This window comes from Amblyraja radiata, chromosome 28 (genome assembly GCF_010909765.2).
Source record: "Amblyraja radiata isolate CabotCenter1 chromosome 28, sAmbRad1.1.pri, whole genome shotgun sequence".
In the NCBI taxonomy this organism is placed as follows: Eukaryota; Metazoa; Chordata; class Chondrichthyes; order Rajiformes; family Rajidae; genus Amblyraja; species Amblyraja radiata.
This window is the reverse complement of record NC_045983.1, coordinates 6386065-6621167: the sequence shown is the minus strand read 5'-3', so window position 1 is coordinate 6621167 and position 235103 is coordinate 6386065. Positions and strand designations below refer to the sequence as shown.

At 45.4% G+C, this 235103-nt stretch overlaps 3 protein-coding genes and 1 long non-coding RNA gene across 6 annotated transcripts; 3 read left to right on the top strand and 1 right to left on the bottom strand.

Annotated features, from left to right (window-relative positions):
• The first annotated feature begins 1342 nt into the window (after positions 1–1342).
• tmem97 (transmembrane protein 97) lies at positions 1343–10248 on the top strand. Its single transcript, XM_033045661.1, has 3 exons — positions 1343–1541; positions 3167–3311; positions 9807–10248. Exons 1-3 carry the CDS (start codon positions 1422–1424, stop codon positions 10055–10057), a joined length of 516 nt encoding a protein of 171 aa, XP_032901552.1. The 5' UTR covers positions 1343–1421; the 3' UTR covers positions 10058–10248.
• Positions 10249–15520: 5272 nt separating this feature from the next.
• Positions 15521–28194, bottom strand: ift20 (intraflagellar transport 20). Its single transcript, XM_033045660.1, has 4 exons — positions 27970–28194; positions 19710–19795; positions 17082–17185; positions 15521–15960 (listed from the first exon to the last, which is right to left on the bottom strand). The coding sequence occupies exons 1-4, from the start codon at positions 28088–28090 to the stop codon at positions 15879–15881; spliced, it is 393 nt and encodes a 130-aa protein (XP_032901551.1). The 5' UTR covers positions 28091–28194; the 3' UTR covers positions 15521–15878.
• A 26-nt stretch (positions 28195–28220) lies between these two features.
• tnfaip1 (TNF alpha induced protein 1) lies at positions 28221–63586 on the top strand. Of its 3 annotated transcripts, XM_033045658.1 has the most exons (8): positions 28221–28232; positions 29858–29860; positions 45463–45808; positions 50524–50693; positions 55008–55097; positions 55185–55237; positions 58645–58840; positions 62134–63586. In XM_033045658.1, exons 3-8 carry the CDS (start codon positions 45595–45597, stop codon positions 62368–62370), a joined length of 960 nt encoding a protein of 319 aa, XP_032901549.1. In that variant the 5' UTR covers positions 28221–28232; positions 29858–29860; positions 45463–45594; the 3' UTR covers positions 62371–63586. The 3 variants fall into 3 exon arrangements, with proteins under 3 accessions (XP_032901549.1, XP_032901548.1, XP_032901550.1); XM_033045657.1 differs by lacking the exons at positions 28221–28232; positions 29858–29860 and adding an exon at positions 30152–30254; XM_033045659.1 differs by lacking the exons at positions 28221–28232; positions 29858–29860 and adding an exon at positions 36372–36457.
• A 38078-nt stretch (positions 63587–101664) lies between these two features.
• Positions 101665–124452, top strand: LOC116988772. The gene is made up of 3 exons (XR_004416065.1): positions 101665–101683; positions 107880–107884; positions 124321–124452. It is a non-coding gene; the product is annotated as an uncharacterized LOC116988772 (long non-coding RNA).
• The last annotated feature ends 110651 nt before the right edge of the window (positions 124453–235103 follow it).

The following is a 235103-nucleotide window of genomic DNA, read 5'->3' as shown; positions in this document are numbered from 1 at the left end:
CTGTACGGAGTTTGCACGTTCTCCCCGTGACCTGCGTGGGTTCTCTCCGAGATCTTCAGTTTCCTTCCACACTTCAAGGGCGTACAGGTTTGTAGGTTAATTGGCCTGGTGTAAATGTAAACTGTCCCTAGTGTGTTTAGGATGATGTTAATGTGCAGGGATCGCTGGTCGGTGCGGACTCAGTGGGCTGAATGGCCTGTTTCCGCGCTGTATCTCTAAACTAAACGTAAACAAAAGTAAGTTCAATGTGTATACACACACACATACATAATGCATGTATATATACATACATTCTACACGCATATATACACATTATATGTACACATACATTATATATATACACACACACCACACTATTTCTAAGGATTTAACCACAGTGATTTGATTGCAGCTGTAACTAGATATATAGTAACCTAACTATCAATGGGATGTGAGTGTGAATGATTTGGTTAAAGTGGCTCTGGGGATAGGGGTTGGACAAGACACAATGTCAGTCGCCTTGAGGGTGGGTTGATTGATGGCGATACAGGTGGGGGGAGGGATGGCCCATGTTTGGGAAGGGAAGAAGCGGAGTGGAAAAATGACAACGCCTGGCCAATAATAGATGGACACAAAGTGCTGGAGTAACTCAGCGGGTCAGGCAGCATCTCTGGAGAACATGGATGGGTGACGTTCCAGGTGGGAACCCTTCTTCAGACTGAATCCTTCTTCGGGGCACATGGATGTGCGGGCCAGGGGTCTGAAGAAGGGTCTCGACCTGAAAAGCCAACCATCCTTTTTCTCCAGAGATGCTGCCTGATCCGCTGAGTTATTCCAGCACTATCTTCGGTATGAACCAGCATCTGCAGTTCCTTCCTACACAAGTAGTAGATGGATACGGGATTTGTCCCGTCCCCCCCATCTTCCAGCTTTCTCCCTCCATCCCCCTTAAAATCAGTCTGAAGAAGGATCCCAACACGAAACATCCCTGTCCATGTTCTCCAGAGATGCTGCCTGAAGAGAAGGAATGGGTGATGTTTCAGGGTAGAGACCCTTCCTCAGACTGAGTTGCTGGTCCATCAACAAAGACACAGAGTCAGTGCTGGAGTGCTGTTTGTGGAGCAGCATCTCAGTCTGAACAAGGGTCTCCACCCGAAACGTCCCTGTCCATGTCCTCCAGAGATGCTGCCTGTCCCTCTGAGTTACTCCAGCACTTTGTGTCTATCTCTGGTGTAAACCAGCATCTGCAGTTCCTTCCTGCACAGTAATTTTCTCAGCTGCATTTTGGACGTGAGGATATTTAGCCCTGTGAAATATGTAAAGATCAGAATTAAAATATGGGATACTCCGCCCTCGCTGGGCCACCCAATGAGCCGAACTATCCCGCCCACAGTGTCCTCTCCCCGGCCCCGCTCCCTCCCTCCCTCCCTCCCTGCCCAGCCATGGCCGAGCCCGGCCGGCTACTCGAGTACATCTTCAGCTTCTACTTCATCAGCCACATCCCCATCACGTTGGCCGTCGACCTGCAGGCGCTGCTGCCCCGATCCATCTTCCCCGGCGCGGTGAGTGAGTGGCTGCTCCCTCCCTCCCTCTCCCTCCTCTCCCCACGTCCCTTCCCTCCCTCCTTCTCTACCTACCCCCCCCCCCCCCCCCCCCCCCCACTTCTCCCCCTCGCCGTCCCCTCTCCTCGTCCCGGGCCCCCTCACCCTCCTTCACCCTGTACCCCCTCCCTCAACCCCGTCCCTGTCGGTCTCCCTCCCCCCTTCCTCTCCCATCACTGCCCCCTCTCTATCCCCCGCTCCTTCCTCTCCTTACCCTATCCTCCTCCCTTCCCTATCCCCCCACCCCCTTCCTCACCCCTCCCTTCCCTATCCCACCTCTCTTCCTTATCCCCCCCTCCCTCTCTCCCCATCCCCCCCTTCCCTATCCCCCCACCGCTCCCTCACCCCTCCCTTACCCTATCCCCCCTCTCTTCCCTATCCCCCCATCCCACTCCCCCTCCCTCTCTCCCCATCCCCCCTTCCCTATCCCCCTCTCTCACCCTCTCCCCATCCCCCTCCTTTCTTCATCCCCCTCCCTTCCCTATCCCCCACCCCCTCCCTCTCTCCCTCTCCCTCCCCCCACCTGCATCCTCTCTGTCCCCCCCCCCCGTCCCCTCCCACCTCCCAATCCTGCCGCTGCCAGTATGCATGGCGGGCTCAGTCTGAGCAGAGACCCCACGAGTTCCTATTGAACCGGGTTTGTGGTCCTCACAGAGCTGGGACTTCAGCGCTGGGTTAGACCTCCTGACCCTTGGTGCCTCCCCCTCCCTCCATCCACCCCGATCCTGGCCAGTTCTCCACCGAGCTGCATTTCCCCGCACCATTCCCAGATCAGAGTCATGGAGGCAAACAGCACTGAAACAGGTCCATCGGCCCACGTTTGCCCATGCAGACCAAGATTCCCCATCTATACTAGTCCCACCTGCCCACGATTGGCCCATGTATCTGAGGAAGGGTCTCAATCCGAAACATCACGTATTCATGTTCTCCAGAGATGCTGCCTGGCCCGCTGATTTACTCCAGCACTCTGTGTCTATCTTCCTCTAAACCTTCCCTGTCCATGCACCTGTCCAAATGTATTTTGATTCTCCGACTGTCCAGCAATCTAGAAACATAGATGCAGGAGTAGGCCATTCGGCCCTTCGAGCCAGCACCGCCATTCAATATGATCATGGCTGATCATCCAAAATCTGTACCCCGTTCCTGCTTTTTCCCCCTATCCCTTGATTCCGAGAAGGAATGGGTGACGTTTCAGGTTGAGTCCCTTCAGTGCGAAGAAGGGTCTCGACCCGAAACGTCACCCATTCCTTCTCTCCAGAGATGCTGCCTGTCCGGCTGAGTTACTCCAGCATTTTGTGTTCTATCTTCTGTGTAAACCAGCATCCGCAGTTCCTTCCAACAGGATCTTTAAGCCCTGGTGAGTAAACAAACGTGATCATGGGAATCTGGAGCTCCGGGTCAGTGTCCCTTTGATGGCTTTGCTGACGGTATTAGGAGTGTGTGGCAGGAACGGTGGCTGAACTTTGGTTCGTCCTTGCCAAATATTGACTCTGGCTCAGGCACACGTTGGGGAAACCTTGACTTGGGGTTGAAGAAACCTCCGCAAATGTTTAATCTATTTTCAAACGCCACATTTCTTTCTTCAGCTGCAAGGTTTACTAGATTGGTATTCAGCTCGGTTCAAAGACCCAATGCTGCTGGACCCACCACCATGGTTCAGTGTATTCATTCTATGTGAAGCAGTGCTGCAGATGCCTTTCTTCCCTTTTGCAGCATATGCCTTCTACAAAGGTCAGTGCAGTATTTATACCTTGCAGTCTTATTCCTTTCTCCATCTTGTCTGGTTTTTTAGCACGGGGGACTTTGGGCTTTTGCTTTGTATTGTACTCATATTGATTTTTTTTACTGCATTGAACTTCCTTTTATGTTTCGCTCCAAACTACATAGACTCGGGGGCATTATTCTTTACTTTGCACTATTATTGTTTGTTTATTTATATATTTGCTTATTTGTGTGTGTGTGTGTGTGTGTGTATGAAGGAACTGCAGATGCTGATTTAAGCCAAAGATAGATACAAAATGTAACTCAGCAGGACAGGCAGTATCTCTGGAGAGAAGGAATGGATGACGTTTCAGGTCGAGACCCTTCTTCATATCCATTTGAGATCTCAATGCATTTCAATGGGTCTTAAGAAGTTACTCCAGAATTTTGCGTCCATCTTTTATATGTGTACATCTTTTATATGTGTACATACACGTGTGTGTGTGTGTGTGTGTGTGTGTGTGTGTGTGTATATATATATATATATATATATATATATATATATATATATGTGTATATATACTGTATGTGTGTGTATATATGTAAAGAGAGAACATGTTTATATATACATACACATAAGTATGTGTCTCTCTACATAGTTCTTTACTTGCATGCATACATACATACATACACACCCATGCATATACTGCATATACCAATTCAAAAGCTTTCAATATATCAAACACTTCGATCCTCCTGTGAGCAGCCACGCTAATTACCTTGATTTTGAGTCTCACATCCTGACTATTTTCTCCGTTTAGAAGTCATCTGGATGATGGTGTCACACAGCTGCCATGCTTATGCTTGTAAAGCCCGTGTTTTGAAGACAAAATTGAACGCATTTCATAATTGAAAGTCTCTTTAAGATCGTACACTGGTTCACCACCCCTCCTGGTCTTTTAAACTTCGTGCTTCACACGATAAAAGAGACTTCTAACCTTAATCACGCCAACACGTTTTTGGCCTAATTAAGTTTAAAAAGGGAGAAACTTGGATTCTGTTTTTCACGTTATGGTGGTAGAATTCAGCAAGAGAATGTAATCAAATCCACATCTTCAAAGGCTTTTCTGATGAGTTTTCATTGATATATAGAATTTATATTTGGTACAAACTCTGTACACGTCAGTGTCGCATTTGCGATCATATCATGCATGTGTCCACACACTTCTCACTGGCTTTTTATTCAATGAGTGTTTTGATCAGTTTGAGTAAAAGTTGAAATCAGGTATAGCAAACTGCTATTTACTTGAATATGGTGCGTCGTCAAATGAAGAAACTGCAGTTGCTGGTTAACAAAAAAAGATACAAAGCGCTGGAGTAACTCAGCGGGTCAGCCAGCATCTCTGGAGAAGGTAGACACAAAATCCTGGAGAAACTCAACGGATGAGGTAGCATCTATGGAAAGAAGGAATTGCCGACGTTTCGGGTCAAGACCCTTCTTCACCTCTGGAGAACATGGACAGGTGACATTATGGGTCGGGACCCTTCCTCAGACTGTCTCAGACTTTGAGGAAGTGTCTCCAGAGATGCTGCCTGACCCGCTGAGTTACTCCAGCACTTTGTGTCTTTTTAATTCAAAGTCAAGAGTTGCGTAATTAAAATTCAAATATCTTGCCCCCAGGCAGTTCCACATCTCCCTCCCTCCCTCCCAAGCTGCAGTTTCTTGACATTGACCTGTGACTTAAGAATGGAAACTGGTGAACTATTTACTGTCTCCATCTCTATCATAATTTGGAAAAAAAAATATTTCTCCCCCACCACCATAAGGTCATAAGTGTTAGGATAGAATTAGGCCATTCGGCCCATCAAGTCTACTCCGCCATTCAATCGGGGCTGATCTATCTCTCCCTCCTAACCCCATTCTCCCGCCTTCTCACCTTAACCTCTGACACCTGTATTAATACGCTGGACCTGCTAGAGGCAGGAAACATGTTCCCGATGTTGATGGAGTCCAGAACCAGGGGCCACAGTTTAAAAGTAAGGGGTAAGACATTTAGGACAGAGATGAGGAAACACTATTTCACACAGAGAGTTGTGAGTCTCTCTCAGAAAGTTAGATGTGGCCCTTGTGGCTAAAGGGATCAGGGGGGTATGGAGAGAAGGCAGGTACAGGATACTGAGTTGGATGATCAGGCATGATCATATTGAATGGCGGTGCAGGCTCGAAGGGCCGAATTGCCTACTCCTACACCTATTTTCTATGTTTCTATGTCTGTGGAATTCTCTGCCTCAGAGGGCGGTGGAGGCAGGTTCTCTGGATACATTCAAGAGCGAGCTAGATAGGGCTCTTAAAGATAGCGGAGTCAGGGGATATGGGGAGAAGGCAGGAAAGGGGTAATGATTGGGGATGATTAGCCATGATTACATTGAATGGCGGTGCTGGCTCAAAGGGCTGAATGGCCTACTCCTGCACCTATTGTCTATTGTATATAATATTCAAGTATCCACTCTCCAGTGAAAGTTTCTCAATCGCTCATTGCACAAGAACTTAAAAAAATAGGTGGATGAGTAAAAAGGTTACAGGCCCCACAACCCTGTCCCACTGTTTGATGTCTTCATGGCTGATCTATGCTGGTCTCAACTCCTGTGCCAGTTCCCAATAGTCTTTAATTTATCTGTGCTTCCAAATAGAATCATAGAGAATCAGCATGGAAACAGGCCCTTCGACCCATCGAGTCCACGCCGACCAGCGATCACCCCGACCACTAGCACTATCCTACACACTGGGGACAATTTACAATTTTACCAAAGGCAATTAAGGAAACCGGAGCAGCCGGAGAAAAACCACACGGTTACAGGGCAAATGTACAAACTATGTGGCAGACAGTTGAACCCAGCCTTCTGGCACTCAGGCAGCAACTCTACCGCTGCACCACTGTGCTGCCACTGATGTCCCTCTCCATTATGAGCCATCGCCACTTAATGATCAGAGCTTTTCTTAGGCATTTGTCCCAGGCTACTCAAAGCATTGTCTGTCTGTTCGTCTCACCTGTAGTTGGTGACTCAGTGTGGCTAGGAGAGTGGTAGAGAAGGTACAGAGGGTTGAGTCATTTTTGATGATCTAATCTCGAGCTTCAGGTTTTGTTTTTGTCAGCACCTTGCCTTTGTCATTAATTGCGACTATTGAATCTTTTAATAGATTGGTGACAGGGAAGTATAGTGGAGAGAAAATATTTTACTTAAGGTTCTTAACATACACTGTTTGATTCCTGGCACTGTAAAATGATTTGCAACAGGTTCTGCAAGATAATAATGATTACGTACTATCAACTCTCCCATTTGTATGGTTTCCCACCTGTGTGATTATACTGGTTTACAAATAGGAACTGAGTGAAAGACCATTTATTCCCGCTCTGTGTGAATTGCACTTTATAAGTTAATTGGCCTTCACCCTCAAGGATATATCGTACCTGCCTTTCACAATTGTTTTGGGAACCCTGGTGTTCAAAAGATTGAAAATACTAAATGTGGAAATATTTTAATTTCCGCTGAATTTTCCTTGTAATACAAACATCACCATAATGAACACACATGACACATATTCTTCTCAATATTGTCTGTATCATTCATATCAGATCATATTAGGTCTGAAGAAGGGTTCCGACCCAAAACGTCACCTGTTCATTTTCTCCAGAGATGCTACCTGACCCGCTGAGGTACTCCAGCACTTCGTGTATCATCAGTCATACCAGAGTTGGCCACATTCCTCCCTATCAATACTTTGTGGGTTCAAGATGCACTACACACTTGAGCATGAGTATAAGTACTGAGGGAATGCTACACTGCCTGAGGTACTTCCTTTATTAATTCAACTGAGGAGGGACCTAATTGAAACATACAGAATAGTGAAAGACTTGGATGGAATGGATGTGGGGAGGATGTTTCCACTAGTGGGAGAGTCTAGGACTAGTCAAGTCAAGTCAAGTCACTTTTATTTATATAGCACATTTAAAAAACAACTCTCGTTGGCCAAAGTGCTTTACTAGGACGTTCATTTAGGAAGGAGATGAGGAGGAATTTCTTTAGTCAGAGGGTGGTGAATCTGTGGAATTCTTTGCCACAGAAGGGGTTGGAGGCAAAGTCAGTGGATATATTTAAGGCAGAGATAGATTCTTGATTAGTAGGTTACGGAGAGAAGGCAGGAGAATGGGGTTAGGAGGGAGAGATAGATCAGCCATGATTGAATGGCAGAGTAGACGTGATGGGCCGAATGGCCTAATTCTGCTCCTATCACATGATCTTATGAACTGAAGCCCTAAATCGGTGCCTTAAAGGTCCGGTGTTATTCAAACAGAGCAATTAACCACCATCTCACTGCCTATATTCATCCCTCCAAGCAACACTTATTATTCCATTCCCGTTTGTGGGGACTTTGCTATGGAAAATAAATAGCTGATATGTTCCTTTGCGACATTGTAATAGGTATTACAGAATCTCTGAAGCGCATTGAGATCTTAAATAGACATGAAGAAGGGTCTCGGCCCGAAACGCCACCCATTACTTCTCTCCAGAGATGCTGCCTGACCCGCTGAGTTACTCCAGCTTTTTGTGTCTGTCTTCTGAAAGATCAGGTCAGTCCATTACAGGAAGGATGTGGAGATTTTAAAATGGGCGCAGAGGAGGTTTACCAGAATAATGTCTTGATGACAGAGTACTAGCTGCAAGAAGAGGTTAGATGGACTTGGATTGCTTTCTCTGGTACACTGGAGGTTGCGGGGAGACCTGATAGATGTCGATACAATTTTAAGAAGCAAAGATAGTCAGAACCTTTTACCCAGGGAAGAAATATAAAATATTAGAGCGTGTAGCTTAAAGGTGAGAGGGGCAAAGTTTAAAGGAGATGTGCGGGGCAAGTTTTTAGACAATAGACAATAGGTGCAGGAGTAGGCCATTCGGCCCTTCGAGCCAGCACCGCCATTCAATGTGATCATGGCTGATCATCCCCAATCAGTACCCCGTTCCTGCCTTCTCCCCATATCCCCTGACTCCGCTATTTTTAAGAGCCCTATCTAGCTCTCTCTTGAAAGCATCCAGAGAACCTGCCTCCACCTGAGGCAGAGAATTCCACAGACTCACCACTCTCTGTGAGAAAAAGTATTTCCTCGTCTCCGTTCTAAATGGCTTACTCCTTGTTCTTAGACTGTGGCCCCTGGTTCTGGACTCCCCCAACATCGGGAACATATTTCCTGCCTCTAGCGTGTCCCAACCCTTAACAATCTTATATGTTTTAATGAGAATCCCTCTCATCCTTCTAAACTCCAGAGTGTACAAGCCCAGCCGCTCCATTCTCTCAACATATGACAGTCCCGCCATCCCGGGAATTAACCTTGTAAACCTACGCTGCACTCCCTCAATAGCAAGAATGTCCTTCCTCAAATTAGGGGACCAAAACTGTACACAATACTCCAGGTTTTTGACATGGAGGGTCGTGAGTTTCTGGGACCGCTGCTGGAAGTGGTGGTGGAGGCAGAAATTATAGTAGCATTTAAGAGACTCTTGAATAGGCACGTGGATGTCTTGTCTTGCCTTTAATGGCAAATGCCATAATTAATGGCACACAAAATATAGCCAAATGGCCACTGCAGTCATCACTCCCGAAGAGTCCACCGGGTATCCTACACCCACTAGGGACAATGTTTACATTTACACCAAGCCAATTAACCTACAAAACTGTACGTCGTTGGAGTGTGGGAGGAAACCGAAGATCTCGGAGAAAACCCACGCAGGTCACGGGGAGAACGTGCAAACTCCGTACAGACAGCTCCCGTAGTTGGGATCGAAGCCAGATCTCCTGGTGCTGCATTCGCTGTAAGGCAGCAACTCTACCGCTGCGCCACCAATATGCAGGCAATGGAGGGATGTGGATTATGTGCAGGCAGATAAGAGTTGGCCTGGGCTTCATGTGCGGCACAGACATTGTGGGCCAAAGGGCCTGTGGTGTACTGTTGTATGTTCTATGAAAGATGCCATAGATAAGCAAATTATTTTGTTCCGCTACGGGCTTCCTTCAGTGTATCCAGAGTATGCACACTGAAATCACATGCTGCATGTGGGTAATTGCATACGTAAAAACATATAATCTGCCTTCCATCTGGCCTCTAAAGTTAATTATAATCTTGGATGAAAGGAAATGAATGCACCACCTCTTTGGTAAATGTCAAAGATAGACACAAAGTGCTGGAGGAACTCAGCATCTTTCGAGAAAAGGGGCAGTTGATATTTCGGGTGGGACTGAAGTAGGGTCACGATCAGAAATGTCATGACCCGAAACGTCACCCATCCTAAGCTGCCTGACTCATTTTGCATCCAGCACTTTGTTACATATCAGCATCTGCAGCTCCTTTCCTCACCGTTTGGTAAATGTGCTTTGTTTTATCATTTTACGTTACAGTCTGGAGCAGTTATTAAATACGCAGCAGAGACACCATGTGTAACCAATGCTCTGTGTTGCCTCTTTGTCTTCAGGTAGCTGTTCATGGATAAGGATGCCAGCCATTGTGTACTCCACACATGTGGCCACAACAGTTGTTTCAATCCTTGGGCACATTCTGTTCAATGATTTCTCAAAGTCCACGTATCCGGGACCGAATACCCTGTCAGAACGGTTGACCCTCACAGCTATTTACATTCCCTATTTAATCATCCCGCTCCTGATTCTGCTAACTATGTTATTCAGCAAACGGTACAATTCCGATGGGAAAAAGAAGAGGAAATAACTGTTTCCGTCGAACCGTTTAGAGAATCGGGTCCCCTTTTTCAAGTGAATTGCTGAGAATGAATACTTTATAATTTTACAATGTTACCCGTGTGGGTTTTCTCCGAGATCTTCGGTTTCCTCCCAATCGCCAAAGACGTATAGGTTTGTAGGTTAATTGATTTGGTATAAATGTAAATTGTCCCTAGCGTGTGTAGGATAGTGTTAATGTGTTGTAATCGCAGGTCGGCGTGGACTCGGTGGGCTGAAGGGCCTGCTTCCACGCTGTATCTGAAGAATCTGAAGAAGGGTTTCAGCCCGAAACGCTGCCTATTTCCTTAGCTCCATAGATGCTGCCGCACCCGCTGAGTTTCTCCAGCATCCTTCTTAAACACTTCACGCTGTATCTACTAAACAACACAAAATGTGGTGAGAATTTGGTCTGTTATGTATTTAGATTTTAGATACAGAGCAGAAGCCCCCCGAGTCTGGGCCGACCCTAACACTATCCTACACACTGGGGACAAATTTATCAAAGCGCATTAACCTACAAACCTGCCGTCTTTGGAGTGTGGGAGGAAATTGTAGTACTTGGAGAAAACCCATGGAGAGAACGTACAAACTCCGTACCGACAGCACCCGTAGTCAGGATCGAACCCGGGTCTCTGGCGCTGTGAGGCAGCAACTCTACCGCAGCGCCACTGTGCCGCCCTGTGGCCTGTATACATTAGGTCAGGCTGGAGGGAGAAATCTTTCCACTTTGGTGGTAGTTTATGCATCTGAAATATTAACTCACCTCAATACATTCCGACATGTTGGTCAGATCCACGGCCCCAGCATTAACAACACATAACACAAACAAATAAGCTTAATTACCCCTCAATAGATCACTTTTGATTAGTACAGGTTGTTTGATTAGTATTACTTTTGAAAGCAGGAGAATGGGGTTGAGAGGGAAATATGGATCAGCCACGATTAAAATGGTGGAGTAGACTTGATGGGCCAAATGGCCTAGAGCTTCAACCTATTGGCATGGTTTTTATCACAAATATTTCATTTGTCCTGTCATCTTCCCCGCAACATAAAACCACTTCTTAGAATCTTTTCTTTAAGAAGGAACTGCAGATGCTGGAAAATCGAAGGTACATAAAAATGCTGGAGAAACCCAGCGGGTGCGGCAGCATCTATGAAGCGAAGGAAATAGACAACGTTTCGGGCTGAAACCCTTCGCTCCATAGATGCTGCCGCACCCGCTGAGTTTCTCCAGCATTTTTATCTATTTTAGTTAATAATCCCTCATTCAAACAATCTCTCACTGACAAAACGTATACCTATTGTGAAAGATTAGGAATTAAAAGGATTGGAGATATGTATGAAATGGGAAACCTTTTATCATTTCAACAATTACAATTAAACATTACAAAAAATTACAAATACAACCTGAAAAGTAACCAATATTTTAAATACCTTCAAATTCAAGACTACTTGAAGAAACACATACAAGGATATCAAACTCTAACCCTAGATTTACTAGATGAAGCAATGAACAGTAAGGCAGAATCAAGCAATTTAATATCATATTTATATAATATCATTTTAAATATAGAATTACCATCGACAGAGGCAATTAGAGTAGACTGGGAACGAGAATTACTGATAATAATTCCAAAAGAAACATGGGGAAAATACCTGATATACATACACAAATATTCGATTAATGCAAGACACAATCTAATTCAATTTAAAATTTTACATAGATTATACTACTCGAAAACTAGATTGAATAAAATCTATCCAAATATCTCCCCCATCTGTGATAAATGCTTATCTCAAAATGCCACTATAACACACTCTTTTGTCTCTTGCACAAAACTTCATAAATTCTGGAATGAAATCTTTGAAATTTTTACAAAACTATTTAATATAAAACTTGACCCTAATACAGAAATGATTATCTTTGGATCAATGGAAGATGGGAATAAGCTAAATACGTTTCAAAAATCTCTCCTTAATTATGGTTTAATAACGGCAAAAAAATGTATACAATGCCTAAAATGTGGATTTCAAATATGTCGGAAACGTCACATCTTGAAGAAATGCAACTCCTCCTAGCAGGTAAAGCAGACCTAGCAGGTAAAGCAGACCAATTCTTAGTGATTTGGTCTCCTTTTGTCGACTTTTTGCAAGCATATGGTGCAACACAACCGTAGAAGTCAAATGTTTCAGAATCAGGTGACGGGTGGCCAAGAACATTAAATAGGTATATCTCCCTCAATCTCCTTTATAAACTTATTTTCTTTCTCTCTCTCTTTATTTCTTTTCTCTCTCCTTCTTTTCTCCATTCTCCTGTACCTTTTTGTGTACTTCTCTCTTCTTTCACGCACCAATCTCTATGATAATCTTTCTTTTTCTACTCTTTTCTTCCTTTATCCTGTTTTATTATTAAATTAAAAATAAGAAGTTGTACATGAAATGTAATATATCAATATGTATTAGGTACTGTGGTACCACATTATTGTACTTACTTCTAACAAAAATAAATTCAAATAAATAAATAGATAAAGATTCTTTTTCCTGGTTCTGACAAAGGTTTTCCCTACTTAAAACGTTACCCGTTTCTCTTTCCACAAATTCTCTGACCTGCTCGAGTCTCACCAGTATTTTCTGCTATTAAAATAACGATCGCTGATGTTGATTCCATAATAGCATCTGGCGGAAAAAAAACTTGAATACCGTGAGATCTGGAAAAAGTCAGTAGATTTGTCCCAATCCATTTACTTTCCATGAATCCTCATTTATCACCCATCAAACGCCCTGCTTACTACTCTTCTTCCCGTCCTCGTGCCTCTTTTATTTTGAAACAGGAATGGAGCATGTATGAACTATGTAAGTGTGAAGCCTCAGGGGCCGTATTGATAAATTAATGACAGGAATAATTCAAGACTATAAATAAGGGGTGGTGGTGGAGTTACAATACAATATGCCGATACAATAGTGGCATTTAAGAGACTTTTGTATTGGCACGTGGATATGCAGGGAATGGAAGGATACGTACTATGTGCTGGTAGAGTTGGTCTTGGCATCATGTTTGGCACAAACATTGTGGCCTGTTCCCGTTTAGTTTTCAGTTTAGTTTAGAGATACAGCGCGGAAAATGCCCCTTTCGGCCCACCGAGTCCACACCAACCAGCGATCCCCGCACATTAACACTATCCTACACGCATGGGGACAATTTACACTTATACCAAGCCAATTAACCGACAAACGTCTTTGGAGCGTGGGAGGAAACCGAAGATTTTGGAGAAAACCCACGTGGTCACGGGGAGAACGTACAAACTCCGTGCAGGCAGCACCCATAGTCCGATCGAACCCGGGTCTCTGGCGCTCAAAGAGCAGTAAGGCAGCAACTTTACCACTGTGCCACTGTGTTGTGCTGTTCTATGTTTAATCAGGCTAATCAAACCAATTACCTTTGATCTGATGTAGCAGTGAAACACCTTGCAAAATGTGTAAGCCCCATGGATTCAAATAGGACATAGATCGTGCCAAGCTGCATGGATATGAGAGCTGACTTCTCAAATGTATATATAGACACAGTGCTGGAGTAACACAGCGACGAGTCAGGCAACATCTCTGGAGAAAAAGGATGGGTGATGTTTCGGGTAACCCTTCTTCAGTCCTAATCCAAAATTGTCACCCACCCGTTTGCTCCAGAGATGCTGTCTGACCCGCTGATGTATTCCAGCATTTTGTGCACAGTACATCTTTGGCATAAACCAGCATCTGCAGTTCTTTGTTTCTACTTTCAAAGGCATATGCCAGGATCACTGGTCAGACCACTTCTGAGGGCAATCTGTCCTGGCAACCATCGATGGTCCCTGTGCCAAGTATGACTGAACAGTAAAGTCCTCTTGTAAAGAGAGGCATTCTGACTTCTGTCCTAAACGTCTTCCTCAGAATAATTAGTGTTCACCTGTAACGTATGGAGTATTGTACGGATTATCTTTTCCATTTGCTTTTAATTGCATGCCAGTGGCAGAGTGTTAGGATCAAAATATCGCTGTAACTAAGCAATAGAACAAAGAACAGTCTATACATTTCATGTTTGTATCTACAGTTGTTTGACCTGCTAAATGAGAGTTTATTTTTGCATTGTTACTAACTGCATTTTGTATTTCACCCTTGAATAATTATTTTTACTGTTGCGACAGTTTCTGTAACAATGTTAAATAAATAACTGATAAATCAAAATATTAGACTAAACTGAACTTTAATAACAGCTTAGTTTAGACATATGGAGTGGAAATGGGCACTTCGGCCCACCAAGTTCATGCCGACCATTGATAACCCGTACACATTAGTTCTATGCTATCCCACTTTCCTGTCCATTCTCTACACGCTGGGGGCAATTTATAGAGGCTAAACTCGACCCGAAACGTCACTCATTCCTTCTCTCCATAGATGCTGCCTGACCCGCTGAGTTACTCCAGTATTTTGTGTCAACTTACAAACCCGCACGTCTTTTGGATGTGGGAGGAAACCAGAGCACCCAGAGGAAACCCACGTGGTCACAGGGAGAACATGTAAACTTCACACAGACAGCACGGAAAGTCAGGATCAAATCACGGCCTTTGGCGCTGTGAGACAGCAGCTCTTCTGGCTGCAAAAATAGTCTTGTAGAAACTCAGCGGGTCAGGCAGCACCTGTTTGGAGGTGGAGGAGGGGGGTGGTCGATGTTTTGGATCAAGACCCTCCATCAGGACTGTGTATAGAGGGGAGATGGGCAGTGTGAAGGGGGTGAAGCTTGGTCTGGCAGGCAATAGGTTCAACCAGATGAAGGTTGATGGGCATTTGGAGAGTGGTGGAGGGCTGGATTTGAAAGACTAGCAGGTGGGTATCAGGGATTGTTGAGAGACGGCAGGTTTAGCAACCTCTTAGTGACCACCAGGTGCAGTACATTAGCCTGGAACAGATTACCTCTTCATCTGAAAGTATTGTTTGGGCTCGGGCTGGTAGATCAGCGGTCGGACATAGGCCAGACTGGTAAAGACAAAGGATTTCTTCCGCGGGTGGCATTAATTAGGCCAAGATATACAGCGCAGAAACAGGCCCTTCGGCCCACCGAGTCCGTGCCGACCAAAGATCCCCGCACACTACCACCATCCTACACACAAGGGCCGATTTACAATTTTACCATGCAAATTAGCCTACAAACCTGTACATCTTTGGAGTGTGGGAAGAAACCAGAGATCCCGGCAAAAGCCCATGCAGGTCAAGGGGAGAACGTACAAACTCCGTACAGATAGTACCTGTAGTCAGGATCAAACCCGGGTCTCTGGCCTAATTCTACTCCTATAACTTGTGAGTTTTCACCATTCACATGCTCTTTGGTTGTGCCAACTGCATCAAAGTCAGAAAGGGTTTGGATAGTTAGGCCACAGCTTGATACACTGGTTTAATTTAACACTCACAAAGAACAGCTAGGTAGAAATTGTAACTCATGATCATACATGCTTAAAGATTGATTTATTAGATATAACATAAAATATACAAAATAAGAGCCAACAAAGTATTTACACAATATTCGTGTTCTGATGCTTGCAGAAATGTAATCTTAAAAAGTGTAGCAAAAATTGCCAAGATGGTCCAAAAAACCATATATAAATCTGCATTATAGAAATAGATGCTTTATATTCACTGAAATAACACTGAATCCACTCCAAAATGCACTGTGTTTAAAACCCTCTGTTGATGGAATGGCAGAATGGAATAATCACTGAAATGTTCTCTCCTTTATGGTGTTAAATATACGTTTTTTCTGTTTAATGCTTCCCCATCACTTGTCACTTTTGAAGAATGAATTGATCAATGAACTCATTCTGTTCAGCTTCCACCTTTGAGAGAGCTTCATATTCGATCCGATATCTGCAAAAACAAGTGAATATTCGGTTATGCATCCTCCTCAATTTGTCCGTGTTGCTAATACACAGGGAGGCATGGTGACGCAGCGGTAGAGTTGCTTCTTTACAGCGCCAGAGACCCGGGTTTGATCCCGACTATGGGTGCTGCTTGTACGGAGTTTGTACATGCTCCCTGTGACCTGCGTGGATTTTCTCCTGGATCTCCGGTTTCCTCCCACACTCCAAAGACGTACAGGTTTGTAGGTTAATTGGCTTGGTATAAATGTAAATTGTCCCGAGTGTGCGTAGGATTGCGTTGATGTGCGGGTATCGCTGGTCGGTGCGGTCACGGGGAGAACGTACAAACTCCGTTGGGTCAAAGAGCCTGTTTCCGCACTGTATCTCTCAACGAAACTAACAGATCGTTTGAGGGTAAAAGAAGTGTCAAGTGCGGACTTGCAAATTGATTCCAGAAATCCTGTTAATGGTCTTGCACAGAATATTATGAGAAGATATCAAATCAAAATCTTGGCAATATGGTAATTAAATTCGAGATTTTTCCCTACAAGCCCCGTTCAACATAGAGCACATTAATAACAGATTTGGGCTCATCAAATATTACAATAACCCTTCAGGGTACACATGCTCATGCTTAAATCACACAGTTGACACCTAGAATGATGTGTAAATTGGCCAGTCAACTTGCTTCATTTCATCAGAAATAAATGCTAGTGAAATAATTGGGCTGGTAGAACTGCTGCCTCACGGCGCCAGTGACCTGGGTTCAATCCTGACCTCGGATGCTGTGTGTGTGGAGTTTGCAAGTTCTCACTGGGTTTTGTCCGGGTGCTCGATTTGCTCCCATATCCCAAAGAGACGTGCGAGTTTGTAGGTTAATTGACCTCTGTTTATTGTACCTGGTGTATAGGGAATGGATGCAATAGTGGGATTACAGAACTAGTGTATACAGATGATTGATGGTCAGCGCGGATTTTGTGGGCCGACGGGCCTGTTTCCATGCTGTATCTCAATCAATTAATATTCACATTTAACAGTATTAGGGCAATTGCTTGATGCAAGGCAATGCAAAAATCAGTCAATTATATTTTAGAATTGGTAACAACAGGTAAAGATTTAAAAACAAACCGTTCGAGTTGCATTTTCTTTTCAGCAATTAAAGCTTGGAGCTGCTGCTGCTGTGCTTCTCGTTGCTTGGCCACTGATTTCAGCAGATTTCTGGCACCTATGGCCTGTTGATGGCAACAAAATTAATCAGCCATAAAACTTTACGACAGTAAAGGGCAGCGCGGTGGCGCAGCGCCAGAGACCCGGGCTCGATCCTGACTATGGGTGCTGTCTGTATGGAGTTTATACATTCTCCCCGTTACTTTTCCCCGGGAGCTCCGATTTCCTTCCACATTCCGAAGAGGTGCAGGTTTGTAGGTTAAATGGCTTTAGTGAAATTGTAAATTATCCCTAGTGTGTGTAGAATAGTGTTAATGTGCAGGGTGGGCCAAAGGGTCTGTTTCCGCACTGTATCTCTAAACTAAACTACAAATTGGGAACTCGCTAGATGCAGGACACTCCACCCTTATTTAATATAGAATCATTTTAGAAGAGCACCGCTGATCAAATTGTAGCTATATTTTAATCTTATAGAGGTATACAAAATCATGAGAGGAAAAGATCGGGTAACCGCACGGAGTCCCAGTGTAGGGAAATCAAAAACCAGAGGAGATAGGTTTAAGGGGAGGGGGGAAAGATTTAATAGGAGCCTGAGGGGTAACTTTCTTTAAACAAAGGGTAGTGGGTTTACGGAACAAACTGTTGGGGCAGGGACTATCGCAATGTTTAAGAAGCATTTAGACAGGTACATGGATAGGGTAGGTTTAGAGGAGTATAGGCCAAACACAGGCAGGTGGGGCATGTTGGTCAACGTGGGTAGGTTGGTCCTGTTTCCACACTATGACTCTGTGACTCCCACATTCGCATCTACTCAAGCTAACGTTTGCTTATCTCTCTACCTCTATCTTAAAAATATTAAAAATCTGCTCTTACAGCCCTTTGAAGAAGAGAACCATCCTCAGAGGGACATTTACCTCACCCACAGCTTAAACCCCTAATCTTTAAATAATGAACCCCAGTGCTACATTCTCCCATAAAAAAACATTATCTCCACATTCACGCTGTCAATATCTTTCAAGATCCTCTGACTCTTCTAAACTACTGGGGCAAAATGTCCCCATGTAGCAACCAATCTATTCCAGGTATTAGTTTTGTAAACCTCTGAACATAGAACAGTACAGCACACGAACGGGCCCTTCGGCCCACAATGTCTGCATGATGCCTGCACCAACTCTGATCTGCCAACCTGAACAAGGGTTTTGACCCAAAACGCCACCTATTCTTTTTCTCCAGAGTCGCTGCCTGACCCGCTGAGTTACCCCAGCAATTTGTGTCTGTCTTTGGTGTAAACTAGCATCTGCAGTTTCTTCCTGTACATAATCCATATCGCTCCATTCCCTGCATTATCCATCATCCGAACGTCTCTTCCATTGCTTTCAAGGCTGTCACTTTCTTCCTTAAATGACACCAGTGTTATGCACAGTATTCCACATGATCTCACTGACGTCCTGCTTTAGCATTCACCTTCCTTAGATTAAAGAATAACATTGTCAGATTTCCTAGTTACTCACTGCATCTGCAACACCGCTTTCAGCAAATTATGTACCAGGACACCCAGATCTTACTGACCTTCCAATATCTGCAATCTCATTACTTCCATAATATACAATATATCTTTTTTTATTTTTCCTACCAAATAGGGTGATTTCACTTCTTCCGATGTTTTATTAAATTTGCCAGATTTTTTTCATAATCATTTGTGCTATCCATATCCCTGTGCAGTCCCTTCATGTCCCCATCTTTGTGTCATTGGCAAGTTTCATCCCCTGCCACTCCACAATAAGCAATATTCTTATGTGTAGGAAGGAACTGCAGATGCTGGTTTACACTAAAGGTAGACACTAAATGCTGGAGTGACTCAGCGAGGCAGGCAACATATCTGGATAGAAGGAACGGGAAGACATATCGGATCGAGAACCTTCTTCAGACTGTCTAAGTAATATTCTTATTCTCCAAACTCCCAAGTGCACGAGTCGATATCATATTTAACATTTTATACCGCAAGATGCCATGTTACTTTGCCCCAGTTACGACCATTTGTTACTGAGCAAGCTATTTTGTAATCAACATTTGTAGCTCATTCCCATATCAACCCCATCTCAATTGCACCACAAGTTGCAAAATCCCTGCAACGCTGCCAGGAAAACAAACCAGGTCAAGGTCAGGTCAAGAACCGTGCACTTACAACGACTTGGACTAGAAAATGGCCCCAATCTGGCGACTCTGTATACTATCTCAATGCATTACTGCTATGCACTTGTTCTATATTTGAGATGCTTGTCTAAGTGCTTATGTATGGTGATACTTGTACTCAACTGCATACAAAAATGAATTTCACTGTACGTGACAATAAAGTACTATTGAACCACTGAAATTCCATCCTATTTGTTTAGTGAATGCATCATACATAGGTTTGCACATTGTCACACTGGATTCAATTATCACTAATTGCCTTCCCAGCAGGCAGTCCAATCTAATTTTAATAAGGATTAAACTTTACTATGCCAATTAGCAATGAGGAATTAATAATGTCAACATTTTCCTTATCGTTGTCAAAAACACACAAATGAAAGTATTTTGAAACATTACCTTCATCTTTTCATTCTCAGCTTCTTTAGCTAGTTGATCAACAATCTCAATTAACCCACCGACAATCTTCTGGAACTGGCCTATTTCTGAAACAAAAAGGTGAAAGATTGATGCAAAGTTGCACATGATAGAAACAAATAATTGGTTATGAAAAAGTGAGAAACAAAGTGCTGGAGTAATTCAGAGGGTCAGGCAGCATCTCTGGAGAACATGGATAGGTGACATTTCAGGTCAGGGCCCTGATTCAGACTCAATGTTGGGAGATAATTGGTTATGATACCTTCGTTCCTGAATTTATCACCGACTGGCAGGATCTGACGAAGACCATCTCCCAGTCTCCAATATTCCACTCCACACTGGCAGTAAAAAACACATACCCATTCCAGAATTCACTGTGTGAATCCTCCAATCAGTTCTACCCCCATGGATTAGTACACAAATGGCTCTTTTCAAGTCGTTAAAATACCTGGACCCCCTGCTGTTTGCTTACCAAACAAAGATGGGGGTTGAGGATGCCATCACCCACCTACTCCATCGTTCCTATGCTCACCTGGATAGCCCGGGAAGTACTGTGAGAGCCATGTTTTTTTACTTCTCCGGTGCTTTTAACACCATTCGGCCTGTACTGCTAGTGAGCAAACTGACGAAGATGCGGGTGGATGCTCTATTGGTGTGCTGGATCACCAACTACCTGACTGGATGACCACAGTATGTCAGGCTACAGAACTGTGTCTGGGACGGTAGTGAGCAGCACTGGGGCCTCACAGGGGATGGTCCTCTCTCCCTTCCTGTTCACCATCTACACCTCGGACTTAAGATACAACTGCCACCTGCAGAAGTTTTTGGATGACTGCAATTGTGGGCTGCATCAGTAAGGGGAGTGAAGCTGAATACAGAGGTGTCGTCAACAACTTTGTTGAGTGTTGTGGGCTGAATCACCTGCAGCTCAACACTATCGAGTTAGTGGTGGACTTTAGGAGGAGAGGAACACTCCTGTCCCGTCTCCATCAGGTGTGTGGATGTGCAGTTTACCAAGGAATCCAAGTACCTTGGAGTTTACCTGGACCGTAAACTGGACTGGTCCAGGAACGCTGAGGCACTGTATAAGAAGGGACAGAGCCGTCTATACTTTCTGAGGAGGCTCCGCTCTTTCAACATCTGCAGTAAGATGCTGCAGATGTTCTACCAATCGATGGTGGCCAGTGCCATCTTCACTGTCGTGTGATGGGGTAGTGGACGGCAACAGAATTAACAAGCTCATCAAGAAGGCTGGCTCCGTCCTGCGGGTGGAGTTGGATTCACTGGAGATGGTCTTGGATGGGAGGATCTTGAACAATACAGCTCACCCCCTCCATGACACACTGGTCAATCTGAGGAGCACCTTCAACAACAGATTGGTTCCACCAAGATGCAGTACAGAATGCCACAGGAGATCCTTTTTCCCTGTGGCTATCAAACTGGACAGCTCTTCCCCCTTCTGTCATGGGGTAGACTGACCCCCCCCCCCCCCCCCAACAAAATCATTTCCATACACCTCAATTCCATCCTGTCAGACATTTCTCACCCAGACCCTTCTTCAAACTGATAGACCAAACAAGGGTCCTGTCCCAAAACGACAACTCTCCATTCCCTCCACAGATGCTGCCTGATGTGTTAAGTCCATCCAGCAGTTTGTTTTTTTTGCTCAAGGTTCCAGCATATGTGATCTGTTCTGTTTGTTCAGCTCGTCAAGGTTCAGGTAAATAAGATTTACCGGTTTGACCAGGCTTTTATTAACCCCTACTATCTTCTCTATGGCTCAGTGGCAGTTTCTTTTTGTCTGTAGATGCTTCCGAGAAACAGGTCAAGATTACCAAAGTAAAATTCCCAACACGTGTACTAATGGCAATAACGGTAGAATACTGCTCATGTGTTGCATCACACCACGAGTGGTATAACATAGAACAAGCGTCATGGACTCAGTGAGTTGAAGGGCCTGTTTCGTGCAGTATATCTAAACCGTATCACAGATGCTGTCTGTGTGGAGTTTACATGTTCTGCCTGTGACCGCGTGGGTTTTCCCCCGGTTGCTCTGGTTTCCTCCCACATGCCACAAACATGCGGGTTTGTAGGTTAATTTGCCTATAAATTGTCCCTAGTCTGTAGGGAGTGGATGAGAATGTGGCATAACATAGAACAAGTGTGAATGGGTGATCGAGGCATGGACTCAGTGGGCCAAAAGGCCTATTTCCCTGCTATAACTAAAACTAAAATTAGTCAATGTTATACATCGGATCCCCTGCATTGTCAACTATAACAAGGAAGATCACCTAATGTTATCCCTGGAACCACCACAATCCCTTTGAAGAAGTCCAGACCAGAGGCGTAGATTTTCGTTCTCACCTAGTTACAGCTAGCAATTGCCTGCTTCCTTCATGATTGTTACTATTTTGTATATCTTTAATTCATCTGTTCTATATCTCTCTACATCACTGTCTATATATTTTGTTTTCCTTTCCTGTGACTTTCAGTCTGTAGAAGGGTCTCGACCCGAAACGTCACCCAATCCTTCTCTCCAGAGATGCTGCCTGTCCCGCTGAGTTACTCCAGCATTATGTGTCTATCTTCTGTTGAAACCAGCATCTGCCTACACATTGACTATCGCAGCGTTTAAGAAACATTTGGGCAGGTACATGGATAGGACAGGTTTAGGGGGATATGGGCCAAATGCAGGCAGGTGGTACTAGTACAGATGAGACATGTTGGTCAGTGTGGGCAAGTTGGGCAGAAGGACATGTTTCATTGCTGTATGACTCCATGACTCTCCAAGTTCTCCACAGATGCTGCCTGACCCACTGAGTTACTCCAGCACTTTGTGTCTTCGTAAAGCAGCACCTGCAGTTCCTTTCGCCTCCCTCTGTGGGATGTTGCTGTGCACACGCCCTGCAGTTTAAGGCCCTGCCTCACAGCACGTCGCCCCTCGGAGGAGCGTCGCCGCGGGGCTCCCGTGTGGAAGGGAGAGAGGGACTAGGAGTTGGCGGTTGGCATAAACTGGTTTGTGACTGGATCAAATGGCAACTAAAGTAGGATTAGACGATGACGAAGGTCAAGATGATAGGGTTTATGGTGACTGGACGGCAGTGTCTAGTCGGAGATTAGGGAGGAATCAAGGAGAAGGAGGATTCAGGCAAAACGAGCTCAGCCAAAACAGCAAAAGGAGTTTTGAAGAGAACAGTTCAGAAGAGGATAGGAGAACGGTTCGGAAAAAGGTTGAAAGGAAGGAGGTTAAAATAATACTGAAATTTAGAAAGGAAGATGAGCATGTCAATTTAAGTCCGATAGCTTTATCCAGGGAGCTAAAGAAGAAGGTAGGAGAGGTGGAAACAGCTAAGATTTTGAGAGACGGGAACTTGTTAATAATATGTAAAACGGAAGAGCAGAAAAATAAGGCTCTGAAGATTGAAAGTGTTTGCAAGAAGATGGTTAGTGAAAGAAAGACTCTGGGTGAGAGTAGAAGGGGAGTAATAACAGGTATTCCGGTAGATGAAGACCTGGAGAAACTCAAACGGAGTATTTTTGGTGGCCAGGTGAGTGTAGCTAAGAGATTGTTAAGGACAGTGGAGGGTAAGAGGGTAGAGAGCTTGTCTGTGCTTCTGGAGTTTCAGCAGACTGAACTACCAGAAAAAGTGAGAATCGGATGCATGATCTTTCCCGTGAGGCCTTATATCCCTCCACCGCTCCGATGTTATAAATGCCAGAGGTATGGACATATAGCAGCGGTGTGTAAGGGGAATCAGAGGTGTCCCAAGTGTGGAGGAGAGCATAGATTTGAAGAGTGCAGAGAAAATATGCAGGATAAATGCTGCAATTGCGGAGGACCGCATAGGGTAACGTATGGGGGATGTGAAGTCAGGAAGAGGGCTGTGGAGATTCAGCAAGTGAAAACAGTAAGTAACATAAGCTACTCAGAGGCAGTGAAGAAGGTGAAAGGACAAAGGGGAAGAGTGGATAGTAATGGGAGAGAGAATCATCCGTTTTTGAGATTAGAGGAAAGTCAAGCAGTCAAAACTCACCCAGAACTGACAGCTGATAAGCTAATTGTTTTCATTGCATATGTAATCAACTGTACTGATCAGGTTAAACACAAAACAGAAAAAATAAAAATAATCGTTAAAGGAGCAGAGAAGTTTTTGGGTTTAAAAGAAGTATCATGGGAGAGTATCAATAAAAGCTTGAAGGAGATGGAAGGGATGAAGGTTCTGGTGATAGGTCAAACTGATTATATTACAATGGAACGCAAGGAGCATAATAGCAAATGGACAAGAGTTTAAAGGATTCATTAAAGAGTTAAAGAAGAAACCAGACGTCATATGTATTCAAGAAAGCTGGCTTAAGCCTTCACTAGACTTTGTCATCAAAGGTTATGATAGTATCCGTAGAGATAGGGGGGAGGGAAGTGGAGGGGGGTGTGTAATATTTATAAAGCAAGGAATACAGAATAGATTGTTGGTGAAAGGAACAGAATTAGAATATTTAGTGGTGGAAATTTGGATAAGAGAAGGTAAGGTTAAAATTGTTAATTTTTATAATCCATGTAAAAGGCTTTCATTGGAGTTGATGGATGAACTTGCTGGGTATTTAGGGGGGAAAGTTATATGTTGTGGTGATTTTAATGCTCATAGCACGTTGTGGGATGATTCTAATGATGAAAATGGGATGGTGATTGAGGATTTAATGGAGAAGAATAACCTTGTGTGTCTTAATGATGGAAGTGGGACACGAATCAACATCAGAACAGGGTCAGAATCAGCCATAGACCTCACACTAGTGTCAGACTCATTGGCGGGTGTTTGTTCATGGGAAGTAATTCGAAGAACAACGGTAGGAAGTGACCACTACCCGATAGAAATAGTAGTAGGAGTGAGTTTAGAGGAGTATAATACAGAGAGAATACAAAAGTGGTCTTTTAGTGGTGCGGATTGGGAAAAGTTTAAGACTATTAGTGATCAAGAAATGGAAAAAATTGATATTTATGAAGATGTGGATAATTTAAATATTTCTGTTTGCAAAGCCATTTTAGAGGCAGCAACAAAGTCCATTAAGAGGAAAGGAGGTAAGCACAACAAAAAGAGCGTACCATGGTGGACTAAGGAATGTGATAAAGCAATTAAGTGTCGAAATAAAGCTTTTAAAATTTTGAAAAGAAATCATAATTTTCAGAATCTTATTGAATACAAAAGGTTGCAAGCAAGTGTAAGAAGAGTAATAAAAAATGCAAAGAGGGAATTTTGGAGGACATTTTGTAACTCAGTGGGAAGGGAGACAAAAGTAGGTCAAGTTTGGGGAATGATAAGGAGAATGAAAGGAATTAAAAGAGAATACAAATATCCAATCCTAACTGACGGTGAAATTACAGCAGTGAAAGACGAAGAGAAAGCAGAGATGTTGGCAAAATCTTTTGCTAAAATTCACAGTTCAGACAATGTTAGTGAAGAAGGAAGAAAAGGAAAAGAAAATACCATAGTAGAGAATAGACAGTTAATACGACATGAGGAAGACACTAACGATGTTCTAAACAAACCATTCACAAAGACAGAATTCAACCGAGCTCTTAGAAAAACCAAGATGTCAGCACCAGGTAAAGATCAGATTTGTTACACCATGTTAAACCATCTCAGTGAAACATCCAAGGATTTTTTGTTAGAATTTTATAATAAAGTGTGGGAGGGTGGGAAATTACCGCAAAGGTGGAAGGAGGCAGTAGTAATCCCAATAGGGAAGCCAGGTAAAGATCTGACAAACCCAGGGAATTATAGGCCTATTGCATTAACATCCAACATATGTAAAGTAATGGAAAAAAATGGTAAATGAAAGGTTAACATATTATGTAGAAAATAAAGGATATTTATCCAATTACCAGAGTGGTTTTAGGAAGGGGAGAAACACCATGGATCCAGCTATATGTTTAGAACATGAAATTAGGAGAGCACAAATTAATAGAGAAAGTGTAGTAGCTGTATTTTTTGATATTGAGAAAGCATATGATATGATGTGGGGAGAAGGGTTATTAGTGAAACTAGGTAAATTGGGGATTAAAGGTCGTATATTTAAATGGATTAAGGATTTTTTATTTGGGAGGTCAATACAAGTACGAGTTGGAAATCAATACTCAGGAACATTAGATATTGTAAATGGAACACCTCAAGGGAGCATAATAAGTCCTTTACTATTTTTAGTAATGATAAATGATGTGTATGATGAAATTGTAAATGAAATGGGAGTTTCACTGTTTGCGGATGATGGGGCAATCTGGAAAAGGGGGAGAAATGTGAAGTTTATTGTGCAGAAACTACAGAGGGCTATAATAAAGGTACAAGAGTGGTCTTATAAATGGGGATTCAAATTTTCTGTGGAAAAGACAAAGATAATGTTTTTTACTAGGAAGGAAATTGGTAGTGAGGTTAAACTAAAATTATATAACCAGGAATTGGAGAGAGTAAAATACTATAAATTTTTAGGTTTATGGTTTGATGAGAGGATTACATGGATAGTTCATATTCAGAAAGTAGTGGACAAATGTAAGAAGATACTTAATGTAATGAGATGTTTAGTTGGATGTGATTGGGGGGCAGATAGAAAAGCTTTGAAGGCTATATACAAGGGGTTAATTAGATCGGTGTTAGATTATGGTTGTGTGGTGTATGGGTCCGCATCAAGTACTTCTCTAAAAAAAATAGACAACATTCAATATCAGGCATTGAGAATATGTACAGGTGCAATAAAAACAACTCCAACAGCAGCATTACAGGTTGAAATGGGGGAGATGCCTCTAGAGATGAGAAGGATACAGCTTTCATTAAATTACTGGATTAACCTACAGGGCCAGAGTCAAGAACACCCAGCACAAGTTACTATCAAACCATGCTGGGAGAAGGAGAGAAGGGAAACAAAAAGTTTTGGATGGACAGTGACCCAGAGAGCAGTACAATTCGGCATAGCACAATTAAATGTGGTTCCAACAGTTCCATTACCTTCAATTCCACCTTGGATACTTCCAGATGCAACAGTAGACTTTACAACATTAGAACAGGAAAACAAGGATAAACAACATAGGTATAATTCAGTCATCATACAGGAATACATTGACAGATACTACAGTTTTGTCCAAATTTATACAGATGCATCAAAAGATTCAGTAGATAAAGTAGGAGTAGCATTTATTGTACCAGAATTTCACATCAAAGTAGGGAAGAGGATCAATAATGAGGTCTCAGTATATACGGGTGAAATGATTGCAATATTGTTAGCGGTACAGTGGGTCGAGGATACTAGGCCTTTAAGGACAGTTATTTGCACAGATTCAGGTTTAGCAATAAAGAGTTTACAGCACAGCCATTCAGACAGTAGACCAGACATTTTGATTGAAATACAACAAACATTATTCAGAATTCAAATGATGGGGCTTAAAGTCATATTTTTATGGGTACCAGCACACATTGGCATTAGAGGAAACGAAATGGCAGATAAGGTAGCAAAAGAGGTAGCAAAAAGAAGTAAAATTGATTTAAGTATTAACATAGGTAAAACTGAAATCAAAGACATTATTAAGCAAAGACTGAAGGAAAGATGGCAAAAGCAATGGGATGAAGAGCGGAAAGGACGGTGGTTCTACAGAGTCCAGAGGAAAGTGGGAGAAATGAGATGTGCAGGAAAAAACAGAAAAGAGGAGACAGTAATCTCAAGAATTAGATTTGGACACACTGGTCTGAACAGTACACTTTTTATAATAGGCAAGCATAATACAGGTAGATGTGAATACTGTGGGCAAGAAGAGACAATAGAGCATGTCATTGTACATTGTGAGAGGTATGAGGAGGAGAGAGAACGGATGAGTGAGCAGTTCAGAAAAGAAAGAATACAATTTGATTTGGTAGATATTTTGCAAGGAAGTTCATATAAGTGCTGGCAAATCCTGTTGCATTTTCTTAGGGTAACCTATTTGTTCGGAAGGATATAGGTTATTAGTACAGTGTATATGTAATGGTGTTGTTTGATTCACACTCCATGCCAGTTGGTGGCGGTAATGCACCAAAAAAGTTGTTTGCCAACCGCCAAAAAACACCACATAGAAGAAGAAGAAGAACGTCGCCCCTCCCTTCCCCCTCAGCGCTTCACTCGCCCGGAGGCACTGCGGGGATGTCCCAGGGCCGTGACAGGCGCCACTGCAATGCAGAGTCTCCCGGTGACGGCCAACTTCTCCTCTCCTCTCCCCGGTACCTACTCTCCACAAAGTCCTTGCACTCCTCCTTCAGCTCCACCGTGCTCTGCGCTACCTCCGGGTCCAGCACCCTCAGTTTGTTGAGCTCGTCGAAGTGCAGGCCGGCCTCCTCCAGCGCCTCCATGGCCGCCGCCGCCGCTCCCGGCCAAAGATACTCGTATCTTTGCTCCCCGCTGCCACGGCGACGGCCCGCCCGGACCCGCCTGACGTCACCGACCGCCGGCAGTTCCGCGCCTGCGCACTGAAGCCTGCCGGCAGCCCTGATGGTATTTCGCCTGCGCACTCCCGGCTGCGCCTGCGCATTGCTGCTTGCCGACAACCCCGACGGTAGCACGCTTGCGTACTCCCGTCTGTCGTGAAGGCCACATGGCAGTACGCATGCGCACTCCAATCTGCTGCCGTGAGCTCCATGCCAGTGCGCATGCGCGTTTCAATCTCAATTCTGTCCTCCTTCATATATAGTCACAGAGTGACACAATGTGGAAACAGGCCCATTGCCCCAACATGTCCCAGCTACACTTGGCCCACCTGCCTGCATCTGGCCTACACCCATCTGAACCCATCCTATTCATGTACCTGTCTAAATGTTTCTTAAATATTGCGATAGTCCCTGTCTCAACTACCTCCTCTGGCAGCTCGTTCCATGCACCCACCACCATTTGTGTGAAAAAGTTACCCCTCGGGGTTCCTATAAAATCTTTACCCCCTCACCTCCACCTCAAACCTATGTCCTCTGGTTCTCGATTCACCTACTCTGGGTAAAAGACTGTGCGTCTACCCGATCTATTCCTCTCATTAATTTGTACATCTCTATAAGATCACCGCTCATCCTGCGTTGCAAAGAATAGAGTCCTACCTTGTTCAACCTTTCTATAGCTTAGTCCCCGTCCCCCCGTGGTAGCAACATCCTGGTAAATCTCCTCTGCACCCTTTCCAGCGTCTATACTCAATAGAGTCCGTCAGACTGAAGAAGGGTTTAGACCTTGTAGAAGGGTTTCAGCCAACCTGCCAAAAGCCTTTTTGACCACTCTATCTACCTGTGACACCACTTTCAAGGAACCATGCACCTGCACTCCCAGATCTCCCTGCTCTAGAACACTCCCCAGAGCCCAATTCCCTATTCACTAATTGATGAGGGTTCAATAATTCACATTATTCCCAGAAAAAGAACATCAATTTACTTTATTTTAGCAGCACATTTTAGAACAGAGTTATTTTAGTGAAGAACATTCCACCTATTGGGATCAAACAAGCTCAGATGCTGGAATCTTGAGAAAATTGAGTACATTTGGACTTGGTGGGCTGTTTTGTACATTCTGTACTGACCGGGGTGTGAAGGAAGGAACTGCAGATGCTGGTTTACACCGAAGATAGACACAAAATGCTGGAGTAACTCAGCAGGACAAGGCAACATCTCTGGATGGAAGGAATGGGTGACGTTAAGGGTTGCGACCCTTTTACAGACACGTTTCGGGTCAAGGCCCTTCTTATCTATACTCCCAAGCCTTTCCTGACGTCCTCTGAGTGAGGGCTACATGTATATATGTATGTAGTTTGTTTTGTTGTGCTATTCTTATAACAAATGTAAAGCACTTTGGCCAACGAGAGTTGTTTTTTAAATGTGCTATATAAATAAATGTGACTTGACTTGACTTGACTTGACTTAGAAGATGCTGCCTGTTACATTGAGTTACTCCAACATTTTGTGTCTGTACTGACCAGGGGGGGTTGTGCTTATGTACGGAGATGGTCTTGTGCGAAAAAGGCTGTAACTGGTACATGTGACAATAAAGAAGTCGCATGTGCCTGGTACATGTGACAATAAAGAAGTCGCATGTGCCTGGTACATGTGACAATAAAGAAGTTATTGAAGTGCTAGGGGATAACTCAGCAGGTCAGATAGGTGCAGGATAGTAATTTGCCTTCCTGTTTTTGCTACCAAAGTGGATAACCTCACATTTATCCGCATTAAACTTCACCTGCCCACTCCCCCAACCTGTCCAAGTCACCCAGCATCCTCCTCACAGTTCACACTGCCACCCAGCTTTGTGTCATCTGCAAATTTGCTAATGTTACTTTGAAGGAAGCATCTTATTGAATGATTGAAGCACTTTATTGAATCTTATAGTTCCACAAAAGATGAACGTGTGAGTGCGCACGCGCGGGACGTCGGCGTCGGGAGCGAGCGTCGTGTGCGCGCCCGCAGGCGCAGTGACGGTTGAGCGGCTGGTCCGGTGCGGCGGTGACAATGACGGGGCCTCTGGTGGCGGCGCCAACTACAGTCTCAGGTACGGGGTTGGGGGGTTCGAGCCCGGGGGTGACCGACAGTCCTGGTGGGCGGTGAATTCGCTCTCGCAGTCAATGGCGTGCACGGCGGAGCGCTCGCAGTCAATGGCAGCCTTGTATTCACATCTCTTCCAGGGTCTTCCAGCCATCCCCACCTACTCGCATTGAACCTTTCCCATCTCTCCACGCTGGACCTCCCCCACCTCTTCCCACTGCACCTCTTCCCGCTGCACCATTCCCATCTCTTCCCACTGCACAATTCCCACCTCTTCCCATCTGGACCTTTCCCATTGGACCTATTCCCATCTGGACCTTTCCCACCTTTTCCAGGGTCATACAATCCAGTACAGATGACTTTATAGTTCAGGTGATGTGATTGTCACTTGTAGAAACATAGAAAATAGGTGCAGGAGTAGGCCATTCGGCCCTTCGAGTCTGCACCTCCATTCATTATGATCATGGCTGATCATCCAAATCAATATCCCATACCTGCCTTCTCTCCATACCCCCTGATCCCTTTAGCCACAAGGGCCACATCTAACTCCCTCTTAAATATAGCCAATGAACTGGCCTCAACTACCTTCTGTGGCAGAGAATTCCACAGATTCACCACTCTCTGTGTAAAAAATGATTTTCTCATCTCGGTCCTAAAAGACTTCCCTCTTATCCTTAAACTGTGACCCCTTGTTCTGGACTTCCCCAACATCGGGAATAATCTTCCTGCATCTAGCTTGTCCAAACCCCAAATTTTTTGTAAATTTCTATAAGATCCCCCCCTCAATCTTCTAAATTCTAGCGTGCAAGTAAGATCCCAGAAGCAACAATTTGCCAATGGCCAACTGGGTGTTTCTTTGGGATTTCCCCTACACTGCAACACATTTGCAATTGTCTAAACATAGTGCTGGAGGAACTCTGGGTCAAGCAGCATCTGCGGAGGGAATGGACAGGAGTCAGGTCAGGACCCTTCTTCAGACTGATCGTGGTGGTGGGGGAGGGGGGAGCTGGAAAAGAGAGATGTAGCGGGATAAAGCCTGGCAACTGATAGATGGAGACACAAGGAACTGCAGAAACTGGAATCCTGCTTAGAACACAAAGTGCTGGGGTCAGGCAGCATCTCTGGAGGACATGGATAGGTGATATTTTGGGTCAGGGCATCTCTTTGGATAGGTGTGGAGGGGAAGGTTATTTGGCATTGGGGTGAAGTAAGTGTCGAAGGCAATGTGTGCAAAGGAGACAACGGGGGTCAGATCAGGGAAGGTATAACATTTAGTGCAAAATAAAGTCCAATTAAAGATAGTTTGAAGGTCTCCAATGAGGTTGACTGAAGATCAGGACCTGGTGAGAAGTCTGATGAAGGGTTTTGGCCCGAAACGTCGCCTATTTCCTTCGCTCCATAGATGCTGCTGCACCCGCTGAGTTTCTCCAGCATTTTTGTGTACCTTCTGGTGAGAAGTCAGTTCAGATACCTAATAACAGCTGGGAAAACACTGTCTCTGGACCTGGAGCTGTACGTTTTCAAATTTCTGTACCTCTTGACTGATGGGAGAGGGGAGAAGCGGGAGTGACCAGGGTGAGACTGGTCCTTGATTATGCTGGTGGCCTTGCCGAAAGTTCCATTAGTTCCACAGGACTGCACTAATGTCAGATTAGACCTTTTGTGCTTGAGTTTAATTTGTGCGCTTAAGGTGACATATTTTTCACTTGACGATCGCCTGAGCCTTAGCTGTTGTTCAGTACAAGTGAGTTCTTGAAGCCAAAGTATAGATGCACTTAAGGGGAGGCTGGGGAAGTACAAAGGGGAAGGGAATAAATAATGGGTTAAGATGACGAATTCAGATGGTGTAAAAGCTAAATGGACTTCCAGACATCGGATCAGCCTTCCTGGGAATGAACCCATGGAAATGACTGGCCCAGGTAGAGTCCCTGGCTGCGTCATCAGAAACTGCATGGATAACTGCAGGAGTATTCGCAAACACCTCTCCCTACCCCAATTTGAGGTTCCCACTGCTTTCTAATGACCAATAGCATCTGGAGCCAAAGAAAAACAAAGTAGAGCACCTTAGTGACTAAATGTGTAAGAAAGAACTGCAGATGCTGGTTAAATCGAAGGGAGACACAAAATGCTGGAGTAACTCAGCGGGTGAGGCAGCATCTAAGGAGAGATGGAACGGGCGACGTTTCGGGTGGAGACCCGAAAAGGCTGGAGTAACCTAGCGTGTCAGGCAGCATCTGTGGGGAAAAGGAATAGGTGAAATTTCGGGTAGAGACCCTTCTTCAGACTGAGAGTCAGGGGAAAGAGAGCAAGGTACATGGAATAAACGAATGAAATGTATGCAAAAATGCAACGATGATCAAGAAATGGTGGAGCCCACAATGGTCTATTGTTGGGTGTGGGGTAGGTGATATTAGGTTATACAGACAGTGAAACTCAACAGGACGACAGTGAAACTAGTACGATGACTAGGTTGTGGGAGGGACGGTGGGAGAGGTGATTCAAGGGTTACTTGTAGTTAGGGAAATCAATTTTACTGCTCCATCTGGGCCCAGTACTCAGCATGGAATATAGGCATAGGTATGAGGCATAGGTAAGACTGCACCTGGAGGGCTGCAGATTGCTTTAGTCTCCATTTTTAACGAATGATGTACTTGAATTTGGAGGAATTGAGAATATTAACTAGGTTTAAAATATGAAGAGATGTTGAGCAGATTGGGGTTTAGAATATTGAAATCTCATCTTATTAAGACATGCACAATTGATAGAGTAGATATCAGTAAATCCAGGTGGCATTATTTTAGAACAGTGGGATACTCATTTAAGATGGAGGTGAGGAGCAATATCTTTGAGTTTTTGAATATATTCAAAGTGGAGTTTGACCTGCAATGCACTTGACTTTAGACTTAGACTTCAGACATACAGCGTGGAAACGGGCCCTTCGGCCAACCAAGTCTGCGCCAACCAACGATCCCGTACACTAGCACTATCTTACACACTCGGGGCAATTTACAATTTTACTGGAGGCAATTAACCTACAAACCTGTAAATCCTTGGGATGCGGGGGGGAAAACCCACGCGGTCACAGGGGGAACGTACAAACTCTGTACAGCACCCCCTGTCATGATCAAACCTGGGTCTCTGGCATTGTGAGGCAGCAGCTCTACCCCTGCACCATTGTGCTTTATGGAGGGATAATTGGAAAATGCAATTGAAACCAGGACTTCATCTGCCATGATTATACTGAAGGACTGGGCAGGATAACTAGGAGACGAGGAAACACTTTTTCTCACAGAGAGTTGTGAGTCTGTGGAATTATCTTCCACAGAAGGCGGTTGAGGCCGGTTCTCTGGATACTTTCAAGAGTGAGCTAGATAGGGCTCTTAAAGATAGCGGAGTCAGTGGATATGGGGAGAAGGCAGGAATGGGGTACTGATTGGGAAGATCAGCCATGATCACATTGAATGGCGGTGGTGGCTCGAAGGGCCGAATGGCCTACTCCTGCACCTATTTCTATTGTCTAACCCACTCCATGTCAGTTGGAGGGACCATATCACCAATGGCCAGCTCTGTGGGGAGATTCCATCTTTGACGATGAAGGATGAGGCTCGCTGGTCACTGCCACCGCCACCCGGAAGTGCTAGCAAACAAAGTTGTGCTGTGGAAACCCACCCATGGAAGATGTGACCCGGGACAGCCAATCAATAAGATGCTGGAAGACGCATGTGTAGAGACAAAAGAGGAGCTCGCCAGCTGCATGGAGGACAGAGATGTGTGGTGCGTCTGTCACCGTGCCTGGCGGAAACCAGCACCACTGCGTCGCTAATGTTCTTATCCTCGGTGCTTGACGACAAAACTGTAAAACTCCAATGTCAGTATTAAACCTGCCGCCTTTCAAATGAGAGGTTAAACCATCTCTGCCGATCCGTAAAACAAAAATCCTGTTGTTCCAGAGCTGACTCATCTATTTGTCTCATTCATATCCTGTTTCAATCGTTTCCTTTTATTATACCAGCATTCTTGGTTCCTTCTATCAAGCATTCAATAATTAAGCTGATTCTAAATTTTCTAAAGTGCTACCCGATGTGTTGGAATTTAAATGTAATTCAAGTTCTCAAGATTTGGCTTGAGGTTTGGGACACCCTGCATATCTTTGAAAATGAAAATTCTGAAGGTCTGAGTATTTTGTTTCAAAATGAATGGCTCATTTCATGGCTGGTTTATAATGTTTTAAAGGCCTGAGGGTGTAATATTTTGCTGGAGCTGAGAATGCAAAGTATTTGATTCAGTAGAGATTTGAATTTCAACTTCTTGGTATTGAGAGAGTGCAGTGGAGGTTCACCAGGTTAATTCATGGGATGGCAAGACTGACATATGATGAAAGAATGGATCGAGTGGGCTTATATTCACTGGAATTTAGAAGGATGAGAGGAAATCTTATAAAATAAAGCATAAAATTCTTAAGTGTTTAGACGGGCTAGATGCAGGAAAAATGTTCCCCATGTTGGGGGAGTCCAGAACCAGGGGTCACAGTCTAAGAATAAGGGGTAGGCCATTTAGGACTGAGATGAGGAAAAACCTTTTCAGTCAGAGAGTTGTGAATCTGTGGAATTCTCTGCCACAGAAGGCAGGGGAGGCCAATTCACTGGATATATTCAAGAGAGACATAGCTCTTAGGGCTAACTGAATCAAGGGATATGGGGAAGAAGCAGGAATAAGGTACTGATTCTGGACAGCCATGATTGGTGATGCTGGCTCGAAGGGCCGAATGGCCTACTCCTGCACCTACTTTCTATGTTTCTATGTAACTTGCATATAAGAGTTTCTGGGAGCATGGCATTTGGGTTATGTCTGCTGAATGGCCCACCTGTGTGTTAGGGATCTTCCAACCTACCTCATTGCAGATGGTGGTTTTTTTCTCTGTAACTGTAATGCTCCAATGTTGTAATGTCATATTTTGCACTCTGGGTTGGTTAGTAGGTTTGCAAACAACACCGTAATATGCAGAGTTGCAGACAGCGAGGATTGTCAAGGTATACAGTGGGATACAGATCAGCTACAGAAATGGGCAACCCAAGTATGAGACTTGATTGTACTCGTGTATAGAATGAGTTATAAGCTGTTGAGCCTCACATAGGGGAGCTCTTGGACGATTCTTCGGGATATGATTTACTCCCCTTTGCAAGAGAATGGGTTAATTAGGGGCGGCATGCCTGATTTCAGGGCACGTGATTAATCTGCTTCATCACCTCCTCAAAAGACTCAATGAGGCGAGGGCGATGAATGCTGTCTATATTGATTTCAATTAAACATTTGATAAAGTCCCTCAAGGTAGCCGATCCAGAAGATTAAGATGCATGAGATCCATGGAAACTTGATTGGATTCAGAACTAGTTTACTTATAGAAGACAAGAGGGTTGTGGTGGAGTAGATAGGTTGGTTAGTAGATACAAGTAATAAGGTCATAAGTAATAGGAACAGAATTAGGCCATTCGGCCCATCAAGTCTACTCCACCATTCAACATGACTGATTTATTTCCCTCCTAACCCCATTCTCCTACCTTCTCCCCATAACCCTTGACACTCGTACTATTCAAGAATCTATCCATCTCTGCCTTAAAAATATTCATTGATGGCCTCCACAGCCTTCTGGGACAATGAACTCCACAGATTTGCGATTCTCTGACTAAAGAAATTCCTCCTCATCTCCTTCTTGAAGGAATGTCCTTTAATTCTGAGCCTATGACCTCTAGTCCTAGCCTCCCCCACTAGTGGGAACATCCTTTCAACATCCACCCTATCTAAGTTTGGAGACAACAATAAAATTGGCAGAGTTGCAGGCAGCGAGGAAGGTTGTCAAGGTGTACAGTGATATACAGACCAACTACAGAAATGGGCAGAGAAATGGCAGACAGAGTGTAATCTGAGCAGTTGTGAGATGTTGCATTTTGGGAGGTTGAATGTGAAGAGAAAGGATATAGTTGATGGCAAGACCTTTAACAGCATTAATACCATACAGAGATCTTGGGATCCAAGAACCATATCTCCCTGAAAATGGCAACACAAGTAGATAGTGTTAAGGAAGATGTATAGTAGTTACCTTCCTAGAACCGGGGTCACCATGATGCCCCCTTCTCTAAGGAATGAACATAGACGAGGAAGAATCAGAGATGGCAGAGAGTTATATACAGAGGGGATTAGAGATGGGGATAGGTAAAACTGAATTCAATGTCTATTGTGCATTCTTAATATTTTTTTTAGACTGTGTCATTATGTGACTATTGCTGGACAGATTATAGAATTATTCATTGCAATTGAAACAAACATCTGATCTAAACTAAGAGGCTTTTGTAATGTTCTTTATCCCACTGACTCCCAGTTCCAGTAAATTATCTGAGCTTTATCCAGTGTAACGCTGCATATCATGATGGTCCGCATAACACTTTGTATCCAATGGTCGCAATTGCAGATGACGCTATTTCCATTATTTGGAACAATGGAGGTTCTGTAGCATCTTAAGAGAGAATCAAGAGTGTTTTATCATCATATTATCAAAACGGAACAATTAAATTCTTACTTGCAGCAGCACAACACGTTTTTAAATCAGTACTCAATAGATTATATAATTTTAAAAATTCAGTAAATACAAAACCCAATATTAGTGCAAAACGCAACAAGGGACTGGGTTGCAGTTTAGTTGGAGTTTGTAGTGTTCAGTAGTCTGACATTTGTTCCTGTTCCTGAACCTGGAGGTCATGGTTTTCAGACTCCTATTCCACCTTTCCGATTGCAGAAGTGAAATGAGAGCATGGCCTTGGTGGTGTGGTCATCATCATCCTTGATGATACTGGCTGCCTTTTCGAGGCAGCGCCTTCTATAGACCCCTTTGATGGTGGGGAGGTCAGAACCATAATGGATCGGGCAGTGTTCATCACTTTTTGTAACTATCTTTGTTCCTGGTTTGTTTGAATTGCCGAAACTGGCCATGATGCAGTCAATATGCTCTCTACCATACACCTGTAGAAGTTCAGGAGAGTATTCGTCGACCTACCAAACCTCCTTAATCTTCTAAGGAAGTAGAGATGATGATGATGGGCTTTCTTTAAGATTGCATCAATGGGCTCAGGACAGATCTTCAGAGGAATGCACGCACAGGAACTTGACGTCTCCAGCCGCAGCCAGTCGATGAGGACAGGTTTGTGGAACCTCAGCCTTCCTCTTCTAAAGTCAACAATTAGTTCCTGGTTTCACTGACATTGGGAGCAAGGTTGTTGTTCTGGCACCATTCAGTCAGATGATCAATCTCCCTCATATTCTTTGTTATATTTGTCATATTCCTCTGTAGTATGTAATCCTCGTTAGTATAATGGTTAGTATATGCTCATCTGTCACACGGGAGACCGGGTTTAAATTCCCTGACAGGGACATGACTTTTGAGGTCGAGTAGGCTGGGACTCTATTCCTTGGAGCACAGGAGGATGAGGGGTGATCTTTTGGAGGTGTATAAAATCATGTGAGGAATAGATCGAGTAGATGCACAGAGTCTCTTGCCCAGAGTGGGTGAATCAAGTCTAGAGAGTTTATTGTCATGTGTCCCAGATAGGACAATGAAATTCTTGCTTGCTGCAGCACTAAATAATATTGTAAGCATAAATACAGAACAGTTCAGTTCAATATACACATAAACAAACAGATAATGTTCAATAGGCTGTTGCAGTTCAGAGTCTGTTGGTGAGTTTAATAGCCTGATAGCTGTGGGGAAGTAGCTGTTCCTGAACCTGGATGTAACAGATTTCAGGCTCCTGTACCTTCTACCCGATGGTAGCGGAGAGATGAGAGTGTGGCCAGGATGGTGTGGGTCCTTGATGATGTTGGCAGCCTTTTTGAGGCAGCGACTGTGATAGATCCCTTTGATGGTGGGGTGGTCGGAGCCGATGATGGACTGGGCAGTGGTCACAACTTTCTGCATTATTTTCCGCTCCTGGACGCTCAAGTTGCCGAACCAAGCCACGATGCAACCAGTCAACATGCTCTCTACTGTGCACCTGTAGAAGTTCGAGAGAGTCCTCTTTGACATACCGAGTCACAGTAATCTTCTCAGGAAGTAGAGGTGCTGATGTACTTTCTTTATAATTGCATCAGTGTGTTGGGACCAGGAGAGATCTTCGGAAATGTGCAGATGATGGTTCACTAAAATAGACACAAGGTGTTGGAGTAAGTCAATGCGTCAGGCAGCAGGTCTGGAGAACATGGATAGTTGACTTTTCGGGTCGCGACCATTCTTTAGACTTTACTTTAGATTTTAGCGATACTGTACAGAACGGGCCCTTCAGCCCACCAAATCCGTGCCGACCTACAATCCCCGTACACTAACACTATCCTACACACTAGGGACAATTTTACTGAAGCCAATTAACCTAGACGCCTGTACACCTTTGGAGCGTGAGAGGAAACCGGAGCACCCGGAGAAAATCCACGCAGTTGCAGGGAGAACATACAAACTCCACACAGACAGTACCCATAGTCAGAATCGAACCTGGCGCTGTAAAACAGCAACTCTACAGCTGCGCAACAATGCTGCCCTTCTTCAGAGCATCTGCCTAATTGAGCTGACCATAACATTTTCAATATTTAACCATTCACAAAGAATTTAATAATAATAATAATAATAAATTTTATTTAATGGGCGCCTTTCAGACATCTCAAGGACACCTTACATAGTAATCGGAATAAAAACATATAATCGGAATAGAACAGGTAAAAAATACATCACAGAGACACAAATTAAAAACAGAATTTAGTTTTATATTGTGGAGAAGCAGGTGCTGTGCAATATGTTAAATCAGCAAAACATCTTTTATTGAGCAATCTGATCAAACTACAATTAGATGCAACGTGTGGTTTGAATGTGCAATTAAGCACTGATTTTCCAGCAGAGCATGAGGCAGTCATCAGCCAGATTACTAGTGTTTGCTTCAACCATGAGAAATTGAACTGTTGCTTCAACACCCATTTATTTAATACATGAAGGTAATTCCTGCTGATTTAGTCTTCATACTTTAAAGGGCCTGTCCCACTGTACGAGGTAATTCAAGAGTTCTCCCGAGTTTTCCCCTGATTCGAACTCGGAGAATGTCCGTAGCGGATCCGTAGGAGTTCGTGGATGTCTCGTAGCGGCTCGTACGAGTAAAAAGTAACAATTTTTTTCATCGCGAGTATTTTTTTACTCGTGGACATTTTTCACAGTGTTGAAAAAACGTCACGAGTTTACCGGATTTCCCGAGTATCTGCCGTTACTCGTACGAGCTGCTACGAGACATCTGACAGTCTGAAGAAGGGTTTCGGCCCGAAACGTTACCTATTTCCTTCGCTCCATAGATGCTGCTGCACCCGCTGAGTTTCTCCAGCATTTTTGTGTACCTTCGATTTTCCAGCATCTGCAGTTCCTTCTTGAACAGTTTCTTTTTGCTTTTTTCAGAGCAGTATGAATTCCCTAAGGTCTGTACTGACGGCCTTCCTTTATGCAGATATCAAAATTTTTGGACTATTGAACTGCGGGAAAACATCATGGTCCTTTTCCCCTTGGACATGGTGGTACTTACAATGTCTTAGGTTTATGGTTACATAGCTCCTTGATATCCTGTCCATTTTCATCAATCCAGCCTGGTGATGCATGGTAGAGAAGCCAAGAACCCCTTCACAGGGCAGCTGTTGGCTGGGAGTCCTCAGATTGTTTGTGAGTTGTTGCCTCAACAGGTTTGACTAGACAATAATTAGTTGAGAAGTTATAGGTAACAGTGAGGGTTCGGTACATCTTTGTCCCTCCCTAACATGCAATCTAATGTGCCAGTGTCTACACCAGGGGAGGCATTTGCCTGTCCTCCTTGATTCTGATGAGCAATCGCCAAATATTTTGTGAGCAGAAGGATCCCTTCTCCTCCTGTAGACTTTAGACATACAGCACGGAAACAAGCCCTTTGGCCCACGAAGTCCATGCTAACCAGCAATCGTCCCTTACACTCGCACTACCCTACACACTAGGGAGAATTTACAATTTTATCAAAGCCAATTAACCTGTAAACCTGTACGTCTATGAAGTGTGGGAGGAAACCGGTGCACCCAGAGAAAACCCACGTGGTAACAGGGAGAACGTACAAGCTCCATATAGACAGCACCATGTTCAGGATTGATCCCAGGTCTCTGGTGCTGTAAGGCAGCAACTCTACCGCTGTTCCACTGTGTCGTCTCAATTCTTGCTGATCAAACTTTGCCCGAGGGTTGTCTTTTCCCACCATGTTTTCCATGAGGATCGGTTGTTTACTCCTGGGATGCAGATAAGGATTTTTTAACAAGGTTGGAATGCTTTCTCTCTGGTCCCATCTGAGGTTTCCAAGGCTGGGCACGTAAGCTGATGACTGTGGTGTGTTAATTTTATGAGGCAACGGCTGAGATACCAGACCAAGTTATTCTGGTTTACAAAACTCATTCCAGGAAGACAACATTCCTCTTCCTGTTGTTGCCTGTCCAAAAGGTACCTTGTTCTTTAAATTAGTCGGTAGACAAAAATGCTGGAGAAACTCAGCGGGTGCAGCAGCATCTATGGAGTGAAGGAAATAGGCAACGTTTCGTCCCGAAACGTTGCCTATTTCCTTCGCTCCATAGATGCTGCTGCACCCGCTGAGTTTCTCCAGCACTTTTGTCTACCTTCGATTTTCCAGCATCTGCAGTTCCTACTTAAACTCTTTAAATTAGTCACCTTGTGACTTGCTCAGCAGAATTATATCAATGGCTCTTTATTGTCATGTACGCACTGCACAGTGAAATCCTTCTGGCATAGCTCATGCACGGGTCGGCATATTTTGGCGTCATTTATAGAAAGAAAATGTCCAAAGTTCGATCTGTGTGATGGATGTACTGGAGAGCCCCCTGATCCAGATAGTCCCTGGCTTCTGCAGGGCCTCCTCCGTCCCCCTCAACCGGCTCAGCCCACAAACCGACGTCCTTCTCCTCGCCCGACCGCCTTTATGTCCCAGTGACCCTTTCTGTAGACGGACACGAAGGTGCTGGAGGCAATGCCCCATCCTCTCTCCTACAGGTCCACTTCTCGCTTCCGTCATCGCCAGCGGCTCACTCCTCACTGACGACACCACTGTTGTGGGACGTATCACTGATGGGGACGAGTCAGAGTATAGAAGAGAGATCGACCGACTGAGCAAATGGTGCCAGCACAATAACCTGGCCCTCAACACCAACAAAACCAAGGAACTGATTGTGGACTTTGGAAGGGTGGGGACCCACAGTCCCGTTTATATCAACGGGTCGATGGTGGAGAGGGTGAAGTGCTTCAAATTCCTGGGCATGCATATTTCTGAAGATCTCTCCTGGTCCGAGAACACTGATGCAATTATAAAGAAAGCACATCAGCGCCTCTACTTCCTGAGAAGATTACGGAGAGTCGGTATATCAAGGAGGACTCTCTCTAACTTCTACAGGTGCACAGTAGAGAGCATGCTGACCGGTTGCATCGTGGCTTGGTTCGGCAAGTTGCTGAACCAAGCGGCTCCCTCCTCAGATCTCCAGTTTTCGGGGCCGAGCTCGGCAGCTCCCAGGCTTCCCCTGAAGGCAGGGAAATCTGTAGGCTGATATCAAGGTATCTGGGTTCCAATGAGGAGATTTGGGAATGTGGGCCGGATGTGCGGCTGGAAGTGGGCAAGTGGGTCACTGGAATGCAGTGGCACTGGCACCAGATGTATAGTCAGGGTCTCTCGTTTCCCTTATCCCTAACCAGTCTGAAGAAGGGTCTCGACCCAAAACGTCACCCATTCCTTCTCTCCAGAGATGCTGCCTGTCCCGCTGAGCTTCTCCAGCTTTTTGTGTCTATCTATAGTCAGGGTCAGGTGCCCAAAACAGAAGATAGAGGGGTGGGAGAGTTAGAGCAAGAAGAGAAGCAGTGGACAAGGCCTCCTACCTGTTTGCCTTGTGTCGCAAATGTGCTCATGCCAATATCAGCATTGCATGATAATCCATGATGATTTGCCAAGACCTTTATCAAACATTTAAGAAAAATGCCACGAAGTGCTGGAGTAATGGAGAAACGGTTCACTCCTCTTCTCATCTTATCTGATAACCTTTTGTCTCCTTTTCACCTTGAGGCTTTGTCACTTACTCCACTCACTTGCCAATCACACCCGTGCCAGTATCCACCTATCACTTGACTGGCTTTGTCCCACCCCCAACTCTTCTGCCCCCAACCACAATCATTCAGAGAGAGGGGTCTAACTGGAAAAGTCAGAGGGTAGTTAATTGTGGAACTCATTGCGACAGAGGACTGTGGAGTCCAAGTCAGTAGATATTTTTAAGGCAGAGATGGACAAATTCTTGGTTAGAACGGGTGTCAAGGGTTATGGGGAGAAGGCAGGAAGCAGAGGCAGAGATCAGCCATGATTGAATGGCGGAGTAGACTCGATGGGCCGAATGGCCCAATTCTATTCCTATAACTTGTGAGCTAGTGAAAGGTCCTCCAGAGATGCCCTTTACATGTGTCCACATCACTTCATGCATTCTCCTCCCTACTACTACAAGTCTGAAGAAGGGTCCCAACTTGAAAAGTCGTCTATTCATGTTCTCCAGTGATGCCACCTGACCCACTGAGTTACTCCAACAGTTTGTGGATTTGACAGACCTTCACGGAGGGGTGACCTTCACGGTTTTGTATTTTTATCAATGTGACAACTCCATGATAGGGTGCTCCCACTGCAACATATGAATCAAAGACAAAGACTACCCGATAACTAACAGACACTGAAAATATTTTCAAGGCTTCAATATGAAATTTGAAATGGTAACTTTTTTGTATGAGATTATTTTTTGACTAAGATTATATTTTTGTGATGTGTCTTTGGTTATGTCCCCATATTAAAGCTACCCTGTAACTGGAAGGTAATGTTACTTGATCCCATAAAGTCTTTAGACTTTACATTTGGAGATACAGGCCCTTCAGCCCACCGAGACGCGCCGACCAGCAATCAACCCGTACACTAGCACTATCCTACACAGTGGGGACAATTTTTATATCTTACCGAAGCCAATTACCCTGCAAACCTGTAGGTCTTTGGAGTGTGGGGGGAAATTGGAGTACCCGGAGTAATCCCATGCAGTCAGAGGGAGAACATACAAACTACGTACAGGTAACACCGATAGTCAGGATCGAACCCGGGCCTCTGCCGCTGTAAGGCAGCAACTCCACTGCTGCGCCATTGTGTCACCCGATAACGTGTATATCCTATCTGTTCTTCAGTAAAATAGTTTGCAGTAAAGTGAACCAATTGGCATGGATTATGGTATTTTTGTAAGTCATTAACATCAGTTTAACTTGAAAATATTTTTCCCTGGCAATCATCTCATTTTTACATCGTTCCAATATAAAAAATACTCTAATTTGTAAAGTGGTGCACTGTATTTTGTTTTGAGTATGTAACCGGGTCCTTGATGTGTTTTGAACACATGAGATTTATGGCTCTTTTGAACAAGGGCAAAACAATGAACAAAACTTCAACCTCCAGTTTGAATATTGAAGTGTCCTAGTTTAGGAAACCTGATAGACCTGCCACAGAGCAAAATTCAAGGAATTTTGTAATGGTCAAAAGCGGTCTCGAGTTTGAAGTGTGGGGATTGCGTTATGAAGAAGGATCAAGTACTATTCGGGGGCCTGTAGTCTCTGGATTTTAAATAAATGAGAGGTTGCTTCATTGACACACGATTCTGAAGGAGATTTGCATGATGAAGGCTGTCAGGGTGTTTACTCTGGGTTGCATGTCTCGAATTAGTGGACACATTCTCCGAATAGTAATTCGACCAGGGCGGCACGGTGGCGCAACAGTAGAGTTGCTGCCTTACAGCGCCTGAGACCCAGGTTCGATCCTGACCAAGATTTCTGTCTGTACGGAATTTGAACATTCTCCCCGTGACCATGTGGGTTTTCCCTGAGTGCTCTGGTTTCCTCCCACACTCCAGACATACATGTTTGTAGGTTAATTGGATTCGGTAAAGACTGTAAATTGTCACTAGTCGGATAGTGCTAGTGTACAGGGTTCGTGGATCGGCACGGACTGGGTGGGTTGAATAGCCTGTTTCTGCATTGTATCTCTAGTCTAAACTAAACTAAAGATTACTTGACAGCTCCAGAATTTATTCTGAGGGTTGTGAATCTTTGGAATTTTCTACCTTCCTAAAGGTCTGTGGGTGCAGAGTCATTAACCATATTGAAGATTGAGGTAGATTCTTGGACCTTAGGAGAGTTTGCTGTTATAAAGTGGATGTGGAGAGGATGTTCCCACTAGTGAGAGAATCTACGACTAGAGTACATAGGCTTAGAAGTAAAGGATGTTATTTTAGGAAGGAGATGCGGAAGAATTTCTTTAGTCAGAGGGTGGTTAAACCTGTGGAATTCATTGCCACAGAAGGTTGTGGAGGCAAAGTCAGTGGATATTTTTAAGGTAGAGACCGATTCGATACAATAAAACTTTATTCATCCCCGGAGGTAAATTGGTCTGCCGACAGTCACCAGGTACACAAAACTTGAAATTAAAAGTGAAAACAAAATGAAAAAGACAAGCGACTGTTGGCTGGCTGCCGTGTGCACAGCACTTTCACCGGAGTAAATGAACAAACAAACGAACACAGACTTATCCCCATGACAGAGGATTCTAAAACTAAAGTGCCCCCCCCTTTGTTCTCCCGTGCACGCGGCTCCCTGGGACACTTGATTAGTACGGGTGTTGGGTTGTGGGGAGAAGGCAGGAAAATGGGATTAAGAGGGAAGGATAGATCAGCCATGATTGAATGGCGGAGTAGACCTGACGGGCCGAATGGCCTAATTCTGCACAAATTGTTTATGAACTTATGAGAAGCTATATAGCCCAAGATCAGAAAGGTGGAACACTCTTTGGCCTGTTAAAAGGTTAATTAAATCAAAATAGAAGCATTTTTATAATAGTAAAGAGGGTTATGCGAGAGTTCTTCGTGGTTAATTTTAAAGCATACTGCATAGTATTTTTAATGCACATTTACGAAACTGGAATTCCCATTGATCTGCTTCCTATGGAGGAAAAAAATGTTAATTTAGATGTTCTGTAATGTTTGACATTTTCAATGTGGTGCAAATGCTGTTATTTGTGGTATCCGACGCTATTCATTGCCATGATTTTCCTTGTATTTAGTGATGCGAAGGTTATGAACGTCTGTGAACGTGACCAGGCCTTGAGTTGTCCTTGTCCAGTTTGCACATACCAACCACGGAGGGACAGATTAGACCAACTGTGTGCAGAGTCACCATTTATCTTCAGAGCGACATGTCTGGGGACACCTGCTTAACCTCACCTGGTCCTTCCTCCGGAGCCAAACCCAAGGCCATCAGCTTCAAAGGAGGAAGCATGGGGAACAAATACATCAGGTTAAACGTCGGAGGCTCGCTGTACTATACCACCGTTCAGATTCTGACCAGACACGACACCATGCTGAAGGCAATGTTCAGTGGAAGAATGGAAGTCCTGACTGACAAAGAAGGTGAATGTGAATTTTATGAGTTGTTTGCAGTTGTACAGAATCCTTCACGACTTTGGGGCATGTCAAAGTGTCTCAGCCAGTTGAAATACTTTTTGAAGTGTTGTCACTCTTCTTGGGCACTAGTCCAAATGAAGATGGTAGCAGAGCAGTCATAGAGTCTTGCATTACGGAAACAGGCCCTTCGGCCCAACTCGTCCATGCCAACCATGATGCCCCATCTAAGCTCGTCCCACTTGCCCACATTTGGTCCAAATCCCTCTAAACCTTTCCTCTCCGTGTACCTGGTGTTGAGCCCTAATATACTAAAATGTGCCATTTTATACCACTATTTTCAAGGCTACTAACCTCGTGGGTCCTTGTAGAAAAATTATAAATGTCTTCCCCAGTGCATGAAATTATGTAAATTAATTTGAGATTATTGCAGGAGATCAGTACTAATATGGGCAATGTCAGCATTAAAGCAGATTTTGGCTTTTTAAATGGGAGTTTAGTGCATGCCACAAAATGGAGTCGTAATTTCTTAGTTTATTAAAAAAGTATGATAAAATGTAGTGCCTTGCAATATTCTTGAAATATATTACCATATCCAAAAAGCTTCGGAACAGTCCAAAATGTGTGTGTGATAAATATACTCTTAATAATACACTGGGTTTAAGTAAATCTAGTTATGCCGGTCTTTTTGCTTGGACAATTGGGCCTGGGGTTGTTTCTCACTTAGCAGAGAAAGCGAGAAAACAGTTTAAAAGTAATTCAATTATCACTGTTCAAGCCTGACAAACATAGCCACTGCCAGTATTTAAGTCTATCAGTTACAATGTTACACTTCATTTTTAGAAGTTTATATAAATTTCCATAGAGCCGCTTGCTGAAAGGATAAGAAGGCATCCGGATATTCAGGGATATAATACTAAGGATACTATTAATAAAATATCACTATATGCAGATGATATACTTTTATATATTACAAACTCCCAAACGAGCATCCCGAATCTATTAAATCTAATAGAGGAATTTGGCTCTTTCTCCTGTTATAGAATAAATTGGAATAAAAGTGAAATTATGTCATTAAAACCCCAGAAAGCGAATCACCTATTAAAATTTTCATTTAAAATCGTAACGGAAAAATTTAAGTATTTGGGTATTCAAGTTACTAGAAGATATAAATCATTATTTAATGCTAATTTTATACCATTATTATTTTGGAGAACGGTCCCACTGTCACTAATCGGCAGAATAAATGCTATAAAAATGATAGCGCTACCACAAATAATATATTTATTCCAATCTATACCGATATATATACCAAAACACTTTAAAAAAAAATTAGACTCAAATATTTTTAATTTTATTTGGGATTATAAAGCACATAGAATTAAAATAAATCACTTGTGCAAATCCAAAGAGGTGGTGGGGTTTGCACTACCTAATTTTCTATACTATTATTGGGCAGTACATATTAAAAATATAATTTATTGGTTGGACAGTTCTGCTCAACAGTTGGAATGGATAAGAATGGAGAAAGAGGATTGCGCGCCCTACGATCTAGGAGCGATCATTTTTTCCCCAATAAAGCTGAATAATATGTTATATAAGAAGAATCCAATTATACAAAATACAATACGAATCTGGAAACAAATAAAATTAACTTTAAAATTAAGAAATTTATCAGTGCTAACACCAATAGTGACTAACCCAGTATTTAAACCATCTGGTATGGATAAAACATATAAACAATGGGGAAAAAGTGGGAATTAAAAAGGTAGGTGATTTGTATGAATTGGGAAATTTATTATCATTTCAACAACTAAAATCAAAATTTAAATTGAATAACAATCAATATTTTAAATACCTACAGGTATGTGACTTTATGAAGAAATATATACCAAGATTCCAAAGTATAATTTTAGACCCATTGGAAGAAGTAATGAATATCAAGGTGGAGTCAACAAAATTAATATCATACTTGTATAACAGTATTTTAAATATAGAATTACCATCAACAGAGGCAATTAGAGAAGACTGGGAAAAATAATTAATGATAAAAATCTCAAAAGAAACATGGGAAAAATATTTGATACATATACATAAATGTTCGATCAACGCTAGACATAACTTAATTCAATTTAAAATATTACATAGATTATATTATTCCAAAACTAGGTTGAATAAATTTTATCCAAATATTTCTCCCATTTGTGATAAATGTCTTTTGTCTCTTGTACATTTGTCTCTTGTACAAAACTTTATAAATTTTGGTGTGATATATTTGATATATTCTCAAAGCTATTTAAGACAAAAATGGAACCTAACACTGAAATGATTATATTTGGAGTAAGTGGAGATGGGAACAAATTAAATACACACCAAAACTCATTTTTCAATTATGGATTAATAACAGCAAAAAAACTTATACTTAAATTTTGGAAAAATGCTAATATACCAACATTTAAAATGTGGATCAGTAAGATGCTGGACACAGCACATTTGGAAGAAATGAGACTCTTCCTAATAGACAAACAAGACCTATTCTTAAGGAGTTGGTCCCCATTTATTGATTTTTTGGATTCATGTGGTGACATAGTATCATGAAAACCAACAGTTTCAGGTATGGGTGAAAGATGATTTAGAAAATTTAAAAAAAATCATCTCACTGTGGCGATTGAACAATCTCCCTCCTGCTTTCCTTCTTCATTTACTCCTTCTCTTTCACTTTTTCTTTATCGGTTTTTCACCCACGCTCACTAATCTATTCTTCACTTTTCACAACCTCTTTTTCTTCTTTCCTTTCTCACTTCTCGCTTTAAAAAAAAAAAGGGAAGTTGTACAGAGAATGTAAATGTTAACATCATTTTTGTACCAATGCATTGTGCTCACTTCTAATAAATAAAATATTTAAAAAATATATAAATTTCCATTGCAGCACATGGATACTTAATGATACAAATTGTACAGATTGCTAGCAGAGAGGAATAGTTTCTTTGGGTGATGATAAGGTTAGAGACAAGTCAAGGCTACAGATTTAAATTGTGAAATTTAGGTGAAGAGCCAAGGCCCATGTTACCCCTTAAAAGCTGAAGAGTGGGTAAGGCTTCTGACCCAACATGTCACCTCGTTTTCTCCAGAGATGCTGCCTGACCCACTGAGTTACACCAGCACTTTGTACCTATCTTCGGTGTAAAATAACATAATCAGTTTCTTCCTACACATATCAAATCAAATGATATTCAGCTGATGCAAAGCTTGGCGATTCTTCGAGTCTGCACATGTAACCTGCTTCCATTTTGTTTCTATGTTTGTTTGATAAACAGCTATCCCTCAGTGTTCCACACTGACCTCGTGAATGAAAGGCAACTTTTAACTATACAGATGTCTTTAAAATCAACCATTCTGAAGGTTATGGATCTATCCCTATTCCAGCTTTTCTTAAATTGTGCATGAGCTAAGCAGTATAAAGAGATGACCTTTGCAATTTAATTGTGAATACTGTATTGATTTTTAGTTATGTTGTGTAGGAAGGAACAGCAGATGCTGGTTTAAACCGAAGATGGACACAAAATGCTGGAGTAAATCAGCGGGACCGACAGCATCTCTGGATAGAAGGAATGGCCGATGTTTTGGGTAGAACCTGAAACGTCGCCCATTCCTTCTCTCCGGAGATGCTGCCTGACCCGCTGATTTACTCCAGCATTTTGTGTCTCTCTTTAGTCACCATGATGTCTTTTAAAGCAAGGTTTTTAATGGTACATATCATATTCCAAATAATTAATTTGCCAACTTGGTAGGAATATCAAAGCACCTGATGCTATCCATCTCCCATTTTAGTTAGAAGAGGCCTCACCAGATAATGAAATGACACTGGACTGATTGATTGATAAATCATCAACTATTATCCAGTCACCGAGCTGGACATTTTAAGCGACGTCTCGTAAAATAGCATTGAATTTTGTTTCCGTCTTCCTCTGGGAACGACAGAGTATGACAGGCCAAGTCTCTTTAAATTTTCAAATTGTATTCAGCGACGGTTCATGAGCAGTGCTGGCAAGGATTATTTACAACTGGTGTGAAATTAGATTGCTCACAATGTCAAAAAATGGAATAGGTCAGTTGTGGAGTAGGAGGAAGGGTGGTGACGGTGAGAAAAAATGAATTGATTTTACAGTATTTACAATTAAAATACAAAGGTCATCTCTTTATACTGCTTAGCTCATGCACTATATTAACAGGAAAGTTCTCCACAATCTCCACACAGATACCCGAGGTCAGGATCGAACCTGTGTCTCTGGCACCGTAGGGCAGCAGCTCTACCAGCTGTGCTGCTGTGCCAGCCAGATGTGAAAGTCCTGCCAGCTGAGCCGTTGCCTCTGAAGGAATAAAGAATAAATACAAATATTGATGGAACTATGGAAATATCTTGTCAATAAAGACAGTCAAGCAATGTAGCACACGCGCTATGAAATGGTATAGGTTTGCTTTAACTGCAGTTGAGGGTTGTGGAAAACTATGGGGATCAGTAATTAACTGGGATTAATTGTATGGAGCCAAGCAAATTGTACTTGAATGGATTGAGTAGCCTTTTATCGATAACAATGTTCTTGCACTTAAGTATTACGGGTGGCGATCTCTCGATTTCTCTTATGTAAAGAAAAATTGGGTTGAAAGGCATCCTAGTTTAAATAATGGTCCTTTAACATGATATTTGGTATTTTTCTGAACAGGTTGGATTCTTATTGACCGCTGCGGGAAACATTTTGGCACAGTTTTGAACTACCTGAGGGATGATTCTATTATTCTTCCGAAGAGTAAGCGGGAAATAAAGGAACTGTTGGCAGAGGCCAAATATTACCTCATTCAAGGCTTAGTCGATGTCTGTCAGACAGCATTGCAGGTAATTTACAGATGCTATCCTTTTAACTTTTATTGCTAAATATAATTTAGCAATCTTTGTTCTCTCTCTCTGTGGATGCATTATAATATGTATTGAAAATTAGTTTTGTGCTATAATAGTTCCATCTGTAAAGTCTGCACCGGTACCAAATCCAAAATAAAAGCTATATTGTGACTTCATGTATGATGAAGCTTCTGCTGGCATAAGGGCAGACCAGGTCCTTGTGTTCACAGAGCTATGAGTACCACATCTCTGGGATTTTTGTTTGTGCTCCACACATTTGCCATCTTACAACTTCAGCAAAAATCACCATAGAAACATAGAAAATAGGTGCAGGAGTAGGCCATTTGGCCCTTCGAGCCTGCACCGCCATTCAATATGATCATGGCTGATCATCCAACTCAGTATCCTGTACCTGCCTTCTCTCCATACCCCCTGATCCCTTTAGCCACAAGGGCCACATCTAACTCCCTCTTAAATATAGCCAATGAACTGGCCTCAACTACCTTCTGTGGCAGAGAATTCCAGAGATTCACCAATCTCTGTGTGAAAAATGTTTTTCTCATCTCGGTCCTAAAAGATTTCCCCCTTATCCTTAAACTGTGACCCCTTGTTCTGGACTTCCCCAACATCGGGAACAATCTTCCTGCATGTAGCCTGTCCAACCCATTAAGAATTTTGTAAGTTTCTATAAGATCCCCCCTCAATCTTCTAAATTCTAGCGAGTACAAGCCGAGTCTATCCAGTCTTTCTTCATATGAAAGTCCTGACATCCCAGGAGTCAGTCTGGTGAACCTTCTCTGTACTCCCTCTATGGCAAGAATGTCTTTCCTCAGATTAGGAGAGCAAAATTGTACGCAATACTCCAGGTGTGGTCTCATCAAGACCCTGTACAACTGCAGTAGAATCTCCCTGCTCCTATACTCAATCCTATCCTATATCCTTTTGCTATGATGGGACTGTCGAGAAGGGCGCAACCTTGGTTTGCTTAGGATTTTCAGCTGATGGAAAGTGAATGAAGGCTTTGAACTGAACTATCCGACTAAGCTACAGACAGTCAAGAGTGTTTTATTGTCATATATCCCGAAACAGAACAATGAAATTCTAACTTGCCGCGGCTCTACAGATATGTAAACATATTGCTCCGTAAATCCTGTAATAAACAACTAAAAATGTTCAATATATATATTTTTAAAAACAGACAAATAAATAGACAATAGTAGTGCAAAATCAAAAATAATGTCCCCAAGTCTCCGGAGCCTATTTGTAGTGTTTTATTGCGTTTTTTAGCCTGATGGTTGTAGGAAGAAGCTGCTCCTGAACCTGGACCTGTTAGTTTTCAAGCTCCCACACCTTCTTCCGATGGCAGGAGAGAAATTAGAGTATGGCCAAGGTGGGGTGGATCCCTGATGATGCTGGCTGCCTTTTTGAGGCAGTGATTCTTGTAGATCCCTTCAATAGTGGGGAGGTCAGTACCCGTGATGGACTGGACAGTGTTCACCACTTTTCCAAAGCTCCCAGGTGAAATAACATTAAACCATTGTGAACGCTAAACATCTTGTTAGAAGATTCTGCTTTTCACCCCCCTCCCCTTCCCCACCTGTATCCATCTATAACTTGCCAGGCTTTGTCAGGGTCCTCCACTCTTCCAGCTTTCTTCACCCTTCGTTCCCCTGACCCCTTCCCCTCCCCCACCACAATCAGACTGTCAGACTGAAGGGTCCCGATGCGAATCGTCAGCTATCCATGATCTCCGGAGTTGCATAATGGTCAGCGCAAACATGGCGGGCCAAAGCATCTGTTCCTGTGCTGCACTGTTTCATCTTCCAATACATGGCGGTACAGCAGTACCAGAGACCCAGGTTCGATCCTGATCTGTCTGTACAGAGTTTGGCCGTTCTCCCTGTGCTTGCCTGGGTTTTTCCCACGTGCTCCGGTTTCCTCACACACTCGAAAAAGGTACAGATTTGTAGATTAATTGGCTTTGGTAAAAAAATTGTAAATTGTCCCTAGTGTGTAGGATAGTGCTAGTGTATGGGGATCGCTGGTCGGCACTGATTTGGTGGGCCGAAGGGCCTGTTTCCGTGTTGTATCTCTAGAATTAAAACCTAAAAAAATCTAAACACAAAATGCCAAATTAGATCATTACACTGGGAAAGCTAATATTAGATTGCATCTCTAGTACGTACCTTAGAATTTGGTATATCTCTGAATAAATCTCTATGAAATCTACAACAAAACAATGGTCGAGGTGGTGCAGTAACGTCTTGAAGCTTGGGTTACCAAAATGGAGGTGGGATCAAATCCCTCCAAGGCAGGTGGGGGAATATATATTCAGTTTCAGTAAATAAACATTTTGTTAGCAGCACTCGGGAAAGAGATCTGCCATTGTTGCCACCTCTGGTCTGCGTGAGATTTCAGACGCAGTGTGGTTGACTCTTCACTTCCCTCCAAAACTGCTGATCAAGCCACTCGGTCAGGGACGTTTAGGAAATAAGCAGTAATTGTTGGCCTTGAGTGATGCCCCTACATCCTGCAAATACATGAATTTCTTGGAAGAAAATTCATAGCAGGATGCAACTGTTGCAAAAAGTAAACAAAAAGAAGGCAAAATAGCAAGCAGTTATATTGTAATTTCTTTTGGCTTTACAAATCCGTAGATCATCACTAAGACTGAGAACTGATGATTAATACTCAGTACATCAGTACTACTCAGTACTCAATAGTACTCGGTACTGAGTTTAGTACTGAGCAGTGATTAGAATATGAAAACAGGGATGTAATGCTGAGGTAATGCTAAGACACTGGTCATAGAAACATAGAAAATAGGTGCAGGAGTAGGCCATTCGGCCCTTCGAGCCTGCACCTCCATTCAATATGATCATGGCTGATCATCCAACTCGGTATCCCGTACCTGCCTTCTCTCCATACCCCCTGATCCCTTTAGCCACAAGGGCCACATCTAACTCCCTCTTAAATATAGCCAATGAACTGGCCTCAACTACATTCTGTGGCAGAGAATTCCAGAGATTCACCACTCTCTGTGTAAAAAATGTTTTTCTCATCTCAGTCCTAAAAGATTTCCCCTTTATCCTTAAACTGTGACCCCTTGTTCTGGACTTCCCCAACATCGGGAACAATCTTCCTGCATCTAGCCTGTCCAACCTCTTAAGAATTTTGTAAGTTTCTATAAGATCTCCCCTCAATCTTCTAAATTCTAGCGAGTACAAGCCGAGTCTATCCAGTCTTTCTTCATATGAAAGTCCTGACATCCCAGGAGTCTGACATCAGTCTGGTGAACCTTCTCTGTACTCCCTCTCTGGCAAGAATGTCATTCCTCAGATTAGGAGACCAAAACTGTACACAATACTCCAGGTGTGGTCTCACCAAAACCCTGTACAACTGCAGTAGAACCTGATGATTAATACTCGCATTAGATCGCATTGACAGTATTGTGAGCAGTTATACCCCATATCTGAGGAAGGACGTGCTGGCGTTGGAGAGGGTCCAAAGGAGGTTTATGAGAATGATCTCAGGGATGGTTGGGTTAAGGATGATGAGCTTTTGACAGCACTGCGCCACTACTCGCTGGAGTTTCAAAGGATGGGGGGAACCTTCATTGAAACGTACCAAATAGTGAAAGGCCTGGACAAAGTGGATGTGGAGAGGATGTTTCCACTAGTGGGAGAGTGTGGTACCAGAGGGCACAGCCTCGGAAGAAAAAGGACATAACTTTAGAAAGGAATTGAGGAGCAATGTCTTTAGTCTGTGGGTAGTGAATCTGTGGAATTCATTGCTGCACTTGGCTGTGGAGGCCAAGTCAATTGGATTTTTAAAGCAGTGATGGACATATTCAAACTTAGTGAAGATGTCCAAGGTTATGAGGGGAAGGCAAGAGAATGGGGTTGAGAGGGAAAGATATATCAGCCATGATCGAATGGTGGAGTAGACTCTGGGCTGAATGGCCTAATTCTACTCCTGTAACTTAGAACTTAAGTGGTCAAGAACCTCTCATTTTAAACACGTTTGCTGAAAATTGTCAAGTTACAAATTTTGTTTGTGACTTGTGAAAGAAGGGGGTTGATGAATTGTTGTAGCTGGCAAAGCCTTCTGGCAGCGAAACAGTGTTGCACCTCGCATGACCAAGGAATAAAACAATTCTTTTCACTCTCTTCCTTGTGCAGCTGGAATATTTTCCATGTTTGCTGTACTTGGCTGAAGTTAGATTGTGGTCGCCATAGCAACCTTGTCCTCACGAGGGCAAGGTTATTCATTGATGGCTTTCTTCAACTTTGAACTTTGATTTTCTTTCAGGACAAGAATGAGTGCTGTGAAGTAGCTTGCACGATCCCCATGATAACGTCTCCCAAGGAGGAAGAGAGACTAATTGAAAGTTGCGCTAAGGTCATAAGACTATTGTGTATTTTATTGGATTACACATTTTGTCAGATTTTATTGCAGTTATTAATCAATTGTACTTTTTGCCAACAGCCGGTGGTGAAGCTGCTACACAACAGGAGCAACAACAAGTATTCCTACACTAGGTACGATGATGTTTCTATTTCAGGTTGGGCTTGGCAATGTTGGATTGCCTTATTGAGGTTCTTTTAAATTATTACTTTGACCTACATCGAACATTGTTAATGTTAATTAGATACTAACTAATAACAGCTTTCAGTGGGTCATTGGAAAGTGGCGAAAAAACAAAGTGATTCCGTGTAAGATTGAGTTGGCTCTTCTTTATCTTATCTTTTGAAAACATTCGTAGCATAGACCCTATAGCGGAGCAAGATAGACCACTCCTGCTAAATGCAATGGGCTGACGTGTAGTATGCAACGGAGCAGAACGTGGGCCTTTTTTCATCCATTTCAGTAACCTGACCCGACTCGCAGTGTAATCAACATTGCGGGGGAACAGTTTGTGTCAATAATGGACAACAGACAATAGGTGCAGGAGTAGGCCATTCGGCCCTTCGAGCCAGCACCGCCCTTCAATGTGATCATGGCTGATCATCCCCAATCAGTACCCCGTTCCTGCCTTCTCCCCATATCCTCTGACTCCGCTATTTTTAAGAGCCCTATCTAGCTCTCTTGAAAGCATAAATTATAATTCTGAAAATGAGGAGAAGATTTTTACCAAATAACTTTTATTTTTACGAGGATGTTTCCGTAACCGGCTTCCGTCTCCGCGCTAGTTATCTTTGCCACGCTATGGGATCTTTGGTGCGGAGACGGGAGCCGGTTACGGAAATGGGGCCGAAAATGACCCATGAATCTGCCCATGAATTACCCATGAATCTGCCCATTATGTCTTTATCTTGCTTGCTATAGGATCTTTGATTTATAGTGCAACAAATTGGAAATGGAACTAGATGGCCTTTCGCAGGCAGTTAACTTTCTGTTTCTCGAGTAACACTGCATCTGCGTATCTGGCTACCAGTGCCCCGTTTACTAACCACTGAAGGTGTATCATGGAGAACTTTGGTAGCTCTGTTTAAAGTCAGTTAAATATTATAAACAACCTTTTCCCCAAGCTAAACTTATTTCTAGTTAACTTGGTGAATACCAATTTCGGCAGCACAGTGGCGTAGCAGTAGTGCTGCCTTATAGCGCCAGAGACACACGTTTGATCCTGACTATGTTTGCTGTCTGTACGTTCTCCCTGTGACCACGTGGGTTTTCTCCGGGCGCACCGCTCTCCTCCCACACTCCAAAGATGAACAGATTTGTAAATTGTTCCTGGTGTGTGTAGAATGGTGTTAGTGTATGGGATGATTGCTGGTCAGTGCGGACTCAGCACTGTCTCTGCACTGTCTAAAGTAAATTAATACAGATGATTGCACCCAATTGTCAGGGTGAGAGAGTCAAGATTGTTTAATTGTCGTATGAAGTGACAATGGAACAATGAAATTCTTACTTGCAGCGGCATTGCAAGCCTGTAAACACAATACACTTAGATTAAATATAAAACAAAAATTCAATAAATCAATAACCACTATATTACTATAGAAAAACCCCTCAGTCCTTCATATAATCAAAGCAGTCCATTGAAGTTCACAGTTTAGTTTAGAGATACAGCATTGAAATAGGCCAATCAGCCCACTGAATCTGCACCGACCAGTGATCCCTGCACACTAGCACTATCCTACACACACTAGGGACAATTTGCATATATACCCAGCCAATTAACCTACAAACCTGTATGTTTTGGAGGGTGGGAGGAAACCGAAGATCTCTGAGAAAACCCATGCAGATCACGGGGAAACTTGTAAACTCCGCACAGACAGCACCCGTAGGGACCCAGATTGAACCTGGAACAGTGAAAAGTTTTGGATATAATGCAGTACTTTTGTGATTTGTACCAAATCATGGGTTTCAGATGATCTGACAAATGAAGGACAAAGTCTCATTGTGTCTACTGCTGCTTTTTTTACATGGATGCAAATATCCATTTAACATCAATAACAGGCTATGAAAAATATGCTAGAGTATTCATTATTGTTAAAATAAAAGAACAGCACAAAAGTCATAACTCTCTTTGTGAAAAATTGTGGTAAACAAAAAGCTAATCAATTTATTTGTAGGTTTTCCAAACAATGCCCTGCTAATTTATTTTTATTTTTGAAATGTATTGGTTGCAAGTGATCCCGTCTCATTGATAATTAAGTCCTAAATCAGAGTGTCAAGATCTGTTTGGATCGATGGCTTGCGAGATATGCAAGCTGATTCAAATATTGATTTTGAACTTGGTATGTGGCCCAAGAGGTTCTTTGTTATGGGTTTGATCAGACCACACATCTAAAGCTTGCATAGCCTATCGCTCAGCTTCAAACTAGTCTAAGGTTCACCGAAAACATTCTGAAAGTTCAAAATCTTTTTGTTTTAAATCTAAATTGGATTCATTGGAGGTGGTCTTGGAGGGGAGGATGCTCCATAAACTGCAGAGCATACTGGACAACACAGCACACCCCCTCCATGACACACTGGTCAAACTGAGGAACACCTTCAGCAACAGACTGGTTTCACCAAGATGCAGCACAGAACGCCACAGGAGATCCTTTTTCCCTGTGGTTATCAAACTGTACAACTCCACCCCCTTCTGTCGTTGGGTAGACTGATTCCCCTTCCTCCAACCCTGGACTTCCCACTCGTCACTTTAATTTTATGTATTTTGTTGTGTTTTTATGACAGTTGGCAGACCATTTTCCCTCCTGGGATAAATAAAGTTCTATCGTATCGTAAATGAATATAAGTTTAGTTTATGTGATAATGCACAGTCGACTTTATACATTTGCTCATTGTATTTTTTTTAACAAAATCAAACCATGATTCAAACATTTCGTAGAACATAGAACAGTACAGCCAGTTGTGCCGCTGCTGCACCCGCTGAGTTCCTCCAGCAATTTTGTGTACCTTCGAACAGTACAGCCAGGTACTAGCCCTTCGATCTACAATGTCTATACTGAACATGATGCCAAAACCAGCTTTTTTTTTTTTTTGTTGCATGAACATGGTCCATTTCCCTCTGTTCCCTGCCTATCCATGTACCTACCTGACAATCTCATATATCGCACAAACGTATCTGACTACGGCAGCAAACTCCTAGCTCTGTTAAAAAAAAAACGCACCCACGCATCGCCTTTAAACGCTGGCCCTCTCACCTTAAAGCTATGTCCTCTAGTATTTGATATTTCGATCCTGGGGGGAAAAGGTTGTGACTGTCTACCCCATCTATGCCGCTCATAATTTTACATACGTCTATCAGGTGAATGTTTCATTGAATGTTTAGTTTTCTTTGTCAAAGAGCTGCAAAAATAGATTTGCTTTGGTGGTTGTGACAATGAAATATTCTCCATGCAAGAACTTGTGTCAAAGTATCAAAAAGCTTCATGCAACCACATCGGTATTGTGCATTATCACCAGCTATTTATATTTGGTTTTATTTACTCAGCAATTCTGATGACAATTTGTTGAAGAACGTGGAACTATTCGACAAGCTATCCTTGAGATTTAACGGAAGGGTGCTTTTTATGAAGGATGTCTTGGGAGATGAGATTTGCTGCTGGTCGTTTTACGGGAAGGGTCGCAAGCTCGCTGAGGTTTGCTGCACCTCCATTGTGTATGCAACCGAAAAGAAACAAACCAAGGTATGTGAAAAATAACCACCATTTTACTTTACTTTAGATTTTAGAGATACAGCGCGGAAACAGGCCCTTCAGTCCCCGTCGACCAGCGATCACCCCATGCACTAGCATTATCCCACACAACTAAGTTCAATTTACAATTTTTACCAAAGCCAATTAACCTACAAACCTGTTCATCTTTGAAGTGTGGACGGAAACCACAGCACTCGGGGGAAAGCCCGTGCGGTCACGGGGAGAACGTACAAACTCTGTACAGACAGCACCCTTAGTCAGGATTGAACCCGGGTCTCTGACACTGTGAGGTAGCAACTCTACTGCTATATCGCTGTGCCACATCTAGATGATATAATAATCTACCTTTTACCTTTTTTTTTGTCACAAATGTAATACAAAGCTGTTTGAAGTTGGCTAACTAGTTCCACAGTTCTGGCCAACAATCGGCCTGTCACAGAACCTCCCCACCTGAGGTCATCTGTTGCCTGTTAAGCTGGTCTTTTCTTACTTCCAGTTCTCTCTTCCCCTCGCCCCCCCCTTACAATGTCTGAAGAAGGGTCCTGACCTGAAACATCACCTATCCATTTTCTCCAGGGATGCTGCTTTACTCCAGCATCTTGTATTTATCTTTGATATAAACCACCATTTGCAGTTGCTGTATATTTCTATTTGAAGTTTGCTAGGTTATGTCCTGATTGTCATGCTTTGATGAATCCTGTCTTGTATCAATGATAGTTAATGGGCATTCATCCACTGAAATAAAATTATGTTGTGATCTGTTTTTAATCCTGGAAGAAAAAATAAAGTAAACATTGTTCATCTATGATTGCGTGGGTTTCCTCCGGGTGCTCCGGTTTCCTCCCACATTCAAAAAACATGCAGGTTTGTAGGTATTCAAGAAGGAACTGCAGATGCTGGAAGATCGAAGGTACACAAAATTGCTGGAGAAACTCAGCAGGTGCAGCAGCATCTATGGAGCGAAGGAAATAGGCGACGTTTCGGGCCGAAACCCTTCTTCAGACTGATGGGGGGTGGGGGGAAGAAGGAAGGAAAAGGGGAGGAGGAGGAGCCCGAGGGCAGGCGGATGGGAGGGTGGGAGGAGACAGCTAGAGGGTTGAGGAAGGGGAGGAGACAGCAAGGACTTCTGTAAATTGTCCCTATTGTGTGGGATGGAAAATTGGAATGATGTAGAACTAGTGTAAGGGTGATCGATGGTCGGCGCGGACTTGGTGGGCCGCTGGATCTGTTTCCACGTTGTATCTCAAAAGGAAACTAATCAAAAGGAATAGGAGTAGGATTAGGCCATTCGGCCCATCAAGTCTACTCCGCCATTTAATCATGGCTGATCTATCTCTCCCTCCTAACCCCATTCTCCTGCCTTAACCTCTGACACCTGTACTAATCAAGAATCTATATCCCTGCCTTAAAAATATCTACTGATTAAGCCGCCACAGCCTTCTGTGGCAAAGAATTCCACAGATTCGCCATCCTCTGACTAAAGACATTTCTCCTCATCTCTTTCCTAAAAGAACGTCCTTTAATTCTGAGACTGTGACCTCTAGTTCTTGACTCTCCCACTTGTGGAAACATCCCTCTCCGCATCCACTCAATCCAAGCCTTTCACGATTCTGTATGTTTCAATGAGGTCCCCCTCATTCTTCTAAACTCCAGCGAGTACAGGCCCAGTACTGGACCATCTCCAGAGCCAGCACATCCTTCCGCAGATATGGTGTCCAAAATTGCTCACAATATTCCAAAGGCGGCCTTACCAGTACCTTATAGAGTCTCAACATTACATCCCTGTTTTTGTATACAAGCCCTCTTGAAATAAAAGCTAGCATTGAGTTTGCTTTCTTTACTACCGATTCGACTTGTAGATTAACTTTTTGGGAATCCTGCACTAGCACTCCCAAGTCCCTTTGTGCCTCCAATTTCTGGATTGTCATCCCATTTAGAAAATAGTCTACGCCTTTATTCCTACTACCAAAATACATAACTCCACACTTTGCTACACAAAATACCATCTGCCACTTCTCTGCCTGCTCTCCCAACCTGTCCGAGTCCTTCCGCAGAGTCCCTGCTTTCTCTACACTACCTGCCCCTCCACCTATTTTCGTATCATCTGCAAACTTGGCCACAAAGCCTTCGATTCCTTCGTCCAAATCATTAATATACAACGTGAAGAGTAGTGACCCCAGCACCGACCCCTGCGGAACTCCACTAGTCACTGGCAGCCAACCAGAAAAAGCCCCCTTTATGCCACTTTTTGTCTTCTGCCATCCAGCCAACCTGCTATCCATGCTAGTATCTGCCCTTTGATACCGTGGGCTCTCATCTTCCTAAGTAGCCTAACGTGTGGCACCTTATCAAAGGCAAACATTGATGCAACTGGGATTATTCCTGAATGTCTCCAAGTGACTGGCCAAGTCAATAATTTTTCAAACATTTGGATTTAGGATTTGAGTATTTCTTCGGTGTTTTAAACAAAACTGTCTTGGGATTGGTATATGATGTAGGAACATTTAAAGCAATTCACTCAATAGCTTGCTTCACCTGACATCTAGGTTAAACTCCAAGTCTAGTAGCTGAGTTAAATGTATCCTCCTGCTGAATATCCAGACAGATTAATGTGGAATGTTTTGTCATCGTACTCGTATACATGAAAGGAAATTTAATTGAGTTTACTTTAGACATTCAGCATAGAAACAGGCCCTTCGACCCACCGTGTTTAAGAAGGAACAGCAGATGCTGGAAAATCGAAGGTACACAAAAATGCTGGAGAAACTCAGCGGGTGCAGCAGCATCTATGGAGCGAAGGAAATAGGCAATGTTTCGGGCCGAAACCCTTTGGTTTCGGCCCGAAACTTTGCCTATTTCCTTCGCTCCATAGATGCTGCTGCACCCGCTGAGTTTCTCCAGCATATTTGTGTACCTTCGACCCATCATGTCCATCTCGATACCAATTCTCCCTGTCACCTCATGGGTCTATGTTATCCCACTTTCTCATCCACTCCCAACACATTGTGGACAATTTTACACTAGCCAATTAACCTACAAACCTGTACGTCTTTGGGATGTGGGAGGGAACCGGAGCACCCGGAGAAAATCCATGCAGTCGCAGGGAGGACGTGCAAACTCCACACAGACAGCACCCGAGGGCAAGATCGATCCTGGGCGCCTGGCGTTCTTAGGCAGTAGCTCTACAGTTGCGTCTCTGTGCTGCCACTGTGACACAAAGAATGTGCCACATTCTCCAGTTGAAAGTCTGCTCCTTTTGTCTGATTTCTCTTTTAATTGTGCAGGTTGAATTTCCTGAAGCAAGAATTTACGAAGAGACATTGAATGTCTTGCTTTATGAAACGCCACGTGTACCTGATAACTCACTGTTGGAAGCCACTAGTCGAACGTCTGCTCAAGCGTCACACAGTGAAGACGAGGAGGCATTGGAAGTTAGGGATCGTGTGCGTAGAATACACGTGAAAAGGTACAGCTCGTATGATGACAGACCACTCGGACACCAGGCTGCCTACAGAGACTAAACCCGTACCGGATTCTTGGGAATGGCATTATTTACAATTTTTTTTTTAATTGTGTGCTTATGGTCACCATGGTGCAGGATGATAACTGACTGGCAGATGGGAAACCTCTGTATTTGTTGTATATTAATTTTCACTTTTCTGTAAAACAAGCCTCGAAATACATCTCAAAACTTGCGTATGAATTTCCCTTCATTATGGATGATCCTTCTATTGATGCTTGGTATGTCCAGAAATCTGAAATCCAAAGTAATGTGATGTGGTTCCGAACCTGAATAGCTTGAGGCAGTGGGAATTTGTACACTTGCCATTGAATGGTCATCCTCTTGTGACCATGTCATTTGACAGAGAGGGGACAAAATTTCCGCCACTCCCAGGAGGTTGCTGCACGTTTGCTTGAACCTGCGGAGGCTCGTGATCACGTGGCCTCCCGTTTCCGCCACTGTTTGATTCTGGCTATGTTTCACAGGGAAGTCCGCATGTGCTCCTGAGCTGAGATATCTGCTGATTCCACACTTTGTTCTCATTCCTGCTATGTGTTTGTCAGTATTGTATCACGTTTACTTCCAGCGCCATTGAGGAAGAGTTGACCTGGACCCTTGGAGTGTTTCAGTCAAAAGCTGCTGTATGTGAAGCACTCCTTTTTTGGGGATATGAATTAGAGAGAAGGCGATGCGTAATTTTCATTTCTTACTACATCTCTCTCCAAGTATTCTTTCAAATCAATGGCCATTGCAAATGAATATTTTAGACGCAATGTGTTTTAGTGCAGTTAACACCATTTGGGACTGAATTGTATTCACAAGCATTAGAATTTTGGATTAATATTAAAACATTCCACCTTTGTTACAAGCCTGTCAAATGTGGCAGCGTATTTGTGGTGAAACATTTTACATGTTTTTAATGCAATTTGTTCAGATTTCTTTTGTTAATGTGCAGCATGGGATGATGATGATTAACATTTCCACCTTTAATATAATGGTAGCACAGGTATTTGTCGGTGACAATATATTTTGACTGGACTGCAATGTTACAATGTTAAATTTCTGTTTGTGTATTTATGTACCCGTTGTGTTTTTCTGGACTGGGATGCTTAAAATTATTTTGTACCATTTTGGGCAGAATAGTGATGTGTCTAACATTTGCCTGAAGTAAACCTTCAGTTTGTTTTACTAATGTAATTTGACTGAAATCGTATTAAAATAACATGCAACATCAAGCAAACGAAGGTTTGACTTTCAACCAGAAAGGCTTTCAGTTAGTGTTTGGTAATAACCAGTTAATTTATTATGGAATCCTTCCATTAAGCCGACCCGATATCGGGTAATTTGCAGTGTATTCTTTGTCAATCCCCTCTCCTATCTTTCCATAGGGTGGCACAGTGTTACAGTGGTACAGTTGCTGCTACGCAGCACCAGAGATCTGGGTTCGATCCTGACCTCGGGTGCTGACACTGGAGTTTACACATTCTCCCATGGGTTTTCTCCGGGTGTTCCAGTTTCCTCCCAAATCTCAAAGATGTGCAGGTTTGTAGGTTCATTGACTCTGTAGGTTGCCCCCAGTGTGTAGGGGAGTGGATGAAAAAGTCGGATTATATAGATCTAATGTGAACGCATGATTGATGGTTGGCATGGACTCGGTAGGCCGAAGGGCCTGTTTCCATGCTGTACCTATAAACTATACTAAACACTCCCCTATATCACACCACCTGCTGCCCCAATGATAGAGGACGGTGACTAAATCTTGGGTGAGTAGGGGCTTGTGAAAAAAAAACTTCCTGCCGATGGAACATTTAGGAGAGTCAGTGTGCCAAAAATACTCAAATATCTTTTACTGTTCAGGCGATGAAGATTATGTTGAGATTTTTTCCCTTTCAGTTTTGATCTCAGTTGCACTAGGGGTTTGGGTGAGATTTTCACTACTGCACGTTAAAACATCTCGTTACAATGTTTTTTCCCATCAGAAAATAAGGTACCCACAGGAATCATCTATTGTGCGGCTGAATCATGATTGTATTGAAATCTGGACATGTGAAAGTTAACAGCAAGAACCTTGATAGTCACTATGTGGTTTTACATTGAGCTATTTTTCCCAGATAAGTACAGAAGTGAGTTCTGCTCAGGGAACCACAGCACCAATGATGTCTATAAAAGATCACCAAAATGGCCCTGCGATGCATCTTAGTAACACTGTCCAGGTGATTTTACTTCTAGATACAGGTCTTGCCCAAAGGGCTAGAATCATTCCTAAACTGAACAGCTATGTCCACAACAGCAGCAACATCTCCACTGTAAATGATTGTGTTTGGAGTCTTGGTTCCCTTCCTGGAAGCATCTCTAAACCTGGATTCTATAGATACAACCAGTCCTTCGTTAGCATGAGGATTTCCAAAGCATGATTGTGCCAATTAATCCTTGTTTTCCATGCCAAGACAGCTCGCTGATGCATGACCCAATGATTTATTTGCGAGCCAACATCTCTGAGACAAATGGCGTATCATGCTGGCAGCACCGTGGCACAGCTGGTCGACCCCCTGCCTCACGGCGCCAGAGGCCCAGGTTTGATCATGATCTTGCCTGCTATCTGTGTGGCGTTTGCACCTTCTCCCTATGACCATGTTGGTTTCCTCAGGGTGCTCTGGCTTCCTCTTACATCCCAAACACGTGCAGATTGGTACATTAATTGGCCTCTGTTAATTTCCTAAGTCAGCAAGGAGTGGATGAGAAATTGCCTGGATAACATAGAACTAATGTGGGTGGGTGATCGATGGTCGGCATCGACTCAGTGGGCCGAAGTACCTGTTTCCATGCAATCAAGGAAAAATCTGCGCATGACCAGTCTAGCCAAGATGGTACCATTTTTTTTGCAGGATACTTGTACAATATAGCAAACATGAAGGGTCCCGAATTGCAACGTTGCCCATCCTTTTTCTCCAGAGATGCTGCCTGACCCGCTGACTTTAGTTTTGCTGCGTTTTGTCTATCTTAGGTGGAAACCAGCATCTGCAGTTCTTTGTTCTCTGCTATTTATTTTGACTTTTTAAGAGATCACCTACATGTTAAAACACCACCACCTAGAAGTGAGAATAAGCTAGAAGTGAAATAAAATCAATGAAAAAAATAAAATTGAAATCTAGACTCGCCCCCTATAAGTACTGAGCCAAGAAAGACTATCCTGGTTGGTTGTATTAATATCTACTACATCTGATGTGTTGATGTCAAATAAACTAAAGGAACATATTTGTTACAAAAGTTAAAATTCTATGAAAAGTTTTAAAAAACAGTCACCGCACAACTGAACAGAATAAAATATTAAAGTTGTCCATAAAATAAATCTCAATTTTGCCTAGACACCTCAAGGCAAATTATTCCCTAATTTTCAGTGATAAATCAGTTCCAGCAGATATGAATGACATTATTGTTTACCCCAAGCTTTTGATTGATGGTAATTGGGGTCTGGGTTTCCAATTTTAGAATTACCAGACCACCTTCATTGACTATAAAATATAGAAATCTAGTATCAACACAGGGCAGCAAGTGTAGAAACCTCCAAGTTTTTTCCCAGATTACTTCAAGTTTATTTTGAGTTATTTTGCAAACCATAATTCATTAAAACATTTTTTTAAATTTATAGCTTTTGAGTGGATTTGTGCCCGGCTCTTGTCGAAATTAGTAGACCACTTGCTAACTTGTAATAAAATCCTCACTATAAACCCCAGTCCGTGGGTCAAGCCTTGTTTCTAGGTACTTCTCATAAGATCACTAAGTGCTGGAGTAAGGCAACATCTCTGAAGGACATGGATAGGCAACGCTTTGAGTCGGGACCCTTATTCAGACTGACTAGTTGCGACACTGTGATGCCCTTGAAAAGAATTTAAGAAGGAACTGCAGATGCTGGAAAATCGAAGGCACACAAAAATGCTGGAGAAACTCAGCGGGTGCAGCAGCATCTATGGAGCGAAGGAGATAGGCAACGTTTCGTCCCGAAACGTTGCCTATCTCCTTCGCTCCATAGATGCTGCTGCACCCGCTGAGTTTCTCCAGCATTTTTGTGTACCCTTGAAAAGAATGTTCTTTGAAAGAAATTTATAACTAGAAGCAAAGACCTTCTGCATGTTATCGACCTGTAGCTTTTGAAGTTCACTGCTATGGGCAGTGAAATGACTCGGTATAATTTGTGCAGCCCCAAAATGGCTCAAAAACATTATCAATTCAGATATAGAGTCATGCTGCACTGAGGTAGGCCCTTTGGCCCAACTCGTCCATGCCGACCAAGCTGCCCCATCTAAGCAAGCCCCATTTGGCCCATATCTCTCTAAACCTTTCCTATCCCTGTATCTGTCCAAGTGTCTTTTAAATATTGCTATTGCACCTGCCTCAACTACCTCCTCTGCCAGCTCATTCCATAAACCCATCACCCTCTGAGTGGAGAAAGGTGTCTTTCAGCTTCCTATTAAATCTTTTCCCTCTCACCTTAAACCTGTGTCCCTGGGTAAAATAATCTGTACACTCACCCTGTCAATTCCCCATCATGATTATGTACACCGCTATGAGATCCGCTATGAAATCACCCCTGAGCCTCCTGCACTCTAAGGAATAGTCCTAGCTTGCCCCAGCATCTCCCTATAGCTCAGGCGATCAAGTCCTGGCAACATTCTTGAATAAATATACTAATTAATTACCCCAACATTGTCATTAAATGCAAATTGGAAACAGTTCAGCACAAAGCAAAGCCTTTTTTGTTCAAACATTTTGTCTGAATTATTATTTTTTGTTCCCAGCTTGGCTGCAATTATCGATGAGTGATGACATACAAAACTGCGATTTGCATGCATGTTTCCAAATCCACTTTTATTCATTAACCAATTTGTACAACCCACATACTGCAGTGATTAAAATGCTGCTGGTAACAGTGGATTCTCATTTTAATTAAGATTTGAAATGGTTGGATTAACTCTGATGAGGGGGGAGGGGGGAGAGAAAAATCAAGTTCTGTTGGTTAACTAACAAACTGGAATACTCACTTGCAAAACAGAATCTGTAAATAAATTTGCTTTTAACACTGTGGTGGTTTGTTTATTTTCCACAATTTTGTTGTGTCACACATATTTCAAACTGAAGCAGTGCTACCTGAGGTATAACTCATTAGAAGTGTATCCTGGGCAGAACGGTGTTGCTCCTTTTTAAATGTTATTAAACAAAAATGTTTGCCAAACTTAATAAAATTTGTGATGGTTATTGTTATGTGTGTGCTGTTTTTTAACGCATTGAGATAGTACATGTATGCATTTTATATTTGAACAGTTTGCAGTAGTGCAATTATTGCCCTTGAGAATCAGTTTAAATGGAAAACAGCAAAAAATCAACCTTAGGAAGAGTGTAAGAGAAACCAAGTGTTGACGCAGTGTGTTCAAAAATAAATTATGGGTAAGGAAATGATATGTAATGGCAACTAATGAGCAGTTCATTCTTATTGACAATAAGATCATGAGTCAAGAGTGTTTAATTGTCATATGTACCGAAAACTAAACAATGGAATTCTTACACAACAGGTCTGTTAGAACACAGTGCTCGTAGATAACACAATAAACAATAACATCTTAAATAAATGAAAATAAAATAATATTAGTGTGCTGGAGCAAATGGAAGCCACATGAAGTTAGTCTTCAAAGTAACGGGCGATCTATTAAAACTGGTGCATACCAGGAGACCAGTCAAAGCGGATCTGAGGGTGACTTTGGTACAGCTTTTACATTCTCTGCTGCCAAGATTACATAGAAACTTGATTAACAGTAAAACTAGGTCTTGATTACAGAATGGAGATAACTGAAAGACTAAATTAGGTAACAAACTAGATTACAGAATAAAATGATTATCCTCAAGTCTAACATAGTTGACAGTAGATCCAATTTTCTGTTACAATGATGGGTGCACACTATTACATAATCAATGACGTTCCTGAAATGTTGGTGTCGTCACTACTGCATTCCATATCTCTACTTAGCAGAGGGCCTATTCACTGGATGAATTTAAAAGATAGTTAGGGGCTAGCGGAATCAATGGATATGGGGAGAAGGAAGGCACGGGTTACTGATTGTGGATGATCAGCCATGATCACAATGAATGACGGTACAGGCTCGAAGGGCCAAAAGGCCTTGTCTTGCACCTATTTTCTATGTTTACTTTTATACTTTGTGGTTCCCGATCACCACATTAGCACAATCCACACCCCAATTTACTATTATCATTCTCTCCATTCTTTCCCTTAAAACATAGTGCAAACATTCTTAGTGCAACCAACACTGTTCATCGCTTAGATGATGATTGTTGTGACCTGGGTTCGATCCTGACATCAGGTGATTGACTGTGTGAAGTTTGCACGTTCTTTTTGTGACCACGAGGGTTTCCTCCGGGTGCCCAAATTTCCTCCCACATCAAGAAGACATATGGGATTGAGGGTTAATTAGCCTCTGTAATTTGCATCAAGTGTGTTGGGAGTGGATGAGAAACTGGGATAACATAGAACAAATGTGAATGGGTGATCGATGGGCAGCATGGACTCTGGGCCGAATCGCCTGTTTCCATGCTCAACTAAACACAACCCATTGGATTCTTGACCTTCTGTAAGTAGGACGAATCACTGCCATAAGTAACTAGCTGGTCAAGAAGAAAGTCCATGTTTATTAATCATGTTTGTGAGGAGGGAACGGAAGTTCATTGGAGAGACCTTACATCTGTTTGTTAGTGTCTACAATTTCTCAGTGTCTATAGCCTTAGTGAAGTATGACTCGGTAGTGAAGTATGACTTGTAGAGAGTTTGGAGAAATGCTCATTTGACATTGCAAGTAATGTATACCAAAAGGTTAAATAAATCACACTCGTGAATAATTAGATTTGGGGCTAAACAGCTGAATTTGGCAACGTATTTGAAATGCACTCTGGCTAAAGGAGTGCACATCACTGCCAAGGCGAGGACAGTTATTCTGTATGATAATTACAGCAGCACTGTAATAGCTTGTAGTGGTGCAGCTGGTCGAGCTGCTGCCTCACAGCACTGTAGACCGGGTTCGATCCTGACCTTGGGCACTATCTGTGTAGAGTTTGCATGTTCTCCCTATAAACGCGTGGGTTTCCTCAGGGAGCTCCAGTTTCCTCCCACATCCCAAAGACGTGGGTTTTGTAGGTTAATTGGCCCTCTGCAAATTGCCCCTGTTGTATAGGGAGTGGATGGGAAAGTGGAATAACCTAGAACTAATGTGAACGGCCGATCAAGGGTCAGCGTGGACTTGGTGGGCCGAAGGGCCTGTCTCCATGCTGCATCTTTCAATCAATAAGACACCGTGCTGAAGTAACTCAGCTGGTCAGGCAGCATCTCTGGAGAACATGGATTGATGACTTCAGGTCAGGACCTTTCTTCAGTCTGAGGTAGGTCCTGACCTGAAATGTCATCTGTTCATGTTCTCCAGAATCGCTGCCTGACCCGCTGAGTTACTCCAGCACTTTGTGTCTTTCTTTGTAAATCAACATCCGCAGTTCCTTGTTTCTCCATCAAAACTTATGATTATCCTCAATATTAGCTGGGATCAAATGTATCCCTGGAGGAGTTTCCAGAACTGAGGAGCAAGCTAAGAAAGGAAATCAGGAGGGCAAAACGGGGCCAGTGAAATCCTCCTCATCTGTATCCACCCAACACTGGCCAGGCATTGTCCTGCCCATCCTTTCTCCCAGCTTTCTCCTCCCCCCCCCCCTCCCCTCCCCCCCTCCACTACAATCAGTCTGAATAAGGGTCCTATGGTGAATTGTCACCTACCCCCGTACTCCAGAGATGCTGCCTGGCCCACTGGGTTACTCCAGCACTTTGTGTCTTTTCTTTGAGAACCGGCATCCGCAGTTCCTCGTGTCTCATGGGGGAACTCAGAGGGTCAGGCAGCACCTGTGGATGGAAATGGAAAGAGCATTTTTCGTGGAGTCACAGGTTCAGCTGGAAATAATGAATGTGGTGATTTTAGGGCTTTGACTTTGACCTGGATCAACGAGGTGTCACTTCCAACTGAACTGAACTGAAGTGGCTTCATCAGCCTGGAGAAGGGTCCCGACCCGAAACGCCGCCTTATACCATGTTCTCCAGAGATGCTGAGTTTAACTCCAGCACTCTGTGTCACTTCCAACGCTGGCCTGTGAGCAGCGCTATCCCTTTAACACGAGAGTCAAATCTTGTTCGCCCATTGACAAATAGAAGAATATGCGGAGGAAACGGGACTTGGAGCCTTTTGTTCCTTATTCCGCAAAGCATAACATTCTTATCTCTTCGAAGATAGACACAAAATGCTGGAGTCAAACTCAGTGGGCATGGGCAGCATCTCTGGAGAAAAGGTACAGGTGATATATCGGGTCGAGACCCTTCTTCACACTCGCCTATTCCTTCTCTCCAGAGATGCTGCCTGACCCGCTGAGTTACTCCAGCTTTTTGTGTCTATCTTCGGTTTAAACCAGCATCTGCAGTTCCTTCCTGCACATTCTTAATTCCTGCTTTGTAGACAATGACCCCCCTCCAGCCCTGAACGCTGCCGCAGCGCCGTTTTATTAACCAAGTACAAATGATTCATAAAAGATGTGACACTTCATCCGATTTCTCTTCAACACGTTGCACCCACAACGACTGCGGCTCTGGAACAAAAAGCGTCATTGGGAGGGGAAACGAGAACAGAAAGGGTGTTTGTTTTTCCTAAGCGTTCAGGATGTTTGACGTTTATTGCTTCATTATTTTGCACGACTGTACCCGAAAATAGAATGTGTTAAGACCTATCAGTCAACCGCTGGATAGCGCTGGTGAATCATAAACCGTTAGATTATTAATGGTGATTCATAATTAACACGATGAAGCCAATTAAATGAATGGTATGGGCACGCAATTATTGTACTTTTTTTTTTGTTTATTGTAAAATGTAGGTATGAACTGCAGGTGCTGGCTTGCACCGAAGAAAAACACAATGTGCTGGAGTAACTGCACTAGACACAATGTGCAGGTGTCTGCCTCCTTCAGACTATATATGTATAAATCAGAAACTGTAATATTTACAACATTTTTCAATTTAGAGCTGAACAACACGCACTAGGGGAATTCGGCCCGACTGTTCATGCGTCCACATTCCCTGACCGAACTTGTCCCTTTTAAATTCATAAGTCATCGGAGCAGAATTAGGTAATCTGACCCATGGAGTCTACTGTGCCATTCAATCATGGCTGAATTATCTTTCCCTCTCACCCCCATTCTCCCACCTTCCTCCCATTACCCCTGACACCCGTACTCATCCCCCTTAAAAATACCCAATGATTTGGCCTCCACAGCCTTCTGTGGCAATGAATTCTGCAAATTCACCACCCCCCAAATAAATTCCTCCTCGTCTCCTTTCTATAGGTACATCCTTTTATTCTGAGGCTGAGCGCTCTGGTCCTAGACTCTCCCATTTGCTTGTGCCAGGCCCAAACTCCTCCAAATCCATATATTTTGCATTTGTACCTGCCTCTGCCACCTCCTCTGGCAGCTGGTTCCATATATGCACCTCCCTCCATTTGCAGGTGCTGTCAGTAGCCGACTTGGGGCTACTGACTATCCCGCGGTCTAGGTTTAAGCTCAGGGGTGACCGCGCATTTGCGGTTGCAGCACCTAGACTGTGGAATAGCATCCCCCTTCCCATCAGAACTGCCCCCTCCATCGACTCCTTTAAGTCACGACTCAAAACCTATTTCTACTCCCTAGCGTTTTTGAGCCCCTCTGAGGGGCCGCTGTAAACAGTTTATGTATGTATTGTTAGGTCTGTGTACCGTTGTATGTATCAAATTAGTACCTGCACTGATGTGAAGCACTTTGGTCAACGTGAGTTGTTTTTAAATGTGCTATACAAATACATTTTTTATTATTATTATTATTATTATTATTATTATTATTATTATTATTATTATTATTATTATTATTATTATTATTAGAAATAGTAGGCATTGAGCCCGTTCAAAATCTTTCGCCTCTCGTCTTCACTTGCCCTCTCATTTCAGGCTCCCATACCTGGGGAAAAGACTGTGGCAAGTCACCTTATCTACGCTCATCCGGATTTTATATACCACTCGCTCAGCCTCCCATGCTACAGTGTAAAAAGTCCCTGCCTCTCCATATAACTCAAACCCTCCAGTCCCAGTTTTTTTTGCACCCTTTCCAGTTTGGTGATATTTTTAAGAAGCACGTACCCGGTGGGCCAAAGGGCCTGTTTCCACGCTGTATCTCTGAACTAAACTGGAACTAAAGAAGACCAATTCTACACACAATGCAGTAGATGCAATCTTATCAATGCCCAATATAACTGAAGCATATCCTTCCTACTTTTGTATTCAACTCCCATAACAATAAACAATCTCATCCCATTAGCATTTCTAATTACTTGCAGTAAGTGCACACTAACCTTTGCAAATTGTTCTTGACAATAACTGGATCCCTCTGTAAATCATAGGGTTTGCTATTTTACCTGCCAAAGTGAGCCAGTCCACATTTCCCCACATTTAACACTGTTGTGCACTCACTTGACCTTTGTGGCTTCTTTATCTTCTCTATATTGCCACTGGCAAATATAACGATCATGTATCTGGTGCCTTCATCCAAATCATTTACAGCAATTGTAATAAACCGAGGTTTCAGCATTGATCCCTGCAGAACATAATTTATTACCTGTTTAAATGTTCATTGTTAGCTTCCCACATTTAAATTTTGATCTTTAGATATTTCGGAAGGCTAAATATCTACACATCCAAAATGCAGCTCAGAAAATTACTGCATCGGAAGGAACTGGAGATGCTGGTTTACACCAAACACAGGTACAAAGTGCTGGAGTAACTTAGCGGGTCAGGCAGTTTCTCTTCCTTAGAGTTAAGGGGCTGTCCCACTTGGGTGACCTAATCCGCGAGTTAAGAAGAGTGTCTTCGACCTTCAAGTTGGATCGACTGTCCGCGTTGAAACCGCGAGCTGGATCGACCGGGGGGGAGAAGGGGGGGGGGGGAGAGAAGGGGGGGGGGAGAAGGGGGGGGGGGAGAAGGGGGGGGGTGGGAGAAGGGGGGAGGAGACGGAAGGGGGGCGGGAGAGAAGGGGGGGGGAGAGACCGAAGGGGGGAGGGGGGGAGAGAAGGGGGGGGGAGAGAAAGGGGGGGGGAGGAGAAGGGGGGGGGAGAGAAGGGGGGGGGGAGAAGGGGGGGGAGAAGGGGGGGGGGGAGAAGGGGGGGGGGGGGGAGAAGGGGGGGGGGAGAAGCGGGGGGGGAGAGAAGGGGGGGGGGAGAAGGGGGGGGGGAGAAGGGGGGGGGGGGAAGAAGGGGGGGGGGGGGGAGGCGAAAGGGGGGGGGGGAAGAAGTGGGGGGAAAGGGGGGGAGAAGGGGGGGGGGGGGGGAGGAGAAGGGGGGGGGGGAGAAGGAGGGGGGGGGGAGAGAGGGGGGGGAGAGACGGGAAGAGAAGGGGGGGAGGGAGAAGGGGGGGGGAGGAAGGGGGGGGGAGGAATGGGGGGGGAGAAGGGGGGGGGAGAAGGGGGGGGGAGAAGGGGGGGGGGGAGGAAGGGTGGGGGGAGAAGGGGGGGGGGGAGATAAGGGGGGGGGGAGGAAGGGGGGGGGGGAGAAGGGGGGGGGGGGAGGAAGGGGGGGGGGGAGAAGGGGGGGGGAGAAGAAGGGGGGGGAGAAGAAGGGGGGGGAGAGAGGGGGGGGGGAGAAGGTGGGGGGGGGAAGAAGGGGGGGGGGAGAAGGGGGGGGGAGAAGGGGGGGGGGAGAAGGGGGGGGGAGAGAGAGAAGGAGGGGGGAGAAGGGGGGGGGAGAGAGAAGGGGGGGGAGAGAAGGGGGGGAGAGAAGGGGGGGGGAGAGAAGGAGGGGGGAGAAGGGGGGGGGGAGAGAAGGGGGGGGAGAGAAGGGGGGGGAGAGAAGGGGGGGGAGAGAAGGGGGGGGGATGGAGAAGGGGGGGGGGAGAGAAGGGGGGGAGAGAAGGGGGGGGGGAGAGAGAAGGGGGTGGGAAAGAAGGGGGGGGGGAGAAGGGGAGAGAAGGGGGGAGAAGGAGTGGAGACACTTTTATGAAGTATAATAAAGTTTAGCGGACATTTTACCTACCGGTCGGTTTTCCTTGGGCCTGAAAACTCCAATGAGCTAATCAAAATGCCCGGTCAGCGAAGGAGATTGCCTACGGCTGCCCTTGACTGCCTGTAACTAAATAGCGACCCACTCCACTACACTACAAGTTCAAAAGAACCATGCCGACCAAATTTTACTCGCGGAATGTTACTTATATTACGTGTAATATATCCTCCATTGCTTTACTGTAGATGATAGTTAATTTTATAGCTTTATATACATATTACTTCTGCATGCTTTATGTTTGCCCTCTGTGCAAAAGCCTAAGAAGGGGGATGTAGATCAAACAGTATTGCTGATTTGATCCGCATCTGATCCGTAATCCATGTCAGGTTTCCACACCACCATCTAGTGTCATGCGTGCAGCCATGTTAGTTAGTTCAACTTACTCCGAGCCTACAGTACTCATTTCGATGGTCTCTGTATGTATTCTAATTAAAGTACTTGCTATGATATATAATGACTCTGTATCAATAGTACTTTGCATAGGCTATGGTGGACAGAACATAGAAACATAGAGACATAGAAAATAGGTGCAGGAGTAGGCCATTTGGCCCTTCGAGCCTGGCCATTCAATATGATCATGGCTGATCATCCAACTCAGTATGCTGTACCTGCCTTCTCTCCATACCCCCTGATCCCTTTAGCCACAAGGGCCACATCTAACTCCCTCTTAAATATAGCCAATGAACTGGCCTCAACTACCTTCTGTGGCAGAGAATTCCAGAGATTCACCACTCTCTGTGTGAAAAATGTTTTCCTCATCTCGGTCCTAAAAGATATCCCCCTTATCCTTAAACTGTGACCCCATGTTCTGGACTTCCCCAACATCGGGAACAATCTTCCTGCATCTAGCCTGTCCAACCCTTTAAGAATTTTGTAAGTTTCAATCTTCTAGATTCTAGCGAGTACAAACCGAGTCTATCCAGTCTTTCTTCATATGAAAGTCCTGACATCCCAGGAATCAGTCTGGTGAACCTTCTCTGCACTCCCTCTATGGCAAGAATGTCCTTCCTCAGATTAGGAGACCAAAACTGTACACAATACTCCAAGTGTGGTCTCACCAGGACCTTGTACAACTGCAGTAGAACCTCCCTGCTCCTATACTCAAATCCTTTTGCTATGAATGCTAACATACCATTTGCCTTCTTCTCTGCCTGCCGCACCTGCATGCCTACTTTTAATGAATGGTGTACCATGACACCCAGGTCTCGTTGCATCTCCCCCTTTCCTAATCGGCCAGCACTTAGATAATAGTCTACTTTCCTGTTTTTGCCACCAAAGTGGATAACCTCACATTTATCCACATTATACTGCATCTGCCATGCATTTGCCCACTCACCCAGCCTATCCAAGTCACCTTGCAGCCTCCTAGCATCCTCCTCACAGCTAACACTGCCCCCCAGCTTCGTGTCATCCGCAAACTTGGAGATGTTGCATTCAATTCCCTCGTCCAAATCATTAATATATATCGTAAATAGCTGGGGTCCCAGCACTGAGCCTTGCGGTACCCCACTAGTCACTGCCTGCCATTGTGAAAAGGACCCGTTTACTCCTACTCTTTGCTTCCTGTCTGCCAGCCAGTTCTCTATCCACATCAATACTGAACCCCCAATACCGTGTGCTTTAAGTTTGTATACTAATCTCAAACTTATTGAATGGTCAAATATGCTTGAAGGGCCAAATGGCCCACATCTAATTTAAATTGGCCTGGGGTCACAGTGTCACAATAAAGATTTGTCCTTTCAAGACTGAGATGAGAGGCTATTTCCACACTCGGAGGGACGCACACCTGCTTTCACCCAATTTAATTTATTTCATCCACCTGTCTACTCATCATTAAACATATTGATTCCACACCCAATAAAATATCACCACTCTTATTAAAACCAGATGAGTCAGGAGAGTCAAGAGTATTTTATTCTCATATGTCCCAAAACAGAACACTGAAATTCTTACTTAACCACAATATTTGGAGGATGTGTTTAATAGCCTGATGGTTGTTAGGAAGAAGCTGCTTCGGAACCTAGACATTGCAGTCAATTTCCCTCCACAGATGCTGCCTGGTCCTCTGAGTTACTCCAGCACTTTGTGTTTTGCTCAAGATTCCAGCATCTGCAATCCTCCACAGAAACAAGGAACTGCAGACGCTGATTTACACAAAATTTGCACAAAGTGCTGGAGTAACTTGGCAGGTCAGGCAACATCTCTGGAGAACCCTTCTTCAGTCTGATTGTAGTGAGGGGGGAGGCAGAAAGAAAGAAGGTGTAGGGCAAAGCCCGGCAGGTAATAGATGGAAGACAGGCACAAAATGCTGGAGTAACTCAGCAGATCAAGCAGCATCTCTGGAGAAAAGGAATAGGTGAAGTTTCAAGTGGAGAACCATCTGGAGTTCTTTCCTTTTGGAAATAATGAGTCTGTGAATCAGGTTTGTTGAATCTGTGGAATTCTTTGCCGCAGAAGGCTGTTGAGGCCAAGTCAATTCATATTTTTAAGGCAGAGATAGATACATTCTTGATTAGTACAGATGTCAAGGGTTATGGGGAGAAGGCAGGAGAATGGGGTTAGGAGGGAGAGATAGATCAGTCATGATTGAATGGTAGACTTGATGGGCCGAACGGCCTTATTCTGCTCCTATCACTTATGATCTTATGACCTTACAGGTGAGCGTTTTTGTTTTGTTTTGAGAGGCAGATAGGCTGAAGAAGAGTCCTGACCTGAAACGTCCCCTATCCATGTTCTCCAGCGATGCTGCCTGAGTTACTCCAGCGTTGTGTGTCGTTCTGCAGTCTCTGGCAACTGAAGGCAGCTGTCCTCCGGTTGACAGCAGTGGCAAATATATTTCCCCTAATCGTGGCGTTAACAACTTCGAAAAACAAATGACTTATCGCGGTGGGCCAAACAATTTCGTCGGGCTGTTATTTCAAGTTGATTTGTAACGGTTCACAGTATTGTTATTTCAAACACTGAATTATGGCAACCTTCAAAAACGGAGAGATCCTCGTCCAATATTGAATGGAGACGGGGCACTTCGTAAAAAAACATTCGCACTACGGCTAAAAAGAATAATTCACTCGTAGGAAGCATTCTTTTGCACACCGTGGCTGAACAAATAATAATATGCAGAACTGCAGGTGCTGATCAATACACAAAAGGATACAAAGTGCTGGAGTAACTCAGCCATTTAAGAAGGAACTGCAGAGGCTGGAACAACCGAAGGTAGACAAAAATGCTGGAGTAACTCAGCGAGTGAGGCAGCATCTACGGAGCGAAGGAATGGGTGACGTTTCGGGTCGAGACCCTTCTTCAGACTTCAGTCTCATTGTAACTCAGCTGGTCAGGCAGCATCTCTGGATAACATGAATAAGCGACGTTTCAGGCCACACAGTCATAGAGTCATATAGCTTGGAAACAGGCCCTTCGGCCCAACTTGCCCACGACGACCAACATGTCCCATCTACGCTAGTTCCAAACCTGTCCCATCCATGAACCTGTCTAAATATTTCTTAAACGTTACGTTAGCACCTGCCTCAACTACCTCCTTCGGCAGCTCTTTCTTTATACATCCACCAACCTTTTATGTGAAAAAGTTATCCCTCATTATCCTATTAAATCTTCCACCCCCACCCGTTAAATGTGCCAGGATTCTTCTTCAGGCCTGAAACGCCGCCTATTCATGTTTTGCAGGGATGCTGCCTGACCTGCTGAGTTACTCCTGCACTTTGTGAATTAATAATTTGCATTTGTACAGTTGTGTCATCGACAAAAGAGGTGAAGGACAAAATTGTATTATTTTTTTTAAAGGCAGGGTTTCATTTACTCAGAGAGGGCGAGGAAAACGTGGGAGGAAAGGAATGGTTTAATTGCAGAGTGATCTTGTGAAAGACAGGGCGGAAAAGGTTTGAGTGGGTGGAATGAAGTGGAGCCGAGGCGCCTTAACATAGAAACATAGAAACATAGAAAATAGGTGCAGGAGTAGGCCATTCGGCCCTTCGAGCCTGCACCGCCATTCAATATGATCATGGCTGATCATCCAACTCAGTATCCTGTACCTGCCTTCTCTCCATACCCCCTGATCCCTTTAGCCACAAGGGCCACATCTAACTCCCTCTTAAATATAGCCAATGAACTGGCCTCAACTACCTTCTGCAGGAGAGAATTCCACAGATTCACCACTCTCTGTGTGAAAAAGGTTTTCCTCATCTCGGTCCTAAAAGATTTCCCCTTTATCCTTAAACTGTGACCCCTTGTTCTGGACTTCCCCAACATCGGGAACAATCTTCCAGCATCTAGCCTGCCCAACCCCTTAAGAATTTTGTACGTTTCTATAAGATCCCCCCTCAATCTTCTAAATTCTAGCGAGTACAAACCGAGTCTATCCAGTCTTTCTTCATATGAAAGTCCTGACATCCCAGGAATCAGTCTGGTGAACCTTCTCTGTACTCCCTCTATGGCAAGAATGTCTTTCCTCAGATTAGGAGACCAAAACTGTACGCAATACTCCAGGTGTGGTCTCACCAAGACCCTGTACAACTGCAGTAGAACCTCCCTGCTCCTTTCCTCAAATCCTTTTGCTATGAATGCTAACATACCATTCGCCTTCTTCACTGCCTGCTGCACCTGCATGCCTACTTTTAATGACTGGTGTACCATGACACCCAGGTCTCGTTGCATCTCCCCCTTTCCTAATCGGCCACCATTCAGATAATAATCTACTTTCCTGTTTTTGCCACCAAAGTGGATAACCTCACATTTCTCCACATTATACTGCATCTGCCATGCATTTGCCCACTCACCCAGCCTATCCAAGTCACCTTGCAGCCTCCTAGCATCCTTCTCACAGCTAACACTGCCCCCCAGCTTCGTGTCATCCGCAAACTTGGAGATGTTGCATTCAATTCCCTCGTCCAAATCATTAATATATATTGTAAATAGCTGAGGTCCCAGAACTGAGCCTTGTGGTACTCCACTAGTCACTGCCTGCCATTGTGAAAAGGACCCGTTTACTCCTACTCTTTGCTTCCTGTCTGCCAGCCAGTTCTCTATCCACATCAATACTGAACCCCCAATACCGTATGCTTTAAGTTTGTATACTAGACTCGCGTCTCATTGTAGACTGGCCCGAAGCGGTTAATACACGTTGATGGATCGTTATAGTTTACCCACTTTCGTAATAGGATAACATGGTCTCTCCAGAGCAGCAGTAGCTTCGACCTGATTTCATCCTGGAAGGAACTGCAGATGCAGGTTTACAAAAGAAAATACACAAAGTGCTGGAGTAACTCGGCTGACCGGGCAGCATAGAAACATAGAAAATTGGTGCAGGAGGAGGCCATTCGGCCCTTCGAGCCAGCACCGCCATTCAATCTGATCATGGCTGATCATCCACAATCAGTACCTCGTTCCTGTCTTCTCCCCATATCCCCTGACTCCGCTATTTTTAAGAGCCCTATCTAGCTCTCTCTTGAAAGCATCCAGAGAACCTGCCTCCACCGCCCTCTGAGGTAGAGAATTCCACAGACTCACCTCTGAAGAAGGGTCTCGACCCGAAACGTCACCTATACCTTTTCATTAATGAGATCATTTCTGGAAAACCTCCTATGGGACCCTCTCCAACGCCAGCACATCCCGCCTCTGACATGCGGTCCAAATTGCTCACAATAGTCCAAATGTGGCCTCACCAGCGGCTTCTGGCAAAGCCACAGCTTCACATTATTAGACAGGTATTTTGTTCGGCTCCCTTGTGGCGAGTCTAGACATTCCTGAAAAGCTTTATTTTTGCATCCAAACAGATCAGACAATACTGTACATAAACACAATCAAGTCAAACTCAAATACAATAGGCAGAGCAAAGGGGAGGATACGGAACACAGAATATAGTCCTCAGCGTTGCAGCGCGCCAGTTCCAGGGACAAAGTCCAATAGAAACATAGAAACATATGAAATAGGAGCAGGAGTAGGCCAATCGGCCCTTCGAGCCAGCACCGCCATTCAATATGATCACGGCTGATCATCCAAAATCAGTACCCCGTTCCTGCTTTTTTTCCCCATATCCCTTGATTCTGTTAGCCCTCAGAGCTAAATCTAACATTCTCTTGAATGTCCGAACTGGGGTAGAGATGAATCGGACAGTACTCTAGCTTATGGAAGGACCATTCAGAAGCCCGATAACAGAGGGGAAGAAGCTGTTACCGGAGTCTCAGCATCGGTGTTAAATCCAAATTGCTCCGTTTCCCCCCGGCAGTTCTTGTTTTGACGTAACCAGAGTCCTTGTGATAACAGCCACCGATATTAAAAAAAACATGCATGTTGTCAACAACAATGCCGACACGCAGCCACTGAGGCAAATGAGGTACCGAGAGATGCAGGTTTGAGGACTTGCTCGCGTTGGTGAAGACTTGAGCTCGCTGTCCCACGATGCCTTCCAAGATGCAGAGTGTGAAACTCCACTCGCCCGATTCCTGGATACGTCCATAACAGGTCATGTTCTGGGTAGGAAGACAGTTAGTTATGCGCGATCATCCATTACTACATCCAGCTGGGACACTTATAATAAGTTGTTAAAAAAAAAACTGTACAGGTACACAGGTAGACAATGTTTAGATGGGTATATGGACCAAACGTAGGGAAACAGGGCGGAATGGGCCGAAGGGCCGTATAATTCTGACTCTATAATTATAATCGTAACACGCTGGGGTTATCATTTCACACACGGGTCATTTTTCAGAGTAAACGCGGTAGCTTCAACCTAACAGCCAGGTTCAGCAGAACTGCGGGGCAGTGTGGCCTTTCCTCGCCTCTAGTTTATCCTCCCCCCCCCCCCCCTCCCCCCCCTCTACTTTCAGTCTAATGAAGGGTTGGGAGCCGAAACATCCCCTATTCCTTTTTCTCCAGAGATGCTGCCTGACCCGCTGAGTTACTCCAGCACTTTGTGTCTATCTTCTCGAGTGAATGGCCGTGGTTGATGTCTGCTGTGAAAGAGGCCGCTATCGCTTTTTTCCCCCTACCCCCCCCCCCCCCCCCCCCTACAACTGTTCGCAAACTACCTTGTGTTTGTCGGCTGTTGCTAGGCGTGTCAGTCAGTCTCGGCGTTGGTCGTGTCGTGATCTCGTTGTTAGAGGCGGTGCTGTGGAATCTCAGTGGGGCGTCGCTGCTTTTGTCGCCTTGTCTCAATGTCATCTCCTGGGCCTTCCCTGTCTCTGGATTCCTTCGCTGTCTCGGATTCTGGCCCCTTTGGGAATTCCCTTTTGTCCTCCATTTATACAATCCCTCCTCTCACATCCTTTAAATAATCGCAGTGTTCATCTGACTTCTCCCAGAGGTTCTCGAAATCATATCTGGGTTAATTTGGAGGATTCCCTTCCCCAATGGACATCTTCTCTGGGGTGGACAATGGTTTGCCCGAGAGGACCTTCTTACTTCCAGACCTTCTCGGTCTCCTAATTGGTAAACCAGCATCCGCAGTTCCTGGTTTCATCTCCGCCTCGGATTCTGGTGTCCCATTGATGTTTCTGCGCCTTGTCTCAGAGGATCCCCTCTGCTGTTGCTGACCTGTCCAAGTATCCTCTCCCTTGTGTTAATTTCTCGTGATGTAGAAGGAGGCCGTTCAGCCCGTCGTCAATGCCAGTCCTCAGATCGACAGCGACCCATCACTCCCATGCCCCGATTGTCCTCCTGTTTCGCGTGCGAGTCAACTCACGGCTGATTCGCCTACCGCTCGTCCCCCCAAAAGGTATCTTGGAAAACACAAGGAACTGCAGATGCTGGTTTATTGGAAAAAAGACACAAAGTGCTGGAGTACCTCAGCGGGTCAGGCAGCATCTCTGGTGGATATAGATGGGCCACGTTTCGGGTTGGGACTCTTCTTCTTCAGGCTGATTAGAGGAGAAAGTTGGATGAGAGCTGGGGGTGGGACAAAGCCTGGGGAGTGATAGGTGGATACAGGTGAAGAAAAGACAAAATGCTGAGAAATAAGGAGAGAAGACAAGAGGCGTGAAATGCGCAGCCGGAGGAAGGGAAAACGGGAGAAGAGGCAATGGGTGCGGGGTAGTGGAAGATATAGGTGTGCTTGTAGATGGGGCACAAGGAAAGAGGCTGGAGGAGGAGGCAGGAGATGTTTCATAGTGTCATAGAGTCATGGAGTGACACAGTGTGGAAGCTCTGGCCCAACTTGCCTACACCAGTCAACATGTCCCACCTACACTAGTCCCAGCTGCCAGCATTTGGTCCATATCCCTCCAAACCTGTCCTATCCATGTACCTGTTTAACTGTTTCTTAAATGTTGGGATAGTCCCAGCCTCAACTACCTCCCCTGGCAGGTCGTTCCATACACCCACCACGCTTTGTGTGAAAAGGTTAACCCTCAGATTCCTATTAAATATTTCCCCCCTTCACCTTAAACCTATGGCTTCGATTAATCTACTCTGTGCAAGAGACTGTGCATCTACCTGATCTATTCCTATCATGATCTTATATACCTCTATAAGATCATCCCTCATCCTCCTGCGCTCCAAGGAATAGAGTCCTAACCTACTCAACCTCTCCCTTTAGCTCAGACACTCCAGTCCTGGCAACATCCTCGTAAATCTTCTCTGAACCCTTTCCAGCTTGACAATATCTTCCCTACAACACAGTGGCCAGAACTGAACACAGTACTCTAAATGTGGCCTCACCAACGTCTTATACAACTGCAACATGACCTCGCAACTTCCATACTCAATACTCTGGCTGAGCAGAGCAGAGTGTAGGCACAAAGATTTGCAGATGCTGGTTTTGTACCAAAGATAGACACAACATGATGGAGTAATTCAGCAGGTCAGGCAGCATCTCTGGAGAAAATAAAAAGAGAATTCTCCTGCAGCACTCTGTGTCTATCTCAAGCACAGGACAGAGGTTGTATGCGATTGGGAGGGAGAATTACAATGATTTGCAACCGGGAGGCTTTGTATTCACCAGGCTTTGTGGTATGGATAATTTTTATCTATGGTATATTTTCTATACATATATATGGTATATTATACATACATATATGTATATACACACACACACACACACACACACACACACACACACACACACACATATATAGAGATAGATATATATATATATATATATAGATATTATATATATAAATATATATATATATATATATATATATTATATATATTATATATATATATATATATATATAACACACACACACACACACACACACACACACATATATATATTATTTACAGAGGGCTCAGGATATTTGTGACCTTAAACCTGGGTTTAAGAAGGAACTGCAGATGCTGGAAAATCGAAGGTAGACAAAAATGCTGGAGAAACTCGCGGGTGCAGCAGCATCTATGGGTTTCGGCCCGAAACGTTGTCTATTTCCTTCGCTCCATAGATGCTGCTGCACCCGCTGAGTTTCTCCAGCATTTTTGTCTATCTTAAACCTGGGCATCTTTGCTTCTGAAGGTAGTTCTCAGGTTGCAATGGTCCAGGTGTGTGCGTGTACGCGCACTCGTGGACGCGCGGGCCCGCCTCCGTGATGTCCGGCGGGAGCGCGCACGGGGCGGGCCAGGCGGGAGCGCGCACGGGGGAGGGAGCCAGTGTGTGGACGCGCAGTCCCGCCTCTCTCTCTCTGTCTCTCTGTCTCCCTGTCACCCTCCCTCCCTCTCACCCCGCTCTCTCTCTCTCTCTCTCTCTCTCTCTCGCCGATTTGTCTCAGCTCCTCTTCTCGACCGCCGCCGAGATGTCGACCTCCAGGAGCGCCGAGTGCACGGAGGACGAGGCGAAGCAGAAGCTGCTGTGGAATGTGAAGAGAGAGGTAAACGTGGGCGGCGCAGGAGGAGGAAGGAGGGAAGGAAGGAGGCAGAGAGGAAAGGGAAGGAGGGAAGGAAGGAGAGAAGGAGGGAGGGAGAGAGGGAAGGAGAGAGGGAGAGAAGGAGGGAGAGAAGGAGGGAGGGATAGAGGGAAAGAGGGAAGGAGAGAGAGAAGGAAGGATGGAGGGAGGGAGAGAGGGAGAGAAGGAGGGAGAGAGGGAAGGAGATTTCTTCTCTCACCCCCTCCCCATCCCTCTACCCCTCCCCCGGGGAACGACCCCTCTCCCCGCACCATAGCCCCTTGCATCCCCTCTTCCCCTGTCCCCCTCTCTGCATCTGGCATCTGCAGGTGTGTCAGCGCCTCTGACAGCCCCCGTTAAAGCCCCGAACACGGATATACGGTGTTGCTAATGCACTGCTTGTAAGATGGGAGCCGTGCAGCGGGCTCCAGGGAAGCCGCGCTAACGTTAAGAGGTGCTGCAGGTCGGCGCTGACACCCGCCTGGAAATAGTATCATTTTTTTGTTGTTGTATCTGTTCCATTGGATCACTGATTCATTGTACACCCCACAAGTGAAGAGGTGACTATTGCAACGATACAGACACCAGCCTGTGGAATAGTCCCCCCCAGCTTGAGACAATGGGGAAACATTGATACCATTACCAACCAAGTGACAAACGGAGCTGCATCACATCCCAATGTTAGGACATGGCAATGCAATAGTGTTGTCCAACCTGGCTACTCGCTCTCTATCTGTCATCCTCTCCCTGTGTTATCGTTTGTCATTCTCTCGCTCTCTCTCTGCCATTCTCTCTCATTTTCCCGCTCATTATCTTTCTCCCTTCTCTCTCATTTCCTTCTCTCTCTCTCATTTACTCTCTTTCATTCTCTCCAACTCTCTCTCGCTTTCTTTCTCTCTCGTTTTCTTTCTCTCTTTCTCTCTCTTTTTCTCTTTCTCTCTCTCTCTTTCTCTCGTTCTCTGTCACTCATGTTCTCTCTCTCACTCATTCACACACACACACACACACACACACACACACACACACACACACACACACACACACACACACACACACACACACACACACACTCACAAAAACTCTCACACAGACACTCACACACACTCACAAAAACTCTCACACAGACACTCACGCACACACAGTGCCAGAGATTTCAGATTGTGAAAGGAATGTCACCACTGTGTCATTCTCTGACGGGGGTTGTGTTCGGGTGGAGCTGGGAGGGAGTGGCCGTTGTAACATGGTTTAATAAACAAAGAGAGATGATATTGCAGGGAATGTGGATGTTCTGCAGGCAGATAAGAGTTGGTCCTGGCATCATGGTCAGCACAGACGTTGCGGGCCGAAGGGCCGGTCCCTGTGCGCCACTGATCTATGAGACGGATCAGTGTTGTCAACCCTCCCCACATCCCGCGTCCGGTCAGTTGAAGAATTGCCAACCAAAACACACCCAGGCCCTTCACATCCGCAGCCAGGTGTCATTTATGATGCAAAGTGTTGACGCTACAATCAAATCACAGTGTGGGCAATTGAATTAAGTCACATGGTTTTCTTATTTATTATGTCTGTGTGTATATATACATACGTGTGTGTGTGTGTGTGTATGTGTATATATACGTGTGTGTGTGTAAATAACATCCGGAATAAGAGTGAAGGGGTGTTAACCGGTACAGATAAAATGAGAGCACGGTTCACCGATTCTTTTAACAGGGTCCTGACTAAGGACATTAACGCGGAACCGATTGAGGCAGCTTATTTCACGAGTGGTTTCAGTCAAATATTTAATCGGGGGGGAAAGGGGCAAAGTGAGAATGTGGCTCCCGAACCCGACCTTGTTATTGTTGCCGCCGGGCGTTGTGCTGGAGGGAGAATGAATGAAGGCACATGAGTCATGTACGGAGCGCAGTCCGGTGACAGGCAGATCGCAGGAAGCTGGAGTTTATGAATGAATATGTACCATCTCAGGCTGCCTCAAAGCTCGAGGATTTCCCTCCGGCGTTTGCAGCAAACAAGATCATCAATGTATTCATAACATGTTTATTGTCAACACTGACCGCTTGCAGGCAAGCCTAATGATTGCAAGACTCTAAAAATTGTTTTTTATCCATCTATGCTTTATACAGTCTCTCTATAAATGCTTTACTCTGCAGTCATAGTGCAGAAACAGGCTCTTTAGCCCAACTTGCCCACACCGACCAACATGTCCCATCTAAGGTAGACAAAAGTGCTGGAGAAACTCAGCGGGTGCAGCAGCATCTATGGAGCGAAGGAAATAGGCAACATTTCAGGCCGAAACCCCTCTTCAGGCGGTTCCATCTATACTGGTCCCAACTGCCTGCATTTGGCCCTTTCCCCTCTAAACCTCTCCGATCCATGTACCTGTCTAATTGCTTCTTCAAAAGATAGTTAGAAAGGTGAGAAAGATAGTTTGGAAGATCCAGCATGGCCCTTCAGCCCACCGAGTGCATGCTGACCCAAAGGGTCACCATTTTCTCCAGAGATGCTGCCTGACCTGCTGAGTTACTCCAGCACTTTGTATCTATCTTTAGTATAAACCAGCATCTGCAGTTCCTTTTTATTACACACGAGTTCTATGTTATCGCAATTTCTGATCCACTCCTTACACACTAGGGACAATGTACAGAGGCCAATAAACCCACAAACATGCACGTCTTTGGGAATGTGGGAGGAAACCGGAGCACCCGGAAGAAACCCATGTGGTCACAGGGAAACATAGAAAAATAGGAGTAGGCCATTCGGCCCTTCGAGCCAGCACCACCACTCAATATGATCATGGCTGATCATCTAAAATCAGTACCCCGTTCCTGCTCTTTCCCCATATCCCTTGATTCCTTTAGCCCAAAGAGCTAAACCTAACTCTCTCTTGAAAACATCCAGTGAATTGGCCACCACTGCCTTCGGTGGCAGAGAATTCCACAGATTCACAACTCGTTGGGTGAAGATATTTTTCCTCATCTCAGTCCCCACCTACATGGCCGACCCCTTATTCTTAAAATGTGACCTCTGGTTCTGGTTTCCCCCAACATGGGGAACATTGTTCCTGAATCTAGCCTGTCCAATCCTTTAAGAATTTTATATGCATCTATAAGATTACCTCTCATCCTTCCAAATTCCTGTGAATACAAGCCCAGTCAGTCCCTCCATCCCAGGAATTAACCTGGTGAACCTACGCTGCACTCCCTCAATAGCAATAATGTCCTTCCTTAAATTAGGAGATCAAAATTGCACACAATACTCCTGGTGCGGTCTCACCAGGGCCCTGTACAACTGCAGTAGGACCTCCGTGCTCCTACGCTCAAATCCTCTCGCAACGAAGGCGAACATGCCATTAGCTTTCTTCACAGCCTGCTTCACCTGCATGCTTACTTTCAGTGACTGATGTACAAGCACACCCAGGTCTCGTTGCACCTTCCCTTTTCCTAATCTGACACCATTCAGATAATGATCTGCCTTCCTGTTCTTGCCACCAAAGTGGATAACCTCACATTTATCCATTTTATACTACATCTGCAATGCATCTGCCCACACACCCAACAGATCCAAGTCACCCTGCAGCCTCGTAGCATCCTCATCGCAGCTCACACTGCCACCCACCTTTGTGTCATCCACAGACTTGGAGATGTCACATTTAATTCCCTCGTCTATATCCGTAATATATTGTAAATAACTGGCATCCCACTATTCCCTGCCTGCCATTCTGAAAAGGACCCGTTAATTCCTACTCTTTGCTTCCTGTCTGCCAACCAGTTCTCTATCCATGTCAATACCCTACCCCTAATACCAAGTGCTCTAATTTTGCACACTAATATCTTGTGCGAGACCTTGTCAAAGTCCAGATGCACCACAGGCACTGGCTCTACCTTGTTCATTCTACTTGTTACATCCTCGAAAAATTCTAGAAGATTAGTTAAGCATGATTTCCCCTTCATATATCCTTACTGACTTTGACTGATCCTGTCTGCTTTCCAAATGCACTGCTACAACATCTTTAACATACAAACTCAATACAGACAGCACCGGAGAAACTCAGCGGGTGCAGCAGCATCTATGGAGCGAAGGAATTTCAGTCTGAAGAAGGGATTTCAGACCGAAACGTTGCCTATTTCCTTCGCTCCATAGATGCTGCTGCACCCGCTGAATTTCTTCAGCATTTTTGTCTACCTTCGATTTTCCAGCATCTGCAGTTCCTTCTTAAACAGACAGCACTAGAGGTCAGGATCAAACTCGGGTGTCTGGCGCTGTAAGCAGCAACTCTGCCAGTTGCATCATTGTGCCGCCCTGTTTATCTTTAAACTAATATATACCCTTCTTCTGGATTATTGTCCCTTCAAGCATACGGGGTCATAAAAAACATATGAAGTGAAATTATTGATCTCATGTACACTTTGGAGACCAGGCTAAACAAGGCGAGGTCTGTAATTACCAGTGAAAGCATGTTCTTCTCATCCTGCCATACCAGAAGACCACCTATCATTCAATGTGGCCACTGCTCCACTGCCCCAAGCCACATCTCTGTGTAGGAAGGAACTGCAGATGCTGGTTTACACCCAAGATGGACACAAAGTGCTGGAGTAACTCAGCGGGTCAGGCAGCATCTCTGGAGAACATGGATAGGTGATGTTTCACATTGGGACTGATAGAAGTGGGGGGGGGGGGGGGGGGGGGGGAATAGGTGATAGGTGGATACTGGTGAGAGGGGGGTTGCCACTGTGGATGCCAAGTCAGTGGTTATTTTTCAGGCAGAGATAGATAGATTCTTGATTAGTAGAGGTTTCAGAGGTTATGGGGAGAAGGCAGGAGAATTGGGTTAGGAGGGATAAATAGATCAGCCATGATTGAATGGCGGAGTAGATTTGATGGGCCGAATGGCCTAATTTTACTCCTATCACGTATGAGTTAATGACCTTACAGTATATTTGACCATTTTAGACTTGTATCCAATGTTTTCCAGGAAGTATGTAAATTGAATGAAATGTGCGTTGTAAGATGCTTCTGAATGAATTGAATAGAGTATGATCTACAGACTAAGTTAGAATAGAATACTTTTGCAGAGGCAATAGTTCTGGACAATATATATATATATATAGTACCTCTACCCTCCGTCGAATTTTCAAGACATTATTGCCAGGTGCTGCTCCGTTTCAACAAAAAATCTGTTCTTCAAAGAGTTCTGCACTCGTACAGCAGTGCATGTCCTGACAGTTCATTCAAACACTGTGATTGCAGTTTCCATTCACTGGGTTCCAGCTGTGAAACCATTGTGACACCACAGTGATTCAACAGCAGTTCTGCTCCCTGTTCAACAAAGGTAATTTCCTGGAGCATCCAGCCTGAAGACCAAGTCGCAGTGATTTCTTGTTGTGTTATTTTGATCTGGTTATCTTCTGATTGATTATCTTGCTGTCACCTTTCTGTCCCCTGTGATAAATCCACAAAGAAGACACAGAAAGTGCTGGAGTAACTCTGTGAATCAGGCAGCATCCCTGGAGAACATGGACAGACGACGTTTCAGGGGTCCGGGACCCTTTAGTTTGGGGATACAGCGCGGAAAGAGGCCGTTCGGCCCGTCGCGTCCCCACCGACCAGTGATCCTCGCACATTAACACTGGGGACGATGTTTACAATTTTTGTGGGAGGAAACCAAAGATCTTGGAGAAAACCCACGCGGGTCACAGGGAAAATGTCCAAACTCCGTACAGACAGCACCCATAGTCAGGATCGAACCCTGGTCTCTGGCGCTGCCAGCGCTGTAAGGCAGCAACTCGACTGCTGCGCCCCCATTCCGCCCTTCTTCAGACTGATTGCAGGGGTTGGGGGTGGAAGAGGGAAAACTAGAAGAGTGGAGGGGCAGGACAAAGCATGGCAGGTCATATCTACAATACAAGCTCTTCAAAAATAACAGCTTTAAAGCCATCATTCATGGTTGAACTCACGGTGTTTTTATGCAGGAAGACATCAGCGGGTGACTTCTTTGCACTTTTCTAGTACGAACCAAAAATCCAGTTTTGCTCATTTGATTAAGTCTCGTAATTTTTCGCTGATGATGAAGCTTGCCTGAGTGCATGAGTGCAGCAAATCTAATAACTTACAAGTAAATTGGTTTTCAGACTGTGGATGATCCAATGACATCATGCTGGTTGTGATGATTGGGTTTCTGAGCAGCTGATAAGGGAGGACACTAGGTACTGGAGCAACTCAGCGGGTCAGGCAGCTTCTCTGCAGAACGTAGATAGGTGATGTTTTGGCTCGGGAAGGGTCTCAACCTGAAACGTCGCCTATCCATGTTCTTCAGTCTGAAGAAGGGTCTCCACCCGAAATGTCACCTATTCTTTCTCTCCAGAGACGCTGCCCGCCCCGCTGAGTTACTCCACTTGTTCATGTTTGATTAAAGTATTGCATTCTCTTTATCTCTGTACAGACCCTTCCTTTAATCCTTCCCCAATCCCCCAGAAAATGTCTGTCCCTTTGGCCATCTCTGTGATTCACAACTACCCCAACAATGAGCGTAAGAATGAGGAACTGGAGGTAAGAAAAGACCAGAACAAATCAGGGCCGGCACTAGGAGCCCATAATGGCCCATTGTTGGCTGGGGAAGAGGTGATAATGAAGGGATAAAGAGATACGAACAGTGGAACTAGTAGGATGACTAGGGTTGGAGGGGTGGGGAGGGGTGGGGGGGGGTGAGAATGCAAGGGTTACTTGAAATTAGTGAATTCAAAGTTCATACCGCTGGGCTGTAAGCTACCCAAGCAAAATATGAGGTTCCGTTCCTGCAATTTGCTTATGGCCACACTCTGACAGTGGAGGATGAGAGAAAGATTAGTATCCCATGTTAGGGACCACTACTGTAGAGTACAATATTATGTTCTAACTAAGCTGGCCTTCAGTGAGACCACACCTGGAATACTATGCAGAAGGGTTTGACTTCCCTACTCAAAGAAGGATACTTTGGAATTAGCACAATAGTTTTGCCTGGTTTGCTATTGGCTCTCTCCTCAACCTCTGCGGTTCCAGAGGGAACAATCCAAGTGTGCCCAACCTCTCCCTGGAGCTAATACCTCCTAATCCAGGCATCTTTCCATCATCAACACCCTTTCCAAAGCTGCAACATCCTTTGAATAACTGAGCGATCTTGTAGCTGCATGCTACTTGCAATTTAACTTGTGCTTCGTGGGATGAGCTACAAGATTAGAATCTTGGACTGTTTTTCTTGCGCTAAATATAGAAAATAGGTGCGGGAGCAGGCCGTTCGGCCCTTCGAGCCAGCACAGCCATTCAGTATGATCATGGCTGATCATCCAAAATCAGTACCCCGTTCCTGCTTTCTCCCTATATCCCTTGATTCCGTTAGCCCTAAGAGCTATATCTAACTTTCTCTTGAAAACATCCAGTGAATTGGCCTCCGCTGCCTTCTGTTGTAGAGAATTCCACAGATTCACAACTCGCTGGGTGAAAAAGATTTTCCTTATCTCAGTGCTAAATGGCCTACCCCTCATTCTTAATCCTAAATGTTCTACCCCTTATTCTTAATTAAAAAACTTGGGAGAGGTGACTATGACAGGGATTAAGGGCGGAATGGTGGTATTGGTGATAGAACTGGTGGCTCTGTGACTCTGCTGTCTGTGTGGAGGTTGCATGTTCTGCACATGGGATTCTCCTGAGGGCTCCGGTTTTCACTGACATCCCAAAGACATGCGGACCAACAATGTCCCATCTGCACTAATCCCACTTGTCAGCATTTGGCCCATCTCCCTCTAAACCTGTCCCATCCATGTACCTGTCTAATTCTTTCTTAAACGTTGCAATAGTCCCTTTTCACACAGAGAGTGGTGAATCTCTGGAACTCCCTGCCACAGAGGGTAGTCGAGGCCAGTTCATTGGCTATATTTAAGAGGGAGTTAGATGTGGCCCTTGTGGCTAAGGGGATCAGAGGGTATGGAGAGAAGGCAGGTACGGGATACTGAGTTGGATGATCAGCCATGATCATATTGAATGGCGGTGCAGGCTCGAAGGGCCGAATGGCCTACTCCTGCACCTAATTTCTATGTTTCTATGTTTCTAATAGTCCCTTCTCAACTACCTCCTCTGGCAGCTCGTTCTATACACCCCACCACCCTTTGTGTGGAAAAAGTCACCCCTCAGATTCCTCTTCAATCTTTTCCCCCTGCCCCTTCGAGTAGAGTAAATGTGTCCTTGATAGCTGGTGTGGAGATGGTGGGTTGAAGAACTGGTTTCCATGCTGCAATGTACACAAAAGTACTGGAGTAACTCGGCCGGTCAGGCTGCACCTCTGAAGGACATCGATAGGTGATGTTTTGGGCAGGGACCCTTCTTCAGACTGAAACGTCACCTATCCATGCTGTCTGACCCGTTGAGTTACTCCAGCACTTTGTGTTCTATGCAAGATTCCAGCATCTGCAGTTCCCCATGCCCACATTCTCCATGCTGTCCTTCTGAGCAATTCTCGTTAGAGAGGTTAAAGCTTTGAATTAAGGTGGTGAGCACATGGGGAAAGATGAGAATATTTCTTTAAGCCCTTAAAGAATATTTCTTAAGCAAGGTTGTTATAACCTGAAGCTGGCAAGGTTGGTGGAAGCAGTCTATCAGTTCTTTCAGCAACAAAAGCTTTTCGCTGTACCTCAGTACATGTGACAAGAAACTAAACTTAACTAAAAAAATAACCAACCAACCAACTAACTAATGAACTAACTAACTAACTAATTAACTATCTAAATAACTACAGTAACTAAATAAATAACTTAACAGATGAAAATTGGATCACTACTTGAGAAACAGTTGTAGGGCTGGTGTGAACGGGACCGGCTGATTGAGGTTCGAAGGGTAGGTGGGAATTGATGGGCCGAGTGGTCTTCTTCCAAGTGTTATTCAGTCCAAGTTGGCAATGTTAGCCAAAAGAATGCAGGTGAAACAGATATTGACACAGGTAGACGTGAAATTGTGGTTGAACTGCGCTGTGGGATTCTCCATGGTTCAATGATTCAGGGATACTTTATTGTCACATGTACCCAGGTACAGTGGAATGCTTTGTTTTGCGTATAACCCTGTAACATCATGTAGCAGACCTCACCTCTAGCGGCGACAAAGTTGCAAACGTTCACTGAATAGTTTTATCTACGGCCAGCCGCCGCACGTGGTCGCAGGCAGCCCCCTGCCGGGGGTCCCCCTGTTCTCCGACGGCCCTCCTTGATATCGGGCCCCCCTCGCTGTTTGATGTCCCCCCCCCCCTCGCTCTCTGTCCTTTCCTCCTCTCTGACGGCTCTGCGAAGGCCCTCTCGGTCCCTCCCCGCTCTCACGTCTACGTCCGCGCCGGGCGAGCCGGGCCTACTGGAGGGCTTGATCCTGCTCGCCGGGAACACTCCCGAGCTTCACTCTATCCCCATTAACAACGGGGTAAAGTGTAATGTACAGGCCGGAGCAGAACGGCATCATGCCGAGCACTTGCTGATCAGCTTGCCGCCACACAGCGAGAAACAAATGCAAAACAACACTGGGTGTAGTGTCTTGCTATGTAGTTTGTTACTAAAATCCAACACATTCACAAGTTTACCTGGTCAATGCAAAGTCATGATTATAAGTGAATGGGCATCGTGAATGGTACAGTTGGAACGTTCAATGGGGATTTACAACATATGATGCTCCTATTTACTTCATCTGTAGATAAATAAAACTCGTTTAGCTTTAAACAAGACCTATGGAAACAAAATGATGCTATAGTAAGCTTTATTTATTAGGATCTAGGCAGCTTTGATTGTTCATTCCTAATTTCCCCTGAGCCTGAGTGACTTGCTGGTACATTGCAGGGCCAACCACATTAGTGTCAAGAGGGTCACACAGTGTGGAAACAGGCCCTTCGGCCCAACTTGCCCACACTGACCAACATGTCCGATCTACACTAGTTCCACCTGCCCGCGTTTGGTCCATATCCCTCTTAACCTGCCCTATCCATGTACCTGTCTAAATGTTTCTGAAACATTGTGCTCGACTCTGCTTCAACTACCTCCTCTGGCAGCTCGTTCCATACACACACCATTTTGTGTGAAACAGTTACCCCTCAGATTCCTACTAAATCTGTTCCCCTTCACCTTAAACCTATGTCTGGGCAAGAGACTCTGTTAGTCTACCTGATCTATTCCACTCATGATCTTATAACATTTGGACTGGTGCATTGATAGGACAGGTTTGGAGGGATATGGACCAAATGTAGGCAGGTGGGTTCAGTGTAGATGGGACATGTTGGTAAGTATGGGCAAGTTGGGCTGGAGGGCCAGTTTCCACACTGTATCACTCTATGACTCTCCACTTTGCTGAATTTCTCTGACATGCACTGTACTTGTTCTAATTGAGGGCTTATCTAATCCATCACCGCCCCTTGACTTTTATATTCAGAGCTTGCAACAAAAAGTCCCAGAGGCAGAGGAAAACGTCAATTTATGTGGGGATTTCAACTGTAGCAAATCATTTGCCTTATTAACTGAATGGAAACATGTTCAGTCAAATAACTGCCTGCGAAAGCTAGTCGCTTTCATTGACATTAAATAAAAATGATCTTACTAAATTAATATTTCAGATGGCAGGCTTGTCATATACTTCTCCAGGAAAGACACAAAGTGCTGGAATAAGCATGCAGGTACAGCAGGCAGTGAAGAAAGCGAATGGCATGTTGGCCTTTATAACAAGAGGAATCGAATATAGGAGCAAAGAGGTCTTTCTGCAGTTGTACAGAGCCCAAGTGAGACCATACCTGGAGTATTGTGTGCAGTTTTGGTCCCCAAATTTGAGGAAGGACATTCTTGCTATGAGGGAGTGCAGCGTAGGTTTACAAGGTTAATTCCCGGGAGGGCGGGACTGTCATATGCTGAGAGAATGGAGCAGCTGGGCTTGTATACTCTGGAGTTTAGAAGGATGAGAGGGTATCTCATTGAACCATATAAGATTGTTAAGGGCTTGGACATTCTAGAGGCAGGAAACATGTTCCCGATGTTGGGGGTGTCCAGAACCAGGGGCCACAGTTTAAGAATAAGGAGTAGTCCATTTAGAATGGAGACGAGGAAACTTTTTCTCACAGAGAGTGGTGAGTCTGTGGAATTCTCTGATGCAGGTTCTCTGGATGCTTTCAAGAGAGAGCTAGATAGGGCTCTTAAAAATAGCGGAGTCAGGGGATATGGGGAGAAGGCAGGAACGGGGTACTGATTGGGGATGATCAGCCATGATCACATTGAATGGCGGTGCTGGCTCGAAGGGCCAAATGACCTACTCCTGCACCTATTGTCTATTGTCTATTGTCTATTAACTCAGCGGGTCAGGCAGCGTCCCTGGAGAACATGGATAGGTGATGTTTGGCGTCGAGGCTCTTCTACTATAGACCGGCATCCGCAGTCCCTTGTTTCTTCATGTTGGCCAATTCCCTATTCACCAGGCCCGTTCCCTTTTCTCACCTAACAACCTCAAGGCTTGATAGGATGGATGATGAGAGGGTGGTTCCCCTGGTTAAGGAGCCTTGCAACCAAGGCTCACAGTTTCAAAATGAAAGTGGTCCATCTAGAACTGAAACAAGGAGTCCTCTTCTCTGCTGTGTATCCTGGTGGATCAGTTATTGATTGTATTCAAAGCAGAGTGATACATTTGTAGATATTAAACAAAATGAGACAAGGATATTGCAGCAGTGTGGTTGATGACAGCATAAGTTCATAAGTGATAGGAGCAAAATTAGGCCATTAAGTCTACTCCTCCATTCAATCATGGCTGATCTATATCTCCCTCCTAACCCTATTCTCCTGCCTTCTCCCCATAACCTCTGACACCTGTACGAATCAAGAATCTGTCCATCTCTGCCTTAAAAATATCCATTGACCTTGGCCTCCACAGCCTTCTGTGGCAAGGAATTCCACAGATTCACCACCCTCTGACTAAGGAAATTCTTCGTCATCTCCTTCCAAAAGGAACGTCCTTTAATTTTTAATTCTGAGGCTGTGACCTCAAGTCCGAGACTCTCCAACTAGAAAGGTTGTTCTTGCACTGTTATTGTAGGGGGTGGGGGGTAAAAATTGGAAGAGAGGTGGGGGTGGGACGCAGCCTGGCAAGCGATAGGTGGACACAGGTGAGGGGGGGGGGGGGCAGTTGATCTGGTAGATGGATGGACAAAGGCTAGAGATGAGAAGACAAAAACCTGACATGGAGACAAGGAGAGATGTGGAGTGAAATGTGAAGCCAGAGGAAGGGATATTATGTACCTGATATGAACATATTTTTGTTCGATTCTGTGAACACTTTGAAATGAGGAAAATTGGATGTTCTTGTCATGTAAATTAACTTATTTGTTCCACATTGTGTACGATTTTATTCAATTCTAATTCAATCAGTGTTTATCTGCCTACATCCACACAGTTCCTAACAATGAGGAAAGACACTTGTTGTACACAACAGTAAAAATAATAGTGTAGATAACATTCTTTTCAATGAATACATTTATTTACAAGGCTTTCAGCGAACATATACACCATGTACTTGTGAGTTTTAAGAGAGCTGTTTGGAATGAATTTTCAGTAAAATGAAAGGCTTTCATTAGAAATACAGTTTTTTTAGTTTTAGAGATACAGCACGGAAACAGGTCCCTTCGGCCCACTGAGTCCACACCGACCAGCGACCCCCTCACACTAACACTGCCCTACACACACTAGGGACAAATTACAATAATACCAAGCCAATTAACCGGCAAACCTGTACATATTATGGAGTGTGGAGGGAAACCGAAGTTATCGGAGAAAACCCATGGAAGTCACGGAGAGAGACGTGCAAACTCCGTACAGACAGCACCCGTAGTCAGGATCGAACCCGGGCCGCCTGTTGTTGTGTTCTTTAATTCTCCAATTTTAATAACTAATCAACAACTCCCCTGACCCCTTCCACTTGTAACTCTTCCTCTGGCCGAGCGTTACCTGCCTCTTCTCTCCTTTTCCCACAGCCTTTTGTCCTCTTCCCATCTCTGACCTTTGTCCATCCATCTGCCAGTCATAGTCCCCCTCACCTGCATCCACCTGTCATTGACTGACTGACTGACTGACGTCGACTACAAGCCTAGTGACTCCACAGTTATCTGGACTACACCCCCTCCAACGCTGCCTCTTGCAAAGATGCAGTCCTCAACTCTCAATTCCTCTGTCTCTGCCACATCTGCTCCCAAGATGAGGCTTTCCATTCTCGGACATCCATGATGTCATCTTTCTTTAGTAAACATGGCTTCTCCCCCCCACTGTCATAGTTAGATCCCTCACCCGTGCCCCCTCTGTGTCCCCTGGTTCTGTGCTCGCTCCCTTTCACCCAGATGGAACAGAAACAGAGTTCCCCATTGTCCTCATCTGTCACCCCACCAGCCTCCGCATCCAACACATCATCCTCCGCCATTTCCCTCAACTTCAACCTGATCTCACCACCAGTCACAACTTCCCATCTCCAAACCCTTTCCGCCTTCTGTAGAGACCGCTCAAATCGCAAATCTTTGGTGCATTCATCACTTCCCACCCAAAGTACCACTGGAGATTTAACATCTGTCCCTATACCTCCTCCCTTGCCTCCACCAAGGAACCCCAGCAGCCCTTCCAGATGAGACAGAAGTTCATGTGCACCTCCTCAAACCTCATCTGCCCATCCATGTTCTCCAAAGATGCCGCCCAACCCGCTGAGTTACTCCACCATTTTGTGTCTATTTTTTCTACAAAATGGCTGACAGGCTGAAATGGCCACCTCCTCTGCTCTTCTGATCTATCAGCTTCATTGAGAGCGTTGATTGAAGAGAGATGTCTCGGTAATACTCGTGGTATATTTGAAAGGCGGAAACTGGAGACAATGAACTAGTACCAGGAAGGGTGAAGCCACTACCTCTTCATTGTGCTATCAATCACGCATACTTCATACTTAACGTTGTAATGTTAAAATTGTACAAGGCATTGGTGAGACCAAATCTGGAGTATGGTGTACAATTTTGGTCGCCCAATTATAGGAAGGATGTCAACAAAATAGAGAGAGTACAGAGGAGATTTACTAGAATGTTGCCTGGGTTTCAACAACTAAGTTACAGAGATAGGTTGAATAAGTTAGGTCTTTATTCTCTGGAGCGCAGAAGGTTAAGGGGGACTTGATAGAGGTCTTTAAAATGATGAGAGGGATAGACAGAGTTGATGTGATCAAGCTTTTCCCTTTGAGAATAGGGAAGATTCAAACAAGAGGACATGACTTCAGAATTAAGGGACAGAAGTTTAGGGGTAACATGAGGGGGAACTTCTTTACTCAGAGAGTGGTAGCGGTGTGGAATGAGCTTCCAGTGGAAGTGGTGGCGGCAGGTTCGTTGGTATCATTTAAAAATAAATTGGATAGGCATATGGATGAGAAGGGAATGGAGGGTTATGGTATGAGTGCAGGCAGGTGGGACTAAGGGAAAAAAGTTGTTCGGCACGGACTTGTAGGGCCGAGATGGCCTGTTTCCGTGCTGTAATTGTTATATGGTTAACATGAAATGCATGCAGAATATTCAAAGATGAGAGCAAAATTTTGAAAGATCTAAAAATCCCAAGGTAGTATGAAACCATCATTTAAAACCTCTCTACATCCAATGGTTCTAAGTATTCTGAATGTCAGTTGTGGCGTTATTAATTTTGAATTCATTGCTACAGACAGCTGTGGAGGCCAAGAATGGATATTTTTAAGATGGAGATTGATAGATTTTTCATTAGTATAAGAATCAGGGATTATGGGGTGAAGGCAGGAGAATGGGGCTGAGGGAGAAAGATAGATCAGCCATGATTGAATGGTGGAGTAGACATGATGGGCCGAAAGGTCTAATTCTCAGATTCAATTTTTAATTAATTCAATTTTAATTGTCATTGTCAGTGTACAGTACAGAGACAACGAAATGCATTGCTTCTAGAACTTATGAACATGAATGATCGATTGTAAGATACAGCAGGGAAACAGGTCATTTGGCCCATCGAGTGACCATTGATCACACTAGTTCTATGTTATCCCATTTTCTCATCCGCTCCCTACACACTAAGGGGTAATTTACCGTGGGCCAATTAACCAACAAACCCAGACGTCTTTGAGATGAGGGAGGAATCCAGAGGGCCAGGGGATAGCCCACGTGGTGTGTGGGAGAGAGTAAGTCTCAACACAGGCAACACCCGAGGTCAGGATGGAACCTGGGTCTCTGGGGCTGTGAGGCCGCGACTCCACTGTGCCGCACTTGCCTCTCATGTTGGATCATGGAAGGGAATTGTGGAGCTGCATGGTTGGGAAGATGACAGATTCAATCTTCAGATGATGTAAAGTGAGGTGAGCTTGGCTGGATAGGGATGTGGCAGTTGGCATCAGACAGGGAGCTCATCGTTACTATTGTATCACCCATGTAAGTAAGTGTAGGCAGCAGTTGAGGATGACACAAGCACTGATGAGTACTTGGCGTCACTGGGCCTCCACTCGCTGGAGTTTAGAAGGTTGAGGGGGGACCTCATTGAAACTTACAGAACAATGAAAGGCCTAGATAGAGTGGATGTGGAAAGGATGTTTCCACTGGTGGGAGAGTCTAGGACCAGAGGTCATGGCCTCAGAATTAAAGGGCACTCTTTTAGAAAGGGGGTGAGGAGGAACTTCTTTAGTTAGAGGGTAGTTAATGTGTGGAACTCATTGTCACAGTGGACTGCGGAGGCCAAGTCAGTGGATACTTTTAAGGCAGAGATGGACGAAGTCTTGATTAGAACTGGTGTCAAGTGTTATGGGGAGAAGGCAGGAAAATGGGATTAGGAGGCAGAGATCAGCCATGATTGAATGGCGGAGTAGACTCGATGGGCCGAATGGCCTAATTCTCCTCCTATAACTTGTGTACTTGTGAAAGGTCCTCCAGAGATGCCCTTCACCTGTACCCACCTATCACTTCATGCATTCTGTCCCTCTCTCATGGCCATCTTCCAGTTTTAGACCTTTTTATTCAAAAATTCTTGAACAGTCTGAAGGAGGGTCCCAAATTGTGAACTGACAGATCCGAATCTCCTGTCAACATAGCTGCTGATTTCACCTTGTCTAAAGCACAGCTGTCTGAGTCAGATAGTTGAAAATTCAAGCCTCAATTTTAGTTTAGTCTAGAGATTCAGCGTGGAAGCAGGCCCTTCGGCCTACCGAGTCTGCGCCGACCAACGATCACCCGTACACTTGTTACATCCTACACACATTGGGGCAAGTTTACCAAAGCCAATTAACCTGCAAACATGTACATCTTTGGCATGTGGGAGGAAACTGGAGGAAAACCACGCAGGTCTCAGGGAGATCGTGCAAACTCCGTACAGGCAGCTCCCATAGTCAGGATCGAACCCGGGTCTTTGGCGCTGTGAGGCTGCAACTCTACCGCTGCCCCATTGTGCAATCAGATTGTGGGATTTGATCAGATAACACCAATACAGTGTGGCGGGGCTACAATGTTTTGATCAAACTCTGAAGCTGAATTTGTCCAGCAGTTTAGGTGACTGAAAGATCCAGTGCCGTGGCAATATTGAGTAACCAATTGCCCACTACTTCTCACCACTAAAGTTGCCAAAGTCTGTTTAACGAGCCATTTCTCATGCTGTGGTTGTAGCCCCCACACACCTTCCTTTGCAAAGCTCTTCACCGCTGGCATTAACATATGATTCATTGTGCAGCGGCCCATCTTTAGTTAAGTCTGTTATTATTTCACACCGAGAAGGGCTGTTGCTTCAAGTTCAACATCCCTCCAACAACCCACTGGTACTTGTACGTATTTCAATTCAATATTTAACAAGCGGAGGCTAAAGGTTAATATTGCTGCCATACAAAGAGCAATCTAAAACCGGCTTTAGGAGAGTCTGGTTAATCCTATCCTTCCATTTAAAGTTCACTTGATGCCACAACAGGTGTAACACGGTTACTTTGCCAAGAGCAGGAGTCCAATTAAATGGTGATTATTCAGCTGCTTGTGAAGTAATTAAGATTGATCCCAATTAAAGGGGATTCAAGATTCAAGAGAGTTTATGGTCATGTGTCCCGATAGGACAATGACATTCTTGCTTTGCTTCAACACAACAGAATATAGTAGCATAAATAAATAAATACAGAACAGATCAGTGTGACCATACACCAATGAATATATATATACACACACACACACACACACACACACACACATAAATAAACAGATAAAGTGCAATGGACTATTAATGATCAGAGTTTTGTTTGTGTTGAGTTTAATAGCCTGATGGCTGTGAGGAAGAAGCTGTTCCTGAACCTGGATGTTGCAGTTTTCAGGCTCCTGTACCTTCTGCCTGATGACAGCAGAGAGATGAGTGTATGGCCAAGATGGTGTGGGTCCTTGATGAAGTTGGCAGCCTTTTTGAGGCAGCGACTGCGATAGATCCCCTCGATGGTAGGGAGGTTAGACTCGATGATGGACTGGGCAGTGTTTACAACTTTCTGCATTCTTTTCCGCTCCTGGGCGCTCAAGTTGCCGAACCAAGCCACGATGCAACCGGTCAGCATGCTCTCTACTGTGCACCTGGAGAAACATAGAAACATAGAAACATAGAAATTAGATGCAGGAGTAGGCCATTCGGCCCTTCGAGCCTGCACCGCCATTCAATATGATCATGGCTGATCATCCAACTCAGTATCCCGTACCTGCCTTCTCTCCATACCCTCTGATCCCCTTAGCCACAAGGGCCACATCTAACTCCCTCTTAAATATAGCCAATGAACTGGCCTCGACTACCCTCTGTGGCAGAGAGTTCCAGAGATTCACCACTCTCTGTGTGAAAAAAGTTCTTCTCATCTCGGTTTTAAAGGATTTCCCCGTTATCCTTAAGCTGTGACCGCTTGTCCTGGACTTCCCCAACATCGGGAGCAATCTTCCTGCATCTAGCCTGTCCAACCCCTTAAGAATTTTATAAGTTTCTATAAGATCCCCTCTCAATCTCCTAAATTCTAGAGAGTATAAACCAAGTCTATCCAGTCTTTCTTCATAAGACAGTCCTGACATCCCAGGAATCAGTCTGGTGAACCTTCTCTGCACTCCCTCTATGGCAATAATGTCCTTCCTCAGATTTGGAGACCAAAACTGTACGCAATACTCCAGGTGTGGTCTCACCAAGACCCTGTACAACTGCAGTAGAACCTCCCTGCTTCTATACTCAAATCCTTTTGCTATGAAAGCTAACATACCATTCGCTTTCTTCACTGCCTGCTGCACCTGCATGCCTACTTTCAATGACTGGTGTACCATGACACCCAGGTCTCGCTGCATCTCCCTTTTCCTAGTCGGCCACCATTTAGATAATAGTCTGCTTTCCTGTTTTTGCCACCAAAATGGATAACCTCACATTTATCCACATTATACTGCATCTGCCAAACATTTGCCCACTCACCCAGCCTATCCAAGTCACCTTGCAGTCTCCTAGCATCCTCCTCACAGCTAACACTGCCCCCCAGCTTAGTGTCATCCGCAAACTTGGAGATATTGCCTTCAATTCCCTCATCCAGATCATTAATATATATTGTAAATAGCTGGGGTCCCAGCACTGAGCCTTGCGGTACACCACTAGTCACTGCCTGCCATTGTGAAAAGGACCCATTTACTCCTACTCTTTGCTTCCTGTTTGCCAGCCAGTTCTCTATCCACATCAATACTGAACCCCCAATGCCGTGTGCTTTAAGTTTGTATACTAATCTCTTATGTGGGACCTTGTCGAAAACCTTCTGGAAGTCCAGATACACCACATCCACTGGTTCTCCCCTATCCACGCTACTAGTTACATCCTCAAAAAATTCTATAAGATTCGTCAGACATGATTTACCTTTTGTAAATGCATGCTGACTTTGTCCAATGATTTCACCACTTTCCAAATGTGCTGCTATCCCATCTTTAATAACTGACTCTAGCAGTTTCCCCACTACCGATGTTAGACTAACTGGTCTGTAATTCCCCGTTTTCTCTCTCCCTCCCTTCTTAAAAAGTGGGGTTACGTTTGCTACCCGCCAATCCTCAGGAACTACTCCAGAATCTAAAGAGTTTTGAAAGATTATTACTAATGCATCCACTATTTCTGGAGCTACTTCCTTAAGTACTCTGGGATGCAGCCTATCTGGCCCTGGGGATTTATCGGCTGACCGGGGATTAATCCATTCAATTTACCCAACACCACTTCCCGGCTAACCTGGATTTCACTCAATTCCTCCAACTCCTTTGACCAGCGGTCCCCTGCTATTTCCGGCAGATTATTTATGTCTTCCTTAGTGAAGACGGAACCAAAGTAGTTATTCAATTGGTCCGCCATATCCTTGTTCCCCATGATCAACTCACCTGTTTCTGACTGCAAGGGACCTACATTTGTTTTAACTAATCTCTTTCTTTTCACATATCTATAAAAACTTTTGCAGTCAGTTTTTATGTTCCCTGCCAGTTTTCTTTCATAATCTATTTTTCCTTTCCTAATTAAGCCCTTTGTCCTCCTCTGCTGGTCTCTGAATTTCTCCCAGTCCTCCTGTATGCTGCTTTTTCTGGCTAATTTGTACGCATCATCCTTCGCTTTGATACTATCCATGATTTCCCTTGTTATCCACGGATGTACTACCTTCCCTGATTTATTCTTTTGCCAAACTGGGATGAACAATTTTTGTAGTTCATCCATGCAGTCTTTAAATGTCTTCCATTGCATATCCACCGTCAACCCTTTTAGAATTAATTGCCAGTCAATCTTGGCCAATTTGAGTTTGAGAGAGTCCTCCTTGACATACCGACTCTCCGTAATCTTCTCAGGAAGTACCGACTCTCCGTAATCTCTTCAGGACAAGGGGTAAGCCATTTAGAACGGAGACGAGGAAACACTTTTTCTCACAGAGAGTTGTGAGTCTGTGGAATTCTCTGCCTCAGAGGGCGGTGGAGGCCAGTTCTCTGGATACTTTCAAGAGAGAGCTAGATAGGGCTCTTAAAGATAGCCGAGTCAGGGGATATGGGGAGAAGGCAGGAACAGGGTACTGATTGGGGATGATCAGCCATGATCACATTGAATGGTGGTGCTGGCTCGAAGGGCCGAATGGCCTACTCCTGCACCTATTGTCTATTGTCTATAGTAGAGGCGCTGATGTGCTTTCTTTATATGTATAGGTTTGTAGATTAATTGGCTTGGTAAAATTGTAAGTTGTCTCTGGTGTGTTAGCGTTAATATGTGGGGATCACTGGTCAGCGTGGACTCTGTGGGCCCAAGGGCCTGTTTCCATGCTGTACCTCTAAACTAAACTAAACAAACACCATATGACAATAAACTTGATTTGTCTTGAAACTAATAGGAAAGAAGTTGTCATGAAGGATACGTCAGGATAAGTGACCTAAAGTTTGTTCATTGTGATAGGTTCCCATGGATTGCCTTGAAAGGTGAGAGAGGCAGAAGGGTTGAGGTAAGAATTATAAATTTTGGAGCGTCAAAAGCTGAAGCCACGTCTGACAGGCATTGGAGTCAAGAGAGTTTTACTCTCCTATGTCCCCAAATGCAACAATGAAATTCTTCCTTGCAGCAGCACAACTGGTACGTAAGCATGTGTGAGGAGGAACTACAGATGCTGGTTTAAACCGAAGACAGACACAACAAGCTGGAATAACTCAGCGGGTCAGGAAGCACCTTTGGAGAAAAGGAATAGGTGGCGTTTCGGAATAGGAGACCCTTCTTCAGACTGGAAAGGGGAATGAGAGATTTAGATGGTACTTAGGACAAATGTATGGAAGTTATGTTGAAAGCATTGATAGTTAAGGAAACTTGAAGCCCACAATGGTCCATTGTTGGCTGTGGGAGAAGGGATCACGAGTTAACACAGACAGTGAAACTCAACAGGACAACAGTGAAACTAGTACAACGACTAGGGTAGGGGAGGGACGGAGAGAGAGGGGATTCAAAGGTTACCTGAAGTTAGAGAAATCAATATTCACATGTAAGCATGGTAAACACCATAATTAACCACAAAAATTCCAATGTATAAAACAAACAAACAATAGAGTGCAAAGACAAAAACAATGCCCTAGTGCAAATGAGGCAATTTGTACTTTGGAGTTTAGTTGGAGTTAGTAGTTTAGAGATACAGCACAGAAACAGGCCTATCGGCCCACCGAGTCCACACCGACCAGTGATCCCAGCACATTAACACTATCCTACACACACAAGGGACAATTTACACTGTATGTCTTTGGAGTGTGGGAGGAAACCGAAAATCTCAGAGAAAATCCACGAGAACGTACAAACCCCGTACAAGACAGCACCCGTAGTCGGGATCGAACCTGGGTCTCTGGCGCTGCAAGCACTGCAAGGCAGCAACTCTATTGCTGCGCCACCAAGCCGCTATAGTGTTCAATAGCCTGAGAGAAAGGTTTGCAGAGATAGAGGAAGGTAGAAGGCTAGAAGATTGTGACTGGGAATTATAGCGGTGGAGACTGAAGGGAGGAGACAAGCTGGGAGGCTGGTACACAGAAATGCTGGAGAAACTCAGCGGGTGCAGCAGCATCTATGGAGCGAAGGAGATAGGCAACGTTTCGGGCCAAAACCCTTCTTCAGCCTGAATTTTTGTGTACCTTCGATTTTCCAGCATCTGCAGTTCCTTATTAAACAAGTTGGGAGGCTGTCATTTAAGTTGCCTATAGTGTAGAACAGATAACTAATGTATTCAAAGTGGAAGCAGCTGCACACATCGATTATGTCTTTTGAGTTTGGAAGTTAATGACATTTATTGGTTGGTAATAGTGAATAGAAATACGAATACAACAAAAAAGCTCTAAACAATGAAGATCTGAATAAAAATTATAATTGCTACAATAGATTCAAAGTTACTTGTTCATTCTTTCTCTGGACTGTATTTGTTGCCCTGAATTAGAGTTATGGATTCAATGATGCAATGATACTTTATTGTCTCATGTAGCTAGGTGCAGTGAACTGCTTTGTTTTGCGTACAACCCGGTAAAATCGTACAGCAGACCTCGCCTACGCAGTGCACAAGAGTCGCCACGTTTTTGATGCTGATAGAGTTACAAAAGTTCACTGAACAGTCCTATCCACTGCTTGCCACCGCTCATGGCCGTAGCCCCCCTCCCTCCCTCCCTCCCGCCGGGTCCCCCTTCGCTCTCGACACCCCCCCCCCCTTAGATCTTGACGGTCCGCCTACACACTCAACGGTCCCCCTAGTCATCTTGAGCCATACAGCGTGGAAACAGCCCAACACCGACCAACATGCCCCATCTACACTAGTCCCACCTGCCCGCGTTTGGCCCATTTCCCTGAGAACTTGTTCTATCCACGTACCTGTCCAAGTGTCTGTTGAACATTGTTAAAAGTGACGAACCTTTGCCACCTTTGTCAGGGGACTGGGCTTAATGTTGAACACCCACCTGGAAACTAGCTGTATGTGCAATTGAAAGTCAGGCTAGCGGAGGCTTGGCAAAGCTACGTCACCTGCTGTGGCAGCTTCCATCACTGATGTAATGAAAGGTCTAAATATATCCTTTTTGTTCCTTTGGAGAGATGAGTAAAGCACCACCTGATCTGGGGAGAGTGGAGATGTCAGATTAATTTAAACAAACTGCTCGGGATGAAGACTTTTACGTGGCAGTTTTAGTGAGAAATAACGTCAACATCAGCCACTCTGCTGCTCTGCTTTGATTCATTAAGAACACGGACGTGTACAGGAATAGTAATGGAGGTGGAATGGAGAGAGAGGGAGGGTGCGGGGATGAATGTGGAAATTCATTCTTTGTAGCAATAGTTATTTAACAAAGTTGATCAAAATAGATATATTTGATTCAGTAAACATAGATCAGATTATCACTCACCTACCCAAGGACAGCAGTGTGCTTCAAAAAATCTTTTTTGCTCTTCTTTTGGCTCATGACAAGAAGCTTAAAGGGCCTGTCCCACTTTCACAACCTAATTCATGACCTCTGCCGAGTTTGCCCTTGACTCATACTCGCAGCAGGGTCGTCACGAGGTCGTAGCAGTTCGTGATGCTAGTCGTAGGTACTCGTGGCATCAAGTAGGTCGGGGGGGGGGGGGGGTTTCTAGCCTGGTGAAAAATGTCCACGTGTAAAAAAAGGTTGTGAATTAGGTCGTGAAAGTTGGACAGGCCCTTTACCCTATTCCTTTCTGCCAAGTTCGTTTGGTCAAACAGATCCTGTTTTCATTCCACTTCCAAAGACATGCAGGATGGCGGGTTGTGTGGAAAGGAACTGCAGATGCTGGTTGACACAGAAGGTTGACTGGAGCATGGGAACGGGTCTGAAGAAGGGTCTCGACCTGAAACATCACCCATTCCTTCCCTCCAGAGATGCTGCCTGACCCCGCTGAGTTCCTCCAGCATTTTGTGTCTATCTTCAGGATGGCAGGTAAATGGGCAGCTGTAAATTGCCCTGAGCCATGAGCCATGAGCGGAAGTAAGGGGTGGGCGGGGAGGAGTTGATGGAAATTGAGAAGAGGTTTCAGGTCTAGATAGAGTGGACACAGAGAGGATGTTTCCAGCAGTCACAGCGTCTAGGAACAGAGGGCACACTCATAATTAAAGGACCTACCATTAGAATGGAGATGAGGAGGATTTGTTTCAGCCAGAGGATGGTGAATCTAGAATTCATTGCCATCGACCACAGTGGAGATGAGATGTCCCACCGACACCCTATCTGTGCTTTCATCAAGGATGTGAATGAACTGATTGCCTTATTTTAAGAGCCAGGATATCCATCTGGCTCCTGACCAAATTTAGAATGGAGATGAGGAGGAATTTCTTTAGCCAGAGAGTGGTGAATCTGTGGGATTCATTGCCACGGATGGCGGTGGAGGCCAAGTCATTTGGCAATTTTAAAGCAGAGATTGATATGTTCTTGATTCATAACTGCATCAAAGTTTACAGGGAGAAGGCAGGAGATTGGGGTTTAAAGGGAACCATAGATCAGCCACGGAGTAGACTCGATGACCTACTTCTACCTCTAATGGAAAATGAGTGGGGATTGACTGCTCTGTGAGCCGGCAAGGACTTGATGGGCTGAAGTGACCTCCTTTATGAAGTGTCCAGATGGTTGATTAGTATGGGTGTCAGGGGCAAAGGCAGGAGAATGGGGTTGAGAGGGAGAGATAGATCAGCCATGATTGAATGGCGGAGTAGACTTGATGGACCGAATGGCCTAAATCTGCTCCAATCACCTATGAACTTGTGAGACTTAATTGTCTGATGATAATCTATCAATTCGTTCCACGGCAAAATGATACCTGTGGCTTGCATGTTTCTCAGGTGGGAGGAAACCACCACCTAGACTGAAGTTGGCATGATGGGCTTGGTGCCCATATCCCAAGAATGAATTGAGTGAGTGAAAATGGAAGATTTTCCTTGAATATTCTGTGCATTGACATCAATCTCGAATGAGCCATTAGTAATTGCCAATCCCAGTGGATGGCAATAGGATTGTTTAATTTATAGGTACAGCGTGGAAGCAAGCCCTTCGGCCCACCGAGTCCACGTCAACCATCGATCACCCATACACCCATTCCATGTTATCCCATTTACGCATCCTATGCAGAAGCCAATTGACCTCCAAACCTTGTGCAGGAAGGAACTGCAGTTGCTGGTTTACATCGAAAATGGACACAACATGCTGGAGTAACTCGGCGGGTCAGGCAGCACCTCTGGAGGAAAGGAACTGGTGAAGTTTCTGGTTGAGACCGTTCTTCTGACCCTCCCTCTGAAGAAGGGTCTCGACCCAAAACGTCACCTATTCCCTTTCTCCAGAGGTGCTGCCTGTCCCGCTGAGTTACTCCAGCATTTTGTGTCTAACCTGCAAACTACAACCTGCAAGTCTTTGGGACATAGGAGGAAACCGGAGTTCCCGGAGGAAACCCATGCGGTCACGGGGAGAGCATGCAAACGCCATAGAGACAGAACCCTCTAGGTCAGGATCGAACCTGGGTCGCTGGGGTTGTGAGGCAGCAGTTCTACCGTTGCGCCACTGCGCCGCCCTGCCCATGATTATTCTCCATGACCTTTACTTAGAGATGGTACATGGTGCTAGCGGCCATAAAGCCCTGACCCACAGTACAAGTTCATTCCAAGAGCTCTCCCGAGTTTACCCTGATTCGAACTCGGAGATTTACGGTAATGGCCACTCGTCGGTACTCGGGGCTCTCGTGGACATTATTCACCACGTTGAAAAATCTTCACGAGTCTTTACGTGCTTACCTGCCGTTAGCGTTACGAGCCGCTAAGAGACGTCCCCGAGCTCCGACGTACCCGCTACGTTCATTCTCCGTGCTTACCATGAGTTTGATTTTTTTTAAATTTTCGGGAGAACTCTTGAATGAACTCGCACCGTGGGACAGGGCCAATAGGTTTCAGGAGAGAAGGGCCAGCACACACAGTTAATTATTACTTTGAATATAATGGCAGTATTGTTGACTGACCAAACTTATTTTCTATTGTTTTTGCAAATATATTTTAGAAAATGTCACATGGACTGATCTATAGTCTGTGATAATGCAATCTCAATAATAATGTTCAACGCTTGTACCACAACAAAACAAACAGACCTCTGATTGTAAAAGGTCTTGGAAACCTTTTGATGCAGAGCGTTAGGGAACACTCCCTGCACCTGCATATTAATATATAAAGCAAATATTTGCACCGGCTTATTATTTTACTGGCATTTAATGCTGCATTGCCTTGTCATTACCAGCGGTTTAATCAATGCTGTAAACATTTGATAACATCGGCAAGTGTGGGCAGCGCGGTGGCACAGTGGTAGAGTTGCTGCCTTACAGCAGCAGAGACCCGGGTTCGATCCTGACCTCTGTACGGAGTTTGCACGTTTTCCCCGCGACCGGGTGGGCTTTCTCCGGTTGCTCCGGTTTCCTCCCGCACTCCGAATACGTACAGGTTTAATTGGCTTGGTATAAATGTAAATTGTCCCTAGCGTGTGTAGGGTAGTGTTAATGTGCGGGGATCGCTGGTCGTTGTGGACTCAGTGGGCCGAAGGACCTGGTTCCGCACTGTATCTCTAAGCTAAAACTAAACTAAACCAATTTTGAGCTGTTCCACTTCACCGCTCATTATTTAATTAAGAATTCAATTGATTTATACACTGTGGCAGTAAAATAAATTCCTTAAAACAGATGCCATGTTTTTTGGTTAACTGGAACCCAGAGTACCATGTATCTACAGCGCCAGCCGAGAGGACATTCCATCATTGGCATTGCTCCCCTTCCCTGAGAACTGCACAAGGTAGGAACAAGAGTATGATTCCTCAAGCCCATTCCTTAAGATCACAGTTCAAATGATCTATGCTTCTGACTCTTAGTGATAGTAATACAGTGAGGAAACAGGCCCTTCGGCCCAACTTGCCCACGCCTACCAACATGTCCCAGCTACACTAGTCCCACTTCCCTGCATTTGGGCCATATCCCTCTAAACCTGTCCTATCTATGTCTACTTTCTTGTTAAATATCCCTGCCTCAACTACCTCCTCCGGCAGATTGTTCCATACACCCACCGCCCTTTGTGTGATTCCCATAGTGCTTGATTTCCTTGTTTCCCCTGCAGTTTAAAAAAAATCGTCTTTACCTTTAGGGGTGGCACAGTGACGCAGAGGTAGAGTTGCTGCCTTTCAGCACCGGAGACCACGGTTCGATCCTAACTATGAGTGCTGTCTGTATGCACGCTCTCCCTGTGACCGCATGGGTTTTCTCCGGGTACTCCGGCTTTCTCCCACACTCCAAAGATGTAAAGGTTTGTAGGTAGACAAAATTACTGGAGAAACTCAGCGTGTGCGGCAGCATCTATGGAGCAAAGGAAATAGGCAACGTTTCGGGCCGAAACCCTTCTTTAGATTTGTAGGTTCATTTGGCTTTGGTAAAATTGTAAATTGACCCTACTGTGTAAGATAGTGTCAGTGTATAGGGTGATCGCTGGTTAGCCTGGACTCGGTGGGCCCTGTTTCTGCGTGGTATCTCTAAAGTCTAAAGTAAAGTCTAACAATCATCCACGTCTGCACCATAAGAGTCCTGATGCTCTCTTCGCGCCTGCTCCATCCTAACCTTTCCACAGATATCCACTCTTCCACTCTTTCAGAACTGTGTTGTATCCACTTGGGCAGTTCCATCAACAACCTTCCTTATGTGCTCCAACAGCCATTGAATCTCCAGCAAGTTTTAATGGGCATCATCTTTCTCCCCATCACTAACAACTTTCGTAACGCCACCTCTCTGACCTCTGCCCGCTTCACCTATCCCGTCTTGCCTTGCTTACCCTTCACTCTTCTGACGTTTGGGTCCCCACCTCCCACCAGACTCCAATGCTCTTTGGGCGGTGGGCGGCAATACTCACGTCGCAGCGGCCTCTGCAGTCCGTCTGGGACTGAGGTGGGGACCCAAACGTCCCTGCTGGGAGACCGCTTTTCGGGGCTTCCGCAACGGCGACTTCTCCCGCCCGAGTTGCGGGGTTGAAGAGTACCTGGAGCGGGGCCTTACATCATCGCCCGGCGCGGCTTGGAATGGCTGTGGAACTTTGCTAGCGCACGCCGGGGGCTCCAACAACAAGACCCGGAGTGTGGCCTTGCATCACCCGGCGCAGCGTAAATGGCCGCGGGACAATTACCATCGCCCACCGGGGGCTTTGACTCTGACATCGGGAGGGGAATGGGGAGTGCAGGGGAGAGATAAGTCTTTGCCTTCCATCACATCCGAGGAGGAGATGCGCTGTGATGGATGTTTGTGTAAATTGTGTTGTGTCTTGGTTCTTTCTTGTGTGTATGTCTGCAGAAACAACATTTCGTTTGAACCTCAATGGGGTTCAAATGACAAATAAATTGTATTGTATTGTATTGTATCTTGTTTTTATCAAACTTCTTTTTGTCATCTTTGTCCCAGATATTGGTGGATGGGTTTAGAGGCAGAGAAAGTCCCTCCTATTGGGGAATAGGGTTATGGGGAGAAGGCAGGAGAATGGGGTTGAGAGGGAAAACCAGATCACCCATGATCGAGTGGCGGAGTAGAATAGATGGGCCAAGTTCAGCTCCTATGTCGGATGGTCTTATGGTCTTAAAACCAATTAGCCCAGATACCCTTCCTCATGCCCAACCTTGAGGTGTTTTCTGCATTGAAGAATGCAAGATAATATTGAAGCGGCACAGTGGCACAGCGGTAGAGTTGCTGCCGCACAGCGTCAGAGACCCGGGTTCGATCCTGACTATGGGTGCTGTCTGTACGGAGTTTGTACGTTCTCCCTGTGACCACGTGGGTTTTCTCCGGGTGCTCCGGTTTCCTTCCACACTCCAAAGACGAACAGGTTTGTAGTTTAATTGACTTGGTAAAATTGTAAATTGTCCCCAGTGTGTAGGATGGTGTTAGTGTGCGGGGTGGATCATTGGTTGGCATGGACTCGGTGGGCCGAAGGGCCTGTTTCCCTGCTGTATCTCTAAACTAAATAAACTAAAGTAAACAAGTCTCCGTTTCTATCAGGGTGGTCTATTAATGAGTTGCATTTCCTCAAGTGAAATGAACAGATTAAACAGTACAAAAGCAAAATCCTGGAAATACTGGAAAAGTATTGAGAGTTTTTGCTGATGTATAGTCTGTTAAAATTTAGAGGCCCTTCAGCCCACCAAGTCCATGCCGACCCGTTCACACTAGTTCTATGTTATCCCACTTTCTCATCCACTCCCTACACATGATAGGGAATTTTACAAAGGCCGGTTAACCTACATACATGCACATCTTTGGAATGTGGGAGGAAACCAGAGCACCCGGAGGAAACCCACGCCGTCACAGGAGAACATGCAAACTCCACACAGACAGCGACTGAAGGTCAGGATCAATCCCAGGTCTCTGGTGCTGTGAGGCAGCAGCTCTACTATCTGCTTTACATCTGTGAAATACTGTGGCTGTGGAGTTTACATGTGTGGTTTAAAGATGCTAAGTGCAGAGGGACTTTCAGTGATGAAACACCGTGAGCTACACCGTAATTGGGCTGAGATGGTACAGAATGTCAGGTCATAATGCATGGAATTCCCATCTGAATATGAACCCATTGACACATTTGTTAGGATTTCAACCTGGTGAATCCCTAAAGCAAATCATATGAGTGTACTTAAGATTGTTATTTTGCAAAATTGAAAAACATGTAATGTCATCAATATAAACGGAGACAAGGAAGACAATTTACACTGCCAAGAATAGACCATTGTGGGCTCCACCTTTCCTGAGTCATCGGTGCAGGCTCTAATTTGTTCTGTACCTGTTCATACCTCTAATTCCCCTCTCCCTTGACTCTAAAGGCCCTGTCCCACTTTGCCGAGTTACTCATGAACTCCCGAGTTTTCCCATTGATTCGAACTCGGGGAATGTCAGTAGCGAGCTCGTAGGGGCCCATAGATATTTCATAGCGGCTTGTAATGCCAGCCTTAGGAACTCGAGGCATCAGGTAAGTCGGGACGTTTTTTCAACATGTTGAAAAATGTCCACGAGTTTAAAAAAAATAACCCCGATTACCTACGAACGGCTATTACCGTAATTCACCGAGTTTGAATCAAGGGGAAAACTCAGGAGAGTTCGCGAGTAACTCGGGAAAGTGGGACAGGGGCTTCACTCTGAAGAAAGGCCCCGACCCTAAACGTCGCCCATTCCTATTCTTCAGAGATGCTGCCTGACCCGCTGAGTTACTCCAGTTTTTCTGTGTTTATCTTCAGTGAAAACCAGCATCTGCAGATCCTTCCTACATATTTCTAATTAACTGTCAGAGCTGTGGGGGGTCCTCGTTTCTAGTAGCTTTTATTTAATTAACAGGAATTCATTTCCAATCATCGGAAAATTATTTCAATTTTGAAGATATTATTAACAGCGCAGTAAGTACCTCTATGTCAAGTACTGGAGTGCATAGGTTTAAGGTGAGACGTGGAAAGATTAATGGAGGTGTGCAGGGCAAATTTTCTACACCTGATAAGTGCTTGGAATATCGACAGGAAGCAGATCTGTTAGCAGCGTTTAAGATCCATTTGGACAGATAGATGTGTACAACCCAGCAGTATGAATATTGAAGGTAGACAAAAATGCTGGAGAAACTCAGCGGGTGAGGCAGCATCTATGGAGCAAAGGAAATAGGCAACGTTTCGGGTCAAGGCCCTTCTTCAGAATATTGATGTGTAGGAAAGAACTGCAGATGCTGGTTTAAATCGAAGGTAGACACAAAATGCTGGAGTAACTCAGCAGGACAGGCAGCAACTCTGGAGCGCAGGTATGGGTGACGTTTTGGGTTGAGACCCTTCTTCAGACGAGGTATGAATCAGACACTCAGGTATCAATATTGACTTCTCTAATTTCAAGTAGCCCTTGCTTTCCCTCCATCTACATCCCTCCCCCATCCTAGTTCTCCTCCTGATTTGACTGTCCTGATTCAATTTTATCTTTGTATACCTTGTGTCACCTTCCCCAAGCTAACAATGATCTAGTCTACATTTTCCACGTCCCCTTTGGCCTCTCGTTTTCACACCTTCCCTTCCATATCTCTGTGTCTCCCTCTCCCCTGAGTCACAGCCAGAAGACGGGTCTTGACCCGAAACATCGCCCGTTCCTGCTCTCCAGAGATGCTGCCTGTCCCGCTGAGTTACTCCAGCATTTTGTATCTATCTTTGGACAGATAAATGAATGGGAAATATACATACGGAGCAGATGCCGGCAAGTGGGATTTGTTAGATTGGCATCATAGTTGGCACAGACATGGTAGGCAGACGAGCCTGGTCCTTTGCGGTACTGTTTAAAGTTCTAATAGATAAGCAGAATTAGCCACAGAAATTTAAAGTGGTGGGGTGTATTGCGTAAATGAGAAGCAGCATTGGTTTCCCTTGGGATATTTGTGGGGTGAGGCACAATAACATAAAAACACAATTGCATGGCTGTGGAGAAACGGCGGGGGAAATTGGACAAATAGAATTGCCGCACTGGTAGTTGGCATGGACTAGATGGGCCGAATAGCCGCCTATCAGTTTCAAGAGCGTTATCGGTTCTATAACAATCATCGGATGTCCTAGGAGTTTGCATCTAACTTCTGTTGAAGGGTAGGCCAAGCTTCTACTCTTCTGATTGACTTCATAGTATCATAGTATAGGGTGGCGCAGTGGCGCAGCGGTACAGAGCCAGGTTCGATCCTGACTACGGGTGCTGCCTGTGGAGTTTTGTACGTTCTCCCCGTGACCGTGCGGGCTTTCTCCGAAAATCTTCGGTTTCCTCCCACACTCCAAAGACGTACAGGTTTGGAGGTGTATTGGCTTGGTATAAATGTAAAAGGATTGTCCTTAGTGTGTGTAGGGTGGTGTTAATGTGCGGGGATCGCTGGTCGGCGTGGACTCGGTGGCATGAAGGACCTGTTTCCGCGCTGGATCTCTAAACTGAACTTAAAAAAAAATGGTAAAATGCAGGAGGAGGCCATTTTATGGAACTTGGAACAGTAGAGAACAGTATCAGGGCCTTTGGCCCACGATGTCCGTGCTAAACATTATACCGTGTTAAACTAATCTCTTCTACCCACACGCCATCCATATCACTCCATTCCCCACATATCCATTTGCCCATCTAAAAGCTGTTGAAATGCCACTATCGTATCTGCCTCCACCACCATCTCTGTCAGCACATTCCAGGCACCCACCACTCACTATCTGTTAAAATTAAAATCTTGGTTTACACTTTCGCCCTTTCACCTTAAAGCTATTCCCTCTTGTATTTGACATTTCCACCCTGGGAGAAAGTTTCTGACAGTCTACATGGTCTATGCATAGAGGGAGTACAGAGAAGACTGATTCCTGGGATGTCAGGACTTTCATATGAAGAAAGACTGGATAGGCTCGGCTTGTACTCGCTAGAATTTAGAAGATTGAGGGGGGATCTTATAGAAACTTACAAAATTCTTAAGGGGTTGGATAGGCTAGATGCAGGAAGATTGTTCCCGATGTTGGGGAAGTCCAGGACAAGGGGTCACAGTTTAAGGATAATGGGGAAATCCTTTAGGACCGAGATGAGAAAAACATTTTTCACACAGAGAGTGGTGAATCTCTGGAACTCTCTGCCACAGAAGGTAGTTGAGGCCAGTTCATTGGCTATATTTAAGAGGGAGTTAGATGTGGCCCTTGTGGCTAAAGGGATCAGGGGGTATGGAGAGAAGGCAGGTACAGGATACTGAGTTGGATGATCAGCCATGATCATATTGAATAGCGGTGCAGGCTCGAAGGGCCGAATGGCCTACTCCTGCACCTATTTTCTATGTTTCTTTGCCTCTCATCATTTTCTAAACATCTGTCAGGTGTCTCCTAATTTAGCCCTTAATTCATCCATTCCTGATAATCTCAGTAAACCTGTTTGACCCTGGTTCCACCAGTCTGACTGGCAGTGTATTCCAAATCATAACTGCCCTATAATACGACATGATACAGTAGAACTTTATTTATCCCAGGAGGGAAATTGATCTGCCAACAGTCAACTGTACCCCCCCCCCCCCACCTATGACAATGTCTACGACAAGCTACGACAACCTATCATCTAGTCGAGGTCAAGCTACCGACAAACGGCGACCCATTAGGACGTCCACCTATGACCACAGCTACGACAACCTACGCCCACACAGGCGACAACCAAAGTCAACCTACGTCCACCCGTGACAAGCTACGACCCTGTCAGCGACAACTAAAGACAACTGAAGACTATTCAGTCGCCGGTACCTGTGGCCGGTTGACGTAGGTTGGCCGTGGATAGTCGCCAATGGAATTCACCAAAGTCAGCACACAGCGACAACCAACATCACCTGGCAACAACCTGCCTCATCCTGGCGACAACTGGTGACAACACCTACGTCAGGAGAAGACAAGATGTGACAAGCCCACAGTCGCCGAAAAGTTTGGAACATTTCAAAATCCAGCGGCGACCAGAAAAATGTTACGACTCTTGAGGATACTACTCACGACCACACAGGCATCACCCCGCGACCATGTGGCGACAGCATAGTTGCCTGTAGCTGCCGAAAAAAATCGCCTAAGTGTGACAGAGGCTTCAGTCTCAGTCTACCCCATGACAGAAGGGGGGGGAGAGTTGTACAGTTTGATAGCCACAGGGAAGAAGGATCTCCTGTGGCGTTCTGTGCTGCATCTTGGTGAAACCAGTCTGTTGCTGAAGGTGCTCCTCAGGTTGACCAGCGTGTCATGGCACATCTCTCTGCATTGGTGACGCTGTGTCAAGCATAGTGTAATTTTGACAGAGCAACGATAAGGCAAATTAAATAGAACATAGAACAGGAATGGGCCCTTTGGCTACAATGTCTGTGTCGAACATGATGTCAAGTTAAACTGATCTCATCCGCCTGTGCATGATCCATATCCTTCTATTCTCCGCACTTCCATGAGCATATCTAAAAGCATCTTAAACACCACTATCTTATCTGCCTGTACCACCAACCGTGGCAATGCGATCCAGGCCCCAAAACTCTGTGTTTATATTTTAAAAAAACTTGCCCTGCACATCTCCATTAAACTTTCCCCTTCTCATCTTATAGCCATGCTCTCTAGTGTTGGGCATTTCCATCTGGGGAACAAGGTTCTGACTGTCTACCCTATCTATGCCTCTCACCATTTTACATTTTTCTACCAGGGTCTCCCCTCAACCTCCGGCATTCCAGAGTAAACAATTCAAGTTGATCAAACTTCTCCTTGTAGCTGAAACCCTCTAATCCAATGCTTTAGTTTAGTTTAGTTTAGAGATACAACGTGGAATCAGGCCCTTCAGCACACTGAGTCCACGCCGGCCAGCATGCCCCACACACTAATATTATCCCACACACACCAGGAACAATTTACATTTATATCAAGCCAATTAACCTACAAATCTGCACGTCTTCGGAGTGTGGGTGGGAACTGATCATCTTGGATATAACCCACGCGGTCACAGGGAGAATGTACAAACTCCGCACAGACAGCACCCATAGTCAGGATTGAACCCGGGCCTCTGGTGCTGTGAGGCAGCAACTCTACCGCTGTGCCACCGTGCCGCCCTATGCGCTGGTATCATCTGGAGGAAACCATCTTAAACTATAGTGCATGGTTGAAAAGGAGTTTTTGGGGTCTGTTAGGTTGCCTAAGTGCGATTTCAGATATTATGTGGTTTGTTTTAACTTCTTATTCATGCAATTTTTAGTTTTCTAGTGCATCACCCCACTAATAACTCAAGCTAAACTCTTATGCCACTTCACATTTAATCAATATAACACTACACCACTTTACATTTCAGCGGTTAACTCCACTCAGTTATGAGAACATTGAACAGTAATGCACAAGAAATTCTACCGACCATGTCTGTGGCGATCATGACGAACATTCGCAATGTCCAGCGTTCTTTAGATTAGTGTGTAGGAAGGAACTGCAGATGCTGGTATATACCGAAGATAGACATAAAGTGCTGGAGTAACTCAGTGGTTCGGGCAGCATCTCCGGAGAAAAAGGATGGGTGATGTCTCGGGTCGGAACTCTTCTTCAGACTGAGAGTGGAGTGGGGGAAGAACTGGACGTAGGAAAAGGCCAGAACAAACCAGGACCGGCGATAGATGACTAGGGAAGAGTGGAGCCCACAATGGCCCATTGTTGCCTGGGGAAGAGGTGATAAAGAAGGGATGCAGGGATGTGAACAGTGGAACTAGCAGGATGACTAGGGTGGGGGGAGGGGAGGGGGGGGGGGGGAGGGGAGAGAGAGAGAGAGGAAATGCAGGGGTTATTTGAAATTAGAGAAATCAACGTTCATACCGCAGGGTTGTAAGCTGCCCAAGTGAAATATGAGGTGGAGCTCCTCCAATTTGTGTGTGGCGTCACTCTGACAGTGGAGGAGGCCCAGGACCGAAAGATCAATGTGAGAATGGGAAGGGGAGTTAAAATGTTTGTTAACTGGGACATCACATAGGCCAAGGTGGACAGCAAAATGTTTAGTATAGTTTATTGTCAGTGCCCTGAGGTACAGCAAAAATATTTTTTGTTGCATGCTAACCAGTCAGCGGAAAGACTATACATGGTTACAATCGAGCTATCCACAGTATCCAGATACAGGATAAGAGGAATAACATTTTGTGACTATCAGAATGTGAGTGACATATGATTATGTACGGGTAATTCTAGCTGTGAAATGCACAAATGCACTAACTCCACCTGCAGTATATTTAAAAAAGTACTCATTGTATTTAACTTTGCACTGCACACACTGCGGATTTCTATCAAATTTACAACAAAACCCATGTTAATTTTCCTGACCACATGCATGTCATGAACAAGTCTTGATATATTTTGAGCACCGAGTAATTTGTACTTCGTTTTAAAATGAAAATGTTGTTGTTTTTTGATTGAAAGATACCGCATCGAAACAGGCCCTTCGGCCCACCGGGTCCACGCCGACCAGCGATCACCTGTTCAACACCAGTACGGTGTTATCCCACTTTCTCATCCACTCCCTACACACTGGGGGCAATTGATCTACAACCCCCACACGTTTTGGGGATGTGGGAGGAAACCGGAGCACCCGGGAGGAAACCCAGGTGGTCAGAGGGAGAACGTGCAAACTCCACACAGACAGCACAGGGGAAGATTGAGCCCGGGTCTCTGGCACTGTGAGATAGCAGTTCTACCAGCCGTGCTGCCTTATGTCTATGCCTAATGAGCAGTACAAATGGTGGACTGTTTCAGAATGGTTTGGCGTACATTCTCCCCGTGACTACTTTGGTTTTCTCCAAGTGCTCCGGGTTCCTCCCACATCCCAAAGATGTGCGTGGTTTGTCTGTTAATTGGCCCCTGTAAATTGCCCCTAGTGTGTAGGGAGTGGATGTGTAAGTGGGATAACTTGGAACTAGTGTGAACGGCTGATCCAAGGTCGGCATGAACCTGGTGGGCCGAGGACCTGTTTCCATGCTGTACCTCTAAGCTAAAACTAAATATTTTAATGCCTTGTGTACGAAGGAACTGCAGATGCTGGTATAAACCGAAGATAGATACAAAAAGCTGGAGTAACTCAGCGGGTGCAGGCAGCATCTCTTGGGAGAAGGAATGGGTGATGAAGAAGGGTCTCGACCCGAAATGTCTTTGCGGTGCTGGCTCGAAGGGCCGAATGGCCTCCTCCTGCACCTATTTTCTATGTTTCTATGTCTCCCATTCATTCTCTCCAGAGATGCTGCCTGAGTTACTCCAACTTTTTGTGTCTATATTATTTTAATCCCATGATTGCTTTAGTGTTTTGACGTCTTTATGCCATCAATTTGTTCTTGAAAATACTGTGCCAAGAATCGTTGTCCATATATTTTTTTTGTTTTGTCGTTCCAGGTGAAGCAAATCATGGAAGAGGCGGTCACGAGGAAGTTTGTTCATGAAGACAGCAGCCACATCATTGGCTTGTGTAGTAAGTGGAATCTACGCCAACTCGCCTGGCATTAAACGGTATCGGTTAAAGTAGGTAATGAAATAGATTTAGATGCATCATGGAAGATTGTGCATGTTTGCATTTGAATGCGTATACTTCAAATGTATTTCTGATACTCTTCAACAAACATGGCATTGCCTTTGAACCGAAGATAGACACAAAATGCTGGAGTAAGGAATGGGTGACGTTTCGGGTCGAGACCTTCAGACTGAGAGACAGGATTTACTCCAGTATTTTGTGTCCATCTTCGGTGTATACCAGTATCTGCAGTTCCTTCCTACGCTTTACCTTTCAACCATTGCCCCTGCAGCACATGGTAATGTTTTTACTCGCATAAGCATTTTGCAGACTGCTGTGGAAAAGGGCAGAGAAAAGATGGGGATGGGACGGTTAACACAATAATGAAATCGAGCTTAAAAAAAGGAGGCAAATGCTGGAATACCTCAGTGGGTCAGGCAGCGTCTCTGGAGAACATGGATGGGCGATGTTTTCGATAAGACCTCTTCTTCAGGAGCTGCCTGACTCTCCCTGAGTAATTTCAACACTATGTGGAGTCTGAAGAAGGGTCCCCGCCCGAATCGTTGCCTATCCATGTTTCCCAGAGTTGCCGTCTGAACTGCTGAGTTACTCCAGCACTTTGTTTATTTTGTAAACCAACTTCTGCAGTTCCTTGTGTCTAAATGAAGCAGAGTTGTTGGGCTGAGTGGTTTGTTCTTCATCCTCATGTTGCTGAATTGCCAGCAGGATGAAGCCACAAGTCTCAGCCACTTTACCAGAGGTGTTACTGGCTGTCATGAGTGTTGGAATGGCTCCTTACAAAACAGTCTGAAGTGGTTAGTTTATGAAAGACAAGTGTATTTTCCAGTGGGCACTATCCCCCAAGGTGTCTAGGACTGCAGTTTAGACTTTGGAGATACAACGCGGAAACGAGTCCATCAGTGATCAGCCCGTACAGTGACTAGTGGGCTACCGCAAGGCTCGATGCTGGGCCACAGCTACTTACAATATATATCAATGATTTAGATAAAGGGATTCCAAGTAACATTAGCAAATTTGGGTGGCAGTGTGAACTGTGAGCAGGATGCTATGAGAATGCAGGGTAACTTGGACAGATTGGGTGAGTGGGCAGATGCATGGCAGATGCAGTTTAATGTGGATAAATGTGAGGTTATCCACTTTGGTAGCAAAAACAGGAAGGCAGATTATTATCTAAATGGTGTCAAGTTGGGAAAAGGGGAAGTACAACAGGATTTGGGGGTCCTTGTTCGTCAGTTAATGAAAGTAAGCATGCCGGTACAGCAGGCAGTGAAGAAAGCAAATGGCATGTTGGCCTTCATTACAAGAGGAGTTGAGTATAGGAGCAAAGAGGTTCTTCTGCAGTTGTACAGGGCCCCAGTAAGACCACACCTGGAGTCTTGTGTGCAGTTTTGGTCCCCTAATTTGAGGAAGGACATTCTTGCTATTGAGGGAGTGCAGCGTAGGTTCACAAGGTTAATTCCCGGGATGGCGGGACTGTCATATGCTGGGAGAATGGAGCGGCTGGGCTTGTATACTCTGAAATTTAGAAGGATAAGAGGGGATCTTATTGAAACTTATAAGACTATTAAGGGTTTGGACACGCTAGAGGCAGGAAACATGTTCTCGATGTTGGGGGAGTCCAGAACCAGGGGCCACAATTTAAGAATAAGGGGTAAGCCATTTAGAACGGAGATGAGGAAACACTTTTTCACACAGAAAGTTGTGAGTGTGGAATTCTCTGCCTCAGAGGTCAGTTCTCTGTATACATTCAAGAGAGAGCTAGATAGGGCTCTTAAAGATAGTGGAGTCAGGGGATATGGGGAGAAGGCAGGAACGGGGTACTGATTGTGAATGATCAGCCATAATCACTTTGAATGGTGGTGCTGGCTCGAAGGGCCAAATGGCCTACTCCTGCACCTATTATCTATTGTCTACACTATCTTACACACTGGGGACAATTTTGCCGAAACCCATTAACCTACAACCCTGTACATCTTTGGAGTGTGGGAGGAAATCGGAGCGCCCGGAGAAAACCCATGCGGTCACAGGGAGAACGTACAAACTCCGTACAGTCCGCACCCGTAGTCAGGATAACCTAGAATAGTGCGAATGGGTGGTCGGTGGTTGACGTGGCCTTGGTGGGCCGATGGGTCTGTTCCCATTGCAGGGTGGTCTGAGAAGCTCTTAGTCTTTAGCGATGGTGTGTAGGCTTCAACATCTCTGTTTATGCTGGTGTACTGTGTCCCAGCTAACTGTCATTGACCAGAGCAATGGTAAACAGGATGGGGGGGGGGTTTGATTGATCTGGTAATTGGAAAGATTGCAAACATTTCCAGATCTGTATGCTGGTCATTTCTCGAGTCAGGTTGGTTGTTGCAAGTGGATGCTAAATTGCTCCTTATTTCCGTTAAAGTTTTCAACTTTACTTTCCATGCCAGCATGCTTTTAGTTTAGCTTTAGAGATTCAGCGTGGCAACAGGCCCTTCGGCCCATTGAGCCCGTAACCCCATTTACAATTCTAGTTCTCCATATTCCGTTTAGTTTAGTTTAGAGATACAGTGTAGAAACAGGCCCTTCGGCCCACCGAGTCCACGCCGACCAGCGATCCCCGAGCAATTTTTACATTTATACCAAGCCAATTAACCTACAAACCTGTTCAAGAAGGAACTGCAGATGCTGGAAAATCAAAGGTAGACAAAAGTGCTGGAGAAACTCAGCAGGTGAGGCAGCATCTATGGAGCGAAGGAAATAGGCAACGTTTCGGGCTGAAACCCTTCTTCAGACCTGTATGTCTTTGGAGTGTGGGAGAAAACCAAAGATCTTGGAGATATTTTACGCAGTCATTGGGAGAACGTTCAAACTCCACATAGACAGCGCCCATGGTCGGGATAGTAAAACCGCAGATCCCTAGTCTGCACCACTGTGCCATTGTGCTGCTGCAAGTAAGAACTTCATTGTTCTGTCTTGGACAATAATGCCCCTGTCCCACTTAGGAAACCTGAATGGAAACCTCTGGAGACTTTGCGCCCCACACAAGGTTTCCGTGCGGTTCCCGGAGGTTCCCGGAGGTTTTTGTCAGTCTCCCTATCTGCTTCCACTACCTGCAACCTCCGGCAACCACCTGCAACCTCCGGGAACCGCACAGAAACCTTGGGTGGGGCGCAAAGTCTCCAGAGGCTTCCGTTCAGGTTTCCTAAGTGGGACAGGGACATTACATACTCTTGAGTCTTACAACATCCCACTTTCACATCCTACACCAGAGGGCCAATCAATCTACAAACCCACACAGCTTTTCAATGTGTGAGGGAAACCGGAGCACTCGGAAAAAACCCATGGGGCGAACGTACAAACTCCGCACAGACAGCACCTGAGGTCAGGAGCAAATCGTAATGGAAATGATTGGTGGTCTGATTCTGACTACGTTGTCTGAAAGTCCTGGGATGGCAGTCCTTTCATATGAAGAAAGACTGGATAGACTCGGCTTGTACACGCTAGAATTCAGAAGATTGAGGGGGGATCTTATAGAAACTTACAAAATTCTTAAGGGGCTGGACAGGCTAGATGCAGGAAGATTATTCTCGATGTTGGGGAAGTCCAGAACTAGGGGTCACAGTTTAAGGATAAGAGGGAAGTCTTTTAGGACCGAGATGAGAAAATCATTTTTTACACAGAGAGTGGTGAATCTGTGGAATTCTCTGCCACAGAAGGTAGTTGAGGCCAGTTCATTGGCGATATTTAAGAGGGAGTTGGATGTGGCCCTTGTGGCTAAAGGGATCAGGGGGTGTGGAGAGAAGGCAGGGATGGGATACTGAGTTGGATGATCAGCCATGATCATATCGAATAGCGGTGCAGGCTCGAAGGGCCGAATGACCTACTCCTGCACCTATTTTCTATGTTTCTATGTTTCTATGTCTGTCTTAATAATTCATGCTGCATGCTGTAAACCACGAGCAATGATCGCAGCTCCCAGGGCTGCACCCCTTCACAGTATCGGGCACCAGGAGATTTTTTTTTTAAACGCCCAGTTTTTTATATACTTTTACATTTTTAGCAAGCTAAGTCATCTGTTAAGATTTGGGCCGTGTGTAAATGCTATGGTAAATTTGGCATGAAGTGCAACTGGACGGAATTAACACTTCAAGCAAATCGGGTAATGAATGAACACGGCTGCTAAGGTGACAAAATACATTTTGGATTTGCAAGCAGCCTCTTTCATGCCGCCTCCGCGCCTTTTCAAATTTTCTCCCTTTGAAGTGCAGGATGGAACAAAACGTGTTGATGCCGAACAAAGAATTTTACACCAGCCTAAAGTCGATCAGAGCGAGTTTGCGTTCAACCTTTCCACCATCTGCTTCGCTGTGGGGAAGAAATTCCTGAATAGAAGGGATTTGGGTCGGTCAGGGTATAAACAAAAACAGGATGGCACGGTGACATAGTGGTAGAGCTACTGCCATACAGTGCTAGAGACCCAGGTTCGATCTCGACTACAGGTGCTTGTCTGCACGGAGTTTGTACGTTCTCCCCGTGACCTGTGTGGGATTTCATCGAGATCTTCGGTTTCCTCCCACACTCCAAAGACGAACAGGTTTGTAGGTTAATTGGCTTGGTATAATTGTAAAATTGTCCCTAGTGTGTGTAGGATAGTGTTAGTGTGCGGGGATCGCTGGTCGTCACAGACTTGGTGGGCCGATGGGCCTTCTGTGCTGTATCTCTAACCTAAACTAAACTAAAATGCTGGAAAAATGAACAGAAAATGCTGAAAATATTCAGGTTAATTATTAGGTGTAGTAAGAGAAAGATGGTTTTGGATTCGACAAAACATTTGAACTCGAGGGTTGGCAAAATGGATGGATATAATGACCAATTTCTGGAAGATTGGGCATAATGACCGAAAATGTTTTACCCGCCGTTGATCAAAGTACCTAAGTGATGGATGATTCCAACAAAGGGTCTCAGACCTGAAACGTTAATTCTGAAGATAGACACAAAATGCTGGAGTAACTCAGCGAGCCAGGCAGCATCTCTGGAGAGAGGAATGGGTGACGTTTCAGATCGAGACCCATCCTCGGTTCAATGGAGACAATGAGGAGATTTCTATCCGCTCAGTATTTCTTAAATATAATATCTTATAAACATCATCAATTTCAAGTGTTAACATTTGCAGAATGGACACACAGGTTGTGCATTTACAGTCCTGGGCCGCAGACTTCCTTCAGCACCATGGACAGTTCAACGCGTTACATTGATGGTGCTTCAATGGTATTTCATTGTTAATAATAATAATAATACATTTTATTTATGGGCGCCTTTCAAGAGTCTCAAGGACACCTTACAAAAATTGAGCATGTATAGGAAAAACATGTAAGGGGAATGAAATAAATAGTAGAGACATGACTAGTACACAAAGTAAAGACAGAATTCAATACAAAACACAGCATGAGGCAATTAATGCACAGATGAAAAGGGACGGGGACGTGGGGCTAAGGATAGGCAGAGGTGAAGAGATGGGTCTTGAGGCGGGACTGGAAGATGGGGAGGGACACGGAATTGCGGATCAGTTGGGGGAGGGAGTTCCAGAGCCTGGGAGCTGCCCTGGAGAAGGCTCTGTCCCCAAAACTGCGGAGGTTGGACTTGTGGATGGAGAGGAGACCGGCTGATGTGGATCTGAGGGACCGTGAGGGTTGGTAGGGGGAGAGTTACACCTACCTGGTTACAGTGACATTCCTTTTTGCATGCAGTTCAGTAAAAAAATCTTACTGTACATAGGCACAATCATACTTTAGACTTTATTTTAGGCTTTTGAGATACAGCACAGAAACAGGCCCTTTCGGCACATCGCGTCCGAGCCGACCAGCGATCATTCCGTACACTAGCTTCATCCTATATACACTAGGGACAATTTACAATTGTTTCCAAAGCCCATTAACCTACAAACCTGCACGTCTTTGGAGTGTGGGAGGAAACCGGAGCACCCGGAGAAAACCCACGCAGTTACAGGGAGAACATACAAACTCCGTAAAGACAGCACCCGTAGTCTCTGGCGCTGTGAGGCACCTACTCTATCGCTGTGTCATGTACGTAAGTACAAGAGTGTAAGATACGTAGATTACACTGAGGCCGCACACACGAGTTGTCACATTTCTTGGTGCCATTTTCGTGTGATTTGTTCAACAGTTAACAATCTAGAGTCTTGTCTTTGCCATAATGGCCCATAGTCCTGGCTGCAGCATTGCATTGGGAATACATCCTTAATTACAAGGGGTCTGTCCAAGAGTCTCCTACCAGTAGGGAAGAAGCTGTCATTGAATCTGGCATCATACGTGCTTTTGGTCCAACTTGCCCACACCGACCAACATGTCCCATCTACAGTAGTCCCACCTATCTGCGCTTGGCCCATATCCCTCCAAACTTGTCCTATCCATGTATCTGCCTAACTGTTTGACAAAAGTTGCGATAGTCCCTGCCTCAACCACCTTCTCTGGCGGCTCATTCCATGCACCCACCAACTTGCCGTCACACACAAGTGTGATTTGTGACAAGTGTGAAAACAGGTATTTCAGGTTGGCTTTTAATAATAATAATAATAATGGATGGGATTTATATAGCGCCTTTCTAATACTCAAGGCGCTTTACATCACATTATTCATTCACTCCTCAGTCACACTCGGTGGTGGTAAGCTACTTCTGTAGCCACAGCTGCCCTGGGGCAGACTGACGGAAGCGTGGCTGCCAATCTGCGCCTACGGCCCCTCCGACCACCACCAATCACTCACACACATTCACACACATTCACACACTTTTAGTTTCTTTTAGTTTCCACTTTCAATAATTCACTTGGCAATGAGGATGAGGTGTCATTGCAGATAGAGGGGACATACAATCTGTCAGTGAGGCTTGCACCGCAGGCTTGCATTGCCCTGTGCCATGTTTTCCATTGGAGCATTACCTTACACCCGATGGGAGAAGAGAAATGTGGTTCTGCCTGATCCCAGGACACGTCCCGGGTGGCACGGTGGCGCAGCGGTAGAGTTGCTGCCTTAGAGTGTTCACAGTGCCAGAACCCGGGTTCCGTCCCATCTACAGGTGCTGTCTGTACGGAGTTTGTACGTTCTCCCCGTGATCTGCGTGGGTTTTCTCCAAGAACTTTGGTTTCCTCCCGCACTCCAAAGACGTACAGCTTTGTAGGTCGATTGGCGTGGTATAAATGTAAATTGGCCCTCGTGTGTAGTATAGTGTGAATGTGCGGAGATTGCTGGTCGTTGTGGACGCGGTGTGCCGAAGGGTCTGTTGTATCTCTAAACTAAACTAAACATCTAAGACTCCTTTCATGATGGGTACACTGTTTTCACGCTTATAAAACATGGACAACAAATGTAGTCATTTTGAATGTTGCATTCATTAGAACTGATTCTGTCGGGCATCTTTAGTATTCTCAGATATGCAATACTACTCCACCTGTGGCATTGTGTCTGCAGCGAGCAAAATTATACTTTAATCATATTTGCCGTTTTGACTCATTATAAATCTGCGGTGCCCCAATGCACGGCATTCTATTTTGCAACATCTATTGTTTTAACACCACAAAGTGAAACCGCACTCATTATTTTGTATTGTTTGGCGCAAAGGAAAATGTATTCACAGGTGCAGACTCTACTAATATAATGGTTTTAATCTGATTCGACCTTTAAAAAGTGAAGCTTCTCTGCAAAAAAAAAAAAAGACGCTCTTGTTTTCACAACCAAAAGTCCCCTTTTGATCTCCGGGTACATTGTGTACAGACAGAGCCTCATGAATCTCTAAGCTGCTAGCTTGCTGCTCATGCGGTCTGCACCAACGTCACCTCTCTCCTGGCTAATGGCATTAATGGATGGTCTGGGCATTTTTTTCGGTCTAGATAATGACTTTCAAAGCATCCTAGCGTGCTTTTAGCCTGCAGTTTAGCTACGTTTAGCGATACAGTGCGGATTCAGGTCCCTCGGCTCACTGAGTCTGCGCTGACCAGCGATCCCCGCAGATTAACACCCTCCTACTCACACTTGTAAAGGAGCATCTGCAGTTTCTTCTGCATCTATGTTTGGATGGGTACATGTGGCTTAATGTACTAGGTTTGCATTTGGAATTTTGATATTGTAATTATTAATAAAGCATGTTAGGTACCCAGCAAATACCCGTTTGCCCCAACTTTTATTACTCATTTGATCATCTGAAAGTGAATATGCTTAATGATTTCCTTTTATGAAAGTGTTTGAGGGGTACCTGTTGGCCATCTAATTCCCCTTTTGGATCGCTTGAGGGCAAATTTAATTTAATTTAATAATAATAATAATAATAAATTTTATTTAATGGGCGCCTTTCAAACATCTCAAGGACACCTTACATAGTATATCGGAATAACATATAATCGGAATATAACAAGTAATAAAGACATCACAGAGACACAAATTAAAAACAGGATTCAATCCAAAAACAGAAAATCAAAAACACAGTGTGAAGAGGGAGCATCGGCAGCCAAAGCGCGCCAGCGTTCACTCTCCCTTCACGGCAGCCATCTTGGACACAGACCTACAGGACTACAATCAGACAAAAAAAATCATCCCCCCACAGTGGATAGCACTGTGGAGGAAGGCACAATGTCCAGTCCCCACCCCATGTTCACCCCAAAGTCAGGCCTATTGAGGCCACCGCAATTGCCTCTACGGAGGCCCGAAGTCCCTGGCCGTTCTCACCGGGTGGTCTTGCCCCGGCGTCGGGAGAGTCCTTTCGGCGGCTGGGCCACCTGGAACGGCCGCTTCCTGGTTGGAGCCCGCGGCTGCCGAAGCCGACAAGGCCGCGCCGGTTTGGAGCTCCCAGGCTCCCGATGTTAAAGTCGGCGCCGCCTCTCCGCACTGCCGCCTCTCCGCACGCCGCCTCTCCACGCTCCGCAGACCCGCAGCCCGGAGATGTTTCTCTCGGCGGTCCAGCTCGCCAGAGCTCCAACGCGTCGCTCCAGCGCGGCGACCCAGGCAAGGGATCGCCCGCTCCACTCCACTCCGCTCCAGCGCTCCAATGCTGTGCCGCCGCCAAGGCCGAGGTGCTGGGCAGTCCCCGCCAGGAAACGGCGTTCCAAGCCCGCAGGTAGGCCACGAGGACGGGTCGACGGGCAACCCGGAGAAAAGGCTGCCACACCGACCAGGTAAGGACCTAGAAATAAAGTTTACACCTACCCCCCACATTAAAAAGACCATATCCCCTACAAACAAAAAACAGGACTCACTAAAAACTATTAAAAAAACGGATTTAAAACGGACGATGGCTCCTCCTCCTCCTTTAAGATAATGCTGGAGTAACTTAGCGGGTCAGGCAGCATCTCAGCGACAGGTGATGTTTCAATCGAGACCCTTCTTCAGACTGAGGGTCTGGGGAGAGGGAAGCTAGAGGTATGAAAAGGTACAAAGAACAAATGAATGAAAGGTGTGAAAAGAACAAATCAAAGCCAGCAACGATGATTAAGGAAAGGCAGAGCCCACAATGGTCCATTGTTGGCTATGTTGAAGGTCATAGGGTCATAACTAATAATACAGAATTACGCCATTCGGCCCATCAAGTCTACTCCGCCATTCAATCATGGCTGATCTATCTTTCACACCTAACCCCATTCTCCTGCCTTCTTCCCATAACCGGTACTATTCAAGAATCTATCCATCTCTGCCTTAAGAATATCCACTGACTTGGCCTCCACAGCCAAGAATTGTGGCAAAGAATTCCACAGATTCCTATCCTCTGACAAAAGAAATTTCTCCTCATCTCCTTCTTAAGAGAATGTCCTTTAATTCTGAGGCTATGACCTCCAAGGTGATGGAATTTAGTTTAACAACTGTCAATAGACAATAGGTGCAGAAGTAGGCCAGAAGTAGGCCATTCGAGCCAGCACCGCCATTCAATGTGATCATGACTGATTATCCCCAATCAGTACCCCATTCCTGCTTTCTCCCTATATCCCCTGACTCCGCTATTTTTAAGAGCCCTATCTAGCTCTCTCTTGAAAGTATCCAGAGAACCGGCCTCCACCGCCCTCTGAGGCAGAGAATTCCACAGACTCACAACTCTTTGTGAGAAAAAGTGTTTCCTCATCTCCGTTCTAAATGGCTTACCCCTTATTCTTAAACTGTGGCCCCTGGTTCTGGTCTCCCCTAACACAAGGAACATGTTTCCTGCCTCTAGCGTGTCCAAACCCTTAACAATCTTATATGTTTCAATAAGATGCCCTCTCATCCTTCTAAACTCCAGAGTGTACAAGCCCAGCCGCTCCATAAATTAGAGACACAGGGTGGAAACAGGCCCTTTGGCCCACTGAGTCCATGCCGACCAATGATCAACCTTCATACTAGTTCTATGTTATCCCACTTTCACATCCACTCCTTACAGAGTCAGGACAATTTTACAGAGGGCAATTAACCAAGAAACCCGCACCTTTGGAATGTGGGAACGATACGGAGCACCCGGAGTAAACCCAAGTGTCACAGGGAGAAGGGACAAACACACATGGATGCATTAGTGACATTTCTGATTGCACTCCTCCCACAGTAATGCACTAAATGATTCACTCAAGTCCCTAGAGGTGGATCTGAACCTACAGTCATTTGATTTATAGTTGCAAGTGCCATCTTGGAGCCAATACTTAATGTCTAGAACTTAAAGGATAGAGTTAATCCCCAGTCCTATTAGTTTGCCCATTAATGGACTCCACCAGGAGACTGCAGTCACTGCACAGAACCACGAAGATTTATTAGATTCAAAGCTCAATGATATAATTCATCAAAGATTTCATTGATACAGTGTCGCATACATTTTTCACACTTGTGATTTGTTAAGTTGCCTGCTGACAGAGAGGGGAAAAACAGCCAATATTGAGAATTGTATGTTAAAGATCAGAATAACCAAAATGTTGAGAGCATGTGTGCAGGAAGGAACTGCAGATGCTGGTTTACACCGAAGCTAGACACAAAATGCTGGAGTAACTCAGTGGGACAGGCAGCATCTCGGGATAGAAGGGATGGGTGCCGTTTCGGGTCTGAAGAAGGGTCTCGACCCGAAACGCCACCCATTCTTTCTCTCCAGAGATACTGTCTGACCCGCTGAGGTACTTCAGCACTTTGGGTCTATCTTTTTGAGAGCATCTCCCATCTCTCCCTTGTTTCCACTTGATTGAAAGAAACGACGTAGAAACAGGCCATTCGGCCCATCGACTCCACGCCGACCATTGATCACACCATTCACGCTAGTTCTATGTTATCTCTCTTTCTCAACCAGTCCAGGGGCAATTTACAGAGGCCAAGCAACCTACACATATTTGGGGAGTGGGAGGAAACCAGAGCACCTGGACGATTTCCACACAGACCGCACCCGAGGTCAGGACCGAACCCGGGTCTCCGGCGCCGTGAGGTAGCGACTCTACCAGCTGTGCCACTCTGCTGCCCTTAAGTTCTGATGTCCCCGATAAGGCCTATGTGACATTCATGGACTCTGCCACAGTTGTGGTTACTGGTGTTTGACAGGGTGGGTGGGTGGGAGGTGTCATTTGGAAGATTTTGTGTTGCTTCCACCATTTTCACAAGGTTTCGGTATGTTCCCTTTGAACGGATTGGGTGGTCAGTCAGCCCCTTGTTGCTCTTCCTCAATTAATTTGAGCAGACAAATGTGAGAAGTTCCCATGCATAAAATTGTGCTTTACCTAGGATGCCACTTGGGTGGCACGGTGGCGCAGTGGTAGAGCTACTGCCTTACAGCGCCAGAGACCCGGGTTCGATCCTGACTATGCAGTGTTTGTCTGTACTGAGTTTGTACGTGACCTGCGTGGGTTTTCTCCTGGATCTTCGGTTTCCTCCCACACTTCAAAGATGAACAGGTTTGTAGGTTAATTGGCTTGGTAGGAATGTAAATTGTCCCTAGTGTGTGTAGAATAGCGTTGGTGTGCGAGGATCGCTTGTCGGAGCGGACCCGGTGGCTGAAGGGTCTGCTTCCACGCTGCATCTCTGAACTAAACTAAAATCTTCTCAAAGGGTTTGATAATATCCATCAAGTGTGTCCGCAGTCCAGGACATCGCAAAAAGTCAGAGCTCAGAATTGAGTGGAAATTTGGGATGTTTAGTATCGGACGTGTGTGAGCCTGGTCTACTCAGGAGAGGCTTGATGCTGGGGCATAGACCTGGGAACAGACGTTGATGTAGGGTTGCTCATCCTGCCAATAGATTTGAATGATATGGTCAATGATCAATGATGCTCTATTATCACAAGGCAACGGTAGTGTTGCTGCCTTACAACGCCAGAGACCCGGGTTCGATCCTAACTATCTCTACGTAGTTTGTACGTTCTCCCCGTGACTTGCGTGGGTTTTCTCCGTGATCTCCGGTTGCCTCCCACACTCCAAAGACATACAGGTTTGTAAGTTAATTGGCTTGGTAAAATTGTAAATTGTCCCTAGTTGTGCATAGGATTGTGTAAGTGTGTGAGGATCGCTGGTCGGCGCTGACACAGTGCGCCGAAGGGCCCTTTTCCGCGCTGTGTCTCTATACTACTGTGCAAGTGTACAGTGAAATTATTTTCTTTGTGTACAGTTCAGTAAAGTACTGCCACACCTAAGCACAATCCCTGATTGGCAAAGTGCACAGAAATAGTCCACTCAGACCGCATGCAAGGGTCACCAGGTTGAGCACCATTTCAAAATCCAGTCTGGTCCGGTCTGCGCTATAGGCCTTATGGAGCGGTACCTGAATTTTTACCAAAGCCAAATAACCAACAAACCTGCACGTCTTTGGAGTGTGGGAGGAAACCGGAGCATCTGGAGAAAACCCACACGGTCAGAGGGAGAACGTACAAACTCCGTACAGACAGCATCCGTAGTCGGGATCGAACCCGGGTCACTGGTGCTGTAAGGCAGCAACTCTACCGCTATCATTATGAACAATCGGTATTCCAACAAAGCTTTCCACTCCACCTCGAAAACAATAACAATGTCACAATAAGAAACCTAAGGCCTAAAACAGCGATCCATACAGTCATTTATCCTGTTGCTATTTGTGACATAATGTACAAAATGTTTGTGTTGTTTCCTTGTAAATCGGTCACTTCAAAGTAATACATATGTAGAGTGCCTTGAGAGATTTTTGAGAGATGTGATAAACTGCACCAAGATTCACAATGTCTCCAATAATCTCATACCACGGTGAGCATAGAAATCCTCAAGTAGACACTAAGATAACATCTGATACATTTCCTAACCTTTATGTATGCTAAAATTGGATTTGAACACATCTAATCGTGAAGAGTGTTCTAATGCACTGTGTGGGAGAGAACATTTAAACGCTAGCGTTCTTATTGGATAAAAAGATTTGCTGATCATTTGTTGTATTTGTGGGTTTGATGTGAAGCGGATTGCTTGGGGAATGTCAACATCAGACTCACAGACTAATTAGTATAATTTAACAGTTATCTACTGGTGAACTGGAGCGGCACGGTGGCGCAGCAGTGGTGTTGCTGCCCTAAGGGCCTGTCCCACTTAGCCGTCATTTGCGCGCCATTTACCCTACCTCCAAAAATGTGCTTGTCGCGTTGTGATGCACGGGTAGCGTGTGGGTAGCGCGGGACGGGCGCATGGAGAGGCGTGGAGGAGTGTGGAGTTACGCGCGGTATCGCGCGGCACTTCAGGATTTCGTGCTGCACGAAATCTTCGCACGCCACCAGCGTGGCATATCGCTTACGCACGCGGACGTACTGCAGTCGCACGCTGACATCCTGACCTTGTGTGTGTGGTGACGCATGATTACGTCACCGTGCGTAACCATGCGCCGCCGCACACCGCCCATACGCAGTCGGCCCACCTTATACGCGTCATGGATATAAGGGCGCACGATTTAAGAGTACATTGTGGATTATTATTTAGCATTTTAAGAACAATGGGAATGTTGGCAATCTTTGGCAACAGGCAATTCACATGAGGAATGAGACATTGAGGGTTTGGCAGATGTTTGTATTCAGAACGAGCTGGAAATCCTTGCACACAAATTCCTGAAAGGTTACTTACCAATACATACCAATATAGAAATGGAAGAGCAAACCAGATAAGTGATACAAAATGCTGGAGTAACTCAGCGGGACCGGCAGCATCTTTGGAGAGAAGCAATGGGTGATATTTTGGGATGAGACCCTTCTTCAGACTGAAGAAGAGTCTCGACCTGAAACATTATCTATTCCTTCTCTCCAGAGATGCTGCCTGTCCCGCCGAGTTACTCCTGCATTTTGTGTCTATCTTCAATTTAAACCAGCATCTGCAGTTCCTTCCTACAGATTAATTTGGTCTGCAGCTTGCTACTTTTCATTCACCTTTTTTTTTTGAATAGGGGCATTACATCTGCAGTATTGCAATGGCTAGTGCCACTCAAGAAACGGGAACATTTTAGAAAATCACCATAAATATCATAAACTGGGTAAATATCATAAACTGGGTAATCAAATAACATCACGCGCTCCAGACGGCTGTGCTGACGCATAAAGACGCGCACGACAGTCACGACCGGCCTGTCGCGTAAAAAACGGCCAAGCAGGACAGGCCCTTTACAGTGCCAGAGCCCCGGATCCCGCCTTCGATCCAGACTACGTGTGCTGTCTGTATGGAGTTCATACGTTCTCCCAGTGACTGCGTGGGCTTTCTCCGGGAGATCTGGTTTCCTCCCACACTCCAAAGACGTACAGGTTTGTAAGTTTGGTGAAATAGTAAATTTGTCCTAGTGTGTAGGATAATGTTAGCGTACAGGGTGATCGCTGGTCAGCAGGGACTTGGTGGGCCGAAGGGCCTGTCTCCGCACTGTATCTCTAAACTAAAATAAAGTAACCATGCTATCAGGACATATTGAGTTTCCCTCTCCCCTGACTCTCTGTCTGAAGAAGGGTCTTGACCCAAAACGTCACCGATTCCTTTTCTCCAGAGATGCTGCCTGACCCGCTGAGTTACTCCAGCTTTTTGTGCCGAAATTTAAATGTTGGTTGAGCCCAGACTCGTTGATCGCAAGATGGTGTCACAGTAGCAACTCAGCAAGTTCCATACTGTAAACTGGGAGAGGGGAAGATATACGGAGATCGGCAGGTGAGGTGCCTATCATTTCTACCAATGCACAGGTAGCATCACTATTGAAGGTATTACAAAAACTAAAACGCCTGCATTGATCGCAGTCTACGGTCAAGAATGTGTAGAATTAATAATAATAACGGCAGCTTTTAGTTTAGTTTAGCGTAGCTTAACGATACAGCGCAGAAACAGGCCCTTCGGCCCACCGAGTCGCCACTGACCCGCGATCGCCGTACACTAACATTATCCTACACACACCAGGGCCAATTTACATTTATACCAAACTAATTAACCTACAAACCTGTCTGGCTTTGGAGTGTGGGGGGGAAACCGAAGATCTTGGAGGAAACCAACGCGATCACGGGGAGAACGTACAAACTCCGTAGAGACAACTTATTTAAGAATAAGGGGTAAGCCATTTAGAACGGAGACGAGGAAATGCTTTTTCGCACAGAGAGTTGTGAGTCTGCAGAATTCTCTGCCTCAGAGGGTGGTGGAGGCCGGTTCTCTGGATACTTTCAAGAGAGAGCTCGATAGGGCTCTTAAAGATAGCGGAGTCAGGGGATATGGGGAGAAGGCAGGAACGGGGTATTGATTGTGGATGATCAGCCATGATCACATTGAATGGCGGTGCTGGCTCGAAGGGCCAAATGGCCTACTCCTGCAACTATTGTCGATTGTCTATAACATCCGTAGTCGGAATCGAACCCGGGTCTCTAGCGCCACACCGTTCTGTAGAGATAACAAGAATGGTCTCGACCAGAAACATCATCCATTCCTTCTCTCCAGAGATGCTGCCTGTCCGGCTGAGTCATTCCAGCATTTTGTGTCTTACCTAAAATTATTCGAGTTTAGGTTCCCACATAAGGACTTGATCACAAAAAAAGCACAATTTAATAAGTACTTGACAGGTACTTGACTTAGATAACGGTTTTCTAATTGATCAGCCACCGTTCCCATGGTGATCACTCCACTTCTGCAATGAGTGGTTGCCAAGGCAGCAGTTATGGCTAGTTAATGAGGAATGCACAGATATCACACACTTAGCATCTGACATACCGTAACCAGATCTGCAATAATATTTCTTTACTTTAGTTTCTACAAACTAAAAAGAGTCCCAATACCACTGAATCTAGAAACAAAGAACTGCAGGTGCTGGTTTATACAAAAGATAGACACAAAGTGCTGGAGTAACTCAAATGGTCAGGCAGCATCTCTGGAGTACATGGATAACCAAAATGGTAACTCTCTTCCTTCCACCAGTGTTTCCTCATCTGATTATTTACACCTTTTTCTGTGTTTACTTAACAATATTTCTTGGCACGACACAACGGTAAAACGTGCCTTGGGGAAGGATATCGTTTATACCATAACAGCAGGCAAATTTAGCAATGTTGAAGCCTTCAGTTGCAGTGAAAGGGATGCAGTGTAAACAGGATGCAGAGGTGTGAATCAGTTCTTTGCCAAAAGCATCAAAGTCATGTTATATTATGTGTCTATCTCTGGAGCAGCCTTAAGTCTTACAACTCCAAGATCCTTGCCCTCCTTCAATGCTTTTGTGTCTCTTAAGTTTGCCTTTAATAATTGCTTTGTTGCCAGCAGCCATAACTGAATCTATAAACTCCGCATAGACAGCACCCGTAGTCAGGATCGAACCAGGTTCTCTGGCGCTGTGAGGCAGCAACTCTACAGCTGTGCCACTGAGCCCCCCCTTTGTTTGGACAGATTGGTCCAACCTGCTCTCTGGGCTTGAAAACAATTGAATTGCCTTTTACAGAGATGGACATAGGACATAGGTGCAGAGCTCTGAACTCAAAGTGGTTCTCCATCACCTCTGGAAAGACATTTTCAAGAGGAAATAAAGTTAATGTTTCAGGCTGAAGACCCTTCTTCATCACTGAAGGCACAAAGTGCTGGAGTAACTCAGCGGCTCAGACAGCATCTCAGGACAAAATGGATAGGCAAAGTTTGGGGTCCTGACCGGCTGAGTTACTCTTTTTTTAATTTTTGTCCTGTTAGATGTATGTTTTTGGTTCTAGTTTTTATTATTTTTTAGCTGTGTATATGTGGGGGGGAGGGGGAAACCGTTTAATCTCTTCCCTGTACGGGTACCCGACTTTTTCCCTGTCGGGCCTCCGGTGTCGTTGGGGCCTAACATCGTGGAGCGGCATCCAACCTGAGGGCTCCAGTCGCGGAGACTGCAGACTCGCCATCGCGGAGCTGGCCGACTTCGGAGCGGGGAGAGCTGTGGTGGCGCTCGGCAGCAACCCGACTTCGGAGCTTCGGAGGCTCCGGCCGCAGGCCCGGTGGACAGGAACATCGGGAGCTCGCAGGTCCTTGGTGGGAGACCACTTTTCGGAGCTCCCGCAACGGCAACCTCTCCCTCCGGAATCGCGGGGTTTAAATGACTCGGAGCGGGGCCTAACATCGCCTGGCGCGGCTTAAACGGCCGCGGGACTTACCATCGCCCGCCAGGGGCTTTAACATCGTGAGCCCCAGTCGCCTCGACGCTGCAGTTGGACTGCTGGACTGCGGGTGAAGAACAAAGGGAAGAGATAAGACTTTTGTCTTCCATCACAGTGAGGAGGTGTTGGAGATTCACTGTGATGGATGTTTGTGTAAATTGTGTTAAGTGTGTGTCTTGGGTTTTTTTGTGTAATGTCATGACTTTAGAAATGAAATTTTGTTCAAACCTTGTCTGTTTGAATGCCAATAAAAGGCATTCGATTCTATTCTATTCTATTATATTCTCCCCATATCCCCTGACACCCTTACCAATCAAGTATATGTTAATCTCTGCCTTAAAAATACCCAAAGACTTGGCCTCCACAGCCGTCTGTGACAATGAGTTCCATTGCCTTCTTTGACATGCCATTTTGTAGATATTACCGTCCATTCTTTCAAGAAAGGGCATGGTATTATCATTTCAGCTATGTGGGTTTCTAAATTGTATGCGAGGAAGTGTGTACTTTATAAACATTCAAACCCCAAATGGCAACATCAGTGAACTAATTAGCACCTCAGTTGCTTTGAAACTCGCCTGTGAAGCAATACTAAACAATATTGTGCCTTACTGGTATATTTCAGCAACTGTTTTGAAGTAATTTAGACTATTAAGGCCAACAGTTCATTGGAGCATGACTTTGAAGCAATGCTAACAATATTGTGCCTTTAATATTATCAATAAACCTAAACTTACTGGTATATTTAACTCTTTGCAAGTTTAGTTTAGTTTTGAGATACAGTGTGGAAACAGGCCCTTCGGCCCGTCGACCAGTCATCCCCGTACACTAACACTATCCCGCACACACTAGTGTAGCGGCACCTAGTGGTTAGGCCACTCCTGCTAGGCGAATCCTCGGCAGCCATGGGAAGGAGTCACGAGATATATGGGGGAGCGCTGCCATTTTTCCCCTTCATTTTGATAAACATTGTTCATAAGAAATAGAAGCAGAATGAGGCCATTCAGCCCATCAAGTTTACTCCACCGTGGACAGTCTATTTTTCACTCTCAACCCCATTCTCCTGCCTTCTCCCCGTCACCTTTGAACGCTCTTACTAATCAATCTCTGCTTTTTTAAAATAGCCAATGTCTTGGTCTCTGCAGCCTACAGATTCTATGGATTTTCCACCCTCTGGCTAAAGAAATCCCTCCTCGTCTCCATTCTAAATTTGGTCGGGAGCCAGGGATTGTAAGGATGTGTTGCCTTTCCGCTGACTGGTCAGCGCGCAACAAAAGCTTTCCACTTTACCTCGGTACACGTGACAATAAACTAAACTGAACTGAACTGTTGTAGGAAGGAACTGCAGATGCTGATTTAAACCGAAGGTAGACACAAAATTTTGGAGTAACTCAGCGGGACAGGCAGCATCTCTGGATAGACGGAATGGGTGACATTTCGGGTTGAGACCCTTCTTCAGACGGAACTGAACTGATCTGAACTGAACTGAACTGAGAGGCTCTTAAAATAAGGCAATCGGTTATTTTCCATCACCGCTGTCTCGGTGGGACATCTGAACATTATCTGAACAGTTGTTTAAGAAGGAACTGCAGATGCTGGAAAATCGAAGGTAGACAAAAATGCTGTAGAAACTCAGCGGGTGAGGCTGCGTCTATGGAGTGAAAGAAATAGACAGCTGTGGAGGCCGCAGGCCCGGTGGCCAAGTCTTTGGGTATTTTTCGCCTATTTTCGCTCTATGGAGCGAAGGAAATAGGCAAGGTTTCGGGCCTTTTCGGCCCGAAACGTTGCCTATTTCCTTCGCTCCATAGATGCTGCCTCACCCACTGAGGTTCTCCATTATCTGAACAGTGCTGCTTTCTGATAAGCACTTTATTGCAACTTCGGCCCTCTGGGAGCGAGGCCTACATGAATAGGCTTCCAAATCTAAAGGGACAGAGCGAGAAGCAAAATTATATCTGATGCCGTTGATGCACTTTGAAGGCACGGGGCAAGTGATTTCTACCCTTGGTGAAAGACTGTAAGAGTGTGGAAATGTACAAGAGCTTAGTGGAGGTTTAGCCACAAGCTGTTCATAATGTTCAACCCATTAACTATAATCAAGCTTTTAGTACCAAGTGCTGTAAAGCAAAATCTCCCTATGGGCTTTACTAAGTGCTACATTACCATCCAATAAATGTGACTATTAAAAATATATATTTTTGCATTAGCTACAGTGTGAAATGTAGCCTTAATTTTGGTCATTCATTCTTGCGATGCTTGATAGTTTGGTTTTGGAAGAAAGACTATTAGATAAGTTGATCAGCAAAAGCGATCACAGGACATTTGTGGTCGTATGATTAATATAACAAAGAACATTTTAGCGATTGTACGCCATTCATATTATTTTATATACATCAGAAATTGGACAGTTTAGATCATTTTTCTCACGTGGTTGGAGACTGAGAGATGATCAATTTAAGGCCTTCAAGATGATTAAGAAAAGAGACTTGCATTGAGCTGGCATCTTTTACTTTCCATGATGTCTCTAAGTCACCAAGGGCTACTTGGTTAGCCCCGGCACAGGGCGGCACGGTGGCACAGCGCTAGAGTTGCTGCCCTACCGCGCCAGAGACTCTGTACGGAGTTTGTGCGTTCTCCCCGTGACCTGCGTGGGTTTTCTCCGAGGTCTTCGGTTTCCTCCCACATTCCAAAGACGTGCAGGTTTGTAGGTTAATTGTCTTGGCAAATGTAAAAATTATCTCTAGTGTGTGGGGGTAGTGTTAATGTGCGGGAATTGCTGGTTGGTGCGGATTCAGTGGGCCGAAGGGCCTGTTCCGGACTGTATCTCTAAACTAAACTAAACTAAACTAACCAATAAAGTAGTCTTTGTTAAAATACACGAAACACAGCAGATTACACAAACTGTAATATAGTGGAATATAAAGAGGCCAATTCACTGGATGTTTTCACGAGAGAGTTAGATTTAGCTCTTAGGGCTAAAGAAATTAAGGGATATGGGGAAAAAGCAGGAATGGGGTACTGATTTTAGATGGATGAGGCAGCATGTATGGAGCGAAGGAAATAGGCAACGTTTCGGCCCGAAACGTTGCCTATTTCCTTCACTCCATAGATGCTGCCTCACCCGCTGAGTTTCTCCAGCATTTTTGCCTACCTGCGATTTTCCAGCATCTGCAGTTCCTTCGTAAACATTCTGATTTTAGATGATCAGCCATGATCAGATTGAATGGCGGTGCTGGCTCAAAAGGCTTAATGGTCTACACCTGCACCAATTTCACTATGTTTCTATGTTTTTTTCTATATCAAAGGCTTGATTTCCTTCGAAATATTGACCAAGAGACAGATATTTGTCAGAATACCCAACGAGAGATTTTGACACAAACTGAGTTCCATCTGACCCAGAGCAGAGTCCAGTATGTAGAACAATGCAGCACAGGAACAGGCCCTTAGCTTAGGCCTACAATGTTTGTGCCAAGCTTGATGCCAAGATAAACTGATCACATCTGCCTGAATGAACATGATCCATATACCTTTATTCCCTGCACTTCCATGTGCCTATCTAAAAGTCTTTAAATGCCAATTTCGTATCTGCCTCTACCGCCACCCCAGGCAATGCGTTCCAGGCCCCCACTAATAATAATAATAATATATTTTATTGTCATTGCACATAAGTGCAACGACATTTGATATGCAGCTTCCATCCGATGTCATAACTTAAATAACTGATAACATTTAGATTTAGATACCCCGAGAACATGGTTTGTAAAAAGAACATTACAACAGTAAATAGTCAAAACAGTTCAAACAGACTAAAGTGCAGATGTGTCTGTGCGACGTGACCATCCGAGGGAGACAGTCCGTGGGGGTGGGGGGGGCACTAAGCAGGGCCGGTTCAGAGCCGCTATAGCTCTGGGAATGAATACTACTCTGTGTAAACTAAAAACCCCATTAAACTTTTCCCCCTCTCGCCTTATGGCTGTGCCCTCTAGTGTTGGACATTTGCCCCCTGGGGAAAAAGGTTCTGACTGTGTACCCTATCGATGCCTCTCATCATTTAATATACTTCTATCAAGTCTCCCATCAACCTCCGACATACCAGGGAAAACAACCCAAGTCCATCCGACCCTTCTCTGTAGCTGAAACCTTGAAATCCAGGCAGCGTTCGAGTAAAACCCTGCGCTCTCTTCAAAGCCTCCACTTCTCTCCTGTCATAGGGTGACCAGAACTGCATGTGATTCTCCGAATGCGGCCTGATAAAAGTTTATAGTTCAGAAAATCGACCAGAAATCAACTGGGAAATTTAGAAGAAACTCCTGTGACAAGAATGTGGTAGATATATGGCTCCACACTAGTCGAGAGTGAATTGTACAGGTGGATTTTAAGAAGCTAAATAAGCTTAGAAAGGAATTGAGGGTTATGCAGAGTTTGATCAAAGAGTGCCAATAACTGGATGGACCTAAAGATCTTTATCAACTGCTTCATTTAGTTTAGTTTAGTTTAGTTTAGTTTGGAGATGCAGTGCAGAAACAGGCCCTTCGGCCCACCGAGTTCACCAGGCCCAGCGATCCCCGCACACCAACACTATCCCACACGCACTCGGGACAATTTACAATCATGCCAGGCCAATTAACCTATAAACCTGTACGTCTTTGGAGTGTGGGAGGAAACCGAAGATCTCTGAGAAAACAAACGCAGGTCACGGGGAGAACGTACAAACTCCGTACAGACAGCACCCATAGTCGGGATCGAACCCGGGTCTCTGGCGCTTTGAGGCAGCAACTCTACCGCTGCGCCACCGTGCCGCCCATGTTCTATGTAATTCTAAATTTCAGTCATCTTCCTCTTATTCATCATGCTGATGGAATGATTGTTTTTTTTTCTATTCAACATTATTGATTTAGATGTTTACTGACATTAAATTTAATAATTCATTGGACTGTGAAGAAAAGAACGCCTAGTTTGTTGTTCAGTAATAAATACCAGGTTACGCGTATTCCCTGAGTTTATACTGAACAATGCTTAGCTTGCTTGGAGATCTATTCGTCAATACTTCTCTCTGCTCCACGAATAACAGGTACAGAAATGGACTGGGGACATTTTCACCAATGTTATTTTACTTTGGGGATTATATTGTACGACAGTGCAATGGCTTTCCATTTCCAGAGATATAGTTTGTCACTTTAACATGTGGGTGGAACGGTGGCGCAGCGGTAGAGCTGCTGCCTCACAGCACCAGAGACCCAGGCTCGATCCTGACTGCGGGTGCTGTCTCTACAGAGTTTGTACGTTCTCCCTGTATCCTCGCATGTTTTCTACACGTCCTCCTCCCACACTACAAATACACACGGGTTTTGAGGTTTATTGGCTTCAGTAAGAAATGTCAATTATCCCTGGTGTGTAGGGTAGTGTAATATGCCCCTGTCCCACTTAGGAAAACTGAACGGAAACCTCTGGAGACTTTGCGCCCCACCCAAGGTTTCTGTGCGGTTCCCGGAGGTTTTTGTCAGTCTCCCTAATGGACGAAAGTGGTTTCCGCTTCTTTCGACCACTTTCGACCATTAGGGAGACTGAGAAAAACCTCCCGGAACCTCCGGGAACCGCACAGAAACCTTGGGTGGGGCGCAAAGTCTCCAGAGGTTTCCGTTTAGGTTTCCTAAGTGGGACAGGGGCATTAGTGTGGGGGGATTGCTGGTCGGCGCCATTCAATCATGACTAATCTATCTCTCCCTCCTAACCCCATTCTCCTGCCTTCTCCCCATAACCTCTGACACCTGTACTAATCAATAAACTATCTATCTCTGCCTTAAAAATATCCACTGACTTCCACAGAATTCCACAGATTCACCACCCTCTGAATAAAGAAATTTCTCCTCATCTCCTTCCTAAAGGAACGTACTTTAATTCTGAGACTAGACTCTCCCACTAGTGGAAACATCCTCTCCACATCCACTCTGTCCAAGCCTTTCACTCCGGCGAGTACAGGCCCAGTGCCGACAAACGCTCATCATAGGTTAACCTACTCATTCCTGGGATCATTCTTGTAAACCTCCTCTGGACCCTGAGATGAGCCAGCACATCCTTCCACAGCTCACAATATTCCAAATGTGGCCTGACCAGCGCCTAATAGAGCCTCAGCATTACATCCCTGCTTTTGTATACAAACCCTCTTGAAATAAATGCTGAAATAAATGAAATGAAATGAATGGTGTTTGTACAGAGTTTGCACGTTCTCCCTATGACCTGCGTGGGTTTTCTCGGAGATCTTCGGTTTCCTCCTACAAGACGTGCAGGTTTGAATGTTAATTTGCTCAGTATAAATGTAAATCGTCCCTAGTGTGTGGGGATGGCTGGTCGGCACGGACTCGGTGGGCCGAAGGGCCTGCTTCCGCTCTGTATATTGAAATTAAACTCCACTAAAATGAAGTATGGGTGTCTGGCAGTGTTTTGCTGTGACCCACCCTTCAGGTCTATTCCATGTTTTAAGGAGGATCAACATTAAGGAAAGCTGCCCAAGGAAGCCTTCAACATAATGCGATTGGAGGGACTGATTGCAGCAGACATAATGGTGGTCGTCATGGAAATAGCTTGCAAATCAGCGCTGGATGTTCTGTTGCATTAGTCCCTAGTGCCTGTCTGCAATCCAAGTCAATTGACCATAATCCTGTCTGAAATTAACCACCATTCTGATTTCACTTGTCTTTCTTGCGAACGTGTACACTGCGGAATCCAAACCCGCATTTCATAATGAAAATTGTTCTGCAGAACAACTAATTTATGTTGGTAAAAAAATCCATCAGTTTCTAGTTTCGAGATACAGCGTGGAAACAGGCTCTTCGGCCCACCGAATCCGCACCGTCCAGTGATCCCTGCACGTTAGGGGTGCCGCATGATGGCAGCCTCTGCCCACAGTCTGTCTGTTTTTCCATCTTTTCTTTATTTTTAGTCTGTTTAAAAAAGTATGTTTTGGAGGTATTTTAGTATTTTTATGTGGGGGAGGTGGGTAGGGTAAGGTGGAAACAGTTTCCCGGTCACTTCCTGCCGAGGATGCGACTATTCTCTGAGCCGCATCTTCGCCCCCCCTCGTGGCCCACCAACTGGATTGGCGCGGCCTTTCCTGCCGGAGATTGACCAGAGCTTCAGCAGCGGCGGCGCAGCGCTGGATTCATCGCGGAGCGGGCGATGCCTTACCTGGATCGCTGTTTGAAGCCCCGGAGTGTTGGGCCTGATGCTTCAACATCGCGGAACTGTGGTTTGCAGAGCTCCCAGCCACGGGCGGCGCTGACTTCAACATCGCGGAGTCCTGGGATCCCTTTGCCGAGGGCCGCCAGCGTGAATCTCCGCCCAGCTCGGCCTGTGGACTTCGGGAGCTGCGGTCTCCGGTAACAAGTGGCCGATTCGGAAACTCCAAGCTGCTGAGAATGTTCTTCCGTTCCGATGTCGGAGTTCCATCATCCCAGCGAGAGGGCCTGAACATCGGGCCGCCCGTAGCGGCGACTACGGAGGGCTCGGGAGGCCCTGACCACGGGTGACCAACAAAGAGGATGACTAAACTTTGGTGCCTTCCCTCACAGTGGGAAACATTGATTCCGCTGTGTGGGGATGTTTATGTTAAAGTCTATCGTGTGTTGTGTTATTTTTTTATTTGTAGGGCTGTATGGTGACCCCCAAATTTCACTGTACCAATTGGCGCAAGTGACAATAACTGTCTCTTGAATCTTGAATCTTAACACTACCCTGCACACACTAGGGACAATTTACTATTATACCAAGCCAATTAGCCTACAAACTTGTACTTCCTTGGAGAGTGGGAGGAAACCGGAGATCCCGGAGAAAACCCACGCAGGTCACGGGGAGAACGTACAAACTCCGTAGAGACAGCACCTGTAGTCAGGATCGATCCCGGGTCTCTGGTGCTGTGAGGCAGCAACTCTACCACTGCGCCATCATGCCACCCATGAACTTATTAACTATTAACTATCACCTTAACATTTTGCTATCGACCTCTTGTTGAAGGTTGGTTCTGTAATTTGCAAGATCACTAGTCTGTACCAATAGGATTAAGGTGAAGGGGAAGAGATTTAATGAGAATCATTAAAGAAGGGTTAACAATTTCACACAAAGGGTGGTGGGTGCATGGAACGAGCTGCCAGAGCAGGTAGTTGAGGCAGGGACTATCCCAACTTTCAAGCAACAGTTTTACAGGTACATTGATAGGACAGGTTTCGGGGGATATGGACCAAATGTGGGCAGGTGGGCCTAGTGCAGCTGGGAGGGCCTGTTTCCATGCTGTAGCACTTTATAACTCTATAAATTAAATCAATCATTTGTTTCCATTCAAATTTTACTGAGGCCAGGGACTAGGGAGTTCAGAATGGGAACTTGATGGGCCAAATAGCCTAGTTCTGCTATGACTTCTGAGCATGAATTTATTAACCTATCTCGCGTTTTTGATCCATTCAGAGATCTTTGATCCATTCAAATATCTTTGTCCATCCGTTGTCCAGCCCTCTGCCAATTAAAAACAAAACCCTCCTCTTTATCCACCTATCACTTTCCAGACCTTGTCCCCCCCTCCCCCCCCCCCCCTCCCCCCCCCCCCTCCCCCCCCCCCCCCCTCCCCCCCCCCCCCCCCCCTTCCCTCCCCCCCCCTCCCTCCCCCCACCACCACCAAACGGATGTCTAGATCAGATTATCATTATGTTGGGACTTTGAGTATTGCACAAGTGTTTAATTGCCTCATATCAATAATATGTAATTCTCTGATTTATGCGTCGTTTCATGGCATTTATAGGTGCATTGATCTTTCACAAAGGAAATGTGGATGCAAGGAACTGCAGACGTGGTTTACAATACAAGGCACAGAGTGCTGGAGTAACTCAGCGAGTCAGGCAGCATCTCTGGGAGAACATGGATGGATGAAACGTTTTGGATTGGGACCCTTCTTCACACCTGGGTCTCGACCCGAAACGTCACCTGTCCATCTCCTCCAGAGATGCTGCCTGACCCGCTGAGTGACTCTAGCACTCTGTGTCTTGTTTCACAAAGAAAACATGGGGCTGGCTGCAATAACGTGGTTGTAACTCTAGTTCTGGCAATCAATTCCACTGTGCTGCTTGTATCCAGGAGACTGATTAAAGATGACTAACATTGACCACTGAGAAAGGATTTAGGATTTCCTCTAAAGCATTCGCCGATAGTGAGATGATTGTTTCTGACTTTGTTAATTGGTGCCAAGTCTATTTTCTGTGACCCTTTTGACCAGGCCAACTCCTGTAAGCATGAACATTGCCACCCGTGTTATAAATTGAACCAAGTTTCCTTCATGTGTCACTGGTTGACTTTCTGACCAACATTGGTTCCTGCCCAGCCATGCCTTGTATTGATGTGTAATCCTCGTTGTGATTTATTTGGGTGTGCTTGCGTTCCCCAATTCTGACCCAGGGATGGCAAAGCATGGACAAAAACAAAAGCACAGGAACAGGCCCTTTTGTCCGACAATGTCTGTGCCGCACATGACGCCAAGGCCAACTCTTATCTGCCTGCACATGATCCATATTCCTCCAATTCCCTGCATATCCATGCGCCTGCCCAAAAGTCTCTTAAAGGCCACTTTGGTGTTGGCCTCTGCCACCACCTCCGGCAACAGGTTCCAGGCACTCACCAACCTGCTGCCGAGAGCTGTTGCAAGGTGCGCTGCTCATTTATCTGATCTGCGATTACCACACTGTACGTCAGGTATATAAACACATCATTTAGATTCAGGGTAGATAGACAGAAGTGCTGGAGAAACTCAGCGGTGCAGCAGCATCAATGGAGTGAAGGAAATAGGAAACATTGACTATTTCCTTCGCTCCATAGATGCTCCTGCACCCGCTGAGTTTCTCCAGCACTTCTGTCTATCTTCGATTTTCCAGCATCTGCAGTTCCTTCTTAATCATTTAGATTCAGATTAGTTTTAGTTTTAGAGATACAGCGCGGAAGCAGGCCCTTCGACTCACCGGGTCCGCGCCGCGCCGACCAGCGATCCCCGCACACTAGCACCATCTTGCACACACTAGGGACAATTTACATTTATACCAAGCCAATCCACGTACAAACTCCGTACAAACGGCACCCGTAGTCAGGATTGAACCTGGGTCTGTGGCGCTGTGAGGCAACAACTCTACCGCTGCGCCACCCTCCCGCTCAATTCTCCCCCAGGAAGAGCAAAGCATCGACAAAAACAGAGAATTGTTGGGACATGCAGTGCTTGTTTATTTGATCTGTGATCAACTTGTTATATATATATACATCATGTCTGCTTGTTATATATATATACATCATATATATATATACATCATTTATTTACATTGCTTCCCCCATTTTTTGAAATGTTATTTGTTTCTTATAGAAACATATAAAATTATAAAAGGACTGGACAAGCTAGATGCAGGAAAAAATGTTACCAATGTTGGGCGAGTCCAGAACCAGGGGCCACAGTCTTAGAATAAAGGGGAGGCCATTTAAGGCTGAGGTGAGGAAAAACCTTTTCACCCAGAGAGTTGTGAATTTGTGGAATTCCCTGCCACAGAGGGCAGTGGAGGCCAAGTCACTGGATGGATTTAAGAGAGTTAGATAGAGCTCTAGGGGCTAATGGAATCAAGGGATATGGGGAGAAGACAGGCACGGGTTATTGATTGGGGACGATCAGCCATGATCACAATAAATGGCGGTGCTGTCTCGAAGGACCGAATGGCCTCCTCCTGCACCTATTTTCTATGTTTCTATGTTTCTAACATGATTGATGTGTTTATACCTAATGGATTTCCCCCTTAATGCAGGTTTTAAGGGGCTAGAGGGTGGTGGGTGTCTGGAACATTAGATTAGATTAGATTAGATTAGATTCGTTTATTGTCATTCAGACCTTTCGGTCTGAACGAAATGTTGTTTCCCTGCAGTCATACATGTAATTAAAAAATGACAAAAACACACAATCAACACAAGTTTAACATCCACCACAGTGAGTTCACCAAACACCTCCTCACTGTGGTGGAAGGCAAAATCTTAAAGTCTTTGTCTCTTCCCTTTGTTCTCCCTCTGCGCCGAGGCGACGGTTCAAACTCGTAGCACGTTTAAGGGTCATGTTGATGCTTTGGCACCGACCGTGCAAGAGCTGGCTGCTCTTGAAAAGGAGGCGCAGTCGTCTTTCTTACAGTTTGGCTTTCTTCCCAACCAATTGTCCAAGCGCTTTTGATTGCAACATGCGCCTTAATTTAGTTCAACAAAGAAACTGACAAGTTACTAAAGGACCTTTAAGGGTCGCTGCCTCCGCCACAGCTTCGGGGCCGAGTCGCGTCTCCGCTACCGCTGCTGCCGCTGCTGCCGCCGCCACAGCTCCGAGAGTCGGGTCTCCACTGCCGCCGCCACGGTTCCGGGCCCGAGTCGGGTCTCCGCTGCTGCTGCCGCCGCCGCTACAACTTCGGGGCCGAGTCGGGTCTCCGCTGCTGCCGCCGCCACAGCTTCGGGGCCGAGTCAGGTCTCCGCTGCTGCTGCCGCCGCCACGTTTCCGGGGCCGAGTCGGGTCTCCGCTGCTGCTGCCGCCGCTACGGCACCGATGCCGCAAGCTCGGCCATTAGGCCTCGGCGCAGACGGAGACGGGGAATACGACAAAAAAAACAAAGTCGCATCCCCGGAAGGAAGACCAAAGCATGTTTCTCCCACCCCGCCCACACACACAACTTAATAAAACAAAATTAACTAAAACATGAAAAGAAACAAAAAGAAAGAAAAAAAACAGACGGACTGCAGGTGGGCCGCGCTTAAGCCAGTGCCGCCATCTGCCAGGGGTGCGGTGGAGGCAGATACTAAAGTGGTGTTTGCGTGACTTTTGGATAGATACATGGATATGCAGGGAATGGAGGGATGTGGATCAGGTACATGCAGATAGGTGTTGGCCTTGGCATCATGTTTGGCATGGACATTGTGGGCTGAAGGGCCTGTTCCTGTCCTGTATTCCTCTCCGTTTAGTATCCAATTTACAAAAAGAATCATAGAAAATAGTTGCAGGAGTAGGCTATTCGGCCCTTCGAGCCAGCACCGCCATTCAACATGATCATGGCTGATCATCCAAAATCAATACCCTGTTCTTGCTTTCTCACCATATCCCTTGATTCCGTTAGCCCTAAGAGCTAATTCTAACTCTCTCTTGAATACATCAGGTGATTTGGCCTCCACTGCCTTCAGTGGCAGAAAATTCCACAGATTCACAATTCTCTGGGTGAAAACGTTTTTCCTCATCTCAGTCCTAAATGGCCTACCCCTTATTCTTAAACTGTGACCCCTGGTTCTGGACTCCCCCAACATCGGGAATATTTTTCCTGCATCTAGCCTGTCCAATCCCTTAAGCATTTTAGGTGTCTCTATAAGATCCCCTCTCATTCTTCTCAATTCCAGTAAATACAAGCCCAGTCGCCCATTCTTTCATCATGTGCCAGTCCCGCCATCCCGGGAATTAACCTAGTGAACCTACGCTGCACTCCCTCAATAGCAAGAATGTCCTTCCTCAAATTAGGAGACCAAAACTGCACACATGTCTGGGTTTACTAAGTGATGCCAACATGAAAATACTATGGTGTTTAATGTGAAGATAGGCACAAAAATCTGGAGCAATTCAGCGGGACAGGCTGCATCACTGGAGAGAAGGAATGGGTGACGTTTTGGGTCAACCCGAAACGTCACCCATTCCTTCTCTCCAGTGATGCTGCCAGTCCCGCTGAGTTACTCCAGTTTATTCTATCTCCGGTTTAATCCAGCATCTGCAGTTCCTTCCAACACATGGTGTTTCATATATCTGCCTTGAGTCATCATTGAGTTTCTCACACAGCAACCTGACTTCCACTTGCCTCTCGGGGTTTGTCTGACGTAACACCGATTGTATTGCGAATCTTACACACATGAATAACCCAGCAGAGGTCTAACCTGTTGTGGAACATTGCGTCATTGTTTCGTCTAGCCAGACGTCTGCTGATGGATGTCTCATTGTTAAACTTGGGGTGCCTTTTATTCATTGCTTTCACAGTTCTCACTGAACTTTCAGCCACGTTGGTATGGTGACTATTCTACGCTTTTGATTCATAAAGAGCGGGTTAGATCGATTAAAACTCGGGACCATCGGCTGAGAGTAGTCCTTGTAAGCCATATTGTGAGAACATTTAATAGCAACCTCTATAGCCCCCTGCTGTACTCACTCTATACTCATGACTGCGTAGCCGGTCATAGTGCAAACTCCATCAACAAGTTTGCCGGCGACACCACTGTTGTGGGATGTATCACTGATGGAGACGAGTCAGAGTATAGAAGTGAGATCGACCGACTCCATCATCGGTTCTGACCTCCCTACCATCGAGGGGATCTACCACAGTCGCTGCCGCAAAAAGGCTGTCAGCATCATCAAGGACCCACACCATCCTGGCCACACACTCATCTCCCCGCTGCCTTCAGGTAGAAGGTACAGGAGCCTGAAATCTGCAACATCCAGGTTCAGGAACAGCTACTTCCCCACAGCCATCAGACTATTAAACTCAACTCAAACAAAAATCTGAACTTTAATAGCCTATTGCACTTTATATGCTTATTCATGTGTGTATATATATATATATATATATATATATTCAATGGTATATGCACACACTGATCTGTTCTGTATTTATTTATGTCTACAATATTCTGTTATCCTATCTGGGACACATGACAATAAACTCTCCTGAATCTTGAATCTTGAATATAGCGTCCCTACGGCAGCACGGTGGTGCGGCGTTAGAGTGGCTGCCTTGCAGCGCCAGAGACCTGTATACGATTCTGACCACGGGTACTGTCTGTACGGAGTTTGTGCTTCCTCCCTGTGACCACTCAAGGACGTACAGGTTTGTAGGTTCATTGACTTGGTGTAAATTAAACATTGTCCCTAGTGTGTGTAGGATTGTGTTAGTGTGTGGGGTTTGCAGGTCCACGCTGTATCTCTAAACTAAACTAAACTATTGTAGTGTACAACCCAACCCTTGATCCATTGTGAAAAAGTATCTGTGGATAGAAAAGGCTATCATCTCCTCGCGATGAATAGTTAGTCAACGGACAGGTTTCATTTACCATGTCCAAAACTGCAACGCTGTTTTTGTTGGTATGGCTTTGCAGTCTCGAGAATACATTTATCGCCCTGTCTCTTTCAATTTCTAATCTCTGTTAACATTTAAAATTCCTGCCAATTGCCTTCATGTTCATGAGACCAGAACACTCAGTGTGAAACTTCTAATTATGTTTCTCCATTGCTCTGTCCCATATAATGCAACCTTGTTTTGTTGACAACACATACTGCTACCTACAGACTTCACTCTTCATCTGGGCTTATAACTGACTCAGTCCATCCTTTTAAAATTTCTCGATTGCTCTTTGTAGACCAGTATCGTCTGTGTTTTCTCAGCTGTCTCGACTACTCTGATCGAAAAATGATTCACTTTGAAGATCATGCACTTCCACCTGTCTGAATATTCATGCAGTAACCCTGTCAACACCACTGCAACTGCATTTTATGTGTGCTTCTACTTGTTTTGTGGTGGCTGTCTGTGCACCAGTCTCCCCACGTTAAACAAAGTCACGCACAGGCGCCCTCCATGAGAGGACAGTCATACACGTTTTGAGTGACGACTTTTGTTGTTGTAATCATATTGAGATGAGAGAATGGCCACAGTGACAACCTCCATGCAGTGTTTTTGACTTGGGACCAAGAATTACAGATAAAGGTTTAAGTTTATTATTGTCATGTGTTCTGAGGTGCAGTGAAAAGCTTTTTTTTTGCATGCTATCCAATTAGATCAGATAATACTATACATAAATACAATAAAATCAAACTCAAGTACAATAGAGCAAAGTGGAAGATACAGAGTGCATGCTACCCAACAGATCATAGAAACATAGAAGCATAGAAACATAGAAACATAGAAAATAGGTGCAGGAGGAGGCCATTCGGCCCTACGAGCCAGCACCGCCATTCATTGTGATCATGGCTGATCGTCCCCTATCAATAGCCCATGCCTGCCTTCTCCCCATATCCCTTGACTCCACTAGCCCCTAGAGCTCTATCTAACTCCCTCTTGAATCCATCCAGTGACTTGGCCTCCACTGCCCTCTGTGGCAGGGAATTCCATAAATTCACAACTCTCTGGGTGAAAAAGCTTTTTCTCACCTTAGTCATAGACCTCCCCTTTATTCTAAGACTGTGGCCCCTGGTTCTGGACTCGCCCAACATTGGGAACATTTTTCCTGCATCTAGCTTGTCCAGACCTTTTCCAGCAAATCAGATCAGACTGTAGTAAATACAATTTTGTTGTTCCGTTTTGGTACATGTGACAATGAAAAACTCTGTGTAAATATAATCAAGTCAAACTCGAGTACAATAGGTAGAGCAAAGGGGAAGATGCAGAGTGCAGAATATAGTTCTCAGCATTGTAGCGCACCAGTCCCATTGGAAAGTCCAATGTCCGCAATGGGGTAGAGGTGAATGGGACAGTGCCCTAGCTTATGGAAGGACTGATCAGAAGCCTGATAACAGAGGGGAAGAAGCTGTTCCTGAGTCTGGTGGTGCGCGCTTTCAAGCTTCTGCACCTTCTGCTGGATGGGATAAAGGTTGTTACCCAAGTTAAAAGACTGCTCTTTAAAAAGCTGTGAACCATTTTTGAGCAATGTTTTTTTGAGCATTATTTTTCTTGTTCTCTCACTTTCCGCCATAGGAATACAATTGGTTTCTCTTGACCACCATCAATTGTGTGAGTCATTACAACCCCCAGTTTATAATTTAAAAATATCATTTACAAATTTCAAATTTCCTAAATGAAGTTGTCTTTCACTTCGATTAAATTTTTCATATTCCTTTAGTAAATGGTGCAATTGCCAAAGTATTATTTCAAAAGTCTAGTGCAGTACTGTACCTCATCATGTATCTGTACACTGCGAATGGCTCGATTGTAATCATGTATTGTCTTTCCGCTGGCTGGTGAGCAGCTTTTCACTGTACCTCAGTACACGAGAGATTAAACTAAACTAAACTAAATGACCAAATTCAAGAATTACACAAGTTCTGCATCATTTCAGGTTTGCATTGTTTGCAGACGATAGTCTACTGGGCTGTTTGTAAGGTAAAGACTTTTCCTGTGTTAGCACTTTGCACGTGACAATAAGTGCACCATTGGACCATTGATAGACACAAAATGCTGGAGTAACTCAGCGAGACAGGCAATATCTCTGGAGCGAAGGAATGGGTGACATTTCGGAAAGTCTTGTGCATCTATTTGCATAAACCATGGCTTCTAATGGAACAGGTGTCAGAGGTTATGGAGAGAAGGCAGGAGAATGGGGCCGAGATAGATCAGCCATGATTGAATAGTGAAATGTAGTTGATGGGCTGAATGGCCTAATTCTACTCCTATTCCTTATGACCTTATGAGCTGGTTTTGAGTCTGTGTGGCCATTTTGTCCTAGTCCCGGCTTGTACCACAATACAATTTCTACTTGGACTGTTCTTAATCTGTTCTGAATCAATCACTATTTCACCTGTGCTCTTTATCCAAACCCTGCTGTTGTTTGCAAAGCATTGTTTGAGGTGGAGTTAACCTCCAAATTGCACAAAACTTCAAGATTAATTGAAAGTAGACAAAAATGCTGGCGAAACTCAGCGGGTGAGGCAGCATCTATGGAGCGAAGGAAATAGGTAACGTTTCGGGCCGAAACCCTTCTTCAGACGGGTTGCGTTTATGGTGCGTTTATTGGCACATGCAAAGTGCTAACACAGGGAATGTCTTGACCTTACAAACAGCCCAGTAGAGTATTGTCTGCAAACAATACAAACCTGAAACGATGCAGAATTTGTGTAATGCTTGAATTTGGTCATTTAGTTCAGTTTAGTTTATTGAAGATGTTGTCACAGACCTTAGCTTTTCTTTTGTTGATCGTCTATGGTTTTCTGATATATTGCCATGACCATTTTGTAATATAGATGTGAATTGATATTGGTTTATTATTGTCAGGTATAGCGGGTTATGTGTGGTCATGACCCCGGTATTGAAGATTACATGGAACAACATGAAGGGATGTGGAGAGCTTCTTAGACATGTACAATTGGTCTATTCCAGCAATCATCTTCATTGAATCTGTGTACTAATCGATCACGGACGTCATGCTTGTACACCACTTATTTACATAGACACCCATCCCCATAATCTTTTTTTTATGGTCTGCAATGAGAGCATTGGGTTCATGATGAGAAAAGTGTCATAATCTGTCTTAAATGGATGACCTCTTATTTTAAAACTGTGGCTCCTTTTTCTGGAAAAGGTAACATTGGCACATTGGCGCAGTGGTAGAGTTCCTGCCTTACAGTGCCAGAGACCCAGCTTCGATCCTGACTATGAGTGCTTGTCTGTACAGAGAACCTTTTCGTACCTCTAGTTTCCCTCTCCCCTGACACTCAGTCTGAAGAAGGGTCTCGACCCGAAACGTCACCCATTCCTTCTCTCCAGAGATGCTGCCTGTCATAGAGTCATAGTGATACAGTGTGGAAACAGGTCCTTCGGCCCAACTCGCCCACACCGGCCAACAATATCCCAGCTACACTAGTCCCACCTGCCTGCGCTTGGTCCATATCCCTCCAAACCTGTTTTATCCATGCACTTGTCTAACTGTTTCTTAAAAGATGGGATAGTCCCTGCCTCAATTACCTCCTCTGGCAGCTTGTTCCATACACCCTCCACCCTTTGTGTGATACCCCTCGGATTCCTATTACATCTTTTCCCCCTCACCTTGAACCTATGTCCTCTGGCCTTCGATTCCCCTACTCTGGGCGAAAGACTCTGTGCATCTACCCGATCTATTCCTCTCATGATTTTGTATACCTCTATAAGATCTCCCCTCACCCTCCTGCGCTCCATGGAATAGAGACCCAGCCAACTCAAACTTTCCCTATAGCATACACCCTCTAGTCCTGGCAACATCCTCGTAAATCTTTTCTGAGCCCTTTCAAGCTTGACAATAACATGGTGCCCATAACTGAACACAATATTCTAAATGCGGTCTCACCAACGTCTTATTCAACTGCAACATGACCTCCCGACTTCTATACTGTCCCACTGAGTTAGAAACATTGAAACATAGAAAATAGGTGCAGGAGGAGGCCATTCGGCCCTTTGAGCCAGCACCGCCACTCATTGTGATCATGGCTGATCGTCCCCAATCAATAACCGTGCCTGCCTTCTCCCCATATCCCTTGATTCCACTAGCCCCTAGAGCTCTATCACACTACTCACACTACACGCCAGAATTTGGAAATCTAATTCCATGAACGTCCATTATGAGTGAAAATGTGAATAAGTATAAAATACTGAATAAGTAAAATCTTTTGATTAAAATAAAATGTTGGAGTAACTCAGCGGGACAGGCAGCATATCTGGATAGAAGGAATAGTTGACGTTTCGGGTTTTGGGTCAAGACCCTTCTTCAGATGCTGCCTGTCCCACTGAGTTACTCCAGCATTTTGTGTCGATCTTTGGTGTAAACCAGCATCTGCAGTTCCCCCCAACCCATTTTTCCTACAACAGGGTGAACAAAACTGAACACAATACTCCAAATACTCCATCTCTAAACCCCATACGTGGAAGCCAATTAACGCTACCTGAATGAGATAGTAAACTCGGGTGGATCATGGAGAATTCAGGACCACATATTCAAGGGTGACTTTTGTTAGTTAACTCGGAGATACAATGAAAGAGATGCACTTCATTTTTTTTGTGTGAATTTCTTTAATCAGACACTACTTTGCCATGATTTCATTTGATCTTTAAACGAAAATACCCCTGGTCTTTGAATGCAAAAGTCACTTCTTGGCATTTGCTTGAGAGCTCTGCCTGGAAATGATGTTGACAGATCAAGTGTATAAAATGAGTGCACAACATTACTCTGACCCTGCTGCTGTGTACATGATGCCAGAAGAAGGCAATAAATAGGTTGTCAAGCAGCTTTACCCAAATGTATTCCCAGTATGAAGCTTTGAGTTGTCAGAAAAATAGCAGCAAGCAAGAAGCATTGTGCCAATGGGCCGACACAAGATGCTGGAGTAGCTCAGCGGTTGAGGCAGCATCTCTGGAGAGAAGGAATGGGTGACGTTTTGGGTCGAGACCTTTCTTCAGGCCTGTTTGCTTCCTGCTCTGACAGAAAGATCATGGACTGCTATATTAATTGGACAGTGTGTTTAGGTTTATGTTTAGTATTGTCATGTGTACCGAGGTACAGTTTCAGTTTAGCTTATTGTTTAACTTATACCACGAGTACCGAGGTACAGTGAAAAGCTTTTGTTGTGTGCTAACCAGTCAGTGGAAAGACTATACATGTTTACAGTTGAGCCATATACAGTGTATAGATACATGAAAAGGCACAGTGTAAAAACCTTGTTTTGCATGCTATCCGAACAGATCCAATAATACTGTATTAAGTTAAATTCAAGTACAATAGTTTAGTTTGGAGACAGAGCACGGAAACAGGCTCTTCAGACTACGGCGCCCGCGCCGACCAGTGATCACCACATGCTAAAGGGCCTGTCCCACTTTCACGACCTAATTCACGACCTCTGCCGAGTTTGCCCTTGACTCATACTCGTAGTATGGTCGTAGGAGGTCGTAGGTAGGGCGTAGCAGGTCGTGATGCTAGTCGTAGGTACTCGTGGCATCAAGTAGGTCGGGGCGTTTTTTCTAGCCTGATGAAAAATGTCCACGAGTAAAAAAGGCTGTGAATTAGGTCGTGAATGTGGGACAGGCCCTTGACACTACAAACACTAGGAATAGTTTACAAATTTTACCAAAGCCAATTAACCTACAAACCTGTACATCATTGGAGAGTGGGTGGAAACCGGAGCACCCGGAGAAAACCCACGCGGTCCTGGGGATAACGTACAAATTCTGAACAGACATTGGACTTTGTCTGTGGAACTGATGCACTTCATAGTCAAGATCGTACTGGGGTGTCTTGCGCTGTAAGGCAGCAACGCTATCCATGCGCCGCTGTGCCACCCCGGTGATAAAGCAAATGGGAAGATACAGAGTGCAGAATATATTTCTCAGCATTGAAGTGCATCAGTTCCACAGACAAAGTCCAATGTTCGCAACTGTTGTAACTCGGAATGGATTGCCTGTGGCTGACATTGCTGGTGGCTTATCTAGATGGTATAATTAAACCATGACAGATTTAACCATTCCTTGTGACCAGGAGATGCTGCCTTGGGTAAGTTATTTACATATTGCAATTTTTACTGATGTTGTTATTACTTTTCCCAACCTCCCCAGATTATTCAACGTTGCTGGAACATTTTGTATGGTAACTGTTAGAAATGCAATAACCCAATGCTCATTAATGATTTATATTTCTTTATTTTTTAATTGTAATGATTATAAATGCAAAGTCCCAATACTGACTTTAATGATTTCTAATTCTTTAATTGTTCAAAGAGCATTTTGCTAACAAACATAAGAAAAAAATATTTTGGAAAGAGAGATCTCTTTTTTTTGAAAATGTATCCAAATCTATAAATGTCTTTTATTTTGTTAATGGTATTTATGAATCAATGTTATTGCCACAAATGAAACCCAAACGGACCGTTTTAGTTCATCATCTCTGAACTGAGTAGTGTTGATTAGAGGCTTATGTTGTTCATCATCAAGAGGTCCTCTCCTGCATGATCAATATAATCTGATGCTATTGTCCGCTTTGGGATTGACTCTGAAACATCTAAGATGTGACCTTCTTCAATCTCTTGGATGTTGCACACATTTTGTAAAACCACACTTACATTGAATTCAGTTGCGTGTGAGTTGAGTTTAGTTTATTGTCACGTGTACCGAGGTACAGATGAACGCTTTTGTTACATGCTAACTAGTCGGCAGAAAGACGATACATGATTACAATCGGGCCAGCCACCATATACAGATACATGATAAAGGGAATAATGTAAATAACATTTAGTGCAAGATAAAGTCCAGTAAAGTCCGATCAAAAATAGTGCAAGGATCTCCAGTGTGGTAGATGGTAGCTCAGGGCCGCTCTACAGTTGTTGATAGGATGGTTCAGTAACAGCAGGGAAGAAAATGTCCCTGAATCTTGATGTGTGTGTTTGCAGACTTCTTTACCTCTTGCCTGATGGGGGAGGGGAGAAGAGGGAGTGGCCAGGGTGCGACTTATCCTTGATTATGCTGGTGGCCTTGCCGAGGCAGCATGAGGTGTAAATAGAGTCGATGGAAGGGAGGTTGGTTCGTGTGATGGTCAGGGCTGCGTCAACAATTCGCTGCAATTTCTTGCAGTCTTGGACGGAGCTGTTCCCAAACCAAGTTGTGATGTATCCTGATGGATTTCTACAACGCATCTGTAGAAGTTGGTGAGAGTTGTTGGGACATACTGAACATCCTATGCCTACGAAGGAAGCAGAGGCGTTGGTGTGCTTTCATGGCCATTTCTTCAATATGGGTGATCCTGGTGAAATTTACTCCGAGGATATGAAGCTTTCAACCATCTCTACTTTGGCCCCGTCAATGCAAACTGGTGTATGTGGCCGGGCTTCGTTTCCTGAAGACGATCACTATCTAAATGTTCAGATAGATGTGACTCTTCCTTGGGTGTAGGATTGGGAAGAGATTGAGGCTTCCACCAGACTCTCATTTACCCAGAATGAGTTTTTTGAAACTCCATTGCCAAGGTTGTCACTAACTCACATAAACAGAAAAGTTGTGTAATTCTTCCTTGCTAATGACCTATTTATTAAAATGATCCGAGAACTTTAATCTCTGTAACACTAATCTGCTAACCCCATTTGTTAGATGGTCCAAACCTTCTTCCCCAGATTGGAAATGTCAAAGACTAGGGGGCATAGCTTTAAGGTAGTTTAGTTTTTGTTTAGTTTAGAGACATAGCTCAGAAACAGGCACTTCAGCCCGCTGAATCCACGCCGACCAGCGATACCTGCACATGTATGTATTTGGAATGTGGTAGGAAACCGGAGCACCCGGAGAACGCGGGGAGATGTACAAACTCCATACAAACAGCACCCGTAGTCAGGATCGAACCCGGTTCTCTGGCACTGTTAAGCCCCTGTCCCACTCTCCCGAGTTACTCACGAACTCTCCCGAGTTTTCCCCTTGATTCAAACTCGGAGAATTACGGTAATAGCCGTTCGTAGGTACTCGGGGCTATTTGTTTTACTCATGGACATTTTTCAACATGTTGAAAAAACGTCCCGACTTACCTGATGCCCCGAGTTCCTACGGCTGGCATTACGAGCCGCTACGAAACATCTACCGACTCGCTACGGACTCGCTACGGTCATTCCCCGAGTTCGAATCAAGGGGAAAACTCGGGAGAGTTCGTGAGTAACTCGGGAAAGTGGGACTGGGCCTTAACTACCGCTGCGCCACCCTGCCGTGCAAGAGGGGCGAAGTTTAAAGGTGATATGTGGAGCAAGTTTGTTTTACACATAGGGTGGAGGGTGCCTGGAACCCGCTGCTGGGGATGGTGGTGGAGGCGGGTATGATAGTGACGTTTAAGAGACTTTTAGATGGACACATGGATATGCAGGGAATGGAGGGATATAGATCATGTACAGGCAGAGGAAATTCGTTTAACCCGGCATCATATTGGGCATGGACATTGTGGGATGAGGGGCCTGTCCTGACCTGTTCCATGTTATCACCTTGTGTGAAGAAAAGGCAATGTTCTTTTTTATCATAAGATAGACACAAAGTGCTGGAGTAACTCTGCGGGTCAGGCAGCAGATGTGGAGACGAGGAAAGACCAGGACCAATCAGAAATGAACTAACTCTGAAACAATGTGGAGAAACAATGAGTAAAAACGTTGTTTCGCTTGAGATCATGGATAGGACAAGTTTGGAGGGATATGGACCAAACACTGGCAGGTTGGGACTAGTGTAGCTGGGACATTGTTAGCCGGTGTGGGCAAGTTGTGCCGAAGGGCCTGTTTCTATACTGTATCACTCTATGACTCTATGACTGGCGATCCCCGGAAACGACGACACGATGCACTCAGTGACACGTCGGGCGACCATTTCTGTCAACATGTTGGACGACGACGGAAGCCAACGGCGAGCTACACGTCGTCTGACACACGAACGAGCGAACTCTATGACTATCAATGTTTCTAGAGATCTAGAGATCCTCAAGACCTTCCCTAGACAACAATGGACCTACCAGCCTGAGGTCATTTGTGGCCGGCCCTGATTTTGTCCTGATCTTTTCTCACCGCAACCTCTTCACCCCCACCCCTTACTTTCAGTCTGAAGAAGTGTCCTGACCTGAAACTTCGCCCATCCTTTTTCTCCAGAGATGCTGCCTGACCCACTGAGTTACTCCAGCACTTTGTGTCTATCTATGGTACAAACGAGCATCTGCAGTTCTTTGTTTCTTCTTTTTTTTTCCTATCAACTTGAAACCACTGACAGAATTCTGACGATACTAAAGGGCCTGTCCCACGGGTGTCATTTGCGCGTCACACAGGTGGCGCGCGAAGATTTTGTGAATCCCCAAATCCTGGGGCAGCGCGCGTGACCGTTCGTCACTGCCTACACCACCACGCATCATGCGCGCGTAATGCGCACCATGCACTCATCATGTGCGTCGTGTGTCGTGGCGCGTAAATGATGTCACGTAAATGAGGTGCAAATGACACCCAAGTGGGACAAGCCCTTTATGTAGCCAAAAGTACTTTCCCCCTCTCTCTGGCAATTTTACTTCAGTAGTATATGTGCACAATGAAATCATTTTGCTCTTGTCCTTGGATTTGTATACCATGTTTGCCATCGTATTTATTATTCCAAGTCTTATCTTCTGCAACCGTGGGCGGCACGGTGGCGCAGCGGTAGAACTACTGCTCTCGCTCTCTCTGTGTCAATTTTACTCAAGCAGCATGTGCACACATTGATATCATTTTGCTGTTCTCTTTGGATTTGCAGACCATGTTTGCTATCTAATTTTATTATTCCAAGTCTTATCTTCTGCGACCACTATGGTGCTAGGCAGACAATGCAAGGTGAGTCAGATCAAAAGTTATTGTGACAGTTCATTCATATCCCTTGGATCATGTCTGCATATTGTAGACAGGTCAGTGGGGAGCTCTTGTCAAATAATGAAATGAAAGTTGAGTGGATTGTAAACATTCGGTGTGTGTAAAGCATTTTTATCCTCAATGGCTTACTTTTATGCCTCTTGTGATATATCTGCAAATTTACCATCATCTGTAAAGCTGTTCCATTATACGTTATTTACATGGGTCATGTCAATTGATGTTTGTGCTTAAGATAACATTACGGGCTAATGCACTCAAACACCTACGTTGCAATTCATTGATGTCCTTGAGGGAAAGAGGTTTCCCATCCTTGCTAGATCTGGCGCAAGTGTGGGCCAAATCCATCCCAATTCAATGGTACTTTAGCTTAGGTTATTGCCACACGTACCGTGGTGTAGTGAAAAGCTTTTTGTTGCGTGCTAACCAGTCAGCGGAAACAAACAATACATGATTACAATCAAGCTCCCCACCGTGTACAGATACCGGATGAAGGGAATAATATTCAGTTCAAGGTAAAGTCTGATTAAAGACAATCTGAGGGTCTCCAATGAGGTAGCTGGTAACTCAGGACTGCTTTCTAGATGTGGGTAGGATGGTTCAGCTGCCTGATAATAGCTGGGAAGAAACTGTCTCAGAATCTGGAGGTGTGCATTTTCACACTTCTGTATCTCTTGGTTGATGGCAGAGTGGAGAAGAAGGAGTGTCCAGGGTGAGACTGATCCTTGATTATGCTGGTGGCCTTGCCGAGGCAGCGTGAAATGTACCTGGGGTCAACGGAAGGGAAGTTGGTTTGTGTGATGGTCTTCGCTGTGTCCACAATTCTCTGCAATTTCTTGCGGTCTTGGATGGAGCCGTTCCCAAACGGAGCCGTGATGCATCCCAATAAAATGCTTTCTATGGCATATCTGCAGAAGTTGGTGAGAGTTGTTGGGACATGCTGATCTTCTCAGGAAGTAGAGGCGTCGCTGTGCTTTCTTGCCTATAGCTTTGATATGGCTGGTCCAGGACAAGTTGCTGGTGATATTTACTTCTAGGAATTTGAAGCTTTCAACCTTCTCTACTTTGACGCCGTCAATGTATACCAGGGTATGCGTACCACATCGCTTCCAACATTTATTGTCACATGTACCGAAGGGCGGGTTTTAATGGGTCGTTAATAAACTGCTCCGTCTGTGCGGCATCGCCAGTTCTCTCTCTCCCAGATCCTCCACCCCAACTGTCGACAAAGTCTGGCTGAGAAAATGCTCCCACTCATATTACGGGTTGGCTTTTGCCCACTTGCCAGGGCGGGCGGTGTCTCCTTCAAAGAGACCGAGAACAGGTTCCATCAGCTGGGGTGCTGCAACTCACTCCTGAGTGAAGCCTCTAGTTTGGCTGCAAATTGTCATCATTATCACCGCCCGGTCACCTGGACCCGGCTCCCAACTGTGTGCCCTGACACACTGGAACCAACCCCAGAGGTGTAAGCAACAGCATCTTTATTTAAGCCAACCCACCTTGAAAGTTTCACCAGCCTGTTTGAATCCAATCTGAACTTTCCAACCAACACGGCACATTGACATTTTCCTCGTTTCCTTCAATTATTAAAGCTTTATTTCAGACACAGGTCCATATAACACAACCCAGAAGGTTGCTGAGATAGGAATGTAAGGAGCACAAAGTGGTTGACCACACAACTTGTAATTCGTGTAAATCAATATCAAATCTGAATGGCTGTGACTCAGGCTAATGCCAGGGATTTGATAATTGATAGATTTGTTCCATCCATTCTTGCGTTTTCAAGGCTGGCGCTGAATTGAGTCAATAATTTAAATAGATACAATTGTGGATTTGTGCAGCCTGCAGTACACTGTGGCATATTGCTGACATATTTGATGGATATATTTTTTTATAAATCTCATTGAAATTATTACGCAGGTCCGTACACACGCAGTAGCTCAGCTGACGAGAATGTTTGCCCCGAATCACCCATGATCTGGGCATGCGCAGTTGTAATTCCGAACTCGCTTATTCGCTGGATGTTTTCCAGAGAGAGTTAGATTTAGCTCTTAGGGCTAAAGGAATCAAGGGATATGGAGATAAAGCAGGAATGGGGTACTGATTTTAGATGAGCAGCCATGATCATATGGAATGGCGGTGCTGGCTCGAATTGCGGAATGGCCTACTCCTGCACCCATTTTTCTATGTTTCTATGTTCACTCCAGGCAATAGATCAATTCAGAATTACCACCTATTCTGAGGGCAGAAATTAGGTATATCTGATAGAGTCATGGATAAAGCTACAGGGCGAGGTTGGACAGGCTTGAATTGTTTTATTTGGAATGCTCGACGCTGTGGGGAGTTCAAAACTTGTAGGAGCAGAATTAGGCTATTTGGCCCCATCAAGCCTTCTCCGCCATTCAAGCATGGCTGATCTATCTTTCCCTCTCAACCCCATTCTCCTGCCCGCTCCCCATAACCCCTGACACCCGTACTAATCAAGAATCTGTCAATCTCCGCTTTAAAAATAGCCGTTGATGGCCTCCACAACTTCCACAGATTCACCACCCTCTGACTAACAAATTCCTCCTCATCTCCTTTTTACGTCCATTTATTCTTGAGGATTTGGCCTCTGGTCCTGGACTCTTCCACTAGTGGAAACATGAGGGAGACCTGTTAGAAGTACATAAAATCATAAAATTATAAGCCCATCCAGTCTTCTCCGCCATTCTACCATGGCTGATCTATCTGGAAAGAAACAAGACTGTTGTTCAACACACACACAATATTTACTATGAATTTATAATGAGTTTCTGGCGCGGAAATATGGCTTGTGTAGAACTTTAGTATCGGTCATTGAGCGTCCTGCTGAGAAACGGCCCGCTGTGATGATGGAGGTCACTCGGGCCACTCATCACTCCACAAAACGCCCTCAGCACAAGGTACTGGATGACGATTAAACCCTGTGGATCGGGAACTGAGGCTCCAGAACAAGGAACCGGGATCCAGAACAAGGGGTCACAGTTTAAGGATAAGAGGGAAGTCTTTTAGGACCAAGATGAGAAAATCATTTTTTACACAGAGAGTGGTGAATCTGTGGAATTCCCTGCCACAGAAGGTAGTTGAGGCCAGTTCATTGGCTATATTTAAGAGGGAGTTAGATGTGGCCCTTGTGGCTAAAGGGATCAGGGGGTATGGAAAGAAGGCAGGTACGGGATATTGATTTGGATGATCAGCCATGATCATATTGAATGGCGGTGCAGGCTCGAAGGGCCGAATGGCCTACTCCTGCACCTATTTTCTATGTCTCTATGTTTCATTTCAGCAGCTCAATGGTTCAATGATGCTTTGATTATCACGTGTGCGTAGTGCTAACACAGTGACTATCAACAGTCCAGTAGAGTATTGCCGTAGCCCCGATCCCCGATCAATAAGTGTACAGACATAGTCTACTGAGCACGCACGTCAGAGGCGCCATGTTTTGGCGCCATTTCCAAAGTCCACGCTCCGGTTCTGATGAGTGGGTGCTTGTTCCAGGCGAGTCCCAGGCTGTTTCGGGCCTCCAGCCATCACCTTCCTTGAAGGCCACGTCCCTCCCCTCGCCCATCCACCTTTGTTCCCCGGGGGGTGGATGCTCCCCGCAGCCGACCTCGAGGGTGCGTTGGGTGGGCCAGACCCCGGTTCCCTCTCCTCTCCCACCGGCCTTGGTCCACACCCGTCATCAACGCCAGCTACATCCCTGAGCGGTTTCTGTTCTTCAGGGGCCGGCACGGCGGCCTCCCCTCTCCCAGGCCTGCGGCCACTGGGTCCAATGAGCAAGGAACTGCTCGGCGACTTCCTCCAGCAGGCCGCGATCCGCCGGGTTTTCTGTTTGGCTGCGGGGGACCATCTCAGTGGGCTGTATCTCTAAAACTACAGGAGGCTGCGGCCCTTGCTCGGTTGAACACAAGACCCGCAGCTTCAAGCTGCGATCCGCCAGTCCGGGTCTTGTGTTCAACCGAGCAAGGGCCGCAGCCTCCTGCAGTTTTAGATACAGCGCGGAAACACGCCCTTTGGCCCACCGAGTCTGCACTACCCAACGATCCCCGCACACTAGCACTCTCCTGCACACACTAGGGACAATTTTACACTTACACCAAGCCAATTAACCTGCAAACCTGTACGTCTTTGGAGTGTGGGAGGAAACCGAAGATCTCGGAGAAAACCCACGCAGGTCACGGGGAGAACGTACAAACTCCGTACAGACAGCACCCGTAGTCAGGATTGAACCCGGGTCTCTGGCGCTGTGAGGCAGCAACTCTACCGCTGCGCCACCGTGCCGCCCTGTATGTAAGAGATGAGTGGGAATGAAAAATACAAGTTATTAATTGCTATCTGAAAAGCGTACGAGATTTGAGGATGAAACACTTGTGACCAAGTGTTGTAAAATTATTTTCAGCCTAAGGTGTCGTTTATGTAAGATTGCATGATGCATTAAATTGGCAAAGCATTTATATAAGGGCACCTTGCCTGAAATTAGCTTCCCATGTAGAAAACTTAATTAGAGATTAATTACAGAAAAGATACGTCGCATTTGTCCAACATCAACCATTGTGCTGTATCAAGCTGAAATGTTTCAGGCAGTGAGCTAATGTCGGGTGTCAGCACACACGCTGGGGTTGTAATCTCTCTCTTTCAGCCTTTTGCCTGTCATTTTCACTGCAGCCACTCTAAGCTCTCACCCACGCTGACTCGAGTGTCACTACAGCTGCCAGCTTGGACAGAACGCGTCCTTGCATCTCTGCGGCACGGTGGCGCAGCGGTGGAGTTGATGCCTCACAGCGCCAGAGACCCGGGCTCCATCGGGTGCTGTCTTTACTGAGTTTGTAGGTTAATTGGCTTCGGCAAAATTTCTAAATTGTCCTTAGTGTGTGTAGGATAGCTCTAGTGTACGGGGACTGCAGGTCGGGGCGGATTCGGTGAGTTAGAAACATAGAAACATAGAAATTAGGTGCAGGAGTAGGCCATTCGGCCCTTCGAGCCTGCACCGCCATTCAATATGATCATGGCTGATCATCCAACTCAGTATCCCGTACCTGCCTTCTCTCCATACCCTCTGATCCCCTTAGCCACAAGGGCCACATCTAACTCCCTCTTAAATATAGCCAATGAACTGGCCTCGACTACCCTCTGTGGCAGGGAGTTCCAGAGATTCACCACTCTCTGTGTGAAAAAAGTTCTTCTCATCTCGGTTTTAAAGGATTTCCCCCTTATCCTTAAGCTGTGACCCCTTGTCCTGGACTTCCCCAACATCGGGAGCAATCTTCCTGCATCTAGCCTGTCCAACCCCTTAAGAATTTTGTAAGTTTCTATAAGATCCCCTCTCAATCTCCTAAATTCTAGAGAGTATAAACCAAGTCTATCCAGTCTTTCTTCATAAGACAGTCCTGACATCCCAGGAATCAGTCTGGTGAACCTTCTCTGCACTCCCTCTATGGCAATAATGTCCTTCCTCAGATTTGGAGACCAAAACTGTACGCAATACTCCAGGTGTGGTCTCACCAAGACCCTGTACAACTGCAGTAGAACCTCCCTGCTCCTATACTCAAATCCTTTTGCTATGAAAGCTAACATACCATTCGCTTTCTTCACTGCCTGCTGCACCTGCATGCCCACTTTCAATGACTGGTGTACCATGGCACCCAGGTCTCGCTGCATCTCCCCTTTTCCTAGTCGGCCACCATTTAGATAATAGTCTGCTTTCCTGTTTTTGCCACCAAAATGGATAACCTCACATTTATCCACATTATACTGCATCTGCCAAACATTTGCCCACTCACCCAGCCTATCCAAGTCACCTTGCAGTCTCCTAGCATCCTCCTCACAGCTAACACTGCCCCCCAGCTTCGTGTCATCCGCAAACTTGGAGATATTGCCTTCAATTCCCTCATCCAGATCATTAATATATATTGTAAATAGCTGGGGTCCCAGCACTGAGCCTTGCGGTACCCCACTAGTCACTGCCTGCCATTGTGAAAAGGACCCGTTTACTCCTATTCTTTGCTTCCTGTTTGCCAGCCAGTTCTCTATCCACATCAATACTGAACCCCCAATGCCGTGTGCTTTAAGTTTGTAAACTAATCTCTTATGTGGGACCTTGTCGAAAGCCTTCTGGAAGTCCAGATACACCACATCCACTGGTTCTCCCCTATCCACGCTACTAGTTACATCCTCGAAAAATTCTATAAGATTCGTCAGACATGATTTACCTTTTGTAAATCCATGCTGACTTTGTCCAATGATTTCACCACTTTCCAAATGTGCTGCTATCCCATCTTTAATAACTGACTCTAGCAGTTTCCCCACTACCGATGTTAGACTAACTGGTCTGTAATTCCCCGTTTTCTCTCTCCCTCCCTTCTTAAAAAGTGGGGTTACGTTTGCTACCCGCCAATCCTCAGGAACTACTCCAGAATCTAAAGAGTTTTGAAAGATTATTACTAATGCATCCACTATTTCTGGAGCTACTTCCTTAAGTACTCTGGGATGCAGCCTATCTGGCCCTGGGGATTTATCGGCCTTTAATCCATTTAATTTACCCAACACCACTTCCCGGCTAACCCGGATTTCACTCAATTCCTCCAACTCCTTTGACCCGCGGTCCCCTGCTATTTCCGGCAGATTATTTATGTCTTCCTTAGTGAAGACGGAACCAAAGTAGTTATTCAATTGGTCCGCCATATCCTTGTTCCCCATGATCAACTCACCCGTTTCTGACTGCAAGGGACCTACATTTGTTTTAACTAATCTCTTTCTTTTCACATATCTATAAAAACTTTTGCAGTCAGTTTTTATGTTCCCTGCCAGTTTTCTTTCATAATCTATTTTTCCTTTCCTAATTAAGCCCTTTGTCCTCCTCTGCTGGTCTCTGAATTTCTCCCAGTCCTCCGGTATGCTGCTTTTTCTGGCTAATTTGTACGCATCATCCTTCGCTTTGATACTATCCCTGATTTCCCTTGTTATCCACGGATGCACTACCTTCCCTGATTTATTCTTTTGCCAAACTGGGATGAACAATTTTTGTAGTTCATCCATGCAGTCTTTAAATGTCTTCCATTGCATATCCACCGTCAACCCTTTTAGAATTAATTGCCAGTCAATCTTGGCCAATTCACGTCTCATACCCTCAAAGTTACCTTTCTTTAAGTTCAGAACCATTGTTTCTGAATTAACAATGTCACTCTCCATCCTAATGAAGAACTCAACCATATTATGGTCACTCTTGCCCAAGGGGGCACGTACAACAAGACTGCTAACTAACCCTTCCTCATTACTCAATACCCAGTCTAAAATAGCCTGCTCTCTCGTTGGTTCCTCTACATGTTGATTTAGATAACTATCCCGCATACATTCCAAAAAATCCTCTTCCTCAGCACCCCTGCCAATTTGATTCACCCAATCTATATGTAGATTGAAGTCACCCATTATAACGGTTTTGCCTTTGTCGCACGCATTTCTAATTTCCTGTTTGATACCATCTCCAACTTCACTACTACTGTTAGGTGGCCTGTACACAACACCCACCAGCGTTTTCTGCCCCTTAGTGTTTCGCAGCTCTACCCATACCGATTCCACATCCTGCAAACTAATGTCCTTCCTTTCCATTGCGTTAATCTCCTCTCTAATCAGCAACGCTACCCCACCTCCTTTTCCTTTCTCTCTATCCCTCCTGAATATTGAATATCCCTGGATGTTCAGCTCCCAGCCTTGGTCACCCTGGAGCCATGTCTCCGTGATCCCAACTATATCATAGTCATTAATAGCTATCTGCACATTCAACTCATCCACCTTATTACGAATGCTCCTTGCATTGAGACACAAAGCCTTCAGGCTTGTTTTTACAACACTCTTACCCCTTATATAATTTTGTTGAAAAGTGGCCCTTTTTGATTTTTGCCCTGGATGTTCCGGCCTGCCACTTTTACTTTTCACCTTGCTACCTATTGCTTCTACCCTCATTTTACACCCCTCTGTCTCTACGCTCACACATTTAAGAAACCCTTTCCCTTTAACTCCATCCTCCACTAGCCCATTCGACACCCCACCCCCCTTATTCAGTTTAAAACCACCCGTGTAGCAGTGGCAAACCTGCCTGCCAGAATGCTGGTCCCACACCTGTTAAGATGCAATCCGTCCCTTTTGTACAGTTCCCCCTTACCCCAAAACAGATCCCAGTGATCTAAGAATCTAAATCCCTGCCCCGTGCACCAGTTCCTCAGCCACACGTTCAGGTCCCGTATCTCCCTGTTCCTGCTCTCGCCAGCACGAGGAACTGGAAGCAAACCGGAGATAACAACCCTGGAGGTCCTGCTTTTCAGCATTTTTCCGAGCTCTCCAAAGTCACGCTGCAGAATATTCATCCCCTTCTTTCCGACATCGTTTGTGCCGACATGCACTACCACTTCCGGATGTTCACCTTCGCCCTTGAGGATTTTCTGCACTCTGTCCGTGACATCCTGGATCCTGGCACCAGGAAGGCAGCACACCATCCTCGCATCCCGTCTGTTGCCGCAGAAACCCCTGTCCGTACCTCTCACAATGGAGTCTCCTACTACAATGGCGTTGCCTGCCTTAGGCCTTTTTGGTTTTGGCTCAACAGCCCTATTCGCATCACAAGCCAGTCCACCGCCCAGTGTAAACACCTCTTCTGTCCCGACAGCTTCTAAGTGGGTGAACCTGTTCACAAGAGGTACAACACCCGGGGATGTTGGCATTCCATGCTTCCCTCCCGTTCTCACTGTCTCCCACCTTCTCTCTTCCAGTACCTTAGGTGTAACAATCGTACTGTAAGACTTGTCGAGGAACGACTCCGTTTCTCGGACGAACCGGAGGTCATCCACTTGCTTCTCCAGTTCCCCAACACGGCCCTTCAGGAGCTCTACCTGGATGCACTTTTCACATTTGTAACAGCCAGAGGCACCAGCGGTGTCCTTGACCTCCCACATACTGCAAGCATCACACTGAATCAGCTTGCCTAACATCTCCTTCTTTCGTCTCTCCCTCTGCAGTGTTTTGCATAGTCTCCTCTCCTCAGCCTCCTCTCCGAAGACTCTCGAGCCAAAGACTCACACTTTACTCACAGGGCACTTCCCTCGCAAGGCCGCTCACTCACTGCCGCTCGCTAAGAGCAGTCTTACTTAAATTGACTGATAAATTGCCTGATTTACCAATTTACAAACCAAATTCCTCAGTTTTCAGCTGTTTTCCCAGCACTGACTCACTTCTCTCCTCCCACTTGGGCTAGAGCCAATCAGTCGTATCTCTTGCTAATCTCCTTCTGCTGCTGCTGTTGTTGCTCCCAAAGCTACAGCAGTTCTGAGTTGAAGGGCCTGTTTCCGCGCCGTATCTCTAAAGTAAAGTAAACGGTCGGGCGCATGGAGAGAGGTTCTTGTGTCTGACTGGAGATTTTAGGAGAACGTGGCGGGGTCTCTAAATAAGAAGACATAAGGAACGCTGAGCAAGACATGGGATAGAAACATAGAAACATAGAAAGTAGGTGCGAGAGTAGACCACCAGGTCCGTCGAGCCCGCACCGCCATTCGCTCATGGCTGAACACTAAACAGACACACTTACCCACAAACAGTAGACACAAGACACAGAACACAAGACACTACCCTCCCCTTTATACCGCTATCACCCCTCTCCACCCCAAGAACCGCGTGATCTCTGGGGGAGGCAAAAAACCGGATAAAAACCCAGGTCCAATTCGGGAAAAAAATCCGGGAAATTCCTCTCCGACCCCAATCCAGGCGATCGACACTTGTCCAGGAGATCACTCAGGTCTTACTATACTAACCATACCTAGGTCCATATCCCTGCCCTCTCCCCGTAGCCCCTTATCCCCTTGGCAGCTAAAAAACCATCTATTTTAGACTTAAATATATTTAACGTTTCTGCTTCCACTGCTCCCTGGGGCAGTGAATTCCATAAATTAACCACCCTCTGGGTGAAGAAGTTCTTCCTCATCTCAGTTCTAAAAGAGCCCCCCCTTATTCTGCAACTATGTCCCCTAGTTCTAGTTTCCCCGATCATTGGGAACATCCTCGGTGCATCCACCCGATCAAGGCCCCTCACGATCTTATATGATGGTCAGGTCCAGCCTTACAAAGCAGAGTTCAATAGGTTCTTGATTAGTACGGTTGTCAAAGGTCACAGAGAGAAAGCGGAAGAATGGGATTAAGAGGGAAAAATGGATCACAGATGATTGAATGGCGGAATAGACTGAGCGGGCCGAATGGCCTAATTCTGCTCCTATGTCTTATGGTCTTACATAAGTCGAAGGGGAAAAGAGGGCGTATAGAAAACCAGCAACAGTACAAAGGCAAGAGGCTGTACCACCAGTACATAGCAGTCAGCAATAGGTCAAAGACCACTGTTTGAGAAGGTTTAGTTTTGGTTTTCATTTTATACAGCGTGGTGAGAGGCCCTTCGGCCCACCTAGTCTGCACCGCCCAGCGATCACCAGTACGCTAGTTCCATCCTGCACACGAAGGACAGTTTACGGAAGCCAATTATCCTACAAATCCGCAAGTCTTTGGAATGTGGGAGGAAACCGATGCGCCCGGCGAAAGCCCACGCGGTCACAGGGAGAACGTACAAACTCCGTACAGACGGCACCCGTAGACAGGAACGAAGATGAGGTGCTTGCGCTGTAAGGCAGCAACTCTACCTCCACACAACTATGCTGCCTCACATTTGTGTCTTTGCTGTTTCATTTCAAATCACATTTTGTCCGTCAATATCCCAACTATTTTTGTAGCTTGTTCTTGTAGCAGCAGCGTATATTTGTTGATATTTTAGTTTGCTATTGAAACATAGATGAATGTCACATAATGTTCCCATGATATAAGCTTGCAACTTGCTTCAAAGAATATTTCCACTCCAATGTTGCTCACAGCCTAGTGTAAAGCAACTCATTTAGTCCTTATTAGTATTCAATTGTGAAATGTTTTGTGCCAACGTTCATTGAAGAGTGGCTGGCATTCTTCCAAGCATATGTAAAGTAGGACCGTACAATTAATAAACTATTTTCTCGTAACCTATTACTAATTTTGGATTAAAATAGCATTTATTTTGTTATCTCGCTGTTAAAAATAAGTACGTATCTGATTTCTTGAGTATATGCTCCTTAAATCGCAACCTAAGGTCGACACAAAATGCTGGAGTAACTCAGCGGGACAGGCAGCATCTCTGGAGAGAAGGAATGGGTGACTTTTTGGGTCAGGACCCTTCAAATCGCAACCTGTTGGCTGTTTTTGACCATGAGCAATCTTTAGTTTAGTTTAGAGATACAGCACGGAAACAGGCCCTTCGGCCCACCGAGTCCGCACCGACCACACTAGGGAGAATTATACCAAGACAATTAACCTACAATTCTCTATGTCTTTGGAGTGTGGGAGGAAACCGAAGAGCTCGGGGCAAATCAAAGCAGGTCACGGGTAAAACGTACAAACTCCGTACAGACAGCACCCGTAGTCAGGATGGAACCCGTGTCTCTGGGGCTGTAAAGGGGCTGTCCCACTTGGGCAACCTAATCCGCGAGTTAAGAAGAGTGTCTTCGACCTTCAAGCTCGAGGGCACTCGCCTGGAAAGCCTCGAACTGGATCGACCGTCTGCGTTGAAACCGCGAACTGGATCGACCGACCGCACGTACACACAAACACATCACAAAGGCGGGGGCCAGGGAAAGCGGGGGAGCACTGTCTGAAATTCACACCCGCGATGAAGAGGAAGGTAAAACGGCTGCGCAGTAACGGTAAGTCCTTTAGAGAACACTTAGGTTGGGGGGGGGGGAGAATGGGAGAGAGGGAGGGAGAAGGGGAGAGAAGGGGGGAGAAGGGGGTGAAGGAGTGGAGACACTTTTAAGAAGTATAATAAAGTTTAACGGGCATTTTACCTACCGGTCGGTTTTCCTTGGTCCTGAAAACTCCAATGAGCCAATCAAGATGCCCGGTCAGCGAAGGAGATTGCCTACGGCTGCCCTTGACTGCCTGTAACTAAATAGCGACCCCACTCCACTGCACTACGAGTTCAAAAGAACCGTGCCGACCAAATTTTACTCGCGGAAAAATTTTCAATATGCTGAAAAGTTTCCGCGACCTAGCTGAGGCCACGAGTATGCCGGAACTTCCCTCGAGCATGAAGGAGAGTTCCAGCGACCTCATAGGACCTCCTAGGACCACGTGTCGACCATGCTGCGAGTTTGAAGACACTCTTCTAAACGCGCAGATTAGGTCGCCCAAGTGGGACAGCCCCTTAAGGCAGCAACTCTACTGCTGCGCCACCGTTCCACCCTAACACCATCATACTTTTACTAGTCCTTTACTGTTTGAAGCTGCAGTCTGGCTCGTACACAGTTACCCCATCAGTTTAGATCTGTTGTGGGGGTTTGTAGGTTGAGTAGCCTCTGTAAATTGCCCCTGGTGTGAAGGGAGTGGATGAGAAAGTGGAATACCACAGAAGTAGTGTGAACGGCTGATCGGTGGTCTGCGTGGTACATTTTATTGAGGTGGGCAATCAATTTTAAAAAGGTAGATCTCTCTGCTTCACCGTGTCACAGAAGCTAAGATCCCAACCTGCCGACTGCGAAGGTCGATTGTATAATGGGGTGGAGATTTGGGTGGAGTTGTGAGCAATTTGGGGACGGTTTTCAGTGGCTTTGGCTAATGTGGTGAGAAAACTGGCGTTGGTGGTAGTTGGCACGGTGCTTTATCGTGTAGGTATTGTATTCGATGTTAACAACCATGGGAGTGGGGAAGAGAGTTGGGGGCTCTGCAGTTCGGTGAGGGTGGTCTCGAGGCAATGGGAGGTGGGTCTCATGAATAAAATGACCTGGGACAGGGGAGAGCTGCAAGTTCAGTGTGAGATGATTCTTTAGCAGCATTTTTCTTTGGTCTTGCTCAACGTCAGTTTGTTTGGTTCGGAGTTTAGAGATACAGAACCTGAAACAGGCCCTTCGGCCCACCGAGTCCATGCTGACCATCGATCATCCCGTTCACACTGGGTTCCACATTATCCCACTCTCTCACCTATTCCTTTCATACCAGGGGGAAATTTACAGATGGCGACAAACCCGCACGCCTTTGGGAATGTGGGAGGAAACCGGAGCACCCGGAGGGAACGCGCACGGTCACAGGGAGAACGTGCAAACTCCACACAGAGGTCAGATTGAACCCTGGTCTCAACCACTGTGAGGCAGTGGCTCTACCAACTGCGCCAGTGGCTAGCAGCCTTTTGATTTACCAAATTGAGGGGGGTGGTTCTGGGAGGCCAGAAATACCATAACTGTTGAGCCGTCCCGAGGTGTGGTGGGCCTAACTCAACGAAACACCAGTGAAGTAAGGTGCCCACTTGATGACCCCAATGATATACTGGCATCTACACAATTAGTTTTTATGTGCTTGTTCACACATAGATGGCTTATTATTGCATATGATGTTAGTTATTGTCCGATAGCATAAGTGTATACGAGCAATTTAGATACTACTTTGTCTTGGGCCTTGGTTTTCTTTGTTGAGGGCTTATCCCTAGTGTTATAGCATGAGCATTTTGTGTTTTAATACTAATGTAATTGTTCATCGATAACCACAGGATTTTGTAGGTGGAAAAACAGTTATAAGATCATAAGTTCATATGTGTTAGGAGCAGAATTCGGCCATTCGGCCCTTCAAGTCTGCTCCACCATTCAATCATGGCTGATCTATCTCTCTCTCCTAACCCCATTCTCCTGCCTTCCCCCCAAAACCCTGACACCCGTACTAATCATGAATCTATCTATCTCTGCCTTCAAAATATCCGTGACTTGGCCTCCACAGCCTTCTGTGGCAAAGAATTCCATAGATTCTCCACGTTCTGACTAAAGGAACATCCTTTAATTCTGAGGCTACGACCTCTGAACCTAGACTCTCCCACGAGTGAAAACATCCTCTCCACATCCACTCTATCCAAGCCTTTCACTATTCGGTAAGTTTCAATGCGGTATACCCCCCCCCCCCCCCTTTTACAGAACTTAAATTGTTTCTGCAAACGTTCCAGGTTTCATTACTGGTTTATTATAAAATAATTGGAATGTTTTCCCCTCCAGACCATCCTGCTGCCTTGAGGATTTGGTCCATTGGTACATCCAACTGTATCGCTGCCAATGTAGCTGCAGCCCTGGTGGAAAGAGATTTTAAAATATTAGTATCCACCCCAGCCTGTGTTAGCACCTGTTCAGCCATCTTGAGATGGTCTGGACCGTCATTCTTGGTGTGGTTGCTAGTGGCTGACCAAAATGTGCCTTTTCATTGCCTCTTAGGATATTCTTTTTCTCCATGTATAACGACAGATGTCTTATTATACACAGATGGTCATCTGTTGGGTATGACCTAATTGTATATTGAGGCCTGCTGATCCCTTTTCTGTTCTGCTTACTATCTCATAAATATGAAACGTAATATTTTCTGTTGAGGAAGTCATGTTGTCCAGTCTAGTTTTTGCAGTGACTGTATCCTCTGTGCCGTGACCAATACCATTAGCATGACTGTTTTAATGTCAGTCTGTGTAGGGACAGAACTGTTGCTGGAGACCAATTCCTGAGCATCTTCAGGATTATTCTCACATCCCATATTTGGGAGTATCTGGTTCCCCTCATAGGTTTTGTACCAGTGGGTGAGTCCCAACAGTGTAATGGTCTCCCCTGCCATAGGTAAGTCGATAGGGCACTTCTGGCGCAGTTGATGGCACTGTAACTGAGCCCCTCATCATAGTGGAGGCCTGCCAGATATTCCAGAACAGACGGGATGTTCATGTCTTTGATACCATGTTTGATACCACTGGAAATCATGGTTGTGTAGGCAAATCGGGTACTACCAATACCAGATGCAGAGTCTTGTTGTATTTCCTTAATACCCGACTGATGAGGCAGGAAAGGAGGGAATGCGTAATAAACAATTCCCCCCCCCCCCAATGCAGCGAAAATGCATCTGTCGCCGCTGCCCCAGGGTCTGGTTCCCATGTAACATAATTTGATAACTGGTGGTTAAGTCTGGATGCGAATAAATCGATATCTGGTGTTCCATATTTTGCTGTGATATCAGCAGTACTATTTTATTCAACATCCATTTGGTGTTTTCATTAAATTTGCGTGACCTGGTGTCTGCCACTGAATTTAGTCTTCCTGGTAGGTAAGTGGCTGATATCCAAATATCTCTCTGGATACACCATTGCCAATTTGTATTGCCAGATTGTCACATGATGTCGATTTGTTTCCACCCTGTGGTTGATGTATGCTACCACGGTGGTATGGTATTGGTGGCTCCACACCCAAGTGCACTGGCATCAGTTTGTAGTACCATGGAAGGGTTACTGACACTGATTGGATTGGAACAAGGCCAGGTGTTATCTATCCACTATTTTAGTTCCATTTTAGCTTGATTGGTAGTTTCACAGATCTGTCAAAGTGACCTGCATAATTTAGAGTGCTTGTATTTTGCTCTCTGTATGTTTTGGTAATGTAGAGGTCCAAATTGTGTGGCTGGAAAGGCAGCCATCATTATGCCAATTACTTTAGCTACCAATCTGATGGATGGTTTGCTGATGTCAGTGAGGTTATTGCATGCCTCTATTAAATCTCTAGCCTTTCCCTTAGGCAGAGTCACCGACATGTGAACTGAGTCAATGGTGAAACCCCAGGTAGTCCATAGTAGTGGAAGGCGTTAGTTTAGATTTAACTGGATGAAAAATGAATCCCAGTTTTCCAAATAACTTTTTTGTGGCTGTTACAGGTTGTTTGGCCAATTCCAAAGTTTTGCCCATAATGAGTATGTCATCTAAATATGCCATGACCGTGTGTACGTTTCCGTATAAACGCTAGGGCTGGTTTCAATTTTTTTGTGAACAGCCTGGGCTGATGATAACCCATTTGGCAGTGCTTTATACTGTCAGAGTTGTACCATCCAGTTGAATTTTAAGTAACATCTGTGGTCACCTCGTATAGGCACTGAATAGTAAGCATCTTTTAAATCGATGCTGGCCATTGAAGTAACCTTTGGAAATTAATTGTTAAGCAATAACAAAGGTATCTATTTTGTCAGATCTATGATGATGCGATGACCATCATCTTTTTTGTTTTTGATAAATATATTGGACACGAATTCTAATGGTTCGTGTTGAGTTTTCTCAATTACACCTTTTATGTGAAGCCGCTTCAGTTCAGCTTGCGCTTTTGATTTTCCTTTATCAGAAGGCACGAACATTCAGTTCAGTATATGTTGAACTGGAGGGCTGTACTTGTGTATAAACTCTGTTGTATATCCCTGGATACTGCTTAAGATGTAAGTATCGGTTGTTATCATGCTCCATGCATTCAGAAAAGAGTGTAATCTCCACCCAATCTCCGTGCCCACTGTATATTGTAGGGAACCAGACCCACCTACCTCCATAGTTACCAGTGGCAGGTTTACTTTTTGTAGGTTCTTCGCTGCTGTTGTAGCGCTGGGGTCTGGATTTTCGGTTTGGTTGGCGTTGGAGGTCCCCGCATCTTCCAAGAAGGCCGGTCTGGGCCATGGCCTAAAAAGACTCATGTTTTGGGTACCGGTCCTTCGAGCTTTCACCAGTTCTGCTGGTGGGTGCGTGGGGGTGCTGTCGTTGGCCGTAGTGGGTTCCAGTAGGTTCTCTTGTTCCTGCACCCCCTGCACACTTGTCTTTCCTTCTGCGGACTCCTCTTCCAGGTCAGCCCAGAACTGACCCGCAGTGCTCCCCTCTGATGAGGTAGAAGCACTTCAAGAGGTACTGCTGTGGGTTTATCATAGTGCCCACAGTGACCCGACTCCATCTCCCGGAGTCTGTCACGTTGGAGCAAAGCTCCATACACCGCTTCTTCCGGCTCCAGCGCTCTCGGGCGCTGGCCGCCCGCGGTTGTTCAAAGTCAGACTCCTCTGAGTCCACGACCTTGTTTGTTTTGTGTCTAGCCTTTCCGCCCGGCCACGTGGATCTGGCCGGTGCGGAGGCGACATCGGGCACAGCTGATCCCACTACGGGTGATCCAAGTGCCGCTGCCTGCTGCTGGCTGCCCGCTGCTCCACGGTCCTCCTTCTCCAGCTTTGTCCTTACTGTCCTTCCGTGGAGTGGATATGGCCGGTGTGGAGGCGACATCGGGCACAGCTGATCCCATCTAACCCACCAGCTTTGTCGCAGCCCGTTGGTTTCTGCACCTGCAATCAGCATGGTAAATACAAAAAAGACCGCAGCTCTTACCTGCAGGTCCAGGTTAAAATTGTTGCTACGGGTGAATGTCGTTCCACCCCGTCTGCTGCCGTTATTGACTGGTCAAAAGTCAACGGCCCCATTTGAATAGTCTCCCGCCCGGCCGTGGTGTTCTGGCCGGCGCGGGACCAAAAGTCGGCACAGCTCTTCCCATTACGGGAGATTAACGTGCCTTTGGCTGCTGCTGCCGGCTGCCTGCGCCTCCGCGGTCTTCCCCAGCCAGCTTCACTAGCAGCATTTGTGGACACCACTTTGTCCAGCTTCCCCTCCTGTGAAAAAACCCAGCGCGGGGAAACATTAGTTTTTTGCTTCCCTCTCCCGCCCGGCCGGGTCCGGTGCGGGAGCGAGTCGGGAGCGAAAGTCGGGCACAGTTGTTCCCATTACGGGAGTTTAGCGTGCCTTTGGCTGCTGCTGCCGGCTGCCCGCGACTCCGCGGTTCTCCCCCGCCAGCTTTCCCGCAGCCTTCATGGATCCAGTCCATGTTTCCACCTAAAAGGTGAGTGGAAGGAATGCAGAGTCTCCTTACCTGCTGTTCCTGGCTTTCAAATTTTGCCGCTAGGGGAACGTCGTTCCCCCTGCTGTGACTTGTTGCAATGCGTGTAACGATATGACACGCATGCGTCCTGGCGGGGTTCTTCACGTAGTCACTCACGTGACTCCGAAGTAAAATACATATTTATTTGACAAATATGGATTTTCAATATATTACTTATCAGAGGCAATTGCACATGACCTATGTTCAAGTGGAACTACTTTAGAATTTTTTCCACAAATTCTTCGGCATTGATATTCGTCCGTTATCCGAAGCTTTTGTCTAAGTTGTGCCCAGGTTCACTGCTCTGAATTATGATCCCAGCTCCCATCCAGCCCCCTAAACATTATTTTCCACTGTAGAACAGGATCAATTCAGCAAGTCTGTCCTTGGGTCTACGCAGATATCATCAATTCAGTCTATATCTAAGGCTCGTCGGAAAGTGCTGTAATCGACAAAAAACCTTTTCCCAGTGAAATTAAGTGCCAAACCTATTGCTAGCGTTTAGCTTTTCAAACTGTAACAGTTATCATTCACTTAGTCTGAATTTATTTGTTTTCTATCAAGGCAGTGAGTGTTTCCACACTGCAAGTGCGAAGACTTCTTGCAGAATGCTAAAATAACATAGTGGTATTGATTCACTTTGCTGTGCCTTCTGTGACTAGGAGTTGAACAAGGTTTAACAGCAAGAATTTTTTTTAAATGGTTTGTTTTGGTAGCTCTTCACTGTACCTCGGTACACATGACAATAAACTAAACTAACTAGCTAAAGATACAGCCAGGAAACAGGCCCTTCGGCCCATCGAGTCCATGCCGACCATCGATCACTCGTTCTCACTAGTTCTGTGTTATCCCACTTTCGCATCCAGACCCTACACACTAGGAGGTAGTTTACAGAAGCCAATTAACATACAAACCTGCAAGGCTTTAAGGATGTGCGAGGAAACCGGAGCACCCGGTGGAAACGTGCAAACTCCACACTGACAGCCCCCAGGGTCAGGATCGAACCGGGTCTCTGGCATTGTGAGGTCTACGGGCTGCGCCACTAAACTAAATATAACCCTGCCTGGTTCATCAGTGTATGGTTACAATCTATGAGATGTTGTCTTCAATGTTCACGTTATGTATGTAACTACCTTGTCAATATGCGGATATCCAAATAAATTCCAAACCACTGTGTTTAAGAAGGAACTGCAGATGCTGGAAAATCGAAGGTACACAAAAAAATGCTGGAGAAACTCAGCGGGCGCAGCAGCATCTATGGAGCGAAAGAAATAGGCAACGTTTCGGGCCGAAACGTTGCCTATTTCCTTCGCTCTATAGATGCTGCTGCACTCGCTGAGTTTCTCCAGCATTTTTTTTGTGTAACTTCCAAACCACAACTGTGTTTCCCCAAGTGCCCTTGTTTTCTCCCACAACCCAAAGATGTGTGTGTTGGAAGATTAATTGGCCAGTGTAAACTGCCTGTGATGTACCAGGATGCTGGGATGAACGGGAATGTGCAGCGAACAGATTTCAGGAAAGAAATAATACATGGAAGAGTAAGGAAAGAACCAATACACACACAGAGTGGTGGGTGCATGGAACGAGCTGCCAGAGGAGGTGGTAGTTGAGGCAGGGACTATCCCAACGATTGACAAACGGTTAGACAAGTACATGGATAGGACAGGTTTAGGGGGATGTGGGCCAAATGCAGCCAGGTGGGACGAGTGTAGATGGGGCATGTTGGCCAGTGTGGGCAAGCTGGGCCAAAGGGCCTGTTTCCACTCTGTATGTCTCTATGACCCAATGAAAGGGATTGCTCCATGGGCGAGCATTGGCATAAATGGGCCAAATAACCTCCAATGTTGTAAGGAAATAGGAATATGAAACGCAAGACAGAAATGTAAGGGGGAGACACAAGGAACTGCAGATGCTGGAATCTTGCGTAGAACAGTGGAGGCACAGCGGCTCAGCGGTAGAGTTACTGCCTCACAGTGCCACAGACCCGGGTTCGATCCTCACCGCGGGTGTTGTACCATACCTGTATCCTCACCACGAGCTCCACAGATCTGTACGGAGTTTGTACACTCTCTGTTTGACCACGTGGGTTTTCTCCGGGTGCTCCGGTTTTCTCCCACACTCCAAAGACGTACAGGTTTGTAGGTTACTTGGCTTCTGTAAATTGTAAATTGTCCCTAGTATGTAGGATAGTGCTAGTGTATCGCTGGTCGGCGTGGACTCGATGGGCCGAAGGGACTTCTCCAAGCTGCATCTCTGAAGTAAAACACAGAGGGCTGGAGTAACTCAGCGGGTCAGGCAGCACCTCTGGAGAACATGGATAGGTGACGATTCAGGCCGGGACTCTTCTGATGAAGAAAGGGCACAATCCAAAATGTTGCCTATCAATGTCCTCCAGAGATGCTACCTGGCATGTTGAGCATCAACTGTGCCCTCCAGTCCTAGACTCTTCCATTACTGGAAACATCTTCTCCACATTCACTCTATCTAGGCCATTTATTATTCGGTAAGTTTCAATGAGATCCACCACATCCTTTTAAACTCCAGTGAGTACAGGCCCAGAGCCATCAAATTTAAATTGAGAGATACCAAATTTTAGTTTAGAGATACAGAACGGAAACAGGCCCTTCGGCCCACCGAGTCCCTGCCAACCAGCGATCCCCATACACAAGCACAATCCCACACAGTAGGGACAATCGTTTTACCAAAGCCAATTAACCTGCAAACCTGTACATCAGGAGTGTGAGAGGAAACTGGAGCACCGGGAGAAAATCCACGTGGTCACGGGGAGAATGTACAAACTCCGTACAGACAGCGACTCTACTTTCTGAGGATCCTCAGGAAAAACAACCTGGAGGAGAAGCTGCTGGTGTCCTTCTACCGCTGCTCCATCGAGAGTGTGCTGGCGTACGGTATAACCACATGGTATGCCAGCTGCTCTGCAGCGGACAGGAGAGCCCTTCAAAGGGTCATCAACACCGCACAAAAAATCACTGGCTGCCCACTGCCTTCCCTGAAGGACATCTTCAGCTCTCGCTGCCTTGGCAGGGCAGCCAACATCCTGAAGGACCCTTCCCACCCTGGACACAACCTGTTCCACCCGCTACGGTACAGGTCTTTCAAAACTCGCACAAACAGACTCAGAGACAGCTTCTACCCCATAGCCATACGTGAACTTAACAATGCAAAATAAGAAATAACACTCACATTCAACTGAATGGTTCTACCTCAGCTGCTATTGTTATTTATCTGTAATTTTTTTTAATATGTATATATTTTTACCTTTTCTTATATATTTAAAATCGCTCTTGTGAATCGCACCGTGGGATTGACTTTTAAATTTCGTTATACCATGTGCAATGACAATAAAGAGATTCATTCATTCATTCATTCATCTGTGGTCAGGATTGTACCCGGGTCTTTGGTGCTGTGAGGCAGCAACTCTACCGCTGCGCCACCGTGCCACCCAATTGCTCCTTCTATGTTAACCCAAACGTTCCTGGGATCATTCTCCTCTGGACTCTGAATCAAATCACATCAAGAAATCATCTTCAATTGGCTTTCCTTTTGCACGTTGTTCGAGACCCCTGTTCGCACAGCTTGAAGCTGCTGTCAGGCATTGAGTCAGTTGTGCCAACTGTGTCACATTTAATAAGCAGTGTCTGTTCAATTGCCTGTCAGACTAATGAGGATTAGACTGCATCTCATTCCCAGACTTGCTTGGTGGATCAGCAAGCTTTCTGGGTCCATTTCCTTTGGAAGGTGATGGTTGTTCTGATCCCGAACTCTAGGACACCCAACGTTGTAGCATTGTGATGACTGGTTTGTATCCAATTCCCCAGCAACCAATTAATATCACCCCCACTTTGAACTAAGTAGATATTTCCGCACTTAGTTATTGGTCATTAGAAGTTTGAATGTCAGGCTTGAAAGAACTGGAGTTAAAGTACAGTCTCCTCCCCAAAGTTTAGCAGGGGAAGAATCAAAAGATCAGAAGACATAGGGGCAGAATTAGACCGTTCGGCCCATCGAGTCTGCTCCACTATACAATCACAGCTGATCTATCTTTCCCCCTCAACCCTATTCTCTTGCCTTCTCTCCATAACCTTTGAAACCCTTACAAGTCAAGACCTACAAAGACGTACAGGTTTGTTGGTTAATTGGCTTGGTGTATGTGTAAATTGTCCCTAGTGTAGGCCTAGTGTAAATGTGCGGGGATCGCTGGTCGGTGCGGACTCGGTGGGCCGAAGGGCCTGTTTCCGCGCTGTATCTCTAAACTAAACTAAACCTATCAATCTCCACTTTAAAAACACCCAATGACTTGACCTCCACAACCGTCTGTGGCAATGAATTCCACAGATTTACCACCCTCTGACTAAAGAAATTCCTCCTCATCTCCATTCTAAAGGTACGTCCTTTAATTCCGAGGCTGTGCCCTCTGGTCCTAGACTCTCCCAATACTGGAAAAAGCCACTCCACATCCACTCTATCCGTGCCTTTCATTATTCGGTAAGTTTCAATGAAATCCCCCCTCATACTTCTAAACTACAACGAGTACAGGCCCAGAGCCATCAAACGCTCCTCATCCGTTAACCCCGGGATCATTCTCCTGTGGGCTCTGAATCAAATGAACATGCAAGGCATGAGCATCAGAGACAAGCGTTGACTGCAGAAAGGGCAAGTCGGGAGATCAGGCGCCAGTTTTTAGTGATGGATCAGTGGCGGGGAGAGGTAGCAGCTTCAAATTCCTGGGTGCTAACGTCTCCAATGATGAGTCCCGAGCCCAGTACGCAGATGCCACCATGAAAAAGGTGCTTTCTCAAGCTGCAAGAGAATCGGCACGTCTCCGAATTCTCAAACTTTCACGTGTACCGACAGAAGGTATCCTGACTGGTTGCAACACGGACTGGTACACCAACTCCAATGCACAGGAACGCAAAAGGCTGCAGAGAGTGGTGGACTTAGCTCAGTCCATGTGTACAGCCCTCCCTGCCGTTGAAGGCCTCTCTAATGGATGGCTGCCTTACGAAGGCGGCATCTACCATCAAGGATACCCACCATACGGGCCATGCCCTCTTCTCACTGCTAACATCGGGCAGGAGGTACAGAAACCTGAAGTCACAAACCACCAGGTTCAAGAGCAGCTACTTCCCTACAGTAATCAGGTTCTTGACCAACTTGGTGCAGCGGTAGAGTTGCAGCCTGACTGCGCCAGAGACCCTGGTTCGATCCTGACTACTGGGGCTGTCTGTTCGGAGTTCGTATGTTCTCCCCGTGACCGCGTGGGTTTTCTGCATGGAGGCACCGGTTTCCTCCTACACTCCAAAGACGTACAGATTGGTAGGTTAATTAGCTTCGGTAAAGATTGTAAATTGTCCCTCGTGTGTTGGATAGCGATAGTGTACGGGGATCGTTGGTCGGTGCGGATTTGGTGGGCAGAAGGGCCTGTTTCCGCACTCTACCTCCAAACTATCTCTAAACTAACTCTACCCCGCTAACGGACCATGGCCCACTGATTGCACTAATGTTTTGCTTTCTTGCAAAGTCTTTTTAAATTTGAAGTGCACTTTATATGTAGTTTACTCTGTGAGTGCCTATGTCCCTGTGATGCTTCTGCAAGGAAGATTTTTCATTGTACCTGTACCTTACTGTACTCATGCAAATGACCACAAACGTGAACTTTGATTCTGTTATCAAATTACCTTCGCTTGTATGCATAGTGTGTTGATCTAAGCATTGTCAAGAGATTGTTTCATTGGCATATGTCCCAAACAGAACAAATACATTCTTACTTGCAGCAGCACAACAGAATATGTACATTGGTACACAAAATTGCTGGGGAAACTCAGCGGGTGCAGCAGCTGCACCCGCTGAGTTTCCCCAGCAATTTTGTGTACCTTCGATATTCCAGCATCTGCAGTTCCCTTTTGAACAGAATATGTACATTGTACAGTTATTGTAATGCTACCAACATCTGCTCTGATCTCTCAAATTAGTTTCTCATTGTGTGGCTTTTTTGAACTCTGGTATTAAGTAACTTCCCATTTCTCTCCTTTTCTCCTCCAAATTCTCCCTTGGTTTCTCCTCTACCCTCACCAGAAGATCTGAATGTGCTTCAATGATTCATTAATTCTCTCTGCAACACTTTGCCAATTGATCATTCTTTTCTAACTCAAGATTGCAGAGCTCGTTCATAAGCTCATAGGTTCTAGGAGCAGAATTAGGCCATCCGGTCCATCAAGTCTACTCTGCCATTCAACCAATGCTGATCTATCTTTCCCTCTTAACCCCATTCTCCTGCCTTCTCCCCATAACCCCTGGCACCCTTACTCAAGAATCTATCAATTGACTTGGCCTCCACAGCCGTCTTTGGCAATGAATTCCACAGATTCACCATGTGCTTGGGAAGCTTTGAATTTAGAAAACAAAAGCACAAAATGGAGGCCATGGAGAGGGATGTATTAGATTGGTGGTAGAGTAGACGGTTTATCACAAAGACAACCTTGGCCCCACCCTAAATTCTCCACTTCATCCATTCCTTACCACCCTCTCTGTAATTTAACACAAACCTGTTTGCTATCTTTCGAAGTTTTGAAGAATTTTGAAATTGTATCTCATTTTTATGTTTGTAGGTTAATTCTGCCCTACTTTGACAAAAGGAAGCAACTGACAATTTTGTCAAAATTGGGTTATTGCTTGTTTTAGGGTATTTAAGATATGCTCTACACAATGGTGAACAGAATAAGTCTTCTCGGAGTACAATATTTATACCAGAGAAGTAAGAAATTCCATCACAGAGAGCTGAAAGAAAAACACGTTTTCCTCATTTACAAGAAAACTCCTTTCTGTCAGTTGCTTCCTTCTGTCAAAATACGGCAGAATTGGCCTCTGTAAAAATGCCCCTAATGTGTGGATGAGAAAGTGGGACAACATAGAACTAGTGTGAAGGGGTAACTGATGGTCGCGGTGGGCTGAAGGGCCTGTCCCCCTTGCTCTCTCTCTAAACTACACTAAACAGAATAAATAAGCAACGGATTGGCTTTCCTCAACAAAAACAAACTGCTGGAGGATCTCAGGCAGAACCAGTGGAAGGAAATGGGCAGACGATGTTTCAGATCACATTCCTTGGGCCCTTAAGAGTAGTGGGGCGATAGTTGGTGGAGGGAGATGAGGGGAAAGGCTTCCATCCGTCTGAAGAGGGATCCTGACCCGAAATGACATCTGTCTTTTTCCTTCCATGGATGCTGACTGACCTGCTGAGTTCCTTCAGCAGTTAGTTATTTACTCAGGGTTCCAGACCGGAATCTCTATACTAGTGTCTCCAGTTTATCTTCTCTGATGGGCAGTATTGATTTAGATGAGTTAGATTCGGAGTCAGTACAGACATTTGCTTAATTCAAAATATATTTAATTATTTGAAATTACATTACCTCGATGCTGCAGTGGAATTTGAATGTGTCTTTGAACTTAGGGATGGCACGGTGACAAAGCGGTAGAGTTGCTGCCTTATGGCCCTGTCCCACGGTACGAGTTCATTCCAAGAGCTCTCCCGAGTTTGCCCTGATTCGAGCTCGGAGATTTACGGTAATGGCCGCTCGTCGGTACTCGGGGCTCTCGTGGACATTTTTCAACATGTTGAAAAATCTTCACGAGTCTTCCCGAGCTTACCTGCCGTTAGCGAGTCTTCCCGAGTGCCTGCCGTTAGCGTTACGAGCCGCTAAGAGACGTCCCCGAGCTCCGACGTACCCGCTACATTCATTCTCTGTGCTTACCACGAGTTTGATTTTTTTAAAACTCGGGAGAGCTCTTGGAATGAACTCGCACCATGGGACAGGGCCATTACACCTCCTGCAGCGCCAGAGACCCGGGTTTGATCCTGACTACGGGTGCTTGTCTGTACAGACTTTGTACGTTCTCTCCATGACCTGTACGGGTTTTCTCAGAGATCTTCAGTTTCCTCCCACATTCCAAAGATGTACAGGTTTGTAGGTTAATTGGCTTGGTATAGGTGCAAAAATTGTCCGTGGTGTAAATGTGTGAGGATCGCTGGTCGGTGCGGACTCAGTGGGCCTATTTCCGCACTGTATCTCTAAACTAGACTAAATAATAGTCCAGGCTTCTTGCCACTAGTCTAGTACCTCAATCACAGTATATTGCATCCAAATTTCTTTTAAATTATACATGACTTGAGGCTATAAAATAAGAGGTAAACTGGAATAAATACAGGAATACTTATTAGGTGTCAGTAAAATTGGACTGTAAATGAATGTAGATTGCAAAAAGGTTGGAAGAGTGAAAGGCATGGCTTTTTATACTCCGTGTCTCTAAGTTACTGTCTCAGAATTCCTCATGATTCGATACTGAATCGAGAGGACAATTCAGAAGACCAGACAACCATCAAAAGTAATGAGAGAGGCTGCAGTAGAATAAGTACAGACCTGAGGCCACACGCTGGGAAAGGATCAATGCCAGTCGATATCATTTTTCACTTAGAGTCGCACAGAGTTGTTGTTGAGTTGACGGCACTGGGCCTGTACTCACTGGAGTTTAGAAGAATTAGGGGGGACTTCATTGAGGTTCACACTGGTCAACCTGAGGAGTACGTTCAGCAACAGACTGGTTCCACCAAGATGCAGCACAGAACGCCACAGGAGATCCTTCTTCCCTGTGGCTATCAAACTGTACAACTCCTCCCCTTTCTGTCCTGGGGTAGACTGACTCCACTTCCCCCTCCACTAACCCCCCCCCCCCCCCCCCCCCCCCCACCTCCCATCCCCAATCTTTGCACATCCCCAAACCTGGACATTCCACTCGTCACTTTAATGGGGAGAAGGCAGGAGAATGGGGTTAGGAGGGAGAGATAGATGAGCCATGATTGAATGGCGGAGTAGACCTGATGGGCCGAGTGGCCTAATCCTGCTCCTATTACTTACGACCTTATGAGTTTAGTTTATTGTGCACCGAGGTACAGTGAAAAGCTTTTGTTGCGTGCTAAACAGTCAGCTGAAAGACAATACATGATTACAATTGAGCCATTTACTGTGTACAGATGCATGATAATGTTTAGTGCAAGGTGCCAGTAAAGTCCAATCAAGCGTCACCAAAGAGGTAGATAGTAGTTCAGGACTGCTCTCTGGTTGTGGTAGGATGATTCAGTTGCCTGATAACAGCTGGGAAGAAACTGCCCCTGAATCTGAAGGTGTGCGTTTTCACACTTCTATACCTTTTGCCTGATAGGAGATGGGGAGAGTCACAGAGTCATGCAAACAGGCCCTTCGGCTCAGCTCATCCATGCCAAAGATGATGCCTATCTAAGCTACTCCTATTTGCCTGAATTTGGCCCATATTGAGTATAGTTTATTGCCATGTGTACTGAGGTACAGTGAAAAGCTTTTGTTGCGTGCTAACCAGTCAGCGGAAAGTCAATACATAATTAAAATTGAGCCATCCACAATGTTCAGATACATGATAAAGGAAATAATGTGAATAACGTTTAGTGCAAGATAAAGTCCAGTAAAGTCCAATCAAAGATAGTCCGAGGGTCTCCAGTGAGGTAGATAGTAGCACGGGACTGATCTCTGGTTGTTGGTATGATGGTTCAGTTACCTGATAACAATCCATTTAACTGTCCAAGTGCCTTTAAACGTTATAAAAAGTAACAGCTAATGCAAGTTTATACCAGAGATAGACACACAATGTTAGAGTAACTCAGCAGGTCAGGCAGTTTCCCTGGAGAAAAGGAATAGGTGACGTTTCGGGTCAGGACCCTTCTTTAGACCTAAGTCTTGAGTCTCAAGAAAGGTCCCGACCCAAAATTTTACCTATCCATTTTCTCCGGAGATATTGGTTAATGCTGGGATTATTAATCCTTTAGTTTATTTTTAGTCTAACTTAGAGATACAGCATGGAAACAGGCCCTTCGGCCCACTGAATGCACGCTGACCATTGGTTCTATGTTATCCCAATTTCTCTTCCACTCCGTACACACTAGGGGGAATGTCACAGGTGCCAATTAGCCTACAAACCCGCTAGCCTTTGTGAGGGGGGAGGAAACTTGTGCACCCTGAGGAAGCCCACGCTGTCACAGTGAGAACATGCAAACTCCACACAGACAGCACCCGAGGTCGTGATCGAACCCGGGTCTCTGGTGCTGTGAGGCAGTGGCTCTGCCAGCTGCGTCATTGTGCTGCCCCTGTGTCATGGCACTTGCCTCTTCTGACAGCTCGTTCCATATATCCACCACCCTCTGCGGGTAAAAGTTGCCCCCTCAGGTCCCTGTCTTTCCCCTCTCATATCTTGTGTCCCATGAAGGATGACGTGGCAGACCAGCAATTAATCCCTTGGTGCTTCAAGAAAGAATGGCTAAACGATGTCAGCCACACAGATCCCTCTGTTGCTGCAGTCTGCTCTGTGACACACAATTGCAGGGAAGCCAATTAAATCCCTTTTGTTCCCTTGCTCAGACTTTTTAAGCTTTGCCTCATGAAGCATTCATGTGAATTAATGTCGCTCATTATAGAGACGGCGTTTCATGATACATCCTTTTGTCAAACACTCGATTCTGCCCATTTTGTTCTCTCCTCCCAAAGGTGTCAACATATAGTTTCACAGGAGCAGGACCCCATCAGTCAGTGCAGTTCTTTGTCTCAAATAGGAGAAAGGGAGAGATTTTACTGGCGTGCTTTCTAACAAAATTATAAAGGGCGGTTTAAACATGTTCGGGGGTAGAGGCGGGAATTTACATTTAGTGGCGGGGAAAATCCACGCGGTCACGGGGAGAACATACGAACTCCATACAGACAGCACCCGTGGTCAGGATCGAACCCGGGTCTCTGGCGCTGTGAGGTAGTAACTATACCACTGCGCCACTGTGCCACCCCATGATGTATGTATGACCATACGGTTACGTGCGCCCTTCAGCCCAACTCTTCCATGCCGACCAAAGAGAAATCTTTCCCTTTCTCTTGTCTTATCTTTTTTTTAACCTTAAGTTTATCCTTGTAATATCATTGCTGAGGTGACCCGTTGTCTTGTCAAACACATTTCATTGTACCGTTGACCCTGAGTTAACCTACATATGACAAATAAAACTGAACTGAACTGAACTGAACTGAAGTACCCCATCTACGCCAGTCCTATCTTTTGGTTTGGTTTAAAGATACAGAGCGGAAACAGTCCCCTCGGCCCACCGAGACCAGGCAAACCAGCGATCCCTGCACACTGACACTATCCTACACACACACACATGAGGGACAATCTACAATTTTACCAAAGCCAATTAACATACACACCTGTACGTCTTTGGAGTGTGGGAGGAAACCGGAGCACCCGGAGAGAACCCACACAGTCACAGGGAGAACGAACAAACTCCCTACAAATGGCACCTGTAATCAGGATCGAACACGGGTCTCTGGCATTGTAAGGCAGCAAAACTACCGCTGCACCACTGTGCCACCCAAATCTGTGCCACTGTGCCACATTTGGTCCATACCCCTCTAAACCTTTCCTTGTCCCTCTTTATGCAGCCAGCTGAGTGAATATTAAAAGGAACGGTTCCTTGATTACACAATGACATTGAACAACAAAGGCATGTTAATGGGGCCTGTCCCACTGTACGAGCTAATTCAAGAGTTCTCCCGAGTTTCCCCTGATTCGAACTCGGAGAATTACGGTAATGGCCGCTCGTAGGTACTCGGGGCTCTCGTGGACATTTTTCAACATGTTGAAAAATCTTCATGGGTCTTCACGAGCTTACCGCGTTTCCCGAGTACCTGCCGTTAGCGTTACGAGCCGCTGAGAGACGTCCCGAGCTCCGACGTACCCGCTACGTACATTCTACGTGCTTACCACGAGTTTGATTTTTTATTAAACTCGGGAGAGCTCTTGAATTAGCTCGTACAGTGGGACAGCCCCTTTAAACGTGAAATGTAAGACAATGGCCTTCTGATTCTAGTCGGAGATTTAAACTTGATTCTAGTCAAAGCCGAGAGTTTTTGAATAGTGTATTACTATAATTATTCACAGCGGTCATTGCTGGGCAAAGTACACTTTTTAGATTTACTTTTTTTTTAATAAGCCTTAAAAAGTATGATTAAGCCTTTTGATTTGTTTTGTCTGGTGAATGACTATTTGGAGAATGGTACCAGGAATTTTAAGTTGGCTCATTTGTATGTAAATTGTATAGTTAACCACAAGCCTCTTTTGCCAAGAAGTTTATGAATTAGTGGGATGAATCTCGGATTATAAATTCCAAACTGTAATACGCAAGGACAAGCAAAAGGCAGCATTCATCAAAGATAGACATAAAATGCTGGAGTAATGGCACGGTGGCACAGCGGTAGAGTTGCTGCCTCACAGCGCCAGAGACCCAGGTTCGATCCTGACCACGGGTCATGTCTGTACGGAGTTTGTACGCTCTTCCCGTGACCTGTGTGGGGTTTTCTCCCGGTGCTCTGGTTTCCTCCCACACTCCAAAGACGTGCAGGTTTGTAGGCTAATTGGCTTGGTAAAAATTGTAAATTGTCCCTGGTGTGTGTAGGATAGTGTAAGTTTGTCGGGAATTGTTGGTCAGCGTGGACTTGGTGGGCCACAGGACCTGTTTCTGCGTTGTATCTCTAAACAAAACTAAACTAAACTCAGTGGGGTCAGGCAGCATCTCTGGAGAGAATGATTAGGTGACGTTTTGGGCCGAGTCTCTTCCTCAGATTTGTCTTCAGTCTGACCTCAGACTTCAGTCTGAAGAACGGTCTGGACCGACACGTCACCCAATCGTTTTCTCCAGAGATGCTTCCTCCAGCATTTTGTGTCTAATTTTGGTGTAAACCAGCATCTGTGGTTCCTTCCTACAGCATTAATCAAACCAGGTACTAACAAATGCTTGCTTTGCTAAAAACAAAGCACAGCATTCGAGATAGGCACAGCTGACCACAAAACATCGTGATCCCATCAAAATTGAAAATATTTGGGATTGCTTTTCAAGTTATTTTGTTCTTTTTTTCCTGTCCCATTGAAAGTGAGATGAAGGATTAGTGCTGTGGGTGGGACTCACTCTGCCAATTAACTGGTATTGTAACAGACAGCAGGCAGATTAATGCTTTCCTAAATGAACGACTGGCTCCCAGTGCAATTATATTCATCATTCCTTATGCATAATGCGACACTATCATACCCTTTCATTAATGCATAACTACATTAGTCACTGAATGTCAAAATATCCAAATGTCAAAATAATGGACTGTAAGGATTTGGAATCATTAGAAATCCTGAAGGACTTCTTTGTTTGAGAGAATGAATCTTCCCAAATCTACTTCGGTATTATAAGATAATATTTTTAACCTTGTTTAAAATTAATTCAAAACGATAATCTTTGGGGGTGTTTTATGGGAAGATTATGGTCTGGAGAATGTGTAGGAAAGAACTGCAGATGTTGGTTTAAATCAAAGGCAATAGCCAATAGACAATAGGTGCAGGAGTAGGCCATTTGGCCCTTCGAGCCATTCAATGTGATCATGGCTGATCATCCCCAATCAGTACCCGTTCCTGCCTTCTCCCCATATCCCCTGACTCCGCTGTTTTTAAGAGCCCTATCTAGCTCTCTCTTGAAAGCATCCAGAGAACCTGCCTCCACCGCCCTCTGAGGCAGAGAATTCCACAGACTCACCACTCTCTGTGAGAAAAAGTGTTTCCTCATCTCCGTTCTACATGGCAGACACAATCAAAGATAGACAGGACATGCCCACTCTCCTGACATCAGTCTGAAGAAGGGTCTCGACCCGAAACGTCACCCATTCGTTCTCTCCAGAGATGTTGCCTGTCCCGCAGTTACTCCAGCATTTTTTGTCTAACATGGTCTGGAGAATGCTGTCTTCTATGTCAGCAGATAAATATGGTTATATGCATTCTTTCTTCTTTGTTAATTTAATCTAAAAATGTGTATCTTACCACACTGATGTTGTTTGATCATACTTTATTGTCACGTGTACCTATCTACAGTGAAATTCATTGTTTTGTATACAATCCAGTAAAATCATACTATAGCTAAGTACAATCACAGATAAGTACAAAAGTGCAACGATTGTAGTGTAATAGTCGGCCACCGCGACACTACGCAAAGAATCGCCACTTTTCTGGCGCCCACAAAGTTTCACAGTTCTTAAGAGCTCAATCTCATTTTAGCCTTAAAGGCCCGTTGTCATGGCGGCACCAATCCTCTCCTCCATCTGCCGCCATCTTGAAAATGGCCGAAAGTGGGAGACGTGCCTCGGAAGACACCAAGTGGGTTTGCGGTTCTGCGGTGGGCGAGCCAGGTATGCTGACAAGGTACGGCCACGGCTCGCCTGAAGCTTCTGCAGCCGGCTGATCTGTTGGCATTTGTGAATGTTCCTCCGGATATGAGAGGGAAAGATAGATCAGCCAGGATTGAATGGCGGAGTAGACTTGATGGTCCCGAATGGGCTAAGTCTTCTCCTATAACTTATGAATTTATGAATTAGCTCAGGGAACATTAAGGATGTGTAAATCAGACTGAGCATGTTACCTGTTCAAAAGGGAACTGCAGATGCTGGAATATCGAAGGTACACAAAATTGCTGGGGAAACTCAGCGGGTGCAGCAGCATCTATGGAGCGAAGGAAATAGGCGACGTTTCGGGCCGAAACCCTTCTTCAGACCCTTCTTCTGAGCATGTTACCTGTTTGTAAAAGGGCATGGATGCACACATATGTATCCACGGTTCTTTTTTGTTTTATGATGGTATGCACCAGTAAAACATAGAGACGCCTCTAAAAAAGTTAAAGGACATTACCTTGTTTCCCAGCCATGTATCATGTACGTTCCTTAGAGATGTGTACGGCATCTTTCTGTTTACAACAAAAATGCCCTTTTACAAACAGGTAACATGCTCAGTCTGATTTACACATCCTCAATGTTCCCAGAGCCAATTCATAAATCCATAAGTTATAGGAGAAGAGTTAGGCCATTCGGCCCAACAAATCTACTCCGCCATTCAATCATGGCTGATCTATCTCTCCCTCTCAACCACATTTTCCTGCCTTCTCCCCATAACCTCTGACACCCGTACTAACCTAGAATCGGGTAAGCTACTTCCCTTTTAAACAGAAGACAAACATCTTTGGGTCGTTATCAGGAATGTGTAAAACATTCCTAATTGCTATCCTCGTGCCAGTAATTTATTTGTCAAGGGTTTAGCAGGATTAGGGGGAATCTCATCGAAACTTACCGAATAGTGAAAGGCCTGGATAGAATGGATGTGGGGAGGATGTTTCGACTATTGGTAGAGTGTACGACCAGAGGCCATAGCCTCAGAATAAAAGGACGTACCTTTAGAAAGGAGATGAGGAGGAGTTTCTTTTGCCAGAGGAATTCATTACAATAGATGGCTGTGGAGGCCAATGGATATGTTTAAGGTGGAGGTTGACAGATTCTTAACTAGTACATGTGTTAGGGGTTACAGGGAGAATGGGGTTGAGAGGGAAAGATAGATCGGCCATGATTGAATGGTGGTGTAGACTTGATGGGCCAAATGGCCTAATTCTGCTCCTAGAACCTCTGAACTTATGAAATTTAACGAGGGTCCCATAATTTTAAGAAGAAGAGCATATTCCAACGTACAGCTATAACCATATAACCATATAACCATATAACAATTACAGCACGGAAACAGGCCATCTCGGCCCTACAAGTCCGTGCCGAACAACTTTTTTCCCTTAGTCCCACCTGCCTGCACTCATACCATAACCCTCCATTCCCTTCTCATCCATATGTCTATCCAATTTATTTTTAAATGATACCAACAAACCTGCCGCCACCACTTCCACTGGAAGCTCATTCCACACCGCTACCACTCTCTGAGTAAAGAAGTTCCCCCTCATGTTACCCCTAAACTTCTGTCCCTTAATTCTGAAGTCATGTCCTCTTGTTTGAATCTTCCCTATTCTCAAAGGGAAAAGCTTGATCACATCAACTCTGTCTATCCCTCTCATCATTTTAAAGACCTCTATCAAGTCCCCCCTTAACCTTCTGCGCTCCAGAGAATAAAGACCTAACTTATTCAACCTATCTCTGTAACTTAGTTGTTGAAACCCAGGCAACATTCTAGTAAATCTCCTCTGTACTCTCTCTATTTTGTTGACATCCTTCCTATAAGGAAGGCATTTTGATGGCTACAAGACCACGATTGGTGCATTTCTATTAATATTTAGGCAAGTATCGGGAAGAGTGGTTGGTGACGTCATCCCTCTCTCATCAGACCGTTAGACATAGGAACAGAATTAGGCCATTTGGCCCATCAACTTTGCTCTGCCATTCAATCATGGCTGATATTGTTCCTCTCAACTCCATTCTCCTGCTGTAACCTTTGACGCCCTTACTAATCAAGAACCAGTTAATCTCCATTTAAAAAATATCCAATGACACGCCCTTCACTGTCTCCTGTGGCAATGAATTCCACAGATTCACCACCATCAGGCTAAAGAAATTCATCCTCATCTCCAATCTAAAGGTACGTCCTTTTATTCTGAGGCAGCGCCCTCTGGTCCTAGACTCTCCCACTACTGGAAGCATCCTCTCCATATCTACTCTATCCTGGCTATCTCTATCATGATACAGATCCATCTTAGGTTTTAAACATTTATACGTTCTACAGCCTGCATCTTCTCCACAACCAGATGATCCATATGGTGAATGTCTTGACACTGCTACTATTCTGCATTATGCTCTTCAACGTTTGAGCACCTTCTTGGAATTGTTGATGGTAAACCATAAGGCATGGTTAGGCCATTTGGGCTATCTAATTCTGGTTGTGGATGAATCAGTACAGGTGTCAGAGGCTATGGGGGGAAGGCGGGAAAATGGGGTTAGGAGGGAGAGATAGCTCAGCCATGATTGAATGGCGGAGTAGTGATGGACTTGATGGGCTGAATGGCCTAATTCTACTCCTATCATTTATGAATTGGGCAATAGGAATTTAATAAATTAAATGACTAGGTTCTGAGAACAGGCAGAAAACATGTTCCCGATGTTGGGGGAGTCCAGAACCAGGGGCCACAGTTTAAGAATAAGGGGTAAGCCATTTAGAACGGAGACGAGGAAACACTTTTTCTCACAGAGAGTGGTGAGTCTGTGGAATTCACTGCTTCAGAGGGCGGTGGAGGCAGGTTCTCTGGATGATTTCAAGAGAGAGCTAGATAGGGCTCTTAAAAACAGCGGAGTCAGGGGATATGGGGAGAAGGCAGGAACGGGGTACTGATTGGGGATGATCAGCCATGATCACGTTGAATGGCGGTGCTGGCTCAAAGGGCCGAATGGCCTACTCCGGCACCTATTGTCTATTGTCTATTGAGATGTCTTTTGATGATGATCATTTATGGTCACATATACCAAGGTACAGTGAAATTCTTAGCTTTGCATAGAATCAAACAAAGTATGCAATGAGTCACCACATATAGGGCGCAAAGTTACAAAAGTATTCATTATATTCCCGATGGTCGCACATTGTTCTCTCGGCACCCCCCCCCCCCCCCCCGCTCCCCCACGCCGGGTCCCTCTATGTTCTCGGAGCCCCCCCCCCTGCATTTGTTTTTCCTTTTTCACTTTCCTGCATCTGGTGCCATCCAGGAAGAAGTCAGAGAATCAAGGTTACAGTGTTCAGTTCAGTTTAGTTTAGAGACACAGCATGGAAATCGGCCCTTCGGCCCACCGAGTCCACGACCACCACTGCTGCTATCCAACACACGAGGGACAATTTACTGAAGCCAGTAAACCTACAAACCTTCACTTGTGTGGGAGGAAACCGGAGCACATGGAGGAATCCACGCAGGTCACGGGGGGAACGTACAAACTCCATACAAGCAGCGCCTGTAGTCAGGATTGAACCCGGGTCTCTGGCATTAGCAACTGTGCCACTGTGCCACCACTGTTCGATGCAAGATTCCAGCATCAGCAGTTCCTTGTGCCTTACCCCTTAGTGAGGCTCTTGAAGAAGGGTCCCGACCCAAAATGTTGCCTCTCCATTGAATATATCCCATGTTGTATCTGTACATGCAGGCGTAGAGCAGAATGTGACTATAACACGGTTCATCTATGTTACCCTCACTGGCTTCATTGGACTCTGCTATTTCAAGCCAGTGCGACCTTTGTCTATTCACAAGTTACAGGAGTAGAATTAGGCCGTTCGGCCTATCGAGTACACTCCGCCATTCAATCATGGTTGAGCTCTGCCTCCTAATCCCATTTTCCTGCCTTCTCCCCTAATTTGAGGAAGGACATTCTTGCTATTGAGGGAGTGCAGCGTAGGTTTACAAGGTTAATTTCCGGGATGGCGGGACTGTCATATGCTGAGAGAATGGAGCGGCTGGGCTTGTACACGCTGGAGTTTAGAAGGATGAGAGGGAATCTTATTGAAACATATAAGATTGTTAATGGTTTAGACACACTAGAGGCAGGAAACATGTTCCCGATGTTGGTGGAGTCCAGAACTAGGAGTTTAAGAATAAAGGGTAAGCCATTTAGAACGGAGACGTGGAAACACTTTTTCGCACAGAGAGTGGTGAGTGTGTGGAATTCTCTGCCTCAGAGGGCGGTGGAGGCAGGTTCTCTGGATGCTTTCAAGAGAGAGCTGGATAGGGCTCTTAAAGACAGCGGAGTCAGGGGATATGGGGAAAAGGTAGGAATGGGGTACTGATTGGGGATGATCAGCCATGATCACATTGAATGGCAGTGCTGGCTCGAAGGGAAGAATGTCCTATTCCTGCACCTATTGTCTATTGTCTATAACCCTTGACACCCGTTCTAATCAAGAATTTGTCTATCTCTGCCTTAAAAAATTGTACAGGCAGTGAGCGATTTAATAAGAAATGCAGATAAAATTATTGGTTTACTATCAATAAGGTTTTCATGGGCAATTTGAGAGGTGGTGATGTAAATTGATTGAATTAATCTGGAGGACATTTTGTTCGGTCTTTTGTACATTAGAAATGATGTTACTGCTTGTAGCAAGACCAGATAATGACTAAATGTTACAGTTCTAATGCTGAATTACATTTATTATCCTCTGCACACGAGACTTTCAATGCTATTTAGCAGATTTGCATCAGTTAAACCTGTTGATCCCATAAATCTTTAGCCTACTGGGGAGAAAAGAAGCTTAATCATTTGAAGTGAGAATTTGACGTACGCTCTTCATAATAAAGCAATAAATAACTGATTAAAAGTAGACTCGTATTGCTTTTTTTCTTCTGTAATGTAGTAATTATTAGGCTAGGCATGAAAAGAACAACATGCTGAAGATAGTTTTTATTTTTTTTAGTTTAGAGATACAGCGCGGAAACAGGCCCTTCGGCCCACCGGGTCCATGCCGACCAGCAATCACCTCACACTAACGCTGTGAATGAATATAATAGATTGAGAATCTTACAATGCTAAGGGAATTTTCAAGGAAGGAATTATTATTTCAGTGTCACGGAAAATCTGAAGATGTGAAGAAGGGTCCCAACCAAAAACATCGCCTATCCATGTTGATGAAGGAACTACAGATGCTGGTTTAAACCGAAGATAGACACAAAAAGCTGGAGTAACTGAGCGGGACAGGCAGCACCACTGGAGAGAAGGAATAGGTGACTTTTCGGGTCGGGGCCCTCTGAAGAAGGGTCTCGACCCGAAATACCACCCATTTGTTCTCTCCGGCAATGCTGCCTGTCCCGCTGAGTTACTCCAGCTTTTTGTGCCTATCCATGCTTTCCAGAGATGCTGCCTGACCCACTGAGTTACTCCGGCACTTTGTGTCTTTTTTTTTTTTTGCGCAAACCAGCAGCTGCAGTTCCTTGTGTCAATTATTAGAGGATGTTAGCTATATGGAGAGGTTGAGTACATTTGGATTGTTTTCTCTGGAGCGTGAGAGGCTGAGGGAAGATTTATTAGGAATGTATAAAATTGGAGAGGCAGAGATAAGGTAGATAGTCAGAATGTTTTTCCCAGGGTGAAGATATCAAATATTAGAGGACATAGTTTTAGTTTAGTTTAGAGATACGGCGAGGAAACAGGCCCTTCGGCCCACCGAGTCCACGCTGACCAGCGGTCCCCGCACATTAACACTATCCTACACACATCAGAGACAATTTACAATTTTTACCAAGCCAATTAGCCTACAGACCTGTACGTCTTATGGAGTGTGGGAGATCCCGGGGAACACCCAGCCAGGTCACGGGGAGAAGGACAAACTCCGTACAGACAGCACCCGTAGTCAGGATTGAACCTGGGTCTACCGCTGTGCCACCGTGCTGCCCAAGATCAGAAGGAGAAAGTTTAAAGGAGACGTGGACAGGGCGCGTTTAAAAAGAAAATGGAGGTGCCTGGAACGCGCAGTCATGGGTAGTGGTGGAGGCAGATACAATGGTGGTGTTTAAGGAGCTTGTCGATAGGCACCTGACTATGAAGGGAATGGAGGTACATGGAGCATGTGCAGACAGTAGGGATTCGTTCATGTAGACATCACGTTCGGCACAGGCATCATGGGCCGAAGGGCCTGTTCCTGTGCTGTAATGTTTTATGTTCAATGTATTAACTATACTGAGGAGAGGCCGGGGGTGTGGAGAAACTCTAGTGGAGAATGGCTGAGTAAGGTGATGGACTCGACATTGTAGAGTCATACAATGTGGAAACAGACCCTTCGTCCATCTTGCCCATGCTGACCAACATGTCCAATAGTTTACACAGAATTTACATTGCAGGCATGTACAAAAGGAGGAAGATTGACTGAAGTTTATTGCCTTCCATCACAGTGGGGAATGTTGATTCTATTGTGTATTGTGTTCTGTTTATTCGTAAGGCTGTATGATAACTCAAATCTTACTGTATCAATTGGTGCATGTGACAATAAATGTGAACTTCAGCTTCAACTTGAACTAACTAATAGATCAGGTATATCAATGTTTGTTATTTTTTTACCTAAAGCAAGTGTGTTCATTGGAAAATATTAGATTAACAGCTGTGCAGGAGGGAACTGGAGTTGCTGGTTTACACCGAAGGTAGACACTAAAAGCTGGAGTAACTCAGCGGGTCAGGCAGCATCTGTGGAGAAAAGGAATAGGTGACGTTTCGGGTCGAGACCCTTCTTCAGACTGAGAGTCAGGGAAGAGGGAAACCAGAGACGTGAAAAGGTACAAAGAACAAATGAAAGAAAGGTATGAAAAGAACATGTCAAAGCCAGCAACGATGATTAAGGAAAGGTGGAGCCCACAATGGTGCATTGTTGGCTATGGCGAAGGTGATAACGAGTGGATACAAACAGTGTGAAACTAATAGGATGACTTGGGTGGATGGGTCAAGTGATGTCTGGACAAGAACCATGTGAACAGAAAATAAAGTTGGCGCCTGAAATATTGAATGTTAAGGGGCTGTCCCACTTGGAGATTTTTTCTGCGACTGCCGGCATCATTGACTGACGTATCAGATCACCGAAAACTTTGCGGCGTGAAGCGGCGTGAAGCGGCGTGATGAAGCGTGAAGCGGCGTGATGCAGCGTGATGCGGCGTGATGCGGCGTGATGCGGCGTGATGCTGCGTGATGCGGCGTGATGCAGCGAGAAGCGGCGTGATGCAGCGTGATGCTGCGTGAAGCGGCGTATGCAGCGTGAAGCGGCGTGATGCGGCGTGATGCAGCGAGAAGCGGCGTGATGCAGCGTGAAGCGGCGTGATGCAGCGTGAAGCGGCGTGATGCGGCGTGAAGCGGCGTGATGCGGCGTGATGCGGCGTGAAGCGGCGTGATGCGGCGTGATGCAGCGTGATGCGGCGTGATGCAGCGAGAAGCGGCGTGATGCAGCGTGATGCTGCGTGAAGCGGCGTATGCAGCGTGAAGCGGCGTGAAGCGGCGTGATGCGGCGTGATGCGGCGTGATGCGGCGAGAAGCGGCGTGATGCAGCGTGAAGCGGCGTGATGCAGCGTGAAGCGGCGTGATGCAGCGTGAAGCGGCGTGATGCGGCGTGAAGCGGCGTGATGCGGCGTGATGCGGCGAGAAGCGGCGTGATGCGGCGTGAAGCGGCGTGATGCGGCGTGAAGCGGCGTGATGCGGCGTGAAGCGGCGTGATGCGGCGTGAAGCGGCGTGATGCGGCGTGATGCTGCGAGAAGCGGCGTGATGCAGCGTGAAGCGGCGTGATGCGGCGTGAAGCGGCGTGATGCGGCGTGAAGCGGCGTGATGCGGCGTGAAGCGGCGTGATGCGGCGTGATGCGGCGTGAAGCGGCGTGATGCAGCGTGAAGCGGCGTGAAGCGGCGTGATGACGTATTGACGCGCGGTGTTTTTTCAAGTGTAGCAACATTTTTTTTGTCGCCGCTGGATTTTGAAATGTTCAAAATCTTTTGGCGACACTGATATGACGCCGGCAGTCACCGAAAAAAATCGGCAAGTGGGACAGGCCCTTTGGGGTTCCTCAAATAATTTCTGCTCATTGGGACCACTGAAGGGTATTTCCAAACAAACGTTTTGATTCTTAGCGCCATTGATTAAAATGATAACTCCACTCTCATCCTGAGCTCTGCTCCTTTCTCCTGTTTGATCATGATTTCAGAAGTTCACAAGTTATAGTAGAATTAGGACATTCGGCCCATCGAGATAACTCTGCCATTCAATCATGGCTGATCTCTGCCTCCTAATCCCAATTTTCCGCTTTCTCCCCGTAACCTTTGCCACCCGTTCTAAACAAGAATTTGTCTATCTCTGCCTTAAAAATATCCACTGACTTGGCCTCCACGGCCTTCTGTGGCAACGAGTTCCACAGATTAACTATCCTCTGACTAAAGACATTCCTCATCATCTCCTTTCTAGAAGAGTTCCCTTTAATTATGAGGCTATGACCTCTGGTCCGCGACTCTCCCACCAGTGGAAACATTCTTTCCACATCCACTCTATCTATGCCTTTCATTATTTTGTAAGTTTCAATGAGGTCCCCCCTCAAACGTCTAAACTCCATACTATCAAACGCTCATCATATGCTAACCCACTCATTCCTGAGATCATTCTTGTGAACCTTCTCTGGACTCTCTCCAGAGCCAACACATCCTTGGCCCAAACCTTCTCAGAGTACTCCAAATGTGGAACCAGGGCCTTTGTCCCACCAAGTCCACTCCGGCCATTGATCACCCACTCACACCTGTTCTCTGTTATCCCACTTTTGCATCCACTCGCTACACACTAAGGTCAATTTACAGAGTGCCAATTAACCTACAAACCCGCATGTCTTTGGGACATGGGAGGAAACCAGAGCACCCGGAGGAAACCCATGCAGTCACAGGGAAATCGTGCAAACTCCACACATGACAGCACCCGAAGCCAGGATCGAACCGGGGTCCCTGGCGCTGTGAGGCAGCGGCTCTACCTACTGTGCCATTCTGCCGCTCACGACAGGGCATGGAGTTACATGACATTGTGCAGTCCCTCCCTCCTGTATCACGAGGTTAGGTTTTCTCGCGATTGACCAGACTCCTCCATCTGTAACATTTGCCATTAATAGATTAGCATATACGATAAATCAGACCTTTTTATTTTGGGAGTTCATGAAAGATTTATGCAAATTAAACATTTAATAGCTAAGGAGCTGGGCTCATTTACATGATGGATGTTTTCTTATTTTATCTTTCTATTAAACTTCTGCAATTGGGTCGTCGGTCCTCGAGTGATGCTTCGACGTCAGGAGGGCCATTGATGGAGCATCACTCAATTTCAAAGGTGGACAGAAACTCAGCGGGCGCGGCAGCATCTGTGGAATAGGCGACGTTTTGGGTCGAGAACCTTCCTCAAACGTCACTTTCCTCACAACACATGTCCAAAATCAGAGAGCAAAGGTGAGAGGTGATTAGGAAGGTTGGAGAGGTTCTGAGGAACATGTTTTACACCCAGAGATTCGTTGCCATCAGGAACGCACCCAGTGCTAAGAAGGTGGTACAAGTAGGCAAACCCTCAACATTAAAAAAAATATGTGCGCGGGTGTTTGACTTGCCAAAGCATTTTAGGTTTAGGTTTATTATTGTGTAGGAAGGAACTGCAGATGCTGGTTTAAACTAAAGGTAGACGCAAAATGCTGAAGTAACTCGTCGGGACAGGCGGCATCTCTGGAGAGAAGGAATGGGTGACAACTTCCTTTTCTCCGGAGATGCTGCTTTCCCCCGCTGAGTTAAGCCCCTGTCCCACTTTCCCGAAGTTACTCACGGATTCTCCCGAGTTTTCCCCTTGATTCAAACTCGGAGAATGTCCGTAGCGAGTCCGTAGATATTTCGTAGCGGCTCGTGATGCCAGCCGTGGGTACTCGGGGCATCAGGTAAGTCGGGACGTTTTTTCAGCATGTTGAAAAATGTCCACGAATAAAAAAAATAGCCCCGAGTACCTACGGCTGGCTATTACCGTAATTCTCCGAGTTTGAATCAAGGGGAAAACTCGGGAGAATTCGTGGTAACTCGGGTAAGTGGGACAGGGGCTTTACTCCAGCATTTTGTGTCTATCTTTGTTTTTTTATTGTTAGGTGTGCCGAGCTACAGTGGAAAGCTTTCTTTAGCATGGTCATTCTTACTTACTTGTTTCAGTAATTCTACTTACTTTGCGTGTTTGGATTTCCAGTTGTCGTACTATATCTCACATTGCAGAGCAATGGTCTCAAAAGAACCTCCTTCTTTACGCTAATTTTAGGTTTATTATTGTCAACTACAAAGGTAGTTTGTAGTGAAAAGCTTTGCTTTGCACGCTATCCAAACAGATCAGATAATACTGTACATAGATGCAATCAAGTCAAACTCACGGACAATAGGTGGAGCAAAGGGGAAGATACAGAGTGCAGAATATAGTTCTCAGAATTGTAGCGGACCAGTTGCAGAGACTAAAGTGACCAAAACCTCCGGGAACCTCCGGGAACCTCACGGAAACCTTGGGTGGGGCGCAAGGTCACCAGAGGTTTCCGTTCAGATTTTCTAAGTGGGACAGGGGCATAAGTCCAATGTTCACAATGGGGAAGAGGTGAATCGGACAGTACCCTTCTTTATGGAGGACCATTCAGAAGCCTGATAACAGAGGGGAAGAAGCTGTTCTTGAGTCAGGTGGTGCTCGCTTTCAAGCTTCTCTGTCTGTGGGTACAAGAGGGAATTACCAGGGTTGGACAGCTCTCTCATTACAGTGGCTCTCTCCTCGAAGCAGCGTGAAGTGTAGGTGGAGGCAATGGCGGGGAGCCTGGTCTGTGTGATGGACTGGGCTGCATCAACAACATCTACAATTTCTTGCGGTGCTGGCCAGAGCTGTTCCCACACCTAATGGAATCAAGGGATATGGGGGAGAAAGCAGGAACGGGGTACTGATTTTGGATGATCACATTGAATGGCGGTGCTGGCTCGAAGGGCCGAATGGCCTACTTCTCCGCCCATTTTCTATGCTTCTATGTTTCAAACAGAGCTGTGATGCAACGCATGAGTGTTTGTTCTATGGTCCAAATCCTAACATAACATCTAACTCATTGATCGCAACAGATACACAACAGTACAACTGGGTACCGCAAACTCAGTTGCAAGACGCTGGTTGTTTCCGACAGCTCTTCATAGTCTTGCTTTTTGTTATTTATCCTGACATCTCTCCGGTTTTCCAAACTCGGCTCCTCTCCTTCTTACCCTCTCGAATCTTCTCCGTGGATCAATGCACTGCTTTCCCTGTTGAGACGCGTGACTTGGGATCTATCGTGTTAGGAAGAACTGCAGATGCTGGTTTAAATCGAAGGTAGACACAAAATGCTGGAGTAACTCAGCGAGTGAGGCAGCATCTCTGGAGAGAAGGAATGGGCGACATCGCCCATTCCTTCTCTCCAGAGATGCTGCCTCACTCGCTGAGTTACTCCAGCATTTTGTGTCTACTTGGGATCTAACATTGCACTGCTCCCACGACCTTGCTATTGAGGGAGTGCAGCGTAGGTTTACAAGGTTAATTCCCGGGATGGCGGGACTGTCATATGCTGAGAGAATGGAGCAGCTGGGCTTGGACACTCTGGAGTTTAGAAGGATGAGAGGGAATCTTATTGTAACATACAAGATTGTTAAGGGTTTGGACACGCTGGAGGCAGGAAACATGTCCCCGATGTTGGGGGAGTCCAGAACCAGGGGCCACAGTTTAAGAATAAGGGGTGAGCCATTTAGAACGGAGACGAGGAAACACTTTTTCTCACAGAGAGTGGTGAGTCTGTGGAATTCTCTGCCTCAGAGGGCGGTGGAGGCCGGTTCTCTGGATACTTTCAAGAGAGAGCCAGATAGGGCTCTTAAAGATAGCGGAGTCAGGGGATATGGGGAGAAGGCAGGAACGGGGTACTGATTGGGGATGATCAGCCATGATCACATTGAATGACGGTGCTGGCTCGAAGGGCCGAATGGCCTACTCCTGCACCTATTGTCTATTGTCTATTGTCTATTGCATCCATCCTTTTGTGTCAACCTGCATCTGCAGTTCTTTTTTCCTCCATTTCTACTAACTGCTCGCCGAACTGTTGCGGTTATCCCACCCTGTATTTATCTATCATTGGTTCTGTCACTTAAAAGCAGAATCACTCTGCAAAATTGTTTTTTTTTTCCTTTTAAATGAAGTCGTGATAAAGGGCAAGTGAACAAATCGGTATTTGGGCGATGTATCGGAGCGGTGCATCAGTCCCAGTTTTCCACCAAAAAAAAGCTGATAAAAGCAAAGGACTGAATCCAGCAAAACAGTGTGAAATGGTGCATAAGTAGAGCTGCTACAAAAACTAATGAAAGCCATTTATCAACAGCAACAGCAACCAGTGCTGGTGAGTAATGACAGCAATGAGAGAAAAGCAACCTGACAGAGCTGCAATAAAAATCGCCTCAACGCCTACAACCAGGCAAGGCGAATGAAACTCTTCATCAACTTAGGAAGGGAAAGGCAGGAGATCTCAGCAGAACTCAGCCCTTGATCCGTTACCACCGGCTAAACACTTTAGAGGCAATATCGATGCACAGCATTATTAATGCGAAATACCACAATCCAACCATTACTGCAGAACCAAGGAGAAGAATGTGCATAGGTGCGTAAGGATGAGTGCCTTGCTGGCTTCCTGTGGTAGATGTTGAGAAGATAATGCAAGAATCTAATGTCTAAGAAACAATGGTGCTTTACTTTCAATGGTGCTTTTTTTTTATTGTCACATGTTTAGTTTAGTTCAAAGTGTTTAAGAAGGAACTGCAGATGCTGGAAAATCGAAGGTACACAAAAATGCTGGAGAAACTCAGCAGGTGCAGTTTAGTTTAGTTTAGAAATACAACGCAGGAGCAGGCCCTTCGGCCCACCGAGTCCACGCCGACCAGCGATCTCCGCACACTAACACTATCCTACTTTAGGTATCATTTTTTAAAAACATTTATAATACCAAGTCAATTAAGCTACACACGTGCACGTCTTTGGAGTGCGGGAGGAAGCCAAAGTTCTCGGTGAAAACCCACACGGGTCACGGGGAGAACGTACAAACTCCGTACAGACAAGCCCCCGTGGCCGGGATCGAACCTGGGTCTCTGGCGCTGTAAGTGCTTTAAGGAAGCAATGCTACTGGTGTGCCACCCTGCTGCCCTAAGTGCTAACACAGTGAAATTCATTTTCCGCACACAGTCCTGTAGAGTATTGGCATACCCCCAGATCCTCCATTAGCAAGTGTACAGACATAGTCCACTGAGCCCACATGCAAGAGGCGCCATGTTTTGCCGCCATTTTGAAAGTCCGTGCTCTAGTTCTCATGAGCGATGCCTGTTCCAGGCAAGTCCCAGGCTGTTGCGGACAAGGGGTGTATACAGGTCCCCATGCCTGCTTCACCATTCAAGAAGTTCATGATTAACCACCCACCTCAACACTACTTGCACCCTGCGATTGTCCTGAGTACACCCAGCATCTAAACATCCACAGCACTTTAGTACGATCAGTTTACTTTCCTGTAGTTGATTAGTGCGGGTGTCAGGGGTTATGGGGAGAGGGCTGGAGAATGGGGTTGGGAGGGAAAGATAGATCAGCCATGATTGAATGGTGGAGTAGACGTGATGGGCTGAATGGCCTCATTTTGCTCCTGTAACATGAACTTTGAGGTAGTTTCAAACATTCTAACCCCCCTACAATATTCTGTTGTGCTGAAGCAAAGCAAGAATTTCATTGTCCTATCTGGGACACATGACAATAAACTCTTTTGAATCTTGAATCTTTATGAAATTTCTACCCTCTAACCTGAGGGTTGGTCCAATAACAGGTAAACAAAATGCTGGTACAATGGTTGTTCAGGTTTGTAGGTTAATTGGCCTGTGTAAAATTGTCCCTGGTGTGTAGGATAGAACTACTAGTGTACAGGTTGGCGCGGACTGGGTGGACTAATGGGCCTGTTTCCATTCTGTATCTCTAAACTAAAATTAATGTTCATACCATTGGGTTGCAAGTCGCCCAAGTAGAATATCTTTGTTTTTAAAGTAGCATCTGCAGTTCCAATGGAATATATTTCCTTGCCTCTATAGATCTGCTTTTATTGCCCATTCAAAACTCAGGCTGTAGCATTAATAGGAGAACATTTTTTCTCAATTTAAAAAAAATTAACTGATGTTAGTGGAAGTTTGAAGTTCAAACTAAATGACAAGCCGCAATTATTTAACATGTGACGCTGCTGAAGGCAGAAGCAATTAAATGACTAAAGGATTGATCGCTAACCTCCCATTATTTTTTCAGTGAGCTCGACATCACCACTATACAGCCAGAGTGGCACAGCGAGAACTGCTGCCTCAGAGCTCCAATGACCAGGGTTCAATCCTGACCTCGGGTCCTGGCTGTGGGGAGTTTGCTGTGATTGTATGGGATTCCTCCAAGTGCCGTGATTTCCTCCCACATCCCCAAGCAATGTAGGTTCATTGGCCGCTGCTATTTGTTCCTGGCGGATAGACAAATGCAATTTGAATCTGAATTTCACTGGCATCTTAATTGGTGCATGTGACAATAAACTGACCTTGGAAACTTGGCAATCAGTCAAGTCTCACAATCTCAGAGTGAGCGTTTCAGAATGGCTCCCAAACAGGGTTTATTTTCTCGTTGCCACCTAAAGGACTGACTCCCTGTGGCAATTTGTCTTAAGATTTATTAAACGTTGTGAAGGTGCACGTTTTCTGTTCAGGATACACAACACATTTGTAACGGTTTATAAAAATATCCCAGTAAATAAGAAACGCATTTCTTATACCTGTACACTAGTAGTTCTATCCTACACACCAGGGACAATTTTACACAGGCCAATTAACCTACAAACCTGAACAACTTTGGAATGTGGGAGGAAACCAGAGCACCTGAAGAAAACCCACACGGTCACGAGGAGAAGGTCCAAACTCCGTACCGACAGCACCCGTAGTCAGGATCGAACCTGAGTCTCTGGCGCTGTAAGGCAGCAACTCCACCATTGCCTTAATTAAATTCTTCAATTTAGGGTAACTAACCAGCCAACTACACCCCGCCCACCATTTTCTCCCCTTTCTTCCCTGTCCCACCTGTATACGCACTATTTTATTCTTCTATCCTCCCCATTCCCCTTCAACCTACAACCCTTCCTCTGGTTTTACTTTTTTCACCTCTCCTTATCTCGCTCCCTTTTGTCCCGTTTTCATCTCTGGCCTTTGTACACCAATCTGCCACTAAACCCCCCTCCCCCCCCTCAGTCTCTGTTCATTAAACATAGCACAGCGGAGCAGCTGGTGGACCTGTTGCCTCACAGTGCCAGTGACCCGGGTGAGATCCTGACCCCGGCAGCTGCCTGTGTGGAGTTCCCGCGTTCTCCCTGTGACCGCGTGGGTTTCCTCCAGGTGCTCCAGTTTCCTCCCAGAAGCCAAAGACGCTCGGTTAATTGGTCCTTTGTAAATCTAGTGTGAGGGGAGTGGATGAGAAAACATAGGATAGCATAGAAATAGTGTGAACAGGAGACCAATGGCCGGCATGGACTCGGTGGGACAAAGGGCCTGTTTCCATTATTTACCTTTCAATCAATCAATCAAAAACCACCGATAGACACAAAAAGCTGGAGTAACTCAGTGGGTCAGGCAGCATCTCTGGAGAAAAGGAATTGGTGATGTTTTAGGTTGAGACCTTTCTTCAGACTGAGTCTGACCCATCCCAGATCCTGGCATCTTTCTCAAACTGGATCAACCAGGTGCACTGTGCCATCACTAAGGTCATCTGTTTCCACCTCTGTAATATCTCCAAACCACATTCCAGCTACAACTCTTCTACTGTTGATATCTCTACTTTAGTTTAGTTTAGTCCGCACCGACCAGCGATCCCCACACATTAACACTACCCCTCACACACGAGGGACAATTTTACATTTACACCAGGCCAATTAACCTACAAACCTGTACGTCTTTGGAGTGTGGGAGGAAACTGAAGATCTCGGAGAAAACCCACGCAAGTCACGGGGAGAACATACAAACTCCGTACAAACAAGCACCCATAATCAGGATCGAACCCGGGTCTCTGGCGTTGTGAGGTAGTAGCTCCACCGCTGCACATCGTGCCGTACATCTGCTGTCCTTAAATACACTCTTGGCTGGCCTCCCTCATTCTAACTTCTGTACACTTGAGGTCATCTAAAACTTTGCACCAACCATGGATTAAGACCCCTGTTCACAGTGCTTGTCCCACTTGGGCGTCATTTACGCGACAGGCCGGCAGTGACTGTCGTGTGAAAATCGTCTAGCAATACGACAGTCGCGCACCAAGTAGCGCCAGTCTCCGTGGCAAGGATTTTCCCAGTAAAAATTTTTCAAAACTTGGTGCACTTTATACCCGGGTGGTCACGTGCGGCGCTCAAATGATGCGCAAATGTCGCGCCAACGGCGTACAGGCGGCGTGCGATGACGCATGGTTACGGACGTTGACGCACGGTGACGCATAATTAATTAGCATAGGCAATGTTTGTGCATCACCGTGCGTGACCATGCGTCACCACGTGCTACACGTACTCCATCACCACGTCAGCGTGCACAAGGGATACGTCACGCAGGTGGCGCACGATTTTGAACATTGCAAAATCCTGGGGCGATAGGGAAGCACCACGTGTCACCGCGCATCACTGCATACGCCACCACGCCTCATCCCACGTGCGTTACGACGTGCCAACCAATTTTTAGGATGTCGCGTATATGACACGCAAATGGCGCCCAAGTGGGACAGACCCTTAAATTACTTTGACTATTCTTTGAAGCAATGATCAGTGTTAACAATTCTCATCTCAGTTTTCCAATCCTTTCCCATCTGCCCATCTATCTCTTTAATCTTCTCCAGTATCTAAATGTTGCCAAAGCCATTCTCCTGCAATTCTTCCCAGATGTTCCTCCCTAAATTCCATCACTTCACCCCAGTTGCTTCTTCCTCCCGCAGCTCGGCTCTGGAATTCATAAGTTCCAGCAGCAGAATTACGCCATTTGGTCCATTAAGTCTACTCTGCCATTCAATCATGGCCGATCTATCTTTCCCTCTCAACCCCATTCTCCTGCCTTCTCCCCATAACCCCTGACACCCGTATTAATCGAGAATCTATCTATCTCCATCTTAAAAATATCCCCAGCTAAACTTTCCCAGCTTGCCACCTCATTTTATTTCTTTAAGAAGCTTCTTCCTTTATCTCCTTGGATTGCGTGGCATCAAGCGTATGATCATTGTCGTGTGAAATACTCAGGAGCATTCTTGCATGAAGACATTATAAAGATAAAAGTTGTTGAATTTTGCTTGAAAGTTGTTTAGGGATCTTAATGTCCATTTACAACCATCTGCCACACAACTAACTTGGCGAGTTTCTATCCCTTGACCAATATCAGCAGACCAGATTGTCAAATCATTATTGTGTTGTTATCTGAATGAGGTGGAAATTGCTACCCCTCCCCTCCCCTCCCCTCCGCTCTCTCCCCCTCCCCCCCCCCCCCCCCCCCCCGTGTTATCCTTCCACTTCCCACTGTTCACAGCCTTGCATCCCTCTTGTGTAGGAAGTAACTGCAGGTGCTGGTTTAAACCGAAGATAGACACAACATGCTGGAGTAACTCAGCGGAACAGGCAGCATCTCTGGAGAGAAGGAATGAGTGACGTTTCGGGTCGAGACCCTACTTCAGACTGAAAGTCAAGGGAAAGGGAGACGAGAGATATACCTGAAGACAATGATGTCGAGAGATATAGAACAAATTAATGAAAGATATGCAAACAAGTAATGATGGTAAAGGAAACGGGCCATTGTGAGCTGTTTCCTGTGAGTCTCAATCTGAAAAAGGGTCTCGACCCGAAATGTCGGCCATTCCTTCTCTCCAGAGATGCTGTCTGTCCTGCTGAGTTACTCCAGCATTTTGTGTCTATCTTATATCCCTCTTGTTAAGACATCTTCCCCAGCCAACAATGGGCCATTGTGGGCTCCACCCTTCCCGAGGTCATCTGTTGCCGGCACTTATTTCCATGTAACCTATTCCCTCTCCTAGTCATCACTTCTCCCCAGATTTTCCCACCCAACTACGTTTAGTTTAGTTTAGAGATATAGCGTGGAAAACAGACCCTGTGGCCCACCGAGTCTGCGCCGACCAGCGATCACCCCATACATTAGCACCATCCTACATACTAGGATCAATTTACAATTTTTTTAAACTGAAGGGCCTGTCCCACTTGCATGCGATTGCGTGCGTTTGGCACGACCAAACGGAAACGGAGTTCACGCGAAGTTCGCGGTAAGTATGCGCTAAGTACGCGCGTGACTTCATTTGCGTCATGCTTACCAATCAGCTGGGCAGGAGGCGGGCTGACTGAATTTGGGCGTCGCAAGGCGTCGGGCGGTGACGTCATTGCGCAACGCCATGCGCTAGGCATACGCTGTCAAGACGCTGTGTACGACCGCAATGCGCCTGCGTGCCGACAGGCCGTTGACGCGCAAAGATTTCGGCCACTGTCAGAATTTCGGAGCCCCGCGCGATGTCGGGACCAGGCCCGCACAATTCCGCGCTTCTAAGTAGGACCAGCCCCGCGCAGCCATACGGTGCCCGTATGCCTAAAGCGACCACGAGGTCGCGTAATTTGCGAGCCAAGGTCACGTAAGTGGGAGAGGATCTTGAAGCCGATTAACCTCCAAACCTTTTTGAAGTGTGGAAGGAAACCAGAGCAGCCGGAGAAACCACATGCCATCACAGGGAGAACGGACAAACTCCATACAGACAGCATCTATAGTCAGGATCAAACTTTGGTCTCTGGCGCCGTGAGGCAGCAACTCTACCGCTGCATTACTGTGCCACCCTCTCTCCGACTCCTATTCTCTCTCCCACCCATCACATCTCACATGATTCTCCCACCCACCTACTCTAGAGCATTATACAATAGACAACTAACCCAGCACCCAGCATGATTTTGGTCCGTTTAGCTTAGAGATACGGAGCGGAAACAAGCCCTTCGGCTCACCGAGACCGCACCGACCAGTGATCCCCGCACATTAACACTACCCTACACACTCTAGGGACATTTTTACATTGATACCAAGCCAAATAATCTCCAAACCCAAACATCTTTGGAGTGTGGGAGGAAACCGCCGATCTCTGTGAAACCCCACGCAGGACACGGGGAGAACGAACAAACTCCGTACAGACAGCATTGGTAGTCAGGATCGAACCCGGGTCTCTGGCACTGTAAGGCACAAGCTCTACCTCAACGCCACCGTGCCGTCCTGGGCTGTGGGAGGGAAAGAAGCCCATAGTTCCAGGGAGAATGTGCAGACCCTGCCATTTAGAACGGAGACGAGGAAACACTTTTTCTCACAGAGAGTGGTGAGTCTGTGGAATTCTCTGCCTCAGAGGGCGGTGGAGGCAGGTTCTCTGGATGCTTTCAAGAGAGAGCTAGATAGGGCTCTTAAAAATAGCAGAGTCAGGGGATATGGGGAGCAGCCAGGAATGGGGTACTGATTGGGGATGATCAGCCATGATCACATTGAATGGCGGTGCTGGCTCGAAGGGCCGAATGGCCTACTCCTGCACCTGTTGTCTATTGTCTATTGACTCCACACATAAAGAACCAGGGACAGGATCCAACCCAGAACTACACCATGGCTGGCTTTTCTTAAAATCCAGTTCCATCTGCTCTTACTGATCCAACACAGATATTTTAAAGAGGAGCAAGGGAGTTCTTTGCAGTGATCTGATCAATTTTTAATCTTCACTTAGAATCAAAATTGCATCTCATATCATCAATCTCGACTCGCTGTTTGCAGGACCTTGCAATCTGCGAAATGGCTAATGCAGATCAAATATTAAGAACAATGACCATCCTTCCATAGGTGTTAAAGTTCTTTGGAACATCTCAGGTCTTGCTCTGTCAAGGCAAATCTTGTAATTACTGAAATGCGGCTTTCAGGTGTATTTGACAAGTAGCATTGATACATTGCATCATGAGCTAAGTGGCACTAAAAGCCATGAAAATTGATGGCGTTGTTTGTTTCGTGCATGTTAATGTCACTGGGTGTTTCGTGGTGGTTGATGGCTCAAAGTTAGAAGGAGGTTTGTCAAAAATAGATTTGCAGTAACTATTTCCATATTCAGTGCGGAGACAAAATCTCATGATTCAAATATTGTCAACTTGTAAGCACTGCGAAACGGTTTGGCAAAAATGTGAAAAAGCTCGGGCTTGTTAAGACGCTGTTACTTAGCAACTGCTCCATTCATTAGCAGAGCTGTTTGTGGTACAGAGGCCAGGTTTTGCTCTTCATCGGTCTCTCGACACTCGATGAGTTGCTCTTACCAAATGAAGTCCCAAGGAGTCAAGATTCAAGATGGCAGCTTAAAATCGCCTGATTTTATAATTGCTCAAAGATTCCCATTTAGAAACAAAGTGCCATAATTATGGTTTAATAATGGCAAAAAAACTTATACTGACATTTTGGAAAAATACATCGATACCAATGCTTAAAATGTGGATTTCAAATATGTTGGAAACCCTATATCTTGAAGAAAGTGCGATTCCTCCTAACAGACAAAGTAGACCAACTCCAAAGGACTTGGTCTCCATTTGTCGATTTCTTAGAAGCATATGGTGCAATACAAACGTAGAAAAGATCCGTTTCAGGACTGGGTGAATGGTGGTCAAGAATAACAAATAGCTATCTCTCTCTCCTTTACTCTTCTGCTTTCTACCTCTGCTTCTTTTCTCTTCATTTTCTTTCTTTTCTCATTTTCCTTTTCTCACTTTCTGATATCACACACGTCTCTATTTCTTTTCTATTCTTTTTCTGTCTCCTTTTTATTGCTAAAATAAAAAATAATATATACTAGGTACCCATGGTACCATATTATTGTACTTACTTCTAATTTAAATTTTTTAAAAAAAAATAGAAACATAGTGCAGGTGTTGGCCATTTGGCTCTTCGAACCAGCACCACCATTCAATACGATCATTTCTCTACTTGTCTCTCCAAATCCTCCGTTGGTTTTTCCTCTACCCCCACCTTTGCTTCAATGATCTTCCAATTCTCTCTGCAAGGTTTGACCACTTTGCCAATTGATCATTCTTTTCTAACTCAAGATGGCAGAGCTCATTCAAAGCTCATAAGTTATAGCAGCAGAATTAGGCCATTCGGCCCATCAGGTCTACTCCGCCATTCAATCATGGCCAATCTATCTTTCCCTCTCAACCCCATTCTCCTCCCTTCTCCCCATAACCCCTGACACCTATACTCATTGTGTTGTTCCAGTTGCCCATTCCTTCTACATGTGAGGTAGACAAAAATGCTGGAGAAACTGAGCGGGTGCAGCAGCATCTATGGAGTGAAGGAAATAGGCAACGTTGCCTATTTCCTTCGCTCCATAGATGCTGCTGCACCCGCTGAGTTTCTCCAGCATTTTTGTCTACCTTCGATTTTCCAGCATCTGCAGTTCCTTCTTAAACACCTTCTACATGTGACTCCATCTTAGCCACGCCTCATCTGCACACTCGGACACTGACAAAACTACGGCAAGTTTACAAATTCCTTTTACTGGGCCTGTTCAACCCAGATTTATTATTATCAACACGGTTTACAGACCTGCAGAATTCATAGAGTCATAGAATCATACAGTGTGGAAACAGGCCCTTCGGCTTAACTTGCCAACATGGACCAACATGTCCCATCTACACTAGTCCCACGTGCCTGCATTTGGCCCATATCCCTCTAAAGATACCTTATCCATGTACCACTCCAAATGTTTCTTAAACATTACGATAACATCTGCCTCAACTACCTTCTCTGGCAGCTTGTTCCATAAACCCACCACCCTTTGTGTGAAAAAGTTACCCCTCAGATTCCCATTAAATCTTTCCACCCTCACAAGCCTATGTCCTCTGGTTCTTGATTCCCCCACTCAGGGCAAAAGACTGCATTTACCCGATCTATTCCTCTCATGATTTTGTACACCTCTATAAGATCACCCCTCATCCTCCTGCGCTCCAAGGAATAAAGCCCTCGCCTGTTCAACCTCTCCCTATAGCTCAATCCATCAAGTCCTGGCAACCAAAGATCCTATAGTGGAGCAAGATGGACCACTCCTGCTAAATACAATGGGCTGACGCGTAGTACGCAACGGAGCGGAACATGGGCCTTTTTTTCATCCATTTCAGTAACCCGACCCGACCCGACTCGCAGTGTAATCAACGTTGCGGGGGAACAGTTTGTGTTAATAAATTATAATTCTGAAAATGAGGACAAGAATTTTACCAAAGAACTTTTATTTTTACGAGGATGTTTCCGTAACCGGCTTCCGTCTCCGCGCTAGTATCTTTGCTCCGCTACGGGATCTTTGGTGTGGAGACGGAAGCCGGTTACGGAAATGGGGCCGAAAATTACCCATGAATCTGCTGACCGTACCACGTCTTTTTCATCCAGTGATCTATCTTTCTTGACAGCATCTTTCCCATAACACGGTGACCAAAACTGAACACAATACTCCAAATGTGGCCTCACCAATATCTTATATAATGGTAACATCACCTCCCAACTTCTATACTCAATATTCCCAACAGATGACGACCAATGTTCCAAAAGTATTGTTTTGAGTAATGGTCTAGGCAGCTCAGAATGGTTGAAGTTTTAACATTTAGTTTAGAGATACAGCCTGGAAACAGGCCCTTTGGCCCACCAAGTCCATGCCAACCATTGCCCAACTAGTTCTCACTATGTTATCCCACTTTCCCATCCACTCCCTACACACTAGGGGCAATTTTACAGAGGGCAACTAACCTACAAGCCCAAGCCCGCACATCTTTGGGATGTGTGAGGAAACCAGAGCACCCGGAGGATGTTCATGCAGCCTCAGGGAGAATGTGCAAACTCCACACAGACAGCAGCCGAGGTCAGTATCGAACCCTGTTCCCAGGCGCTGTGAAACAGCATTGATTTATGTGTGGATGGCTAATATTTTCTGGCTGAGCAAAATTCCAAGGTTATTTGAGAAGGCATTAGCATGACAAATAGGCAGAGCGGGTCATGATAGAATTGTTTCATTAACAAGCTATGTCAGGTTTTACCAAAATCTATTGATTTAATAAGGTCATAAGTGATAGGAGCAAAATTAGGCCATTCAGCCCATCAAGTCTACGCCGCCATTCAATCATGGCTGATCTATCTCTCCCCCCTAACGCCATTCTCCTGCCTTCTCCCCATAACTTCCGACACCCCTGACCATTTCATGGTCCCTGTTCATGTTACCACTTATTTAATTAGATTTTAAATATTAGTGGGATTTCAACCTTTCTCCAAAACCTTGTTCCCAGAATCCACTTGCTCGAAATTCCATCGTCGGCTGGTGGTGAACAGGAATGAGAATGAAGGCATTTTCTCACCGCTCCTTGATTTCAGTCCTTAGAGGCAAAAACTTCCACCCACAAGGCGGCATGCACGGAAGCCAATTTGGGAGGCAGTTTGGCAGAGGTCTGGGAACAGCTTGGTGCTCCCACTACATCTGGCTACAAAGCCTCCAATCTGAAGGTGGAGAATGTCATTTGGTTTTAAATAGAATAGAACTCGAATTTCTGCTCCAGCATTCGTTTCCTATATACGTCACAGCAAGTTGAACAAAGTTACGACTATTTGTTGGAACAAAGAATTGCCGGTTTATAGACATTAGACAATAGACAATAGGCGCAGGAGTAGGCCATTTGGCCCTTTGAGCCAGCACCGCCATACCCCGTTCCTGCCTTCTCCCCATATCCCCTGACTCCGCTATTTTTAAGAGCCCTATCTAGCTCTCTCTTTAAAGCATCCAGTGAACCTGCCTCCACCGCCCTCTGAGGCAGAGAATTCCACACTCACCACTCTTTGTGAGAAAAAGTGTTTCCTCGTCTCCGTTCTAAATGGCTTACCCCTTATTCTTAAACTGTGGCCCCTGGTTCTGGACTCCCCCAACATCGGGAACATGTTTCCTGCCTCTAGCGTGTCCAAGCCCTTAACAATCTTATATGTTTCAATGAGATCCCCTCTAATCCTTCTAAACTCCAGAGTGTACAAGCCCAGCTGCTCCATTCTCTCAGCATATGACAGTCCCGCCATCCCGGGAATTAACCTTGTAAACCTACGCTGCACTCCCTCAATAGCAATACCAAAGATAGACACAAAGTGCTGGAGTAACTCAGCATTGCAGGCAGCATCTCCGGAGAAAAAGGACAGTTTTAGTTTTAGAGATACACCGCGGAAACTGGCCCTTCGGCCCACCGAGTCCGCGCCGACCAGTGATCCACGCACATTGACACTATCCTACACACACAAGGGACAATTTTACACTTAGCCAACCAAGCCAATTAACCTACAAGCCTAAGGTAGACAAAAATGCTGGAGAAACCCAGCGGGTGCAGCAGCATCAATGGAGCGAAGGAAATAGGCAACGTTTCGCTCCATAGATGCTGCTGCACCCGCTGAGTTTCTCCAGCATTTTTGTCTACCTTCAATTTTCCAGCATCTGCAGTTCCTTCTTAAACAACCTACAAACCTGTACGTCTTTGGAGTGAGAGAGGAAACTGAAGATCTCGGATAATACCCACGCGGCTCACAGGGAGAACGTACAAACTCCGTACAGACAGCACCCGCAATCAGGATCTCTGGCGCGGTAAGGCAACTCTACTTTTGCGTCCACAGGTGATATTTCGGGTCAGGACCCTTCTTCACACTGAAAGTAGTGGTTGAAAGGTGGGGTTACGGCGAAGAGCTGGAGATGAGAAAAGACCAGGACTATTCAGAGCGGGCACCAGATAACCTCAGACAGGGCAGTGCCCTGGTAGGCCCATTGTTGGCCAAGGAAGGAGTGAACTTGAGGTTTACCTACTGGTTTAACAAGTTGGGGGCGGAAGGGGGAGAGGGGAGGGGAATATGCTAAATGCCAGAGGATGGAATTAATTCAAATTTGCCACTTGGTCAGCATGGACATGTTGGGCCCAAAGGCCTGTTTCCCTGCTGCATTGATAAAAAAATACATCTATTGAGGCTCCTGAACACATCATCTGTGGTGTAACCTGGGATGTTTCGGGTCTTTCAACATCAGACACCCTCGCCCAGGCGACCCAGCCGTGGTTGATCAGACCACGACTTGTGTTCAGGTGGCATTCGCTTCGCTCCTCCCCATGGCCTCCTCTCCTGTCCAGTGCCATCTCGAGGCTTTCTCCGCTGCCTCTGTGGTGTTCTTGATGGCTCTTCTCCTCGCCACTCCGTTGATGCCCAGTGCACTCAAGGCTTAGTGGAGCGATTATGATAAACCTGACTCCATTGAAAAATAATTTATACGTGGCTTCTAAATATCTGTTTGCCTAATCCCATTGAATAGGTGTAAAACCTGGACATTAACATCTACTTTAGGATCTGTAATTATCTGCTGCTGATATCCTATCTGGCTTCACTTTCTCAAGAACCATCAGTCTTTAGCAGATGGAAGGAATTATTGAATTTGAGTCCATTAACGAAGAGCTACCACCATTAAGATCCCTGAAGTTTAATTTCCTCCATACTATTTTTGGCACAGTTGGCACTTAATTTATAACTCTGCCATTTTTAATTCTGTCTGTTAACCTGATTATTAAGGTTTTGCAGGTGGGTAGTGCTCCAAAAATAATACGTAGAGGAAATTAAATTTTCCATTGCATGTCTGTTTCGTTTAGCACGTTGCAAAGAAGTGTTAGTCATGAGCCTGTGCGCCAATCCATGAGTTGAGTTGATGGAACCCTTTCAGAATTCCCTGAGAATGAAGCCCATGTGAAACATGCCATTTTCTCCGCTTGAGTAACAATGGAAGATGTGCAAGTAGTATCACTGCTCCTGGGTAGTTCACTTTAGTAAGAGTTTGCTTGTGATTATTAACCAAAGACCCCTAATGGTACACACTTCTGTGCACAATTCTGTATGCACCCCTTCACGTCCTTCTGTATGCACGCCCGTGCACACGTCTGTATACCTGTACACGCTTTTGTACGCACTTCTGTACACATTTCTGCACACACTTCTGTATGCACATATTTCTATATGAACTTCTGTACACACCTGTACGCACTTCACCTCTGTACGCATGTTTGCACACAATTCACTTCTGTACACACTTCTGTACACACTTCACTTTTGTACTCACGTCTGTACGCACCTCTGCGCACTCCTATACTCCCTTCTGTGTGCACCACTGTACACACTTCACCTTTGTACACACTTCTGGTACATCACTTCTGCACACACTTCTGTATATATGGATGCCCAATAGGGGATGGATCCAGCAGTTGCCTCTGTTGTGGGCATGGATGCTTTAATTGGTGTACAAAGCTTGAGTACTTGGTATTAATTGAATCCCATTTTACCCCCAACATGAGTCATAGAGCAGAGAACAGTACAGCACTGAAACAGGCGCTTCAGCCCACATTACCAAGTTGACATAACGGCAATTTAATCTAATCTCCTGTGCCGGCACTAGATCCATATCCCCTCCATTCCTTGCATATCCATGTATCCAAAAGCCCCTTAAAAAAATGCCACTATCTCCTGCTTCCACCACCACCCCTGGCAACGTGTTCCAGGCACTACTCTCACCGCCCATTTCCTTTAAACTTCCCCACATCTGACCTTAAAGCAATGTTCATTTCCACGCTGGGAAAATGGTTCTGACTGTCCACCGTATCACTGCCTCTCATAATCGTGTACACTTCTATCAGGTCTCCTCGCAACCTCCGGTGTTCCAAAGAAAACAATCCAAGTCTGTCCAACCTCTCCCTGTGGCTAATGCCCTCTAATCGGCCCCATAGCAGACGTGTCCACGTCACGGGGCTGGAAACTGGAAGTACTCCCGAGCTAATTCTGCTACCACCATCATCTATTGCGACAAGTGATGGCTCCCACTGATTGTCGCCGGAAGCTTGCGTCCTTTTCCGGACGGACGATGACAGCGATGTCAACATTTGAAACATGGAAGATGGACACGAAAGAAGAAGACCCTCTAATCCAGGCAGCATTTTGGTAAACCGCTTCACCTCTTCTGCACCCTCTCCAAAGCTACCACATCCTGTAATGGGGTGACCAGAACTGCTCCCAATACTCCAACTGGTGCTTTCACCTATCACAGTATGTGTTGTCGAGAATATTGAAAATGATAAGGAAGATGAGTAGGTTATAATATGGTTAACCCACGAGCTCACATACTGGGGAAGCATGGTGGGAAAAATGGCCAACATAGAATGTAGTTAAAATTGCTAAAACTGAAACATTCTACTGAGAAGCAGGCTTTCTTATCTATTGATGGGGGGGTGGGGGGGAATCATTGATTAATGCTGATTTATTCCAACTGCACGAGTAACCATTGTGTCATGAGGATATAAACATGTTATAGTTACTATGGCTTGTTGAAGCAGTTTGGGTCTTCTCCGATAAGGTCTTTAATAAACCCACTTGTTCGATAGACTCACCACTGATCTACGTATGAGCTGTTTCACTTTGTGTCTGTGCCTATCTGAGTAACATCAGATATACGGTACGGGTAGGGCACAAAAGAGCACAAAATCCCCTCCTACAGGATGTATTGTTGAAGTATATAGAAGACAGTTAAATGCCCAGTGCTATCGGACAAAATGAGTGCCTGGCCCCCATACGATGCTCAGGGAGGTGGCTAAAGCTTGGTCGCGAGTATGTTTCAAAGAACCTACTGAAAGAGATAGAGCAGTGCAGAAAAAGGGAGTTTCATTCTGTATAATGTAGCACTGATATGGGAGTTACACATAGATGGGGATGTAGAGGTGAACTCACGGCAGTGATCCAAGTAGACATTAGGCAGAGGTGGATTTGGAGAATTGCTGTGATATGTTTTTTTTTTTTAAAAGGCTTGCCATCAACAGTGGCTTCTTCTCATGGAGGGTTTGCAAAGAAAATTCCTAAACTGGTTCCAAGTACTTAGGATACAGCTCCATGGCTCAGCGGGAGGGTTGCTGCCTTACAGTGGCAGAGACCCAGGTTCGATCCTGACTACGGGTGCTTGTCTGTGCGGAGTTTGTGCATTTGCCCCGTGACCTGCTTGGTATTTCTCCGGGATCTTCGGGTTTCCTCCCAAACTCCAAAGACGTACAGGTTTGTAGGTTAATTGGCTTTGGGTAAATTGTCCCGAGTGTGTGTAGGATAGTGCTAGTGTGCGGGAATCGCTGGTCGGCACAGGCTCGGTGGGCCCAAGGGCCTGTGTCCACACTGTATCTCTGAACTAAACTGGACTACTTATGACAGCTGTACGTTTTGAGGGAATATTGACATTCCCTGTTGGCGGAAACAGAGCCCACATTCTGCCGCATCCTGTAGCTTTTTGCATCACGGACACAGCCCTCCCCACCATCAAAATCATCTACGTGAGGCAGTGGCTCAAGAAGGTGACCTCTATCATCAAGGAGCCCCATCATCCGGCCCATGCCCTCTCCTTGCTGTTGCATTGGGCAGGAGATACAGAAATCTGGAGTTCCACTCCACCAGGTTCAGGAACAGATACTTTCCTACAACTAACAGGTTTGGTTTAGCTTAGTTTAGTTTAGAGATACAGCGTGGAAACAGGCCCATTTATACAGACAGTACAGACAGCACCCGTAGTCAGGATCGAACCTGGTTCTCTGGCGCTCTAAGGCAGCAACTCAACCACTGCACCACTGTGCCCCGCTTTAGAGATACAGCGTGGAAACAGACCCTTTGGCCCACTGAGCCTGCGCCAATTAATAATCCCCCCGTACACTAGTTCTATCCTACACGCCAGGGACAATTTTACAGAAGCCATTTAACCTACAAACCCGCACGTCTTTGGAGTGTGGGAGGAAACTAGAGCGCTGGAGTAACTCAGCGGATCAAACAGCATCACCGGAGAAAAGAAACAGGTGACGTTTCAGGTTGAGACCCTTTTTGTCTCGAGGTGATAACATCACCCATTCCTTTTCTCCAGAGATGCTTTCTGACCCGCTGAGTTACTCCAGCTTTTTGTTGTCTATTTTCTGCGACACAAAAGATACAGAAAGGGTTTCACACAAAGAAGGGTGGTGGGTGAATGGAACAAGCTGCCAGAGGAGGTAGTTGAGGCTGGGACTATCCCAACGTTTAAGAAACAGTTTGACAGGTACATGGATAGGACAGGTTTGGAGGGACATGGCCAGGCGCAGGCAGGTGGGACTAGTGCAGCCAGGGCCGGATTTAGATGAAGAGAGGCCCTAGGCTGTTCCACTTGTGTGACCCCTCCCAATCCCCCACCCCCACGACTAGAGGAAGATGGTCCACCAGATTGACACCGATTTGCAGTCGAGCGTGGCCAATGAGATAAGGGTCAGTGCAAAGCCGCGTTATTCATTTATCTATTTATTTATTTATTTGTCTGTTTATTTATTGCCAGTGCTAGTGTCGAGTTATCGGCATAAAACACTATTATTCTGAAATGGAGGGCAAGAAAAATTACTGAAGGGTTGTTTCATTGGCTATATTTAAGAGGGAGGCCAGTTCATTGGCTATATTTAAGAGGGAGTTAGATGTGGCCCTTGTGGCTGAAGGGATCAGGGGGTATGGAGAGAAGGCAGGTACAGGATACTGAGTTGGATGATCAGCCATGATCATATTGAATGGCGTTGCAGGCTCGAAGGGCCGAATGGCCTACTCATGCACCTATTTTCTATGTCTATGTCTATGTCTATGTTTAGAGAATACAGTGCGTTGTGACAGCATATGTAAAAATGGCCTATGACCGTGTCAAAAATATTATACACCTTCTTGGCCGGAGGCCCCCTGGATTTCGAGGCCCTAGGCGTCAGCCTATGAAGCCTAATGGTAAATCCAGCTCTGAGTGCAGCTGGGACAGGTTGGCCGGCGTGGGCAAGTCGGGCCGAAGGGCCTGTTTCCACACTGTATCACTCTATGACTCCATGACTCTAACAAACTGTTGCAAAGCCGCATTAGAACAATGGAAATGCTGACTCATAATTTTTTATGGACACAGCTATTTTTCTAAAAGGCAGCACTGATTTATGAACCATACTTTGGATTATGATTTGATCCGAACCCAACCACTGAGGCTCCAATTTATTCACTGCTGGTTCTGTTGGCAGCTTTGTGGTGTAGCAACATTTGTCAGCGCATGATTAATAGTCACAACATTTATCACAAATTACAGGGATTCTGCCTGGCCCGCTGAGTTATTCTAGCATTTCGCATCTTTCCTTGGCAAACCAGCATCTGCAGTTAATGTAATAGAAAAGAACTGCAGATGCTGGCTTATACTAAAGATAAGCACAAACTCAGCGGGTCAGGCACCATTTCTGGAGAACGTGGGTAGGTGACATTTCAGGCCACGACCTTTCTCCAATACGAGTTACACCAGCTTTAGTTTAAACCTGTATCTGCAGTTCCTTTTGATTACATTAACTGCAGATGCTGGTTTATCAAGGAAACACACAAAATGGCAGAGTGACTCAGCGGGTCAGGTACCATCTCTGGAGAAAAGGAACAGGTGAGGTTTCGGGTCGGGACCTTTCTCCAACGTTTTGTGTCTACCTTCAGCACCTGCAGTGCTTTGTTCCTAACAGTAGAGTTGAATTGGTCCACCCCATAATTCACAGCAAAGCTGCGCATTTGAAAACAAAATTGAAAAAAAAAAGTCAAATTTGTAGGGGGGAAAAAGCCCCAAAATGTGGGAAATGCTCATGTCGGGCAGCATCTGTAGAGATTTTTATCGGTGGGGGTATGTGGGCGGTGTAGAGAGTCAACAACTTCAAGATCCTGGGCGTACACACCTTTGACCAAGAGCCAAGGAGGTTGCAGGAAGTGTTGCATCTCTGGTACTGACCTCCTCACCAACGAAGGGAGCTACTGGTGGCGTTGCCTCAACGAAGACAACTCATATAATTAGAGACTCTCACCACCGTAGTCACAATAGTTTTCCCGCTGCTACCATCGTGAAGAAGGTACAGGAGCCTGAGAACCACCCTAATGCTCGATGGGAAGCAGCTGTCTTAGAAACTTCTTGATTTAAAATGTATTAGTACGGTATCAAGGGTTATGGGGAGAAGGCAGGAGATTAGGGTTAGGAGGGAGAGATAGATCAGCCAAGATGGAATGGCAGAGTAGACTTGATGGGCCGAATGGCCTAATTCTGCTCCTAAACATACGAGCTTATGAACCTGGAGATAACAGTTCTCAAGCTCCTTCTAGGCACACCACGCAACCATTTCTCTCACCACCCCCCCCCCCCCCCCCCCCCCACACCCTGGACACAGAGGCAGTCAGGTGAGGAGAGGGACGTTGGTTCATGGGCCAGGCGGAGGGGGCCCTGCAGCAGCGTGGGACGTACCTGGGGCTTACCTGGATCAGGGGGAGCTCCAGTACATCCAGCATGTGGACCAGATTTTAGACTTTTTCTTTTCATTTGTAAATTGTGCCAAAGTATGGCGACAGGAGCAAGGATTTCACTGTGCAGGGCATACATGACAAGAACGTCTCCAAGTGCCAAGTTCTAGAATGTTCCCACATGAGAGAGGGAGATAGAGAGTAAACAAAGCAGAAACAAACAGTGAAATGACTTACATCAGGCCAATTTGCCTTTTATTTGCACAATATGGCTCACTTGATATTGGATTATTCGCACACAAAGCTTGTATCCCAGACCATGCGACAGCTGGAAAATAAAGCATATAAGCATTAAATATCCCTAGTAGCACTGCAATAAAATTGCACCTTCTGTTTGTTTTAGTTTTATTGAAAGATCTGTTGTATAAAACTACCGAGACTTCCCATCCAAATTAGATTTAGTGCACCTGAATGATCAGCATTCAGTATTGCAACTGGAGAATGGGGTAAATCTAAACACCTGAATTAAATTATATAAACCATAACGCCTCTATATATATATATATATTATTTTCATCTCATTGCAATGTCTTGGTGCTTGTGCAAAAACAGCCTGAAGTCCTTGGTGCAACCCAAGATAATCCATTGTTATGGTAATGTTCAAGAGCCTAAAGGGCCTGTCCCACTTGGCCGCCGCCATTTACGCCTCATTTACGCGTCATATGTAAAATAGGTCGACGCATCGTTACGGGCGACGTCGCGCGCAAATCACGCAAAGACTACAACGACCAGGTTCAGGAATAGCTACTTCCCCACAGCCATCAGGCTATTAAACTTGGCTCGGACAAAACTCTGAACATTAATAGCCCATTATCTGTTTATTTGCACTTTTTCAGTTTATTTATTCGTGTGTGTATATATTTAAATAACGGTATATGGACACACTGATCTGTTTTGTGGTCAATGCCTACTATATTCTGTTGTGCTGAAGCAAAGCAAAAATTTCATTGACCTATCAGGGACACATGACAATAAACTCTCTTGAATCTTGAATCATCATGGCATCTGGTGCGCGTGACGTCATTAGAATACCCTGCGGCACGCGGCGACGTGTGGTTATGCACGGTGACGTAACCATGCGTCACCACGCGATACACGTGAGACGTCGGGACGCCAGCGTGCGACGCCAATGCGTTAATGTGTGTACCCAATGCGTCAGCGTGCGTACGCGATACGTCACACAAGTGGCGCGCGAGGATTTTTTGCAGCATGAAATCCTGGAGCGCCGTGCGGTACTGCGCGCAACTCCACACTCCTCCACGCCCCTCCATGCGCCCGTCCCGCGCTACCCACATGCTGCCCGTGCGTCACGACGCGACGACCACATTTTTGGAGGTCGGGTAAATGGCGCGCAAATGACGGCCAAGTGGGAGAGGCCCTTAACGTTGCATAAGGTCGTAAGTGATAGGAGCAGAATTAGGCCATTCGGCCCATCAAGTTTACTCCGCCATTCAATCATGGCTGATCGATTTCTTCCTCCTAACCCCATTCTCCTGCCTTCTCCCCATAACCCCTGACACCCAGTTATTGGGAAGAAGCTGTTCTTGAACCCAGTGGTCACGGTTATCAGGCTCCTATACCTTCTTTCTGATGGCAGGAGTGAAATGAGAACATGGCCAGGGTTGTGTGGGTCCTTGATGATGCTGGCTGCCTTTTTGAGGCAGCACCTCCTAAAGATTCCCACCGATGGTGGGGAGGTTAGTAACCGTGTAGGACTGGGTAGTGTCCACCACTTTTCTCTGGTCGATTGCTACAGATCTTAGTTAATTTTAAATCTAGTTAACTGGTATAGATCTGTACCATAAATTGAAAACATATTGGATTGCAGAATGTGAAGGAAGGGACTGCAGATGCTGGTTTAAACTGAACATAGACACAAAAAGCTGGAGTGACTCACTGGGTCAGGCAGCATCTCTGGAGAAAAGGAATAGGTGACGTTTCGGGTCGAGACCCTTCTTCAGACTGAGAGTCAGGGGAAAGCCACCGTCTATATCTCTTGTTTCCCTTTCCCCTGACTCAGTCTGAAGAAGGGTCTCGACTCATAACATCACCTATTCCTTTTCTCCAGAGATGCTGTCTGACCCGCTGAGTTACTCCAGATTTCTGTGTCTATCTTCGGATCACAGAATGCTGCACTAGAGTGCTTAAAACTTGTATAGAAAGTATTTTAGACCAGAAACACTCCATGTTCATTATACTTGATTTTTCAACACAATGGAAAAATAACTCTTGATGAAGCATTCCATATTGGGGAAATTGCACTAGAAAATATACTTGTGAAGTGTAAGGTTGTTCCAGGTTAGAAACAAGAAGTGATTTATTTTCAAGGAGTACACTTCTACACTTCATGCTGCCTCGGCAAGGCCACCAGCATAATCAAGGACCAGTCTCACGATGGACACTCCCTCTTCTCCCTTCTCCCATCAAGCAAGAGGTACAGAAATTTGAAAACACACATCTCCTGATTCAGGGACAGTATCTTTCCTGTTGTTCTATGTTTCTATGGCTATTTTCTATGTTTCTATGGGTTACTGATTGGGGATGATCAGCCATGATCACAATGAATGGCGGTGCTGGCTCGAAGGGCCGAATGGCCTCCTCCTGCTCCTATTTTCTATCAGGCAACTGAACCATCCTCTCACCAGCTGGAGTGCAATTCTGATTCCCCATCTACCTCATTGGAGACCTTTGATCGAACTTAATTGGGCTTTACCTTGCACTAAGGGGCGGCAATGTGGCGCAGCGGTAGAGTTATTGCCTCACAGCGCCACAGACCCGGGTTCGATCCTAACTATGGGTGTTGTCTGTACGGAGTTTGTTCGTTCTCCCCATGACCACCTGAATTCTCCCCGGGTGCTGGTTTCCTCCCACATTCCAAAGCCCTACAGGTTTGTAGGTTAATTGGCTTGGTAAAGATTGTAAAATGTCCCTAGTGTGTGTATGATAGCACAAGTGTGCGGGGATCACTGGTCGGCGCGGACTTGGGGAGCCGAAGGGCCTGTTTCCGCGCTGTATCTCTAAACTAAACTAAACTAAATGCTGCACCTTTTATCCTTTATCTGTGTACTGTGAATGACTTAATTGTATTCATGTATAGTCTTTTCTTTGACCGGATACCACACAAACAAAAGCCTTTCACTGTATCTCGGAAAACATTGCAATAATAATAATCTAAATTAAAGTGAACAAAAGGTGGGGAGAGAGAGAGGTTTTGGAGGAGAATTAAAGAGATGAGACACTGGTAACCTTGTCGTCAGCTGTGGAGTAAAGGAAATCAGGAATTAGGAAGATAGGCACAAAGTGCTGGAGTAACTCAGCGGGCCAGGCAGCATCTCTGGAGAAAAAGGATGGGTGACGTTTCGGGTCGGAACCCTTATTCAGTCTCTATCTCCTCAGGAACAAGTAAGAGGGCCATAAATGCAAGTGAGTGCTCCCTGTCTTGTCACTGTTCACTCCTCTGGAGAACCACATTGTGCCTTTGAAAAGTCTCCTTGATTCATCCAATACTAATTAAGATGATGGGATCTATGAATTGGACCGCATTACACATGATTGCTTGACTGCGGCGAGTTCATTGAGCCCTGTAATGTGGTTCTTTAATATTATACACGTGATTATATCATCGTCCAACAGCCATCTGAACTGGGTGTGGAGAGATCACCATCAGAGCCTCCACCTCAACGACTGTAGAGGCCGATCGTTCTGCCCCTCCAGGTGGATGCCCGTGCGTGACCTAACGTGGGGGGATGGATGCACGGACTGCCACCCACACTCCTTGACAGAGGCAGACCTGGGTCCAAGACTCACTCCAAGGGCACGGACTCCACCTTGGTTTGGAGTCCCTCCCTGCTGCAGCCTGCTTCCAGCTTCTCAGGTGTTGTGGAGCTCCGCCCGCCAGCAAGCCTCCATCTTCCTGCTGTTACGCCATTAAGGGCCTGTCCCACGAGCATGCGACCTGCATGCGGCAACCGCGACCAAACCGGAAGCGGGGGTCAAGTGAGTGACGTGAAGTTCGAGCGAAGTCCGCGGGAAGTTCGCGCGTGACGTACGCCGTCAAGACGCTGTGTACTGCGACGAGACGCTGCGCACGCCCGTCGAGGCGGTGCATACGGCGTCGAGGCGGCTGCGGGCCGGCAGGCCGTTGCCGTGCGGAATTTGTTGAACGCAGTCAGTTTTTCGGAATCCCGCGCGATGTCGGGACCAGCTCCGCACAACTCCATATGGCTCCGGCGATCGAAGTGGGACCGGCCCCGCGAGGCCGTACGGCTCAAGCGACCACGTTAGGTCGCGCTTGCCGCATGGAGTCGCATGCTCGTGGGACAGGCCCTTCATGGTCTTCTCCTTGGACCAGGAACCTTCCCCTCTCGACCTGCCCTCTGGTGTGACTAGGCCAGAAGCACAACTCCAGTCTGTTTCACCCTCAGGTTCCCAGGCACAGGTGCATCCCCACCATGACATGTTGGTGACCCTCAGAGTAGAGTAATTACATAATATCTTCCATTTAGTTTCGTTCATCGCGGACTTCAACATCAAGGAGCTCCTCGGGAGCTCCAACGACGCACAAGGTTCGACCGGGGTCAGATCGCCTGCCGTGGGGGAGCTGAGATTCCCCCCCCGATGCAAGAGCTTGATCGCCCCGATGAGGGGGACTCGACCGCCGGCTACGGGGGCCAAGATCACCCCGTCAACGCAAGGCTCGAGGCCCCCAATCGCGGGAAAACATAGAAGGGAAGATATTTAACTTTTTTTTCGCCTTCCATCACAGTGAGGAATGTGGAGGAGTCACTGTGGTGGAAGTTTATGTTAAAATGTATTTTGTGTGTTCTGTTGCTTTTTATCGGTATGACTGCATGGCAAATGAAATTCCTCATATGTGGCAAAACATACTTGGGTAATAAAATATTATTGTATTGTATTGTATTTAGCTTAGTTTCGTTTAAAGGAAAGGCGCGGAAACAGGCCCTTCAGCCCACCGAGCCTGCGTCGACCAGCGATCCCTGCACAGTAACACTATCCTACACACACTAGGGACAATTTACAATTATACCAAGGCAATCAACCTACAAACCCGTACGTCTTTGGAGTGTGGGAGAAAACCGGAGATCCCGGAGAAAACCCACGCAGGTTACGGGGAGAACGTACAAACTACGTACAGACAAGCACCCGTAGTCAGGATTGAAACCGGATCTCTGGCGCTGTACGGCAGCAACTCTACCGCTGTGCCACCGTGCCGCCCTGGATTAAAATTCAAACACAGGGGTATTAATCTGCAACTTCAAACCCCAAGTGCCACCATCAAACATTTGAAGTAAAGAAACATTACTGTTGAAGTAAATAACGGCGCACTAAAGAACAGATTAATGTACATCCACAGTTAATCATAGATCATCAAAAGAGGATTGTTAATATTAAATGCAATTACATTTCCACATTGTATTGTGTGATCAATATGCCAGAAAATAAAACAGATGTTCCTGCTATCCGGGAAATCTTTTATTTTTTAATATATTTTATTGGAAGCAATTGTACAAAAATAATGACTTGACAGTTCGACAACTCTCGCACAGCTTCAATTTTAACATTTTACAAACAGAATATTAAGTTGAAAAGAGAAGAGAAAGGGAAGAGAAAAATGAAAAGAAGAAGAAAAAAGAAGAGATATGTCCGTCGGCCCACGCATGCGCCCGCTCACCCAGCCCTACGATCAGTTTTGAATTTGTGTTCAACCATTGTATTGCTCAAGAAATTCAATAAAAGGAGACCATATTTTTTTTTTAAATTCTGGTTTGTCAATCAAGATAAACCTAATTCTTGCTAGATGTAGTGTATCTGTCATTTCAGTAATCCACATCTTCACTGAGGGGACTGCTGTCTTTTTCCAGAATTTAAGTATGTTTTTTTGCTGATATTAGATCGTAATCGAGAAAGCATCTTTGAGAGACCGTTAGGACTCTGAATTTGGACTGTGAGAAGTTAGCAGTGGGAAATCTTGAGTATGTCTCAAACATTCCTGTTTTTCATCCCAAGCAATGAATAATATTTATAAATGCTTTTTTTGTATACATTGAAATGTTTTGGATTTTAATAGAGAATAAATTTGGACTGTGAGAAGTTAGCGGTGGGAAATCGTGTTTTAAATGTCAATGGGGGGAGCATTCAGTAGTCTGGCAACAGTGGGCAAGAAACTGTTCCTGAACCTGGTGGTGCAGGCTTTCATAATTTGGTATCTTCTACCCAAAGATCGGGCTGAAAATGGTCCTCGATGATGTTGGCTGCTTTCCCAAGGCAGCGTGAAGTGTAAATTGAGGTGACAGTGGGAATCTGCATTGTGGTCTGGTCTACATCAACAATACTGCAATTTCTTGAAGTTAGACACAAAATGCTGGAGTAGCTCAGGCAGCATCTTTGGATAGAAGGTCCAGAGATCTAAAGATCTATCTGTCCAGAGATGCTGTTGAGTTACTCCAGCATTTTCTGTCTACCTTCAGTGTAAACCAGCTTCTGCAGTTCCTTCCTACACACTCTGCATTCTCTTGCAGTCTTGGGCTGCACAAAGCTCTGTGGTACATCTGTAGAAATTGGTAACGGTCAATGGAGACATGTCAAAGTGCCCTGGTCTTCTGAGGACGGAGAGATGTTGGTGTGCTCTCTTGGCCATAGCATGCAATGTAAATAGACCAGGATAAATAGTTAGTGATATTCACACCTGGGAACTTCAGAGCTAAAACCTGAACTGAAGCTGAAACTGAACTTTGACCATCTCCTCTTCAGCACCATTGGTGAGCACTCCACCCGGCTTTCTAAAGTTAATGATCAGCTCCTTTGCTTTGCTGGCATTGAGGGCGAGATTGTTGAATTGTCTCCGTGTTGCTAAGCTCTCCATCTCCATCCTGCTATCGTCCTCGTTATCGCCCCACATCTTTCCCTCAGGTTTCCCTCAGCCTTTCAGGCTCTGTTGTATTGATGAGAAATTTGGTGACTTCCCCTCGAACTACCTTTAATGTGTAAATAACCCTAAATGTTATTCCCTTTATCGTGTATCTGTGCGTGTGGATGTGCAGGAAGGAACTGCAGATGCTGGTTTAAATCGAAGGTAGATACAAAATGCTGGAGTAACTCAGTGGGATAGGCAGCATCTCTGGAGAGAAGGAACGGGTGATGTTTCGGGTCGAGACCCCAGTACATGTGCGTGGCTCGAATGTAAACATCTATTGTCTTTCCGCTGACTGGTTAGCACGCAACAACATGTTTTTCACTGCACCTCAGTACATGTGACAGTACTCTAAACCAAGCTAAACTATTGTAATAATGTATGAGCATTCTTCACACATATGTGAAGTCCCGCGCAATAAGGAGCTGTTGACAACCCCAATGTGGGGTAGATAAAAATGCTGGAGAAACTCAGCAGGTGAGGCAGCATTTATGGAGCGAAGGAATAGGTGATGTTTCGGGTCGAGACCCTTCTTCAGAAGTCTGGAGTTCTGCTATAGACCAGGCTGACTAGGAATAATAGGTTTCCATCGCTAAAGAGGGTGTTGCTAAGACTTGAGGGCCTGAGTTATAGGGAAAGGTTGGTCAGGCTGGGACCTTATTCCTTGGAGTGCAGGAGGACGAGTGGTGATCATATGGAGGTGTATAAAGTCATGAGAGGAATTGCTAGTCTTTTAATTAGGGCAGAGGAATGAAAAACCAGTTTCAGGTGAGAGGATCAAGGTTTAACACAAACCTGTGATGCAAACCTTTCACTCAGAGTGTGGTGGGTCTAAGGAATGAGCAGCCAGAGGAGGTAGTCGAGGCAGGTATTATAACGCCATTTAGATATGGTCAGGTACATGGGTAGGATAGGGTTTCGAGGGATATGGGCAATGGAAAGGTTTATGGTGATATGGGCAACTGCAGACAAATGGGGCTAATTTGGATGAGGCATCTTGGTCAGCATGGACAACTTGGGCCGAAGGGCCTGTTTCAGATCGACTACATGACTCTATGACTAAAGGATCTTTATGGGCAAAACAAATTTCTGTGACAATCAGATACTTTCATTATCACCATTATAAATCTTCAGCCTTTATTTCATATTTAATTGCTCAACTAAATTGGATTTCCCCAGTTGCCATGTGGAATTTGGACTTGTCAGTAATCCAGGATTACTGTGTGGCAGGGTGGTGCAGCCGGGGAGCTACTGCCTTACAGCGCCAGGGACCCGGGTTCCATCCTGACCACGGGTGCTGTCTGTACGGAGTTTGTACGTTCCCCCGTGACCTGTGTGGGTTTTCCCCGGGTGTTCCGCTTTCCACCCAAACTCCAAAGATGTTCAGGTTTGTAGGTTAATTAGTTTCGGCATAATTGGAAATTGTCCCTAGTGTGTGTGGGATAGTGTTAGTGTGCGGGGATCGCTAGTCGGCGTGGATTCGATGGGCCGAAGGGCCTGTTTCCGTGCTGTATCTATAAACTAAACTAAAGAAACACAACATGGAAACTAACCATTCAGCCCACCAAGTCCGTGCCGACCATCAATCACCCGTTCACACTAGTTCTACACTATTCCACTTTCCCATCCACTCCCTACACACTAGGGGCAATTTACAGAAGCCAATTAATCTACAAACCCACACGTCTTTGGGATGTGGGAGGAAACCAGAGCACCCGGAGGATAACCCACGCAGTCACGGGGAGATAGACACAAAAAGCTGGAGTAACTCAGCGGGACAGGCAGCATCTCTGGAGAGAAGGAATGGGTGACGTTTCGGGTCGAGATCCGACCTGTGTCCCAGATACCTCACACGCCCTTCGCTTCTTTAATGCTTCCACAGTCAC

What these genes read in the sequence shown, in the direction of transcription:
- tmem97 (XM_033045661.1), top strand. Translation starts at nt 1,422, where the DNA reads ATGGCCGAGCCCGGCCGGCTACTCGAGTACATCTTCAGCTTCTACTTC. An exon ending in GATCCATCTTCCCCGGCGCG is followed by an intron (nt 1,542 to 3,166) that starts GTGAGTGAGTGG and finishes TTCTTTCTTCAG; the next exon opens with CTGCAAGGTTTACTAGATTG. An exon ending in AGCATATGCCTTCTACAAAG is followed by an intron (nt 3,312 to 9,806) that starts GTCAGTGCAGTA and finishes CTTTGTCTTCAG; the next exon opens with GTAGCTGTTCATGGATAAGG.
- tnfaip1 (XM_033045658.1), top strand. Translation starts at nt 45,595, where the DNA reads ATGTCTGGGGACACCTGCTTAACCTCACCTGGTCCTTCCTCCGGAGCC. An exon ending in AGTCCTGACTGACAAAGAAG is followed by an intron (nt 45,809 to 50,523) that starts GTGAATGTGAAT and finishes TTTTCTGAACAG; the next exon opens with GTTGGATTCTTATTGACCGC. An exon ending in TAATTGAAAGTTGCGCTAAG is followed by an intron (nt 55,098 to 55,184) that starts GTCATAAGACTA and finishes TTTTGCCAACAG; the next exon opens with CCGGTGGTGAAGCTGCTACA.
- ift20 (XM_033045660.1), bottom strand. Translation starts at nt 28,090, where the DNA reads ATGGAGGCGCTGGAGGAGGCCGGCCTGCACTTCGACGAGCTCAACAAA. An exon ending in GTGCAAGGACTTTGTGGAGA is followed by an intron (nt 19,796 to 27,969) that starts GTAGGTACCGGG and finishes TTTTTGTTTCAG; the next exon opens with AAATAGGCCAGTTCCAGAAG. An exon ending in CTGAGAATGAAAAGATGAAG is followed by an intron (nt 17,186 to 19,709) that starts GTAATGTTTCAA and finishes TGCCATCAACAG; the next exon opens with GCCATAGGTGCCAGAAATCT.